General features: G+C 41.1%; 2 protein-coding genes across 10 annotated transcripts; both read left to right on the plus strand.

Annotated features, from left to right (window-relative positions):
• Positions 1-6176: 6176 nt before the first annotated feature.
• Positions 6177-131537, plus strand: pacrg (PARK2 co-regulated). Its single transcript, XM_072365391.1, has 5 exons — positions 6177-6335; positions 28475-28609; positions 70321-70492; positions 77278-77427; positions 130670-131537. The coding sequence occupies exons 1-5, from the start codon at positions 6267-6269 to the stop codon at positions 130828-130830; spliced, it is 687 nt and encodes a 228-aa protein (XP_072221492.1). The 5' UTR covers positions 6177-6266; the 3' UTR covers positions 130831-131537.
• A 12202-nt stretch (positions 131538-143739) lies between these two features.
• Positions 143740-204849, plus strand: qkia (QKI, KH domain containing, RNA binding a). 9 transcript variants are annotated; one of them, XR_011907686.1, is made up of 9 exons: positions 143740-144190; positions 167911-168053; positions 176573-176689; positions 182368-182511; positions 199067-199154; positions 200874-201314; positions 203090-203112; positions 203279-203353; positions 204629-204849. XR_011907686.1 is itself a non-coding variant. In XM_072365225.1 (8 exons), the coding sequence occupies exons 1-8, from the start codon at positions 144046-144048 to the stop codon at positions 203297-203299; spliced, it is 1122 nt and encodes a 373-aa protein (XP_072221326.1). In that variant the 5' UTR covers positions 143740-144045; the 3' UTR covers positions 203300-204134. The 9 variants fall into 9 exon arrangements, 8 of the variants coding, with proteins under 8 accessions (XP_072221326.1, XP_072221322.1, XP_072221327.1 ...); XM_072365225.1 differs by lacking the exon at positions 204629-204849 and having other exon boundaries at positions 203279-204134; XM_072365223.1 differs by lacking the exon at positions 203090-203112 and having other exon boundaries at positions 143741-144190.
• The last annotated feature ends 83509 nt before the right edge of the window (positions 204850-288358 follow it).

The raw sequence follows: 288358 nt of genomic DNA on the forward strand, positions 1-288358 counted from the left end.
TTTTGTCGCCGCAGGCATGTTGTGTTTGTGTTCGTGTCACAGTGTGTGCATGAATAAGGATAATGTATTTGAATAGTTTGATTAAAAAATATGCACGTAAGACAGTGGGAGACATCTGTATTCTGTACATGACACTCAGGCAAACACCAGTGTAGATGCATTTGAAAATCTAATTTATGGGTGAAAAGTTACCTCATCTACACCCCTGTTTTTAGCCAATTTGCTTGCTGTCAACATTGACATTTTCTTCTTTCCTTCTTGTTGCTTAATAGTAGATGGATACAAATAAAATGCAGTAAAATCAGGATTTGCTGCATTTTCTCACTAAGAGATTTGCCTCTGCCGTGTGTTTTTGGAAAAACTGCTAATTTATCCTCACAAATGCAGACACAAAGAAGAAGACTAAATGAAAAAAAGAAAATCATCTTACTTGGTGTTCTTGACCTCCAAAACTAAGTTTTTGAAACGGGCTCCTAAATGTAGTTACAGCATAATTCAAAAACGCCATCAGCCCGTCACTCGCACTTTCTCCCTCTGCGCCCCCACTCCTCTGTGTCCCTAACACCATGTCCTCAGTAGAGTGGTGTGCAGTTAAGGCCAGCTTTTGTGCGCCCCGGTGGAATCACTGGTGTCACTGTTTGCACATTCGGGTTCATTTGACATTGACCTGTGGGTGACAGTAAAGCTCCATTCTCTGGAGGGTTAGGTGTTGCCAGTGCTGCTGAAAGCGCCACTAGTGACGTCATGCTGCGAGCCATGCAGCATTCAGTGGATTTACTTTAACGATTCTGCCTGAAAAAGCCTGACAGCACACAGTGACACAGTGGCCTGTAATCTATTTAAGATTAAGGTCTGTCTGTGTTTGACAAACACATATGTCTCCATTATGCATTACAAATATAATCATGTAGACAATTATCAACCAGAGGGCAGCAATACCATAATAAATGTTTTATCTATATGTTTATCACCCGAGCCTGTCATCTGCTTATTGCTGCTATGGTTCAGTGGGCATGTTAGCGTGTAAGCTGCGCAGGGATGTAAGCTTTGCCTTTCAATATTAGCTGGTCTCAAAGCTGCCTCAATAATGCATGAAGATCAATACACTGTGGCTTCATGAGTGAGGCCTCGTAACTCTGTGCCCATATCAAGTGTTCTTGCCAGTTGCCCTGCCGTTTGAAGAGCTCTTTGCCTTTGGGTTCATCAGCCCTCTGGGGAGAAAAGACTACAGTTTGGATAGCCGAATTGCTATTGTTTGGGACGAAAACAAAGCTACCTGTGTTGTGTTTAGGGTAACTGTGACATTTGCAGCTTTATGGCAGTGTTTGATGATAGGTTTCAGAGAGGCATTTTCAAGAGATCGGTTTTGAGGGGGGCTTTACACCAATAATCCAACTCATCTGTATCCTCTCCAAAGCTTATGTCCAAAGGATTTCCCATCTAACGATATAGCTGATGTATTTATTGTACTATGGGATTCTTTTTTTTCTACATGTGTGACAACAGCAAGAGGGCTCTAGGTTCAACTCCTGGCTGGGGCCTTTCTGTGTGAAGTTTATGTGTTTGCGTGGGTTCTCTCCGGGTGCTCCGGCTTCCTCCCACCATCCAAAAACATGGCTGTTAGGTAAGTTGGTGACTCTAAAATTGTCCTTAGGAGTGAGTGTGAGCGTGTGTGTGTGGTTGTTTGTCTCTGTGTGGCCCTGAGATGGACTAGCGACCTCTCCAAGGTGTCCCCCGCCTCTCACCCGATGACCACTGGGATAAGGTCCAGCCCCACCTCCGCGACCCGACCGACGTCTTAAGAGGGTATAGAAAATGGATTGATGGATGGATGGTGTTGTAACTGCTGAAGTGGCTCAAATGTACTTCTCCCAAAGAAGTTGACAGATTGGTTTCATAGACAGTACAGGTTGAGTATATAATGCTTTCCATTTTATCAGAAATGTGGCTATATCTATGTTATTCTTCTATGTATTTTCTTTGTCTCACCAAAATATAATTAGTGTATCTCAACTTTCAACAAGCCTTATTTCCACGGATTGAGAAAATGACAAGCTTCCCTTAAAAGTGGTAATAAATTCCACTGTACCTTTAGGTGATTAAACAAATGTATATATCATTTATTGGGTTACTTATTCATCTAATCATATTTCATATCCTCACTTTTCAAGGTCATAAGCTGGAGTCCATTCCAGTGTGCACTGGGCACAAGGGGGATGAACAAAATGAGTGTGCATGTTGGGAGGAACCAGGTAGCAAACTTGGCAACATATAAACTCCAAAAATAGACATCTGACTTCCCATTGAGGGTTTTTTGGCTATTGTGCTGCTTGTTTTGTCAAGCATTGTATCAGTGCATCAAAATGCAGCATTTGTGAAAACATCACATTGATTGCAATTACAGCTGCTGATGTTACCCTTCAGGGAACATGCCCCAAACTTTTCAGCCAGGCTTGTGAGCCTTTTAGTTAAGCAGTGCATGATGAATTAAAATCTTCATTAAAAATTCAAGAAAGACAGAAAATTAATTCAATAGTTGGGTAATACCATATATATTCTGTATGTTCTATTCTAAAGTGTGACTCATTGTATTTGTCTTTTGATTCTTTTAGCTATCCAAACCGCTACTCAGTATCAAGTTGGGTACTGCCATACTGAGAAATATTTGTCCTTGCACTGAAATAAACTATGTAGTGTGAGGCGTACAAGTCATAACAGGTGCAAGAGAATCTGTGTGGGCTGTGTGGGCACATAGCACAGTGTGCACATACTGACGTAGCCTTACAAGGGGAACTAATCAGGCAAAAGAGTATGTTGGCTTCAGTGTAATATTAATGTTGGGTGTCAACATACTGTGTGCTTGCTGATTACAGTCAGCTTAATTTCTGATCAGGTGCCACTGAATATATTTTACAATAAAAATCTTAAGAAGTTGTTTGATTGGATGTGATATTTGTGACCTGTTTTCAAGCCCTCCATAATAAGCCAATGCAATATTTCCATATTTTAAATGGGAGGACAAAATCATCCGCTGGACTTAAGAGTGCTGTTACAATAGTGCTTTTTTTCTTTTTTTTACTGAACTCAAGGGGTCATTTAAAACCTAATCTTTGGTGCTCTGCACCAACCAATGTTCAAAATTATTTGTAATTATTTCAGAATGAAGGAGAACTTTCTTTCTGTCCTTCTGAGCATGAGTGAATTTGGGGGGAAAGTGTCCTCCGATTGGTCAAATTCCTGGAGGTCTGTTGGGGGTCAGGGAAGAGAGAAGAGCTTGTAACAGTGCACTAATTTGTGTTACAAAAAATACTACATGTAAACAAAGAAGAAACTTTGACAAAAATGCCTTTTTCTTCTTCTTCTTTTTTTTTTCACACGAAATCACCTAATTTCCAGCAATACATGTTTTTGACCCAGAATTGGATCCAGAATATGAAAGTGAGTTGCATGACGAACAATCACAACTCGCCAGATGTCTCTGTTTAATGGATATGTTCAAACAGAGACAGTTTTGCACTGTGTCGTTTCAGAAATTAAGCCAGTGTTGCAAAATCAGCGACAGTGACGATAGCACCAATGGTTGGAGCAACGAGTTCTGCGATGGTATCTTTATCTGTGTCAGCACACACTAGGCAGGATTATTTCACCTCTTTTGCTTCCTAATTCTTGCCGGCTCATAGGCATAACAGCAGTGATCCAAGATCCAAGATCGCTGGTTCTTTGGGGAAGCTGAAAAGGGTCAACTTGCCCTCACAACCAAAAAAACATGTTTTCTTTGAGACATCCCTGAAGCATAAACAAAGCTCTAAGAAGTAGTGGTGGATTGCTTGTTCCTTGCGCTGCAAAACAATTTTAAATGGTCTGGTGGTTAATGTACAAATTCTAGCTGGGGAGTTGTGCCTCGAGATTTTAGCCATACAAGGAAATCCAGAAACTATGACTAATAGTGTCTCGGTTGCAAAAAAGTCTTGCAAAGACTACTAGTTAAAGCGAGTTCTTTTGCATATAAATGCTAAAGCATGCAGTGACAGTCTTTGGGGGCTTTAAGTGAACGCTTAAGCTGATAATATGTCATTTTAACACTGCAGATAAGACAGAAAATATGGAAAAGCATGCCAAGGGCTCCTTTATATTCTATATTTCTCTAATATAGGGCTGCTATATGACATGAATATATCTTAGGTTGGTAATTTCATGTTTAGCTTAATGGTCATAGAAAAAAACTTTTAAAACTCATACAGTGCAACAATCCTGATTCAGTTCTGTAGTGGATGGCATTTATCACATACCTTTTAAGTTTTGTGTGACTTTGACAACCTGACAAACTGTTAAAGCCACCAAGGCTATGGTTGCTCTCCCTACTGCCTAATGGCCTTCTCTAATGGCTGTTTGTCTTGTGCCATGGTAATTGGGGAGCAACTGACTCTGCAGCAAAGTCTCTGCTATCCTCTCCCTGCTGAGATGCTTCTACTGGCCCCCTTGGGCTCCACTGCTTTGTACGTACCAGTTTCTGTTCTAATGATATCATAAATGCTGTTTCCCCACACAGTGGACAATGGTTGCCAAGTCTGAGGGCAGCTCTGCAAATGAGCAGGAGATCAAACCAAGGACACCACGATGATGAAGACGGAGATGCATGAAAATAAAAACATATTCATCAAAGCATAGTGTATTGGAGTATTTTTTTAGATTTTCGCTGTTGTTACTCTCTCATTTCTTTCCTACCTGCCGAAACACCTGGTTATCCACGGTGCACCATTAGTAGCAGGAAATCTTGTGGTCTTCAGGAGAAAATGAGTTATCTCTGACCCATAGAGCACTGTGACTGACACAATAGCCTGTGGTACACACATTTACAAGTGTTCCATTCTGAACTAATGACATACATGTATATTTCATTTTTCATACTTTGTTTTTATAAGGCCTGCCTCCACAATTCACAACTCCCCTCTCCTCCACACACTCAGCAGTATGATGGTACAGCTCCGTTTGAACAATAATTTCTCAGTCCAGCTGAATTCATGCTGACGCTCCAGTTTGCTCAGTTTCCTTTCTGAAAACTCCGTTCTCCCTCTTTCTAATCCTCTGAGGGGAAGCAGGGAGACAGATCAGGAAAGAAGGAGAGGCCAGCATTGAATGCTGACAGGGACATAACTTGACTTCCCTACATACCTTGTTTACAGTCTCGCTTTCTGCCGCTATACCCTCCTCTCTCAATGGAGCCATAAAAAACAAATAGGGGCTTTTAGAGAAATTGCCTGTACACTGAAGATTAATAACAGTTGCCCAAAGAGTTCACCCAAGAAACTCTCAAGAGGCAATAATGATATTGGAAGATTAAAAGTGTCATATCCCTAAATTGGAATGAGTCAGTGCTGAGACTGCTCTCAGACCAGTATGATCAGAGTCAAGACTTTTGGTCTACCAGGCAGACAAAGAGTATCATTAAGTATTGGTGGTATTGATCCTCTTTGACAGAAGCACAGGAAAATGAAGGCCATCTTGTGTGAGGTTTGCTTATCTTTTTACTGTTGAAGCCCATTAGCTAAAAAGAAGTAAGGAGAGCCCCAGTTTCAACCACTGTTATATATGGACACATCAGTAAAATGCAGCACAAATATGCTGGGTGGCTACTGGATTTACAGTAAATTATTGCTATAAAATCCTGCAAATGAAGTACTCTAAAGGCCAACAAACATCTCTGACCTCATGATAATTAAAACAAAGGCATGTGACAATAACATTTTTCGTACACATTTCAAGAATACACAAGAATATTTTCACCTCAAATTAGGCAGCTAAGATTAAACGTTAGTTGCTACTCCGATTAAATTAAATTAAATCACAAACGGCTAAAAGCTTAAATCTGATTTCATTGGTAGACCAAGGATAATTTCCTGCAGAAGTCTCTTGGGTTTAACTCGATTCAGAAATGCTTGCTAAAAAGGAACAACATAGATTTTAAAAAGTAAAATTTGTTTCATGTTTGTTGTGGTCACCAAAGCATCCTCTGCAGACCAACCACGACACCTTGATTTGCATATATTCAGCAGTGCCCTTGAGTTTCCATGGTCACAAGATAACAGGCGTCTCCGTAGCAACCAGAAGCGTCTCAGAAGTTGCATAGAAACCACTACAAAAAAAAAAAAAAGACCCAAAAAACAAAACAACGACCATCAAGTTGTTGTTAAATTGTTAGCCGAACGACATCGCCTTTTATTTTTGACAGCTTTTCTCGACTTCCTGGTGGGAAAATCCCCGTGAAAATGTCGAAGAAGAAAACTGAGCTAAAAGCTGATGGATTCACTCTGAGGGCAGCCATGAAGAACGCCATGGTGAGTGAGGTTATTTAGCTAACGTTAGCGTCGGCTTTAGCAGTGTATGCAGGCTGTTTTATTGTAAAACAAACAAACAAATAAACTAAAAAGCCTCTGTGAGGTTGAGTTGAACTGTGTGTGGTCCACGCTGTCTGCTCTCCCGCATGCTACAGCTTGGGACAACAACCTTGTATAAATTAGGTTGAGACTAGTTGGAGAAACAGAATGCAGGGTTCAGCGTCTTTAATACTTCTTTAAATTATCTTTACCCACCTTCTACTCATCTGGGATGTTTTTTAAATTTTTTATTATTTCTATTTGTTAGAAGCTGTTTTCTACTACTATGTGGAAACCAGAATTTCCACAGACATCATGGTCCATAGAGATGTAGCAAGACAGAAAAAGAAAAAACAACAAGTAAATAATCAATTATTTCTTTTCCAACAATTGTTTTTTAGGCAAACATTAGATACAGCTGGCGTTGTATGCAGCACATCATTTAGGGATTTATTTAGAGCTTTGTTTTTTTTTACTAGCTATTACAGATTTGATGTTTAAGTATATATTTTTATGTGGAGGGATAGATAAGAGGCACACTCGATTTAGATTTTCTAGCTGAAAACCTCGGACCTATGGTGTGGATAAACTGCGTTGAAGAGGTTGACTAATTTCCAAGGACAGTTTCTTCTCCTCTTATTTACTTCAAATGAAGATGGATTGTGAACATGTAATAGGTTGTACAGCAGCAGACATTAGTCTCTATTGACTTCATGGACTTTATTGATTGGTCATTTACACCCCCCCCTCCCCCCTCCACACACACACACAAAAATAGATTAATTTAAGAAACTGCACTAATTGTATTTTGGTATGATTTTGTTTCTGTATCTCTAAATTAATGACAGCGAGACGAGTCTAATTTAGTCGCAGTTTTAGCAGGATTTTAGCAGAATTTTAGAAAAAAAAGAACTTTTTTTTTTCTTCAACAAACTGCAAAACTAGGATGATAGAGGAAACTGGACTTTTTGTTAGCATTTGTTGCTCACCACCCAAGGACAATGAAACATGGTCATGTACTCTGTGTGTTTTGGCATTTCCTGAAGACCACGGACAGAGCTAAGGCCTTAGACTGTAAGCTGCTTAAGAGGACAGCCTCCCAGCAGCATGCATAAACTTATCAACTTCAGCTCATCGGTTTTGGTGCTCGTGTAAGGTGGTATGAATTTGGGAGGCACCATAGTTTTTAAACAGAGTTTTGAGTTCATTGAGCCTGGTTTCATTGAAAAATTGTCAAATGAGCATGACACAAAAGCCACTCAGCACAGTAACGCGTTTAAGTGAAGCTACAGTCCCAGCTCTGCTTGGCCATGTTTATGCATTTGGCAGACGATGTAACAGAACCACCGGCCTTGTTCCAGTATACATCAGGCTGAAGACTGAAATATGTCTGATTCCACTATACTGTGGACAGTGTGGAGACATTCTGTTGCTTCTAACTCCACTTCTCCACTTCTCTGTGGGAGATCATCACACATGTATGATATAACTGGAGATGAATGCACTGCACAGAAGTTGTCTTTAAGTTGCTTGAATGGCGTCTACGTCGCATGACAAAGATGTTAATATTGGGATTTTATTAGATCACAGCGACTTGCTTCAATGCTTCAAGTGACCACCTATCTGTGGCAGAAAATGGGCTGATTTTCTGCCACAACTTGTGCCCCATTTAGCTGTTTGACAAAATATAGAAGAAAACAGCTTTATTAAGAATTCGGCTGTATCAATGTATACTTTCGTTGCGCAGTTTTGTTCAAAGCAATGCAAAGAAATGGAAATTTAGAGCATGTGAGGAGCACATAAAGTCTGAAGCTTGATTTTTTTTATAGGCGCTTGGCCTATATTTGACTGTAGGTGGACGGGAAAGAGGGCAGAGAGAGTGGGAGAAGACATGAAGCAAAGGGACCTCAGGCCAGGACTTAAACCCGCACCGACCATTTGGAAGACCTTAAGCTTCCGAACATACATTTTAAAATTCTAGATCGGGTCATACACGTTAGTTTGTTTTTCTACCAGAGCACAACATAGCCCGAGTTATGTTGTGTGTTTCGTGTTTATCAAACCTGATCTGGGATGACATATTCCTTCTTGGCCAGTCGTGTCATGTGTTGCTTAAATGTATCCTAAATTGGCATGACCTTCACACGCCCTCCCTTGCGTGATCAGATTAATAACATTTGAACCAGTTAACAAAAAAGAGTCTCCACGGGTACAGCCGATATTATAAGATTTAAAGTGTAGGATATTTAAGCTGAAAAGATTTTGTGGTCAGACTGCAGCCAAGTAGCATTATTAACTATTTATCTCTGCGTGTGAAAAGCTGATGATGTGGTTAATCCTCAGTGATGCAAGCTTGTTGGTCTGTGACAGGTCATCTTGTGCAAGGTTAGGCCTTTTTTTCATTGTTAGTAGACCATTGATTACAATAAATTACAAGGCAGCCAGGCTTACTTGACGCTTATTAGAGTCCTGACTTGAGGAACACAGTAGTGTATTTTGTAATTTAATTCCTGACTTTTACGGAGTGCTGTGCTAGAGCAACAGAGCGGATGTCAGAAGCAGTCATGTGGCTTGAATTTAACTAATGTTAGCAGTCTGAGTTATTCTTTTACGTGCCTGTCTCCTGGGCAGTTGTCCTTAACCTAATTCTTAGAGACAACACCGAGCTCCTCATTAGAATTTAATTCTTTATGTGTGTACACTCATTGTATTAAAATGTAATACTATTTAAGTATTTTAAAAACAAGCCTTCAGGCAGACTTGGCATGATCCATTGCCAGGTAATGAGATCTTCTTTTTAAGTTTTGATGTTGTCAGTTTAAATTGGTGAAACAAAAGCAGATCTTGACTCATCCTTGGTTGGTTTATAATTCGTGCATTTTGGTGTCAGTTAAATAATTTCTGTCAACAACTTTTCTGTCACTTGAGTAAGGTCTATATATTTTTTTAAAATGTTGACTGCCAGTGCCTCAATACTTACATGCAAACAATTTCTCTCTTAGCAATTGTTTTTTATTTATTTATTATTTTTTTAGGTCAACCATTTCATTGTTACATTCACACTGCACCTAAAAGAATTGGGCCTATGTGATGAATTGAAGCTAAAGAGCAGCACGGTGCTGATGACAACAGTAAATACTCAGCTGAAAATGCAGCAGCCTTTTTTTTTTCTGGAAGCAGGGACTGTCTTGAGATGCAAAAGAGGCAGTCAGAGCTATCATTGACTTCCTCATCCTCTTTTGAAGGTCATAAACAAATCTCCTGTCAAGCTCTTTCGTGAGGCTCCCACAAAGCCCTTTAATATTCACCATCTCCCCGGAGGATCTGCTGTGTCTGGAGCATGAATGATACTAGCAAACTGCCATACCACTGGCTAAATCCTCTACAAAAACCATCACATTTATCAGAGGCTTCCTTGTGTCTGTTGCCTTCTGTTTTTTTTTTTTATCAAACCTCCCCAATGGTCACTGAAACATCACTCCAGAGAGAGGGCAGCTTTGCGTAGAGCTGTGATTTGTAGGTAACGACAAGGCCATTTCAAGTCTTCAAAGGGTGCGGGGACTTGAAGCATAGGCTTATTATACTTTAAAATATTTGTGGTCATAGAAATTGAATCAATCGCCAGACCCCTAAAACTTTCATCCCCTTTTCCCTGTGATACATCCGCGAGTATTTCAAGAGAAAAAAAGATGCACTTTACATTCTGGCAGGAGGTCGTCACCTTGTGTAACAGAGAGAGGAACAAAACTGTTATTTTTTCGTGTTGGAGCCTCACACCAGCAAGGTGACAAAAGCAAAAGAAATAAAAGAGAAAGTTTGTGGTGAGAGCAATCACCTGCACAGCTTTGTGACACGAAGGAACAAGACCCTCCGTGAAAAAATAGCAAAAAGAAAATGCATGTTTTTGATTTAAGTGGTATGAGGAGGGATGAAACAATTCAGCTGTTTTCAGGTTACAATCATATGTGAATAGTTTTTGTTGAGTGAGTGAACTAAATTTGTAACAAATCATTAAAATCCTCTAAAAAATACTTGATAATACTTGAGCCTTGATAATGGGATATATTGAGGGAAAACATTTACGCTACTAACAACAGGACAGAAATCCTGATAGATGTCCAGTTTGTATCAACTCAGAATAAACAGTGCTGTTGTCTTATTGCCCTCCAATAATATAGGATAGAACATTTTAGAGAGACAGGTTTGGTCAAAATATCAGTGATCTGTTGGTAGCTATTGGGTTGTAACCAAAAGTGAATGCAGGCGTTGTACCATTTCCCATAAAATCCTTCTTGAGAGATTAGTCTCTGCTGGAATATTGGCACCACCTTCTTAATTCTTTATGTAAAAAAAGTACATTTAAGTCCTTTAATGGTTTGCCTCTTTATTATTTACCCTCTTACTACTGAGGATCTTTTTAGCCTATTTCCAACTTTCCCATCCTCCTCACCATTATGGAAGCTAAATGCTGGCTTTAACGTATGCAAACTTGAGATAAGTTGGAATTTCTCTGTACAGGTAAATCCACTCTGACAGGACTCCGTCTCTTCTGACTGTTGCAAACCGGGTTTGATGTTAAACAACACATTAACCTTTAGAACACACTTTATTTCCGTCATTCAGCCTGTGTGCCTACATCTACAAAACAATAATTGTGTTCCCCTACTGTTAACATCTTACCGCACTGTCACTCTTACGTCGGCTTCACAACAGGAGAATCCTGCGCGTCTTATGTAATGATTTTCGTTTCAGCTCCTATTTTAACACAATATTGCATCTACAACAGCTGTGTGAGACACGCATCTCGGCTTGAGCCGCCCTGCAGCCCCCTGTATTTTTCACATATGAGGTCAACGTCATGGAAGCTGTTCTCAGCAAAAGGCACAGCAAAAATAACATCTTTCACCATTTATTTTGAGTGTGGACAGTGTTTCACAGATATTGGTGATCATTAATGATGAAGGTGATTTACAGTTAATTTCAGTATCTGAGCATGACTGTTCATGACTGAAACATTCATGTAGTCACTGTTTGAATCATATCAACTTTGTATCTATGGCCATTACTAAAGGAATCTCTCTGTTGAAATTAATTGCAGGCCTTTGCTGCTCCACAGCGGGAGCAGAAAGGTTGTCGGTGTGAAAACACACAAGCAGCTGCGACAGCTGCAGCGGTTCAGAAAAGCGCATACTCTGCACACGCTACGTGAAGTCAAATGCTGTATTGACTCTTCTGACTTAGTCCTCTATGGTCTTTCTTTTAAGGTTATTCGTACGTTTCAATTTGCTTAGAAGTTAGCTACCCACATCATTAATCCATAACCCCTTTCATTGAACCCATTCCCCATTTTCTCCAGCAACTTCCCAGACTCCATATCATATTGATTTCAAGATCCTGCTTCTTACCTTTAAGACCTTTCATAACTTCGCTCTGTTGAATCTCTCTGAACTTCTTTGTGTCTACACACCCACCCATCCTCTCGGATCCTCTTCTTCCATCACCTTTGCTACACCCCCTGCCTGCTTCACCACCATGGGGTCTGCAGCCTTCAGCATATTGCTCCGTGACTGTTGGTCACAAGACATCTGTAACATCGTCTCTCTGCTCTCAAAGCACATCTTGGGCTTTGACAACTTTTGCCTGACACATCCTTAATTGCTTCACTTAATTGCTTCATTTTATATTACAGCTTTGTTTGCTGCAATTATTTTTTGATACACGGTTATACATTTGTGTTTTTGGACTGTCTTTTGTAAGAGGCCCCTTGAAGGTCTTGAAAAGCTAAGCAAAACTAGGTCAAAATGCCTCATTATACCTCCCAATAAAGTCAGAGGCAATCGTCATCATATTGAAGTTCACCAAGTAGTTATCATTGGAGTTCAGTATTTGCTTTAACCAATAACCACTGAGTGACATATTTGTCCTGCAGATATATACCACATACCATAGTTCTAGAGGCTTTTCAGAGTTTAACTTAAAATTGATTGATTATCAGAATGCTTAAATAGGAGCTTTTAAGAGCAGGTATTTCTGCTCACATTGCGGCTATAATTCTGGTGCTGTTTGTGATTAATTCAGCTCATTTTTTTAAGTGAGAGCACACCAATGTTGTAATTCCACTCTCAAAGCTCTGCCATGTCATCAACAGCTGTGTTGTTGTGGTGATGTGGCACATCAATATTAGAATTGCTGCAATTGAATAACAGGTGTAGGCAGCCACTAATAGGTGTGCAACCAGGGTAACTTATTACATTTCTCAGCTTAAACACTTACCTAGCAGCAAAAGCATTTGGTCAATAACTATTGAGCGCACTGGAGATCAGTCATGTAGATAGGATGTTGATTGATTTATACAACCCTGAAGATGTGGAATATATGACCTTAGATGATCGCGATACCCTTTAGCCAATTCATGTAGTCTATAATTAGTTGGATGTTTGCCAGAATGCATCCTGTAATGTTTCCCCTTTTTGTGCACTGCCTTGAAACTTTAACAATGACCACCTCTGTGGAAATTGTCTTAAAAGGTCTTTTAAGATCCTACAGTGCAGGGAATTATACATATCAACGGTGTAAAGTAACTCAATAATTTACTGTACTCTTGTGCAGCTCTAATGCGTTTCAAATTTCTATTACTTTCTACTTTAGCTCCAATATATATCTTTAAAGGACAAAAGTTAACTTTAGTATTACTGCTGCTACTACTTTAGCACTATGCATATTGTGTCCTTATCAGAGAAAGAATTCACCCTCCATTTGTCTGTGTTTATGCCGCTCTGTCCTGTTGAGGCTGAGCCAAGCATAGCTTTTAAATGGCAACTTTAAAAACGTATGATTATAGAATGATTATTATTATTGACAACACTTCAATGTTCCTTGTTTGTTAATGCATTACTACTAATACTGTGAAAATGATTGGATTCAGGACTTCTCCTTGTTACTGAGTATCTCTTAAATTGTATAGCAATTTTTCATTCAAGCTGAGGATCTGGGTACTTCTGCCAACACTGACAGTACACTGTGTGTTAAGTTTTAGGTGCTAAAAGTAAGGTAGGATGTTTTAGTATATTAAGAAGAGGTAATGCCTTAAGAACTTTGTTATAAGTAAATGTCACAGTTACTCCATTTGTACTTTTCAAGGTTCTTGTTTGGTAAGATGTTGGTAGGTTAAGCATCTTAGGTAACTTGCCCCAGTCTGTCTCAGTTGCTTCTATCTTTCCTTATTTCCTTATGTGGAGTGTCTGCGATGTCGAGATAAGTGATGTGCGGGTGCGGCAACGTTTGATTGCTTGACTTCTTGCCTTGCTTGTCACCGAAGCTAGTTCTCACTATAAGAATGGCATTTTTGTTTTGTAGTGGCGTGAATTTGGACTGCTCAGCTCTATCAGTGTTAGATACATCTAACATGCCCTTATGTACACACAACTGCACAACAGAGAACATGCATAAGTATGTGAACTAAACCCGTTGTAAGATTCTTTCTTGCACACTTAACCTGAGCTGCAAAATCGATACAAACCTGCACCTGACATCAACCTCAAACTTTACGTGGCACAGGACGTTGCAACAATCACACCTCATTTACTGGTTTCTTGGCCTCTGGGATGAAAATTGAGCTGGCAAACAGTGTCCTCGAGCCTGATACCCCCCCCCCACACACACACACAATCCGCCAACTCCTTTCCACTGCCTCAACCATCATCCCTGGCTCTCCACTACCCTCAGGGGACAAATGGAGACTCCTGGTAGTGAACGTGACCCCCATATATTATTCTTTTCCTCCCCCTTGAACATCATCATTACATACCTGAGCAGATGTCACAGCCCCTCCTCCTTGTCTTTACTTCTCACAGTATATCTCTGACTGCAGATCCTTCTTTCAACCAGACAGGAGAAACAAAGGGCTACTCCACAGTTACTTTATACCCCCTACAAACCCTTAACCCTAAAGGAAAATGATAACATAAGAAGTGGTAATGGAGGATAGATGCATTTTGATTTGATTGTATTATATCAAAATAGTTTAGGGTAGGTTTGAAGAATGCTTTATTAAGACTGAGTCAGTGATGTGTTGACTTTTATCATAGCTAATTGCCTTTGATGCTCTAACCCCTGAGCGCCATCCTAATAAATGAATCCATCTGAACAAATTAAACAGATGACAGTTTAGAATTGATTCTTGATTCAGGCCTAAATGAGTCTAGTATTTCAGTGCAACCTGATTAATTGAAATCTCACTTTCAATTGCAATATAAACCTTGTTAAAACGCCAGCTTAAATTTGATTTTGCTTAGATTGAATCCAGATGTAAAAGTTTATTAAGTAGCCCTGTGTAAATTAGGTAAAGCTTTATTTAGAATGATACAATCATTTCTTCAGTCCACTGAAATAAACTACATGGTGGAAAAAATCAATAGAACATGAATGCTGCATGAATATTTTGAGATAAAAAAAAAAGAAAATAAGCTCATTGTCACTTGGATGAGTGGCTGGATGGATAGTTGTTGACCTAGATTGGATCCTTGAAAGCTTTTATGGAGATGAGTCTGCCTATTTGTTTTTTTTTTTCACTGACCGTCAAACCCACTCCTCTTCATCACTCCAAACACATTTACCTGACACAGGGACGCATAATGTGCCCAGCATGACACATAAATAAGCCATGAAGCTGGCTGGGGTGTTTTGTGCCTGTTTTGCATCCGACCTATTCGAATCAAGGCAAATTCAGCAAGCTTCCACTGTTGGATGCCATGCTGTAGATTTCTCCACCTATCTTCTTCTCTGTTTTACTCCAACTGCCTCGTGGAAATGTTTTCTAACCCAGTGGCGCCTGTACAGACATATCCCCAATCCCACTATTTTTTTGCATCCGTCTTTCATTCCCTCTGCTCCCATTCGCTCGTCTTATCAGTGCCAGAAGCCTGCAGTCCACCCCAGTAAGCAGTTGGGTTATTTGAGGAAGAATTGAGTCATGGTAAAACAGGTTAAATTGGCAATGGGCTTTTGAGGCCTTCTGGCATTTCCTATTACTATCGAAAAAAACCACGGGGCCTAAAGGCCTCGAGTGGCTGACTTTGAAATCTTACAGTTTTCCACATAGGTCTTGACTTTGTTCACTTTAGCTGACTTGCCATTACATGAAAATCTTTTGCAAAAAAAAAAAGACTGCCCCAAATGCAAGATTATTATAAACACTATTTCAAGATATTTAAAAATCGATGATATATTGATAATTAGGTCAATCTATAAGGCATCTAAGGCTGTTTTTAGAATGCACTTTTGTTACTTTGATCCTCTGAAGCTAAAGCGCTGCATTTAGTTCTCTGTTTCAGCTACAGATGAGTTTGACACCGCACAAAGTTTCTCTGCTTCGTGTTCCTCTCAACATGTTTTGAGAAATAAATAAAGTCCAAATTGATGGGATACCAAGGGAAGTGAATCACTCCTGAAATATTTAGGACCTTCTCAGTGGCTGAGGAGAAAAAGAACATCTGGAATCATCACTCAACAACATTTCATCATGACCTTAAAAAAACGTTTGGCTGATTATATCTATTATGTTTTCTTTCCTCAGAGCTTGGGTGACAATTACACTGGCCTCTGTCTTTGTTATGTTCTCCTGCAAGCCCTTGTAACTTGCATTCTAATTAGATGGCTTTTAATAGAGAATATTTATTGGTCCTTGCAGGGCCTCTATTTTCTGTTCTAAAGTTAATTAGCACTGTGTCATGTGATAACCAGTGTAGAGGACATCTAAACCTTTACTTTGAGCAGTGTCCTTCTTGTATAAAAAATGCAGACCTTTGGCTGAATTACGTGCTCGTTACCAGCCGTGGCACAGTGGCAGCTATTTTCACCCTTTGAATCCAAGTATGGTCATGTTTTGCCAATGTTCAAATCTTTCTTTTTAAAAGAAAGGAATGCCATTCCGTTTTTAAATATAATATTCAGATTAATGTTCTCAAGATGGCCCACAAATACAGACACTAATATAACAACATGTGCAGTTATTTTTATTTCAAAACAGACTAATCTTTGGAAAAAACCTATATGCCATGGTTTCAGTTGTCAAGTCGTGCTCATTTGCTGCGTATTTTTCAAGTTGTGCATTCAGGTTGTTAGTGCTGAGATGGTAGGTTAACATTGGAAGAAAAAGTTTGCTGTCTGCTCACTGAAATCTGAAGTATATTCAATGGGGCATTTGAGCTTGCTGAGAGTGCAAATGACTATCTGAGGCTGAACTGTGTTTTGAACTCTGCTGTCGTTTCTGCACTGATATTTTTGAATGATTTGGTCTTTTCTGCTTGATCTACATTCCCGTCTCCATCAAAGAAAGTGACAGTTTGTGCCTCTTGTCCATTATGCAGTGAATTCTGTGCCGCAACCCTGGCCTATGAACTCACAGAAGGTAGACAGCTGCTGTAGTGCTCACACTCAGACGTGAATTTTCCTATTCAAATATTTCATTTTCTCACTGCTTACAGTAACATCCAATGTCCTCATTGCACCCATTACCACGTCCTTTAATTGTGGCAACTGGGACTGAATTCATCATTTTTCTGCTCAGTAATACTTTTGCTACATAAATGCCATATATGCTGCCATTGACAGTATTTAAAAAGTTCCATCCCCGTCAGCAAACAACAACAGTTCAGCTCTTAGTCTACTTTGTCAACTAGTTTGTCATGTCACTCCCTAAATACCTGCTTCCTCGAGCTTGATAGGAATATAGACTATAAATGAGTGACGGACAGAGATGCTGTCATTTTACCAACTTCTTGTTTACTGCCGTCTTAAAGCCTTGAGTTTTGTTTGGTTGTTGCCATCTCTGTCGTTTTGGAGTCGGAAACTCCAAAAAAAGCCACTTAAAACTTTCAGGTAAAATGTATATGACTTAGTATTTCATTCAAGAAGTTGAAGTTTTTTTAATACGGTCCTGTTGCTTTGGGCTTTAGCTGTACAGCATTTAAGGCAGTTCCACATCAGCTTCACATTGGATGATGCAGCAGGCAGCTGCGTCCATTTTGTCTACAGTCAATAGAAACAAGGAATGACAAGGTCATAGCCCATGAATAGCAATAAGTGGCGCTGTTCATACTTTACATTTACATGATAATCTATTCCATGGGGGTTGGAAAATTGAAATTCTCGTTATACATAGTAGCAGGAGCAATACAAAGAAATGTCTTTAACATCCCTGTCATTGCCAAGCTGTCCTACTCAGCAGCACTTATGAACACTTCTATATTTTGTGTTGCCATTTAAACACCTTTCAACTCAACCTCTAATTGTCAATAGCCAGACTTCTTATTGCTGACAAAAGCTTTGTACTGGCTTTTAAGTTTATTTCTCTTGTAAAATTGTGCTTGTATTTCTTTTGTTTTTCTGTTTAAATGATATTATATGCTGTCTTTTTTACACTGTGTGACATGCATACAGTCGTTTAAGTACTGTAACTAACTTAAACCTAAACAAGACTTTGTGTAAGTGCACAATGCACATCATTAGCTGTTATTCACCCATCCTCCATTGTAGTCAAGCATCACATTGACTTGTCCTCGCCAGAGGAGAGTGCGCCTGTCTTAGTGGTCTAATCTGCCAATGTTAGTCATGTTATGCACTTGACCACAGGGTCATATGTGGCAGCTTGCATACTGCCTGCATCAACACAATGGGAACTAGTGGAAAAAAATCAATATATCTGACAAACTCAGTTGTTCTAATCCAATAATGCCAAATAGTGGCCTTTGTGTTGCCACCCCCTACTTTCAAATCACTACCGGTGCAATAGTATTGGCCTGACCTTTTGAAATTTGCTGACCAGTGCAGAGAGCAAATTACAATGTATATCCTTAATCCCTCGTGAACTATGACAAAGTCCACCATTTCTCAGTGATATACCGCAAATTAAAATGTATGTTGATGTTCTAAACAAATATTTTGTTGTGTGGAACATGTTTCTCTCAGAGCAATGAAGAAGGAAGAGTAGGGCAGGGCAAAAGAGCCCTAGAAGACTGAAACTGTCCAAAATAGATACAAAACTTTTTAAATTGGCTAATAAATAAGGTAATATGATGATAGATACAGCTAAAATAAACTAAGAAAATATATTAAGGCAATAACAAATGAGTAGAATGTGAAATGAATAAATTTTTTCTGCTTCAATTTTCAACTGAATTTATTTAACGTTGTGCTAATGAATTCTGACATTGACTCAGCTTCTCCTTTATTGGTTAATTATCAGGCCATAGATACAAATAAATGACAGAAAAATAGATTGATAACAAATAGACAAAGTTTCCTTTGAAGAAAAACATTCAATTAAAAAGATTTTAAGACAATTTAAAACTATATGGAGACAACTAAATATTTTTTAAACTTTATTTTAGTAGCATTTATCGTCATATGAACTTATTTCTGTATTTATTTTGGACTTTGTCAGTTTCAGTCCTCCGTACTTTCCACTCCCCCCCCCCCCCCCCCCCCCCCCCCTCAGTGTGCTGCATGCAGTTTAAAGAGCACAACAGTCAACTTCATACATGGTGCTCCAGGGCTGTGGAGTTCTCTGCCTCTGCCAAGAAAGTAAACCGGAAAACCTTTTGAGATTAGAAGTAGTGTGTACGCTTCCTTCAAAATTCCATTGAGGATTACTCTGCTATTTAGCTCATGCTTTGCATCCAGCTGGGTCGAAGTGCGCTGAGTTGAAGGGATGCTGGAGGCAGCAGCTCTGCTGCATGCTGGAGAAGGCAGGGAAAGGGAAGGGCTGGAAGGCAAAAGTATTCTGATACTGTCAGAAATGATCCACATCACTGCCTGGCACCCCTCTGCTCTAGCCACCTCAGCTCATTATGCTCGTCCTCCGGAAACACCGAGCAAATTCTACTAACGAGTGTTTGATCAACACAGTGCGCTGTTGCAGAGAAAGACAGGCAACCTGTTCATGACTCATTTTCTCCCCCTCTTTCTCTCTTTCTCTATACCTTTCTCTCTCTTCTACTTTTGTGTCTGTATTTTTTCTCTCTCTCTCTCTCTCTCTCCCTCCCACTCCCTTAAGACATAGGAGAACAAAGAGAGAGACAGAAGAAAAGCAATATAACCTCTTGGCCCTTATCTGCAGAGCACACCAGAGCATGTCTGGCCTCAGACACAGCTTTGCCTGTCCTTTAAAGGAGCTCATCTCCCTTTGATTTCAGCCAAATGGTTCAGCACAGTGACAGATGCTCAACTTTCCATCTGCCACTCTGACACCCATCTCTTTAACATTGTCGAATCTAACTGACTTTGTTTGGGCTGTCTGTCTGAATAAGGTTTTGACGTGGATGCCGATGTAAGTGCTAATATAAGAGATCGTGACCAAGACCTTGTGTTGAAACAGATAAAAGACATGACTTTTGAATCTTTTGAGGTCGTCTTGAGTGTCTTGGCCGTATTTTTTTTTTTACATCAGCATCTTAGACATCTAGTTGATGCTCTGGTACTGGGTGATTTAATGAGGAGTCTAAATGCTCATCATCATTTTTACCTTGACAATATTCCTCTGAGATGAGCTACAGAAAACATAAAAATTCAATCCAAAGCAGGGTCATAGAGGGCAGTCTTTTTATGAGAGGAAACTGGAGTGAGTAAGACGGAAAGATACAGGAGAGCGAATATCATTCAGGAGGGAGAGGATGACATATCAAACCTCTTAAAAGATAATTTAATGATTAAAGATTAAAACGATTCTGCTGCTCATACTGATGTTAGGAGGACACATTTATACCCCAATTAAAAACAGTAACACAATCTCTTTAATGATTCCTTAGATGTAGTCTGCGAGAAGTTTTACACTGAGTGCATTTTTTGCTGGTATTTGACAGTGAGACTGATAATGCACGCATGATTTACTTTTTTCCGTTTCACACAGTCTTGATTTATGCTTGCCATCAAAGGTGTGGAATAGAGTAGGTGGCACAGGAAGACTCACACTAATGGCCTATACACCTGTTTCACTGTCAGAGCATTGGCAGCTTGCATTGCAGGGGCAAAGGTGGAGAGGTGGGAGGAGTGATTGAGGACATGGATGGATAGGTGAATGGTACCAATGCTAAAGTACCATTAGTTTGACGCAAAGATGCTCTCTGAATTAGTTAAACAAAAAAAAAATGAAAGGACTCATTGATTTTCTTGAGGAGATTTGCTTTTGGGTATGAGTTTGGAGTTGCATGTTAGTGTGGTGGTTTGTACCATGACCCAACAATAAGAGGGTTCCTATTTGAAATCCCAGCTGGGGCCTTTCTGTGGCGTTTGCATGTTCTCCACTTGCTTCTTCCCACCACCCAGAAATATGCATGTTAGGTTAATGGGTCTCTCTAAATTGTCATTAGGTGTTTGTCTCTGTGTGGCCCTGTGATGGACTGGTGACCCACCAGGGTGTGTGGTGGTATACTTGCTTCAGCTTCACTTTATTAGTCTCTAAGTGGGAGTATGGGAGACATGTGTGTCTTTCTCTATCTGTATCTAACAATCACCTCTGTGTCTTAAAGAGCTGGTAAAGCAAGCACTTTGTTGCCTTTTTCTAACACATCCACGGAGGAGAAGAGTTTTATCACTTCCATCTCTCAAGCTCATCAGTTGCTATCACAAAGCAAATAATCCTTGCAGGAGTGTATTTCACTGTATATCTTAATATTTCCTGTGACATCCTGTAACCCTCTCTGGAGCTGAGTTTGAATTCTTCTTTGTAATTAATCTAAAATTGTAGAGGTTTTGAGCGAGTGTGTGAGATGTGTGCAGCTGATTTAGGCAAGCTGTGTGTCTGATATAGCCTTCAGTGTGCTTTCCCCTCGTTTAATTCATATAAAGGTCAAGCCTCAGACCATGCAAGGCTTTGGTCTCTGCATGGTGTCTCTATGAGCAAACCTCCATCATCGTTTTTAACAGATGGCCTTACAGGCAGTAAGTCTGGTGTCCAGGAATAGGAACTCACACTAGACTTGTGATAAGACCCAGGGCCTGGGGTTCCTTTTGCAATACATACTAATCACCTAGATAATGTTCTTCACAGTTAAATAATATTACCCATATCAGAGATAGATCCCGTTTCTTTGGCCGTGAGCAGCCTACTTATCTCCCCAAGCCTGACTCCATTCCTCAGAGATCTGTCAGTCCTGGGCCACCTGTGACACTTGTGAATGTTTCTGGCTGTGGTTAGATGAGGCAGCATACTGACTCCTCTGGGTTTGTCCCTCTTCTATTCTTTCCCCTTGGGTTCTGTTTCTGTCAAATCAAGCCTTCCAAGGTTCCTATGGTGTTTCCCAACTAAAGTAAACGATCAACTTCTACTGCTTGCATGTCTCACTGATTGTCTACTCGTCTCGTTCTAAGCCCCTTGACTATCTCTCTACCTCTCATGCTGTTTGTTTCTACAATTGTCTCCCTATTTGCTTAATGTTGGCTCAATATCTGCAAACATTAATAGAAAAAGCCTTTTTCCATTGATTAACATTTTGAATATTAACATGATTCATACCCACAATACAATAGAAGGCTATACGAAGATAGCAACATGCATTCAGGTTATTGTTTCCTCTGTGTTAGATAAAGCTAGAAAAAATAAGCAGGGAAACTAGATGTCAAGAGATGTTGCTTTGTACTGACCATGATGCTTGCTCACATTTTTGCCGTCGAACTAATTAAAGAAGGCGTATGCTTGAAACTGAAAAAAATCAGGTCATGTGTTACTTTATTATTGCTATTTACAGTAACATGCCCAAAGCTTCTGCATATCAGTGTATACCTTATGTGTGGAGAAAAAAACACTCTCAGGAAGTGCTCCAATTATACAGTAGGAAGCTTTTTTTTTTTGTTGCTAAAAGTAAATGTCAATGATTAGGCTGACTAAATTATTATCAAATAGCTTTATTGAAAGCAGTATGTTTGCTTTTTACTATATGCTTGCATCTTTACATGGTACATATCAGTCTGAAGTCACAATGAAAGTGCATCTTGGTTTTTGGTCTGACAAAAGTGAGCCAAGTGCATCTGTTTTCCTATTCACTTAACAAGTAGCAAGATTCTATATTTTCCTCCTTTGCCATCCAGGCTGATTCACTGTGTGCCATCATCTTGACTGTGGTATGGTGATATCAATCAGCCAATAGGGCTCTGTAAGCACAAGGCTGCCCTGCTGCCTGGCTGATAAGTGGGCCACACGGAGAAGATGGAAAATACTCAGGGCACTCTCTTGTTCGCTCTCTTTTTCTCATTCACACAGATTCTCTTTCATTTATACTCCTCCCCTCACACTCCCATCTCAGACTCTTTTCCTTCACATCCCGTTAACGTCTCCCCGTGTCTATGCTGTTCTTTTAAGTCGGAGGGTTAAACTGGAGAAGACAGAAAACAGTGGGGCGCTCTTCAATGCTTGCTCTGCTTTTTGAAGTTCCTCTTTAAAGTTATCCCCCTTTGCATTCAGTTCAATTGTAGGTGGCTGTGACCTGTTTCATGCTCGTGTCTTTGTAGTGACACGAGGTGTGTAGGGTTGCCTTTACCTAGAGATGTCGTCATTTTCCATTACATACATCCCTACTCTTGTGCCTGTGTGCATGATACATTTGATGAAAAAGCCTCTGACACGGTGACAATTGTAAAGCACACCTCTATGTTGCTGTGAGCTCTGAACAAAAGACTCTTACCTTTCATCAGCCTGTAGTTTTCCCGTCCAGTGAGAGCTCTTTATTCATTTGTTCTCATCCAACCCTGTCTCTCACAACACAGTTAATTTCTGTGAATAATACAACTCACTGGAAGAGGCTTCTTGCTGTTTGGTCATGAGAAATTAATGGAGTGCTACACAAATGTTGCAGATGTATTCCTCTGAAAGGAATCAGCATCCCACCAGTCTGTGTTTTGCCCTGCAGAGGGAATGAGTAAGCAAAGATATCCCATTGAGTGATTGCTCTGACATGACCATAAAGAAGTCATTTTCTTAACAGTCCATATTTTGTAAAATTCATACCATTTCCCTTTGGGATAAATAAAGTATGTTTTCATTTAATTTGTTCATTTAATTGGTCTTATTCTTGTTCAAGCGTAGAATAAACCAGTCCAGTCTTTTATCTTCGATGGCCAGCATGTACACAGCTGGCTCAGCTATGACAGCAGAAAATGCCCTGTTAAAAAAACCCCAAACAAGAATAAATAGAAATAAAAGCTAACTTTGCTTCTTGCCAGCTGACCTTATCAGGGGAACCTCAGCCTTTCTATTCCATCGTCAAGGGAGGCGGCCATCTGTACGGAGCTAGAGTTCAACTTCTCAACCGAGAAAAGGAGTGAAATGCAGAACGAGTGAGCAAGCAAGCAGGTGCCTACCTCTTTTGCTGCCTCAGTTAACAAATGCACCAACGTGCAGTGGCACCCATGTCCCTGTACAAATGAGAGACAACAAAATGCTCCTCTGCCAACACTGACAAGAGGCTGAGGGTTGATAGGAATCAACAGAAACGAAGATGGAGATTAACAAATGAATCGTTTCAAGAACTGCAGAGGTGATGGCCGTGCAGGTAATGAGTTGACAGACCTTCACCAGGCATCTATCATCAAAGCAGGAAGTCAAAGTTGTTTAAGGCTGGCTGTATGAATGCAAAGCGATGGAGAGATAAGAGAGAAAGAGTGTTGGAGCTGAAGGCCCAGGCACAGTGATGGATCACCTATGCTGCAGCAGAGCCATCGTACCGAACTCACCCAGAGAACTGATGAGCCACACCTATTGTCTCCTCGTCTCCCTGTTCCTCTCATATCCACTATTCTTCCATCACCCTCCCTCATTTCCCAGTCCGACACTGGAATTCTTCTCTGTCGCTCTGTTTTTTCTCATTGCAATTTTTTCCAGCTTCTTTGCGTCTTTCTGTTCTATCTCGCCTTGCACCTTCATCCTGGCTCGGCCTCCTCTTTTATTGCTTCCCTTGCATTTTCCCTTGTGCTTTTTGTCTACTCCACTCTGCTGTGTGTGTCAACATCAACCAGGAGAGCCATGGAAGTGGCATGCTTATAAGGTTAGAGGGAGCATCTCTTTTTCTCATGGTGACACCTTTATTAATGGCAGGAGCACAAGGCCCTGCCGCTGTTCAATCACCGTCGGGCCAACCCTTGGTTAGCTCAGCAGGTGTTGTGTGTGAGGGAGTGTGCATGTGCATGGCTGTATGTTTGCACAATACTTCATCAGTGGATCTTACAGCAGCCAGGTCTATGGTGGATCTAGCTGGGTGGACAACAGCAATAGGCAGGAAACAGATCTTGAGGCGAAGTGAAGGCGAACGAGAGAAATGACAGCCTGGAGCTCATCTGGTCAGTTCTGCCTTATTATGTCTCCCTGATGTGTGCACCAGGGGCACACAAACAGACACTTATTGCCTTGCACCACCTCTCTCTCTGTTCCATAGCCTGCTGTCCCAGAGGCTCACTTTATGGCCTCCTCTGAAGACTGTTATCTACTTGGACAGGGTTTTTTTTTCTGACTTTTTCTGTCTGTGTTTATGCCAGACTTTTGGATTGGGCAGGGTCGTACTGATGCTGATGGAAAGATATAATTCAGACGCATTTCATCGTGGATTCAATTTATTTTTTCAATCGTTTAACTCACAATTGGCACTTTACAATAGCGCCGCAAAAAAAAAAAAGCTATGTTGAGAGAGGGGTGAAACAGAGATGAGGTCACTGCAGAAACAGCAATAGAAAGGAGTCATTTTTACTCATCCTCTCACTCCCATTTCACCTGTCTTACTATGTTTACATGTCAAACCTAATAGTTACATGGCATGGGTGCATAGTTTTGCTTTGGAATAAATTCAAATCAGCATTGTTCCTGGCTAATTTGTTTTTTTCTTGTGTTGCAACGGAGTTCTGTTGCAACCTACTTCTGTCAGTGGCTCTTGTGATGCTTGTACAGATTGACTTGGGTGCGCCTGTGTCAAACTCAATTACCTGGACATCATTGAAAAGACACACAGCTGTCTTTGTGAGATCACACAGCGGACAGTGAATGCCTGGAGAAAAAAACCCAACATGATATGTGAGAATTGTCCGTGTGTGAGCAATCAGACAGGAAACCAAACTTAGCTTTGGATGAGATTCATATATTCTTTATGGAGATGGTATAACTTAAAGAAGGACAACCATCCATGCAAGACATTTATGAACGTCAATGGAATAGCGACATTCTTCATTTTAAAGTCACATGACAACTTGCTTTTTCATCTCTTTCGATATAACGAAAGTGTAAACCTTGGAGATGTTTGAAAAGATTTTGTATTGTCCTTTTCCTACTATTTCATTAAAAAACAAAATTGCCTCTATGGTCCCTCAGACTGAACAAATGAAGGAGAACTATAAAAAGTTCATGCTGGGCCATCAGATAGCACACCAGAATCAGCAGCACTTGCTATTGTCAAAACAACTAGTCTAAATCGAAGGAAAACAAATCCGTGTTCACCCATAAAAAGTGGAATTTAGGACCGTTGTGCCTCACAACATGGGCACTGCTTCTTGTAGGTCTTATCTGGAATGTTCTCTGAATTTATGCTGGACTCAGAAGAAACAAACTCTAAGTTTTCTTAAGACAAACAAGGTTAGAACTGCAGTTTTAGCCTGCTTTAGAATTGAACAGGTTTTCTCTCGGCACACAGATCCCAATGTCAAGAACGGCAGAACAGGACCAGGCAGATTATTGGAAAAGCATCAGGACGCTGGCGGGTAATAATCTCCCCCAACCCTATCCTAATTGCAGTTTTCTATAAGCTGCCAGGAATGGCAGTCTACATGGGCAACAAAAGGAAGTTGCCCTCTATGTCTGGCTTTTTGTTGCGTGTGCAAAAACAACTAAATTTGTCACTGTGCATGTGCGTATGCGAACGTTGATGCATATTGCCTGTCAGTGGTGGTGATTGGGAAATAAACAGGGATGTGGCCATGAAGCTTGAAACACTTCACCAATGAACCCAGGCTGTTGAAATGCAGCGTCATCATTCCTGACCATAAAAGCTACTCAGCAAGTCAATGCAGTCTGACTTCATTCTCCTCCCTTCCCAGTCGGAGCTATTTTTAGCCTCCCTGTGCAGCATGGCTCAACCGCCATCGTAGCTACCTGGATATGAGGGCTTTGTCACTCCTGCAGGCTGGAGCAGCACTGATCTTGCAAGCTTTACAGCTTCCTGCTTTCACAGCCAGAGCTGTAAAACACCTCCTGCAGTGATGGGAATAAACACTGAATGCAAAAAAAGGAGGAAAGACAAACAAATAATGGTTATTTCGGTTTCAAAGTGTTAATAGAATTGTAATTGCAATCTTGGTTTGACAAGACGGAAACTGGACACTAATAAGGCAAACGAACACTTTACTATGCGTGATAATGCTAAGTTGAAACAAATGAAACGATTGTAGAATAATTAATTAAACTGAAAGGGAAATATCCGCCTTTTGAGAAGTGTTAATGTTGTTATACAAAACAATGCACGATTAAAGACAGCGCTGCCACTGAAATTAGAAATGAAGGCAGGTTTGGAAATGGGATAATAGGCAAAAATGTTTGTTGTGATGACTTTTATTGAGATTACTACAGTAGCTGAGACGGCAAAGTTCCTTTTCTTGTATTTTACATGCGTTGTTAGTCACAGACATTGTGTTTTGTTTGTCTTTCTCCTGCAGGTATACAAACCTGTGCCTATTAATTCAGCATAATATTATTCAGTATTCTCTTGCATGGCAAACAAACGCTCCTCACGGCTTCATTTAAAATGACTGCACCGCAATCCCACGGTGGATTAGGGTTGTTTAAAGGCAGCGAGTGCTCTGAGAGGCTCACTTAGGGGTCCCTGGTAATAGTTTCTCCTCTCTTCTTGTGTCTCTTTAGACTTGCTATCGTGGCTCCAGCTACACCGCATCTCAGTGTAGCTTTAACTTTGATCCATGTTACATCATTCCTTGGTGGCACTTCAACAGTGATACGCTTGTGGTTCTAAACTTTTTCATATCAAAAATGTTTTTGGATTATGTAAGAAACAGGCAACACTTGTGAATGATGCAAAATACAAAAACTACCATGGAGTAACATCGTAGTAATAGGCTTGAACCACTCATCTCCCAAGATGAGCATCAGCATTAGGCAGTCCTGCCAAAGATAATACATCCCAAGTCCCATTCTGCTTTGCTTGTGGGCTGCTGTGTTAAAATTTTGTTTCTCAATGGGCGGTAATCTGAGGATTAATGACAGCAACACATCTGCCAGTCATGTGACAGCATGACACAGATGGCAGGGAATGCACACGAGGGATGCAGACAGGGAAAAGACTAGCTCTAGCATTCTGTCATTCGTCCACTACAACATGCTGTTGCAAAAATCTAATATTTTCAATTTAATTAATCCACATTCCTCAAGTTATTTAGTGGCTGCCACTTGAACAATCTCAACACAGATGATGGCAGTGTTCCTTTGCATTCTCTGTATGGTAAAGAGCCTTATGGACAGTGTGAAAAAATATAACTGTGAAAAGCATAATTTTTTAATGATCTTTGAAACTATTGATAACATTTAAGTGAACATAGTAACACCATTTTGATTTGTCCAATACTAGACATAGCAGTGGCTCATATTTAATTTTTACTTCATTTTTACTTTTTTTTTCTTTTTTTTTTTACGTTAAAACCCTCTTTTCAGCAACAACCAACAACTGCAAACACTGAGGCTGATTTGATAGGAGTCCCCTTGGCTTTCAGTTGTGCAGTAATAGCACATATCCAATATGGAGGCAGAGAAAAGATGATCCTAACAATGCCTCTGGCAGTGCCTTTGGCTACCGGGCCAACACACAAGCACACACACACATACGCAAACATGTACACACTCTATCTGTGTTTTGCCTTCCTTAGAGGAGCAGAGGAGCACATGTGTCTCCCTGAATTATTTTTAAGAAAAGGCATTGGGAATGATTCTCTTCTTGCTGGTGAAAAACAGTCAATTCTGATTTCATAAAGCAACACTTTTTCCTAACTGTGCGTTTGATCCTGTAATAACTTTGTTTTCCGTCTCTCTCTTAATTACCCTTTTCTCTTTTGTGTCTGACCAGGTGGTTGGCCCCCCGGCTGCAGGGGCTTTTCGGGAGCGGACATGCAAACCAACCACCTTTCGCAAGTACTACGAGCGTGGAGAGTTTCCCATTGCATTGGAACACGACAACAAAGGCAACAGCATTGCATGGAAGGTAGGGCTGCCATCGTCTAGTAACAAGCGGCGATGGTTTCCACAATCCATTGTTTTCACATCAGGTTTGAAAGGTAGCTGTGCCATCAGGGAGCGCTGTATGTCAGAAAGGGGACGGCGGGTGCTACGAATAAACGCAATAACCTTTGGGAGCAAAGCTTGATGGAATCTGATTAATAGCTTGCAGAGAAAACATCAAGCAGAACGTGGACAAAATATCTGTCAGGGAAAACCAAAGAAATTTTGATTTACTGTTTAACTTAAATTTGCGAAGAAAGGTTTTTCTGCCCACCCTTCTGGATCCATAACCAGTGTCAAGTAGATGCAGTTGAATGTGAAGACTCGATAAGTGTTATGCAAACCATTTATAGTCACCATTACCAACTCAGCGAAGGTGATGATGACAGTTTCTCACATGCTCACAGGTCTAATGTGTGCTGTTTTCCTGCAGGAGGCAGTGTAGATTAGCTGACTTCCAGGCTCCATCAGCCTCATAGGACCAGTCACAGCACCCATCAATCACATACTCTGTACGAACTCAAGGCAGCAGCAGCAAAACACAGGAAGCAATTGTATATGATTTCTTTTTGTATTTGTGTATGCTTCAACACCTTGTTGGCCATTAGTGATGGCTCCTGACTGCTGTATTGTGTGTGGGATGGATGCACGTTTCTAATCACCATATTGCTTTATTTTTATTCCCATTATGCTGCCAGTTATTCTATAACTTCACAGCTGCCATGCAGCAACTACTTTTAATGGCATTTATTCATGGTAAGCAACGATAAATGAATCAAGGAAATTACGCCGCTTTTCCCCACATCAAAGGCAGGAGGAAAGGTGGGTGGGTGAGCGAGTGAGCTCTCGCTAGTTAGATGTCTGTCTTCAGGTGAAAACACTGTTCAAGCATCTCTCTTTGCATGAATTACTTATGTAAAATGTTCAAATGAAACTTTGCGTTTTCAAAAAAAATAATGGATTTCTTTTGTGCTGAGACCATGAAAAACATCCAGCAAATGGGATGTGGCGTATGAAATTACCGACACAGTTGTCTCCGTTTTAAATTCCCCAGAAAAAGAGAAGAGTTTATCAATCAACTTGTTCCTCTGGCTTTACACTTTGGCTGTGTAGTATTTCTTTCTAACACAAAGCTGTATCTTAGCATTCCCATTTGACTGGTGTTGTTTAATGCAGTCTGGATAGAAATGGTGGGCACTTGCTGTGTGCTCATACATGTGGGTATTGTGTAACAGAATGTGTAACTGTAATCGGAGTAAGTTGAGAGGGGCTGCTGCATGTTTGCACTGAGCTGCCCTCGGGGCACAGGTTCAAGACGGTAGCTCAGGATCAATCCCAGTCTGAGAGCTCAGCCTCCGAGCAAATAAAGTCGGTAGAAAGTAAGGAAAAGAGAGTCTTTCAGAAAGAAAATAAAATTGTGTGTTGATTTACTTTGTGGGTTGAGTACACATTGTGTGCTTGTATATACGTGTTTTATGTGTCAACACTGTACATGTGTATCTGTTTGACAATGTGAAGACGGGTGTATGTACTCAGGTTTTTCTTTTTTTTTTTACAAAGAATCTCTCTGTACATGTTTTTTTCACAGCATAACAGTAAATATTCACTGCATCTCGCTCCTAAACTTGACCATGAAACAGACAAACAGGCCTCATATTTAGCTAAACGATGCCAATCGATATTGGCATCTCCACTGTGCAGGTGCACAAGTAGTCCCTTTTTTTTTTTTTTTTTCGTTCCAATTACATGGTCCAACCCACAGGGAGAGCAGCATGTGTCTCTGCCTTCTCCATAAATTATCACCTACATGATATTTGCATTTCTCCTCTTTCACTGAAGTATCCCAGCATTGCTTTCTATAATGGTCTAGTGGGCTATCAGATATGCTGTAACTTACTGGGGAAACATTTTGTACTTCACCACCTTTTGGGTAATTCTGGTAGTTGCAATACTAAGGATTGGTTTCACTAGAAAGCATTTTGAAAACGCTTGCTACGTTGTTATAGCACCTTAAACCTGCACACTATCATTGGCTGGTGAGAACATACAGCACTCACTGATATTTTGCTCACAAACAGTACAGAACATCCAGTGGACAAATCCTTCTATAGGAGTCACAGGATTCTAATGAACCTTGTTAATAAACATACATTTTCATTGTGCCTAAATTCTTTTTATCGCCGTAATAAAATAATAAAATAACACTTTTTCATAGTTGATAGTTTCAATATAACCTTGTGGGAAATATAAGCTGACAGTATCTCTAATTGGTGTTGGATAGTAATTTCTGACTACCAAACACATTCTCAAATTACTTACCACTGTTGGAACTCTCACTTTTTTCTCATCTGGGGTTAGTTTAATCTGTAAAGCTGGGCTGCTTTGACTGGCAATAAACCGTAGGCTGTCCAATACAGCAGCAAACCTTAATGCTCTCTGCTTAACCAACATATTTGCATATTGACAAACCAAAGCACATCATTTTTGAGTTTTGGAAATGTCCTTATTGTGAAATGTGAGGCTTGCAGTCACTCATTCTTTTTGTTTTAGCTGTTCTCATACTGCTGAAAATATTCTTTCACTTTCATTTAGAGTCACTCAGATAAAGTCCTGCACCGCATTACAGATATTGCTTTTTTTTAATGTAAAGAGAGCCTTGTCTCTCAACTGATGAATGCTATGAAACTCTGAAGAACTCACTTTTCTCCATGTTTATGGTATGATTCTGCCTCTGCTGCGTTCTATCGGACAAGCACCATTGACTATAGAAATGATTGTTGAATAAGAAAAATATGTGGTATAAGTCTACATTTTAAATAGATCAATTATGGGCCTGAGAACTTTGGGAGTTTGAGTGCGCTTGCGGATCTATGTTTAGATTTATAATTTGTGTTTGAGTCTATATGTACAGGGGAAGCGCAGGTGAACTGAATGTCAAGGGCAAGTTGAAAAAGGGAAGGTTGGATCTGAGAGGTAATTTGGCTCTCCAGAGGTAAAAGCCTCAGCTGTAATGGGGTGCTCAGGTAAAAGCTTTACACGTATGGGGAACATGTGCGGCAGGTAGATAAGAGAGAGTCGAGCGAGTTACTACCCCTGTCTATTTGTGTTTGTATGGCTGCGCGTTTGTACTCTTGGGTGTTTGTGCGTGTGCATGCCTGTGTGGGTGTACGGTTTGTGCATGTATTTGGCCCCTGCCGTGGCATAGAAGCCAAAGGCCTGGAACAGCACCGTAATCTACTGCGATGCCCAGTGCCAAAAAGAGAGAGATAGAAGGGGAACGGGGAGTAAGAGGAGGAGAGACAGAGCTCCGCAGGGACTCGGCAATCAGGAGACATGGCAGCCGCTTGGCTCTCAGTTATAATGGATGAGTTGAGGTCTTCCTGTTTTCCCTCTGGGGCTTGGTTTGACTCTCCCATCTCTACCCTCTGCTGTGCTCTGCAGGCTTTCAGCCAAACATCATAGTGTGCAGGTCCACGCACACACATTCACCTCACATGTATTATACAACTCCCAGTCTTGTTTATTTCATTTCATTGATTGCCTATCTGCTTTATCGTGTCCCCTGATCTCCTGTTCAGCTTTGTGTCTCCTGTGCTCCAGGTTGTTGTTTTGTCCTCTCCATAAATCCTCCTTGTCTTTTTCTACAGGCGTCCACCTTTTCATGTCACCAATCACCCCCTGTTCTCCTGGCTCATGTACTTTATCTATTCCCCTTTGTCCTTTTACAGGGCCTGTCTGGAAGCAGTGGGAGAAAGCCATTTTTAAAAATATCAATGCAAACCTGATTTCTGCACCCCCTCCACCACCATGCCAGCTTTGGTCGGCAGAGGGGGTGCAGATATGAGGGGGGGGGGGGGGGGGGGGGGGACAATCAATTAATCTGATCAAGCGCTTTAGGAAATGGAGAGCGTAAGCGCTCCTGGGGGACGGATATCCATCTCCTTGGGATGATTGAATTACGCACAGAGTGAGAGTTGCAGAGGAGGGAGGACTGGAGAAATGAGGTGGTTAGGGTGACCGGGGATGAGGGCGCATGAGCTTGAGAAATGCAGTGGGAGAGCGTGCTTGATGCAAGTGAACGATAGCGAGACAGAGAATGAAAGGAGAGATGAGGTCATTGCCGAAAAGCAATGAAAAGGAGTTCTTATTTTTTTTTCTCTCTCTCTTCATTTATACCATCTAACCATTTACATTTTTATGTGTCACATCCAGTATTTGATAAACCCTTCTTCTTAGAGCTGTTTTATATGGGATGGGTGCATCATTTTACTTTGGAGACAGGTCAAAGCAGTTTAACTCTCTCTGGTTTGTAATTTGGTCAAAATACAATTGTAAGACATTAGACCAGCAGTAAATAAGTTGATACAGCACCAAGAGGAAGGACTTTTCACTTTTATATTGTGATGCCCACAGCAGAGTTTTATACATCTTACTTCTGTCAGTGGTTTTTGAGATTGTTTTGCAACTGGATTGGGGTTCACCAGTGCCTAATTGAATTCATTCCAAATAATTTAGAAGGCACAGACATGCCTGTTTGTGTGACATGATGATGTGCATGTTTTGTCACACTGTCACTGAGAGTGCACTGTTCTATGCTGTTGTCTGCTGTGGGGAGTTGCACTACAGACAAAAACTGTAGACGCTTGGACAAACTGGTGAAAAAGGTCAGTTCTGTAGTAGGCAGAAGGCAAGACCCTGTCATTGCTGTGGTGGAGCAATGGATGAGGAAGAAATTCTGTTCTGTTCTGGAGAACAATAAACATCCTGTCCACAGCATCCTGGCAGGACAGAGGAGCAGCTGCAGTGAGAGGCTCATCTCACTGCGCTGCAGGACTGAAAGGTTCAGGAGGTCCTTTGTCCCCACAGCCATAAGGCTTTTTAACAGTAACTGCTGACATGTTTTGCTCAAATTAGTTTATTTATTTTTGTATTAATTTATTATTATTATTATTATTATTATTATTATTATTATTATTATTATTATTATTATTATTATTATTATTATTATTATTATGAGGTTTCACAGGTGATGGTGTGTGCCACAGTGAAAAACAAGTCTCAAGGTTGAGGGACTTTTTTCATAGACCTGTGAGAAAGGATTGTGCCAGGTCACAGATAAGTCAGCGATCACTATAAATTATGTCTACATATTTAGATTCAGAGTCAGGATTTCATAGTAGAGTGGGCAAACAGAGGTCATTCCTCACTAAAAGGCACAGGACAGACACCTTGCCCACGACAAGCAAAATGTACTGATCTTTTGCTCATTTCCCAACAATGTGCATAGAGGAAACCAGACACTGAGCATCATCTCGTTAAAATCCTCCCTACAGTCAAGTATGGTGACGACAGCATCATTCCGTTAGTTTAAGTGATTGATGCAAAAAAATACAGAGCACTTAAATATTTGAGCTGCAACAAAGGTTTACGTGCTTCAAAACCTACAGTCTCCAGTACTTTACACAAGGGACTTTGGCTTGATTTAGCCAGAATCTGGCTCTGAACTCAACAAAACATAGCATATCTAAAGAGGACTGTTAATAGCAAAGAAAGATATTAGGCTGAACATAAACTGCAATTTTATTATAAACTAAATTTTGCCAAAAAGACAGGAAAACAGTCACAGGAAAGGTGTGCCAAATTAACAGGATCATTCCCCAATGACTTTAGGCCACCAAGTGAGGGGTTTGAATGAATGATGTAGTTCTGTGTAATTTCTCGTAAGATTACACAACTCATGGAAATGTCAAAAACTTGGAACCCAGTCTCCTAGAAAAATGTGAAATTGTCAGAAAAATACAAAACTGTGCTGGTTTTAATTCTCATGCCATCCAACATGACTTTGAAAGTATTTTATTTCAACAGGACATCTGGTTTATGTTTTGTTTGTTTAGGTGAGGGGTGGAGCTTGGCCAGTAACGATGGAAGAGGATATTTTGATGTGAGGCATTATTGCAGGCACTGTTGTTTAAGCCTCATCCATCTTATTTAATACCAGAACTTAGCAAAGTGATTTGTAATGTGTAGAGCAGGCAGTGAAATTGCAAAGAAACACATGCTGAATTGAAAAATTGATTTCAAAAGTAAAGTTACTTGAAGGCACCGGTGGTCAGGACGAGACGTGATCATGACTCTCCTACATACAAATGTGGGTTTATTTCTGTACTAAATGTGATGCAATCTTTGCTAGCTTTAAATACATCAGCTTAGCCCTCTCACAACAGCTGTTTCATGGACATGCTTCTGTAAATTAGCTTGTCTGTTGTTTGTGAGTTGCACAACATGGTGCAACATCTTGCTTACAAAAGCGATTCCTTTCCAATGCTACACTCTAGAAAATGACCTCTTTAATTGTGTTGAAGGCATACCATACCTTCTCTTCCACTGTGAGCACTCGAGCTTTGTTAGGGAACCTTTGAATAGACAGAATAAAACGGGGTTAACCATGCGTTTTCTACAGCTCCCTGGCAGAAAGCTGGTTACTCTAGGGGGATAGTTGTGTGTCATAAGGAAAAAGATGAAACACAATAAGAGGAGAGAATATGAACAAGCCCCCCTGGGCTTTCTCTGAGAGAAAAGAGAAGATAGAAGGAGGGAGTTCAGATTAGAGAAGTGGAAAAAGCAGCAGGCCTTCTCACTGAAAAATGAGAGATGAGAAGAGAAAGGAGGAGTGGATGAGGGAGGTGGAAAAAAAGGCCTCCAACAAACAACACTGGCTCACCATCAAGACATGTATGGGCTGCCTCCCTGGAGGGAGTGAATTGTTGAATTACTGCTGGGAAGAAGCCTGATGAGCTGCGCCACTTCCGGGCTGCCTGTGTGACTGCAGGAATGAAGGGACTGTTGGAATGGAGGTATCCAGTGGAGAGAGCGTGTCTGTGGATCTTGAACTGCAACACCACCTGCCGCCCTGAGCCATTATTCATAGCAGACGAACACCACATGAGGCTGATGATGGTTGTTTAGCCTGTGGGCCTTCCGTTCTTGCTGTGGTAGGAGACATAAGCAAAAAATGGATTTGTGGGTAGAATGGAGGATCGTAGGAGAAGCGTTTATTATTTAAGATGATTTACAGGGGGAATCAATGTTAAACAGTTTACCTCTGCAGTTCTGCTTAAGGTCTGGGAGAAAGTGACCCAGGTCCATTAAATTTAATTAGTTTTTATGCTTCTGTGCTGGCGACAGAGACAGCTGGATACTTTTTTTTCCTGTTGTCCATCCATCTTAGGACTGGAATGACCTAAATGCATATGGTCCAAATGTCTACTTGGACCTAGGCATAAACTGATCAGAATCTAGTGGAGAAAACACGTTTTTGGCCATAACTCAAGAATTCATCCACACACCACTATAAAATTCCACACAAAACAATGAAAAACTGAAGTTCTTACATTTCATATCCAACAGGTTGAAGATCAATCTCACTCGGGCATCACGATATTTTACAAATACACTTATCTGAGTGTGGAACAGGGTGTTAGCAGCATGACTGACACAGCAGAGGTGTGTCTGGCATCCAAGGACTTCCACGATCCACTCTGGATCCTCTCAACCCACATGCAACAGAAGTTTGAGAAATGGATGCAGACCCTCTTTCCATCTTGTGATATATGGAACACCCTTCAATTTTCATGATGCAATCCTCTTCTATCCCGCTGTTCAGTTCCACATCCCCAAAATAACATTATCCCCATGGACACCCTGTTGATCACAGCTCCACTTCTGTCTACCCCAGACTCCTACATCCAGCCCCAGCTGCAGCGCCACACATCTGGCTTGCTTGTTCAGATGGCGACTAAAACAAATGCATCCACACTCTCAAAGGGAAACATAGAACCATGACTCCTTGTAGACAGATGGGGAAAGCCATAGGTAGCTTGAGGTAAAGAAACAAGAGTGAAGTGATGGATGAAGAGAAGTGGGTGAGGAGGGGGAAGGACTTTTTGGAATGGGCAAGGTAGCTACCAAATTAGACAGAGACAGAGGACAAGACAGAGAGGGACATGGCGTGCCTGCCAAGGCTACAAATCATGTCCCTGAATGCAGCACTAGTGCTGTCACCCCTCCCTCCTACAGAATAAGCCAGAGATCTATTGATTGGCACTCGTTTTTGCTAGTGGGTTCCAGCTCAAAATGGAGCCTTTAATTAACTTAATGGACCGGCTGCAGCTGTGAGCGAGCCAGTAAGGGAGGAATAGAAATAGATAGGGAGAAGGAGCAAGAGCATAAATAATAAGTGGGGTTAACTGCAGACCCCTTTTACTATCAGTCAGACAGGACAGCCCCAGTGGAGCTTGATTATTCTTAGGATTCTCTATTTCCTGCATCCAGTGTCCAGCTTAGCTTCACGGGCTGTTTTCACCAATATCCCATTCATGGAGACATTAAGCAGGTCTGCTTCATGTTCATCCAGCATTTCCCCTTCCAGATCATCGACCAACACTTCTGGGATGTGTTTGTTGGTCTGAAAACAATGCTGTCTGTGCACAGTCACCCCCAAAGTACCTCCTACTTCCCAGGCCCTTGTTTCAGCACAGTGCTATCCACTTTCCTCCACCCTCCTGTTTCTCCCCTCCACTATGCACCATTCTCATTCCTGTCCACTCATCCATTCTGTCAAAGGTTAATTGGTTTGGAAATGATTCGATTCATTCTCAACGTTAATGCTGTTATCATGCTTTTGTTAGAAAAAGAGGAAAGAAAAACTACCCCCCACATGCACTTAAGCCTAATTTGAAATAAAGGGAAAAAAAAAAAATCCAATTTAATTTTTTTTTCCCTTTTACAATGGTCTAGACTTGTCCCCACAAGTCTTTCCCTATAAGTTATGGCAAAATTTCATTACCTTGAAAGCTTTTCTGCCTCCTCCCTCTGTTCCCCTCCCCGTCTCCAATACTTTAAATGGATCAGGACTAATGTCTTTCTTGTAACCTCAAGGTCGGAATATTTGGATCCATGGAAGCGCTCAAGGGTCCCTGTGATTAATGCACTGTACAAAGTACCTTGGAATAATGCGGTGGCTGATGACTGCACAGAGCGATCCGCTGTGCACACTCGCAAATGCACAGACACACGGTTACATCCACTGGAGGTAGTTGTAGATAGAGGTGCCCCTGTCACTGCCCTTGATGTGGATCATGGGAGACATTTATATTCAAATTGGGTTACCTAGAGGCCCTTTCTCAATTCCCCCCAACAGTGCCATACAGTACTTTCTTCCCTAAGGAGCTTTATTCCTTTCTCTCTACAGAATGCAACATCTTTACTTACATGGTCTTTGTTGGACACAACCAGGCTATCACTTCCCTCAGAGCTGCTTACAGGAGGACACATTTTCATTGGAGATTTAATTGAAGCAAAAGGGAGTTTCTGTGTGGAAAAAATCCAAATGCACCTCAGTACTTCAGCCACAACTTTTTCAGATTTTATTTGTCTGCTACACATTAGAAAATTAATACGATTATCTTCAAATGTCAGAGAGAGCTAGTTTTCCCACACACTGGTATCTACAATAAAACAGCCACCGTCTGATTACTTCTTTGGTGTTTTTTTGCTGACACAGCTGCGATGCCTGATAAAAATGTGATTTTCTCTGTTTCCATGGCCACCTTGCAGAGGTCCTCACAGAGGCTGCTGTGCATGCTGTCCACACCCTATTGATCACAGGCACAGAGGCCTCTGTGTTGAAGTTTTTTGCAAGGCTGCAGATGCTATCTGCACTTTTGTTAATTATTTACATTCACTTCCACAAATCTGATCAATAGTTAATTGAGCCAGCGGGAGCTGTCTGGGAAAAAACTTTGCAAAAGGGACAACATCTTCAGTGCTCCAGTGTAAAGAAGTTTTATCATCCATTTCACTCTTAATTGTAATATTAAAATGGGTTAACAGGTTTATAAACATAGGGAGAAAATGACTTTATGTGAGCTCGTGTTTCATGCACTTGTCTCATTTTTACAGGAGAAGTAATCTTGAATAACAACACTTTAGGGAGTGGAAGACTCGTGGCTGTTATCTTGTTTTAAATGCCATTTAAATTGGCAGGTGCCTAACGAGGACACACTTTTAGTGTTTGTCTGTTGTGGGCTTTTGGGGGAAGTGAGGTCCCTGAACTCCAGTTGGGACATTTATCAAAGCGTGCATAAAACATAATGAGCTGCTGTACACACAAGGTAGTTTGTACTGATGAAGGATGCACGTCTTAGTCGTGAACATTATTAAGTTCTACGTCTGCTTTGGAATAAGCAGACTTATTTACAAATATGTTTTAGTCTTTGTATTGAAATTTACATCTGTCTGCATTTGTAAATGCTACCTTCGTAGATGTCCAATGTTCCCGTTATTCTGCCTGCCAAAGACACTTAGTTAACTCTGGGATCAGTCAATCTATAGACAATCAGTCCACAGCTGTCCAGTTATAAATCCCGGCCATGATTTTAGTTTTGAAATGTAATAATGATAAGCCTTTTTATGAAAAGATTTTATAACTTTTGACAGTTGTTTTTCACCAGTTATTGTGTGTAATCATCATCAATGATGCACCGGATATTTATCAGTATATGAAAGAAGCGACAGCTGTGGGTGATTTTACATATTGCTTTGATACACTGTAAGATGCTCCTTAACTTGGTATTTATTTAGCAATACAAAATGGCTATATAAGAGAATCAATGTTAAGATTGTTTTAAGATGTGCATTGAAGAAATGTGCACATATCTAATGCGTCCAGTTTTAATATTGCAAGGAGTGAAGAAGAAAAAAAAAAAGCAATATTGACACAATAAAGAATGTACATTCAGAAACGGCATCACAAATTCGATTTAGGTAAAGAGCATCAAGTTGGGCTTTTTGTGCTGGAACAGAATCAGCCTCCCTCTCAACTGTAAGAAGCTATTATTCAGCCCACTTTCTTAGACTTTGTTACTATTAAGTAAAGGAACTTTAACAACTTTACCTGAGTCAGCATTTTGTAAGTCTGTAATACATTCCAGTGCCCTAAATGTAGGGCTACTGTGGAAACCTTTAGAAAGAAAAGAAAGAAAGAAAAGCATTCTCACATTGTGAAGCTTAGTTAAATTGAGATTCAACTAAGGAGTGTGTTTTATTTGCATTTTCACTCATGACATTGAAGACGGAATAATAGAATGGTAGCAGTGAGCAAATGCTGTGAACATTGTCTAATCTATTATAAGGACTGTGGCAGAAGTGAAGAAAAAAAAGACTCAAACTTAAGAAAATAGAATCCGCAAACTACAGCACACGGAGAGACATTATTACCTAAGAATTATTTCCTTAGAAGTGAGTGCATAGTTTAACGTTGTTGCAGTTATTTTATAGGTTGCAGCCAAAGAAGATTTACACATATCCCACTCTCTTTTAAATGATGCTTCCAAAATACAACAATTCATCATGAGTGGGGAATGATTAAATCTCAATATCTCCAAACAGATCATTCAAAATATTGCCTGCAAATTGTATTTGCTGGGAAAAGCATATTATGTTATATTTGTGTGCTGCAAACATAATTCATTGTCTCTTGAAGTAAACGGAAATACCTTGTTTTTTTTTTTTGTTTTAGAGAGAGGACGCTGTTTGTGTGAGCAAAACTATGAAAATGCTGGATTATCCAATGTCTGAGTTACACTGAATAAACACTGCCTTAAGCAACGTAATCAGTTGAGCTGACATGGTTTTCAGTGTTATTATAGGCTTCACTTTCCAGAGTTATGAAGCAGACCCAGGTGCTTTTGAGTTTATACTTTTATGCATGTTTGTAAAAGTGTTTTTAATGTGTCTGTCTGAGTGACTTGAGTGTCAGGAACTGATTGAAATATGCAGCGGCAGCTCCATTTCAATAATCTGTCCTGCAGCACCTCAGGCGATGAGCAGTATGTGTCTGGATCTAGCTATTAATGCTGCAGGGGCCTAAATGCAATATGAGGAGAAATTTATCTTGTTGTCTCTGTTCCCATTTACTAGTTTGAGCTGCACATTTGCCATTGTTAACTGACAGACATGTCAATGACTAATCTGCCTGAGTGTTCGACCGCCACAACTTGTATTGGCCTCGGCATCTCCTTATCTTGCTTCTGTTTCCAGCCTGTTACTGATAAGAGGGAAGGAAGGGAGGAAGGTGGATCAGTGGAGCTGGGAAATAAGAAACGTGAAAATAACAGCTGAATTGTGATAAAAATTGAGGCAGAAATTGAGACAGAAATAGGGCATGATTAAAGAGTCAGGGTCCTCCAGTGACATCCTCACTCTTTCCTCTTTTCTGTGTTAGGTTCTATGTTGTTGGATGGACCTCGTTGTCAGTTCCCTTTTCCAAAGGAGCAGATATATTGCGTCTCAGTTTTGTCCCATCGTCGGCTTGTACATGAGCCTTTAGAGAAAATACAGTACAGAGCATCCGTTCATTCTCCAGCATCTTTCCGCTTGTCAGTTTTGTTTTGGTTTATGTGTGTGTGTGTATGTAAGTGAAAGGCACATGCACACCCTCATACAAGACAGAGCAGTCAGGACGACGGTTCAGTAATATTGTGTTCAGAAGAATGAGTAATAGATGAGGCGAGCTGCATGGTACTAGTCCCGACTCTGACTTCAATCGGGCTTTGACCTGACCCAGCAATATTGCTACATCTGACTTGTTACATGACATGTGTTCTGGCACACCCCACCTCTCAGAGACAACCTCTGGCCGCAATGTGGGTGTCTTTGTCAGTGCTGAGCAGCCTGGTCCCTGGAATCGCTGAGGTGGTGGATTTTCCTCTCCTCCCTCACTCGTTGTCTGCACCCCCCCCCCCCCCCCCCCCCCCCCCCCTTATTCCTCCTCAACATCCACACATCAGCATTTTTTTATTTTGCTGTCACCCATTTACGCTACCCCGTACCAGACGCTTTCACACTATCAGGGGAGTGTACTCCAGAGATGGAAACCCCCTAGATCATTTTCCTAACTGGCAATTAGCAGACACCTCACTGTATCCTGACCTGACGCAAGAAAAAAAGAAACAGAAGTGAAGAAAAGTATGACAAAAAAGAAGATGGAAGTGATGAGAAAGAGAATAAAACATACATACAGAAATGCTTGATTAAGTGGTCTTTTAAAGCGTGAGTGGGTAGCAATTCAGCAGCTCTTTAGTCTCTGGAGGACCCGTCTCAATTACCCTAATGAGGCAGAATGACTTTAGCTTCCCAGGAAGGCTATATGAGGCAGGGAGCCTTGCAAGGCCAGGCAGGAGGGGCTGGGGGAGGGTGGGTGGAGTGAAGTGGGGGCAATGGCCCCGACGTGTGTGCACCTGTGTGTGCATGTGTGTGTGTGAAACATGCAGGAAGTGGATGCCCTGTGAAGTTAAATGGAGCGTGCAGGGTTTCCAATGAGCCAGTGTTAGCTGGCGGACTGACACACAGTGACCTCCCACTGTGCACATCACTTTCTCATCTGGGCTGTCAGGGAATGGCAGTTAACCTCAGCTTGTCCTGAACCTTGGCCTTCGCTAAAACAATACATATCTCCAATAAAGAGAATGCACGTGTCACTAATATTTAGGCCTATGTCTATTCTTAACCTGCCTTTTACAGAAAAAGTCATTTTGTGTTTGTGACCATTAAAGCCTCAATGTTGTTATGATGTTTGCCTGCTCGAAATGTCACATTTTCTCTTGCACTGTTGTCTTGCTGCCTCCAGGCACAAAGTAATGGAACCAGCTTATGTGCTGCACATAACCAGTTTCCCAGTTGCATGAAAATAAAATATTTTTATAAAATAATACTGAAAATGTCCCACAAACTCTGTATACATGTATCTAGCACTAAACTTTACGTGACATTACTGGGTTCTTTGGTGACTCAACGTCGAATATTCTAATTTCCTTGGACTTCTGTCCCCAGCCTGTGAGTTTTTGCTCCAGTGAGCAGAGAGGCCAGGGGGCAGGGGAGGTCAGTGTTTTTAAGTCTTCACTGTGAAGTAATTGCTGCTCAATTACACGACTGAGCATCTTTCTCATGCTACTGATAGTCTTTTTGTAAAACACCTACATGGTTGTACTGGGCCGTACCAGTTTTTTGACGTTGGAATTGAATGAGCAATTTCATGAAGGCAACATTCTTAATTGGCATGAATTATGTGTTTTTTATAATCGTGACTGATTAAGTCTGATGTATCATACATGTTTTTCTTTAAATATCTAAATTTCTTCTGATATCAAAGAGTTCAAAGTATCCAGATAATTTTCACTTTTAGTGTTGTTTTCTCATTTTGTCTTTTGGAAAAAGTTGTTATTGTGGGGCCAAAGCCCTCACTGATAGCCATGTCACCTTTCACATTCAATTGTAGCAAAACATCCGGAATCATTTGTCATTCTTTCTGGGCCACTGAGTGAAATATGACTCATGGGTCTCAGAAATGTTGAATTTGAAAAAGCACAGTGGCACACAGTGCCTTTGTCTCAAATCTCCTCCTACCTCTCCTCCTTTTCTCTATGCTCTCAGTCATACTGAAGAAATGGCCTTCATTTAGACTCTCCTAACACTCTTTCTTAATGGCTCTAAGTGATAGGAAGTATTTATGGCAAGTATCATTTTAATTTATCAGTCCGAGGAGAACAAAATCCTGCCATGAAACGTCTGTCTCTAGAGGCTGTACACTGTTGCTGACCAGGTTGCTCCTCCTTTGATAAAGTAAATGAATAAATGTTGGGTGCCAAGGGCAAGGATGATTTAGCTCATTAAATAGGGGTTTCAATTGAAATACATCTTGTAGAGCTTGGCTTTAGGTGTAAAAATGTCAATAGCAAAAAGTGCCATGTCTCCCTTGTCAGCCCTGACGGAAGACCAACGACAAGCCAGGCTGCCATTTGTCTTCCTGAGTGAGTTTTCTAATAACCATAATGGCTGTGGCTATAAATTACCAACAGCCTGTCACAGAGAACATAGTGCAGCATTTAAATCTAACAAAGAGCCCCCCCCCCACCGCCCATCACTGCTTTACCCCAAATTTATTTTTAAAACTTAGTAACTCCCAGAGTCTCTGAAGAAACACTTCGAGCTAATAGTAGATAGCCAAAGTGCATTGCAGCTCAGCTATACCACATCCTAATTTGTTTCACCTTTCTCTAAAAGACTAGAATAGCATATTTATCACTATAGTAGGAGACTTCCTATTTATGTAAATCCAATCCTAAAATATTACCACTCCACACTTTATTTTAAGCAGGAATGTCCTTACTGTATTTGTCACTTGTCTGATGGATTCCCACTTTAGTGAAATAACAAATTAGGGCTGATAGCTGATTGGAATTACATGCCGTTTTACCCTTGACCCCAACATCACGTGCTCACACATAAGTGTCTCTCCATCACCCTCCTATGGAGATGACTGCAGTCCCTCTGTGAGATGAGTGTGTTTAGTAATTGGAGCAGCGGGAGGCGATTTGTTCACATCCTTTCCTTCAGTGGCAGCAGTTTGCCAGTGGGCAGCCTGTGGAGTATTGCCACTCTGCCATTTGTCAGACAGGGGTGCAATTTCCCGGTCATCTGTTTCCATCCATAACTGAAAGTGAGGCGGGAAAAAAGTGAATGATTGGGACTTTAATATGGCTCCGCATACTGGAGGAGTTTGCTCCTTGTGGCGACAAATACGACTCATACACTCACCCTTGTGGCAAATTCCCCAGCACAGTGCTCATAGTCTTCAAATGCTCGCTATTACAAGTGACGCATTTCTCAATTATGTGGTGCTCTGCTGAATTTTTGCTAGCAGAACTGTGGTCTACTAACAGATGGAGGATACTGTGCCTCCGGGAGGGGGGTGGGCGTGTCATGTTGAAATGAAAGCTGCCTAATGTGAAGAATTTGCCCCTTAGTAACAGGCGAGAGATTCCAGTCATTTCTACCTTAAGTCTGAACCTCTTGTTAGTACACTGTAGCTCCCTGAGGCAATGTGTATGTTCCAGTGACTGTTCTGAAAGGGGGGTCACAAACTTTGAAATAGGTTTGGTGTTTATCTAGATGTTTTCAACCGTGGTTTAAATAAAAAAAAATTATGCTTCACTTTCAATCAAGGCTCTTCTTAGCCAGGCACCATAAAACAGTGAAAGCCTGCAGTGTGCAGCTGTGCAGCATGATAAGCATGCAAACTCTGCTCCCCAAACTTGGCTGATCACACACTTCCATCTATCCATTTACCGAAACCAATTATTTTTTTCAATCCAAAGGTGCCCCTCGTACCTCCCCCATTAGAGTGGTGCAGCAGGAACTGAAGCATTCTAAAGAAACGCAATGAGTGGTATGGGCAGGGCCCCTCTGAATGTGAAGCTGTGTTATGTGTGATCACAAATTGATGTCTTTTGTAGCAATGGGTTGGTGTGATCAGTGGGTTGGGAGAGGCAGGCGTCATGTGAGGCGCTGCAGCTGCTCTGGCTTTCTTCCGTCCCTGCAGTAAAGGGCTTCCTTTCAAAGGAGCCAAATGTATCTCCTTTCAGCCAGACAAAATGGAGTCACTGTAGTTCATTGGAGCCCTCAGATAAGATTGAACAGGTGTCAGGATGACTTTCAAACAAATATCTTTTATTCTCCTTTTGTGGAGAATTTGGAACTGCACAAATATGTACTCTATTTCTGTCTGCCGTTTTCTGAGCTTTTCCTACTTGACTTAGTTCAGGAGCTTTTCTGCAAATGATTTTTTTTCTAATCTTTTATTCTGTGAAGAATAGTGAATGGTGTTTCCTGATGCATTACTTGAAACAGGTAACCTTCTTTCCTGCTATAATTGAAGGATAGATTTATCTGTCTCAGCACAGCCACCTCAGTAAAAATAATTGCTGATAAAGAAACACACTATTTTCTATGCTTATCATTTTTAATTACCCCCATCAAGAAATTTGAATAGTCTGCTCTTTTTTTCCCTTGTGTGTTTTTCAATTTTAACATTACCAGAATGTCTAAATGGGAAAAAAAATCTAAGGCGGAAAAATATGCCTGAAAAAATATTATTAGGAAGTTGTTAAGTTGAAGGTTGTTGAGCAATCTCCCAACAAACTGCTCAAAACCTTTTTGATGTTACAGCACTATATTTTAAAGTGTTGAATGAACATTTGATGAACATTCAACGTCATGTTGTAAGGACAGTACTCTCAAAAAGACATGTGCAACCCGTCATGTAGAACGATGAAGAATGGAAGCAGTTATTGCTTTTCAATTAGATAAGGTAATGAAATAAGATATGCACGGAGGCAGGGATGTACAGTATGGAGCAAGGGACGCCAAATGGAACTGAACTGCATGTCATGTATACGTGTGTGTATGTTAACCTAGCAAAGACCCATATGTCACATTTGAATTGTATGAAATTGATGTCCTACTAGATTAAGGAACAAGAAGACATGAACCACTGCCTGTAAAGGTGAGGGACTGTTAGTGCATCTTTGCATCATACTATAACGATGCGCTGTGCACGACCCCCAGAAGGGATTGATCAATAAGTCACTGCAGTGAAGTGGCACATCGATTACACCAATGACAGGGCATTTACAGGTTTAATCTGTATAATGAGCGTAACCTTTTTCTTTCAGCCACCTGCTTTCTGCCTGGCACAAACCTGTCCAAGGCCAGCAGAGACCGGAAAAGCAGGGGGGTGCCGGGAGAGGATCATCATCAGCACACATTTGTATGCAGTGTGGAGGGGTGATTAATGTGTGTCATGGTTAACTCTAGGCTCTGCAGTCTCTACACTATTTACAGTGTATCTTCCTCCTCATGCCTTCACAATCTTTCCCAAGGCTGAACAGCTTCTTCTGCTCTCTCTTTATGCCCTGTTGCAGCAGAAACAGTTCCTATTCCTCTTGGGTTTCTTGGGCCGCTTCATTAATCTGTGCTTTAACTGTATTTGTTTCACAACTCAAATTATGTTGCAAATGACAAATATGGGTTATTCTTAGGGACAGTTTATTGTTATGAACCTCAGACGCTTTAAACCAAACTGCTAAAACATCCACAGCAGGCAGGATAGTTCAATAATGACTTTCAACAAGCGTCAAAACAAGACTTTTCTTGTTAATGTTATTGCCTTTACAATGAGTGTGGTGAGTATAGGGGGATATCTTTATTTTGTATTTCTCCCACATATTTCCAGTTTCATCACTGATGTTTCATCACCGATCAATCCAGCAAGCTTTGATAGTTAAACTTATTGAACTAAAGCCAGGTTATCATTTTTGTGTGGAGTGAAAAGGCAAGCAAATTGTAAATGAAATAAAAATAAAGGATTACAAAAACTAGAATCATGTTAGAATGATCTTTTAAATGATTGCGCCTCTGAGAGACTGCTGAGAAAGTCACAGCATGGTAAATGTTCTTCCCCATCAATGACTGCAAAAAATGTCTCCAGGGCACAAAATGCTCTGAGCGTGTTGTCAAGGGAATATTACTGCGGCGTTATGATGTGTTTTTATTCTGTCAGTCTCATCCCCAAGGGCAGGAACCCCACTCACAACTGCACTGCCTGCTGGTTCATCTGCTAGAAATGCTTCAACGTATACATTATATAGACATGCAGACACACCAGATACACACAAAAAAAAAAACCAGCGTGCTGCACGTTTACACAGACACACACCACGTCACCTTCAGGAAGTTGACTGCTTGCAGTCGAGCCAAGTCAAATGCTGCTTTGCCAGTCCATCTTTGCCCCCGCCCTCCTCCACTTCCCTCCCCTCTCCTCATCTCTTTGACTCCCAAGGACAAGGAGACCCTCTGTACAATAGGACACCATTTATCACAGCAAGAACAATTACTGGAGACATTTCATTGACAGAAAATTTCAAGCCATTCTTTCTCCATCTTTCTTTCTTTATCTTCCTCCTCCTGCTCTCCTCCTCTGTCTTTCTTTCTTGCTCTCATGCCATCCCTTACTTTTCCCTCCCTTGCTTCCTCTATACTGTCCCTTTGCATTGCTCCCAATGAGCTCTGTTGCAGGACAGACTCCTATTAGTCCGAACATATCACTGCAGATCCTAGCACAGAGGTGGTGGAGCATTATATTATATGTCATCTGAAGGCCCTGACAGACATTTCTCTTTCTGTTTCAAACAATGGGCTTCTCTTTTTCCCAATGAAAGGCATGGAAAATTGCTTCTGATACTGTATATCCAGGCCTGTGCTTTCATGAAACCTTTTAGTGGAGCAGTGTAAAGGGAAAGGAACACAGTTTGTTTGATCATACATGCAGGCCTTGTCTTAATAACAAACAAGACAAACAACCATGCACACTCAGACTCACTCAATTAGGCTCAGTTTTAGAATTACCAACTAACCTAACATACGTGTTTTTTGAGGGTGGGAAGAAGCAGGAGTACAAAGAACATGCAAACGCCACACAGAAAGAGCCCAGTTGGGATTTTAGAAAGGAACTGTCTATCTATGAAGCGTAAGAGAATTATTTAAATGCTAAATATGACTTGGATATGCAACAGACTTTCCTTGGTTTGCTATTTGGTCTTTTGGACTCTTGGCTGCTTTACTGTACAACAGATCGTTGAAGGTGATGTTAAAACAAGATAAAAACAATACTACAATGACAAATCAGGAATGAAACATACAGTCCTAAACTGGTACATCTGTAAACTTTACATTCCCAGTTTATTCTCTGAACTAATTGGTCTTTCTTTTCCTGTAGTTTTACTTTACCTTATTTACAAATCTTTGTTAACTGAACCCTGATTTTAGGCTGTAAAATGCTATGCCTGCACTCTATTTCTCCACTGTCACCTCCGTTACCTCTGACAGAGTCTGACTAGTGGTTTCCTTTTATGTAGCTTATTGTTAGCTTTGATGTTAGCTGTAATTTTATATCCTCATTTGTAAGTCGCTTTGGATAAAAGCGTCTGCTAAATGCATAAACATAAAACTTTCCCGGACTTTGGTGGCTCATGTCCTCCCTTTCGGTTTCATTTGCACGTCACATTTGTTCGATCAATATTGGGTTTTGTTAGAGCAGTCAAATGTGTATTTGCAGATTTTCAAATTCAGCCAAATGTGGAGAGCACCACAGGTTGCCGACCTGGCATTCTTTACAACCGTCAGTGTAGGATGTAAATTGGCTCTATGTGTCAAATGTGCTGTAATATCAATGTGAATGCTGATACGATCACTATTATTTCTTTTTTAATGACTAATGACATTTGAAAAGTGCTTGGGTCTGTGCCGAGGCATAGAGGGCAAATCACCTCTCTTCAGCACAGTGCAGTGTTCTCCTGTGGTGAAAGCAGTGGGTTTAAGTCCGAGTGGAATCACGTTGAGTGAGTGTGTGTCCATTTGTCACTGTGCAGGCTGGAAGGGAGACCCCGAGGCAGTGCCTGAGGGCTGCTCAGTGGGCTCTAACATGTCCTTGACAGCCTCCAAATGTGTACCGGCCTACAGCCACAGGTTAAACTTGCACACCATAACGCCTGCACAGGCGCATGTGTTCAAACACACACAGGCGGATGCAACTCATAGCTTGTGGTGGTTAAGTAAATAGAAATACAGTACAAAGCGACTCGTACAGTCAGGAAATGAGCCATGAGGACTGTCTAGCCTTGTGAGCAGTCTGCCCTGCCCATTACCATTCAAATTTAAAACATTTGAATAAGACTTCACTTTTTGTACATGCAGTTCACTGTAAGCTGTAACTTTTATTGTTTCACTTGCCCTTTGTTTTGCCCCCTCAGTATCTCTGAGAGTGTTAATGAAAGTTTAGCTAATTATCAAATTCTAAATTCATTGAATTTTACATTTCATAATTAATCACTTAATTTGCCTGTTTTTATTTGTGTTTTATGAGGATTGTAGTAGTGAGGCGTGTACAGCATGTTTTTCTCCATGTGTAATAGAAAAGTCCATGTACTTTTTAGCTCAACCGAAACACATGACTTGTTTTACTGTGCGTGTGAAGGTGTGCCTTGGGAGAGGGAGAGGAGGGAAAGAGGAAGGATGACAGAAATAATGAGGTGGGGATTACACATTATGGAATAGGTGAAACAGTCGACTGACAGTGACAGAAATATTTCTCTGCATCTGCAAACACCAACTGTTAGTTTGAGAAGTGGATAATTTTGCTCTAGGAGCCACAGCTGGTTTTATCAGCAACCAGACACCCCGGGGAACTCTAAGAGACATTTCTGCAGGTTTGTCTCTGCAATAACTCTGTGCTGACATTGGTTAAAAAGGGTCAGTTAGATAGAAGGCTATAGATCTGGCATGTCTATACAAGTGAGAAGACCATGTGCTGCTGAATATTGAAAGGAATAAGACGGGCAATAAAAGTGAGTACAGAATGTTACATTCAACAATACTTTTGAAATGCAGCCCTCAGTGCTTTTCTCACGAGGGAAATTCCACTAACATTAACCTTTAGGCAGATTTAGTGGTTGCTTGACGGAGAAGACTTTGGGTTTTGTTGCAATACTGGTTGCTCTTTTAATTTCCATCTCAGCAGCTGAATCTAAGGACTGAACTACAGACAATCCATACAGAGAGTTTAATATCACTGAGAGGGCTACAACAGTGATTTAGATGCACTAAATAGAAGCTCCACATAATCAACTTTGCATATTTGACATGAGGCACTCTGCAGAGTGGGCAGGCTTTCAAATGTAAATTTTGCCAGTGAACTTAAATCATTTAGTCTATTTTACTTGAAGCGTATCTTTGACAACAGTAAATCACAAGGTTGCTGCATCCATTAGTAAATTGGCTCTGCAGTAGATGGAGGAATAAAAAAGGAGAGGGGCCGAACGGGAGTGTGCGGCAGCAGTCTTTTATAATCAGCAGAAACAGTGTCAGAGCTACAGTAGCCAGACACTGCGGTACATGGCCACTCATAAACCTCTGGTCGCAAACATCATAACAATAGACTCATTGATTGGCTAGCTGAGACAGTGGGTGGGACGCACTACAGCTCCAAAGTGATGCATTCCACAATGAGCTTTGAGGAGCCTCTGTTCTTGTTCTTTTTTTTTTTGCCCCCTCACACTCATAGCCCTCTCTGTGTGTCCAGTAGACGCCTGCGACGGATCTTTCAATGGGTGTCCTTCATGGTTCACAGTTTGCTGCCAGCGCAATCTCTCTGTCTGCCTCTGCTCTCCAGCTCACCCTCATTCTGTCAGTCTCTCTCTCACATACTTTTCAAAACAATGGCCTTTATCGTTTCTCTTAGATTTTTATTTGGAGAGCTTTGTGGTACATGAATAAGAGCGGGCTACAATATGTCCACTCTTAAGAATCATGCATTAGTTGGTCCGTTCATGAGCTCAAAGAAAGAGAGACAAGAGGAGGAGAAATGGGGCCAATTAGAAGCCTGGAGCTTGCACAGTCCTCTGATAGCTGGTCTGGGCTAGAGCATGTGTGTGTATTTGTGTGCATTTCTGTGTGTAGGTGGATTGTTTGCAGGTATAGGAGGTAATGAGTGAAAAGGCAGGACCAGGAAATCCATTATTTCTATTTTGGTGTCTAGCAATACTGGAAGCTGGCTGAAATATGAATTATGGAAATGACTGTAGGGAGCTGTTAGGCCAGGGGCTTTGCTTTAAAACCTTTCCTTCCTCTGGTGATCAGATATGATACCAAAAGCTTGTTGGCAGGGGTTGATTTTCTTTTTACAATGCTGTTCACTCAGTGCCTATCTACATGTCTTTATGCAGTAGTTCACCACAAGCTTATGTTATATGGTAAAATTGTCAAATTTCCAGTGAGTACTGTCTGCCTAGACTAGCAGTACAACCTGCTCCTCTAAATGTCCCAAAAGTCATTGAATATCACAAATTTAAAATAAGTAAATAAGAATGGAAACAGGAGTGAGATGGCGGTATGGAAAAAAAAATCATAGAGAGGGCCTTTTCATACTCATGCTGTGCAGTCAGATGAGACTGCCCAGCTCTACTTTCTCTATGATCAAAGTTAGCAGATCAAACAACTCAACTGGCAGACAAGTGAGTTACCTATCCTACGGCTTCAGGAAATATGGCTCACACCTTGCAATTACTCATCCGCGATGCAGAGAAAATTTCTGCACTGAAGAATTGTCAAAGGAGTTGACTCACAATATTTGTCATCACTGTTTGAGAAGAGAAGCTTGTGCTTGTGTGCTATGACATCTCTTTTTTTACTTGTTCCTGCACCCTCAGTGAATACATAGCCTATCTATCTGTACAGCCTTTATCACATCCTCTTTAATTAACGGAAAATAAACATGCTGGCTCCCATTAGAATTTGTGACTGCTGCATTTTTCCCCAAACGCTCTCTGACTTGTGTAAATGTGAGCTTTTACTTTCCTCATCTCAAACCTTCGATCTTCTTGGACCCCCATTCCACCTGTCCCCAGGTTCTGAATCTGAATCTGTCTTCGATGGAGAGCTTACCAGGGTACTCATAAACCAATTACTATCCATTTCATACGAAGAGATCATCAGGATGGCGCCACTAGAGAAAGATGGACATGTCCTCCTGACCTTTTGATTGTCCTGATTCATCGACTGCTAAGCCAAACAACAAAAGCGTCGAATAGGTCTATTAGGCTTAGGGTGACTAACCTATCATCAACCAAAATAGTGGAAAAGTGTCCTTTAAATCAGTGCGGAAACTGCAAGGGGCTGTGTCAGAGCCTAAAAACACTTTGAGCTTTATGTGGCATGGAACCTCTTTATTCTGGAGTGGAGCGTGTGGCAGTAATCCGGCCTATAGATAATAAGACGGCATGTCATAAATCCCCTCAGAAAACTAAGGCAGTTAGGCTCATATTTGCTCATTCCGTCAGGGCACGCACTGTTTGCTGCTCAGAGGGGATTGTCTCCATTCTCTCCTTTTTTTTTTTTTTTTTTTCGTTATAAGACTGAAACTCATAAAATAGTCAGACTCTTTAAATATCAGCTGGCCTCATATACTCAGAGCAGACTCTTCCCCAGCTTTCAACGTAGCTGAAGTGTGAACTCTGTAAACAGAGACTGTCCCTTGAGAGTGAGAGTAAGGAACATTATCATCAGCAACTGTCAGTTTTTCTCTTTGCATTATTAAGTAGAGAGGGAAAAAACAGACTGATTTGATTAAACAAAAGGCACAAGAGAAAAAAAAAATTGAAATGCAAAAAAGAAAAAAACTAAATGGTGATGAAGTAGGATGAGTGAGCATGTGTGTGTGTGTGTGTGTGTGTTGCTGTCCGGGCTTCATTATTATTTTTTTAACAACACCTCTGGGCTCTAAGTGCAGCTGTGAAGATGTGTGAGAGCCCAGCTGCAGGTCTGAAACAGGAAGTAGTTAGGCATGCCAATCTGGTGGCCTCTTTTAGGCTGCCAGTCTGCCCAGATCTTCAGGGCTCCCCATTAGCCCCCTCTGCTTTGCTGCTCTATGGTACAAGAGCTAATTAAAATGAGGCTAAATTAACAACATATTCACTACCAAGCCTGCCTGTTTGACTTCTTACTCCCCTGTTTTTCTCTCCCTCTGAACCTCAGAGGACACACACACACAAATAGTCACACTCCTCCCTCCCCTCATCACCCTGTATCTCACAAAGACTGCCTACAGTGGGAACATGTGTTTACCTTAAGGGTTTTTATAGCAATTACACTGTGTTTGCTTCTTCTTCTTTTTGTCTTTGTTGATTTAATTGGCAGTCAATGTGCTGTAATTCTGTTAGTGCCTGAAAAGGTCAGGGTCATACGGGAATGGCTTCTGGCAGACTTGCTTGTGAAACACGAAGCACTCAAGCTGCTCCATACATTCACAGCCATGATTTTAATGGTCATGGAAAGGAGCGAACACTTCGTGACCTTTTCAGAAAACAATTAAACAGGCTAAACGAGATCGAAATTGTGATCAAATTTGAAAATGTAGTTGCAATGTTAATATTTAGTTTCCCGCTCTGTACACATCATAGAAGTTAATTTCCAATTAATCATTTCCCCATCACTTGACTTGCACACTATTAAATATCATTACAGAGTGCTTGGACTATGTCAGATACTTCTATGTGAACAACCACAAGTCAGCTTTCCCCTGTACTTTCCTTGGTAGCGTTATTAAACTGAAATAGCGCTAAATGTGATTGTAATAACTGACAGCTGAACACACGCAGAGCCTGAGTCACCGACAAACGTCGTAATGCTGTCACTCTAATGTTATCTGTAAGTCTCTGTGAAATTATATGCAGAGAGGCACCTTACGGCTGTCAGGTCATCGTCCTAATTGCCCAGAAATTTTGAAGTATTTAAATTTTAAACTCCCATAAAGTGGCCTACATGGCCCCGGCTGCATGTGGCTGTTAATAATGAATGAAGATGAACAGATCAGCATGTGTAATGGGAACTTGGCTGGAGACATGGCGTGAGCTGACTTGGTATTTTAATCTGTCAGTATGTCAACCGACCCTGATGATATTGAAATTATCCAAGAGCAGAGACTTTGGGGAGACAAGACATGACAAACCTGCGATGTGTTTGTCAGGGATTCAGTCTGAAGATGCACTGCACACGGTTTATTTTTGTGTTGAAGTTTTATGGTGCGATAACACGGCTACACAAGGCACATGCAGATTTTCAGCACAGCTGAATGATAATAATAATAACAAGAAATTTTATTGAGATAGCACTAATCCAAACCGTTGTTACAAAGTGCTTTGCACAAATGATCAAATAAAATACAGTAAAAATACACAAAAGATACTCATAAAGAGAAACATTCCACCAAAGTTTTTTGATGCATAGCAGCCCTGCCACTTTAAATGCATTTTTCCTTAGTCTCTTTTTCCCTCAATCATCCACCTCTCCCTGCGGATGGTGCTGATTATGGTTAATTATGTTGATAAATGGTCGTGCTGAGGCTACTCCATCAGCATTTCATAATCTGTCTTTCCTCACTTCTTCTTCCCCTTCTCTCCAACCCACTCCTATTCCCATCTCGTCACATTCGGATGCTTGGTCAGGACCCTTTGGGATCCCATCTCAGCTCTGTTACGACCGGCTTGTAAGCCGCAACAAAAACAGGCGAAATACCACACTTAATTACAAACAAACCCAAGTTTATTATAATAAATAGGGTTATGGGATGTGGGAATCAGTATCAGTGGTGTGGGTGAGTGTGTGGCTGTGATGACCAATGTGTGGTGCATGAATGATGAACACAGAGAGGGGCAAGGAACCCCCTGACGTCTGGGACGACGGGGTTAAATAGGCCTGACTGGGAACACTGGCCAGGTGCTCCCTGTCAGCCTAGTGACGACTGCTGCGGACCTGCAAAACATGAACACACCAGTGCACTGCACACAGAACCCAGGCCTGGGGCCGTCACAGCTCACAGGCCAGTGTACTCCTCCAATGTAATTTTTCATCAAGCAGGATAGTCTTCTAGACTTTAATAGAAGTCACACCATCTGCAATAGGCCTCAGTCATATGTTCATGCTGTTGTTGTCACCGCCGTGAGACTTATCACTATGGTAACTAAGGAAATGAAGGAGAGGCTTATTACAGAAGGGAGTGGTGTGCCTGGATGTGTATGGATGTGTTGTGTCCAAATTAATTTGTGTTGGTGTCCCCGGCCAAATATCAACAGGCTCCCAGGTTGATAATGTCGTCATAGATCTTAAAGAGGACTCAATATTGATATCTGTTCGACAGCAACTGATGTGTTTCAAGAGGTTTTAATGTGTAAGAAAGTAGTACAGCAGGATATCGAAAAAAAGGAGGAATAAAGGATGAGGGTGTGGGGTATAAACAGTTTTTAAAATCAATGATTACTTGAACTAGCTTCACTTCTACAGAATAAACATCCTTACTCCTCGTTGACATAATGTCGACGCACAGTTGTGGTCGTGTTTTTGGAGTTTTGTGTCCCTGAAGTTTCTTTAGCTGATTACATGCTGTGAAACATGTTTTGTATTTTTCAAAGCAGGTATTAGAATTATGACCGATGCTCATGTTTTATTCAGTGACATTTTAAACATGTGCTTTAAATTTGCATGACCCCTGGATGGAAACACAGCTGGTATCAGGGCTTCCTCCTCTGTTTGGTTGGTGCTTCATGGTCCTTGTTAAAAGGAATCATATTATAAGTTCATTCAATTAATTATATTATGAAATTAATCTGTTATTTAAGTCTATTGCAGAGGCTGCTTAAGTCTTAATTTGGCAACTCTAGGGTTGATAAACTGCAGGGAAGCCATGCAGCTCTTTTAGACTGGACAGCGTCTTGACACTGCTCTTAAATATGCACTCAAACATTCAAGCAAAGATTATGCTCCATCTCCAAACCGCCCCTCCTTTAATTGGCTTAGATGAATATCTAAAGCACTAAAGCTATTTTCAAACCGTGCAATTTGCAGATTGCTGTTATTGAATTTACACGAACGCTACAGATGATGATTGTTTGTCATAAATATGCAACAATGCATATGATGGATATTTTGCATACCGTAAAATGTTTATTTATAAAAAAAAAAAAGACGGATCAAGAAAGAAGGGGACGGTGTGAGAAAATTGCCTAAAATTCAATATGCTGTGCAATTATCATGTGTAATAGCCTGTAAAATCCTAATATCTATTCAGCCACTTGGAAAGGCACATGAAATGGCCTGGCCACTTAGCCCACTTTCTCTGCCCCCTTCCCGACCATGACAGACGGCCCTGTCTGGAAAGCAGAAAGAAATAATATAAGCCATATTTCATTCAAAGCCTTTCCATGCATCCTCATTCTTTCTGTTTAAGAGACTTTCCCCGCTTTCCTCTGTCTTCTGATTTCTCCAGAGCCACATTGGTGATTACCTCCGGTGAATCAGCAGAGTTAATGCAAACTACATCTTTTATATATATAGCTATGGCTTTCCTGTCAGTCATCTATGAAAGAAAATGCATTTCTGCGTCATGTGTGGGTGTATCTGCAGCAGCAGGCATCACTCAGGCCTAGCAGGTTGCATCAACTGTTTGTGCAACTTCCCTGTCAGAAGCATACCCATCTTCATCTCATAACTGTTCACTTTCTCATCTGACATCTCCTGTCAAATCTTTCCCTTGGTAACCACCCACTCCTCCAGCCCAAAAAAAAAAACAAAAACAGGCAGAAAGTAAAAAAACCTACAAAACTGCAAAGCATCCACACAACTTTTACAATAAAACAACAGGCAGAGGCAACAAACAAAAGCAGAACTACAGCACAGTACTGTAGCTCTTTTCTTGTCCACAGGACAAATTGATAGTTAAACGGTTTCTCTTTTTTTCCAGATTTGTCTGCATTATATTGAACAGTCAGAACAAGCTAGTATTGTATTGTTAACCTGACAAAGGTCACTCCTCTTGGAGTAAACCAGCCACACCAAAGACTGCCTGCTGAAAGATAATGTAAATGTACATCACAGGTAAGGCTGCATGCTGGGAGGAGAGCACCACCTTGTTAGGAATGCTCTCCTGTTACTTCTGCCTACTGCCATTTATTGACTGGTTAGTTTTTGTCATGTTTGACTCAAAGTGGACAAATCTAATGTAGAAGGGAAGAGTAAGAGAAAAAAAAGGAGCCAGAAGATGGACTTTTCCGGTGGTAATTGAATTGTGCCGCTCAATGCAAGATCTGCCAATGAATAAGCCATTATCGTGGTAGAATCTTATCCCCCCACAAAATCTGACCCGTGTTGTTTGTCCGTTTTATTATTGTATCAACAAAATGACTTTATTCGACATCATTAAATTTGTTAAAGTAAATTAACTGTATTACTTCTGAATACATTAAACAGTGCTTGTGTTTATTGATTTAAATGTTGTGGGCTCTGTAGGTCACCAGATTGATCATAAAGATGTGTTTGAATCCTGAATCTCATTAGAAGTGTGTTTTTGTAGATTGCAGGGGGCAGATGTATTAAACATTCGGTTAAGAAGAGCACAAACAGACTGAGATGGGATTTTAGAGTTTGAGTGTAAAAACGCGCCCCTTAAGTAGGAATTCAGGGTCTGAGCACACAAGACAGCCTCAGAGCACATACAACATGGTGTCTGAGCAAACCAATGCATGACGTCAACTTTGTATTCTCTGTAGAAATAAAAGGAGGGATTGTTTCTTCATTTTGCCATCCCCTCCACTCCCACCGCCTCCCAGCCACCATCACACGTCATCTTCCCTACGTGTCACATCTGAAAGGAGCAGGGTGCACTTGCCACCTCTGTTAGAAGATTTTCTCATTCTGTGGCACCCTGATAAGCTCTGACTTACTTCCTCCATGTGGGTCAGAGAGACTTGGGGACTCGGAGCTTGTATTGCCTTTTGTTATTACATCTGCTTCACTGCACTGTTTCTGTTCCCCTCATTCTCCATCCTCCTCCTCTTTCAAAACAAGAACTGCATTTGTGAGTGTGTGTGCATGCATGGGTGCGTGAGGAGTGGTGGGGGATTGGGGGTTGAGTCTGAACAAGTGTACTCCCTGTACACCATCTTTGGGCTCCAACTATCTTTATTACAGTCAGCCAAACAATGTTAAATGGGATAAAAGGCTTTATTCCTCGAAATTGCATATTTTTTCATATGTGCACTCCATCCATAGTAGTGCCACCAAACACACACTGCAGTTGTTTTTCCTGATGTATGTCCACATTCTTTAAGTAGGTGGTTTTATAATGTCGAATTTATGCATCCATTTTGTCGTCTAATAAAAATAATCAATCTCAACTCACTTCATTAGTGTTCATTAGTGTAAGTGCATGCCTGTCTTTCTGTTAGGATAGAAGCGGCTTGTCTCTTGCCTCTGGAATAAGTAAGGGAACAAGTGATAAATCAAAAAACAGAGGAAGGCAAGTGTGGATTATTTTTAGTAGTTTTTTTAAAAATTCTTTTTGAGTAGTGTAGCAGTACTTTGCATTCAGACATCTCCAGCTGACGTTCCACTTCAGTTTTGCTCAGGATTAGTTCAAATCTTTAACAGAGTTAACGATCTCAATCTTAAACTGTATTGCCAGCTAACCTGATGGTTGATGGCACCAAAACCTTGTTGTTCAGCCCCGTTTGGATAGAATTCATCCCATCTACGACGCATCGTTCTGTGACTCATCTTCCCATGAAACAGAATTCTCCACATTCCCAGTACCTGGTTATCAAGACATTTCACAAACAATATATCTTGTAGTACTGCTTTGTTAAGCGCGAGCTTGTCGATGTAAGTATGTGTGTATGCGTGTCCTGTTCACTGTAATACACGGCTGCATGCTTTTCTCAGCCGTGCCTCTCCCCTGGAAATGAAGAGCGTGCAGAAAATAGACCCATGTGACAATTCATATTTCAAATTTTTACTCTGCCTTTATTTCGTTGTCTAACTAGTTGTCTGGTTGGTTTGGTTTGTTTGTTTGAATGTAACATAACTCAAAATGTTATGGATGGATAACAGAGATAAGGCGTTATACAACCTAGAAGTGATTAACTTGATTTTAATTCAGATCTGAATATATAGACCCAGAAATCTTTAAAAGATTTGCCTTAAATTCGCAGGCTGCACTTTGAACTGCTCATGTTTAGACACTGTTATCAGGTTAATTGTGTCTGTAAGGACGGGGATAAATTGCACAACAGAATCAGTCCATGATACTGTCAAATCTGGCTTCTGTTTTGCTTCCTGACAGCACAATTTAAGCAGGTTTTCATATCATGTGGGATAACATGTTTGTGCGTGTATAACAAATCAAATCTATTGAATATTGATTGAAAATTCAGGAAGCCGTGGTGATTTTAATTGTGGATTGACTTTCTGGACACACGTCTGTGAGTTCCTCCATATCAATTGCAAGACAATGGGTTGAACAAAATGCAGTCCGGTAAAAACGATGTATTAATAAACCCCTTTCCTTAAATGTTGATATGACAGAAACTGGATTACAGTTTATTAATCGTTTTATTGTTTTGCGTTAGTTTTAAATGCCTTTTAGTAGCCTCTCAACCTTTCATTCCTGCCTGTTTTTAATGTTGAGTCTGAAATGCCGTCATTCCATTTCTTTGCTTTCACTTAATCTTCTGATTCTCACAAGATCCTAGCATTGCTATACCAAAACATGAATCTTCCAGCAGTAGCAGTAGTAGTGGAAGCAGCTATGTTTCTGTGCTCAGCAGCATGCATCTCTACATACTCTCTGACATTTAAAAAAGCCTTTCATCCCACTCGTAAGGGTCTGTGTGTAGAGCACATTAGTCAACTCAACTTAGTCAGCTTAGATTCAGTCCTTTTGTCAAAGGTTTTCGAATGAAAGTTTTGAACCCTGGTACTCAAGATACTTTCATCAGCGCTGGAGAGAAACATCTGTCTCCCTGAAGGCAGATGGCCTTTGTTTGTGAGGCTCTCTGTGCCCAGAAAGCTTTATTCTATTTTTCTGGCCACCTAGCACCTTGTGTTTTTTATGGCTCTTGATATTCATCACACCAAGCATCTTTGTATCTGCGGACCAGGCAGCTGACTGCCTCTCACTGTTCAAAAGAACTTTTCCCCGACATCATTACTGACCCTTTACAGAAAGAGTTACCACGTGCTCTCATGGTACAAGCCAGGCCAAGTTCAGATGTAAAGAGTTCTCAATTCTCTGCTTCACCTTTTGTTACTTTGAATCCTGCTAAACAAGCGTTTGTTCTCAGTTCTCATCCTGTTCAGCCCTAGAGTTGACATTGCTCACTGTCAATTTCCCAGCTCTCCTGGATTAGGTTTAAAAAACACAGCAGTCCCTTTGGAATGTTATACAACAAATAATTTTCATCTGTTTTCTTTCACCTTTCTTTACCCGAATGGAGGGAAAAAGGGAGGAAAAGCCTATTATCTGCCTTTGAGAGTGAACAGAGTGACACAACATTCAGCTGGTTCCGTTCCCCTGCTTTCAGTCATCTATTCCATCTTTGTTGCGTTCATTCTTTCCTTTTTTTTTAAGATTTTGCTTGCTTTGCGTCTTTTTTTGTTTTACCCTTTACTTACCCTTGCCACTCTGTTTTCTGATTCCGTCTCCATGCATGCAGCTTTGGCAGCTCTGTGGAGGCCAGGCACTCTTTGATCTGTAGTCCAGAACACAGGATGAGAGTTATCCGCTGGCAGCAACAAGAACATCCCATTAGGAGCTGGACAGGGTCTTCAGACGCTGCTGCAGCATGGTCCTAAATGCACACCGACAACGGCGTCTGCTGCTGCTGAGGCTCTCTGCTGCTCTGCAGCTCAGGGTGAACATTACGGTCTCGGTGCACTTAATGCTCAAGCTAAGGGGGAAGTTTGCTTGTTGAATTTAAAACCCTGAAATGATGTCTTTGGTATTTATTTTTAGATAGTAATGGAGCTGTCACCCACTGGTGTTTGTCACAGAAATTCTGGTCGTCTGCCTGGTTGATCAAGGTACCTGAGCAGAACTTGCATCTCTGATTCAGGCAGGCGTCATCTGATGAAAGAGATATATTTTGTTATAAAGGCAATGTCACCTCCAAGGCGCATTTAGTTCATATTCAAGAAACTGTGAGCAGATGCAGTTTGCCAAGTTGTCAAAAGTAATTTATTGATCCTTCAAATAGCAGTTGGCAAAACAATATCACCTCAAGGTCCATTAAGATGGCCCAATACTATTATTACAATAAATTAGATTGCTTTTTAGTCACAATATTTTGAGGACAATATTTTCCTTTTAGATATGATTTACATAGGAATCTGCAACCACTTTTCCTGTAGCTCCTCTCCCAATTTGTTGAAGTTTGTGGTAAAAGTGAGGCTTCTATTTTAAGAAGAGTTGGTGGGTGGAAATGGTGTCAAGCCAACATGTTGCCAAAAATGTTTTAACCCAAGCACCAAGGTGCCTTCCAGATATGTACATGCTGCATCAGGTTTTAATGGATTATAGTAATTCACTCTGTACTCAATTCATTGCCTAAAAAAAGACAGATCAGTAACATGAAAAAGACAGAAACATGGCTGCATACACATGAACAGTCTGTTGATTATTTTCTAATCCAGTTAGAATTTCATCTTGGCTTGGTTTTCTTGATTTTGTAGACTTCATTTATTCAAGTGCACACAAAGAATGGCACGCATCCCCATTAAAGCTGCCTTGTTATGTTAACAGGCCAGACATTTGTCTTGGTCTCCATTGTTTTAGCTTCATGTACAAAATCAATGCAGCTCGTTCATCACATGTTCATTGAAAATGAGCATATTTGTGTGAACGTTTGTTAGGATTTTTCTTCGTAGTTTAAGGCAGAGGAACGAGATTTATCAAAACTGCAGGCAGTAGATGCCACAGTCACGGTTTTCCCTTGCTGAAACAGCATTATTCTGTCCACTTATCCTCCCTGTGCATCTGACATGTACAAATCACAGACACATTCACACATATGCAGGTCATTAAAGCAGTGATATTACACGGGCTGTTGCAAACTCCAACACTCATGCACATATACAGAAATACTCACAGTGGTTTCTGTTTCCATCCCAAACAGCCAGTGATGGATAGGACCTTTCCATTTTGAACAGGGAGAAAACACATGCCCCCGGGGACCCTTGTGTGTGAAAGTACTTTGAAGTGTCCACATTTAATTCTTCTGTATGATAAATGAGACGAAAGCTGCAGTTTTAGCCTGTGAGGAAAAGCTCCGCTTGCTCAACAAGGGGAGCGGTAACAAATGTAGCGATAGCTGATAAGCTGACTGTGTCTCTTGCTCTTGCTTGTTGTTATGCTCCCTGCAGACCCCCACAGCCAGATAACAAATCCATCCTATCAATCAAACCCATCAATGGCTGGCTGCAGATTAGAGGCAGTGATTTTGGGGCTGATTGGAGGGGAAATGCTGATTATACCTCCCTCTCTCTGAGTTGATTACACTCTGTCTGTATGTTGTCAAGCTCAGCTGCTGAGCTGTAATCACTGGAAGCTAAGAGCAGACGCCATGGCTTCTGATTAGAAAAGACGCAGGCGCGATCACACTGCTTGCTGACGAACCCTACTTTAATAATTATACCTCAATCGCTGGTCATTTAATATTTCCTACACCTGTTAGAGTATATATGTTACAGTAAGTGCACATAAGCCCATTCATGCACACTGAGGAAAGCAACTCTTTTTCTCCAACTCCTGTTGTTCTCACGTTCATTGACTCCTGTTTCCCTCCTCCTGCTTCTTTCCACTTTTCTGCCCTACTTCCATCACAGTGGCAGAGGGTCCCGTGCTGGAGCACACACACCCCGACACAAACACACATTCATAGCGAGCAGAGTCCTAATCTGAGCTTTATTTAGCTATCTCACCTTTAAAAATGGAACAGCTTCCAAAGAGTCTCTTCCGTACCCACTTCAGCCTTTTCAAACATTGCATCCCTCTATCCCCCTCGTCCTTCATGAGCCCATGATCACTCTTTATTTACTTTCATTCCAATCACTGCAGCCATACAGGGAGTGCTGAAGTCTGGCTTGCAGAGGCCACAGTGTTTGTTGAGTACAACTGTGTGAGCTATTTGAAGAATGTAAACAAAGAAAGTCACATTTTACCAACTTTCCACTGGCTAGCTTGGAACATGCACGGAAAATTAATTGGTTTTACTTTCTTTCTTGTTTATAGTAGCATATTTGCGATGGATTCACAGTGGGAGTGGAAAAGGCACATTTATTCTTTGTTCCTCATGTGAACAAGAAGAGATGTAATGACTTTGACGCTGTCAGTTTGGGAAAATAGGGAACATCCAGCAAAGCTGGAACTTGGAGCTTGTTGTTGAAACATTCATGCGACATCTTGACAATTGTTATGTGAGCTGAAATGTTTCTTTGACTCGTCTCCCGCCATTTGATAAAGACTTGATTGGCCAAAAGAAAAAGCACCATAACGTGCCATTTGCAACTTCCATCTGTATTTTTCATCATCTTTAAAAGCCACATTAAAGCAAAAACAAGCCCAGTTTCAATAGAAACACTGTCGACAGGGTCACTCTTTCAATTATTCCATCCAATGTTAGTCACGCTTATAAGACGCTCCTGCTTTTAACCCTCGGCACAACATTTGAGACTGCTGGCATGGTTGTGTAGCTAAATAAACTTCTTTTCATCTCGGCGTGTATGTGTTTGTGAATGTTTTCATGCATGTGTGAGAGCAGGCTCACATAAAATTCAAAACTCTCTGTGTCCTGTTTTGAACTATCTTTGAAGCCGCAAAATTGTTTCATCTTGCATGTGTTAGGTATCATTTCAATTGACACCATGCTCTCTGCTACTAGTGCTTTGAATTGAGCATACTGGCATGCTTGTTAGATGGAGACAGCTGTCAGGGGAGATAGCAAGAGTGGCTTACTCCTCTTCCCCTCACTTATCGTTTGCCTATTTCCGTCTTTTTCCTCTTATGTGACCTCCAAGAAAGTCAAAATATTCAGCTCAATTTGACTTTTTTCTCTCTATTTTTCCGTTTTGTATTCACAGAGAGTGCGCCCAGCATGGTGACAGATTTTGGGAAACATTGTGCCCACAGGTGTGCTGTGCACCTGTGGAACAGTTGGGTACAAGGTTGGATTAGTATGAATAAATTAGTATGTCTTGTGTGCAGTGTGCTTATAACAGTTTCTGGAACAGAAAATCTGAGTAAATTTGTGTCTCTATCTAAGAGGTTCAGAATCTACGAAATGAACAATTTTCACCTTAAATCAGAGACTTTTTTTTTCTTCCATTTTACTTGATGAAAAAGTCACAGCCTTTCAAGAATAACACAGTCTAGGACTTATTTAGCTCACATTGTGTTTATTCAGTTGATGGGAAGATGCCTGTTTTAACATAATCAAGAGAAGTCAGACACTGAATACGGGAGAAAAGATCACAAGTTAACAGAGTGCAGGCTGAGTTGTCTGCATCTGCGCAGAATGAAATTAGAGCCTCGTCTCACGAACAGTTTAGCTATCCAAAATATTGATTTTTATGGTGAGGCTAACATATGAAAGATTGATAAGTGGGATACTGCTATCCGTGAAGTCAATGTCATGTTAACGATGATTTGTCTCATTACTTATTGACTCATTAAATGGAGCGCATCATCTACCTTCATGTACATCTACATCGGCTTTCTAAGAGTACTGCTAAGGCTACTAATTTACTTACTTTAATTTATTCTCGGGTGGAGCAGGAAATCTCTCTCAGTGTTAGAAATATAGACACTCAAGACTAAAACTGGAATGATAGATAACACATCCCAATCCTTGGAGATAGTGTCTGATTTAGAATTACCAGTCTGAATTACATTTGCAAAATAGTTTGTCTTGTACGACGTTGGATCTGAAAGTGTTATACTCATGTACAGTGGTGTTAGAACCCTTTGAGAATTGTTTATATTTTAGCATAGATATGAGCAAAAACATCATCAGATTTGCGCAACTCCTAAAAGCAGAAACAGAGCACCCAATTAACAAATAAGACAAAAACATTATCTCTCATCTTGGAGAGTTCTTTTTTAGTGAACCACAACAATGGCCTTGAATTTCCTCCATTTGTACACAATTTATATAGCACTGAAGTCTAAGCCCCCCGTGTTCTTCCTTCCATCTTCTATGTGTTTTTTTTGTGGATTTTTTTTGTGCTTCTCATCAGATTATTGCGCTTCTGGTTAAGAAAATATTTTGACAGCGAGAGTTGTGACATCACTTACCTACCCTGTTGTTTTGTCCTTTTGATCTAACAGAAATGCTGCTGGAGGTAAAGTTCTATGGTGTTCTAGCTTAAGTCTCAAGTTAAGTGTAACATTATACATTGGAAATGATCACTACCTTCAACATTAGCTATTTTATAAACTGTCCATTAGCTTAGAACACAGAGCATTTACTTATCTAGTTCAAATTATTTTGCAAATTGTAGTCATTGCCAACACTCATATACACAGAAGTCTTTGCTTGATTTCTTTTCTTGAAGCATCACCTTGTTATGCCATGATTTCAGCCCGATGTGGGCAGACTGTGACACCATGTGAATGTCGGTTGGTTCTGTAACATTTCATAACTACTGCTGACTTTGGGAATTTGACCTAAACTGTAACAAACAATAATGCCACCACATCCTACATGTATTTGGACCAATTTATTGTGTTGTGCCAAAACAAGAACTGAAAATAGATTGACTTCTCATCTCATCTCATCTCAGAGCAACAGTTCAGTGACTCCATGAAGGCAGATTTACTCTGATCACACTGGATCCATAACTTATAGCCCTTTTAGATAAGATCTCACTCTCCAGGGCACATACCTTTCAGATGGATGCCACAGAGTTTGCATTTTTTTCATTTATGCATTCTTTGTTGGTGATTTATAATACATTGTTGGCAGATCTAATGGATGTTAGTTTGGCCATAATAGCTGAATAATTATTGACTCGTATTGTAAGTGGTAGCAATAGTAATCCTACTCTCCTCTCCGAGCTTTAAATAATTGACAGCATCTTATATGCCAGCTCATCTAAATGCAGAAACTTCCACTTAAGTTAACAAAAAGTGGAATACAGGTCAAACCATTATGGCATTATCAATTAAAATGGTGCCATTGTCAAACAGCTGCCAAGCAGCTTGTTTCTAACCTGATCTATGAGACAGGTTTTCAATGAGACAACAACAAATGAAATAACAATACCTGCCATCTGTTTCTCTTAAAGGTCCAGTGAAACTGAAGTTGTAACTTCATTGTGACACGTTTGTGACTGAGACTGAACCACATTTGGTCAACAGGAGAGACGCTTTCACAATGAAACGGGACAAAACTACCATGGATCAAAATCAAAGAGAATCTGTCTTTTTGGTTCTTTTTCTCAAGACTTTTTTGCACTTTTTGGTTCATGATTTCATGTTTTTACCCTACCATCCTGCATTGTATGAATTGCTGATGTGAGTTTACTGGGGATTAAGGGTACTGGATGAATTAATCAGATAACATTTAATTATCAACACTTGCCAACCTGAGCAGTGATTGGGTTCTCATTGGCTCAGTGACTGCAGGGTGGTAAACGAGAGCGGACCTCTGCACACAACTTAATCGCCCATGTTGTTAGAGCAGGATGTGGAAACTGAGGGGAAGAGGCAGCCTCTCTTTTGGAAGAGTAGTACAAGTTTTTCTTTACCAACTGACATCCCAAAGCATAGCAAACCCGGCCAGGCCTATGATGTCCCTCTGCCAGCCACGTTGACCTACAAGCCAGCAGTCAAGTATATTTTTTCATATAACTGGAAAGGTCAGCTTGTTGCTGCAAATCACATTTGATGTAGCCCAAAGCATTTACCTTGTGAGCAAACTTTAAAAGAAAAAAAAGAAAAAAAGAAATATATAAATCTATATATATATAGATATAGATATAAAACACATACACGCATACATGTAAACACCCCCTTCTCTTTTATTCTCCCTGTCACTCTGACACGGCATCTCATCCTGCTTTATAGCCTCAGTGTACCTCAACCATTTTTAACATGAATGACTCACACCAGCCTGGCAAACCAGCCCAATATTTTATTTGTGGTTAAATATGGAGCTTTATGTTATATTTTAACAGATACATATTCATCCACCTACACATACATTCCCACAGCCCACACAAAGTAAAATCCAGGTATTATGTATTTAACATGGCAACATGCTGTTTTTGTTCCTCTTGGACTCTTGTGCCTGTCTGGGCCTCTGATTCAGTTGTTTAATGAGCACATTCGCTCCCAGCCTAGTGTGCTACTGTTGCTGTGTGTCTGCGGTTGTAGCGCTGACCAGAGGAGACATGTCGGCCTGAGTCCCAGGGCTAATTGCTGCTACTAGGCTGATAGTCTTTCTCTGCTACAGTCTCATTGACTCCCTGGACTCCAGGGGGATTCCCACAGGCACCCAAAGACAAACAAACCTGGGCGGACAATCAATAACGGATGCAAGAGTTACAGCTCAGCGTAGCTGCTGATTAAGATTCTCTGGGAATGCATGCGTGTGTGTTCTGTATGAGAGTGTGAGCGTCTGGAAGAGTTTGCTGATTGTCCCCTGATTGTCAGTGCTAACAGGGATCTTCTGTCAGTCCCCAAGCACTTGTTTTGATGTAATATTGAGCATTACAGTTTAGAGTCATTTTCACAACAACAGCACATTAATGCTACCAAGTAATTATGTTCCAAACATTTCAGTTTCACGATATGAGACACGAGATTAATGTAAGAGATGATAAAGTACGTGCACTAAAAGAGCAAAGAAGACTGAATTAACCAATGATCGATGGTTTTACTTCATAGAAACAGGCTGACTGTAAAACTGTCTACAGCACGGTCCCCAAAACTGACGTGAAGCTGTGTAGGTGTTTCTAGGATGTTTCAGGTTGACTCAGAGCGATCTACAGTGGCAGTGTGAACCTGTACCATCTACTGCACACTGAACCAAACAGCGATCAACGGCCAAGCAAGACAACATTGTAGAAAAAAGGGACCAAAGTAGAAAGTGTGCCGTGCAGAAATTCTCACAGATGAGCAACCAAAGCATCTTTATGGGACATAGAACACCCAATGATGTAGAGCTCTTACAATCAATTTGAAAAGAAAAAGAGCATCCTACCTTCAATTAAACATGGTAGATTTTTGTGCCATAATGTGTTACTGAACGTCAGAAAACAAAGTGAGGTGTGATGGTCTTTTATCAGGACTAAACTGGCCTGAAGGACACATCTTGAAAGAAAGAGTGTTTAAATGGGACTGCAGTGAACCCTCGCCTAAATACAATTGAAACTTTTTGAGATAGCTGAAATATGTCATTCCAATAAGGACTCCTCCAAACTGAATAGAGCTTTAACACACAGCAGTGAGAGTGATAGAAGCTACCAGCCAATAATTCTGTTTGTGTATTTGTCAATTTTACTTCGCCATTTGAAAACCCTGTGTTGTACCAACTCTGCATATTTATTAAGATATTCTGGGCGTACAACATTTGTTCATTTGCATTTATTTATGGGGATATACAAAAACGTGTGCTTTTTCCAACAATTCCAACAAGCATAGCAATACACACAAGCTGTGCTCAGAAAGACTCAGAGCAACAGTTTCTGATGTCAATTCCTGTATTTGCAACTTAAATGTCTTTTAATTCTTCTGACAAATCAAAGTCATGTGTTCTGTCGACACATCTAACCAGCGACATTCTCTTCATATATTGCAAAATACCTTCAGTTGTGCATGATTGTAACACTGAACACAATTTCTAGTTTAAAAGTGCTCAGGAAAAGTGTATTTTTGTTTCTGAAGCCAGATCCCAAAAAGCAGCTGATGGCATGATGTGTCCCTGTATGCATCTGACTGCTACTGGCTTGCAAGCAATGCAGTGCCCTCTCGCCTATCCTCACCCTCTCCACCCCTTCATTTTCCCCCAGCTCCATCTCTCTGGGCTCATGTTTGCTTTTGTTCTCCTTTCCAGTCGGTCTGACTCACAATGATGATCTTGACCAATCGTGGAGAAAGGTCAAGGTTGGCCAGCAAATTGCCTCAAAGCAATCAGACTTGTCTCTCTGCGCTAACAGTGTGAGGCTCTCTGTCTCTGTTGCCATCTTGCTATCTCCCCTTCTTTCCTTCTCTCTCTCCATCTTTAGTCTCTCCTCTTCCATGTCTGTGTTTACCTGAGGGGGGTTAGATGTGTTTCAGGGAGGATTGGCAGCAAGAGTGTCGAGGAGGAGGAGGTGGTGGTTGGGTGGGAGCTGGTTGGGGGCTGTGTTGGGGGGGCAGCTCTGCTTTGAAGTCTCAGCTCTGACCAGCGAGCGCTAAGAACTTGAAAGGACGCAGTGCCACTGCTTCAGTGACATTTAAGCACAGAGCACCGTGACCCGGCAGCAAGCTTCTATATGTTAGTAAATAGTCTAGATATAGATATATATATGTGAACATGTGACTCCATGTGTGAACAAGAGTCTCTTCATGGCTTCAAGCCCACCACTGGTCCTCAAGTACTACTGGCGGCTTCTTTTCATTACAGTGAGAAATAGAGCCGCCCCTTCGACCTATAACCTCTGGATCAACAATAGCACATTTGGATGTATTGCAACAGCTGACACGCCTGTTATAAATAAACAGTAACTGGATCTTATATACAAATACTACATGAGCCATGTGAAATTTCTCATAATTTTCAGAGCACATACATGCACTCTCTAGGTGGTTCAAGGACAGCTTGCCCAGTGTGCCTTAGTGGCTTTTCCTCTGATGGTTTCTCACACTTGAAAGACTTCACTATAATGTGTCACACAGCATCCTCACTCTCAGCTGAACAACATCAAAGTGTTCCTGGGGCCCGAAGGCAGACAAATGTCTTCATCGACTGCCCAATTGTGCTTTGTGCGCTTCTCTTTCTGTCCTGTAAATGGTGTAAACAGGTGTTAACGTGTCAGCCCACAAGATGCCACATGCCGCTGTGTCATGATCTCCCCAACAGCTGCCCCGCGCCATTGTGTGTTGGTGTGTGTGGGTGTTTATTGCAACGGTTATAAATGGCAGCAAGATAAGCATTAGCCCTAGATTTTGTTCCAAGCCAAGGACAAACAGACATAAAGGGCAAAGAATGAACTGATCTTTAGCCAAATACTGAATACTAGAGGCAATAATTGATTTCCTCAACAAAAAAAACATGAATTTTGATACAAAAACTCTACCCCCTTTCTCTTTCTCAATCCATGTAGCTGACAGATGCAGCTAATGATACCAGTAATGTAAATGTGCATTCCTCTCTTCAGGTGGACATCGAGAAGCTGGACTACCATCACTACCTGCCTCTGTTTTTTGATGGTTTATGTGAGACTGCTCATCCGTACGAGTTCTTCGCCCGCCAGGGAATCCATGACATGTTGGACCGTGGAGGTCCCAAGATCCTTCCTGTCATTCCGCAGCTCATCATCCCCATTAAGAGTAAGTCAGAGAAGGTATCAGCTCACAAAATTATTTACCAGTCACACAAAGCAAATTCCAGATTTACTTCCCTTGCTTCCTATAATGTCATTTTTTTAAAAACGACATTGCAGTTAGAGGATCTTAGCTGTGCTGTTAAAAACCTTAGAAGAGTGTTAAAATCAGAACTAAAGGTTTGCATATTTAAAACATGTGCTACCTGATTGTTATTTTTCTAGAGCTAAAATTGGATGTGCAGACACAACAATTTTCAAAGCAGTTTTAGGTGATTAAAATATGGCAAGTATTCAATTTGCTTTGAAAGGGCGCTGCTCCATGGTGGCTGAGAGTGCTCATTGCGCTGCAGCTTATGAAAACACCTGCTGAGCTGTGCTGTGAACTGAGGAAAACATCGCCATCAATTAGACCACATGTGCTGCTAAGAAACACTTTTGTTGCCAGTGCTGTTTGCAGCGAATACACATGCAGTCGAGATGATGAAGATGTATTCACAGTTTGCATCATGGTGATTTATTTAAATGTGTTGTCCTGGGCTGCAGTTTGCCTTTTTGCAAACCTGCTTAAAGGGAGTATTAGCATTATTTTATGAATGATTGACAAGTAAACTTGAAGCCTCTAATTTCGGTAATTATTTAATCATTTAGCATGGTTAGTGTCTGATCTCTGTTTGCCTTCCCAGCTGCTGATAGTGAATCTACAACATCTGCTGAATCAAATAAATGAAAGGCAAATAAAACACCCAATTTATGGGCACAAATCGAATAAAAGACTTAGTAGAGCTGATAAAAAAGCTTGATATTAGGTGATTTAACATCAGGAATAATGGTATTATCAACACTGAATTGGATTATCTTCATTGCATAATCAATTTATTTATTAATGCTTAGAATAATCTACATCATCTAATCATTGTCTAATAAATATATTAACATGTCATTGAATAATGAGACACAATGTCTTTGTTAAAGCCTTTTGAGGGGATTTTTGTGGTAGCAGTGGAGTGCAACCACCGACAGAAAAAGTATCACCTTTCCTCCACACTACCAACAACATCGCCATCCAACCATTCCCGATATGACGTCCTAATTTGGTTTCGCAGCCATACTGTTCCTATTATTACATTAACCCTCAGGCCGGAGCGTCCTTGTTCTTGCGTTTGCTGGAAGAAGTTGACTCTGAAAGCATGCCTGGTAATCTGCCATGAATGCGGTGACATGCTACATTTAACTGTGTCATCGGGCTGGGCCTCCTTACCTTTCCGCTGTGACACGTTTGCACATACACACACACACGCGCGCGCACAAACACACAGACACACAAAAAGTTGGCAGATAGAGGTGGGCGGATAGGTCGTGTCTCGGGTTGAAGTGGACTGCCTTCAAAAATAGACGCCAGAATTTGTGGTAAAGTGGAGAGGTTTGTGGGCCGATAACAAGGATGATCAAGGCACAGGGAAGTTGGAGGATTTCAAAGCGATGCTTTTGTTGAAAAATTTTGGCACACGCGCCAAAAACACACACACACACTTTTGCACACACAAACTGTCTTTTGTTTGGCGCCACTGCCAAGTGGAGTGTCAGTTTCAAAGTGGGAGCCTTTAAGTGGCGCCCAGCGAGCCTGTGGTAGTGTTCATGTCATGGGCAGTTGGCTGCTGGTGTGTACGTGTGTCTGAAGTGAGAGTGTGTGTCTTGTTTATGTGTGTTGGATGTCTGTGGAGGCAGAGGGGCGTGACGGCCAACACTAGGCAGGTCCTTTGGAGACATGGAGACACGATGACAGACTGACCCTGGCACTGAACTACACCGAGCTCACACTGCTAGGTCCTAACCATCCTACATCACACTGTGTAATGTATCTTAAGTCTGCTGTATGCATGACAATCACAGCTTTTTATCATTTTTTCTAATTGTGTTAGCTTCATTTTCAAAATAATAGATCAAATCAATATTTGTTAAAGTGCACCCAGTGGTAAAACACAGTATTAAGGTACCTGATTTGTTACCATCCTTCCACAAATATTTGGCCTGCCTAATGTCTGTTTTATCCCCTATCAAGACACACAACTTAACATTCAACATGTCGTGACTTAGCCACTCTATTTTAAACAGTATTTTATTTCAAATTCTTCAACTGATTTAGTCATTTGCATCTGGGGAGGCCAGGCAGAAGGTGATGGTTATACTCCTCACGAAAACACACACACTTCGCCCTGATAATGGAATTTTAAATGGCCTGCTCCTTATTAACTTTTTAGTTTATTAAAAATCAGGCCTGTTTCGCCAAAGCCGCTAGCCCATGTCCCCCGTTGCAGATTAATTACTTTTCTATGAGAAAGAGGAGAAGAAGGGATGGTGGAAAGAGGAAGAAAGTAAAATGCCGTCTGGAGTTTAAAAATGGCAAGATATGTGTTTCTCTCCTCTGACGTTAATACATCTTCAGTTTGGCTGGCAGGCTGTTATCTGCAGAGTGACTGAGCCACGTTAGGCCCTGGTGAATTTTGATGATGACTGCAGGTCACCCAATGAGAATGCACAATGAGGAAGGCTCGGGCTGATGCTATACTCCAAGGCTCTGTCCTCAGTGACTCAACTCTTCTTTCCCATACACCATGTTTCCTTCACCCTGTTTTAAAAAGCGTCCTTAAGTCTGAAAAGGAAGCGACAAAAAAAAGCTCAGAGTATAAAATGTGTTTTTTGCAGTTTACAGTTACATTTTTCGTTTTCCAAGTTTGTGATTTTGAAGTAGCGAGAATGATAAATTGTTTTCTGTGATATGCCAATATATATGCAAGTGAATGCGAAAACAATTGTTTTCTTCAGCTAAGAAGTGCCTATGTGATGCAAGAGAAAAGGTGAAAAGTTACTGAAACTGTGTTGTCTGGGTCTCTCTGTCTTCCTTAAATGGGGAGAAGGATTCAAAGTCATGTCCACACTGAGTCTCAGTTGATTGGTGTAACGTTTACTCAGCTTTGAACTAAAATGAGACTTTCATTACAAGAAGATCCTCGGTCACGCCTCTGCCAGGGAACATCTTCTTCTGATCTGCAAAGTGCATTTATACACCGTGTGAGAACAATTCGCTACTAAACTCTGAGCTGTCACCCTACCTCTGACATTTCCCAGGAAGCAAAATACAAGGTCACCGTTGTTTTATTTTCCTCACTGGAAATGAATCAGGTCCTTGCACGAATAGATGATTACCTTATTCAGATTTGTCCCAACACAGGTTTTAAACCAGCATTAATATATCAGGCCTTGGTCTGCATTCTCCTTTGCTCTTTTAATTTTTTTCTTCCCTTTTTTTTCGGCAAGACGAGAGTGCCAATGAATAATTGAGCAGTCCCGCAGACCAAATGTCACAGCAGGGAAAATTGTTTGCGCTGGCTGGTAATTAGAATTTCATTGTTTGTTATGTAGGTTTGAAATTCCTGTCATTCCACGCTCCACCTTATCTTAGTGATGGCAGATATCTCAGCGCTTGTCTATCTGGGGACACACTAAGGCAGAGATGGAGAGATGTCATCAAGCACAATGCATTTGCTCATTCAGCATCATCTCCTCTGCTGTACGGACTCTCATGCACACACATATACACACACACACGCACACTCGTCGCTGACAGGCAAAATCCTACTTTTGCAAACTTGCTCTCCTCTGTGGTCATTCAGTCATGTAGATATCCAACCTTTATGAGTATTCCTTGAATCTTAGAACCTCTTGTTGTTTATGTGACTCTTCTGCTTTGTTTCTCTGCTACAGAGTGTGTGTGTGTGTGTGTGTGTGTGTGTGTAGATAAGTACCCATGTAATTATGTGTGTGTAATTTATGAGTGGTGTTTGTAATTGTATGTGTACATGCTTGTCACTGTTTTGTATAGATTAGCTGTTTTAACAGGGCAGGTTATAGCAAGAAGATTCCCTGCTTCATCCTACTATCCCCCTTTGGAGCTTGCGTAGCCTCCATACCCGTTTTGTCTGGGTGTCTCTGTTTCCTCTCACACTCCAAAGACCTACACTGGTACTTCCATGATTCCTTTCCTTGCCACCTCCTCTACCTGGGATGCAAGCAAGGGAGGCTCTGAAGAATCGAAGTGACAAGCATTTAACAAAAAGGAGACATCCTTTCTTCCATAGTTTGTCACAACCCACGGCTGTATATTTACCCTCTGCCTGTAATAACGTGACTCATATATCTACCTTTACGGATGCCAGAAATACTTGTACAAAGGGTACACCATTGCAGTCTCACTCATAGCTCCTCGGCAAGCCTCCACTCTCCTCCAAAAAAGCCTTTTAGGGATAAAGATATCCTTCTAGATGTCGCACTGAGATCAATTTTTTAGGTCACAGGCATGAGGATGGAGGAGATAGAAAATAAGATCCACAGCATAGTGGAATGAAAATGGCCCTTTTTTGGCTAAGATAATAAACAGTTTTGGGATACTGCAAGTGGTAATTCTGTTGTAGATGTTTTGAAGTGCGTCCTTTGTGTTAGCCCTGTGATTTGTGGTATGTCCAGGTTGGCTGCCCATCGTCCAGCGTCAGCTAAGCTTCAGAGTATGACTCAAGGATTGATGGATGTTTAAACAGTGGTATGAGGGAAACATAATGGTGTTCTCTTGGTGCTTTAACGGCCGCACATTATAAACTGTTTCAACTTTCTTTCTCTCCGTTAGTCTCTGGTTAGTTTGAAAAAGGATCCAAAGATGGGTATTGTTATGATGTCACTGAAATGACTTCTTTAACCAGTCATTGGGATACTTTGTTGATTTTACAGTGGTTCTTTTGGTTGTCACCCCCCCCATAAAAAAAAGAAATAAAAAAGTTACCGATAACTGTATCATCTGATTTTGCCATTATAGATCTGTATTTGTGACAGTCCTGTGTCCAACCTGTCTCTGTGCTTATACCTTTATAGTTTTTCGTGACCATGACATTTATGATGTGTGATTTTGTGTGAAGCATCGCACACATGGCACAGCTGAAGTCAGTCGGTACAAAGTGAGCTTTTGGTGTTTCAGTGGAAACTGGATTTCATGTATCTGGTCCAAAGCCATCCACAAGCAATCTACATATTTTACCATGATGGACAAACTAAACAGACGATCTACAAATATTGAAAAAAATTGAATCATAAATAAATATCTTTTGCATTTCACATCTTTATCAATACATTTGAACCAGCATTCAAATTTGAATGTATTGTATATTGCATGAATCTGTAGATCTGTATTATCTTTAGATGACTATACATTGGTCTGTAAATTAATATGAGGGACTGTTGCAATTTTAAAAGGGCTCCTGGAGGCTTAAGTGTGCCATTCATACGGAGTAGTGTTTCTGACTATTCACTCGCTTTCATTTCCGTTTTTTGGTCAGTACCAACCCTAAAGGCGATGGCACAGGCCTGTTAAATGACAACGTAAATGGAGTTGCAGGCCAAACATAACTTAAACTCACTGTAACTCTCTGGCAGGCTGAGCAAATTCAGAGCCAGTCATTAAATTAAGCCTTAATTCTCTACAACAGTAAGTACATAGATGGCTAATCTCTTTAGCTGCAACGGCAGCAATTTTTTCAAGATCTAAATTGTCTGCCTTCAGGTATCTTTGAAATGGAACTGAAATACAGCACCAGAAGATTTATTTTTTTGTGAATTGTGAGTAGACGGTGCTTTTGTACTGCCATCATCAAAGCTGAAAGGCAAGCTGGTCTCAGTCTGGTGTGTTTATTGAATGATGTTTGCACTGGATTATTGTTACCACAACTAAAACAGTCACAAAAAGTCGAGTGTCAAGAATGAGTGAGTGACATTGGTAGTGGGAGCAAGACGTTTATGTTACCCAACAGCAACAAAGCCCGATGCACCGAATTTGTTCCATTTCACCAAAATTGTCTTGCAATTCTGGAGATATAGCTCGAATTTCTGATCACACTGTAGCTTTTTTTTGTATTTCAACAAATTTTTTGCTAAATCGTTGTTTTGTTTTTGTCGTTTTAGGTGCCTACCGGCAAAATAGGGACGACAATAACATTACGATCCTGCTTTTAAAATTGAAAATAAGCAGCAAATGACAGTTGGAGTTTTCATCCAGACATACTGTAGCTGTTTGCTTTTGAGTAGGAGGTTTTAAAAAGCACAAGGATCAATAGCTCAAACAGATAAATTAAACAAAAAAGTAGAAAAAATGTCTGCCTTGGTTGCTGGTTAATCAAGTTACTCTCTAACCCACTGCTCACTGCCTGTCACACCTCTTCACCTCTGTTTCTGACATTTTGTACCTTGTCATTTTTTTCCTGTTCCATCATACTCTCTCTTCTGTTATATTGGTCTCTCTCGATCTCTCTAGCCCTCCATCTCTCCCACCATTATTCCCTTTTGTTCTCTCTATCAGTAGGAGATGAAGTTAAGTGCAGCCTGAAGGCCAAATAGCCCAGTGATTGGCTCTCACTTACTCCTGCCTCCCTAGTGCATTTGAAATCACTGATTGCAGACAAGCTAGTCTAAATCAAAGCCAAGCTATATGGGAAGTGCTTTTAAGAAAAAAAAGCATGTGTGGGGGTTAAGGTTTAAGTATATTTTATCTGTTTCTTCTAAGGGCATTCTTGTCTTCCACATAATTGTAGATGTCAGAACCACTCGACATTTACTCTTCCTCCACCTTCCAAATCAAACAACCTGCCATTCTTCTTTCCAAGCTGCTTTGACCATTTGTCCACACAAACCTCTTTAATTGATAATCTGGTGCTGGCTGGGCCGTGATTTGCTATTTATCTTGCCTTCCAGATGCCCTGAATACAAGGAACCATCAGGTGATGTGCACAACCCTGAAAGTCCTGCAGCACCTGGTGCTGTCTGCAGACAAAGTGGGGGAGGCCATGGTCCCATACTTCCGGCAGATCCTCCCTATTTTTAACCTCTTCAAGCACAAGAACAGTAAGTTCCAGTTGGTTAAATTGGTGAGTGTTAATTCATGGACAGATGGTGGCTGTACTTTTGTGGAGCAGGTATTGTGTAAGCTGGTCTTTTTTGTGCTATAACTGATGTGACATCAGTGAGCTGAAGAACAGCAGTGATGGCTATTCAGATGTAGTGTGCCGCTCGTATTAAGAACAGGTAAATCTATCTCTCTTTAATATGACTGTCTGACTTCCAGGCAGAAAAAAACTCTATCCATTCTTTTCTGTGACTTCAACAGATGTTGTCCTTTTTTTCTACTTTAGCATCCACATGACAGAGAAGCTCAATTTAGACTTTTCTATTGCCAGTCAGGCTGCTTTGTGTGGAGCTGTTGAGGAGGAGACTTTGTCCTTGCTCTCTCTGAAAGCCTCCACCTGGGTGACACCAGGACCTGGGGAGATTGGCACCAGATAGGCAGGGCTCTTTGTGTGGCTTTGTCAAAGCACTTAGCTTGGTTTGACATGATGCGGGCCCATTGAAGGCATAGAAGCACAACCATTCCCAAGCACCACACAGTTGGATGTAGAGCTTGACATTGTGAATCAATCATTTAAACACAAGCTTTAACAGGAAAAAACACAAGGCTTTAGTCTCTTAATCAATATCCAATTTGAATCTCTTGTCTCTTTAATTCCCTTACATTATCTGTTACTATTTGCTGTGGTCTAAAAAAGGAAGGATAGAGCAGAAAGAGATAGCACAGAAAGACAAAAGACGGAAAAGAAAAGCCTCCCTTATTAGCGCATGGCCTTATGCAAATCTCCTCTGTAAATTAGCTGTCAAATCAATCCCCTAAACCGTCTTGAAGCGTGAGTTTTTCCACAGTGGAAGCTTAGGATTTGGCCAGTGAACCCCACCAGGAATAGTTTTATCTCTTCCTGGTAGTTACAGTGCTGGCCTGTCTACCTGCCTGCAAGCTTGTGTGTCCTCCTCTGGCAGGCATTGATTAAACCTGAGCCAGCCTCTCACCTGGCAGACATCCCCACCATTGACCTCTCCCAGAGAGACCAGTCTGGGCCAGAGAGGGGTTCATACAGCTGCCAAAGCTCAAAATCAGATCTGCTAAACAAGGAATGTGCTTCCTGCTCAGCAGTTTGTAGTCATCCAGGAGAGTTAAGTTTGTACATTTTGACTGTAACTGAGCCTGAAAATATAACCAAAGTAAAGCAATCCAAACATGTAAATGAGTCACAGGTATAGTTTAGTGAATATGTTCCCGCTTTACAGTTTTACAGATAGGACTTGAAATGCAGAGAATGGATGATTTTCAGACACAGAGCTCGGTGTTCTCTCTCTGCTAATACACAAACATTTCACACTTGTTGTTCCATACTTTTTCTCTGTATCTCATTGTGCCTTGGTCTCTCCTTTTTTATGTTTCGTTTATATCAACGTCAAAGCTTTCATTGAAGTCCATCTATTATCTAATATTTCTTACATACAAATGCAGGTCCATCCCACGCTCAGTCGGCTGTCTCAACCCGAGCCAGCATGCTGCCTGCAGCAGACAGGCACAGTCTTTGTGTTTAATACAGCAGAAGACACAGAGGACTGTCTAGTAGCGTGTGGTAACATCTCCCTTTGGCTCTCCCACGCTGTAACTCACAGAGCTTGCATGGCATCCCTCTTATCGTCTGAGCCACAACGGGGCCACTGTCCACTATGTGCCAAGTGTGTATGCGTGTCTACATTTGTGCACATCTGTCATGAATAGATCTGTTGTGTCCCATATGCAGCTGTTGGCTTTCAGCATATATGAAAGCCCTAGCCTTTGTTTCCATCTCTCATTGTCGTTTTTGGTCTGCACATGATGCTGTACAAGACGTCTACTACACGCTCACATATACACAATTTTACACACTGTGTCCCAGTTGAGGCCACACAACCTGACTCTGTTCCTGTCTCCCAGCTGTTCGAGCTATGAATCAATAGGCTGACAGCCTCTGCTGCAGGGTCACAGCTACAGTTAGATATCGCCAACATCTCATCATGGGACGGATCCCCCTGGCAGTGTTCACACGCTTCCACACTTGTTCCCACTCTTAGACAGGGTTGTGACCTGTTAAATTGGTCTGTATACAGGCCTTATCTGAGCCATTTTTCCAAGGTCAGATCTGGAACTTATCCAAAATGGACCCCCGGTTGTCCTTTCACTCAAACAACGCTCTGGACTTCTGACCAGAAGTGCAGAGTCACAACCCTCATGTTCAGCCTTTTTGGTATCCTTTTTGGCCTTTGAAAAACTGGTTCCACTGTTCTAAAAGAAAAAAGACATGCCTGTTTAACACCAAGCTGCCACTCTTGGCCTACCAGTAATGCATCATTTTGAAGTGCACAGTAATGAGCGATCACATAGTATCACCGTCCTTGATGTTCTCCTTTATCTCCTAAATCAGCTCTCTCAGCTTTTGTTTGCTTTGTGCCTTTTGTGTATCAACTTTTCTTTGTGTTTGTTTGTGTAATTCTATCAGTGTGCAAGAGAGAAAGTTGAGAATGGCGTAGGTAATCCTCCTGTATGATCTGCACAGCTCTCTTGCTAGCTTGCAGTGATGAATTTTATCCCTAATGAAATGCTACAATGTTCCTTAAGAAGGAGAAATGTGCTCCGTCATCCAGCAAATTCCTTATCTGAGCCCGGAGGAGGGAACTCATCTGCGCGTCATATCAGGAAGAAGCTCATAGAGTCTATGAAATTTTGTAAGATAGCAGAGTTAAACCTATATAGAGAAAATTCACATTGTCAAAGGCCAGCTACAATTAACACACGGTAATAGCGAATAGTGGAAAGGAATTTGTTATCATTTTCAACTGTTTTCCCATTTAACTGTGTAAACTTGCACAGAGCTGTTTTTATTAGTTGAAGTGAGATAAACTTTTTTTAAATGGATTACATAAGGGCTGCACTGCCTTCCGCTTCTAAACCCAGTCATGTCTATGTGTTGCGTGATGCATGGACAAAATCAGCTCTGTGCAGCCCATCTCCAAGTTCAACTTGGGCGGAGTGCGCTCTGACAACATGTCGATGTGTCCAATCGTAGGGAATCTGACATATCTACACCAATCACCCACCCCCAGACAAGTTGCCAGACTTTCCATAAAGTCATCTGCTGCCTGACGTTGCCTCTGATTTTTGTGAATACCACTCTCTCCAACAGGATGTTAAATTGCCCCATACTCAGCCTGCAGCAGATCTGGAAGCAGTCATTGTAGGTGCACCTCTCAGATGAGCCATACTCTCCAAACTCCTGTCTTACCATGATAACAATATGAACCTTTCAGCTGCAGTATGTCTCCTCCTCCGCCTCAATAATATTGAAGCAAGGGCTTTGGAGATGCATCTAGCATTCATGTGTGTGTCATGTCTGGAAAAACAAGTCACTTCCTGGATATCTTTTTGGTTGCCTTGAAACTGCCATGCGATTGGATGCGATTAGCAAATGTGCACCCCCCTCCTCTCCTTATTCCCACGGCGAGCTCAGTGCATACCACATCTTATTTGAAAACGGCTTTACTACAAGTGCATGCCTCTGTAAGCAGCACACACTGACAATGACTTGAAAGTGCTCATTCATTTAAGGATTTGTGTCCACATTCTTTGCTGTAGTCAGCTCCACTATTTCACTGTATAACCAAAGCACCAATGGCCAAAGGCTACATAACAGGAAGTTTCTCAGAACAACTTGAGCCTCTGCATGGCTGAATATTGTGTCTGTTGTTACTGTTTGTCTGGAAGGCTCCTCTGGTACTTATTTTAACCTACATTGTAACGTTGTTGTTGTTGCCCTGATAATTTTCTCTGCTTATCTGCAAGGTGTAGGTCCTTAAACTACTATTCATCACTGACAAACAGCCTCTCCTTCACACACATGCACACACACACGGCTGTGATCAGGTTCATTTGGCCCCTTTTATCTTCCTGAAAAGAATGTGGCTGTCTATGATAAGGTCTAACCCATACACATTCTGGCACCTGCACACATGCACGCACACACACACACACTCAGTGGTTGTGATACCATTTGTGGTTCTTGTGTACCGGTGCAACTGGTGAGATTTTTGTGTTGCTCTGTCTGGTTTATCTGCATATCACATGGTACCATTTCAGCTCATGTTGGAAGTCTTTGTGAATGTGGCAGTTCAGTTATAGCTCACGCTCATGGTTGGAATGGAAATAAGCTGGGAGAGCTGGCTGACCTCACCATCGTTAACCAATCCCACCTATCGCTGTGCCCTCACAGTAGGACGGGAAGAAGGAGGCAAGAACACTCGATCCACTGTGAATAGAGATGATGAACATGTCAAATCTAAGCAAACCAAGTCACAAGAATTTTTCTCAACTAATTTTAATCTGACAGAAGGCCAAGCGTATGCCTGCGTACTCAACCACCTGTGCCCCTGTCCATAACACAACATAATCTTCTCGTTTATTGCCAGAACACTGCACTATTGCATATATGGTGTCGAAGTTAATTCCTGGAGATTCCCATTTACTAACATTTGGTTTATTTAATGACCTTTTCCAGCTGTCGTTGTGAAAAATTAATTCACTGCCATGCTTTTCCTGCATACATAGCAGTATAATGAAGGGGACACACACATACAAACGCATACACACTGAAACCCATGGCCCCTGTGTAATCCATCATCCCTCACATACACACACAGCTCCTATTCCCAGCAGACAACAGAACATGCACCTCATCTTCAGCCCCCAACTCCTCCTCCATATCTCTCTCTTCAACAGGAGGTATCTATCTATCAAACAATCACAGTTTGCCAAGACCCCTCCTCCATTAAAATACAAAAAGAATGGAAGAACAGTAAGACAAAAGCTACATGGAAGGAGAAATAGGATAACTGAGCAAGACATGAGATCCAGGTAATATCAAGCTCCTCTGTTCTTACCTACTCCAACGTTAGCATGCTTCACAGCACATAATGACTTTTTCCTTCTCTCCTGAAGCCTAAGAAAAGACAGGAGGTTGAGGAAAATATTGGAAATACATTGTTATAATAACACAGCCCCCTTCCCTGCCTCCATCTCTCCCTATCTCACTCCACTCCTTTACTCCTTCCGCCTGCGGACATGCCCACCTGGCTCTGTTAATTTCTATTGTCAGCAGGTCTGGGGCGAAGCAACCAATCAGGTGTGCGCGTCAGCCCTTGGGCATGCAGTCACTCGGCGGCTCCAATTTAAAGGTCAGCTGATAAGCGGCCAGATTCATGCATAATCTGGGCTGCTCTGCAGTCAGACAGGCAGGCGGCTCAGCACACACATACTTGACAGATACACACCTCATACTCTTGGTCTATTATGGACCCTCTCAAACTCTTTACTTTGCAGGCACTACTTTGCTATTTTGATGTGTCTTTTTTCCAGCTGAAAGATGCAGCATTTTTGCCTTTATCGTTCCATCAGGTCAGATAATGTACTTTCACTAATTGCTTGAGAGGAGTGCTTCAATAAGAACTTGGCTTTGTGATTTGTTGATTTGTTCATTAATTTGTATATAGTGCCTTTTGCAATGGGAAGCACTTAGGGGAATTATGGGATCCACTCCTTAAGTGGCACAAAGCCCTGAGGCTGGCAGTGTGCTTAAAATGAAGTTGACGTCTTTGCCGAGGCGTTTTACCACTTTAACAAGCATCTCTTCGATTACTGCAGTGTGCAGTCAGCAGAACTTGCATGGCGAAGCTGCCACACTATGTTACTGCAACTGGTCAGTAGTGTTGTGTGGGTGTGCTGCATTTTATAACTTCTTATTTTTCCCTATCATATCTTTGTCATTTAAGACAATCGCCATGTGGTACAATGAACAAAAAATACACAATAAATTTAATTGTATTGGTTTTCAGTCTTTATGATCTTTATGAAAAGCAAATTTTGTGTATTTAGGTGGAGATGACAATGACTGCTATGGGACCTTGACCCCTATTCAGGTGTGAACTGATGATATGTAGTGTTTTCATGTTTTCTGCATATCATGGTATTTGCTCGTGAGATCAAAGAGCTATGTGTGGGCGAGAAGAATTCCAAGTGTATAACCCCTCAAGCTGACAAAGTTGCTAAAAATCTAACCATTCTAATTTCCCTTTTCCCAAGGTTCCCTTAAGCATATATTAACAACTCATAATTGCTCATTCACTAATCTCCATGTGGTTCAATTAATCCTAAAGCTTAAACTCATTGGTGGACTGGAAGTTAGGAGTTAGTGGAAGCTTATAAATGAATGTTAAGCTTTTAAACAGGTAACATCAGGTCTGGCCCTGTAGATGACTTTATATTTTTTCTTCATATGGAACCAGAAGTCCTCAATCTCAGAGGGGCTCCTTGTTTTTTCCCCTCCAATCCAAGAAGCACTCAATTATCTAATTGGATGAGTTATGAGGGTCCTCTCCTCTCCCTCCACTCCCTCCCATCTCAATGAGATTAACACACTCTGTAATTAATGAATTTGGGGCACTTCAAAATGATTTGCAGGATTGTCCTGGCTCCAGGGGCCTGACATGTGTAACACAATTATCGAGTTGTCGAAATTAGACAATGGAGTGAGATGAATAGTGCTAACATTAGCTGTGTTTGCGATAGACAGGTGATTGTTCCAGTCAAAGCTTGGATTACGTTGGTGGGGCCAATTTGTTGTTATTCCCTTTAGAGTGTGTGCATGTGTGTGGGGTGGATGGTGTGTATTTGTGAATACGAGTCTGTGTCCTTGCATGTGCGTTTCTGTGCATTAGTGCGCCGGGAGCTCTCTCGCAGCCTTTTACCACATCATCTCGTTTGACATCTCCGCAGGCAGCCAGCGACAGAATGCTGGTGCGTGTGCAGACATTTGTCCAGCCCGCTTTAGATCAGCATTTGTACCCTGTTCCAGGTTGCCTGTCAACTTTCATAAGCAGCCACACCTTCACAAACAGGCCCACTGCTCAAATGCGGGAACAAAAAAGGCCACAATTTCGCAAAATAAATAACAGATGACATTTCTACAATCACCTATACTTGTCTCAGGCAAGGACACAAAGGATAAACAATATAAATGAAATAGACTTTCATTGCAGGTGTCAGGATAGGTATACATTTCTAGCTTGCTGTTTGGGAATTACTTAAGATTGTCAAGAGTCCTCTGTCTGGTCGTCATAACGTCTCTACGCCTGTCACTTTTGTGGTCTGTCTCCTGTCTGTCTGCTCTGTCTCTGTCTTTAGAGACCCACATCCTATTACTGCCCCTTTTCAGCATGTTTGCCTGACAGAGGTAACCTTAGCTCCTCTTTTCTCACAAGAACGTCAGCATGTACCATTCACAATCCTCACTATCTCTAATGGATGTAATCGAACCTGATTCAAGCTTCCTATGGTGCATTACTCCTTAAGATAAACCCACATCTTAATGCAAGTAAATCATGATTATGTAGACCTTTTCCAGACATTAGGTACCCAGAGATGTTTTTGTGATCCTTTTATGATTTCATTGAATGAGGGGTCTCTTTTGTCTCAATCTTCGACAATCAAAATGTAATTCAATCAAATCAAATTTAAAGTAAAGAAAAAAGTTTTCAGTTTTATTCAGTTTCAACCTAACTGATTATGATGGCAGGAAACAATCACAGCGTTTCCTTACCTTAGGTATACATTTCATGGTACATTTAAATCCCTGTTGATTTACCCTAATAAGTGAAGGCAAGCATACTTTTGCAGTGGAATCAACTTACAGCCCAAGTGTACCACAGCACAAGACTTAATTACATCATATTTATCCTTAAAACTGGACCAAAAAAGTTGCATCTTGTAAAAAATGGATGCGTGGAGCCTACCAGCTATGCCATGTGCTCAAAAATTAATAGAGTTGATTGCAATTTTATTTGCGCAGGCTCTGCTTTCAGTGTTTTGTCTTTCCAACGCTGCAGCATTGCTAATGGTTTAATTTCGCTCAAGAAAGAAAACATTAATATTTGAACAGGCTCCCGGCAAAGCACAATGTCATAGTGTTGAATGCACATTGTACATTGTTGGCATAATTAATTCATTGCAGCCTCATCTGTAAATAGCATTGTTACCACAACAGATGTGCAGACACAGAGGGCCTTTATCAGGACCTCTATGTGTGTGCATGTGTGTGTGCGTAGCAGTGCACGCAGCCACCGCTGCACAAACACAGAAGATTCCCACAGTACAGCCTTATTTACTCTCTGGATCTGCTCTGTCACACAGGCATGCATTCAGAGGTACACACACAAGCACACACATCGCCCGTGTCCTTCAGAGTCAACAGAGGGGATTTAAACATCAGTGTTCGCTTCAGACCACCGTGTGGAATGTAGAGTATGCCTGCTATGATATGCTTGAGATCATATTTTGTTGTCGGTTGCTTGGTGTTTCTCTATGGCTCTCGTGTTGCTGATAACCTCAAAAAGTTTATGCAGGAAGGTATTTTAAGAATTCAAGTCGAACGGAGCTACCGAGACGGTATTTTAGGAAATAATCAAAATGTAAGGAAGAGCACAATTAGTCTAAGTTCATTCATAATGAGCACAAGCATTTCTTTTTTTTTTATTCATTAGTTCATATTTGCATGTATTTATAACTAAAATATACTAATACATCAAATACAAAAAAAGAGAGGTTTTTTTGCAAGTTATGGGGATTTATACACGTCAGATGTCTATAGTTTTCCGTGTTTAGTTTTTTTTCTTTGTGGTACTTCAGGGGCCATGTTATCAACTTTTCCTCTCTTTCATTAACAGCCAAGGTTTTCAAGTTATCTCTTCTCCTCTGTGTCTGCATCCACCCCTCCTGCTTTTTTCATATATACTTTCTAAATATCATATATCTACTTTTCCCTTTTCTCTTTTTTCACCTTCCTCTTAACTGTGGAACTGCGGCCACGCATGGATTTCAGTTTCTGTGCAGTGTTGCCTATGTGCTAAAAGCCTTGGCCTCTTTGTTATCCACTGTTTGAAGCCTATAATGCTGCTCTAGTGTTGACCTCAGCTAGATGAATAATTCACCTTGAGGACGAGAGCAACTCTTGTAACACCATGACCCCCACAACCCCCTGCATGCTTGGGACACTTTGCACTCTCCCAAAGGAGATGCACCCATAGTTCTGCCCCTCTCACCTTGGCTTCTCTCTTTCCACCACCTCCTCCCATCAAATATTTAGTCAGTGAGGATGGAGAGGTAAATCCCTGGTGCCCCCGTGGCTTCAACTCACTGTCTCAACCTATCTCTTTCCCTCACACACTGCGTGTCCCGCTGTTCTCCTCCACTTTTTCTTACACACAGAGGGGGCAGGGAGATAGGAAGAGGGAGTGAGTGCCTGAAACATTTAGTTCTCTGCCCCCAGTGAGTGGTCTTGTCAAACACTCCAAAATCTCAGCTTCGTGCTGGGGAGCAGCTGCAATGAAGGCTTGCCACTGTCTAGTAAAATCTTTCCTTGATGGCTACTGAGTGGATCATAATGCTTTGATTCCAAACTGTTTTGGTGTGTCCCGTTTACCTTTTCCCCTTTTTTTCATGTAAAAGTAAGACATGTTTTCCAGAAAAAAAATTGACATCAACAAAGAAAGATTGAAGTTGAAATACCAGATGCTCACAGGGAGCGTTTTGTCCAGATAAGCCTTGCTGGTGATCAACATGCTTGTCACTCGGAGAGATGGTGGGAGCATATGTGTTAGTGGATACAACTTCTGTTATCCTCTTCTTTTATAAGAGATGGAGCTTCAAAGTTTTGTACAGTTCTTTTTTTTTATTCTGTGCCTTTGTTTTAAGTCACCATTGATGTGGTTTTGGTGCGCTAAGACAGAATTAAATTTTTTTCGTATGTCTAAAATCTTATTAAGAAACCAACAATATGTGGAGTCCATATTACTGGAAAATATTGAAGTATGCATTACTTAACACTACGTATTCCCCACAATGCACAGCTGTATTGACATGTAAAAAATGGTAGGTAGCTCAGATTCAATATCAATAACTCATTAATTCAAGTTTCAATTAATTCAACATGTTTCTTTATTCGATCTTGTCACGATGTATATGTGTTACCAAGGAATTGTGCCTCAGAATGGCAAAAAGCTGCTATTGTTTATTCATTCACAATTATGTAGAAAGACAGTACTCACTTAGAGGTTTTGTTACAATTCATGGATCTTTAAACTCTGCCTGTGTATGTCATCATATCTTAAATGCTGTACTGGCAACTACACTGTGACAACAAGACTGTGACAAATACTGAACTAAGTCAAGAAACCACAAAGAATTACTGAGATATTTATCCCTTAATTCTTATTGTCCCTTGCTGGCATGATTTTGACCATCACAACCATCTGGTAGGTCAATGTTGGAAAGTGGAAGGTGATTGGATAAGCAAATATCTGTCACATGTTAGCTATAATTAAACAGACAACTAGAGGACAGCCTTATGGTCAATTTTTCCTATTACGAGAAAAGCCTTTGGATTTGTTTGGGGCTCAACTTTCAGTGAAGTGACATCTAAACATGGCTATCCTCAGCATGGATTTTTGCTACAAAAGCAACAAAAGAGTTTTTTAAAGGTGTATTTTACTGTAAATGCAGGTCATTCTTTCAGTGCTTCAAGATCTTTTTTCATCTTTCCTACTCAAATGATATTTGAAGAAAATTCTGTGAAGGTTGATTTGACCTTGGCTGGCAGTATGCAGACTTTGTGACTGCTGCAATTACCAGACTTATCATAGGACTTTATATATGTGTCACTTCTGTGATTGTCTGTCCCTTTGAAAGTTATTTTTCACACCTCCGGCTGCTTCACCCTCCAAAAGCTTCTCAGGCTTCCCTCTTTAGTCCAAATTTCTCCTTTTGAAAATGCTTTTTATCACTGCGTAAAGCGTGAACTTAAAAGCGAAGCATGGCGAGCAGATCAAGCAGCATAATGACAGCCAAAGTAGTGCATGTGTTTCTGGTAGAAAAAGCCCCGGCAGTTTGCTATCTGCACTGGGAGATTTCGGTGCAAAGGTAGCTGACATGCTGTGGAGGTTTTTATGGAGAGGTTTTGAAGGTATTGTCTATTATTGTGGCTTCACCTCAGCAGTAAATGCTTGCAGCTCTTACAGTGATAAAAGCACTAAAGTCATCAGAAACACTTGTGTCTTGGCGATCTTCTGCTCTAACAAACGGGCTTCTCTACGCATGTTGTGATTTCTGTTTGACAGATCCTACACATTCAACTCTTGACAGGAACAAGAGACGCTTCTCGACCATGTGATGAAAAAAGTAGCAACATTGATGACACCAAAAACTAGAGCTGGGCAATAAGGCAAAAATAATGTGATCACAATGTTATTTTCTATATTGATCAATCTCGATCTTGATCACAATATACAATTAGTTAATGCTGTCAATTTCAACAGTATACTTATAATGATAACATAAAACAAATACAGTTAATCTTTAGAGCAGAGTTTATTGATGTTGATTACTGCTGTTGTAATCACTTTGCTTTATTTTGAATGCTTTTCATATAGGGTGTCAGTCAGCCAGAAATGATGAGATGGTGCTTTTTCTGTTTGACGCTTGCACTGCAGGAACTGGTGCACCTGCTTTCTCCTAGGGATGTGCACGGCAAATCGATTAGCCGGAACGGCGCACATAGTCGACTACTTCTTTAAAGGGTCGACTCGTTTTTGGTTGGGGCAGGAGGAGACTTGTGGGTTTCTCTGCACAGAGACGTGGAACTAATGTTTACGACCCTGTTTCTGTCGTTTGAGTTTGCACCTGTTGCGGAAGCGACAGATCGGAGCAGATGTCGGCAATAAAACAAGCAGTATTTCACTCACCTGGACAACAAAGTCGAATGCACATAATGCGAGATGAAGATACCTTACCACGGTTCTACCAGTGCGATGAGGACTCACTGATTAAACTAACAGTAAATGACTGGTTTTGTTGTAACTAAACACTGTGACAGCAAACTACAGGAACAAATAACTGCTTTGGTGATTAATTTTAGTTTAATGATAATGTCACAACTAACCGACTTTAACTCGCTTGATTAGTCGACTTCAAAAATCACAGCAAATGCCCTTCTCTACTTTCTGCATATTTGAAGGGGTGATACCTTTTCAGGCGATGAAACAAATAATTATTGTTCCAGTACTGGTGTTCACCAACTGAGGACAAAGTTTGCACATCGTATTAATTTATTCTCCATCATTTTCACCAAACTAATTCCATATCACTGACTTAATAGGACCTTTCAGTTGACAGTTTGAGAAGATAACATAAGTTCAGTTTCAGTCTTACCCCTGCTTTTGTGGCTCTCTTCCGCCACTCTCATTTTCTCCTACTTTTCTACTCATTTTCCTTCCTCAGTCCCTGGTAGGTCATTGTATTTTCTTTTTCCTTTGGGGTTTTCTTGGCGATTAGCAACCTGCTTACAGGTGCATTACCGCTAAGTAGTGGACTGGAGTATGCTGAGGGATACGCAGTTTTGTATGTAGATGGATCGACTGAAGATATCTCATGCTTGATCGCTGCCCAGCCCAACCAGTAACTTTTTGAATAGTTGAGATTTTTAGCTTTAAAGCACTTCCAGCAGCCTTATAAAATAAGTTAAAAAGGAGCTGGAAGCATTTGTGTTCTCTAAGCAGCCGCATTCGCTTTTTTGCTCTGAATGCCAATACTGATTTGAACCCTGCAGCTCATGATCGTTTACATCAATTAGTAAAAAAATTAATGAAAGACTTGCTTTTAAGGATGGTTTTATGAACGTAGTAAGCTCCAGTTTTATTTTGACCATTCTGACAGATCGTAATAAAATAAATGCAGGTATGTGCATGCATCTGATTTCTCTGGATATATTAGTGTGACAGGTTGAAGTGTTAAAAACTCCAAAACAGTCCTAAATACCACTGGGTAAAATGAGAAAAGTTAAGCGCGGATTCTGGGCACAACACAGTTGTCCTCTGCCAAGATGTGCATGCACCTCTCAACTTTCAACTGTGCTGACATTTTGTTCAAATTTTTTTACCATCTGGTATTTAGGATGTCATTCGCATAACGTAATGCGCAGCTCCAACTTCTGTCTTCAGGGACAAATGGAATGCAGCATTACCTCTGCCACAAACACATAGCTTCGAGCCCGGCGATACGGTTTCTCTCTGGACTCTGTTTTTTCGAGAATGCAGCTGCATCGAAAGATGATCGGCTGCTACTGAACATTTACTTAATTCACTGCTTTAGCTCCCGACAAGAAAGCAAATAACTGTTACTGTGAGACATAAGGACCATCTTAAAATCAAGATTGGTGATTTACATTCAGTGTTTTTGAAAAACAGCTGATTAGAAATAAAAGCTTTGGGAGCTCCAACACATTTCTGTGTCTGTGGTGGTGTGGCAGGTGTACATGCTTGCAATTCAAGCTGGTGTTCAGAGCATGTGTGTTGGCCCCTGCGGGGTCACAGTCTCTCCCATGTGTTTGTCATCACAGCTTTTGTTCCCCACAGCCATGCTATTCTGAGCAGAGAAAGGTCATCTTCCCCTCAGATGGATACCTTAAGGATGGTTACCTCACGACCACGCACTGTCTCCGGCTTTTGGAACACGAGGCACCTGGTTTTATGATGAAATACTTTGTCTGTTTGCGTAAGTGTCCGTTTTTAAACTAGATGTGGAGAGGCAAATGTCTGGTGTGCATTTTAGACCAGCTATAGCACTTCTCAGTAATGGTCCTTATCTGGACGGCTCTAAAATAGCATATGGAGACTTGTGCTGTTTCTTTTTGGCTCACAGAATAATCACATGATCTGTGAATCTTTGTTGTTGCATGTGTGTGTGTGTGAGAGCACATGTGTGCACGATGGTGCTCAGGCTGGGCTGAAACAGATGCTGTGGTGTAATTTAAGGTGAGCGGAAAGCGTCTGTGCTTGTTGAGTACTCAAGTATGTGGCAGTTGAAGGAGTGTCACTTGCTCCCTTCTCTATTTATGTCTTCCTGTGCTCCTTTGACGTATGAAGACATGCTGGTGGGTGGTTCATGGAAAAGTGACCCGTGCTGCTTAAGATCCCTGCCTCACACCTTGCACATATCCCAAAGTGACCCCGTATTCGTGCGTGAGGCCTCCCCCCTAGTGGAAAATAGAGAGAAAAAGGCTTTTGTCACCTGACTCCATATGTGCAGAGAGACGGAACAGCTGCTTTGGAGGGACTGGGAAGCCGCTACAAGGATACACACCTTCAGCTTAAGGAGCGAATAAAAGAGGAGACCATATGTCGCTGAAGGTTATGTGAGACTAGGCAATTTGGAGTTTGGCTGTTTTGACTCTGGGAAAGATGTTTCAACTTGAAAAGGACGGTTTTGCCGCTGATAACTGCCAGCTGCAGCACATTGATTAGGGCATTTAAGTGGGTGTGTCTTCTTTTTCTTGAGAGTCTCCTGGATATTTTTAAATTGTTGATATGCATATTGATTGGGTTAGAGAGCCTTCAGTGGTCCAATGGGACATCTCTGAATGGTTTGAGATGTAAATGAAAAAGCAGTTATAGATGATTCAGACCAAACTGCCTGGAAGCAAAAGATGTTGTCCCTCTTTATGATCTGAGTTTGTGTTTTTTCTTGTGTGTGTAAACAAGCATTTGGTTTCCCATATGGCGCTGTGTGTTTATACTATTCAAGGCAGCAGTCACCACAGGGTGGGCTTTTATTAAAGAGTTGTAATGAGTGAGAGCCATCATAAGCCAGCTCGCCTATTGATTACCTATAAAGAGCACTCAGTGCAGACGTGCTGTGATCCATAGATAATGCTTTGCTCAGGGAGGCTCAGCTTACCCTGGTTCCAAACCTCTGAATTGCCTCTCAGATTTTGTTGAGCTGATCAAATAGATCTTGGAAAATGAGACTTTACAAGCTGGAATACACGTTGCCCTTGTAGACCAGGAATTTTGAACTCACAGTTTATATTTGAAAAATTCTTTCAATGTGGTAACGTTCCTTAAAACTCATTTAACAAACAGTTTGTCCCAAAATCACTCACACTCATGGTAAATTTAGATTTTAAATTGAATTTCCTCTCGATGCAGATTATACAAACAATTGGCAAAAGGTTGTTAGTGATGGAAATTATCATTACAATTTACGTATGTTAGTTTGTTCTACTGTCATAAGTGGTCATAAGTGTGAAAGATTTGTGGCAGACATGTTCAAGATCATCTTACCACAATCATACACTCTCAATGCAGAATGTCCTTTTCTCTAAACCTTGCTCACCCAACTCCTCAGTGCTGAGAATCACGTCAAAGCAGCCAGACACAAGCATTCGCAAGGGTCTGTTCAGGGCAATATCAAATCCTCCCACAGAAAGCAGCTAACAAGAAGGCAATCAGACAGAATAATGGAGTGGCAACGAAATGGGCTTTCAATCTGCGCATCAGACTGGGCTCACCTACCACACCAGTAAGACCTCGACATTGGACTAAAGACAATGTGACTCACCGAGGCTTGTGGACATCCACCTACACACAGGTCCAAGAAATAACACCCAGAATAAATAAATGTATTCACATGTCATAGAGTCATGTCTGAATCCTGCTCTGCTAACCCGTTGTGAGGCCTGACTAACAAACAGCTGATTAGTTCGGCTCTCTGTGATATTGAACTGGATGCGTTTGGATGAATTGTAACGAAGTAAAGAAGAAGATGAGTCGAGGGATGATCACAAAGAAAGCCACCCACTTTAATTTCTCTGAGAGCAATTGGAGAAGTTCAAAGCATTTTAGACAATACACATTATTCATTCCATACAATACTGAATAGAGAGGCAATTTCTGTGCTGAATTCTTACATTACCTCAGAATATTTTCTACATTGAGAGAAATGTTCTTTTATTAATGGAACTCTGACTTCGCTGTCTACGATGACGTCCCTGTGGAAATCATTGTTTGATGTACTGAGTCTGTTTTTTCAGTCTTATTGTACTATTTGATTTCTAATGATATCTTTAATCATTGTATTATTGATATTTTCTGAATAACTAATTAGCACTCATGTATTTTGTACTAAAACATTTATATTGATATTACTTAAAGTATACACTGTATAAATTTGTTCTGTCACTCAAGCTCAGTGCTGAATTGTAACTAAGTCAAGATTGAACTAGGCAAATATTGTACGTCTTGCTCTACACAAATCATTTGACAGTTGAAAACTTCACGTATAAAAATGTACAGCTCAAAATAACCCATAAATCAATGCTTTGCCACTGCTGTGCCAGTTATTTTATCCCACTCAAATGTGAAATATCTTATTTTGTTTGCTTTGTCCTTTTGGATGTTTGATTATTGGATGATTCTTTTAGAAAGTAGGTTTTATTGAGTAATAAAGAGGAAATTAATCAGTAATGAGGGTAATCACTCATTGCAGTCTGATGTAACAAAGTTAGAAATTTGTGATCTCAGTTTGATAAAATGTGCAGATGAACATGTAAATGAAAGATAGCACTCCAACACTGTACTTTTGATATTTAAAGTAAAATTTTCCGGATAATACAAACTTCTGTATTAACTTTTGAGGCCTACAGTATATGCTGAAATGCAGTGTGTCCAAACACCAACAGCCACAATCATGAACAATACCTACAACCTCGCCATAAAACCCTCCACAGCATGTCAGCTGCCTTTCCACTGAAATCTCCCAGTGCAGGTAGAAATTCTAGTTCTGAATCATTTCACCTGTGGCATGTCGCTAAATAGTCATGATGATAATGCAAAATCACAACTGACTCTCTCTAGAGAAAACCACTATTTATTCTGTGATGGAAAAGCCAATGACGAAAGAACAGAGCGCTGTTGTATTTATCCCCAGTGTGAACTGCCAAGATTCAATTGAAAATTTCTTGGAGTTAGGGCCCTGTCAGTTAAAATCATAACATAATCTTTGTTGCTGTGGGTATTAACTAAAACCATCCCCAACAGCAGATTGGCTGCCAGATTCAATCAGCTATTGTGTGATGTTCTCTAAAGTAATGTTGTAGCAATCCCTGGGCTTAAAAGATTTAGGCTGACTCGTGTAAAACTACCTGTACATAGAAGCTTCAAACCTTGTCTGGCTGGACCTCACAAGGGTTTTGTCTTCTTGGAAAAGCCCTTCAAGCAAGCTTGAAGCTAATGGTCTCAGAAACAGATGGAGGTGAAATATGTGCTCTAATGGATAATAGTCTGGACTGCATGATTTCTTACAAAGGGAATTCTGTAACAATTTCTGAAACAGGTTTCCTGTTTTTCGTTTTGATTTACAATGGTACTAAATCCACCATGCATGCCTGTGCTATAGATGGTTGTTTGGAAGTGCTGCAGCAGCTCTGGAATTAAATGAAGGCTGTGTGTAAATCCAGCTGGATTCACAGGTCCCCATGAGGCTGGGGAACGGATGGTGAGATTGAGGAGTCATCCCATCATTGGTGATCCATGCAAGTTGACATACAAGCTGGATCCCCTTTACAAAGCACACAGTGAAAATTGCATTACAGCACACACACACACTCACACAAACACACTCGCATGCGTGCGCACAAGATACACGTGTGCTTCAGACAGTTCATTTCAATGCAAATAAGTGCTCACCCTTCTTCTGGGAGGGATTCTTGGCAGACTGCATTTTCTCTTCACTATCATCTGGTAGATCTAGATTATACTGTGAGGCAGAACCTGGAAGCTAAGAGCACATGCAGGGCATCATTTGAACTGATTTATCTATCTATGTTGAGTAGCAGGCTATTCTTTTTCTGTTGAATTTGTACTTTGTGGAGTAAGTTGCAAGCATGTTCCCAGCAAAAGATGTTTGTTTACAAGATCCTAAAAGGATTGCTGTATTCTAATGGTTATACATGGTCCACTCTTCTCTGTATTCCTGAAGCATTAAAGATGAAGCCAGATTCTTCAGCCTTCCCAGCGGGCCTTTGTCCTCAAAAGAATGGAGGCTCTTCGCTTCATTGGATAGATTACAGCCAATTAAATGTGTCCGTTATCACCCATTAATTACCGCCACCAGTTCTGCTAGAAATAGGCCTGACCAACGAACGGCCGTGGTTAGAAATTGACCCAAATACATCAAGATGAGTTTCCATTTTTTACCTCTTTAATAAGCTCTCATCAACAGAAGCCTATCATTAAACCAAGTCATTCTTGTTGATTCCTCCCGAGATGTTTATCTGCTTTAATTGTTCAGTTAGCTGCAAACGGCAAAGTTTTCGTATGTATAGGTGCATCTAAATGTACCTAAGACTGCATTCGCATGTGGGTGCCTGTACTTAAGAGTGTTTGAGTAGCGACACTGCTGAATGTGCTCTGTGTATGTGCTGGGTTACTCGAGGTCAGAGCTGATGGAGTGGTCTTCCTCAGAGACATGCAGTGGCCCTGAAGGATTGACACTCTGTGACACCTCTCTCCACCAGCCTGATTAGTCAACTCTTTGATGTAGCAGCCTATATTAAGACTATTAAATGGAAGACAGCCTGACACTTGTCAGCTGAACAGGGCTGTTTGAGACGAATATAAAATCTTAAGTCATATGAACAGCGTTATATAAAAAACTGTCGAACATGCAACTGTCGAGCATGTTAGAAGCACACGGCTTTTCTTGCATGCATTGCACATAGGTTTGACTGTATGTCAGACAAGTATTTTCCATTTTCCATCCATACATCTATTTTCTATACCCGCTTAATCTGTCGGTCGGGTCGCGGGGGGGCCAGGGCCTATCCCAGCGGTCATCAGGCGAGAGGCAGGATCAAGTATTTTCAGTGTTGTGGCATTTTTTTGCAGGCTGGGCATGCATGGATCATTGAAAGATCACATTTCCTTTCTGTTTACTTCTTTTTTATGTATTTTTTTTGTACCTTCTCCCTCATTACAAGCTTGAGTCATCACTTAAAGGGGAACTCCAGTATTTTTAAACCTGGACCTTATTTCTGGCATGAAATACGTTGAAAAACTACTCACCAAGAACAGTTCGGCGAAGGTCGGCGTCCTTCGGAAGCTATTTAGATAACTCCCGATCAGCGTATATCCATATAACGGAGTGAACGGGGCAATGACGATGCAGCCTCTAAACAAGGCATAATCTGTCTTTATTTCACCAATACTTTAAGACGAATGAATGAACAAACGCGTATTATTGCTCTGTTAGCACATAGCTACTGTTATGTGGCTACTTGCAGCTATAGGAGAGCTAACGGAGGGAATTCCACACACACCTCTACTGGGATGACGACAAATACCGGAGTTCCCCTTTAACCTCAAAGAGGAACAACTTGAGACTTAGTTTGCTGTTACCACACTGGGGTCACACTCACAACACAAGGGGAAATAAAAGAGAGATACAGAGTTTTGAGATATATTCTTTTCCCTGGGAACATTTGGGGAAATTATTTAGGATTTACCATTTTTAACAAAGAAGAGAGTTATGATGAACTTGATGATTTGGTCACATCAGTGTCACGTCGCATAATGACATTTATTTTCACTTCCAAGCTAAATATATGGTGCAGGAAGCTAAGTCAACAATATTAATTCAAGGGAATGTGTGGATACTTTGACTCCTGTCTCTCAATTACTGCTAAACATGACACTTTAGGTACCGGGTATCAGTTTGACCATACATTTTTTTCTTCATACTCTTGAATACGATGCAAAGGTGAGACATGATCCAATATTGCATATTTTATTAAAAGTTAACCAAATTATATTTTATTTCTCCTTAATTTACGACACATTTCAGCATTTTCACATTGATCTTTGCCAGTATTAGGTTAGTAATACTGATTTGCAGGTAAAGGGATTTTTGTTTTGCTCCAGAATTTTACTTATTTCTGGTCTTGATGAATAATCATAAACGCAGTTACACTTACACTCAATAGACCACTTTTTGTGTTTGTCCCCCTAGTTAACAAGATTGATCTTTTCAGGTAATTGACCCAACATGAACCTGAATGTGGCACATGACACTGTTTGTCAAACTGATAGTGATTTGACAACTAACTGCCTCTGATCCTCAGTTGTAGTCTTCTTAAATCTTCACTCTCGTGTTTATGATTAACTGGATGGAAATTAAAGACGGTATAGACATTATGTTAGATACTACTTTTAGTAACCGCTTATCTGACCTGTTGCAATAGTTAGGGTGACATTTTGTTCTTCAAAAATCAAACCATATCAAATGCCAAGCAAGTCAAGCTCAAAAAATGGGCTGGACCCATTTGATTTTAATTCATCGGTGTCCCATTTTATCTTTAGCCATCCTCTGGACAAACTTTTTGTCCACTGCTCCTGCTCACACACTAATACACATCACTCTTGAGATAAGCTATTTTCACATCTAGAATGTTAAAAGAGCAAAGGGAGAGGTATGTGATGGAGTGAAATGGAGCAAAAAACTTTCAGCGTACTGCTGCACCTGGGAAAAAAAGTAACTTTGAATGTGTGCACGTGTCGGGGCACCTGAACACACTTCCTTGCAGGTCTGTGAGGTCTGTGGTGTTTGAAAGCATCTTATAAGATCAAAGCATTTAACACTCCAGAGGCCTGGGCACCACCCACCCACACACACACACACAACCAGCCAATTGCGCTTACTCATTCATCCAGTCTTTACCCTGCAAATCTCCAGGGGTTGCACACCGCTGAAGTCACCCAAACATTCCACCTGGAATGGACCGCCACCAGCTTCTGAGATAAGCCCAACATAGCTGAAGCCCCTCAGCTCTCGACTCCTGATCGGCAGACACACCAGCAGCAGTGTGGTATCAGCACGACCGCAGCAGCCACGCTGCTTCCCTATCTCTCTCCCCCTCCCCTCCAGGTGCTCTTTGACAGAAATAATTGAGGTAGGGAGGTGGTGGGAGGTTAATGAAGCACTCCCAACACACAGCTGACCTTTCCCCAGCCCCTGCGCAAATCATCGCAGCACAGTTTTTTGGACATTTTTAAATGAAAGCCTTTAAATAATTTATCTAACTATAGTTCCCGGAAGGCCCTTCATTAGAGATTGGCCGTGACATTTCCCTCCTCCCCCCAGCCTCTCATACTTACCGCCTCAAATCCAGTCCAAGAATATCACTGTCGATTTCTCTCGCCTTTGTCTCTCTTCTGCTGTCATCTCGGTCTTGGTCTCTCTCTTTCTGTTTCTCTCTTTGTGACATTAGCAGCATTAAAGTCTGAGATCGCTGGTGTGTTCCACGCACGGCTGGGAAATGACAGCCGGCCGTCAAAGCCTTGAGATGTGATATTGCTGGGGTGGAATGAAAATGGCACTTATTAAATCTTTTAATCGGTTGCGTGCAAAGTGACCATCATGGAAGGTTTCAGTGATTCAACATCAGAAGACCTAAAACTGCTTCATCATCTGCTCATGTATTAAACTTTTCATTGGCCCAGAGCAAATCTACCACCTTCTGTCATCAAAATGAAAAACTGCCATGTTGAGAAGACCCTTCAGAAGATTTCTCAGAAAAGGATTGAAAGCTGGAAACGTGAGACAGACAGACTCCGCCTTTTTAGTTTATTGTATCACTACAGGATAAATACTATTAACTACTGTTTCATGCTTGCTCGACTGTGATCAAGACAGATTTGTAAACTATTACACAACCCCTGCGTTGAAAAAGGGTGACGAGACAGGTTCACTTAACTGAGAGGAAATCAAAGCTATTTATTAACAATCCCCGGTGGAACAAAATGGACATATGGACACAGTGTGCTGCACAGACATAAATCAAACACAACACAACAAAGTCACCCTCTTGTTACGGTACATCACTGTGAAAGAAAAAAAACAAACATAATAATATGCAAAGAGAACAGCACTGTCATTTTGCAAGAGATGAAATTAATGCAATTAATCAGGACATTTTTGTTTATGAAACAGAGAAAAATGAGAAGTGAAAATCATTTGAGTTATTCAATATTGATGGAAGTGGAAGTGCTATTAGAGACAACATGTGATCCTCTGCAGAAACCCAGACCTCCCTGGGGAAGAGCAGTAGTAAAGCAATACCCTCAGACACTCTGAAACTGAATTGTTCTATAGAGTATCCAAATCCCCAATAGGTCAGTTTAGCAGACCTCAAATAGTGAGTGGGATTTAACATGTGCTATATAATGGCCACGCAGATCTTAAAACCGTATTTGTTTGCTTAACAAAGCATGTGTTGCTTTGATAATGCAAATGCAGAAACACTATTCTTCCTGGTTCACATGCATGTAAATGTCTGGTCTTATTGTCAGGCCTTTTTGCCTTAAACACTGGCTGTGTTTAACAAAGTGCTTCACATTCACCCATTCATACGCAAACAGCATTGCTCAATGTGTTAATTCCTTGCTTTTCTGCCATGTCATTCAGATAATCAAGAGTAGCACAGCGGGGGTAATGTGGGCTTCAATCTCTTGCTCAAGACATTTTATGAGATTTATCAGATTTATGAGGTGGAAATCAAACAACTGTCCCTCTGATTCATCTATGACTGTTTATCACCTTTAGCAGCTCATTTCTTGTCAGAAGTGGACTAATTAATTTATTTAGATATGTTGATACTGGAATAACATATCTGTCCCACATAAAACTGTTTGGCACTATACAGTGTATTCATATGTGTATTTATGTATATATAATTATTGATATTTAGGGGCTGCACGGTGGTGTGCCAGATACCACTGTTGTCTTACAGCAAGACGGTTCCTGATTTGAAACCCGGCTGGCGACTTTCTGTGTGGAGTTTGCATGTTCTTCCATGTGTGGGTTTTCTCCGGGTGGTGCAACATCCTCCCACCGTCCAAAAACACAAGTCAGGTCAATGCCCTAGGACTGAGTGTGAGCGTGTGTGCGCATGGCTGTTTGTCTTTGTGTTGGTCCCGTGAGTTGGTCCCGTGTTGGACTGGCAAACTGTACGCCGCCTCTCGCCCTATGGCAGCTAAAGTAGGTTTCAGCTCCCACATGACCATGTATTGGAATAAGCGGGTATAGAAAACGGATGGATAATTTCCATTTAGCTGCTCTGATTGCTGGCCTTGAGACACAGTGTAGTAAGTGTCTAAGTGAATTAAACTCTTCACTTGATTATTCCAGCTTAGAGAGCATGATTGCTTGAAGCAGCAAATTCTTCAAATCTTTAAATCAAGGTTTCCTTCATAAAAAGCCTTGTTTTCTCTTGGAAATACATCAGACCTCCTGTTTGTTATTCACTCATCATGTTAACTATTTCTTTTGGCAACCGCACCATGAATCTTGCGTTGACTTTAGTTGTCAAGATGTGCTATTACTGTCTTCATAATCTGTTTCTTTGCCGCAGCAGTTCATCCCATCCCATCCCATCCAATCCACACTCCCCACCTTTCACTCACATTCATGCCACCTCTTTCTGCCTCTCTCTTGTTATATGAGAAGTTCTTTATCACCTGAAAACAAGAGCAGATTTATGCCTTTGTCTGGGACAGAGGCACACGTGCTTTGCACTGTGTGTTTTCTGAAGGATGAGTCGTGGGCAGGATTAGTTTTCGGAGGAGAGGAAAGGAAAGGAAAGCGAGTGCTTGTCTTGTACTCTATAGTAGATGCAGGCAGAGATAATATGGAAAGACTGCTTCGTTAACTCTCAAGGCCCATGGCCGGGGTCTGCCTGTGGGTGTCTGTGTCATTCACCTTTGAAGGCTGCTGCTTCTTTTTCTTGCTGTCAGTTGTCTCTGGTCCTTTGCCCCTCAGTACCATGATTTTGATTTAATCTTGTGGGAGATGCAAAGGCCTGATGTGTACATTTCACTTTAAAGATGAATGGTGTAATTATCGACCTCTATCAAGGCCCCTTGAAGGACTATCCTGACAGCTTTGTTTTGACTTTTCACAAGACAATGTGGTTGGAAAGGATGAGATAAACTTTAAATTGTAGTATTTGTATTGCAGAGAAAAGGCAAGGCTTCAACCTATAATCTAGACTTCCTTGATGTGCTTTGAGCTGAAACCCATGTTGAGGCTAGACCCTAAAAATCAAGAGTTTTCACACAACGCCTTTGTTTTAATATTATTTTAACAGAGGTAGGCTAATGATTTCCCCTCGCAGACTTTCATATTTCCTGTGGCTGCATGATATCATTTTGATCGTTTCCTGTGTCGTTTGCCTGGTGATCTGCTTTTCTTGCTTCAGTAAGTTATGCTACATTTCAGTTGGAACAAAGGGAGGAATGTCGTATTAGTTACTGCCTCAAACACACAGCTTCACAGTTCTGCGTTCAAGGTCTTAACATTTTGAATGTAGGAAGTTTCTGCATTTCATTTTTCTTCTGGTACACACGCAGACACACACGCAAGGATACACACAAAGAAATATCACAGTAAATGATAAGATGTTAACCAGTCTGGAATAAAACAGATGTAAGGCTACAATAGAGCACGAAAGACAGGAAATGGATTTATGCCACCCCCAAACCCCCCTCCTGTTCTCCCACCATTACGCACTGACACACAATGATGTACTGTGCATGCACTCTTAATCATTTCATCTCTGTCCACTAAAAGCAGTCAACTATATTCTTTTTTAAGGCAGGAGTCTTATCAGATTTATGATTAGATGAGAAGTGTGGTGAAAATTTTGCAGTATGATCCTATTGGTGCTTATGTTGAAAAGCGGAATCAATGCGTCTTTCCTTAACCTCTCTGTTTTCAACATATGAGTGCAAATTTCACCAAACTATCGCTGGAGATATTTAATGGAGATACCGGTAGATGCTGTCGGGCCCCTTCAACCTGTCCACTGCAGAACATTGCCGACCTGGAGGAGATGAGGAGATAAAGAGAGAATGTACGGATTATTTATTTTTATAAACCAGCCACTACTTATTCATGCCCTGACAGAGGAGGGGAAAGCTGTTTTTTTTACCCCTTTATACATAACTGTGTGCATATGTGTGTTTGTGCTATGCTTGTTTAATTCTGTCAACACTCCTCTCCTCATGACTTACTCACCCCTCCAGCTACTTGTTCACAGAGCAGAATAACAGCCTTGCATATCACTGCTGTTGCCTTTTTCTTTTTTTTTTTCATGATCGTTGTTGCCACTCACATTAATAATTCGTTTTTTTGTTAACTGACTGATGTAGAGTGGGCTAATCCTTTTATGAGTGGAGAGGGTGAGGCTGAATTTGTCAGCGAGAGTTTGTTAATGAATCGAGCTTGTATCATCGGTATGCACAATATGTTATTGTGTAATGGGCATGATGTTGTGTGTGTTTTGTCTGGGAGGGAATGAGGCTAATTTCCACCCTGCTAGGGTCCTGGAGGACTAAGCTGCTTTTGACCTGATAAGCTCATTAGAATTCCACACTAATTGCAACAGGCCCTGTTTGGCTGTCACCAGATGAGAACAACAGGCTACCTAAGAGGGAGTGTAAAGTAAGGGAATTTAGGCAAGTATGGATAGGTACTAGTGAGGAAAAGAAAGAGAAACAGTAAGACTGGTTGGTGTAGAACTAAGGAAGAGTAAGCATGACTGGGGAAAAGGGAGAAGACATGGGTATGAGAGGAGTTGTTTAGTTGTTCAGGAGGAGCGGGAAAGCTGATTTTAGAAAATTATTATGACTAGTACAATGAGCAGTAGAAATGAAAGTCAATCATCTGACACTTTGATGCAAACAAAAGACGACAGTGACAAGAGGAAGAAGAGAACAATAAGGAAAGATTGTAAATTAGTCGGGCCGCCGCGGAGCGTTTTCTCTCACTTGTCGAGGCTAAACTGAGGGCAGCAGGGAGTGGGGCGCGATATGTCAGAATCTCCCTGGCAACCAATCCTTCAGCCGCCCCCACACAGGCACAGACACACTCACTTTACACACACTCCACACACAGCACCCTGTTGAGGCCGAGGTGGTGCGTATATGCATCTAGGCCCAGATTAAATCTAAAGCACCCTGGAAAATTTATAACAGGGTCTCTGTACCTTTATCACATGCTGAAAACCAGACTTGCATTCTTTTCACACTCTTACTTCTCTAAGTCTTTCACATTCATTCTCAGTTTCCCCCCATCCCCCTCATATCTTTAACAGACACATCTCATGCAGCCTTCTATATCTTATTTCTCACAATGTTTCTCTCTTGTAACTCAGGCCGCAGTGCCTGCAGTCAAACATATACATTTTTCCTCATATGGTATAAGTGTCTATTTGTGGGAAGGTGCAGACTTGCATGTTTACAAATGTGTGTATTAATGTGTTTGTGTGTTTGAGCGTGGGATGTGCTGTCTGGGGGGGTAAAAACACTCGCTGAGGACCGTCTGCCTCGACCTCTATTATTCCTATCCATTTGCTGTTTCCTCTCACGCTGCTGGAGAATGGGAAAGGGAATTATTAAAGTATGTCGATTTGTTCTCTGTGTCAACGTGAAGCATCCCTCTAATCCCACTGTAGTGCCATAGACAGTCATTCAGTGACTCAGTCTGCTATGGTCCAAAGCCACAGAACCAGAGGCCTCCCTCGCTGACTCATTTCCATTTCTAGTTTGTTGGAGCATTAAACGTTTGCATTTGAGCAAAACTTCTTCACATTTGCCCAATTTTCAGGTCACAGGCAACTTATTCAGATCCAAGGCTGATCAGTGATTTGATTGGTGGCCATCGCTTGCACTGCTTGAGCAGTTCGATGAAAGTTCTGAAAGTATATCATGCACGCTTGATATGCTGAAGGAGTCAGCAGGGGAGTAGTTGAGCTGCGACCAACAAGAACTCAAGAGATGGGGCCAGGGAACTCAACAGAGTTAAAGCTGTGAGAACCCACTATGACTTAAGATCTCCCAATCAAAGGTCAAGCGCACCACATTGTGTGAGCAATGCAATAATCCAAAGACACTGCAAATCTTGGGGTGTGGACTTGGTTTTAAATAGTGTTTAGAGGAAAATATGCACACGGTGATAGATGGCAGTTAGTTCTTGCAATTAAATTCTGAGAGTAAACGTTTTACTTATAAAGTTTAAGCCCCGATTCCTGATAAGAAACTGATGTTCCTGATGTTCCCAGTCAAAAGAAATTCCAGCAGATCTCTATCCTTTCATATATGGCAAAGGTAACTGTTTTTGTTTGTATCTTTTTTACGCTCTTCTCTCAAGTTAACATCTTCTACCCCGTCACTCTGTTTATTACAGCCGTGAAACACCCTTTAACGGCATTCTATGATGACATTGCCTAATTTATTCTCTCAAGTACGGAAAGGTGCCAAATACTTTTTTTTACATTTGGCAACGTTTCAAAGGTTTGTTTAGATTTTACTTTTCATTTCTATGGAAATACATTTGTGTTGCTTATTGTAATTGGCCAGAGGGACCTTTTGGATGTGAAGAAAGGTTTCTCCCTTGAACAATACCCAAAGCCCAGGTATCAGTATCAGGACTGAAAAGCTAGATTACTGAATCCCATGTAAAGTACATTGGTGTCTTCTTTTGCGTGAAGACATAAAGTGTGAGTCTGTAGCTCTACTCCGCTGTGCATCCCTCCCCGCAGCAGCAGCTGGTGGGTGGGCAGAGCAGAGATGACTGGATTAGCCTCTGGCACACATCTGCACCCTGGGACCAGTAGCTGCTGGCGCCAGCCATCTCTGGCACCGCTTCGTCCCCAGGCTCTCCAAAGGCTGAGTACCTCTGGAGATGTGCACGATTATAGGTGTGTGAGCGTAAATGTCTGTTTCTGCAGCAAAGCTCTAAAGGTGTTCCCAGCATGTTTGTCTAAGCTCTGATGAATTTTGCGCAGCCCTGTATAGATGCGATGAGTTTTGTGTGTTTTTAGCCACATGTCAAGAAGTTTGTCCTTGGAAGCTGAGGCTGTGTAGTCCTGGCAGAAGAGGATGGGAACAGTTGCCTCCACAGGGATGGTACTTAATTGGACTGAGCGTTTGGCTGTCTTTCACTCGACTCACTTTACTCCTTCCCTGCTACAGTATCCTCATTTCTCTCCTTCTTCCAGTCTCAGTCTCTAGCTCATCCTCTGCTTGCGCAAAGGTTTTACCCCTTTCCAAACTGCCACCACCTACTTTCTCACCCTCTGTCTTTCGGTCTCTATCTGTCTTTCTATCTGTCTGTCTCTCACACTCATCCCTCCCTCTTAATTTGAGAAACAGCAGAGGGATCGATTGGTGGTCGCAGCCTCTCTTCTCTCCGCCCCACTCAGATTTATTATTCTCTCAAACACTCACACACTTATGGTCCCCTGGAGGGCTGGCTGTGCAGCGTCCAACTCACAAAGACTTTTGCCCACATACACACATACCCACACACAAACTCACACATATATGACACAGATGTCAGATGTTGATGCATTATCACATCACAGTGCAAGAACACTCAAACTAGGGACCGCATACACACAATATTACGTGCACTCTCAACTCATACATTATGGATGCACAGACTGGAGCAAGGTGTATTCACACATGCACATTAATTTAAGCAAACACAGACACTATCTGACACAGGAATGAGAATGACCTGGGGGACCCTGGTCTGAGTCAGCATTCCACATGTAACAGTTCAGCTTGATACTGGACAACAGTGATTGTTTTCACATGGAGCAGTGTGAGGTTAGACAATGACCACAGTGAGAGATGCAAACTTGACCTGAGAGGGAAATGTTAAAGGTCTAGAAAAGGACCGGCTTTTAGATTTTAGGCACGGTTGTGTAAAGAAGCGGAATCATTCAGGTGCATCGGGGTTACATCGACTCAGATGTGTCCTTTTGGACGTTGGTTTGAACCTAAATTCCCAGCTCACCTTTCATAATGTGTGAATGGAAGTAAGATAATATCAGAAAGTGTGCAAGAGATTTGTTTAATTTTCAGTGAGGAAAAAACAAGTTTGTTCACTTTTCATTCCTTTTTTTTTTTGTCTCCATAATTTTTCCAAGTTTGAATTAAATTTTCTTTCCAAAGTCTATCTGAATAGTGACAACCTGAGTTGAGGCTGATATGCCATTCTAGCAAGAGCTGCTTTTCCACTTCAAAAACGTTTCACAGACACGAGGTACCTTTAGAGGCTCCTTTCGCTGACCTCCTGCAATTATTGAGCAGGGATGATGGGCTAAAAAAAGTACCAGTGAGATATTTTACCCCTCGAAATGGCCCATTTTGGGAAGTGGTACTTTTAAGAGTACCTTGTGCTTTCAGAGAGAGGCTTGCAGTACTGAATATGTGTGGTTGCTCAAGTAATCGAGGTGTTTCTTGACAAGTCCACAGAGCCCAAAGTAGAGGTGAGTTATAAAATGCGTTGGCAAAATATCGCCACAGAAATCATTTCTATAAACAGCATTATTCTGTGAGACCATTTTATGGCAATGATGTAATGATGCATTATAAAACCATGAGAATGCAAGCCCACACTTTCAAATAGCTATAAAGTATTTATTTTGAAGGTAATTTGTACATTGGAATTGTAATGTAATGAAACCAGTGAAACATAAATAAGCCTGGTTCACTGTCACCGTTTCACACACTCACTGTTTGTGTGTGTGTGTGTGTTTGTGTTTGTGAGGGAACTGCCTGAGCCCTGCTCAGGGTGATGCTCTCACACAGAGAGCAGATGAGAGGCCAGAAGCAGCCAGAAGCAGTGATGGCGGCAAAAACTAATTTCAACTTCTTCTCTTTACCTTTTCCCTGCTCATTTGACTTCAGGTGCTAGACTGTTGTCTTACAGAGGTAGTATCAATTTGAATGATTATTCCAGCATAATGTCAACTAAAATATTGCTGGCATTCTTATGTAAGTAAATACACATAAATATAACGGGTAACACTAAGATCAGCAGAAATTATCATGGATCCAGTCCACAAAGTATTCCACTCACACTTGCTGCTTTCCGCCATGGATAAATAAGCAAAATACTTAAAAAATGGCACCTAAAGTATTCCGAGTTTTTCATTTTTTGAAAATAAAATTCAAAACAAAAAGGATCCAAACTATACAAAGAACCTGTCTGTCTGTTTTTCTGCCTGTAACTTAGTCCTCCCTGTGCACTCTTTGCTTTGGAATTTTACACTTTGGCTCGAGGAGGGAGCAGAGTGATGTGTTTTGACAAGACAGTTATTAAGAAAGCGTTGCTCATCTATGTGAGGCTGCTGGGCTCCATCAATGCCCCTGGAATCTGGCAGGGCGCTGTCGTCCTCTCCTCTCTCCTATTTATGACTCTGCTTTGACTCAGACGGCAACTTCCAATTTACACATGGCCACAAATCACCCAAGCTAACTTCAGAAAGCTAAGCTGTCAATGCTGTAAGTAGGTTTGATGGTGCAAGCTGGGCTAATAGGCTGGAAGTAAAAGATGCTGGTGGGTTCTTTTAATACAGAGACTTGTTTTCAAAGGTTTGGATAATGATGCTGCAAGCTGAAGAAAGATTGGCCTGATGAGGGAGTTATAGGGCTTTCATCTTCTTGATGGATGTGAAAAACAGATTATTCTTTGTTTCAGTGTCTCCCCTATACACGTATTCATCTGCAGAGGCAAATGAAGCCAAATCAAAATATTGGGTTCATGGCCCTGAAAACAGTCTAATCTGAAGTCGCTGCTTTTTGACAGACATGAAATGTTTAATTTCATTAACTCTTTTGAACTTAACATTGACCACTTTGACTTCTCTTTAAGTATAGATCCTGATAGCTACCTTTTATAAGCTTAAATCTCCTTCAGATGCAGCGTTCTCAGATGTCCAGTCTGATTGAGGAATACAGGGAAACTGAAGATGATGTGTCACTTGTGCTGTTTAAGTTCTACAGTTTGAGATTTTACCAGCTGTATTGTAGTAGTGAAGAGAATACCGCAAGTGAAACCTGGTCATTTATGTTCAACGAACATATGTTTGTATGTTTTGCTTTTTGAGGAAAGAGGCGAGTTTATTACTTATAGTTAGTGAATTTATCAAAGCTTGTGTTTTTTTTTTTAAATTGAAAGCCTCTTTATTATTGCTTCCTGTTGGGCATATTAAGTCGTTTGTAGTTAATAAAACCATTGTAAACATTATAATCTCCTTCTTGCACAAACACCTTATCATAAAAACAGTAGCAAACATAGAACATCATGAAAGGATGAAACATAAAAAGAACATCAAAGAAGTCAATGAAACAGTGAGCTGGAGATTTTTAAACTCAGATTCATGAACATGCAAGTGAAAACAGATTTTAGAGGATTAGGCTTATTTCACAAAATTCCACCAATAAAAAATGTGCAGCTGTACATGACTTAAAAAATGAGAGAAATACTTAGATTTCTAAACTTTTAGCTGGGTCTTGCTTGTGGATTAGAGGTTCAGAGATCAGATTTTTTTTTATATCCGAGTCTTGCTTTTCTCAGATTTTGGTTCACAGAAGTCATGGACATTCCTTTGTTTATCTTTGCTTATTCAAAGCTCTCTTTGAAAAGTGACTTGAGAAGAAGCAGAGAAGTAGGGATTCTCTGATAACAACAGATGTGAGCACGCACGTACACCCTCTGCACAGCACGCACACCCTGTCCAACCTAAGTGCGTATCACACAGTGCCCAAGGATGGCAGGCTTTCACTTTTAAAAGACTGTTATGGAAAGAACCATTACAGTGCAGAAGGTTTCAACCTCAATTATATGGAGAATATATAGTAGTCAAGCTGCTAATGAAAATGGAGGAGAGTGTCTACTCTTGCAAACAGCTTTCCCTGAAAGATGGGGAAGTAATCTATTCTCTTTACGAGGAGCCGTACTTTTCCCCTCTCTGATTGCCACAGCTTTAATGAAGAGCTTACATACCTGAGGGGGATGAATCAGGAGCAAAGCATCAGCCAACACATTGGACGTGGCCCTAAAATGGAAATCAGGAAGGCAGATTTTATGTGACATGGTCTGTAAGTGTGTATTAGTAAAAACATATTGTTGATGGCTTTAGGCCACTTGATAGCTTGTGTGTCCATATGTGTGAAGTGATGCTGACTTTGGCCAAAGAGAGCATCGGACAGGCTCATGTTTCTGTTCCTAATACAAATATGTAACAGGAAGCTTTCATGGATGCATCTGAAAGACCAACTGTGACATTGCACCATAATAGCAGCTAATTACATATAGGTGTACTACATTAACATCAGTGTCATTGCATCCATTCTTATTGATTTCTGTGTGGCAGATGGACTTAATTTTCCCAACCAATCTCTCAAGACCAAGGTGTTTTAGTCACTGTCTTAATTTCAAGGTCAAATTAGGTTTAGACGTATGCGTAGCTATGTCAGCATACCTGTTTTTCCAGGGTTTCTAGGAGTTGAGCCAAGTAACAGTTTAACAGGTTACTTCACCTGTTGTTCACCAGCCAAGTTTCACAATTGCACTGCTGGTTTTTAGATGTCTCTGTCATGGTTTTATGACACTGGAAACACCTCACTTATCAGCTATATGCTCCCACAGCAATTTTGGACAAGTTGTTATCATCCCAGATGTTGTTTCCAGCTCTTGTTTCAATGCCACAATGGCGGAAGAATAAGTCAATTCAGAGAGTGAATGGATTATAAGATTTGGACCTGGGTAAGCAGTTTGTTGCATTGCACAGCAGGCAGTTGTAGCCCAGAATTTCAGGAGATTTCGAGCTTCGTGTTTCACAGCAACTGTTAGTCCTTGTACTCTTTCAATGATAAATTCTAAGTTGAGAATAACAAATTCCCTGACACAGTTTCTTCTTCAAGAAATAGTACAAGTTCTTTGTTCCTGGCGCACGCGCTTTAAGCACGTTTGCAATGTTAACAGTCACAAATGTTAGGCTGCCAGCAGGTATCCACAGTATTGGACACATTGTTGGCTTCACTAAAATAGCTTTCAAGGTAGAAATTTTATATGAAAACTCACATAATCGTTTTACTACAACGGCAGATGTTGGGTTTATTCATTTGAGTCTTTGATTTTCATTGTTTGACAGCTCTTGGACAGAGACAGAGACCCTAATGTTGGACATTAAGCAACAGTTTCTGCAGACAATATACAATCAGTGTTGTTTATACTACAGCTGTCCTTCAATCGAATCTAATCAAGGGAGCAATGCCTGAATGCCTGCTGCACCTCTGATCAAAAGAGCAGCTTGTTTGTTAATCGTATGTCATAAATTTCTCTATATCGACAAGCACACAAAAAATTCTGTCTAGACTCAGATATGATTTTATGCAAAATTCATGCACTGAAGGGGGAGAGAAAAACTTCAGTAATTTAAGGCTGAGCTGTGAAAGATCACGTCTGGGTTAATACACCAAGCCAGCGGGAGATGAAAACAAAGAGGCAGGCAGAGAGAGAAATAAGATTTCCTTTCAGAGAGCCTGCTACTGCCGGCAGAGATGGTGCAAAGACGTGACCTCTGAATGCAAAGCACCAGCACGGGTCACAAAGGTTGATCCAATTCAGGCCAGTCAGAGCCAACAGTCTGATTAAGAGGTGACGAACAGGTCAGGCTGACCATCATCTTTGCAGGCGGATTCACTCCGGTGTGTATGTGGGGTGGGAGAGATGAGAGATGAGGAAAGTTCAAGTACTGTAGCCGGAGAGATAATCAGTAAGGGCTTTAAAATCACCCCTGAGTTGTTGTGTCTTGTACTTTCATGTTTTCTGTCAGAATACTTAATAAAAAAAAAGCTAATTTATCTTTCTAGAATCCTAAATCAGAAAAACAAGCAGTTTAATTAGTTTAACTTGTTTTTCTTTTTTATTGTAGACAGTATGATCAAAGATTATTCTATTCATTTTTATTTTTTATTCTTTAGTTTCATCAACTTGATTGAATTTGATATACAGCCACATTTTGGCATTTCAGGCCGGCAACATATTCCAATAGAAGCTGGATCAGATTCACTCTGTAGCATTTCCATTCCTCCTAATTGAATTCTTCCAACTCTAAAAGACGTTCTGGCATTGACAATCTCAAGTGATGAAGCATTTTAAACTTTACTTTGTCCCATTCTTCCTGCAAGCATGTCTTAAGGTGTGTAACAGTACGAAGTCTCCTTTAAATCCTCAGTCATCAGATTTCAGGGGTGGAAAAATAGTGTTTACTTCTGCCATCGTTTCCCTTGATAGGAACTAAAGAGAGTGTTACCATGCTGCTGTAATTAGCTATGACACTTCAAAACATAATTGCTGTTGTGTTGGTTTTTTTTGTGTGTGTACTGTCGAAATACTTGAGTTTAAGTCATGCAAATATTGAAAGTTTATTTGATCAAACTGTTTTTTTTTTTATCATTCTAAAGGAGAAAAATAGAGGCATTGATTTCTGTCCACTGTAATATAGAACAGATGTCACTGAGGTTAAAGGAGGTGCATTTGGTGTTTCTTCTTAATCACTGAGACATTATGTGTTTGTGTAAAGTATGAAAGGGGGAGGGATACGTGGCATCTATGTGGTGGTGGCGAGTTCCATTGCCATGGCAAAACCTTGAAGACTTAGCTTACTAACTGTCTGTCCACTTGCCCAACCTTTTGGCAGATCACATTCAAACACACACTCGGGGAGCGTTTTGCTGTGTTTTTGAACCACGTTGGCAGTCGGTCCTTGTTGAAAATTCAGACACAGGTGTGAGGCAGACATGAAACCAGACACACAAACCTAAAGAGCGACAGCTGCAGTACACACAGATGGAGGGGAGGCCTGAAGAGAGATGTGAGAGCGTTTGTTAATCCACATGGCGCAGCATTTCCTCTGTGGATCTTCGTGCGTTTGAACTTTTCAAGGGGAGGATGGCAAAGAGCGATCGGCCACTCTGTAAATGTCAGTGGATCTGAACAGTCTGAGCCAAGACAGCCCTGTGCCGTCGTATGCCACTCACACCGTTCTCTTCTTTATCCATCCCTGGCTTTTTTTTTCTCTGTCTGCGCTCTGTTTATTTTCTCCTCTCCTTCCCCATCCTCCATCGTTTTACCTGCCCTCTCCCATTCTTTTATTATTGTCTTTTACCTTTGCCATGCCAATGCCTGCAGGAAAATAGCACATCCTGTATTAGACAATGCTGGCTTTTGTTTCTCCATTTTATTTTTTTCTCAACTTCTCTGAATCTTTGCTGGACTCAAATCCACCCCAGCAGCAACCTCTCAGTTTCGCATTACTCAGTTCTTTATACAATTTTGGCTACTCTGCTTTTGTTCTCTGAAATGTACAGGACTCACTGGTAAATAGATTTGTTCATGTTGTAGAGAGAGTTGTTGTTTTACTCTGCTCTTTCTAACCATTCTCATTTCCCCTGGGAGTTATCAAGGGCAGGTTCCTTCATTTAATTTACACGGAAATGAATTTGTTAGTGTAAGAGATGGGATACCTTCAAATGTGGTTTTGCTAGCATCTGTCTTCTCTGCGCGTTAGGCCAGCAGTCTTCCCAGTGTTCCAGGAAAAAGAAGTGAGAAGACCGAGACAGTAGACAGGCAGTGTTCCAGGCGACAAAACGGTATAACAATTCAAATGCAGGCGAAGGAAAATCTTTTTTTTAGATGAAAGAAACATTGAAAAGGGAAGGTGGAAAAAGAGAAGAGTATTAAAATCAAAATGCCGAGAGGCGGGGTCATAAAATGACTGCCTTTATTGAGCAGGGCGCAGTGGGCCACTTGCTGCCTGCAGGCCTTTTCTACTCTTGTAATGCACTGGATATCGCTTAAGTCTCACTTCTGTTGAGAGCAGTGAAGCTTTACTATCATCATGTGTGGGGGGAAAATAAAAACACAAACAGCAACAGGATAGGCAAACAGGAAATTAAAGACAACTTTTTTTCCTTAAAGGAAAACGCATACATTATATATACATAATATCTAGTTTTTGTTTCTTTTATGCAACAAATGGCAAATTGTGCTTTATTGCAGTTGTCTTTGACATTTCCTCTTTGTGTGAATTTATGAAACTAAAGACAACGTGCTAAACCCATGAGGTGCAGGTATGTGTTGTTTGCTTGGCTGTCCGTACATTTCTGGCTCCATTTTATGTTGCACAGTGAAACAAGTGCTTGTTGTTAAAAATGCATGAGGGCTGAATGAAGTTGGAAGCATTCCTTGATTGAAGAAATATGGAAATTTGTGTGCATTGTAGTTTCTATCAAAATCTTGGCAAAATGGGAAAAAAAAAGAAAAAAAAAAAGGAGAAGAGTTCCACAAAGCAGAATGTGTTTGTCAGTGTGTCCCTCTCCTCAGTCCCATCCCTCCTGGCCAACTCTTTTTCTACACTCAAGCAGTCTCTCTGGCTGTTTTGTGTTTGTCTGAGATATGGACTTGGATGCGCTGAGCGACCGCCCACTCAACACATTCCTCTGTAGTCCACCCGCTTCTCTTGGACGTTGAACAAATTGATTTGGGCGTTGATTATTCAGGGGGCACATTTCATAACTTTTGACTGGCTTCTCTCCACCTCCTACTCCTACTTTGCTCCGTGCATCTGCCTCCTTCAAAACTCACGCCCATCCCCAGCTGTGGCTCTGCAGGATACCGCTGAAGGAGGCCCGTGGGCCGTGTAGTAATTTCACAGATTGAAGTGGATGCAGACTAAAACAAGTTTGTATATTGATGTTTTCACAGCCACTGTTTTGCACTGCAGTGTGTTCCCGCTAAAAAGCCTTACAGCAACATATTATGCTCATGTGGACATAACTATGTTGATTTCTCTTAGCAGTGAATTATTTTTGTGCCCCTCTGTATAGATTAAAAGGAACTGCCATCAGGAATGAAACCCATGACTGCATAAAATCGATATTCGGAGTGTATACTAATAATGAATATTCAAGAAAGATTGGACACCAACCAATAAAACATTCATCACAGGGACATGAGCTGAGGCACAGCTGCAGGCGCAGTCCCACTTGTTATTAATATAAATGATCTTCACCAAAAATGACTAATCGACTCCGGTGTCCCTCTCTGTTGGTCAACGGAGTCATATTCCTTTTCTCTGAAGATGTAGGCTTTAAAAAAAGAAAACGTGATAATACTAATAAAGGGCCAAATCTCCAGCTCATTACTAACATGGGAATTGATTTTGCAATGTATTATGTTGCATTTTTGTTCAGTAGTTCAAGGCAAAGTGTTTAGAGGAACTTGAGCTGCACGTAGAGCTGGTACTTCGGAATAAAATATGAGAAAATCCTGAGAAATATTTATCAGCTTTTCCTAAAGTCTAAGAGGGTGTCCTCAAAAAGCTTATTTTGTCCGATAAACATCCTGAAACCCTGAGACTTTCAGTTGCAACGAAAGTTGAAAAACTTCACAGGTCTACAGATGGACTAATCAACTACTACATGTTGGCTGAACCTTCTCATTTTGCTAAAAAAGAAAAAAATATTGAAAGAAAAGCAGCTGTTTTGACAGCACTGTTTAAATCAAGTCGCTTTAACTTTCCCCACAAAAATATCCATTCCCTCAGCTCGATGGTACGAGTGTTAAGCTGGTCAGTTCATTAACAAAAGAATGAACCTGGCATCCACTTGGAGATAATGGTTAAAAAAAAAAAGCCACCAGACCGGTCTTCTGTTCAAAAATCATCAAACTCCATAGAGTTCAACAGATCTGCAGCAAGAGAAGAGTGACACCCAATTGAGCCACAAAGTGAATGAGAGTGTTATAAAGAGAAAATGAGACGCTGGTGATTAATTAACTTCTCTTCCCTGCTTTTCCTGTACGGCCAGGATCATTTTGTGGCTCCACACGGGTGCTGCAGTGCCGCGTGCGCTGGCTCGGTCTCATGCGCTCCAGTCAAGGCATGAAACATAGATCAAGAGGAAAGTTTGAGCAAGGAGAGAGTGTGTATTATATGAGTCTATGGTTGATTGCTCTGGAACCAGAGAAGAGTGAGGGGGAGGAATAGCTTTGGTGAACTCACTGATATATCTGATGTATTTCTACCTCTCAAATGCGATGCGCACACACACACACACACACACACACACCTTATGTAATTCAGAAATCTTTGTATCATTTAATTCTAGTAAACAGTCCACTCTGATTGCAGCTGCTTCTTCCCTTTGGACCCTTTGGCTGTCAGCGTGTGTGTGTTATTTGTCTATGTGCTTTTTCACAACATGTGCAGGGGAATTTTTTTTCTTTTTATTGTCCTCCATCACTTTGCTGTTATCAGGACTTTCTTCCTCTTTTCCCCCCTTAGGGGCCTCGAGGCACTCTAATCTGCCCCCACTATGGCTCACCTTTTCTTCCTCCTTTGTCTAGCTCTCCTCTTGCACACTCCATCACAGCATCACCAGCACCCGGCACGGACCTGTTTCTGTCTTCCCCTGGTTCCTTGGGAACAGGTGAGCATTGTTGTGTTATGCTGTGATGCAAGTTAGTGTCAAGTGGAGTAATATGTTTACTGGATTTGGGTGCAACATTAGCTTACCCTGCAGTTTTTTTTTTGGAGGGTGGACTCGCATATATGTACCAGCGAGTTGCATCAGACGAGACCAAACTCACTGGGCAAATTTAAAGCCTGCAATTCAAAAACAAGCTTGCATACACCTAAACTGCTTCTCACATAGTTTTGCAACATTTATTTTTTAATTATCTACCAATTAAAGTATCCATGCAGATGTAAATAAAACATCACAATTAGATGTAGTAATGATTACTTCTGTTTAAGAGTGAATGGCCTCATGAAGTATTGTTTTCTGGGTTTAAGTTGCAGCTTAATACCACAGTGGCTTTGTGTTTGATTGCTTATTATTGGACAACGCATTCAGTGTGTCCTATCTATAAATCTACTGTCCACTGGCCTTTGTAGTTTACCCGATTAAGGAAATCAATAGTTTAGTCACAAGACAAAATAATTATAAAAAGTAATAGCAAGTGCAGCATAGTCCACGTTTGTAAATGTATCTGCATATGACAAGTGCAAAAAGATCCTGTTTGTGTGTTCATGTGAAAACAAATTTTTTGTGATTCTGCTTCGCTTGTTGACTTCCTCCCCCTGCCACATGCACACGCATCTGCACACGTCTCCTATGTGTTTTTAGATTGGAAATGAAAGCTCACCGTAGGAGTGTTTGAGAAAGTGTCTGTTTGGTGGATAAGATGATTTAGTGGGTGATTCTATGAGGAGATTCCTCAGTGGGGTAGAGTGAAAGAGATAGTGAGTGGGGGAGAGTGGGGGAGACTGCCCTGGTCATTTGATGGAGGGGTGGAGTGGGACGGGAGTCTGTGTAATAAGACTGTGCAGGCGCCTGTGTGTACTCACACACAAACACACACACACACGCACAGGATTGTCCTGTAGAATAAATACGCTGCAGGTTGTGTGAGACCAGAGAGCACAGGAGAGAGATGGGGGGACGGGGGGGCGGGGGTGGTGGTGGTGGTTGAGTCAGTCTGTGAGCTGCAGGGCAGCAAAGTCTTCCTCTACCACTAAGTCAGCTACTGATCTCATTTCTCCTCAGATGGACTCCTAACACAGTCCCATCAGGGGACAGATATATATTCCCTCTGTCTTTTTCTCACACATTCCTGCACCAGCGACCTTTTCGTCTTTCTCAGCTCACTCTCTCTTACTATCTTATCCCGGTTTCTTGCTCTTCTTGTTTCTTTCCCCTTCTTTCTTCTCCTCACTCTGTCTTTATTATCATTCTGCACCAATACCTCTCATTGTGTCATACACTCAATTTTTCTCTTTTTGTCTGGTTTTTAACCCTCTCCAGCTCATCACTTCTCCCTGTGTCACACACGGTATCACACACCATTAACCTCTGTCCTCATCCTTTGATCAGTCACAGCCAACAGGTGCTGTAAATTGTGTCCTCTGGCAAAACCGGCCACCGCAGTGCATCTCGCGTGCGTTTATTCCCTGCACTGTCTCCATCAGTGTTCCTTCCCTTCTCCTCGACACATCCCTCCAGCTCTTGCCCCAGTTTGTCAGCGAAGCAAAACTGGCTGTTTCTCCGATCCCATCATTCAACCGCTCCCCCCTTCCTGTCACACTGGTGGCTTGGCTGGTCTCAGACAAATAGCATCACGGCAGATAATACAGACACAGCCAGAAAAGAGCCTAATAAATGGTTCCTGTTCTGCCGACCTAATGGTTCTGCTTTCCACTCAGCCAGGGGACAGTACTTAGCCTTGGTGCAACATGGACGCTAATATCAACATCTAATAAGAAGAACTTGTAGGCATAAACCAGTAGGACATACATGCGACACAAATGTACACACCTTCTCAATTAAGCCTGTCAGCTATCAACAGATCTGCAGGTAAATCCCGTGTTGTGCTGAAATTACATGAAGATGCATTGACTTGATATGAAGGTTGGAGTAAATAAAATTAACTTAACTTAAAAATATTCAGATCTGAAAGCCCAATCTAAATCATCTTATGGTATTATTCCACATCAGTGATGACACGTTCTGTACGAGGGTGTGTCACAGGGGGGCATCACTCTGCACATCAGCAGAAAAAAGTGGAGAAGGTCTTGTTGTGTTAGGTTTTATCCAGCTTATTTGATTTTTCTCTCAACAGTCTCTGTTTTTTGTGTCTATTTAGGTCAAGTACAGTTAGAATGTCTTTGCATGTCAATAAGAGTCTGGGTTTTTCCAGGTCAATGTGATTGTCTGAATTTTTTTTCCATGTCATTGAGGACATCACCAATGCAGCCACAGAAATGCACCCACAAGCAAGTATTCAGTCAGTCTGGCAGCTTTTCATTGAGTAAGGACCCGACCCAAAACAAGCCATTTGTAATACCTGAGGGTATTACACAGGTATTACGCTGTCCTTACACAGCAGTTAGCTTGACTGGAAATGTAGTGACTGAAACAACAAACGAATTCTGAACATGGTGAAGAGGCTTTTTGCATGTGTATGTTCCATTAACATTTAAAGGATTGCACCGGACCAACATTTGTTGACAACAACCTAAAGCTACTTTGTTGAACTTGTAAAAGTGGAAAAAAACAGCACTTCTCTAATGCACTTTTAGATTTTGAGATGCGTACAAAATGGGGGATATTCTAAATTTCCTATTCTGTGGGATTTTGAAAAAAAAAAAAAACTTCTGGAGCACTTTTAACTTTTAAGATTTCCAGTGACAGAGGCCACTGGTGTTTGAGGAAATGTAGGTTATTTATTGTCACAGTTTGATGTTCAAGCAAAAGAAAAATCTGAAAAATAATTTTTTATTGGTTGATTAGTTCTTTGAAAGAAAATCGGTGTGGGCCAAAAAAGCGGAAATCATAATTGCCCTAGAAAATTGCTTTCAGTTTGAGTCTCAAGCTCAAAATCATCCGAATGTGTGGTTAAGACAGCGAAACTGAACCTGCACCAGCTTCCCATTTAAAGTAAACAGTAGTCTGCTGTGTGAGAGCCCATTTTGACCAATCCCTCCACCCCCTTTAATTTTTATACACCTTTCAAAGCAGCGGGGTTCTTCCAAAATTTAGGAGTTCATTATAAAACTGTTTATTGTACCAGCCTCCAAATTATATATCTGTGGCCAAGACACAGTGGTTCTCCACCAGTTGCCGTCTTGTGCTGGCAGTTATCTACAAGTTTTAGGTATGACAGCAGTCAATAATGATAACTAAGGAGTTGTCTACAGGTAAGGAGTGGCTATATTAGCATCACTATTTCAAATGTTCTTAGTTAAGGAAGAGCAAAAACTAACACTGAAGACTTCTCTCCATGGGAAACATGTTTTTGCTCTTCTCCCGCTTGGCATTGGCAAGTTTGATTTCAGCTGCTGGTTCTGCTTCATTGATCTGTTTGGTTCAAGCTTGCCCATGATAGACAGATGGTTCATCCAATCATGTGCCAATATTTTTTGATAGCGCGTGCCTTTTTCCAAACCCTCTCCAATGGCTACTTACCAGATGGTTCTGCGTAACAAACCATCTGGCCTGTCAGGTTAAAAGACTTTTGCTGATTTGACCAGCGCTTTGGGTCCTCTTGGAAGGGCAGCACGTCTCCATCTACTTGCATCACCTAAGAAAAAAAGATAGAAGAAGAAACTACAAAGCTTTGCATTCAAGTATTCACTTTGTTGTAGATGTGGTTACGCCATCTTGAGTGTAGGACTTAAACATGCCACCACCATATCTGCTTGCTGCGTGCTCTCTTCGTGTCTGTCAGTGATGGGTCGTTTCTGTTCTCCTTGATCATGGCTGCTCTTGTCATCTCCTCTCTCCCAGCATAATGAGTCAGTGTGTGATGCTGGATGGGTGCTGACAGTGTGTCCTATGACTCACATCGGGGTGGCACTGCCGTCCCAGCACATCTCAATGCTCCCCATCCCTCCATCCTCTCTGTATCCTCCCATCCCTCCTCCGCTCTCTTCCTCTGCTTCTGTTTGGATGGTACCCTCCACAGTGGGTTGGAATAGGGCCATGTGGAAATAATGAATAAACATACTGTAAAGGTGATTCAGACGATTAACCCACACCCAGCCCCAGTTTACATTTACATATTCCTGCTGGGGGGTAACTAGAACAGCCACTGTTAGTGGTATTGTGATTTCATCCTTTTATCTCTTGGACGTGAGAGAAGAAAAAAATAAAAGCTGGAGAATTAAGGGGAGAAGCTGGCAGAAGGTACAAAGTGTTGGCCTGTGAAAGGCCTTGTGATGATAGCAGCCAAATTGACATTAGAACTGAGACTGTGTGTGTGTTTAATTGCTTGTGCTTGCACTACAAAGTCCTGTGCTATCACAGTTTAGACTTTAGATGTGGCTTTTTAGATCTGTTACACACAGTGGCTGAGGTGAAAAAAGATAAATGAAATATTTTTTTCATGCTGACCTTGTTAAATTGCCAAAAAGAAAATGACCACAGTTCAACAGTGTCTGTCCAAGCCAGATGCTTTTTGTAGTTTATATTCACAAACAGAGAAAGATGTTCTTCACTCTCAGATTTCTGTATTTAGGTGAGGTTTAAGACAGACACCTTGGCTTGTTTTATGTAAATACCACACTTAAACACACCTTCTTTAAAGGGCCCCAGCACTTGTAAACCTTGACAGACCTCCGGGTCTTGCCGCTGCCTATAAAACACTGACTGTTTTATGGACGCCTCTACCTGCATCTCTGCACCCATAAACACTTTCCTTTGTCCTTCTGGGACCGACCAAGTAAAGAGAAAAATTGGACTGGATTGTTTTGCTTCAAACGGGAAAATTATTTGACCATGTGAGAAATTTTCTTTCTTTACTTATGTAAGAAAAACAATCTATAGTGTTTTCTTTTTTCTTTTTTTCCTTCTTGCCATTTGTTGGTGAGGCATATAAATCCTGAGATGAAAAGAAACGTGTTGTGCATTAAAGCATACACTGGCCGTCAGAGTGCTTTTTGTCACCAGAGAATGAGTGAAAACCCGAGAGTGAAAGCAGGTCAAGGTTCTTAAACCTTTCACACGTGACACGTGAAATGCCTGATTCCACTCGACGGCTATCAGTATATCATATATTGTTGTGAGTCACGTAAATCATAATTTGCGCTTTGACCAGTTTGGCAGTACAAACAGATATATATTCTAAAAGAAAAACTTAATAGTGGATGTGCCGGCATTTTACCCTGTCATTGCCCAGCAAGAGCTGCTGTCCTCAGGCTTCCTGTCGCCTCACCCCTCTTGGCCCTTCTCTGAATGCAGACGAATACCACAGCGTCCACTTTGCGCCATTGTCATAGTGGAGCCAAAGTTCTTTTAATCACACTGCTGCCCTAACCCACTTTGATTTACTAGCCCTCCACATCCATAGGCATCCACTCCAGCCAATTGCATTAAAGAGATAAATAACCAGACCAATAAAAGTGCTGTGTGTGGGTCGAATGGGCTCTGAAATGCTCATCGTCCATTTGGTGCAGTAAGCAATCGGGGGGTGGGGTGGGGTGGTGGGTTGGGGGGTGGGAGGGTGGGAGGGTATCGGGGGGAGGGTTGGGGCTTTTAGTAGAAGGTTTTTTAGGGGTGATATTGTGATTGGTGGTGGAGGTGATGCCATGTCATCCATCTTAGGGAGCCACTTCATTAGGCTAATGGAAGGGCTGGACTGCTCACTGCTCGATCCTGTACCTGAATGTGCACTTGTGTGTGCGTGTGTTTGTCCTTCCACTGATGGCAGCTTCCAAGGCTAAAGTGGTTATGAAGACTAAAGTGATTTTATTAGCCAGGCACATAGCCCATCACTTAGTATTGGCTAAAATGTGTGTGTAACTGGGCTTCCATATAAGTGTGTGGCAGTTTTGTGTGTATGTCCCATTGTTTTCACATAATGCAGTAATGACCCTGTTGCAGGTGAGGGGAGACAATGCAGCTGGAGCTAAAACACATATTATTCTTCTAATGGTTAAGTTCCTTCAGTGACTTGCAAAAATGTGAAGAGTAGACTGGATACTCATAGCACTTTAGTGTGTTACTTCAAATGTTCTTCTTGAGCAGGCAAATGAGATCAACTTGCAAAAATGGTCAACTATGTGAATATGTAAATCTTAAGAAATGCAAGACTTTCAACTTTGGTCCAATTTTCCCATTTGTTTGGGCCTAAGATACTGACCAACCTCTTTGCAGCTCGCTGGTTGCAAATGCAAGTTATATTGTTTTGCTGCAGATGTTTGGTCCATGATATCACATTGCAGCTGTTTGGTGGTTGCTGTTCATGGCTTTTTTGCTCAGTATAAAGTCAGATTCCGAAGATTTTGGTTACCATCAATATATAACACCCAAATACAAAGGAAAATGAGTTTAGAAAATCTTGAACATTTCCTTTTGGAGGCTTATCAGTATCTCTGCTTCATAACTGAGGCATGAGTATGACTAAAATTACAGTTATTTATTTAAATGAACCAATAAGTAGCACCGATATCCTGTAAAATGTTTTTAGCTTTATTGTTTATAAAGACAGACTGAAACTGCTTGAGTATGAAAATAATTTAATAGTTTGATGATTTTAATATAACATTAGATATTACTTTCTTTAAAGGTCAACAATACAAGCTTCAGTGCTTCAGTTAGTCTCTTTTAGATGAGTAGTTTCACAAAATCTTCTGGGAATGGTTACATTGATTGATCAGTTAATGGCGTTGATCTTTCTTCTTAACATAACTTTCTTTGGAGCGATTATGGTTGCAGCGCGTGTTATCTTGGCCATTTATTGTAAAACTCAAACCATCTTTGGATACTAGAAACCCAGGACTAAACCTGAGGTTACCTCCTTAGCTCCAAATCCTGCTTCGTAGCACTGACCTCAGATTAGCTTTTTCCATGTTTTAAAGGCAAATTGATGTAGTCTTTAAAGATTGAGGCTAATTGTTATTGCTGCAACTGTCCTCCAAATAGAATGATCGTGACGTCCTCCTGGAGTTAAAGGTTACAGTTGAAATTACTTAATCCAGTCAAGAGAAACAGTTTCCTATATCAGCTTATAGTTGATCACTTTCCTTACTTCCTGTTTCTGAACTGTGAATCAAATCAAATTATATTTGGTAAAAGTCCTCTATCTGCGAGCTCTTTCAGATCCCCCCCGTTTTATTTTTTGGCATCATATTTTATTGGCCTCCATTTTTCTGTGTAGTTACAGTTTAATGATTATAACAATGGGATATTCCAGCATCTAGACATGCACTGTAGAAGTGTTGATGCACAGAATAGTCACTTTGCACCCGAGCTGTGAGTTGTGTTGTCTCTATTCAAAAGCTGCTATAGCTCCAAAAAAAAAAAAAAAGAGGGAAAATAGTTAAACATAGTTTCTCTGCACCCATTAAGACGTGTAAACAAGAGAGAGGCATTGTGGGTAGCCTTAGCAAGGTGCCAGCATCACCCACATATGGACGCTCCTATCCAGAACAGAGGAACAATCTGTTTCCTTTTAACATGATTTTTTTCCCTGTAAGTTTCAGTCACTGAAACTCACCCTGAAAAGATTCCCAGTTGTTTTTTTTTCTTATTTGTCACAGCCAATAATTTGATGTCTCTGTGTGCTCGGATGTGAGGACTGAGTGATGTGACAAGTCGTGTAGCCTTTCCTTTGAACTGTGAGAAAATGATCTGATAGATTGGAAGATGCAACAACCTGTCAATGATTATTGGATTTCTGTCAAACATGTTGCACATCTTTTCCATCAGCTCTGTGGAAACATGTTTTTGCAACATACAACAGGAGGCGGCGTCATTAGAGGACTTCGCTGTCAGGGATGTCGCTGTCTGATGTAACCCGTGGGCCACAGGTGACAGAAGAGAAATGTGTGATCTGAGGTTTTTACCAGTGTTTTAAGACATTTTCAAATGCTTTTTTTGCAGATTTTCAAATGTTTCTTGAATTAATTTAGCATTAAAGAACAAAAGGGAAAAAGGATTAGCTGCACTGTATCGACATATCAATCTGAAGCTATTTCCTTTTGTTTATATATAACATGTTCCATTCCTAAGGCTGGTTAAGTGGGCCTTTGCATTTGGAAGCATGTTGCTTGTTTGGCTTATGCGCACCGCCTCACTGCGGTGGCCTTTAACGCCCGTCCCTGGTGCAGATCGATTTTGTGCCCAGCCAGCAGCCCACTGCTAACCTTGAGGTAAGCTGGCGTAATGAGATCGCATCTGACGGCATTGACTCACACCTGACAGCACTGACACTCTCCTCCCGGCCAGAGAGTGACACAGACGGGCAGAGAGGGAAAGGGTAGATGGTATACGGCACAGGTGAAAGCTTTGAGTTGTTTTCTTGTAATTTCACTGTGATACAGATTTTTCTGTCTTACATCGAAGTTGGACTGCAGTGACACTTACTGCAGCTTGTAATCACATAATAAACTCTTTATTTTCAAGGTTTTTGAAGTGCCTGAACCTGTACAGTGCAGCAGTTTTCTTTTGTTGGCCCATAATCCTTAACTACTAATGTCTCTTAGGAAAAAAAGGGAAAGAGAAAAGCTGCGTTGGGCATGCTTCTTTGAAGCCTCGGCTGTTCACCACAGTTAAATTCAGCGAATATATCGGGCAATGCTGGTCATGCACATCCTTCTGTCCAGCCGAGGCTGCTTTAAATTGTATTCAGTCAAAAGAAAAGAAAAAAGGCCAACGGAATCACTTGGAATGAGACACACTGCTGTAACCTGAGCAGTGACGAAGATCGTTTGAAAATAACTCGAACATAGCTGCCCATCTGAGCCAGCGATGTGATATACTTTCACGATAACTGGATGATTATATCCCTTTGATTTGCGACAACTGTACCGAAGCTGATTCACAGATGCATGTATCAAGCCAAAATTGAATAAGATGAGACTTGTATAACCCATTGTATGAGTGGCGGTAATTGAAACAATAATGGACATGGCAACAGCTTGGAAAATGGCATTGATCTATCATCTAAGATGGGCTCTCTTTGTGCACTAAAAGCCTGACTAAATGGTGCAAACTGATTTTGCTCTCGGTCACGGCAGGTTCTAGTTGGCTAATTGAAAAAGAAATGACAAAAATGAGGGGTTTTGTACTGTGTAGCCGAGTGATTCTCTCACCTTACCTCAGCAGGGCTTTGAATCCCTCCCACAGCCTGGGATTCTCTCTAAAGAAAGATTAGCCGAAGACACGGCATGATTTTGGCGGAAGTGTGGAATTGGAATTCAATTCTAGTATACCTACGTACAGATGTAGACTAGTAAGCCAGAGGGACCCAGATCGATGTGAACCTAACAGCTTTAACTGTGTAGCTCAGAGGCATTCTCAGCAGGTCCTGTCTTTATCTCAACCGTGGCTTCAATTCTTCACTTTCTGCTGTTGAATCCGACCTTGACGTTTTTTGTCCACCAGGCACACTGCTTTGCTGATGTCCAACTTTTGCTGGTTTGAAATGGTTCTGTGCTTCAGTTGCCTATAGACTGAGCTCTGCTGGGCTGAAAGAACACATGGAAAATGAGATCACTGACCTACAGCAAAGGTTAGACTTCAGTAAGCATGAGCAGTTAGATGATGGCTGGTGTAGGGGTTGGGGGTTTAATAAACTACTGCTAGCCGTGAGCCTATTGTTTTACTTCTACCTTGGCAATCTTATGCGGATACGTGTGTGTGTGTGTGTGTGTGTTTGATGGGACTATGGCTCCGGCCCTTGTTTGGGGTAGCTGTACTAAGCTGAAATGTTGTTATTGATTACACACAAAGGTTGTGATGGAAAAGCAACAAAGTGGGAATGGGCCAAGCTCCAGGTGTGTGTGTTTGGGTGTATATGTGCATGCGAGTGTGTGTGCGCACACAAGCGCATGTGAGCCACAGCTGTGCTGTCCGTCAGCTTCTTGGTAATCCATTAGGGGGAAATTAGGTTGGGTACACAGGCAGAGGAAAAGAACCAATAAGAGCAAAAGCTGCATGGCAAAATGACTGCACTTTTCTTGCAATATAAATGGACAAGTGTTGTGCTTGAGTGATCATATCTTGTGAGTCAGTAGCTTTACTCCTAATTTAGTCCAAAATGTTACTGAATATCAAACCTGAGCATTTCGGGGTGTGTGCCCACATAGCGTTGGGGAGCACTGTATCCCACCGTCTCATCAAAACAAAGTGCTCTCTCATGTTAGTGTTGACTGCAGCTCACAGCAAGCTTGCAGCTGGCGTGGTGCCTCACCAGCAACTTTCAGTGTCAGAGTGATCTCGTCCTGCTTCTTCTGCATCTGATCATGAAATGAAAGCAGCAACAGTTGAGATCAGTACAACATCTTCATCTTTAAGCACTCAGAGTGATCATGTACGGAACTATTAAAAAAAAAGAGAGCTTCACAAGAAAAACAAGCCATAATGTAAGAAAAAGGAATATTATCTTTCACATAGGATGTTATGTGTGCATCGTAATTATCAAATGTTTTTCCTATCAAATTCATCACACAGTGCACTACTTGGATAAATGTGAGGTAGTATTGTGCCATATAAAGAATATGGTCACTGTACCACAGCAGGTAAAGAAGTTCATTTTCAGTCCATCTTCAACTTTAAAAAGTCCAACTACAGTAGCTCATCGTTGTTGAGAACAGCCCATACCAGTGCTGCTCCTTCACCTTGCTGCTGCTTGGCTAAATGCGGTGCTCTGTGTCCATAAGTGATCCAGCCACAGGCTCATCCATCTGCTCTGTTAATAGTCAGTAATCCCCATTTGCTTTTTGTGAACCTATTGTCTGTTTGCAGATGGTATTCTTCACTTAACCCTTCCTCGTTGCGCAAATACATCTCCTTTGAAAAGGATTCAGTCCTACAAGTCGTCAAGATTAGATGGTTTGGAGTTTGAAAAAGTGCTTTGAAATAATTATGAATGATATTGTTTTGGATGTGTTGTTTTTACCCAACTACCTTGACAAAATATTTCTACATTAAGTCAATTTTCCAGTTGTCATGCAAATCTTGCTTTAATTTTCTTATGCTCTCTGTATGTGTCCACACTTGCATCTGGTGGATGCTCACTCTTTTTTCTTTTTCATGCCTTCCCCCTCTTAGAAACCCGTGGTCACGCACACACACATGAACACACACTCTCCCTCACACCTGGTCTCTGCCAGAGTGTGAGTCTCCTCATGAGAAGCCTGCCTGTCGCCCTACTGTGAGGCCCTTTTAATTAGAGCCCTGCTGTTAAGCACAGACCTCCTCCAGTGGTCCCATCCACTCCTCATCACCTCCTTCCTCAAACCTCTGTCACTCATGCTCCTGTCTCTCCATATCCTTGTGCCCTGATTTCACGAGCAAAAATGTTATGCAAACACAGAAGAACAATTATAAATGTAACCCTCAATATTTCTAATCGTATTTTTAAGATGTTTTCTAATTTGGACTGAATTCACATCTTTTTTTTCCATGCAAGAGGGTTTTCAAATTGATTTTTAGAATATTTCCTGTGGAGGAAATGTTGTTTTTAGAAAAGTATTTTCATGTTAAATATGCCTCATACTGATGTTAATGCCCGGAAATAATGGAGCTGGAATGTTATCAGGCTGGTGATAAGAGAGAATGACAACACATGCACTCCTAAACCTGCCCTCAGCTGTACAGCCATTGTGAAAATATTCAAGGAACTCAAGCTGTTCCAGCATACTCATAACCTGCATTCCTCCATTTCCCTTTTCCAGCAAGGACAAACCATGCTGGAAAAAAAGAAAAGAGAGAAAAAGGAAAAACTCTCTCAGTCATTGATTCTCCTCTGCATCTCTCTGCTATGATCAAAGAGCCATTGTGCTGGGTGGCCTCCTCTCTAAGCTGCTTTCATAAGGAACTTCCACATTCAGGGGTAAGTTGATTAGAAACAAAAGCAGGTGGGTTGATGTTACGTTACATCAGCTCTGGAATTTGGAGCTAAATATCCCAAATCCGCTGCAGTGTGTGTCACCCAGTCCCTGGCAGAAGAGGGGGATTATAACCGCACAACATAAATATCACGCATGCAAACTCAGTAAGAAAATCTAAGGACGGGGTGATGATACAGCCGTGTCGCTGCTTTAGAAGATGGTCGGGAAGTGAAGCAACGAGACAACCTGCAACTCATCCATTAGACCCAGGCTGCCAACACAGCCCCACAAAAGTCTATACATTTAGGATAAACTCCGAGAGCAGCTTCCATCTGTGACGGCTTGTCTTCGACTTGATGTGGAAAGACAGGTTGTTTAGGACCGTGGGGAATGAGGGATGAAGAAAGAGCAGGGTGGAAGAGAAGGAGGAGGAGGAAGGCTGCAGCTGTTGTTATGTGTAGTTAGTGTGGTCTTCTGGGGTTTGGCAGAAATCACAGCAGAGCCAGAGAGAGGCACAGCCCCTGTTGGCTTAATGAAAGGATAGATAGATAGATAGATAGATAGATAGATAGATAGATAGATAGATAGATAGATAGATAGATAGATAGATAGATAGATAGATAGATAGATAGATAGATAGATAGATAGATAGATAGATAGATAGATAGATAGATAGATAGATAGATAGATAGGTAGATAGATAGATAGATAGATAGATAGATAGATAGATAGATAGATAGATAGATAGATAGATAGATAGATAGATAGTATGCCATGAAATCAACCTTTCATTTTTCTCTGAGGGGCAAAAATCCAACTCCTGCATAGAGCCCTTTTCCCTGAGACTTTTTATTATGATTGTTTTGAAAGATTAGTTTTTCTCCATTTCTGTCCAGCGCACATTGCAGAAAGCAAAGTAAAGACAAAGAAAAAAACGAAAGTTTGGGGAGAGATGGAGAAAAAGAGCTAGAAAGAGAGGTTATTTTGCTGAAGGACATTTGCAGAGGCAGCTTTTAACACTCTCACCCCCCCCCCTTCCCTTCCCTCCATCTCCTCTTAAACACACTTCTCCTTTTTCTGCTCTTTAAATATTGAGAATCATTGCAAATTCCTTTGCCCTCTTCCTTTTGAAGCTGCTGGCCTCCCAACAGCTCAGCTGAAGAAATGCACTTGAATGAGCTGAAAGGCTCAATATTCAGGAAAACCAGTAATTTAGCCCATGCAGGACCTCTTTGCTCCCCCGTCCAGGCCTCTGTAAACTGGTCTGAGCTTTGTTGGTTCCCAAGCCGCACCTCTTCCCCGACTCTATCTGAGGCCCAAGCTCTCCCTCTGGGCTGGCTTTAGCTGCTCATTTCCACACTAACAGGAGATGACGCTCCACGGTCTCAGCTTCTTAACCTACACCAATATGTACGCACACTCAAGCGAACTCACGACACCACTCCCACTGCCCAGCTTCTTGACAATCCTTGCTGATTTTGTTGACTTTTTTTTCAATCTTTTATTGCTCAGTTGGTTGCATTTTAGATGCAATTTAAGATTTTGCTAACGCCTGTGTTGTGGTTCTCTCGAGAGTAAGACACAGTCTGATTTTAGATATGTACAAGAGCATTTCTTAAAAGGCTGCATTCCTAGGTTTATATTCTGTCTCTAAAAGGAAAACTGTAAACAGCGGCTAAATGAAGCCATAGCTGTAAAAGTTGCAATGCATCTGGGTGAACCAGCAGTCTTCCCCCCCCCCTATTGCTCTCATGTGAAATGAGTCCTGAGCAGAAAGCAAGTGCAGCAGACTGAGATCATAGATGTGTTACTGCTTAACAGCCCAATTTATGAGACCGGCTCTCTTTGTGTTTTAATGAGAAGGCCATGGATGGGTGAAAAGATGTGGAGAGAGACGGGAGGTTGAGTTTGTCAGTGAAGATGAGAGATTAGAAAACACTGAAGAAGGATGGGATGTTAGGTAGAATTGGTCACAAGGTTTATTTCCGGCTTCTGTCTTCAGGTCTAATTGTTGGTGAAAAGCGAGGCGGTCGGGGACGGCCATGCTGCTGTTAATATTTCACATCGTATCACACGTCCTCTTGATGACAAGCGCTCTTCTCTTCTCTTCCCTTTTGGGTCCAAATCTGTTCAGCAGATAAATCTGTATTTTAGAAATCTGTTTTTTTAGAACAGATTTTTTATCATTATTATGTTTTTAATAAACTTTAGTGTGTGAGTCCATGTGTTCCACATTTCTCCGAAAAGAGTTTCGAGCTCCTGTGCAATGGCATGAGTTTGTCAGTTAGCTGCGTGCTCGTAAAGTCACAGTGTGTGTGTGTGTGTGTGTGTGTGTGCGTGCCTGCTGGTGAAAGGAAAGAAGAAGGAAGGAGTGGAGGGTGGACATCTCAGGAATGTGTTTTCGATAAAACAGGTTCCCCCAGCACTCCAGACTTCTGTTGTACAATACTGTATCTTTAACTGCATTATTTCTTGTTACATTGTGATTGTTTTTTTGTTGTTTTTGTCATTGATCACACTCTCTCACAGACACGGAGAGACACACGTACAGCTGACAGTCTGCAGCAGACACGCACTCACAGAAACACAAAGTTTTGAAAAAAAAATTGAGGGAAAGCGCACACACACACACACACACACACACACAACCGTGCGTTCCTACCTGTGGAGCATGACTCCAGGTCACTGCTCATGCCTCGTGTGCATCGGCGCAGCGTAGTGCAACAGCAGAGCCGCCACTAGCTCATATGTTCTCTACGCTGCTCTCCTCTCTGTGGGCTGCCTCATTAAACTTTCAGCCGAACAGTTAAAAACTCTTCTGCCGTTCAGTCCCAACCGTCCACAGCAGAGGAGTAAATTAGATTCAGTCCGTCCACTGGGTTTGAAGTTAGACGGAAAGATGGTATTTGCCGACTCAGTCTGCAGCAAAGCAGTGCGGCGTGGCCGCAGGTGGTGCTCTGTGAGCCCTGACAACAACCTCACATACTGGGATGACCCTGACTGTGCTGAATTATTTTTGTTTTTCTCATTCTGGCTGTCTCTATTTCTTTCTCTGTGGCCAGAAAATCTCGGAGACGGTATCGACTATAGCCAGCGGAAAAGGGAGAACATCGGTGACTTGATCGAAGAGACTCTGCAGATGTTTGAGCGCTACGGAGGACAGGACGCCTTTATAAACATCAAATATATGGTACCCACCTATGAGTCCTGCATGAAGATTTGAGAGGGGCTGCCAGCCAGCATTGCACAGACTGTTTACCTTCACCTGCCCCAGAAGTCTAAATCCAACTTTTAACTTGTGCCTGTCTTGCTGCGATGTAGCTGTGTTCTGTGCCTTTTATTTCTCGATGGTTATTTACAGCAGATGAGGATTGCTTGATGTGAAGACATTAAAGATTCTGTTGTTTTCAGGTGAAACTTCACCCAAAACCTGTCCTTTGACTGTCCAGCACTCGTTGATCGGTGTAATTTTTTCATATCGAAGAACTTCTCATTCTGTCACTGAAGCGGCAAACATCTGACAGCTGTTATTTCTTCAGTCCAAAGATCTTATCTGAAGTTTCCAATGCTGTTTGAGCGAAACAGAAGAAAGAAAAAAAAATGCTGCATTGATACAGCTACTGTGGCGTTTTGTATTTTATTGTACTACTGTACCCATTCTGTCACAAACACAGCTGGAGACAGAGCCTGTCCTGACATGCAGGGGAAGACGCTCAGGAATGACGACTGACAACATTCCTCCACACCAATACACACTCGTGCCCACATATGTTTGTTTAACATCCTTTGAACTCAAATACCCCACAGTGATCGTAGCAAACAGTTGGAGTGCGCGCAGGCTTACTTGTTAGTGTTTGTGCATGACAGCAGAGGCGTGTGCTCTGTTCTTCCAAACAAGTGGCCATCTTTAACCAACCTTGTGTTTGCACAATGTGCTGATTAAAGATGCTTTCACCTTTAATGATTTCTTGTCACATTTTAAAACTTTTTCACACTCACAGTAGGAGTTTCAACGGCCATATTTCCCCCACACATTGACACGCGCACATTTACAACCCTGCGGCCCACAGGAGAAACATAGTGTAATTGATTTCTGAAACACACAAGGACACTTGCACAGTCTCGATGTGTAAGTCATGTCTCCAGCAAAAGCAACTTTACAGGCCTGTGGAGGAATCTATTCTCCACCAGAAGACAGGTTCGTAATGCTCATTTTTCAACCTCAGCACATCCCGAAACGAATCTTACTGAGTAGGTGTTCCACGCTGCTGAACTCAGGCGAGCTGCTCCCTGCCTGCTGCTTGATATGTGCAGTGAGCGACGAGGAGTGCAAAGCGGTCCTCCTTCACGACAAAACGCATATTTCAACTCAGTAACTGCGCCGGCACGGCAAAATACAGCAACAGTAGAGGAAGGTACTTTTAAGGTGAGGGGGGGGGGTGCAGCTTCAGCTATTTTCTCACTTAATGAGCGGATCGAACGCTGAATAGCCTGCGGTTCTGTCGAACTGTATCAGTGACGCCCCGCTGTCCCGCTTCACCTGTCCAATTTTACTGAGCCACAGGCTAGCAAAGAAAGAAAAAGCTTAGAGACAGAGAGGAGAACAAGAGAAAAGGACAAAGTGAAACATGGCGAACATTACTGTGGGGCTTTGTCTTCTGTTTTTCCGAATGTTATTTTTAAGAACAGGTTGTCACTCCATCTGTTCAACTTTTATCTCAGCCTTACGTCAGTGGACAGGGTCGCACGAGCTATAGTCAATAGCACAGGCACTATTGGCTGTGAAATGCTAAATGGAAGAAAGGTGACAGTCATAATATTAATATACCCTAACTATTACTTGCCTACTATTGACCCTTAATCTTTCCGTATCCTTAAACCATTGTGTTCACCCGAAGAGTTAATGCTTATGTGATGGTGATTTTCTTTATATCCCCTTTAGGCTAGCAGATTTGTACAATGTGGCTTTATGAACAGTTTTATGTTCCTGCACAAGAATACAAATACACACACACACATTCAGTAATGGCAAATAATACCAAACAACAACACCGAGCTGTAATTGCTCATGCAAGTAACAGAATGAACGACGAAATGAACAGGAATGGAGGCAGCCATCGAGTTTATTTGGCCTATCAAAAGCATCGCCGCATGACTGGTTCAGACCTACAGGCCAGGAACACAGAGCACGGCGTTACTTGAATTTCTCCCTTATCTCGCCTTGTTCTCAGACGTGAAAAAAAGCCTCAACAACAAATTTCGAATAGTGCTGAAATGATCCCGATCGTAATATTCTGACCCTTTTCCCTTAGTCATAATGAGCTATTGATCATTTTGTGACTGCTTGTGCCGGAGTGTACAGTAGGAAATAAATTGCTACCCATTCAGTGTATTTCCTGCGGTCACAGAGCACAGGTTATGGCATCCTACACTGCTTCCCAACAGCAGATATTATCTGTGGCAGATAAAGCCACTTTTTCTTTTTTGTTTTGTTTTGGTCTTCCTTGCCTATTATGAAAAGACATGTCTGATGGCGTATGGAGTCAATGGTTTTAATCTCACATGTAACTCAACATCCTTGCTTATGGGAGACTTTTTGCCTTTTCTTAACAGGCACTGAAGAGATTAAGAAAAAAACGAAGTGTAGGTGTAATGATTATGAATTTTTCTAAATGCAAGCTGATTTTTGTTTCTGTACCATGAAATGTGTAACACTGTCTGCTATCGGGGCTTTGGAAGAACCCTCTTTGCATCACATGTTCACTGTGCATGTTTTCTGCAGGCCTCCGTAGCGTTGATTTCCAGCTGTTACAACCCCAACAGCAACCAGTGAGCATTCTCTTTATAGGCCCAGGACTTGGCCTGACGGTTACTCTCTTTTGCAACTGGACCCCGGGAGTCAACCCTAGATGATGTGGGGCCCATAGACACTCACTCAGCTCCAGGGTTATTATTAGCCAAGCTAGCTCAGCCTCTCATAACAGCTGCCACTGCCCTGGAGCCAGCAATAACTTGCACTGAGGAACAAATTCAAGCCATTTCACTGAGGGAAAACACTTCGAGCAGTGCATCGATGCACAGAATTCATAGAGCCGCACGATGCAGACAAGTGAGAACACTGATGTCTGGCTTGCATCCCAGCACCTCTTCCAGCCTTCAGGTTGATATGTTGGAATATACAGCGACTTTCTGAAAGCTGGCTCCACAGAGCTCAAGTTTGTCCTTGCGCATCTCCGTCTCACCACATCACAGTGGTGGCAGGCCAACAAAGGCTTTTATACTGCATTGAGCTGTGCAACAAAAGCTACACAGACATGCTGATAGCTTTCTGTTGACGGAGGCGAAAAGAAAACGCAGAAAGCAGAGAAAGGGCCAATACTGAGGAGGGAACGAGAAGACAATTAAGGAAGAGGAACGGCAGCATGACAAAGTTTTTTCGGTGTGTGTGTTCAACAAAGAGAAAATGCTGAATCAAAGGAAAACAGGGAGATTGGTTGCACCTGAGCTTGGAGACAGACTTGGAGTCAAAAATGAATCCAGCGTGGAAAATAATATGGAGAAGTTGAGCCTGTGTGGGCCACATGGAGATGGATGGAGGAAGGGAATTGGGATGTTTTGTCACCTGGTAGAGAGGACTGTCCGGCTCCAGCCAGGCCTAAGATTTAGGATCAGTCAGCTGTAGAGAGAGTAATAAGACACCAAAGAAGAAACCACTTGTTTGTCTGTTTTCTTCCTCACAAGTGAGAAACAAGAGAATTGAGCCGACAACTGTCACTTAACAACATTACCACGCTCCCTTATCTGAACAAACAAGCTGAATATGAATGCCCTACTTTGCGTGTGATGTCTCCCTGTGTTGAAAATCAAATAATTCATCCATGTGGGTCACACTTAATATGATCAAAGCTGGGCCGTGCGTCGCACGTTCTACTGCAAACTAGAATACAGTGATGGATTTATTGGGCATTCAGGAAGACTTCATCTGTCTTCCTATTTATCACTCACTCCTTCTTTTCATCGTGTCCCTGCTTCTTCTTCTCTTTCTCCCTCTCTGATTGCAATGTTGCTGTCTCAAAAGGCAGATTGTTAGAACCAGCAATGAGGGGATTGTGCTGTGCGGCAGAAATAAATGCCCCCCGGGGAATGATCGGTCTTCTTCACGTCTGACTCCACGCTCATCCGGGGAGAAACTAAGCATGTGTGAGACAGGACAGCACAATGGAGATTTACCTTTATCTTCCTTTGCACGTGCCAAGGAACTCACAAGCTTTATCCGAGAGTGGAGGAATAATAAACACTAACAGAGAAGCCTCTGTTTTCATGAAGCTGGCCTTCAATATCAATAAAATATGCTAAACTCTTTCATCTTGATCAACTGTTAAGGTTTATGAGTGATTCTCTTCTGTGTGCTTATAATCATAAGTGGGATTCTACATATTCATGCCTATCTGGAGATCTCAGACCTTTCCACAGGATCAATCCTTCTCTGAGGAGATGCGATCAATGAAAATTCTCTGCCTCTTTCTCCGTCACTCTTCCCTCTACCACTTTCTCTGTTCATCGTTCTCCTCTTCTTCTCCTTCGGGTCTTATCACTCAGAAACACTCATTTCTTTCCCCGCTACGGGTTGGCAGGCGCTCACAAACAGGCGAGCGAGCAAGTAAACAAATGCAGGCATTTTCGGTAGGAGCCGGAATAGATCCGCACTGTTAACAATCGGCGGGGACAGATGTAGCGTCGGCTGGACTTCTTTAAGCTGTATTGACACCAGTGCGCTCTCCATAAGGAGGAGAATGAGGAGGGGGAGGGCGTGTGGAACTTGTTCAGCCTCATCCAGTTGAAGTGTTTTTATTGTTAAGTGGCAAGGTGTGATTTTTGTGTCATTTTCTCTCGCAGATTGATGATTAGCAGGTTCAAGGTCGGAGTTTAGAGGTGATGTTTTCCCATCACAGCCTTCTATCAGAAGTGGCTCCAGCTGTCCTCCCAGCCATCCCTCTCTCCCCTGTCTGGGTGACGACAGACGGGCCAACAGGCATTTCCATCACCAGATTGCCAAACCACTGGACCATCTAGTCTACAACACCCAAGGTGACCTTTAACAAAATAGAGAATGGTGTGTAGCAGTGATGGAGAGAGGAGAGAGGGTTATTGGAAACACAGAGGAGCTGGAATGTTGCAGTGTCAGATTGAATTGTGATAGATTTTTTCCTCATGCCACCTCACATTGTTCGGTAAGAATCCAGCAGCTAGAGTAACCTGTGGTCTGTGAGCAGTATCCGCTCTTTCTGAAGTGTTTGTGAAGGACAAAAAGAACAAAACAAATAACTGTAACATGCACTTTACTTTTAGGAACTTACCACCTGCATTGTATTGGTCTCCCAACAGTTTCTGGGCCCATATCGAAATTGAATCTATTCATTTTTGTTCTTGTACACATTTTTTCTCTTTTTTTTGTGTGTGTGTACACACTGAGGCGAAAATAATTATGAATTGGACTGCAGTTTTATAGCATTTTGTGACACTATCACAAATGTTTGCCAGTTTTAACAGAGACAAGGGTCTTAATTTGTCCGTTCCCTATCAGATAAACTAAACCTATCTTTTAACTCATTTGTTTTCGTTATATAGTTATATATACTGTATCTCACCTTGAGCTGAGATTGTGGGCACACATCGTTTCAGGGTTCAATATTCATTATCATTCTGCAACTAGATGTTGCATAATGCCATTCAAGATGTAATCCACTTTATTTTGTTCACAAAAGATATAAGCCAGTTAAACCACCAATGAGTGAATAAACGGTCAAGTCATACTTTCAGTCTCTGTACTTGCTTCATCCTGTTCAGGGTCGCTGGGGGCTGGAGCCTATCCTGGCTGTCATGGTGTGTGAGGTGGGGTACATGCTGGACAGGTCGCCATTCTTACACAGAGCTTAACTGTCAGGTTAAAAAAAAGAAATGGCTGCTGCAAATCTTTTTTTCTTTCAGCCAGAGAGTTGAAACCACTCCTAGGCCTCATGAAACAGCAGCAGATTTGTCACTTGCCAGTTCAGAGGAGATACTTGAAGACGCTGTCGTCTGGATGCGTTTTAGTATCTTTTGGTTCTCTCTGCACAAAGCCCTCATGGTTATCACTGGTGCTTTGTAGATTGCTCTGCAGATGGGTACTGATGATGTTCTGGGCAATTTTAATCACCTGCTGCACAATCTTCCTGTCTTGGGCCGTGTACATCCCAAGCCAGTTTGTGATGTCTCCTCTGTAGACATTTAAAAACTTGGCTTGAGAGTTCAGCCCTCTGAAGTCTCCTCCAAAACTGCAGCCATTTTCTGCTCCAGCCTCCCTTTCTTTGAATTTTGCAACCACTAAAAAGCCAAAGACTTGTGGAGAAAAACTGGTACATGCTGATATTGGTCCAGACTTTGCAAGCCACAATTAAAAACACATGTTTCAGAATTTTTAACTCTGTAATGCAGTCAGCAGAAAGGTGTCAAATACTGGACCATCCCCCTCACTAACAACTAATAGAGCTGGAGGTAACAGATGTTTTTGATGCTAGAGAGCCAGTTATACACACAATAATGCTACTGCTCACTCTAATCAAGCCAATCGATCCACTTTAACACACTATGGATGGCGATTTCCTTGAAAGATTTGTTCACAAAGCTGCTGAGACCAACTTTCATTTGGGAACACATATTCAATGGGCAGCTCATGGACCTGAAAAAAATTTTTAGTTGTTAAAACATTTAACATAATGACAGGTAAATGTTAGTCTGAAGAGAGAGTTGATTAATAACTCTGACAGATGGCTGATATGTTTATCAGCACTGCAGTCAGATTCCAGCAGGGCAGAGTTGTGTGAAACATCATATCTGCTGACACTGTCTGACTGAATCTTTAGACCTAGTTTAATTTTGCTGTTAGCATGGTCTGAATTTTTTAAAAAAAATATTTGTCTCAGTCTGCTCTCAGCCTCTCTCTGCCATGGCAGCTGCTTTCAAATCTAAAATGCTTTGTGAATTAATCTCATACCAAAAACACGAGGCCTGATTTACCCAAAAGGAACACCTGAGACACCTTCTAAGTATAGAAACAGGCGTAAACATATGTTGCGCGAGGTCATAATGACGCAGATGTCAACACTTCCATTGTTTCATTTAAATTTTAAGTTCCCACAAAGGAGTTTAGAGGCCCTAAAGTATTTGATTATTATTTACCTCCAAAGTGAATCCAGTGGAGTTAGTTTTTCCTCCCAGCATGTGCCACCACAGCATTCACTAATTACTCTGCACTCCCTCTTTATCCTCAGTATCTACACATTTTTCAGCAGGGGATCTGAAGACAAATAATGTTCGTGATAATAAAATACTGACTTTTCCAAACAGGCATGCACAGCAAAAACCAGTTTGAGGGCAACAGTGCGTGAACTCACAACACACATCCACAAGCAGCTTTAGAGCATTTTTCATGCTTATGATACAGGTTAAGATTAATAGTTGGCACGTTATGTATTTCTCTGTAGCTCATATGCTCTGTTTCTGCTTAAGTTGCTAGAAGAGCATTTGTTTCTATTGTGCCGCATGAAGACCTTCCTGAAAATGTAAATGGGCCAGGACTACGCCCCCCCCCCCCCCCCCCCCCCCATTTCCCCAAACTTGCAAGTCAGAAGAAATACGAAAAGATGTTGCTGTTGTTTGTATGTATATGTGTTATCAGAGCCTGTGGGTCTCTGTTCGCCCTCTCCAGAGCCACAAGTTTTATCGCAGACAGCCTTGGCTCGACAGAGTCACCAGATCCCGCTCACATCCTGTGTCTGTGGCCCCAGGGGCAAGCTGCGACAAGCAACAGGGCCCTTACTGCAGGGCCCCATTGTCTCTATCAACATACTTTGAGTTGAAAACCCAGGGTGCTCGCCGAGCTCATTGTGACTGTGCTAACAGCCTCTCTTCAAAAGGGGCTAAAAGCATGTTCATTAATTATCTGGATCCTTGTTAATTGGATTAATTGTTGAATAGAAACCGTGTTATTAAAAATGACAAAAACACAAGGGCAGGGGGAGTAAAAGGGAGGATTAATATAGTTTCTGTTTACTCTCAGGCCGTTGGAAGACACACACACACACACACACTCATAATTACGTAAACCCTGCTTGTCTATTGGCATGCCTATCTTCCTCTGATTTTGATGCTATTTCCCACACATCCTAACACATGCACACAGAAGCTGAATGTGACCCATCTCAGAAGAATGAGTGCAAGGCAGGTACAAATTACCATGAACACCACTAGTGATAAGAACTAAACCCCCTTTCAAAGCTCAAAATAAATGCCAAATTCTTTTTGATGCAGGAGGACTGTGACTCTCAATCGCTTACAGTCAAAGAGGAAGGAAGGGAAAAAAGAGAAACATAAAGCCAAAACCGTGAACAATTTTAGCTATCTCCAAGTTACATGTCAAATTGGGTTTCTCATTCCCTTCTGCCTATCTACTAAGTCTTATCCACCAAAATCACTTATCAGTGTTTGACTTCAAGAGATTTTTTATCATCCCAGCTTTAAGATGATACTGCGTTGATACTGCAGACCGTCTGGACGACAGGGCTGATATTACAAGTCCTTGTTAATTGGCGCCAGTGTAAATGACAAACCATTCTGCAAAGATTCTGCTATCTGTGTTTCTATCTGTGTTTCTGTTGACACTGCGAGCTGAAAGTCAAATAATAAATGCCAGACACTTCAAGTAGAAGCTTTTGAACTACCTCTATGGATAGTGAAAGCAGACTGAACTGAATTGAAAAGGATTAACTGACCTCAAGAGTGACCAAACAATAAGGAACAAACTGTGTAATTTTGCCTTGGAGCCAGTGTTTCCAAACCTTTGCCCACTGAACAAGTTGCACTTATTTTTCTTGAGGACTATCAAACCGTGGTGTTTAAAGATTAAAACACATAATCTTTTAAAGGCTGCTCCTCTTCTTAGCTTGATGTGTTCAAAATGCAGCAGCCACATGTAGACCCTAGCTGAAGGGCAGAGAAGCAGCATCCATTAAGGCTTTGATGTGGTGACACCTGCTGCACTCCTAAAAGCTGTTGTCGGGGATGTGGATTTTTTGGGAAATTTTCAAGGTGTGTAGCATGTCTTTGGAGGTACTGTTTTGCAGTGTCAGTTTAATTAAACCCATCCAAACACGTCACCAGAGAGGTTCATTGTGTTTGATCATTTCATTGAACACGCTACACTGACACCTTGAGCAACTTAATCTGGAGACGACCCCTCACTGCTCCATTAGAAGCTCTGCCCCAATAAATGAATGGATGCTCACAGCCAAGGGGACGACACCAACAATCTAGTCTTATATGGTGTGTCTCACTAAAAAATGAAAAATTGTGACGTATAACATGGGATCAAATTATCAACATGCAAGCACAGAAACGCATCATCCAGGCGGAGTTAATTCAGTGAGGAAGAGACCGAGAGGATGAGATGGATTCACAGAGTCAGCAAAACCAGCAATACTAACATAACATTATAACAACAGTTGTCAGAGTCAACTTTATAGTCACCTCTGCTATATATATATATATATATATATATATATATATATATATATATATATATATATATATATATATATATATATATATATGTGACATACAGAGACCCACAGTGCATTATAAGGTAGTCTGTCTCAGGCCTTGACTCTCTGTCATGCTACTGCGGCAAGAAGGAATGCATACAGCCACCAAAAGACTGGCTGAAAATTCCCGAGGCAGATATAAACTGCCGGTGCTTGATGATCAAAAACACTACCAGTGAACTATGTGTCTGTAAAGCTGAAAGCACAGCATTCCCTCTTGTCACACTGGGTAGACCCCAGAAGATGTATGTGGTGCATTCTGTTGTCTGTGAAGTGCACGGTGGTGACAAGGATGATATGGATACCTGGTCTGTTTCCAGGTAGTCCAGTCTGGATACCACCAATCCTTCGCTTTGCTTCTCCAGCAACCCTTAGCAAAAAGTAATAAACTCGAAGTTCATGTTATTAAGTATGTTTTAGTATAAGTATAAGCATAGCAAGTATACTATGGATCATGTACTTGTAGTGTACTAGAAAGTATACTAATTTAATACTTCTTCAGCCTAAATGGGAACATTTTTAAGTTTATAAAAGTATCAAGTATACTCATATTATTACTCCTGGTGTACTAGTTATGTACTTCCAGCCCACATTTTAATTTATTGAAGTATACTTTAAGTATACTTTTATGAACTTAGAATGACTAAAACTAAAAAAAGTACTATTTTTTGTTAGTTACTTAGCATATTACCTGTGGCACACTATTCTTATTTATGCATTTGGCAGACGATTAAAAGCGACTCACACTGGTAGGGTAATGGGAGTCTTGCCTAAGGACCCCAGCTGGAAGTCGTACTTTTCATGCAGGGTGTTTGAACACAAGTCACCCACATGCAATCTTACCACTGCACTATCCAGCCCCATGTTCATATACTTGAAATATACTCATTAAAGTATTCTTTATGTATGTATACAAGTATGTATACTAGACTGCAATGTATTACTCGTAGTACACTTGGATAAACTACTTTTTGCTAAGGGAACAGTTGAAGCAGATTATGTCGTAGGCTGGTGGAATAATTCGTGGCTCCCGAGTTTCGTTATTGTGTTGGGTCTCAGATCTTTTCCCTTTGTTCTACAGATGACTTGTTAAAATACATGATGTGTTACTTCACAGATGTTAAGACTGTTCTATTGGAACCAAGAGAAGCTGCTATATCTAAATGCACCGCCATCATGTTCTTTTAAATATCATAGCAAAATAAACTGCTCGTCCTGTGCATGAGCACAAACAACACTGGACCGAGTCAAGGTTGTCTACAAACACAAGCCTTTTTATCAGCCGACGCTCAGAGCACACAACTCCCAGACCGTGAGGAGATATCTGCTTAATATGACACAAAGTATATTAGAGTGGCTTGCTTCACCTTTAGCTGCCTATCTTCTTCACAGACACAGAGGCAACTAAACTAATCTAAAGGCCAGGAGTTTTTTGTGCTGCAGTTGAAGCTTTCAAACACCCATACGGGGACTTCTCTTACAAAGACTCCAGCATTAAGTGGACAAATTGAATGGAGGCCAAGGTCAAGGCTTAGATTTAGCTGGGTGCCTCTCGACCAACAGCTGTTAAAATCAGAACGAACCACTTGTGGTTTATCTTAGTAAGCAGCGAGTAACTGGAGCTAGCTGGTTGTGTGTGTTGTATTGATCAAGTATGTTAATCTTTAGAGGATACGTGGAAAGGTCCTACCAAGGACAGAACGATGAAAAGGCTACATTGATTTCTGGAGGATTGATCATTTGGTCTCAAGACAGATAGCAAGTCATACAAGTCTTGAGTAACAATAGCCATCTTGTTGGAAATGGACAGCACAGGTTGATCTTTTCCTCCCTGTCTTCCTTGTTTTCTCTTTTTCACATTTCAGTCCTAACTTGAACCCCCACATGAAATCCACAATCAGCCTGATTCGTGGGCTGGTCTTGGCAAGTGAAGAGCTACGTCTGTCACACACAGAAGCCTTGTGTATAAAGCGGAAGACTGAACACATATTCAACCCACGTATGACTATTCAAAGCAGATCACAAGTCCACACCAGACTAAGGAACCCGTACAAGTAATTTCGAAAACAAAATTACACCAGACCTTGTAAATTCTAGGAAACAAACGGGGTCTCTCTGCTTTCATGAAGGCACTGGAATGCAAGCAAAATTCAGCATGTACTGATGTTCTTGTACAGTATAAAAAAAAATCTCTTTACTCAATCCTATTGATAACAGCAGAAAGACTTTGTATAGATGAAAGTGCACCAGACATTAAAAACAATCTCGATGCTGGTACAATCCTGGTAACCTTTTTTTGTTCAACAAACTAAAGTGGAAATGAAAGCAACTTAAAGTCAGTCACAACCAGAAAAGCTAGAAGGAGAAGTAGGGTTTTTTTTGGGTGTGTGTGGGGGAGGGGGTGAGGGTGGGGGGTATCACGTAGGTACACATGACAATGACTGCATTTACTTGTGCATGGGTGAGCTGTTTTTGAGTCTCATCTTACTTTTCATGATATTCGGGATACTGCATTTTCATTAAACATGGAAGCCCAGCTTATTATCATCCATGTAAAAATCTGAATTGTATTCATGTTTCTGATTTCTTGAGTCATGAGCATTATCTTTGGTTTTAACATCATGTGGTCGCAAGAGACAATGCCATGTGATTAGATTTTAAAAAAGAGAGAAGAAAATCCCTGTTAAATATGTGAAAAATAAAAGTGAGTATGATTTTGCCATCAGCAGATTATGGAACTATGAACTCCTGAGCACAAACATTTAAAAGTTTGTTGTTTTTGTTCAGCAGATATTTTGCATAATTTAGGGTCACTTGTTACATTTTCATTGATTCATTTACTTTACAGCTGTCTTGCTTTGATCATTTTACATCTCTTCATGGGTGTTTAGTTTTTCGAGCATTTTGTGTCACATTGTGGCCGTTTTGCACCTTTTTGTCTCTTTCTAAGTTCATTTTGTACCACATTATGGTAATCTTTATCTTATTTTTAGCGTTTTGTGTGATTTTGCATGACGCATTTGCTTATCTTTTATCACTGTCCACCGCTTTATAGCCGTTCTGTCATTGCACAACTCTCTGTTATCATTTTGTATCCCACTGGTAATTTAATATCTCTTTTAAACCTCTCCACTTGTACACATGTTTTGGTTGTTTTGTGTGTCTGTCTAGAAGATATATTTTGAGCTTCCTCCGGACTCATTATGCTCCTGAATCTGTGCATAACAGACACGTTCAAACACTTGTTCATGGCTGTAAATGAGAGAAGGGAGAAAGGAATGATTTTGTGCTATTTTTTGTTGACAACACTTTAGGGGTATTCTGTGCGTTCCTCCGCACTGCATCCCATTGGTCCAGATTCCTGTCCATCATTGTACTGACCACTCCTCTCCGCCCTCCTTGCCCAAGTATGCGCGCTCATTGGTAATTCCATTGGTCTCATGAAATACCAGCTGGCCAATAAGCGTTGAGGAGGACGGACCCTTTCCGGTGGAACGCTCTCTCGCGCCTACAGTGGTGGAATCGAACGTCCCCGAGCGCACACGGCGTAGAGGAGAGTACGGCGCACGAGTCTGTGGAAGGGAGATAACGGTTTCCTTTTTGCCCCCTCTCCACTCAAACAACAAGAACCAACGAAACCTGAATTTCAGAGGGGCTTATAGAGTCTTCTGCTCTCAAGGAGGAGGGAAACGAGGGATTGGAGCAGCAAGTTTTTTTTTTCTTTTTCGTTTTTTTTTCTCTTTTTCTTAAAGGAGGATTCTGTGTTTCGCGGTGGTTTATTCTCCGCTCTCGCCGCAAAGATGATGGTCGGAGAGGTCGAAGTGAAGGAGCGACCGAGGCCGAGTCCCGACTATTTAATGCAATTATTAAACGAGAAGAAGCTCATGACCAGCCTGCCAAATCTCTGCGGCATCTTCACACACTTAGAGAGGCTTCTAGATGAAGGTAAGTTGCATTTTGGAGACACATAGTAGACCCTGGGGAGGGGGATCGTGACCACGGTGCAGTCCGATGTCGGTACAGCTTCTCTGGGTATATCCCCTGCTGCATAATGTCAGCCAGGCGCACACTAGTAGCGGTCCCCCTATACCGTCTGTCGTCTGTGGCAGACATAGTAACACCCCAGAACTTCCAACGAGTTATGCCTCACATCCAGCTTTAAGAAATCTAGTTGTATCTTGTTTCAGCCCACAGCGAGATGTGGGTGTGTTAAGAGTTACGGTTTAGTGTTAGTGGAGTTTGACGAGGTCAAAACTTTGTCTAACTCTCGAAGAAAGAGCAAAACTTGTAATACAACCAGCAAAAAATGTAAAAAAAGCTTCGAATCCCACTTTAGGGTGAAGTAGACCTCCGTTAATTTAGACGGGGCCTGATTCCACATGTTCAACAGCAGTTTAGCTCGGGTTAGCCACATTTTAAGCTAGCGAGCCTGGGTGTCTGCATTCCGCTGAACTCTTCAGACTGGCGGTGTTAACTTCACCACGTATGTCATTAAAAAAAAGAAGAAGAAGAAGAAAAAAGACAGCCAGTGCTTTGAATCACATTTGTTTAGGTCGAGACCTGCTACACTGTTTGGCGCTCACTTTCACAGTTTTTTTGTGTCGAGGGTCGGGTTAGCTGTTACCCAGCGGCCGAGTGAAACACCACGGAGGAATGTGTGCTTGTTGCCCAAACAATGGCCAGAGAGTTGCTGCCGCTGGGAGGAGGAGGAGGGGGTGCACGGAGGTTATTTCAGCCGTCCAACTTTTTCATTAAACGTGGCGCTTTATCCTTTATCTCCTTCGCTTCTCAAACATTTGTCCTTAAGCGAAGGTTTGCTTCTTTAAAATATATTTCCTTCCCCTTTTTACAAAAAAAAAAGGACGTCGTGTTTTTTTTTCCTTTTTCCTCTCTTTTTTTCTTCTTCCCGTCCAGTAGAGATTGCCCAACGAGAACTGCGTCGCCCCATTTTTTTTTTTTATCGGCGCCGTCCAGACAAAAAACATTTGCAAGCCGACATCTGTTTCACCGCGTCTCTGATTTGAGCTCATTCCCAGGCTCCGACAAATGTGGCTCATTGCTTCGTTTCTGTTGATATGATCAACAACATAAGCTGGTATAAGCGGAAGGTTGAAATGTGGTTTATGTCAGTGAGCTGGGGACACTAGAGAGCGCCACAGCCCCCCCTTGCAGACTGTCCCCGCGCTGTGTGGAGTGTTGGACATCACGGTGAATAATACCAATGATAATAATAATAATACGCCACGTTTTATTCGTCTATAAACTGGTGATTACCTCAGGCAGCAGGGGCCTTAAAGAGCGACGCATGCCTCGGTGGTTTCGGTCGCATGTCTGGATAAGCAGGCTCTGTAGTATGTACTTGCTAAACCGGTCTGAAAATATTTTCTGTCTTGTCTTTCGAGCTGATGAACGAGACATTGAAAAGAGACAAACATAGCCGTTTCCTACCGTCTACCAATAGGAAACTACAATAGGGTAATTATTTGTCGACATTAGACAAATTAAACCTATTTGTCGGTGCTTTATCTGGATAAATGACGCTCAAGTTCAGTATTACAGGGATCAAGAAGAAGTTGTAAATCACTGTGATCTCATCTGTAAAATCCTAATACTCTTCTCACCCCATAAAAGCTTGTTTTAAAAGAGATATTTGCGTTTTGATTTAAGGAAGGAAAGGAATGACTTTTTAATCTTTTAAAGGGTCAAAGGTGAGGTTTAAAAAAAAAAAGTCAATAGTCCATGAAATAAAAGTTTTATTAGATGCTTTTGTAGCTTTAAGGGGAACTTTGTTGCTCAGGGTTCAGAAATCAGACCTGTAATGCTGTGGATGGACTTTTCCCCCCGTCTGGTGTTTATAGGAAATAACAACTGGGACGTGTTCAGCGTCCCAACCCCGGTCTCACTCCTCCAAAGCCGCACGTCTTAGGTTTACAAGGGTTTCCACAGCACCCGTCCAAACTTTACCCTGCTGCCAAAAGTGGTGTTTGTGTGTGAGATGACAGCCATGTCGATGTAGGAAGCCTTTGGTGAGAGGGTTGTTTGGTTTGGTCTCAGTGTGGACAGTGTGTTCTTATGTGATGTTTGGGGCCATTCTCTCCTCGCTCCCTACCCCCATCTGGTGTAAACTGTCCCCGACATGTCCAGTACAATCAATCCCAGAACTGATGATGTCTAAGATGAGTCTCTTGCCTTGGCTGAATACTTTTCAATGCACATTATGTTTGTTTTTGATTTGTTGCGTTTTAGTGACCAGTGCGACATCCAGTTAAGCAAGACGGTGTCGAGGCTCAAATCTTAGTTTGATCCAGCAAGTTGTTTTACTTGGAGTGCAGCGTTGTCTCACCTGAGCTTGTTGTTTACCTCTCAGCCAGTTCTGTCCCGGTGAAAGCGGCTGCCTTGTCAAGGCAGCAAGGAGGAGTAGATGTTACACTAAGTTACACTATGTTTCAGGCAGAGGTAGAGACGGAGCCGATTCACCAGGAGTTCTGGTTTAAATATAAACACAGTATTACGCAAGTTAAAAGTTAAACATGATCCTTATCCGTCCACAAAGCTGTACGGTGCTCGAAGCGATTGCGTCGTCCGAGAAACTACCATGACAGCACATCTCAGTTGACGCATTGTTTGTGGACTTCAATGTGACCGAATGGCTTAACTGCCTTCCGTGTCAGGCCTCAGCGCTCCTAATGTGTGCTCAAATGTGACCACTTGCAGTCGATCACCTCTAACTTTTCCCCCCCGAGTTCGCCCTTCTCACAACAGCTGCAAACCCACCCATCATTCTTTTGCATGTCTACACAGCTGTTTCCATAGCAGAAGAAAGCCGACACCACCCTTGTGTGCGATGGCTGCTCCCACCCTGCTCTGGGAGCATGTGTGTGCGGACCCCCCCCCCCCCCCCTTTACTTTCCCAATATGTATGTCGTCCCTCAAGGTCATTCTGGCCAATTGACGGGCCTCTTTTGAAATCCCCTTGCGTTGCAGTTGTTCATCTCCCTGAGGTGACACCTGCTGTGGAGATTTTTTTCTTTCTTTTTACGATCTGCCTGCCAACAAGCTGCTTCAAATTGCTATATTTTCTCTTGGCAGATGGAGACGGGCAATATAACATCTAGAGATGCAGCATGGCATTGTCGGAGAGTAGCATAGCGCGAGAGACTGGGAGGACTTTTTCCTTTTCTTTATTGTTATGAAATGTGCCTCCTCCTCCCTTTACCAGTCCCTTACAATTAAAATAGTATGAGATATCAACTGAATTTGCTCAGTTTTTATTTCTTTTTGGTTAAAAATGTGAGAAATTTGTCCATGTGAGCTGTCGTCTTTAAACCCCCCCCAGAACAGGGGCTGCAGCAGCGCGAAGGTAGATGCTGAACAGCTTCAGTTTTGCTTAATCTCGCCCAAAGCAGACCACCAAGCCGTGGGAAATTTTGAAGATACTCTTCTTACCATCTGGAAGTTTCAGCCAAACGCATCTGTTTGGCACCTGAGACAGAAGTACACAGTGGAATGGGATCAGGTTCAGGCGGTGGCTTCCGAGTTGTATCCAGAGCAAGTTTTAAAAAAAAAAAACGACAACTATCGTTGGTATTGTTGGCTTAGTTTGGACTGAGAGAGCAAGCCAGTTGAAAATGTGATGTAACAGTACTGAAAAGATGCATTTCACTTCTGGCCAAACAAACAAACGTACTTTTGAGTTTTTGTGCACAGATTAAACAGCCCATTGTTCTGTCTCGTATTGTGTGGTGAGCTTCGTGGAACCATCACACAGTGTGCACTGCGGTAAATGTCCCATTTGTTCCCGACTGCATCATCGTACAGTTGAGTCTACTTGTGTGTTATAATTTAACAGGACATTCCTGAGAGAGCTGTCAGTGTTTGGAGAACAAACTGTCTGCTGTCCACTGTGGTGTCTCTGTCGGGAACCGGTCCCTTGAAAGCAGCTGTTTAGAGAACAGATTGTGATGGGAGAACGCTAGAAGTCTGCATCCTACCTGGTGTTCCCTTTTTTTGCTCTTTATACGTCTGTATGCCAGGGCCCTACTGTACTTTCCCACTCTAGCTTGACCCTTAACGCTTCAGGCCGAGCCCTGTAGTAACCTTTGACGTTCAATCAATTTAGGAGCTGACAAGATTAAGCAGAGCCCACAAAGTGAGACACTGCTTAGCTCTTTGAGGGAACACAGATGGAGACTGACAGAAAGAGAGAATTGGGGGTGTTAGGCCACGACTGTTGTTGTGAGCAGAAACCTGTTATACCACAACCCTGTCTTTTCTCCTCACACTCTCCCAAAGTACCAGTTATAAGCTGGAATTTAATTAACCAAGAGCCATTCTGTGAGCTGGTTTACTGAGCTGCAGCCACCAGTGAGAAAGCAAAATTGAATGCTTTGTGCTGTTTTTCTTTGTCTGCTACTACCTCACCCTTATGTGGTCCTTCTCACACAGTCTCTCCTCCCCAGTAATAAATTAGGTGGTGGCATAAGTCTGACATGGCGAGGTGGGAGGTTTGTATCAGGACCTAGTGATGCCTTCCCCGTCTGTCTTGCTCATGCTTATTTATTTATTTGTTATCCAGGAGCCCCGCCACAGCGTGGGTGCGAGCTTTGGTGTTATGACTCCCATCATCAGGCCTGTGTTGCTCCTCTGGCCCACCTCTCTAACCCCAGCAATGTCGATTCCCTAGTGGATGCTGTGTGATAAAGTCATCCAGTGACAGCTCCACACTCTTATCTTAGGACTCAATCCCGTGAGTGCTGGGGCCTCCTTATCACTGCTGCCTCTGCCTGGTCTCCTGTCTTACGCCCTGCCCCAACTGCCTGGCCGGCTATCTAACAGACGGTTGCAAAAAGACTTAAGTGTTCTCTATACTGCTGCCTGTTAGACAACACGTTGCTGGAGGCCATTTATTTCTCCCCCCCCCAGGCATTTAAAAGCAGAACAGTTGTGTTAAATGAATAAGGTAACCAGCAGCACAGGGAATATTCTTGAATGAATTTTGCATTGTGTTTTGTGATGAAGTGAGATTTGTGTCTGTGAGTGTTTACTCCATGTTTACAAGATGAAGAAAAAGCATTTTAAGTGGAAGATAGAGGAGTGATGCTGTACTTGTTGACTTGTTCTTTAAATTGGGTTGCTTACTCCTGTTTCTGAACTTTGGGCTCCTCCAATTGCTCAAATTCTGTCACTTTTTCTTTCTTTTTTTACACTATTTTTCTCCTACTTTTTCCTCTTTTTAACTTTGTTTTTTGTCTGACTAAAACCTCTGCGGGAAGCCATGCCTATTTCAGACAGGAAAGCACCATGGAGAACGCAAGTCAGTGGTTTGTTTTTCCATCTGACAGACACGGAGAGGGAGGGGGAGCTGTTTTCTTGCTGTGGTGACAAGAGAAGCCTGCTTTTTTTTTCGTACCCTTCTCAACAGAGAGGGGTCTGTCTTTCTCATTCTGATGACTCCTTTGACTTATTTTGATTACGTTATGAATCGACTCTCATCACACGCTTCGGTGAAAAAGCGGCACACACAATATTTGTCAGTTTGAAATGCCGGCACCACCCTTTTACATTCCTTGACTGTTTCACATATCTCTCCCACTTGTGTTGCTCATAGAAATCCCCTCGATCCTGTTTTTCTCTCTTAGTTTTCTAGCCTCTAAACCGTCAGGACGGATATAATGGCTGACAGCGAAGTTTCTCAGGAAATCATATCACCATTTAAGGTTTTCCCCCCTCATTTTTATCATGGAGGTTTAAAAAAAATGGAGGTTGAATGCTCACTCTATTCCTCTTCTGCTCACCCACCAGTCTGCATTCATTTTCTCCCTCCTTTCAGAGGAGGAATGGCAAGCGAGCGTTGGCAGCCAGCTCAGGAATTTCACCGGGAGCACAGTCGGAGCACTTAACCTCCAGCCTGATGTTTGTTTTCCCCACACACACTCTCTCTGTCGGTGGATTTTTGCGCAGCTTAACACGAGTGCCATTTTAACGCATTTCAACATCTACCTTGCCTCGCATATTTAGAAATGTTGCAAGAAGAGTTTCAATATCTTTGGTTCACGGCTGTCAAGAGGGCACTTTCATGTAAATATCAGAGTCCGCATACCTTGTTTGTTCAACACGGCACCATATTTGCACATTTACCATTTAACGTTGCCACATTTTCATCTAAACCTAGGAGACAAGTTTCATCAATCACATCCTCTTAAAAATGACCCAGAAGATCAGTCTGTTTGTCTGGATTTGCCTTGGTTTCTCACTAGTCACAGGCCGGACGATAAATCAAGTATGAATAATTTAAGTGTCTCTCTGCAGCCCGTGTTGTTTCTTTGTGGTTTTTCAAGAGCAGGTAGTGCTGTCATGATCTCCCCTCAGGGCCAAAATAGTGTGATGCCAACAGGAAATAAAATGTCTCTATTGCACACTGCCATCCAAGCAATGTTTTAGAAATAAGGAGAAAATGCAAAATCGTGAAATGTTTGGTCAATAATTAACATGGATTACGATAAAGTACTGAGAGGCAGTATCTGGGTTCCTTCAGTAGCCGTGTAAATGATTGCAGACATGGTTCTTTAGTTAGTATATGAAGGGATTTAGAGAACAAACAAAATGGCTTTTGAAAATGCTTGTGTATGTGTTTAGTGACATCTGTGTTACAGAAGAGTTGCATCAAGGAGCCATTTGTTGTTGTCACTTGTTGATCTGTTGTAGTCAAATCTCTCTATTTCCCACTCAGATTTATTCCTATTTGCCCAGTGGGCCTGAAAGCCTTACAGTGAACATAAGATCTGGAGAAATTCCTGTAGCCCAGTCTTTGTGAAACCTCACAGAAAACTCAGCGGTGTGTTTGCTCATCTATATTGTTTTCCAGCAATTTCACGTTGTCCATGAGGATAGAAGAGTGGTGTTCTTTATAACTTTTCAGTTCCTTGAATATATCTCATTTTCCTTTTGTCATTTTCTTCTTCCTCTATATGCTCCGTGTGTCTTCCTGCCATTTCTGGTTGGAAGTCTGTTGTTGTTATTCTGGTCACCATGTACCAGCAGCACTGTTCAGTGGGAGTGATAATAACATTCTGTAGTCTGGATCTCTTCAGCTTCAACACATTTCAGCATCGTTTCCTACACGTCCGCTTTTTATTTTTTTGTCACATTAACCGCATACAGCTGTGGTCTATGTTGTGTTTGATACATTTGTAAATGCGCTATTTGAGAATTTTTGACTGAAGTTGGTTATTTTTGGTCTACTCTTAACATATAGACTTGTTTTTACTTTACATTAAATGGTTTGTAAACTCTACACACGCATCTTATCTTGGATATAGATCATCTCTGATAAAGATGCCATGTTTATTTGTAAGATGTTGTCCCTTTAGATTCCCCTGATCTTGTTTTGTATAAAATATTAATTGGAACCTTGGGATAGATTTTCAGTACTAAGGAGACAAAAAGGTGTTATAAGTGCCTTCATTGGACTATTTCAAGTGGTAATTTGAGATTAAAGTGCTGACAGCAGTGATAATAAGATCTGAAGTAGTGTGTTAATTAAGTTCATGTCCAGTCTTAACCCTGAAAGTGTAATTCATCCTTTCAAGAAGAGCAACTTTTTTTGAAAACCTCCACAATGGTGTCAAAACAAGTTATCAAAGAAGTTGTTTTACATAAGTTACCTTTGACATTTTTATTTTTTATTTTTTTTGCTTAATTTTAAAGACTTTGACATATCATGACTTTTGTACGTGATGTAGAGTTATGAAAGCAGGTAAAAGAGGAGAGTCGCATTTCCTTTAAAACTCGTTTTTCCTGTTTGTACAAATGACTTTTTTTTATGACAAGGAGACACATTTCTTGGAGCATTTCATGTCACTAAGAGCAGATTTTCTTCACTATCCGCGATGCAGCTGCTTGGTATTCTCAGTCTAAGTGACACTATAGTTGCTGTCTGTCCCAGCTCCAGTTACATGTGTTGCACAGTTGTGTTTTACAGTGGATGTCTGTCCCATGGTCTTGTGCTATAATGTAAAACATGGTTTGCTCAGCATAATTAATACCCATGTGCGACGCATTCGACTGCAGCACGTGAACTAACTCAGTTAGTCTGCAACTGCGTGTAGTCGGTAGTTTTTAGTGCAGGTTGTCTGTTTGTGTTTAGGCTGAAGTCTGTCTGTCTTCATCAGTGCAGTGGTTAGGAGGAGATTACAGAGCAGATACAATGGGTGGTTTGTATGATTAGGCTCTAATGGGTGAGACAAAGAGCCTCTGTAGCATTGTGTAAGAGGAAAGACTGACATGAAAATCCACAGATAACTAGCAGGAAAGAATGTGTTGACTATATTACAGGGTTAGTGAGCGTCGCCCTCGTCCCTGCTCAGTTGATCGATTGTGTTCGCTGTGAGCAAAAAAGGCAACCGAGAGCAAGGGGAGGATGGTCTGTGTGATAAAGAACAGTGGGGGGAAACAGAGGATTCCTATGTGCTGTGAATGAGGTCATCTGGTTGGTTCTGAGCAAGGCCACTGACCCCTCCTCAGCTCTGCATGCCACCCCTCTGTGTCCCCTCAGCAAATGGTACACAATGGCTTTTTGTGCTTTAATGGGCCAGACACTGTGTCATTCTTTCAAGTTCACATAGGAATATGCACACAAATGCTGTCTGTCAAACAAGCCCAGAACACTGGATTACATTTGTTACATGCTGTATTTATTTATTACTCGGTTAGTTGGTTTTGGCAGAGTGCACAGTGTTGACTGTTCAATGATTTTTATTTATTTATTTTTTTAAGCTGCTCAGTGACGGGGTGTGTGCAGTCATTAATCTTCATATCCATATGTATCATTACTCTCAATGTGAACACAGTAAGATGAGTAACATGTTAAAGAGCAGGAGAGTCTATTTAAAGTGAATCACATGGTCAGAAGTATTGTTCAGAAGAAACTGATGTCACCATTATTGCTTGTAGTAATGTGTATTGCAGTCTGTAAGCAGAGCAAATTTTATGTTGCTTCCCTGTAGCTGTTGCTTCAAAAATGAGTGCAAAAGGAATGGAGATATAAACATTATAGTGAACATGAGATGAATGGGACATGTGTTGAGTCCTATTATGTCAGATCTTAGGTCAGCTAAAATGCTTTCTACTTATCTACCCTGAAAGAGCAGGAATGACTGACTTACCCAGTTTTACCTGAAATGTATTGTTGTTTAAAGTATTGTGGTAAAGAGAATCTCTTCTTCAAGTCATAATGCAGTGATTGTTTGGGTAATATTCAGTAAGTCATTCTGACCCCAGTCATGTTTGTAATTCTGGGCCTTTAATTCTGGATTTGACCTTGGGTCAGAGCTATGACTAATATGTGGTCTTAGCTCTCATTCCGTTACATTGGATCAGAATTGGGCTTTTGGGGGCTTTTGCAATTCTCTATTATTCCTGAGACTCCCATAGCAGTGACTGTGGCATATCTTGCCATGCACTGATGCAGGGGAAAAGGCAGCTGAATAGTCTTATACTGGACTGCAGAGCTAATATCCCGTTAGCACAGCATAACACTGAGTCCCAGTCAAAACAGCAGAACTGAAGTGGCTTTACCAGTGTCCGTCTCATTTGATAATTGCAGCAGACGTAAATGAGCACAGCTTTGTGGAAGTTTCTAATATTTAAGTTTATGACCTACTTCGTGAAGTAGTAATTTGACATAGTCTCATTAGCATCAGAATGAAATTGAATCCAAAGATCCACCTTTTTGCATCTTTTTTTCTTTTAAAGAAATTCAGTTATGTGGAATACAGTTGTTTTCTCTGTAAATATGCTCTAATTCACATAAGAGAGTTTCTTTTCTTCTTCTTCTTTTTTTTTAAATCAGCCCATTAAGAGTGTCAACTTTTGGTCGCTTAAATCCTTTCCAGACTGTCGCTCTCTCTAATGAAGTTCTGGTTTTATAACCACAGCTTCATCAGACAAAATCAACATTTAGCTAACTTAAAAACGTCTGTGCATTCATTTCAGCTGTACTCACATGCAGGTGTGTCTCACACAAAGAAAGTTAGAGGCAGCAGAGTGTCTTTAACATTTTTACTCACAGTGCACAGTGTGCCGTGTCCTGCTGTAATCGTACCATGACTCAGCTGAACGTGAAACTATGCTGACTGACTGCAAGCACGATGATTTTAAAGATGGAAGGCTTTGACTTTGTTATCAAGGCTTAACCTTTGTAGGTTTTTATTTTTTTACTACCTGCCTTATATTGGTGAATTAAACGAGCGACCCCTTAAGGGTAAGCATGATTAATTTGCAGCTGAGGATGAATGGTGTGTTCACAGGCAGGGAGAGGTTGGTGTGGGCAGGTGTGGGCATGAGCAAGGTGCCAGCTGCTGTTGACACCTTAAGGTGTAGAAGAGTCTGCAAGGAGACGGAGTTGTCTCTTTCTGTCCCCTTTAATCTTCCTCCTCAGTCCCCTGTTCTGGCGTTACTCTACTCTCCACCCCACCCCTCCCCTCCCCTCCCCTCCCCTCTCATCTCCTCTTCTCTGCTTTCCAAGAGTGTAGTTATCTGATGCAAGTTTAGTCTGTTGTGATGGGAGTCCTTCCCTCAAGTTTATTTTTATTGAGCATCTGACACTTTAGATGAACTAGGTCCTGGTTTGTCTGCTCTCTTCCTCGCCCATCTCCACGCTGTGCTTGCACCTCAGACAGGCACTTACAGTTTGGGTTGCCCTCTTCTTTTCCTCTTATGACTTTCCCCTCTGTTTTAAACACGCACATGTGCCTTTTGCCTTCCATTTTGCTAATGCAGTGTTGATATGAGGACTGTTTGTTGTCATAGCGTTTTCCAGCAGTATAAATTCCCCCATTGGAATGACTCATTTCTCTTGGCTTTGTCTTTTCACCTATTTATTTTAGCAGTGACTACAGCTTCCATCACTCTTTTTTCTGGTCTGTCTTGCAGTCTCTTCTTTCATCTTCTGTTTCTTTAGATTTTATGTATCCTCACCAGCTCTCCTCTGCCATTTGTTTTCTCTGTTGCCGCTTCCCTCTGTACTTGTTTGTGAGAATATGTGGCAAAAATCCAGCCTTGGGGCTACATAGCCTCTTTCATGAGAGGACCAGTGGTGGCATTAAAGGCCTGCAACACGGTCTGTCAGTTTGAATCAACCCAGCTCTCGCTGTCTGCGCACAGGATCGTACTTTGTGCTCAGTTCTTCACTCACTGACTGCCAGACCCAGACGTCAGTTGTGAGAGACAACATGCCCGTACCCGTTGGCTTTAATTGTGTACATGCATATGCACTTGCAGATTAGTTAAGCCCTCACGCTCAAGCACTTTGAGACAGATCAATGTTTAAAAGCTTAACACCGGGGAAGCTTGGTTAAAGACGGTTGAGTCACCATGAAGGGTTCTTGTTTCCTTTTATCCTTCTCCTTCTCCTCCCATTTTATGCTTCTGACCCAGTTCTTCTCACCCATACAACATTTTTTGCTTTCTTTAGATAGTCAAAAACTGTAATTCATCATGACTGAACAGATCGAGCAGATCATCTCCCAACACCAGACAAACGGAGCAAACAAATGCACAGTCAAAGAGTGGATCTTCTTATGACCCTTCCTCTGCAGATAGGAGGAAGTAGGCTAGTCAGGGCCCCTTCCTTCTTTTATTCATTGTGTGTCCTTCAAGATGGCAAACTTAGCATCGGGAAGTGCATCAGACACCCTGAATTTATCAGCGTCAAGAAGCTGTGCCATGTTTGTTTGTACAGAGAAAATCTACATGCTTGACTCAAGACCATCAGACCCATGTGCAGTCTATTTTTGACACCTGGCCCTGAACTGTTGTAGTTCTGAGAAGGGGCCATATATATCTCTCCAGATATTTAACACATTGCTTGTGTCTCCAATTTGAATTGCACAAGCGTAGGCGTTTCAAGTGATAAGATTACGATTTTGGGGGAATCGGCCTGTCGGGCTGTGACAACAATGAAGAACTGGCACAAAGACACAACAGCAGCTGTGATTTGAGTCTGTGTGCTGTCACACCCAGGGACTGCGACTGGCTGTTAGACTGGAACTTAAGATGGTAGCTACAAGCCCCAGCAGGCCCTGTGCTTAGGGACGAAACAAGCTGATGTACACCGACATGGACACATTCTGTGATGTAACCCGTTTGTCTTCTGCATTTGTAATCCACGTTCTGTCTGGAGTTTTCAAAGTAGAGAATATAAATGCACAGCTTGCTATAATTGGGCATTGCATAAATGCATCGCCATCACTCTAATGCAATTGCAAAATCACTTCAGGGTAGAGCAGAAAAAAGCTGGCCAAATAGAAAGTTTCCTCTCGCTGGAACTGTGGGAGCAACTACAACGGAGCATGAGGAAGATGAATGTAAAAGTGCCAGTGTTATAGCTCAAGTGTTTAGTGGTAACTTGTGTCTGAATGGGTCGGTGGTTGCTTGCAGTGGTTAGAACACTCAGTTGAGTTTACCACAATGTCACACACCACCCTTAGTTTTGTTTCACTGTGGAATTGTTTTGATAAGTTTACGCAGTATTACAACATTAATTTCTGTCCAGTGTTGCGTTCATTTTTGCACTAAGATACGTAAAGTCTTCCCCCGAACATGTAGCGTGTGTGTTCATATAACATCGATGGAGCGAGATCTGACAAACTGAAACAAACTAATTTTCATTAGTTAAATTGAGGCTTTATTTGACCAGGTAGTATATAACTTATTACTGTTAAACAATGGTTAAATCTACGTTTGAAGGCTTTCGTCTGTCATTTTAAAGACTTGTCTCTGGATGATACTAAAAGATGCCACATTTATATCTAAAGCAAGACTTCCATGAGTTTTAGCTAGATGCATGCAGTTTAGCTGGCCGTTGAAGGTGCTCAAATGTATAAAAGCAGGAGGATTATTGTAGTATTGCTTTAGATTTTCAATTCAGTTTGAATTGCACTTCCCTATATTTTATCCATTTTTGCCTTTGCAGATGTGTACTGCTGTTGTCATTTTGAAGTAACACCCTTTTATCCTTCATCCTTAATACTCTGTTTTTTCTTCTTCCATAACTACTGTTCATTTATGAGCTATAACTTTGCTCCATAGACAGATGACGCGAGTAGATAAGAAAACAGCAATGAAGATCTTATCCTCTTATGGCATCAATGCCCTTTTTTTTTTTTTTTATCTGATCACCTCATTCCCTGATCATGAGTGAGGGAAAACACGGTGCTTTTAGCACATTCTGTCACTTTCACACCTATTAAACATCTATTGAGTAAAGTTTTTGATTAATTTATTTTTTCAATCTGTTTGACACTCTCATTGCTGCACTTGAGGCAGGCTTCTTCTGCTCCCATCTGCTCCTTGCTGGTAGTCAGTAGTCACAGTTGATCTAAGTATTTGCCCAAGGTTTACAGTTTAAATGGATATCTTGTCTTCTTCTGTCTGTCTTGTCAGGGTTTAACTGTGGTGGAAACGATTACCTGAACGTGTAAGCATCTGCCACTGCTCACCCCTCATGTAAATCGGTTGGTTTTCGTTGTGCTCTCTGCTGAGTTATGATTACTTTTGGTTGGATGGGCAAATGGTCCCTTTAGGGACAAACGGCAAACATAACAACTTTTTCGTATAAAGGGTAGAGCGCATGGCAGTAGAAAACTGCATGCATTTTTGTATTTAGTTTTATTTGATGTCAGGAAGATGACAAATCATCCTCTTTCCCATTCTTGCCAGTGGTTGTGTGCGTTGTGGCCGAAACCCAGGTGGAGACAGGAAGCACAGTGCATGTTATCTTCTCCTCTCACATTGACAGCGAGGGCCTTTCTTTCCATCCTCTTCCTCTGTTGTTTCCTCCTCTGACAGCTGGACCTTTCCTGCCATTGTTGTGTGACCGCGGGGACAGCTGTGCGTACACTTGCAAAGTACAGTATTTAAATAAACGGTGGCTGGATTTCTCAGATCTTTGCAGTGGTCCATATAGTAGGGACCAGTTATTCTACCAAAGCCTCTGGTTGCCTCTTTGAGTTATTTTATAGCCTTACAAGTGCCAGGCAGGCCATTGAGAAGATATGGGACAAATCTACAGCTTCTTAAGATGGTAAGCAGAGGAAAAGAATACCCCCTTTTTACATCTTCCAAATTCTGGGGCAACTGCAGCAAAAAATGGGGCCAAGGACTGTTCAGATCCACAACTCATACTCAGACACAACACCCCATGGGCTCGCTTCCTGGCTTAACATCCTGTTATTCTTAACATTCCTTATCTTATACTCTCACATCTTGTTGGACTCAAAGCATGCATCCTGTATTTGGTTTTACTTAGCACCCCCTGCTTTGTCCAGGGCTGTGTCCGTGTAAAGCGTTTATGCTCATGTTTATGAAGAGCTCAGTGGACAAAAACTTTGACTTCTGGTGTCTGTGTGATGCAAGTATATCCACAAATTTTTATATATTTATATTATATTTATTTATTCATGTTTTTTTACTGGTTAAAACTGAAGGAAATAAGGCAGACTTTCTGTTTGCATGAAGGCGTAAAAGAGGCAGCTATTTCATTTAGTTTCTTTCCTACTCTGTTTTTTTATTTTTTTTATATATATATTGCCTCAAATTTGTGAAACCATTTTCAGTTCATGAGGCTTTTCTCTTAATGCCAGGCTGTTAAATGACTATTGCTTTGGCTTTCAGTTTAATGCTACATATGGCTCTCCCTTAGATGGTAAAAACAGCAGTAAAATAGCCTGCCTTTGCTTGGTATTTTAGGAGCCTGAGTCTGCATTTGTGTGCATTAGGTTGGCAGTTTCAGCTGAGCTAGTGTATTGGCCTACTTTACAGAGTGAACAAAGAAGAAAGGAAGTACTACCACATAACATTTTCTTTTCTTTCACAGTTGCAAATAATTAGAAATATTTCTCTCAGAAAGAGCTCATAGCTGTCTGCTAACTACAAGTCTGTTTTGTGCTTACTGTAAGGGAATTGTCTCGTGTGAGCGTGTGTTACGAGGACATCGTCATCCATCTTGATTCCTCACCTTGGGGTGCAACCTTCTAAGTTTAGAGGTGTGAATGTGCATGCACAAGATTCCCCCCATCAAAGGTTCCCCCATGCAGAGAGTAATAAACTTTGGCCCCTTGCGGCAGCCATTGAGCGTACTGGGCCAACTCTCCCTGGTAGTTTCACCTCACTCTCTGGCAGACCCCACTGAATGCACAAAACTGGCACTCCTATGGCTCATTGAGCTGCCAGCTTGCCCCCCACCAACTGACAGCCCCATAAAGCAGTTCCACATCATCAAATGAGATGATCCCTTTTTCTAATTTTAGATCAAGGTCCTAATAGCGCTGCTGAAACTGTCTGAAGCACTCGTTTTACTTTTAAATTGAGCAACGGAATACTCCGGAGGTGTAAGTGAGGAGGACAGATTTTTCTCATTCATTTTCACTGAATGTCACAAACTGGATATCAAAGTATTTTTTTTCCAAAAATGGAAAGTTGTTTTACTTTTTAGCTTATTAGTTTAGTTTATATTAGAAGTAGTAGGTCTGATATCAATCCCAACAACAAGACAAAGAAGGCTTGCCAGCATACGTAGTAATACAGTAATTATATCCCTGCTGGATGACTTTTGCATCGTTGATTTTAAAAATTGACCTCTTTGGTCTCAGTAAACTTATAGGACACATTTGGAGGAGCAGTCACTGCACCTGTTCATCTGTGTCTTCTGGTGCTTGAGTTGTTAAATGACAGTTGTTACCATTATCAGACTGAAGTTTAACAAAAACAAAAAAACTTTAGATCAACGGCTCAGGTTAGGTTTGTTTTTAATTTGTATGTAATTATATTTGTTTTTCCATTTCTCTCCAATACTGAGAGCATTTTTGTTGCCAAGACATTTAGTTGAAATAGTTTAAAACGGGTATATTATGGGTGTTAAAGTAACATTAGCTACTCCATTAATGCTTTAATGAAGTCTTAATGGAGTAATTAATGCTGCTGCTACCACTGGAACTACTTGGACTTTGCTTTCCCTGTTTATTTTAGTTCTTCTTCCAGCCTCTGCTTCTTCTTAGTGTTCACATGCTCATCTTTCTAATGTTGATAACCAGTGATCCTCAAACAAAGTGCAGCTCACCGAGAATGTTTCAGTCGACGCAACGTTGGCTGTGACCAGCGTTTCTTAAAGTAGCACCGTTCTTCCAAAGCACTCCGCCACCTTTTAGAGATTTTACTTTAGGTTGACGTTACCATCTGTTGCCAACCCCCCTTTTCTTGTAGATAGTATTGCTCTATCGGCACTGTTCAGATTGTGTTTATAATGCAGACTGAATTAGGGTCTAATCAGACACCGCTGCGATTGTATTACATAATGGATAAGAATCTAAACACCTCACAAACATACAGCGTTTGCCTCATCTCTTCCATCCCTTTTTCTCCCCTTTCTCTCCCCATTGCTGTTTCTCTATTGCCTCCCCTCAGCTCTGCCTTTACTCTGGTCCTTCTCTTCTTGTCTGCCTCATCTGTTTGCTTTGTTTAATCACCAAACTAACATGCTATGACACATTTTTTACAGCACTCTGTTCCCATCACTGCCAACAGGCGCAGAAAAACGCATTCAGCCTGGCACTTTTTCCTCTTGCTGTATGCAGTGACACTGACAACCCCAGAAAGCACTGCACTTGCCACCGATTATGATAAATAGCGTTGCTGATTGCTGTTCTTGGCCATCGCCACACCTACATGTTCCTATTATAGCACAGATATTCTCAGGGCCTCAGCCAGAATAGAGCAGGCGCTAAACTCCAACTTCTCCATGTTCCTGATGTAACTAGAGACATGTTGAAGTCGGTGTTTATTGAGAAAGACTACTTAATGTTGAGTTTTAAAAGTACGGAGTAAAATATTTATGGTATGCCACTGATGAGAAGCCCAGTTTACATTTCTGTTAATGCAACCCAGTTACATTCTTTGAGTTTTTGATTCATATTACCATTGATTTTACCGTTCATTTGGTCTCAACATATGAAATATAAATGTTTTACAACTGGAATTGTAGTAATCGTGATGCTACTTTGGTGTTGTCTGCCATAAGAGGGAGTGTTAACATGTAAAGTTTGCATTACTGATTTCCCCTTTCACTCATCACTGTGAAAAAGGTGAACCAGTAATAGTCGAGGGAGACTCTAGTGATGTGTAATGCACAGCTGCAGTCTGTAATCGTTGCAATCTTTCTCTTTGTCAGTAGACAAAATGTGAACCAGTGGCTAGAAAGGCGAGCTACAAGGATGCAGCACTATTTCCTTCTCGTTTCCTGCTGTATTTGTTTAGCAGATTTTTCTCGGAGGCAGTTTTCCTCCTCCTTCCGTGCGGGGTGTTATTTCTGTGGGTTCACCCTCTCAGGGGAGTCCTGCCTCCAAACACACAGGCTCATTAGCTCGTGTGTGTGTGGGTGTTTTTTAATGTGTCGATGTCTTGTTTGTTTTTATATGTATTGTATATGCTAAAGTTTGTGTCGGGGCACACGGTCCTGTGCAGCGCTGGGCTGTAGCTTAAATGTATGAGTTGTTCTCTATGTGTGCGTTTTCAGCCAGCTGCAGCTCATTATTGATGCTCGGAGACCAAAACGCGCCGCTTTCAGGGAGGTAGTTGGCTTGGATATAAACATGCATGTGTACACTTAAATCCAGCATTTCTAAATGTTCACACAATCATAGTGGACGCTTCAGACGGATTGAATTTCTGTTGCTGTGTGTAAGCATTTTTTCCCCAACGTAGAAAGCACAGCCCATCTCAATTTGGATGAAAAAGTAGCTCGTCTGTGTCTCAGCTTGCTGTTTACCCATGTGTTGGCAGGTGTATGTGTGTATATGTGCATGTATTTATTTTTTGTCCCCTGGCTCGGGCAGAAGAGAATCCAGAAACATTGTTACGCCAGTCCTTTCTTTAGTGGCCCATCTACTTAAAGACCTGACGCTGGAGCTTTCTACTCAGGCTGCCTGAGGAAAATCCCTGACACACAACATAAATATCTCCCTCTAGATGCAAACAGTCCCGTCATTTCTTTCTGGAACCATTTAGACTCCTCGGCCCTTGGGGGTCTGCGCATATATTCACATCATGTTAGTGACGAGCAGCTATTTAGATTGTATCGAAAGAAATTCAGTACTATTAGATACTGTTGAAATAAACGGTTGAGAATCATAAAGAGTGAAATTAGTTTAAATAAATATAAGGAATACCTTTCAAATATCTCTGCCACTAGTCACATATAGGCTGTATTTTACAAGCATGTCAAGAGGAACTATGAGAATATTTTAAAAAAGGAGGCGCAGCAGCACGGCTTGGAAATGCACCCTGAAGTTTTTGTATGAGGAAACAAAGAAAGAAATGCCATGAATTTCGTGTTCTCCGTGTTGCCAAACATGCAGTTTTGCAGTCGAAACTAGTTTGCTAACTCAGCCACAAACTTTAAATATGAAAACACCTTTAAAGCACAATGACAGCGCGGCGCATAAACTATGCAGGAAACAGATGCATCGATGACCTGCAGCGAGTGTGTCAGCTGCATTTTAAGGAGAGGAATCTGCAATCTGTCTGCAGACGGTGAACTTCAGTACATCCCACCACGCTGGAAACAAAGAGCTCCCAATCCCTATATTCATTGGTGACATTTGATAGGAAAAAAAAAACGTTGTTGAAGTGAACCAACAGGTGTTTGCGCTGCTGATTTGAAGTGACATCGATGTGTCGACCAGTTAAGTCGACCTGCAACTATTTATTTAATCTGCGTTACTGGTAAAAGTTCTGCAAATACACAGAAAAGGCTTACTATTAGGTGAGTTTTCTGTTGAAGAAGATCCCTGTAAGCATTTTTTTCCCCTGTATAAGACCATTTTATGTAAAAAGTACTCATCTGTGTTATGCTTTCATGGATTAGTTGGTGGTCGATTCTCAGAGACTCAATATTTCCTGAATTTGATAAATTAATATTCTTAACTGCTATCTACACCTGCTATACAGTCATTCTGGCTTTTTATTATTTTAATTTTTTATTATTATTACATTGGCTTACATCTGTAATCTGGTATGTAGTAAACAAAAGGAAGTGTGACCTGATTTTGTGGGTAAAAGTGGTTTAAAGGGAGTTCACTGAGGTCTGTATTCCCCAAATGAGCTCTTTAAGGACAAGATTTTTATAACTAGCTAACTGTAGCTTTTTTATGTGTGTGCGTGTAAAAGAAATGGAAAATTAAATACAAGCTGTTTTTCACTATGTTGATAAGGCAGCAGTCATTAAGAGCACTGGATCAGCTTTATGCATAAACTTCAAATAATTGTGCAGATGAAGCCTGCTTTTAAATCAGAAATTGGAGAGTAAGAGTAAGACACAACCACGAGAAAACTTTTTCTTTTTTCTCTAACGAGGAGGGAAGGTGGGGGTGCGGGTGTGAGACACAAGCTGTTAGTTGATGATAAGACCCAGAAATGCATAAGTAGTCGTGGCTCAGTCACTCCCACCAGTGGACATTATACATCTGCACTCTGCTTTTAAAAGAACACCCCGCCTTTCACATGCTCGGCCTACTAAACCCCTAAACTGTTAAAGGTGGAGTGTCATCTCTGATAAAGTTGTCTGCCCCATGAATAAAGAGCAGGAATGCATTAAACTCCTAAATCTGTTCTCTCGCGGTGGGTAGTCAAGCTTTGTGATTGCTAGCTTTAAAGTGAAAAAGCTTGTTCCTTGCCTGAGTCTGTTTTTTTTTCTTGTTGTTTTTTTTCCACTAAGGACAGACACATTTATGTTCATCAATGATTGCTGCAGTTTTTTCCAACCACACCACATTATTTCTATATTTATCTGGTCTTCGGACACATTCCCTCCAGCTGTTTGAAACACAAAGCGAGCATACTTACACATGCAAGCAGAGAAATGTATCTCAAATCAGCCTACAACAGAAGGACTCATTCAGACTCTGAGGAGTTTAACATTTGATCATTTTGGCTTTGAGATTAATCGGCGTTAACTCCATCTTTTTCAGGTGCCAGATATTATCAGCCTAATACCGGCCATCACAAGACAGCCAAAGTAGCTTTCCTCAGGCAAAGCTGATCACACTGATTCCTCGGTCATTGCATATCTTTTGCTCTCCCTCGCACACTTGGACCGAGTCTGTCTCCGTGGTCAGAGGACATTTTGCTATGAGGACAAAGCAGTTATGGAGCGTGTCTATTTTTGGCCTCTTAATAGACTTGTTCTCATTCTCTTGTGGAGCAGGTCTCTTTGAATGATGTTCACCTGTCTTTAACCTGATTTCAGTATCTCTTTGTAGACCTATTAGTTGTTTTTAACTTTCTTTGTTGTTTACATGCATAAGACCAAGTGTCGACTCTACATTAGAAACTCACTTGGCCGCAGTCTAATGCATCAGTGTCTCCCACAGGATGAGATTATACTTGTGGCTGTTTTGCAGTGAGGGGTGGAGAGACGGGGTTGGTGTTTCACAACATACTTTTCACTTATTAATATTTCACTTCATTGTTTTTTTTTTTATTTTATGTTGCAACAGAGTGCCTGTCAGCGGTCGTATGGTTCATGTTCACTCTGCCACTCCCCAAATGGGCTGCGGTTGAGTAGTCAGCCGCCCCATTTAAGTCTGTGTTTATCAGTAATGCAGCGTTAAGCATGAAAGGGCTGATGTGGGTGAGACAAGGCCCCAAGTATTAACATTGAGGGGAGAAAGCCTGCAATACAGCGACGACTGAGCTGACAATCACCCACAAGTCAGAATGTGAGGAGGGATTTTAAAGATCTGATCAAAGCTAATGAGCTGAGCTTGATTTGAACTGATGTTTTTCCCCAAACAAAGTTCTTCGGGCTTAAGAATGAAGTTTTGCACTTAATATCTACCCATCAGAACTCCAACTCCCCCCTGCCCTGCCTGTCACATCCTTCCCTTTGGGGACATTTTTCTCCCAAGATCACAGAGAAGCTGTGGAGAACTCATTTCTTTACTTGACAAAGAGCAGATAGATACACAAGCTCGGTCTGTAACGTTTTCTTTTTCACCGCAGATTTGAAAAGAAAGCAGAACTAGAAACAAAAACGGGGATTGGATGAAATGAGATGTATTCCACCTCAGATTGAGGCAGAAAAGAATACATCTGCACTTCGCTTGCTCAGCACCGGGGTTACATTTCCCCGTTTTCACTTCTGTCTTCTTCTCATCAAACCAAGCACACCCCGTGCCCTCTAACAACTCTTAAGGTTAATCTTGTTTCTCTCTGAAAAATGTCTGTGATGCACTTAACATATATTACCCCCCCCCCCCCCCATGTGTGCAGGCACAGGTTCCCACAGGTGAGCTGACAGCTCTGACAGAAAGTTTGTATGGGATGCTGAGTCAAGTGGTAAATGACACACTGATGCTGAGCCTAAATATAACTGAACAGGGTTGCTTTAAACAAGTCATTCCATCTATTACTACAGTTAAATTAAAGTAACTATTTGAAGGCCCCGTCTCACCCCAGTTGATAGTCTTTTCTTTCCTTCTCCTTTCATTGTCCTTTCCTTGATGGTGACACCCTCCCACCCCCGCTCATGCACACACTCAGCAGCCTTTTCTGTTGGGGTGGACAGATAGATAAATGATTTTGTTGGCCGTGTAAGGCAGGGGGGTAATTTTTAGGTGAACACAGCGCTTCAGAAAAGACTTTGTCGCACTAAAATTAGAGGTTGTCAAATGCCGCACGTCTCCATTGACGGTTCAGCTCAGCCCCCTTATGTTAATGTGACATTTCGGCAAGCGGAAATAGAAATTAGAGGGATGCTGGTGCTTGTTGGGTTGCATTTGCAAGTGAATAACTCTTTGTTTTTGTCTTTATTTGACGTAAAATAAGATGTTCTTGAATTCCTAGATTATAATGCACAATATATTTGCTTTTAGCAGACAACATACCAGCCAAACTGCAGGATTGAATTATGTTAATTTCTAAAGTGATATGCTTTGTAGAAGTTAAAGCGATGACATATTTGAAATTGTCTGTGAATGGGCTAATGTGTTCAAGTTGAACAGACTTGAAGGGTCCTTCTTTTTTTTGCTGTTTTGTATTAATCTTCTGTGTTAGACGTCTTCTGATCTCCTCCCTGTGAGATATGTCACTGCCAAGCTCCACCAGTTAAAGCCAAGATGTGGCCTGGCTGCTCTGTGAGCTAGGGCTGATGCAATAGGCTCTCTGGGTTAGATACCAGGAAGATGAATTCATCTTCGGGAAGAACTGGGAGTATCTGTTGACCCAAGAGCGCTGAGGGTCATGTGGCTTGTGAAAGAGTTGCTCTGGAATAGTACAAACAAGTCAGGAGACTCTGTTCAATGTCTTCAGCAGGTGTTCGCACAGCTGTGGGCCATTTTCCAGTGACCTCATCAGTGAGAAATGTGTTGGTCTGTCACTTGGAGTACCCAGAGACGGCGCTTCTGTGGTTCAGTGGCGTCCCAGCAAATCCATTTCAGCGTGGAACTCATGAATTCAGTACACTAGGTGCTTATCCACTGTAAAAGTGCAACGTAAAAAATAAAAAACCCAGGGAGCTACATTACAAAACTACATCAGCCAGCTGATTATGCAAGTTTGACCCACCTTCCAATTTTACATTTGTGTTTTAGAGGTCAGGGATGCTTCACTGAGGGCATCTATAGTTAGCCACTGTTTAATTTAGCGCTTCCTACCGGGGGGGGGTGTCTCAGGGACTTTGGAAATAGAGCCTAATACCTGCCACCACTCGACCCTACATACACACACATCCTTCCTCTCAGCCTTGTTCTGGTCCTGGCTGTTCTCTACTCTTAACTGGTCTTTGTCGGTTCCTCTTTTTTCTTTCTATCACATTTCCCTTTTGCTTCAGTGATGCTAACATTTAACAGTAATGGCATTGTGTAACCTGAGCGTGTCATCTTGTAATGGGTGTTACAACTGCAGCCGTTGCTCTTCATCCAACTGTGACATGTTCACATACATTGACACACAGGTTTGTGAGCACGAACGATGGCTTTTTCCCCGATCCTTCGCTGCACAACTTTCCTCTGGTGTCTGAATACGTGAGAGCTTCATAAGCGGTAAAAATGGGGGTATGTCTGTACTGGAGGTGAGCGTGTGTGAAAGAATTTGAGGTTTCTGTTGCCAGTGTGCATGTGAGTGAAAAAGGTCCATTAGTTTTATCTGACAGAGGAATCGGATCTGAAGGCAGCATATTTTTTTTTGTGTGTGCGTGTGGTCTTTTTCTCAGCAGCTCACACAAGTTACTGTGCCAGAGCACAGATGCTGTGGACCGAGGAGAGAGGAGGAAAAAAACAAAAAAAACACAACATAACGTCATAACTTTTGTCTAAAATGCACAAACGCAGATGCACTTTGATCAGTAGGCATCAGAGTTCACATATTTAATGGTGACAAGCTGCTATGTTAGTGTTCTTGTGTTTATCTACATAATAGTTCATCTGTTGGCAACAAACAAAATGTAACATTCGAATTTTAATGAGCTCTTTTTTTTTTTCTCACTTTTCGTCGGAGTCGATGTGTGATTTATTTATTTTTTTCCCCCTACAAGAAAATAAAAGCTCAAATGCCTCCTTGCCCTGTTTTTTATTCCCTTGTTAACCACAGATTTGATTTCTTTGTGTGTGTTTCAGAGATCAACCGAGTGCGAAAAGACATGTATAGCGACACAGTGAATGGCCTTGTGGACAGACACCCCTTGGAGCTGCCTGAAGCTATCGGACCCATCATTCACCTGCAGGAAAAACTGTTTGTGCCTGTCAAAGAGTACCCAGATGTAAGTAGATGAGCTGTCCACCTCTAATGCCAAAAAGAAAGGTGCCCTGACTGTTTTCCCTAACTGTTTACTAGAAAAGCGATCAGTATCTTAAGAAAAGTAAAGTATTTCTTCACTTTTTACGCACAGTTATATTGATGTACTTATCTGTAGATGGAGACACAGCAACACACACACTGGGTCCTCCTACATGTGTGTCATCACTAGAATTACAAATGTGGATAGTTTCACAATCTGTTTGCACAGGGAGCAAATGTGGTTTCTACTGGAAATACTTGTTCACTCCTTTGGTGCTTTTCTCATTAAAATCCACGTCTTTCTGTTTTCCTCTCCCTTTTTTTTGCTCCTTTCCTGGAAAGTTATGCTTGATAAACATAACTCTACACAGTAAGCTAATTGTATTGATATACTATTGTTAAAGCTGTGTGGTATTGCAGTCTAATCTGTAGTGTTTATGGGCTGCCCAGCTATAAAAGATACTTTGGAACTGTTAATTAATTTGAACAGTAGCATAGATGGGTTTCCTTCAACAGAAATGTGCATTAACCGCACAGATGCTCTGCTGTGAAAGAATACGACATGGTGGAGATATGATGGCCGCAGAGATGAAGAGGATGATTGGAATAGAGAGCAGAGGAGTCGATACAAGCCTTGTCTGCAAAATGACAAGTGTCTGTGTCTTTGTGTAAAACCTTTTAATGTGGGTGTAAGGCAGTCAGCCAAATTCCTGTCCTCATCTCTGACACACACATAAATGATTGTGTCACGTCATGTGGAGCAACGTTTTTCTTCATAATCTCAGCAGTTTGCAGTGAGGAAATGAATGGAGGGAGGTGACAAATGATAAGAGGTGCACCGTAGAGCAGGGCAAGGCCCAGCCAGGCATGGATTGCATTTTTCCCCATAAACAGAATTGATAAAGGACAGCAAAGACTGGCTTGAATAGGCCCAACTCCAGCTGACCCTCAGACCAGAGATAGCATCTGAGCTAAAGCTAAATCTGTCAACCACATCTGGCCTTTCTTTCACTGTCCATTTCTGTAGTTACTCAGCTTTTAAAATCCTGTATTTTCCCCTGACGCTGTCTTTGTGCTTTTCAATCACGATTGATTTGTCGCCATAGTTCACATTTAGTTTAAACGGTGGATCCATAGCTTTTGGATATGATAGAGAGATCATTTACATATACATGATCATTTGCCTCAGCGCCTTTTACTCTGCAAGGGAAAGTGTACATGTTGTAACACTGACACTGGAAATTAGCTGCGACTGTCCCACTGAAGTCATTTTTCCTCTGAAAACATTCTATTTAAACACGTGAAGCAGTACTGCTGAAATCGCTGTATTGTTTGTATGCGACTGTGTTTGTTTGTGAGTTGGTTTTATGCAAATCCTGTCAACCAACAGTGAAGGCACCTCCCAAATGTACAGGCACTAATGGAATCACTTATATATGCAGATGCACAGATTGCGAAGTGTGGCATCCTCAGATGACACCCGTGCTCCCTTTGCTGAGCTGCTTTGTGCACTACGGGCCTGTGATGTCGTGTTGTGTTCAGAAAGAGGTGCATCACAAACTAAATATGTGTTAAGTCAGCAGGGAAAGTGGTAAATGCCAGATAGAGGCCACCAAGAGAAATCAGCTGGAGTAAAGAAAAAAAAGTCTTATCTCGTGTAAAATTGGGTTTATGTGCAAAATCTGCTCAACTGCTGTAATGAAACACTTCTGTGGAGATGCCAACATCAGTCTTTGAGAACTGTTGAATGCAACCAGTTTTATGGACGCAGATAATCTTTTGTTCTCGCAGCCTTTTGAAATTTTTACGCTCGTGGGGTTGGCAGAGGAGGAATTAGATTTTGGGCTTTAAATATTTAAGCAGTAGACAAGTACAGATTGAAATGACTGTGGTGAACTAACTTGCTCATAAAGCTGAGCTAGTCTTGCTCTGGTTTTTAGGAAATTTTATTAGAACGGAGTCAGGCGCAGTAGCTCTCTATCCGGTTTGTTTTCAGGGAGGATAACATGTGGAACACTGCAGGAGGGAATGACATAAGATCAGAGAGAAAAGAGAGACAGAAATGATAAAGGTGCGGTGGGATAAAATGTATGTATCTGCATCCATCTACCATTAAAGGGGAAGAGAATATTAATACACTCAATGAATTGTCAGCACTTCAAAGACTCCTCCTTTAAAAAAAAAAAAGCGTGTGTTCTCGTATGATTTCCTGGTTTGTGTTTTCGGCATGAAGTCGTCTGCCATGAGAGATTTAGCTGCTTTCGTCTTATTTCCTCATCTTTTAAACAACTTTGAATTTAAAAACATGACTTTGACTTCTACTTGTCATATATCCTTAAGCTTAGGTCACACTCACTCGTGGGGCTTTCTCTGTCAGAACAACTTTAAGTCCCCTGCTCAGGTTTCACCAGCAGATAATTAGATTGCGCTGGTATCTGGATTCAGTGCAGTATGTTGATTCTACCAAAATAACTTGCCTTGCCAGCATGCCTCTACTCTAATTCTCTTAAGTGTGTCCCTGGTCTGGCCTCAAATCAGTCTGCAGATGTGTTTGAGTATGGCTGCGTCTCCAGCTTTCTACCCACCCCCTCCCCATTCTTAGAAGTCATCCATTTCTTGATGTCGTCTGTGGTGCAGAACACTGCGGAGCGTCACCGTAGTGACTGCATCTTGACTGACAGCTGAGTCGCAGGCTATCTGATAACTTCAACCTTCAATTAAATGCTATCTGTGGCTTTGCCTCTCTGAGCGCTCGCGCACACGCATGCATTGACAGGCAGCTGACTGACAGCTCAGCATGTCACTTCCGTTGACCTTCAGGCGTCTCCTGGGATGTGTGACACGTCTTTTAAATGCATCTCTGTTTCCACTTTATCCCCTGTGCATTTGTATTTGCCAACAGTTGAATGCCCACTTGGGTTGCGGGCAGCTCGCTTGGTGACTTAGGACTGCTGAGAACTGAAAACACACTCGCATGGAAGCCCCCCTCTTTGCTGTGCTGACTCTGTGAAACGAGACCCTCTGTTAGACGTAAGCTGATGAGCAACTGGTAAACAGGACCGTCTGAGCTACTCTCGCCAACTTGAACACAGCTCGAAGAAGCGAGTGATCTTATAATGCTGATAGTGATAAAAATATTAATGGTAGTTGATTAATGTTGTTACGGTTATTATTGCAGATTGGTGTCTTTTTTTTGTTTATTAACAAGGACAAAATAAAGTGCTCATATTTAAACGGGATAAACTGAAGCCGGTGTCATAGATGCATATTTTAATGTTAAAGGATTTAAGCTGAACTGGTGAAAACCAGATGTGTGTGCACACACACATGCATGCATGTAAGGCTGCTATGTTTATCTCTGGAAAGGATCATTTACTTCACTTTCTTTTCTTTGCCATCTCTGGTGGTTTGCTTGGACAGAATGTCTTGGCCCTCTCTGTTTCACTGCAGTAAAATTGTCCATCCAAACCAGCCAGTTCTCTGCACAGGAAAAGTCATTAAGCTTGTTCCCATGAGGGTGTCATCACTTATCATGCCAGCTCCTGATATCCTTCTGACCCCCTTAAGTCATTACCAGTCCCCGCAATGTACTGCTACACACCTCAGCACACAGAGTAGCAGACGGGAGGATTTTTAGAACTGCAGCCAGCCAGCCATACACGATGACAATGATTTGATGAATGGGTTACTTCTAGCTAGTTATTTGATAAGGAGGTAATTACTATGATGATTTACCCGAGGAAAACTCTATCTGTTGTAGTCAGTTAAGTTGACAAACTGCAACAATGTAAGCTAGCGGTGCAGTTATAGATGCACATCTAACCGCAGTTTGCATGTCACCGGCTTGTGCTTGTGTACTTGAAGTGAACGACGCCGTGTAATTGTTCACCCTGTCCATCTGGGCATTGTTAAGCTGAGAAGCATAGATGTGAAAAATGAGAATGAAGGACGAAGGAAACGGGTTGACCACACATGGATTAAAGACTGCACAGGGGACATGGTGTCAGCTTTTATCTGCAGCATCAGATAAAGCATGCACATACTACATCCCTCTGCCCGAGGGTTTTTCAGGTCAGCACAACACTGATTCTTTTGATTGGAAAAAGGATCTATTCTATTTAGCAGTTGAAAATGGGGTATTTTACATGTGAGAAATAAAGTTTTACTTCCAGAAGTAGTGCACAAATCCCAACCAAACACCCTGGTTTGGCATCGAAGTCAGCATCTGACCTTTTTGCAATGGTCTATTTCTCGGGAATAAAGTGCATTACAGATACTTCAGCGACAAAGACCCTGCTGTGACAGCCACAGCACAGAGGCAGTGGAACGAGGACATCGGCCAAATAACAGCTTGTATTATGCTTTGCTTTTTACCTGTTATCTTGGTCCTTGTAAGATGATGAATGAGCCAAAAACGACAAAGCAAGAACGAACGAGCCAGCGGTTAATTAGCCGATTCAAGTGTGACCTCACTGCTTTATTTAAATGAACACCATTACAAAAAGGAGTGAGATGCGACTGGTTGAAAGCTGTTTTGTTCCCTTCGCCGGATAAGGTGGAACTCCATGACTTATTCCACATCTTTCTCAGTTTTGTCAAAGGGCAGTTTTTACGTTTTTTTTTTGATGAATTAACATCAAAATGAACACTGAGAGAGAGGTTAGATAATATTTGGCATTTTCATGTGCATTTTCTTCTCTCCCAGGTGCTCATTTATCTTTTTTTTCCTGTGCTTGAGTTGCTGTCTTCCAAATTTACAGACGGCATCAATCTTTACGCAGTCTGTCTCTCCAGCCTCTCTTCCCTGCACTTCCACCCTGCCTACAACCCCAAAATAAACTCAAACAGAATTTAAAAAACGGAGCTATGGATTAGGTGTTAAATGCTGGCTATGCCGCGAAGAGAACTTTGAAGTCTTCGGGGCTTTGAGGCACAAATGTCACGACTAGAATCTTGCTGTTAATTTTCACTCCTTCATTGCACAAGCCCCATTTCATCCATAGAAGTGTAACTTATCTCATTCCTTGCATTCAGTCTTTTTTTTACTTTTTTGAATAGCCTCTGTTTGTTCTGAGTATAAACCAGTGGTAAATGTGTCTGTCTAATTGAATGAAGCAACATCTCAGCCTGAAGATGAATGAGTGATTAAAGGGAGGCAGCCAGCTGGTGGTTAGAGAGGTTGTGTGTATTCAAAGAGAAAGATTGATCTGTGCTCTGAGAGACTATTACGCTACAGGGGGGGGGGGGTGACAGATAAGCAGAGAGGAGAGGCAAGATCCTGCAATTTAACCAAGTCAAAGAGGCAAAGGAAGCCTGCTCCGTTTCTAGAAAAAGCTATTAATGGATACACAAAGGTGGATGTGTGGAAAGGGTGAGAGGGGTAGTTTAGCTTGTAAACTGAGGGTTGCTCAACTCTGCTCTCAGTGTAAAACTCGCAAAACTGTTACTAGATCCAGAATCCATCAAAGATACGAGGGGAAAAAGTTCTGCAGTAATGAATAGGATCATTATTTCATAATGCAAGTGGAAAGATGGGGAGAGATTGAGAGCAGCAGTGAGATGATGGGGCTTGTGTAACCAGATTCCACCTGGCTTTGATGCATTGCACTGAATGAACTATTTCTTATTTCTGTAAGTCTGACTGGCTAATACGTGATTTTCTATTCTCCCCCCGGCTTGGCCTCGCTCTTCGATAAGCCTTCAGTGCACACACCCAGAGCCCTTACCATGATCTCATTTCCTGTCTGTCCACCACAAACAAATGCAGTCAAAGGCCCAATTGTTCTGCTTCTGGGAGCTTTGTTGGTAGAACTGTTGTTGTTTCTCAGTTGTTCACACACAGAAAAACGAACCAAAGTGCCTTGCGCACAAACCCGTACAGTAATCAGCTCTGGGAGCTGAGTGCATCTGCATGAGCTTACGCCATACTGTATGTTTTACTCACACACACTCACATTTCCAGAGGCGTAGATGCTCGCAACATAACCCGGCTGTGGAGTAGCGATAACTGTGGCTAAACAAAGGCCCTTTAATGTCAGTGTAAGCTCTTGTCCTGAAGGGGTCTTTGTATGGAAGCAAGTGTGTATCTTGTCTATTTTTTTTGTATTAGCACATTAATTATGTTTCTGTATATATGGTATGCGTTTGCAGAGGAAACTTTCTGAAAACAGAGAAAACGGGGCAGAGAAGTGAGGAGCAAAGTTTATCGACCATAGATCCCAGTGATTTGAACCCTTAAAGGGAGAGATTGCTTCCCCTGCTTGAATATCCATTGTCTCAACATTCCAGTGACTTGAACAAGGGGTCACATTTTCTGATGGCGTAACAACATCCATGAAAAGAATGTCAAACTCTGGGATCAAAGCAAGAAATGATTTAGATGAAATAATCCATCTTTATTCTATTACTGAGATGATAAAGTTACACACGAGTCTGTGTTATTTCTTGATAAATCTCCATTCTTTGGTAAAATATTTTAATTGGTGTCTGTACGATCAGCTGTTTTTTAAGTGGTTGGTTGTGTGTATATAGAGTATTTTAGCCTGAGCTACAGACACACTCATTATGGCTGAGTCCCCCACAAACATGGAGTCGGGCTGTACGACATGCAGACCTTGAAGACTCTGACAAACCTATCTGTCTTCATGTCTTTTTACTTTTCTTAATCAGGTGACTTCTCTCTGTCGAGGGCAGTTATCACCAGCATTTATGTCCACTGTAAACACTTTCTACCTCAGCTCTGATTAGTTTTTAGCAGCAGTGAGAAGGACACAGAACAAGTCACTGAAGGCTCTCTGTAGCATTTTAGGATTTTCCACTGAGCTGCTTCCTTGGAGTTTAAATCAGATACACATTTTCCTCTTCTCCACCATCTTTGATGTGTCGAAGATGATGTGAAATTCATCTGCTGTATGTTTTTAATATATTCATGGTGTGTAAATCTGATGGGATTTGGACTAATGGAAGATTCTGTATCTTATAAGGCTAGTGGGAACTGTCACATGTCGTATCTGCACAGAAATGCACATTTAAATGCAGGTTTCTGTACCTTTAGTGTGCCAGATCATTTTAAGCATTTTTCAAATATGGCATGGTGGTGGCAAAACAAAGTAGAGTGCATTAAAAGACCCGTGGCATTGTATTGTCACCGCAGCATCAATTTGTCAGGTTAGAAGCCTGTGTGCAGTGTGCTGCGTGGGAGTAACACTGTAAACCCCAGAGCAAGGGGTTCGCACTGTGATGTAGTCAGACAGCTCTCCCTTCGCTGCACCTTTAGGCTGTGCATATGTTTACCTTTGAGTCAGAAGCAGACTCATGTAGTTCTTTGGTGGCTGACCTCTGAGGACAGGTGTCCTGACATCCCTCTGATGGCGCACGCACTCTAAAACGTAGCCCCTGCAGTAGTTTCCCTGATTGGAGTTAATCAAACCGACAGTCGCAGAGGACCACGCTTAAAGCCTCTGTAGCTGCTTGCTACAATTATCCACAAGGCATCTTTCCAGCCAAAGGGTTCATCTTTTCTTTTAGAGATAGGCGAGGAATGCAGACACGCTCTCGTGTAGGGAGGAGAAAAACAGCAGCCTGTAGTTTTTGATTGTCCTCACATGTGTTGTGTTTATATCATCCAGGAGAAAGACCACAATGTTGCGTCAGGTCTGTAATTAAGTGTGATTCCTTTGATGGTCTTCTGGATTTTGCACTGGCATCGGGGGGGTCATGTGTGTAAGATGTGACTTTGTTAAAGAATTTAATGCTGCGTAGATTCTGATAGCTGATTTAGCTTCGTCAGTGTGCAGTGTGTTTGGATATTTCAGACTTCAGTAAAAAAGTTTAAACTTCAGTAGTTATCTTACCTGTTCTGGTCTCTACCAGCCACCGCTTGCACTGTTGAAATGCAGATGGTTTGTTTTCCTCAATTTTCATGGCTTTGCTCCTCCCTTCCTTCTTTGTGTTGGATTATTTGAACACACTTTCCCCTTGTTGGAAACCCACTTCATGTGAAGGAGATTACTCAGTAAATATGTTTCCTTACGGTATAAAGCTCTAAAGCCATGCGGCAGGGAAAGGCAGTCATGATAACAAACTTGTATCAATCATAGCGCCTCACCTCATAAATCACCCCCTCCTCATTTCCATTAACAGCCTCTCAGCTCCAATTTTTCTTGTTTTCTCCCGTCATTTCCCACCCAGACAGACTCCCGGTTCTTAATATTTTATTCCTATAGAGCATTTTGACATCTAGTAGAAGTGATAAGGTAATGCAGGTTAAGTGTTTGAAAAAAGGAAAGACCTCTGGTAATAGCCACCAACTTCTCTTTAGCCTGATGGCATGTTCTTTGGAGCTGAGTTGGAAGTGGAATCTGTACACACATGTATGTCTTTAACTATGATTTCTTAAGCTTTCTCTTGATTTTATATTCTAACATCCCTATGTAGAGAAACTGTAAATGTGTTTTTAAATGGAATGTGTTCACCCGTTTATTTTTCTCTCTGTATCTGCAGTATAACTTTGTGGGGAGAATCCTTGGTCCCCGGGGACTCACTGCCAAACAGTTGGAAGCAGAAACAGGATGCAAAATCATGGTGCGAGGAAAGAGCTCCATGAGAGACAAGAAGAAGGTAAGCTCCTCAGCACGGCTGGTACGCCTAGGGTTTTTTAGCAAAATATTGATAGCAATGTTCCTCAGTAGATTCTGTTCAAACATGTTGAAATATGCATTTTACTATTTTTCCAAATCCATAATGTACTATAAGGATTTTTTTCCCTCTATATCTGTCTGGAAATTGTCACACGGTACTGTGAAATTTACTGGGATGGTGGTCACGCAAAAATCTTGCCGCTGGGCTTTTAGAAACATGAGACACACTCAGTTGATGCCTGGTGGCTGCATTCTGACATCTGATAGGGCTGTTTGCAAAACGCTGGGCAGTGGAAAAGTGCAGGAGATGGTAGTAAAGCCCAAGGCCAGCGGGAGTCTGTATTTCTGGAGCTTCTGACCTGAGATTTGAGACATAAAAAAAACTAACGCCAGACATACACATATCAAACACCTTTTATTCAGGGGTAATGTGCTTTTTCCAAGTAAAATTGAACAAAAAACACTGCCTCACCACAGCCAAACACACCCATAAAATCCCAGCTCACGCGGGCAAATTAAAATTGCAATCAGACCATGTTTTGTATTGGGCTGCTCTTAAGTCAATAATCATAGCATATTCAAGTGTGTATCTTTCATTTGACATGCCATACAGTTCAGCCAAAGCAGATGCTTACACAAGGAAAATACATTTTCAGAGCTTAAGCAGCAGCAGCATACAAGCATTCCCAAGGGAGTTTGAACTGTGCCAGATCACATTAGATGATCTACTTTGAAGTTGGAGTGAGGACAAATTGACAGTTGTGAAAAGTGTGTTATTTCAAGCATCTGCAAGTATTTTGCCCACGGGTCTTGTCAGAATGGCTTGTACATGAGTCGTAGTGGTCTATCCTCCCATCACCTTTTCTGCTCGCACTCACTAACGAGTACATGATGCACCGGGACGAAACGGCCGATACCCAAACAGACATGCACGGATTTTTCTGCTCAGTCACAATTTTAGAAACGACAGTGTGCTGCGGAGACGTCTTCATACCTCTTCTTTTCATTTCTGCTTCTGTCTCCACGCATTGTCCTCGAAGTGTGTTCGTTACCACAGAACCACACGAGGGCACCCTGCTGTGATCCTCCTTTGGAATTCGATCCCGAAGTAGTTAAAGGGGAGTGAAAACAGTCGAGCACGTACAAACCCACACGCACTTATTTCAGACGTTAGTTGTAGCTCATTAAATAAATCTACGATTACCTTCATAATCTCTCGCTATCTTGAAACTTAATGGTGTGTGGCGCTTTATTTTTCTGCGTGGTGCTGCGGCGGGATCCTCCAAAGGCCCTGCGCAATTACCAAGCTAACAAAGGCACAATACACTGAAACATTCCCACAACAAAACAGACAAGAAGGATCATTTCTCAACTCACTAGTTAGATAAAGAATAAAATGGAGGAATAAGTCTAATTTAATAACTGCAGGAAGGCTTTTTTTCCCCCTGCTCACATATGCTCATGAAACCACAGTTTGTCATTAATTGTACTTATATAAGAAAAAAAGCCTTTGGATTGACTGTGTATGTCACGGTTGTTGTCAGCCACAAGCAAAGCAGCAAAATTAGCCTCCAGTCAGTGCATCCTCAACCTCAGTGTTTTCAGTTTGATGCCCTGTGGCAGCAGAGGATGCCACGGCAGCAGCTATAAGCCAGTGTGTTTATTCAGGATCCATTAACGGCAGCATTTTTATGCTCTCAATAATTCAGCTGGTTACTCCCCCTTGGGCAGCACTGCCTGACAGGGAGCCGGCTCACTGGAGCTACGCAATGGCAGAGAGTCGGGCAGACACAGAGAGGGGAAAGCAGAGGAGAAGGAGAACAATGGGGAAAGGGAGAGAAACGGATCCAGCAGAGAATAATGTGGAAAGAAGCTGGTAGAGAGAAAACGGAGTACAACCAAATAAAACAAGGCAAGCTAAACAACTGCTTAGCTGTACTTATAAACCGTTTTCTTGTCCATGTACAGGTGATGAGGTATTTACTCCACACTTACACTTTGATTTATCTGTGAGAGTGTCGGCTTCACTGCTTAGAAACATTTGAATTCCTTTTTACTTAAAACATTTGCTGAGATAGGACATACCAGGAGCCAACTCATGTAATTATTTACAGTATATTCCCATCAAACTGTCATGAGTTTTGGTAGCTCTGTTTTCTCTCTCTCTCTTCTTTTTTTTTCTTCTTCTTCTTTTCACTGAAGTCACGGTAAATGCACAAAATTTGTGAGAACAACTGCGGGGATCTCCCTTTTTGCAAAACCAATTCCTTTGTTCAGCGTAGTCGACAACACTTAGCAGCACAGACGGCTGTTTTGTTTGGAGCCAGTTTGAAAGATATGTACACACAATGAGTTTTCACTGATTTATTTATTTATTTATTTATGCGTTGCTTATTTTCTCGAGCTGATTGTTTCAGCACATAATGGCTACAACTGCCGTGTCAGCACGGTCACTGACAGAATGGAATCAGCTTCAGCCGGTAGATGTTGTCGCAGCCAACATTTCATTGCCTAAGAACCGATATGCAACACTTGCAGTCAATATGCTGAATTTTATTAGCCTCTTGGCACTACAGCAAGCCAATTTGTTTTAAACTTTCAGCTGGCATTTTTCATTTTTCATCTCTTGACTCGGTGCTGGATGAAAACTTGTTTCTGAACACTTTTGAGTCCAGCTATAAGGTTCAAGGTTTGTGTCTGGAAATGACTTTTCAATGATGAAAGGCGAGTGCAGTGATTTAGCGGCATAGATGAGATATTGCGGAAGGCGTAGCAAACACTGCAGTATTCCTCATTGAAGTTATTTATGTAATGCCCTCTGTTAAGAGGTGCTGCGGTATCATCAGTCCAGACAGATCTGAAAGTCGTGACATTTAAGCGGCTGTTCAGGAAACCTTTTTGGTTTTAGTGATTTCATTGTCTATTCGTAGAATGGGTTATATTTTCTGAAAGTACTATATCTTCAAAACCATCGAACATTAAAAAGGTTTATTTCCATTTTCAACAATATCTTGAGTGAAGATGCTTCTGTTTTTCTGGGCTAACAAGAAATGAAGAATTTGATTTCTTTCAATGTATTTTAGGCATCCGTTCAGAACTGATGCCTCTTCTACAGTCGCTTTTGTCTTTTCTGGTGCCTCCGTGTCCCTGCAGCTCCCCTGTTGCACCTGTTTGGTCTGCTGGCATTGAGCCTCGGCTTGCCTTAACCTTAGTCAGGCAGTCATTAAGCCTCAAAGGCAAAAAGGACAGTGCAGAGTGGGATAGGTAGAGTTGAAATAGCTTAGATGCTTTCATTTCTGACTGTTAAAGTTCAACATCACAGGACAAAATGGTCGCACCACATAGTTGTCGCACCACATAGTCCAAAATCTTATTGAGGCCACATGCCAAGGATTGGAAGCTGTGAGTGTGAAATTAGCCTCCCTCTCATGTGTCCTTGAGCAATGCACCAAATCCCATTACGTTTCAGGGGTGTTCTGTAACCTATAGTGTGAATAAAATAGGATCTTTAAAGCAACATTGCAAATCCGTCTTTAACCAGTTTTAAACCTTAAAGAAGGTGATCAGAACAGCTTTACACTGCTCTGATTGGTAATCGTTGCATACGACGTCAGCCATGTTGGTAGAAGGCCTCAGAGTATATTTGGTATAGGATGAGGGCTCCAGCAGACAAACAGGGACAGGACAGATGAAGGGAAGCGAGCAGAATAACTTGTGAACTCTGATCCTGTTTTTGGTTGCTGCACTATTTGTTTAATGTTCTGCATTTTACCAAAATGAATGGCTCTGGTGTGCGTTTGTCCTGGAATTTTATGTTGGCCAGCAAGGACAATCATGTGAAAGGGTTCTCTGGCATTTCGGTTCACTTCTGTCTAAAATCTTCTTTTCTTTTCTCGCCCTACCACCCTGCCCCCCCCCTCTGGCCTTCATTCTGTTTGTCATGCTGCCACTTTCTTTCAGAGGGCACACAGTGACCTTGTTCACACGCAGTCATGTGCTAGTGCTAGTTGTTTGGATGCATGTCTGTGAATATTTGTGCACCTTATTTATCTGTCTGTTGTCCTTACAAGACCAAAGTCTGCTTGGGCCTCGGTATGCAAACTTAACACACACACACACATGCCCACACACACACAATTGACTAATCCTTTTGGATTTAAATTAAGCAGGAATATGTGAATATATGCATGTGTGTATCAGCTCTGTGCTTGCACACCCAGGTCTGTCTGTCTTGTCCCCTCCAGAAAATGCTGAGTCACCTTCCAGTCCCCATGTCCCCCCCCCCCTGTAATAGGCCATAAGCAAACAGCCATGTTGAAATAATGGCCTCACTGCTGAAACTAGGCCCCACCACCACCCACCATTACCCCACCCACATGCAGAAAAGGGGAAAACGAGAGTGGAATATTGAACTTAGTTCTGTGTGTCTGTGTGTTGTAAAGAGCAGTGCCATGGCAACAGCTCTCTGTGGACTAGAAAGCATGTGGGTGGCACTCGGCTCAAACTCTAAGCTCCCCTTCGCTTTGTGGTCCTTGTTGAGTGTGTTAAAATCGTGTTTGGTGGCCCCCTGCAGAGCATCACAATGTGTTGTTAGTAATTAGACATCCTCACAGACTCGAAGTTGAGGTGGTTTGTATACAGGTAGCGATAAACACCACTTTTTTTCATCAGCAGTCTATACAAACCTGAACCAACAACATGATCTTCAGAGACTCTTGAGTCCCTTTGGACAAAGAAATTTCAATTGTGATGGAAAAGTTTTTGGAGCGAAATAAATGTTCACCTTCTTGTTTGGGGACTTTGAACATCTGCTTTGTTGTCTTTATTGTGGCGTCACACATCAGAGTCGGAGCATGTCTTTTTTCTGACATCCTAGACCTCAACGCCTCGCCTCAGGGGATGTAGTCGGCTTTCAAACCACCGACTTTCCTCGGCTGTACGGTAACATGCCGTGCAACATCAAAAGCTTTTTAGAGCTCTCACATTGTGCTCACTGCATTTACTAGTGCAAGAGAGAGGGAAGTAATTATGCTACATTAGGGAGCAATGTGTTAGGGAAAAATAAACATTTGTCTCTACACACACAGCCTTACTCCTTCATAAAAGTTGCAGATAGAACTGGGCTTTTCATTGAGGCAGCTAAAAACGTGTGGCATTTCCAAATTTCACTTTGTCCATTTTAAATATTGAAATGGCCTTCTTTTAAATGCTTTGGTATTTTCTTTTTATAGGAAGGAAACAACTTCCTCAGACAGTATTGCCCACTGTCACGTCAAAGATGCTTGTTTTCCTTCAGCCTAATCATTCAGCTCTTTGAACACTGTGTCTTTATTCTAATCTTACTAGCTACATAAATGTGGTTAAAATCCAGATCCATTTCTCTCTGATCCCTGCATCCATCCATCTTTCACTGATATTAATTGCTGCAGGCTTTGCTGTCATCTTTGTCTTTGTGAGGCAAGGGATCTATTAGAAAAGGGTGTCCTTTCAAAGTTAAAGCTAAATAGCTGACTAAAGGGCCGGTCCTGTCATCCTGCTTCTCTTCACAGGGCCCCGTCGTCCTCTGTGTATGCCTGCCTCTATGCTACTGCATTGGTGCTCCAGCACACTGTCACTTTCAGTCACCGTCTTTCTCCCTCTTCTTATTTCTCCATCCAGGAGGAGCAGAACAGAGGGAAGCCAAACTGGGAACACCTAAATGAAGACCTTCATGTCCTAATCACAGTGGAAGACACGCAGGGCAGAGCTGAAATCAAGATGAAGAGAGCGGTGGAGGAGGTCAAGAAGCTCCTTGTTCCCGCTGTGAGTACATGCTATACACATACTCGTATATACATAATGGATGCAACCTTAGCAGCTTTTGGCTTAATGCCTTCCATCTTTTGAGTAACCCAGAAATATGAAGGACACGGTGTAGTGTTGATTTAATAGTGCGAAGAGAAGCTTTTCCATGCTCAACTAGCAACAGGATAATGGCACTACATATGGCACACCACCTCTACCCTACTGTTAACATCCTGTTTACTTCCATATATAGACTAGGGGAACAGGTTGACTACCTCCAGTTGAGTGGAAAAACATTGCTAGCTGCTCACACCTCCTGTGACTGCCACATTTCATCTCTGCATCCCTTCAGCTGACTTCCTCATACACTGTGCCACTGGTGATTGCTCCTGGTGATTTGGTTGGCAAGCGATTTGTATTTTTTCTCTAACTGTGATGACCAGGTGGGCAGAGCAGCCAAAAGGCTCAAATTTTGCCACCAGGTGGTGTTGCACATGGCTTTATGGTCTACAGATACGGAGCGGAGCGAGACTCTGTCAGGCGTTCAGCGTTCCATGCAGTATTTCTCGAATTGGAAACTTAAGCTCCTTTCCGTCATGTTTTCATCTGGTTAATGTGATATTACTACTTAAAGAATGCAATTGTGGAGTTTTAGGACTAATATATCTACAAGATTTCCAGATTAATATGACAACACGGACGCAGGAAAACTCCATAATGATTAATTATTGTTCTGATAATGAAATATTGACTATAATGGTAGCGCATGCTGCAAAGTACTTATGCAAAGTTCCTGAAAGGCAATATCAGCTTGTGCTTTTCTTTCAAGATTGCTTTTGTTTGTGCAGCCCGCCTGTCTTTTCTTGAGGCAGTGTCTTCTTACAGGAAGATTTCACATCCCCCACAAGCACCAAGTTGCTGTGCGCACGCACACACACACACACACACACGTAATAATGTGTGTGTTTGCACAATAATATGAAACCAAGTGATGGTAACAGAGCCTTAAACAATAATGCAGAGTGAGTCACTGTTAACACATGTGCATCAACACAGACAACAAAACTTCTTTGAAAGGAGACATATCTTACCCAACCCCTCTTTTTTTGTACAATTGTTGAATTAGTCCGAGTTGTTTAAGCACACACTGCAGACTTCTGCCGTCATTCCATTGTCACATGTTGACTCTGTAAACTCAGGACTTTTAGCAGCTAACGTTAAGAACTGTTGCCTTTATGGACAATACTATACAGATGTGTAGAGTTAGAGGTGCCATGTTTATGGTGCGTTCAAGGACAAATGGGAACGTTTGGACGGGTAAAGAAAAATGAAAGAATGTCAGATGTCCATGGCGGAAAGCCAAGAGCATTAAAAGTACTGATAGAGCATTATTAGCTCACTTGTTTCTTATATTAAGTCTCTTGCGTAACTAATGTTACGTTTGAACTTGTTACTTCCAAGGTACAGTGAATGCAGCATTATTGAAGTTTAAGCTAGACAGAAAAAGGTCTGGATAACCTTGTAAAGTGACCTGTGCTTCACCTGCAAAGCTAAACGGCTCACTGAGTAACACATCTTCAGACAAAACAAAACAAAATACCATGGTTGTGTTTTTTTTCTGATTTTTCTTATGCTCTCAAGCACAGAAAAAAGTTCCCTTTTAGTCACTGACAAGTCTCTGCAGCTAAAACTCATCTGAAAGGAGAGCCACAAAAATAGCATCCTTGCTTTTCTAGAAGTCTCTGTGCAGTTTGTGTCCTTACAAGTACATCAAAGATGGTGATTCATTTCCTGAATAAACCAGGTGGGTTAAAGAGAAGCTCTTTTAGTTCTCAGACACAAAGCAGATTTAAGCTCTTTCAAGAAAAAAAAACCACAAAAAAATCCTTAAGTTTTACTTTACCTTTCAATAGGTTAGTTCTTTTAAGTGTGGTTGTACTTATCAGGCGTATTACCAACATCGGATTGCTGGTCACATGTTTGAAGGCAGTCAGAAATACAACACAGAAACTAAAATAAATGCTCTCCTGTCAGCAGCAAAGATCAGACAGACGTCCATCTCTATGGAAATGAAGCACTTACAACCATATGATCTCTTCAAAGCAGTCAGCCTCTTAAACAAAAACGGTCATTTTCACATTGAACAAGAGAGATTCTTGCTCTTCCATGCTGTCAGTAAGTCTATTGTTAGAATGTGGTGATTTAATCATTTAAGCTAAGTAAATAAAGTCCATGACATGGAAGTTAACCCAGCAGCTCCGGTGCTCTGAAAGGTAAAAATGATGAATGATGTTTTTGTAGAAGGTATCTTTGAAGAGAGCTGTATTTATTACATCTATACTTTCCCATCGGGAACATCGGTTGGGGCTTTCTAGGAGCGACATAATCCAGTCAAAATATTCCAGTGATTTAAGTTATCCATTTAAAAACATCCAGCAAAAAAATGTTCAGTCTGATTTCAAGGAGTAATGTGTTTCATATATTCCTAATGTCAGCGCTCATTACTCCAAAGCGCATTTGTCTTTGTTCCCTTTATAGAGCATATTTTGTATTGATGAGTAATGAACCACGTTTGGGTTTTCTATGTAGATGAGTTCCTCTGAGTCGTGTATGCCAGCAGTCAGAAATCACCACTATAGCTTCTCACTAACCTTGAGTTGGCTGAATTGAAATAATGATTAATTTCAGTTTGACAGAACAAGCTCTCAAAATTTGGTCAGTGAATTATCTGAATATAAGCATCTAATTGCGTGTTTCTGCATACACACGTGTCGTAAGTGGCAGTTGATTGGCTGACAGTAATGCCTTTAAGGATGTTAAACTAGACCGGATTAAAGAATGGACTTCCTGAATAAATAGCATCCTAATGAAGGACATCTTCTTCATATTTGACAGCATAAAATTGCCTTTATTAAACTGTGCAGGAAACAAAATGAGGTCACGCTTCAAATTCCCTCTCAGAGAAGAGGTTGTGCTTTGTCATTGAAGAAGGCCCAGCTACATAAATGAATTTGCTTTGTCTATAAACCTGGCTCCAAATGTAAATTCAGGGCTCATAGTGTTACGATATGTAGTCTGAATTGGGATTCAAGACCAAAATGTTTGGCATGTGAAGTGATTTTGGTGGTTATTTTTTGTCAATTAAGCAAACACTAATTAATCCAAAATTCTGTCATTGGCTGCTCCTGGCGAGCATGTTGACGGAGACCTGAGAAGCGGGACTCATGGGAAGTTTTCATTGTACCTATTTGTTGCTCTTTGCGCCGAGCCTTGCCCTTTTGCTCCTCAGTCCTGTGAACTCTTCAACTCTGTTTGAACTGGAAGCTGTGAAACATTGGAGAGGATAGAGAGGCAGAGGCAGAGAGCTATGGGTGGGAGAGCTTGATTGAGCTACTCTTTCAAGTGTGGATTTATTCTACTGATCCCGAGCTAGTACAGACACTGGCACGTAGACGCATACAGATACGCATTAGCAAAGAAACGCTTCCATGTGCATGCACATTCACACTGACTGAGAGGCTCAGCTCATCCCTTGAGTCCTTCATTAAGGCCCTCAAATTGAGCCGGCAGCAGAGCCTCACTGCACTTTAGGTAACCTCCACTGAGAGAGCAGCGGTGTATGCATAAATCCTGTATGGGCCATTCAACTTTCCCTTCCTACACCTTGAAGGACTGGGGAGCAAAATAATAATTGGGCTGTTGACAGGCATTGTGTTATGACTGACAAAAGACCTTCACCATTTGTGAAAGAGGCACCAAAACTACGTGGACTGATAATTCCCAAATAAGAATGAGGTTTCAGCTGATCAGAACTCTATCTGATTTACCTCCATGTTATCAGTCAGCTTCTGCTCAGCTGTGTTCTGGAAAGCCCGGCAAACAGAGAAGGTTTTCAGCTCTATGATAGATAATTGCCTGTCAATAGTGAGATGTGCAATACATCCATGCGAGTTTCCATGTAAGCAGGCTGCTTTAATTTCTCATTAAAGTATTTTATGCAGTTAAAAATGAGTGTGTGATTGAAGGAGGAGTGGAGCTAGAAAAGAGATGTAGCTTTTATTCTTACTAAATGGCCTTAATTTTGCAAACATGACTTGACCTTTGCGTTATTGCAAGTTATGATATGAATACTAATCTCGACACCACTAAAATGTATAAAATTCTAATGCATTCCACCGCAAGGCGCATTGAAAATCCTAGGATGTAATGTTACTGTGGAGACAGCCTCCAGACTGCTGTGTAGTGACACGTTTTTTGTTTTTCTTTCTTCTATTTCTCCTTTGGAGGGTTTGTTGGATGATGAGTATGCTGGCCAGTTCTATACGTGATTCACTGTGGGGAAAGTGGGCACTCGCTGCAATGCAACCATTGTGCATCGAGAGATTTAGCCCGCTGCTTTTAATGTCCTCACACGTGCACGCACACAGAGTATCCAATAACAGGAAAAGTTTGGTACCAGAATGCAGGAAAGAACAGGGGCACTTTGGCCCTGGAGAGGCAAGTGTACGTCTCTCTGAATGAAACTGTCATTGCCGAGAACAAAGTGAGCACGGCAGCAGCCCAGGCAGACAGTGGCCTCAAGCACTAATCTCCATTTGTAGTATTGTGGAAACCCACTCTTGCCTCCTGACTTTAGCATGCTGTTCCCTCTTGTGTTCTCCACCCCCCACACATTCTCCTCCATCCTTCTACCGTCCTTTTCTGAAGTTCTATTTTTACCTTTCACTTTTGTCGTACTGGTACGCATTATGGAAATGAAGGGACGATTTCTTCGTTCTGCATTTCTTTCCATTTTTGTACACATCTCGACGGAGCCCTCCATCAGTTGTCATCTTGTTCCTGTCCCCTGCCCTCCTGAGTTGAGTTTTCTGCCCTCTCTTTCCTGCCTGCTATGGACATTTTTGAGGGAAAAACAAGCATAAAGTAGATGGTGTTTTTGTCAAAGGCAGACAGATGGACCTTAATGGATGCCAAGCTTGGCTATCGGTGGGGTGTTGTGTCTGAACGCACCAGTATGCATCCTGCTTGGCAAAGTGCAGCATGGCAGCACCATCAGAACCCCTTCGTTTATTAAGGCGGAGAGAAAAGATGATGCAGAATAAGCAGGGCTAGATTTTAACAGTGAAAGCCTCTTCTAAGATGTACCATCTTTACAGTTGCCACCTTTTTGTCGGTTCTTCTTCTTTTTCACGATCCCACTCCTTCCTCCTTGTGCGCTCTCTGTCAGCAGTGTATGACAAATGAGTACAAAACACCATCTGGCTGCACCCATCCATGTGTGCCTCTCCAATTAATGATGTTTATTGTCTGTTAGGCCTACCTATTCTCATCTTATTTACTACTTCCCCGCCCTGTGTTCTCATTCATGCATGCTATCCAGCTATATCTACAATCAGAAGCTGTCATTTCTCATCGAGCCTCACTGTTTGGTCTGGAGATGCATAGAAGTGTTCAAGCTGTCATATGCAAACATGGCACTAATGGCCATACCATCAAAAGTGAAAATGAAACTAGCATGTCTGTCTTCGATTGCTCCCTCTCCATTTTGTCTGTTTTAAGGTCGCTGAAAGGCCCGCAGTACAACTATAGTGTAAAAGCGTGTTCCATGTAGTGTTTGTCTGCATGTAAATGTAATGAATAAGAAGAGCAGCTATGCTCTGTCTATAGTCTATGTCTCAGCTCGCATAAACTTGTAGACCTTGCAGGCGGGTTGTAGGTAGTTGGTTTTAGTCAACCTGGCAGCTTTTTTTCCCCCCATAGGCTGTTATTACCTTCATCAGGCTAATGAAGGAGTTAGATTGGATCATATTAACCTCCTGATCCCCACCTCCCAGGACACCACAGTTACAACAGGCTGGACTGCACCGTTCACTGCTCGCATTATGCGTGTGTGCGTGATGGACTGGTGAGCCCATCCCACCTGTATGTAGACACCACATCTCCCACATGAATGTTAATCATCTTTTTAATTGGCTCCCTGGACTTGGTGACCTCTGCTTGATACAGCAGGAGTGCATCACTGAGCTCTTCCTTTATTGCTGTTATGCTATTTTCTTGCTTTTTTATTAGAGTGTTAGAGTGCTGTTAGAGAGTTCCCTCTCTAACAGTACATGATCTGGCCTGGAGGCAGTCAGACCTTTGACATCTAGCTATTGGTGCGCCTCACTTCCACTTTCATCATTATACACACTCAGTCCTCAGTGTCTTCAGTCATTATCCGGCTTATTCCTTTTGTCATATAATACATTTGAGACATTTATTTCATAGACTCCTGTTGAGAACTTTTAACCTTAACAGTTGTAAAGAGAAAAGACCCAAAGTTTTGATATCCAATTGACCTACGAATAATGTTGTGATGAGGGGAAATTGCATGTGTTTGGATATACTCTTTCAGAACCGAGCAGTCCGAGCTACACTCAACCCCATCTGGTTGGCCTCAACATTTCACCTGTGTTTGTTTAGCATTTATTAATGTATTTGTTTGTTTGTTCATTAATTTAAGTCACCAAATCATTTTCAGTTTGCATTTACAATTCTGGTGGCCTTGCCCTGTATACATGATAATACAGAGGAGAAATCTCATTTTAAGCACTGCTGTTTACATAAATGCATTATTTGTTATGTCTCTGCATTGTTCCATTGTCATCTATGGGAGATAAAGGCTAAGAAAATGTAGCGCTTACTCTCCTGTAGTCTTTTCTTTCCTCAGCTTTCTTGTTTTCTCTCGAGCACAGTCTCTTTCTATATTGTTCTGTATTTTCCCTTTCTTGCTGTTTGATGTTCTCTCTCTTTGCCAGGTAGCTGAAGGGACCAGGCATTCAACACTCTTGTATTACTATCTACAGCAGCCTAAAGGCCACCTCGTCATGTTAACAGCACACAGGCTACTAACTATAAAAGAAGCTTGAGGTGTCCTTCTCGGCTACGCCGGTGACACAAAAAAGGACATAAAAGTATAGATGTGGAATTTAATAAGAAAAGGAAAGAATCTTGCAATTCGTCATGTGCAACTGGCACTGAGGACACAGATTCCTCAAGTCTCTTGCTCTAGTTCGGGGATGGTTTATTCTTTAATGCATGCAATTACTCGGGAGCTTCTGCTCTGTGTTCCGAGGGACCTGAACTGCTCTTGCCCCAAAGGGCTCCCTCCCTGCCACGGCTCCCCTCCAGATCTCCATCTGGCCATCCCTTCTCATCTTCCACTCTGTGGCTCTCCTGTGGGGCAGAAAGATGGTTCTGACCCTAAAGAAAAAGTAATCCTGTAGGGAACAACCTGTCTAATCCTGGCCACCCTCTGTGGTCTTGTCCTCTACATTTTTAATTTACCAGCCTGAAAAGTGGCAGACTTATTCAGCCAGTTCTTCTTCTGGAGATATTTACTCCTCTGCCTGCATATGGAGCTTGAAGGGAGGACAAAAAGGAAAGGTAATTTACAATTTTTAGATAATTTTTGACATAACATCCTACGGATCTGGAACAAAGCTATCATAAAAATATAGCCCAGGATCAGCTTTCATATGGACACTTAAGTTTTGACACACAATGGAGGTCAAAGTAACATCATGACATGGAGATCTAAAGGTCACTTGCTCATTTATCAGGATTTGTTGCGTTGTCTTACATTAAAGGTGTGTTGACAGGCATGTATTTGCTTCCAAACACTAGTCTTGATAATGGTTGCATAAGGGTTAGTCCATGTTGGAATGAGCACATAAATGAATTATATTATTGATATAAATAACTTGGGTTTCGCATTGAATCCTAAAATCATACATCCACTATCACAAAAAACAACTGTAGACTTTTTTTGTTCCGTTCGCTTCCACCCAGAGGCATGTGCCCAGTAAGCTGCTTACATAGACGTACTGTAAGAACAGGAAACCTGGCTGTGGGACTTTGAATTGCACTCTTCCTGCTGTTCCCGTCATCATCAGTCTCCCCACAAAGCCAGCTGAAGAAACGGTGCAAATCCAAGACGGAGAGATGATTCTGATTGCAATAACATATCTCCTGAGCAGTGTGTTTGATCTCCTTCCCCACCTATTTAAATGATCCCCTTTATCCGTCACCAAGGAGGGGAATGATAAAAATAAAGCACAATAATTAGCATATGTAAGTTAGAAATTATGCAGATTAGAGCTGTTGAAAGTAAATTGCTTTTTAAAAAAAAGAGGTTAATATGTTGTTAATAATTGATCATGGTAATGGTCATAATCTGTATCAGTGAATAATTGATCAACAAATAATTACTGCACCTCTGGACTAGTGCATGTAGCATTGTCAGCGCAAAAAGGACGTTAACCCGTCATTGTTCCTTCCGTAGTCGACATGTCAGACGGAGGGGAATCAGTCTGGTGTTGCAGTATCGTCACGATGCCCGTTTGATGTGTGGAAGCACACAAGAGGAGGGATCCTTTAGCCTCTGTTAGTGCCTCTCTTGCCTGCTCATTGGTGTATCAGCGGCAGATCACCCCCCCCCCCCCCCCCCCCCCATACCCACTCCCAGAGGCCCTCTGTATTACCTGCAAAATTGCCTTGGCCACTTGTGCTCTCCTTTTAATTTCAGTTTGCACACATACATATGCACTTCCCTCTCTAAAAACCCAGGTCCCTCACATCATTGTAGAATAACCTTGTTAATCCCCTGGTTGTGCTTGGCTCCTTCAGGGGGGATTCAAGTACCCTAATACACTACACAGGAAAGAAGGACTGGTAACGAGACAGGCGGAGAGGCCCGGGCAGTTTTAATCTGCCCTGGTCCTTCAACGGCAAGGAGAGGGACCCTGCAGGGCCCTCGCCAATCTCTGCCTCTCTTTGAAGGTCCCCTTAATCCCTTCACAGAGAGGCAAGGAAATGCAAAAGTAGGCATACTCCTGCTATGATTGTGAGAGCCACGGTTAGGACTGCAGCTCTCTGAGGGCTCAATGCTGATCGAAACATTGGGCTCATTGTCTCTTTGCCACTTTGTCTTTTTGCCCCCCTCCCCCCCTCCAGGGCCCATACTGTGGCCACGCTTTAACATCTGTGAAGTGAGAACACACACTCTGACTCTGAGCTTTCATCTCTGCCTCTCCAGCGACAGTGTGTCCCAGTGTTTAGGAGGGAAAATAGGATTGTGTAGAGCTCAGCGTTTAGAGAGCCCAAAGGCTGCCCATCAAATTCAGCTCCTACAGTCTGATGCATCCTTTGCCAACTATCGCTCAAGTCAAACTTCTCTGTCCCATTAGCCAGCGCTGGACCTTCTCCATAGTGTCCTGAGAATAGACGCTTAGCCACTTGTGTTCTTACTTCACTTTGTTCGTTCATGTTGTTTTATCACAGTCCCTTTTTGTCTTTCACGCCGCCGCTGCTGCTGTTGTGTTCAGTTGAGTTTCTGTCTTTTGCTGACTGGTTGTCACATGGTGGTAAAAATCAGATAGTTCTGCAAGCTAGTTGATAATGAAAATCAATAAAATTATAATGCTAAAAGTTCTCCCGGTGGAGTATAGAGATGATAAAGCTTCATGTCAGTGAAGGGGACTCTCAGCTCCTGCATGAGCCTTGTTTATATGTGTAAATAAGTAAGATGTGAGCAGACTTGATTAATTAGCTGACAGCTGAGGGCACCCAGGTGTCTGAAAAATAGTTCCTAGCCTGCGCAAGTGTACAAGATGCAGACTTGAATATCGCAGTGGATTCTCAGATCTGTTTTAAGAGAAGGCTCCAGCGATCAGCTCTGAGTCAGGATCTCTGAATCTCATGCAAATCCCATAGCAGTATTTAAAGCTCCCAAATCATCCCTGGCCAAATCCCTTCAAGATATTCCCTGCTCGATTGGATGGCATTAAAGGATTGTAGCGACAGAACAATACACCGTCTGGCAGTGTGGCGGAATGAAGAAAGGGATTGGCGGGAGAGAGGGAAGTGCAAGGAGAAATGGAATAAAAGAGAACCGATGTGGCGAGGCTTGTGAGTGCAAATTGGGAATGTTTTGAGGACGGGGAATTTTACTGTTAGACAGGGAACAGATGATGATGATGAAAGAGGGGAGAGGAGAAACTGACAGTTGTTTGTCGGGCTGTACAGCACGGTGGGATTTTGAGACACTCTTTGCATATGTCATCATCTGTTCATCTGAGCCAGTGCGGACCATCAGGCTTTAAAGCTTTTTTTTTTGTTTTTTAAACAAACAAAAAAACCTTTCTCAATATTGTTTATGAACTTTAATCTGCTCTTAATCAAGTCATGTTACATTGAACACTATCCCAGTTTCTAAGAATAAAAAGGATTTTCTTCACAGTTCTCCTCTTTTACTTTTGGAAAAGCTTTTGATGGGAGGGAAAAAAAAAACATTTAATTTTTTTCATTTGAGGTCTTGAGAGTGCATTTAGCTGGTAGAAAAACATATTTTCTTTCACTTGCTCTTCCCTCTCCTGTTGGTGGCACAGAGTCTGTGTATAGGTCTGTCAGCAGAAATTGATGAGGCTTGCTCAGAGCACCAGGGCTGCCCACTTCACTCATATTTAACACAATAAAAGGCTGGTATAAGCCCCATAGATCCAGGAGCCATTGCCAATTCCAGGGTTCAGACTGTCTGCCACCCATACATTACCCATTTTTAATAACCCCAGAGAAGCGGTGGGAGTGAACTGTGATCTACCAATTAAATTAAATTAATACTTCTCTGCAACATATTGCTTTACATACTGAGCACCCACTATTGAGAGAGAGAGTCAGCACTTTTAGTCTGAGGTCTTTGCACTAGTGAGCTTTATTATGATGCAGGAACAGAGGTATTAACAGAGGAGTTAGTTCCTCACTTTGTAATCTGACAATTTCTAGTATACCTCCGTAAGCTGTGTGATTGACAGCAATGGGGTGGAGCAGCCATGATACATTTTGTAATAATCTGAGTGGAGTCGGGTTCACTTCTATGCTAATGAGCTAGTGTGTTGGTGGTTTAGCATGACTAATGGCACATGCTGCTAACAGAGCTGTCTTGGAATAGGGGATGGAGCAAAGCAGAAATACAGAGGCTTTGCAAGAGTGTTGTGAAGGTATAAGACGGTGAGAGAGGAGAGTTGCTTAGCTTGTTGCGTTGTTAGTCTTTTGGGAAAAGTAAAATACACTTGAAGCTTGACTCTTTTGGCAGATGTGTTCAGAAAAGCTGAGGAGCAAAGGCAGAAGAAACAAAATGGCCTTTTATAGTGCAGCAGTGATTTCGAGTGCACGTGTGAACCATCACATGCTTTATTTGTATAAAAAAAAAATGAACGGAGGCATGTTAGAGGTGTTTGTGTAACACTGTAGTGGACTGATATATGACACTGGCATGGAAAAGTGAAAAGGGTGTAGTTTGTTTTTGTGTTACTTTTACTTCCTTTGGGACACTTAAAAAAAGACTGTGTGTGTTTAGCTGCATGTACTGATTTTATTTTTTTATTGTTTGATTTATCTCGTCCATAAAAAAACGTCTAAATTAAGTTTGATGCACATGTGTTTTTATTTATGTCTGCAATCTAAGTTTGCGTTAGTTGATGTGAACTGATTAAACTCCCCGTCGGTTATTTATTTGTTGTGGAGACATTTTGAAGCTCGCTACAAGTACTCATTCCTTCCTCTACTTCTGGAGAGTGTGGAATTGTTGATAAGTCATCTTGGCAGCTTAGCAGGAGTAATCATTTCCCTCCAGATGTTGGTTTGGGAAGGAACCAAAAGGGAGTGAGCAGGGGGGGGGGGGGGGGGGGGGGGGGAGAGAGAGAAAAAAACATCTGCCGCCACTACCAGTTCCACCCCAGTACATGAAGTCATCTGCCCCTCCCTCCCCATGTCTCCCAGTATCACCTCCTCCGCTCCACTTTGCTGATTTTTTTTTTATATTTATTTATTTATTTTTCCTCCTCAATCTCAGTTCTCCACATACAGCCTCTGTGTATCCCAGGAGGCTGCTGGGGCAGGCTGTGTTTACTGCTGAGGTAATTGGAGTAGTTTGGAGAGAGTCTGACCCTGGCCCTGCTAAGGCCTAAGATATGTGTGTGTGTGTGTGTGTGTGTGTGTGGGTATACTCACATGTGTGCATACACATACACTGTTTGTGATGACTGGCAGTGAGGCCAGGGAAGGAAAGCAGGCCTTAGCCAGTGTCAGCCCACTAGGGAGCTGACAAATTGGCTTTCACTATGCTGTCTGTTTTTTTCTTTTCTTCTTTTCTCATATTCTCCAGCTATTCCTTTCTTCTTTCTTCATGTATATCCATCCCCCCACCAACAATCGTTCATACATTGTCTCTTTTTCTCCTCCCGGACTCTTGTTTCACTTCTTACTGTATCTCTCTTTGCTCATCATTTCATCTCCCTGAGCTGTTAGCTGTGCTGCATAGATGGTAACTCTCACCAGACATAAGCGATAACTCTCCTTCAGTTGCAGCCAGCAAATTCATCCGACCCACCCCAGGCACCAGCTGTGTTTATCTGGGTAGGGATGGGTCTGGAGTAGGAGTTGGGAGAGCCAGGGTACAGACAGGTACTCATTTAGCTGTTGCTTTTTGTCATTCAAACAAGTGAAGTCTGAACCATTAGATACAAACTCTGTCATCTGTAATAATTGGCATTAGCTACAGTTTGTATTCATTGAACATATTGACACAAGCTTGGATCAGAAGAGGCACCAAAGAGTGAAGCATGACAGTGATTTCACATGCATCAAGTGACCTCATCACCGGGTTGTCAGTTTGGCAGTGGGACACGGCTCACATACTTGAGCTCATCGCTCTCCCATCTCCCTTCTCTTCTCTCCTCCTCTTTCCTATTTCCCTCATTCCTCTGTCTTGCTTGTCCCTGATAGCTTTTACCGCTCTGCTGATTTCACAAATAGGTCTCATTGATTGAATCTGATTCTTGTGGATAGAGCAGCTTTATTGAGAGGCTTTTTCACTGATGGACAGCAGCACGGAGGGTGTGTATGTTTGTTGCACACATGCGTGTGTGAATGTTAGATATAAGCGAAACCTTCCTTCCCTCATTCCTCGCATTCTCTAATCCAGTAGCTATTGCTCTCTGGGGTATTCCAGCAGCCAGATAATTTGACACACATGCAGGGTGCTCACACACACACAACCTTAGTGATGGCTTCCTCTAAATGAAAGCTTTATTGTGACCTGTGCGTGCTGACTTAGGAGTCTGTTAATTGTGACGACACCTTGAGCAAGGCGACATTAAACGGTTAACTGCTCTCCCTGGCACTGTTCATCATTCATTTAAGCTGTGCTTCTTCGGTAGGAAGTTGGCTCAGTATACCTGGGGCCACATGATTAAAGTCTATCCAACTGTTCCACAGCAGGGTCTGCGGCCATATCTTTTGGTTTCTTCTGATGTCAAAGCTCCCGTGTGCAGTCCTTTTTAACCAGTCGTCGTTGTAGTTGTGGAGCTCAGACCACGGTGCTCGTATTGCCATCACTTCCCAAACAGCCTAAACAGTACTACAGAGAACCAAAATGTAGCAGGAGGGGAAATGGATTTTGATGTGGGGAAATGAGCTTGTTACAGATGCAAAACAGAAATGATTTGTCAGGGTTCGGGGGCTTTAGCTAACAAACTGCGTTAGTGAAAAGATGGAGCTATATCAGCAGCCCTCCACTGAGGATACACATATTTCACACACACACACACCTCACTCCAGCCTCATCCTAGCATCAGCATCTGTGCTCCTCCCCTCATGTTGCCCTCTATTTTGTGTCTCTCCACTAAACGGGCGGTGCGCCACCTTTGCAGAGTTGGATGGATGGTGGTACCCTCTTCCCCTGCGCCCATTTAACCCCCACAGCCCAGTAGATCTATCATAATACGACACACACAAACACACACACAAGAAGCTCTGACGCTCATCCAGCCTGCTACTGAGCAACCTCGAATCTTTTTCTCATATTGATAAAAAGCCTCCAGGTTTGAAAACATTACAGTAATATTTGGTACAGCCAAAAATATACAATGATTTGTTGTTCTTCTTTCCTCTTCTTTTTTTTTTTTTTTGCGTTCATTGCTGGGTTACATTGCAATCACAAAGGAAGCCTGCAGTTAATTTGAGATCACTTTTTCAGTGACGGTTGGGAGGCAGCAGGCTTGTGTTTTCTGGTGCGTGGACGTTGTTTATGCAGCTTTCTACACAGAGACCCAGGCAAAAGTAAATGCTCGGCCCCATTTTTAGAGAAAAAGGCCAGCTTGACATCGGGAATGTTGCACGTTTGTCGCATATACTTTTCTGTACCGCTACTTTTTGGGCGCATGCATGTTTCCACACCAGCGACCTCTACTGGGATGCAGCAACTGCCTGCAAAATATATATTTTTTGTTTAGTTTACCATCTATGTAAGAACCGCTTCCACGACACTTATCTCTCTCATGAAAAACAGGCGCCGAGCGGAAGGCGGTCTCACATCCTGATCTTTTGCACACGCCACGCTCCCAATGTCTAACTAGTGCAACAAGCAAAAAAATAACAGTTTTTGGAGGCTCGTCTTTCAACTTTGTGACGGAAAAACAGCCAAAAAAGATCATAGTTAGATGAAAGAAGAAGCAGAGATCGTGATGGAAAATTGGATTCATTAACGTCTTGTAGCTCTTGCAATGATGTCAGAGCATGTTCTTTTATGCGTACTGATTGATCTGATTTTAGCTCTCTGTTAAAGACGGTGTTATGTCCCATGTGTTTGCCTTGTCTGCCGTTGACCTGAGCAATGTTCAGTCAGTGTTGATCCAGCATGTCAAATGCTGCTCTCCCCATTTCATATGCTCATGGTAAAGGAACAGAATAGTGCTTGACTGCTTTTTTTTTTTTTTTTTTTTAAAGTACATTCAGATTTATTCATGCTTGTCCAGCCTATTTTGGAATAATTATTTAGTAATTCAGACACTTCATGTGATAATCATGATGCACAGAGTTAAGAGTTTGACTTTGATTGTACATTCAACATTTCATTAATGTAATGTAAAGCCAATGAATTCCGAGACTTTGGTTCAAATTGCAGTTCGGGGGGGGGGTTATTACCCTTCGCTAAGGACTGCACTCTGAGTACCCCTTCGCTTTCAGCTCTTTGGTTACTTCCCAAACTTTGATGCAATCTTCTATTGTTGATTATCAGAACAAATTGAAATGTGTCATGAGTGTTTCATTACTGGCCTGACCTTTTTAAAGTGTGCGTCGTAGTTTGGAGCATATTGGATGTTACTTTGATGATTTCAGACATATGATTTCCATTAAAAGAGAAGACAAAGCACTGTTGACATAGCAAAGGAGAGGGAGTTTCCTTGCTTGGTTAATTGGGAGCTCTGTGCTCTTAAGAGTGCACGTACGCAAACACACACACACACACACACACACACAGCTGAATGATGTGACTACTTCGAAGACACAGCCTTATATTTAGTCAAGGGAGACCAGCCTCTGTCACTTTTTCTCTTGCTTAACCTTCCTCTCGCTTCCTCTCTGTGGCTGTGTTGAAGAGGAGTCTCGAGGGAGGGCTTAACTTTGAGCCCTTGTTCTTTTTTTGCCTTTCTTTCTCTCTTCCCTTCCACCTCTTTCTTTCCTTATCGTCCTCTGAATGGAGCTACAGATGGTTATTGAACTATGACTTTGTCAAAGAAACAGAGCCTGCATAAAGATTGAATAGAGACATGCGGGAGGTTCAGTATGTCTTCCTGTTTTTATTTTTACTGGTGTATCTTATTCTGTGCGCATGTGTTTATATAAAGATGCCATGTGTATGTGGCTGTGTAACAATCCTTTGTACTTGTAAGCTGAATAACTGAACAAAAATCATCACAACGTTAACATATAGCAGCAAAAGCCATGAAATCAATAGTTCACTTAAGGTTGAACTAAGGGCAGCAAGACTTCATATGCTCATCTTCACACCCTTCACTTTGGCAAATGATTCAGTAAAGGCCCAAGTGAAATTATGATGTACTACCTGGAAAATCACAGGGGCTTTTTTTGTTGTCATGGTTATTGAGTGTTCGGTTGCTCCAGGGGAAATCGGGTGGAGGGGGGAGGAAGTAGGAAGGAAAGGGGAGGGTGGGCGCGAGTGGGAGGAGGGGTGCTATCTTAATTGCTTCCCATGAATAATTTCAGTCCCCTAATTTGGCGATAATGACAGTGGCTGCTGCTTTTGTATTTATTTATCCAAACATTAATTGACAGGACTGACATTAGCCAGGGCGGTTATTGCGCATTTGATTGCGCACAAGGGAGCAAAGAAAATTACAGTAATTATCATTCTGATATGGATTATGAATATGCATTCTCACACTTAATGTCTTTGTCAGCAGTTTAGTAACAACAAGGCACTCTGCCATGACAACAGCACTTTAGCTCATCCCCATCTTTGTGTCTCTAAACTCAATCCAACCAGTGCGAGTGGAGAACAGATGACATGCCATGTCTAAGGGATTAAACTGCCCCATTTTAACATTTCAACACCTGGGCGTACGGTTCGGTGAACTGTTGTCACGTTCACTCGGCCTGTAAAGGTGGCTTAGCCTGTTGGAGTTAGTATATGTCCTGGTATCTGGAATGCATCTGAAAATGTCTCTTTTCTCAGGCGGAGGGTGAGGACAATTTGAAGAAGATGCAGCTGATGGAGCTTGCTATTCTCAATGGGACATATAGAGACAACAACATCAAAACATGTAAGTAAACTGCAATTAAAAGACATCCATGACTCACACATCATACTTCTAATCTTTACATTACTTACAGTCTTTAATTGTATTAAAAAATCTAATCTATTAAACCACTGTTAGTTTTTGTTGTCTTACCCAGATCTTGTTTATCATGTTACCTCCATATCGTCATTATATCTGTGACCACTAGCTCTCTAAGGTTGTCTTCCAACCATGAGTAGGACTGCTTCTATTCCATTCTCCATATTTCCTTCCTCTGAACATCCCTCCATCCGCCCTCCACCCTGCAGCCCAGATGCATTTGCTCTGTATTACTTGCTCTAAACTTTCAGCACATGCTGTATTCCACCTGCTCAGTTCTGCATGCCAGTCACTAGATCACACATAATGAGCCCCTTTCAGACATGCTCTGTTTCCCATTACTCTGGTGACAACTTAACACACAGGTGTCATGTGTGAATTACCTCATGGTGCTTTTCTGTAACATTTTGAGACAGAAATCTTAATAGGTTGGAACTAGTAACATGTACATATAAAATCAAACATGGCACAAATGTCACCCGCCACAGTCACATTGAAAGACAGGCCTGTACAGCAGTGGTGGATTAACTTTACGTATGACTCGATAAGGACTGTTAAATTATGTTACACTTCTTGCACAGTCCAGTCTCGCACTAATCGCATTTTTTGTGCACACACAATGGCTTCTTCCATCACTTTTACAGGCATGTCTGAATGAAGCTGTGAGGAAGATTAATGGAAAAGTAAACGATGGGTGAATAACTGAATGCCATCACGTTAACAGACTGATGAAGCCATCGATGCTACATATCTCATGTGTGAAACGGGCTATATCTGCTCCAGAATTTGTGCATGTCCTGTCTGGTTTCTGATTGTGGTGTTATCATTCAAAATGTACTCTAAACCCAATCCTTAGATGGATTTTTCTGTGCACTTTGGCTCAAATCTATAGAAGCAAAGTTAACGTGATCCATTCCAGTGTTGAATTTTTTTATTTAAGATGTGTTCAAGTGGTTGTCATGACGATCTCGGCCACCACCTGACTGCAGTCACGCTGGCCCTTGATTTGAGTGTGGCACAGCTCACAGCACTCGCTAATGCATAATCTCCTGAATAAATGTTTGGTTTTCACATCCAACAGAAATTGACCGCTGACTGTGTTAAAGATCAATATTTCTTTAAATCATTAACAACTCAAAAGTTTAATATGTTACTACACTAACCTTCGTATGACAAGTTCAAAATTCAATTGTGCAAACTGCCTCCTGCGATATGCAGTCAACAGCTCTGTTAATGTTGGCATGTGCGTCATTGACCTCACCTGTGCTATTTCCATTAGATGAATGTATAGTTGCTGTGGTGATTGGTACGCTTCAATTGCATTGGGATGACAGCTGTATTATGTGCTTTTTGTGTTTTGGTATGTGGGTTTTTACAATTTTCTTTTGCTATGTTGATTTTATTTTTGCAACAGATAGTCGCTTTTGTGGATCCCCACCATGATCATTGCATGGACTAATTTTCCCTTTTGCTCCTCTCTCCTCCTCTCTTCTCCTCCTCCTCTCTCCTCCTCTCCTTTCTTTTCCTCCTTTGTATTTTCCCCCTTCGCTGTTCATCTGTGAAAATGATCAACAACACTACACTTTGTTTCTTGTCCTTTCTCTTTCTCTCTACACCTGTCCTTTGCTCTCTTGCTTATGGCAGCCACCCTTGCGTTCTCTCTTGCAGCGGCGGCAGCTGCCGCTCAGGGCCCCCGCCTCATAGCGGCCCCTACTGGTCAGGTGTTGCCTCATCAGGCACTCCGACCCCCAACACAAGCTGGGGCCCCCATAATGAACCTCATCCGGCCTTCTCAGATGGCTGCCATGCTGCCCAATGGCACCCCCACCCTGGTGCCTCCCTCACCGGAAGCTGGGCTAATCTACACCACCCCTTACGAGTACCCTTACACCTTGGCACCCACCTCCCTGCTGGAGTACCCCATCGAGCACAGTGGGGTTCTAGGTAAGAGAGCCTGGGGAAGCATAGGTGCAGCAGGTACAGCGGCCAACTTTAGCCAGCCTGGACAGGAGGGCGGCTTGTTTTACCCCGGAGCTGGGGTGCTGGACGCGGCTTCCATGAGCCACAGTCAGGACTTGTTGAAAGGTAAATATGTTGTGTCCACCTGAGGATCAAAACAAACAAACTCACAGGGTGGATGTGCTCGTGAAGCTCTTGGTGATGGGATGACCAGCAGTGTGGCTTATATGGACACCACAGTTTATATTGAAAGCCGAAAGGGGGGCAAAATTTAGCTTGTGAGGGCTAGGCTGTTAAAAGTCTCTTTGTTCTCTTGACTAAGGTTATTTCACTGTTTCAGTTACACTCTCACCAAATGAATGCGCTCTCAGGTCTACAGTGCCTCTTTTCTGTAATGTTTATGGGAATACTTGCCTCAATGTAAACTGAGGCAGACTGGCAGACACGCACTCAAACAAGCAGCCTGCCCTCTTACCCTTTCATGCACTGGCCTAGAGGCATATTCAGTCTAGCGGCAGATCCCCTAGGATTTCTGCAGCTTTTGAAATCATTTCTCTGTGCCGTTCTCTGCAGGCAGGCCTTGATGCCTCCAGATAGTCCCTCTCTCACTCCCACTGGGGATGTTCATTAAATTCCCACAGCCTTCCCGCTTTTCGTCCTCTTTCCTTCTCTCCATTGTCTTAGCTTCACCCCTCTTGAACTCGAGGCCTCTGTGCTTATACCCAACATTCCTCTTCGTTTCTGTCAGTATAGTTCAGTATGAAGGTCCGTACATCAACACATCTGCTACCAAAGAGACAACTGTACATAGTGGAAAAAATAGCCTGTAATGTGCACCACGTGTTGTTCTTAGGCTGTTATCAAAAGTATAGCTTTTTCCCTGCTGAAACAGAAGAGGCTTTGCCACTTTGTGTCCAGCTTAATGTCTGACACCGTACTCCTTTGATGTTTACCATGGCATCATGTGGCAGCAGCAGACACAAGTGTGATTTTAGCTGACCTGTGTATCTGAGGTGCCTCTGGGAGGCATGTGTAGAACAGACAGGGCCAGCTGACTGGCTTTTCTCTCTTTAACTTGCAGGGTTACACCAGCTTAGTGCATTTTATTTACTCACACTATCGATTGGTGCCTTCAGCAACATGGGGCCCTGTGGAACACACTGACTCTCATACTCGCACACTTTTGTGAACTTGGCTCGGCAGCACGCGCTACTGTATCCAGGCACTGTCTACTTCTGAGTGTGAGATAATGGTAGGCCATCTGCTGCTTCAGAATAGTTTCGGTAGTTGCATAGTCATCAGCCTAGATCCACTCTTCTCAATGCCAGGACAGGTTCTCTCACAAGGCCCCTCTTCTTCTGGTGATTCTTAATTCCTACACATCACATTTTTGTAAGACTTAAACATACTGTGACACACACACACACACACACACACTGTTTTTTTTGTCATGTATATGAAGCCGTGTCAACCAGTGCAGTGCAGTGTAGAAAGAAATCAGTTGTGACAAATTTAGGAGGGAAATGACAGCCTCTGCCATCAGTGAGCAGATTGACCTGGAGAGAAATGGCGAAAGCGGGAAAGAGAAAATGAAGGAAAGAGGGAGAGGCAGGTGGTGTCTGCCACTATTCAATTACCATCAGAGCTGTATTGGATTTCCCCACCTTTCAAAATAAAGAGACAAATTTCTCTCAGTTCCCCTGTGGGATCCCACAGGAAGAATCACATTATTTTTCTAGACAGCCCAGAAGCCCATTCCCTTTACCTGCCCCCTTTTCAGAGAGTCCCCGTATAACTGAGCACTGTGGAATTTTAGTACTTAAGTTATGCATTTTTAAAGTACCAAGCAAATCTCCAAAAAGATGTATTATTTTTTTCTACTCCTTTTTTCTACATGTAAGAAGAGAAAAGAAAAAGACTTGTGGTGTGTATATGTACTATAATCTGTATTACGTTTTGTGTATTGTTGTATAATCCAAGCATTATAAATCATAATGGTTAAAATGTGAATGTTGTTACTGTAAAAGATGACTGTTTCTCCCCTCCTCGAAGTGAATGGTTTCTAACCTTGTGGACCTGTTACAATCTAGGTGCAATGGCTACTAAAGTGAGACGGCATGACACGCGGGTCCATCCTTACCAAAGGATTGTGACCGCTGACAGAGGTCAGTTTAGTCTCTTAGCTACACTTTGCTATTGACTGATGCATTTCAATGATTATTATGCCTACTATGCCTCAATGCCTTAGTTGGGAAATTGTATATTGTCTGTATTGTATTATTTGTTTTCCTTTTCCCTCACCACCTTTCCTACCCAATACACCCACACACCAGCTAAATGGTTGACTGTGGTATGCACATTTTGTTTACATTTAGTACTTAACATATACAGTTTGTGCAGACTGTGTATATGTCAAAGCTCAGGCAAAAGTGATCTTAAGAGGTTTGCAGTTCACGCAGCTGTGAAGCCAGGACAGGTAAATAATTTGCAGGCAGTGTTTGAGGTGTATAATGACATTCCTCTGATGTGAGATTAGAGCCTAAAAATGGGGCAGGCTTGTTCCCATACATGATTTATCTCCTGGGCTCATAAGGAGCAAAGACAAAGGAGAAGCCTTTCTATACTGTATCTGAGAGACAGCAGGCAGAAGACAAGCAGCCATGCTGCTACCAGGCACCATTTCACCATAGAAGTCAAATTGATTTGGGATTTTTATTTTTCTACGGAGGATAGACACGCACAGACATTAGCTGAGGTAGCTTGCATTCTCACCAGTGTATTGCAAATATATTGAAATGAAGCTAAATACATTTTTTTTAATATTTCAGTTGTACATGAGGTACTGTCATTTTATATTTGAGCATTTTATATCAAATGTATTTATGGTTTTGTGTATATTTATATTATATAAAAATATACTGCTAAATAAAGAGAAAGAATCAGAAAGTATTGATTCATCTATTCATTGCACATTTAACACTAGTCACAGTTATCCTTCATATAACTTTAGTTACTTTTACCACTACTCACACTGTTTGTAACTTGCACTCCAACTTTAAAGACACTAAAACACTAGAGTTTTGCTTAGTTTGTTTTCTTTATTTGATTTATTTTGTTTGTTCGACCTCTCTTTGCTTCTGAGTTTTTGGTTTTTTCGGGGGCAATGTGCTGCTTTAATGAAACCACCAAGCTAGCTGATTCAGGGTGGGGCTTTAGCAGTTTGGGATCATGACGTGACAACGTCATGATTCTAATGAGATTAGCCGGGTTCATCACGTAGCGGCAGAGGGATTGGGAGCAGGGTGGTGGGGGGGGGCACATGAGAGATTGCATTCATTTTATTGTTAAAATGATGTCATTCCAGTCTCTTCTTGCTGACACTAATATCCTTTCTATCTTTTTTTTTTCTGTTTGTTTTGTTTTTGTTTCTAACCACCTAGCCGCCACCGGCAACTAACACATGACCTTCTGACCTCTGAACTCTTCACCCAATGACGAGCCGCCCCAAGCCTGCCTGCTGATCAGTTAACTGGTAATTGCCTTTTGCTAGCCTCTCGGACGCAAGTGAGAGAGAGAGAGCGAGAGAGAGAGAGAGAGGCGCCTGCCCGTACAGTTACCCTAACACGTTCTGACAAAAAAAAAAGAAAAAAAAAAGTAGAAACCAACGCAGAATCTTCACTGAAACACACAACAAAACCCCAACAAAGTTGTGTATTATTCATTTTTTTTCTCCCTCTGTTCATTGAGTTCAATTCCCATTCTTTCTCTTTCTTTTTCTTCATGAATCATGTGCTGGGTGGATGTGTTTGTGGTTTTACTCCTAAATCTGCACTGAATTATATAGCAATAAAGACGCCCCCAGCCCCCCGAATCCCCGACTTGCTCTGATTTGGTGACCTCACTTTGTTTTAGTCCAAGTTCAACATCAACAGTGTGTGACGCAGACCATTTGGTTTCAGAGTGATGACATCACCCTCAAAACGCCCAAACCCCACCCCGCTCAAAGCATATTTGTAAGAGCCCCTATTGGCTCCCACCCCCGTTCAAACACCCACCTACTGTGAGAGAAAAAGAACCAGAAGGAAGGAGAACATGCGCTCATATTAACTTGTTTAATTTCTGTCATTTTTCACATGTATTTTAGTTGTTGAGCTCTACGTTGTAATTATGAGCTGACACATTCTGGGTGTGCCCCTCTAAACAGCTTTCTGTCTGTTTTTTTTTATTTTTACAAAGCATGGCTGAAATGATTGCAGAAGGAGCTTTTTATGATTTATGTGTTTGTTTTTTTTCTTCTGTCTTGATTTAATGCTTTTCTTTTGAGTCATTTTCTCCACTTGATTTAGTTTATTTTTTATTTTTCCTTTTATTTCTGTTCATATTTGACTAATGACCTTTGCTTAAGTAGACGAGCTAAAACGAAGCAGATGGTTATCTCCAGAAATCAAAATCTCATGTTGAGGCAGGCTGCAGAAACTTAAAGTTACGGAAGGCAAGGTGGGAAGGTCAATACTTGGGTTGATGGGTCTGTGTGCGCGTTTGTGTGTGTGTGTGTGTGTGTGTGTTTAACTAAAAACTACAATGAAAGTAGGGTGTGCTGAGGCTTTGGGGACATTGGGGCAGTGCTTATAAGCTACTGACCATTGCTACACCCCCATCCACACTACATCCACTATACAGTGCCTGATGTATTCAGAAGAATATCTCAATGAGTTTAGCTGAGCTGTGATCACAAAGACGCAAAAAAAAAAAAGGAAAAAAAAGTATTGTGTGCATATTTAGCCAAAGGGTTTTCCAGTGAAATATATATCTGCAGTTATGCATCTGTCTCACAGAGGGCTCTCTTTGTGATTTTGGAGTTTGGAAGGGTGTGAACTTTTTGGTGCGGACAGCCAGTCAGATGTTTTTGTTTTTTTTGTTTTTCTGGGCTGAACACAGGCAATTAACACTAAATTAACACGCTACTCAATTACAGCGCATTGCTATGGGGTTAGGACACTTTGAAGATCTGTACATAAAGGATTTTTTCATGAGACCCGGCTTCTATATTGAGTTGTTTCATGAGTTACGTTGAGAAGCAAGCATTTATATCTTTTTTGTTTCTTTTTTTTTTTTTTTTCTTTTTACTTTTTCATCTCAAAGTCTGATCATTTATTTTTATTTTTGGTGTCGATTTTGTTTTTGTTTTGAACTCCAGTTATTTTGTGTAAGTTGGGGGCATAAGGTCGGCATTATCTGAGCCTTCCTGCGTATTATTATTGTTTTACTAGTGAAACTGAACACATGCCAAAACCATCCAAAAGTGCATCCACAATGTGTCACACCTCCCTCTGATCATAGTCTGAGCCCACAATCTTTTGTTCAACTCTCTCAAGAAAAAATAGGATGTGAAAGCCATGCCTGCCTGTTCAAATTGCTTTATACATACGTCTTTTATGTATATATATTTACATATATATATGTAAATATATATATGTAAATATATATATATAAATATATAAAAATTGTAGATATCTGTCATTGCATATACAAATACAGAAGAGAACAAAAAACAGATAATTTTACAGGGTGCTGGAGATGAAAAAATTGAAAAATCTATTTTTGGCAATTTTAGCTTTTGATACTTTACTTGCAGTTATAAAATCAAAAAAATTCAAATAAAAAAAAAAAGAAGAAAAAGTTTCAAACCGTATATAGAAGAAAACAGAAAAACTGAGTTGGTGAGGAGAAGCCGCACCGTGACCCCGAACATGATCGGAACAGGAAGACCAAGACCAAAACAGTCGTTGGAGAAAAAAAAAAAAGAGAAAAAAAACTCGGGAAAAGCTGGCGAGATCAGAGCGAGACAAGACGCCTAAAAGGATCAAATCAAAAAGTGCCTTATCGACAGCGGTTTCTGTTTTCTAGTACTCCAGTTGTGTTCAATAATATCCAGCACCCACCAAGACGGCGCAGAGAGGAACGGCTAGTGTTACACGCTCCGAGTAGTCGAGCACGGCGGCGTCCGCCACGGCAGGGCGCCGCCGCAGTTATTCTATGCAAAAAGAATAGCAGTCGTTTTGACCAGCTAAAATATGTGCCATGGTTTTGTCTTCCTGAAATGAGTTTTTTTTCTTTTCTTTTCCTTTACTTGATGGCCCTTTACTCTGCTGTGTGAGCAGGTTTTCTTTGTCTTTTCTTATTTAGATTTTAAATGATCACATGAAATATTGTCTTGATTTTTGGTGACTGTGACTTAACTTCCTAGAACAAATTGAACTGCCATTAGAGACCCAGTTGTCTGCCAGAACATGTTTTGATCGTGAGCTGAGAAAAATACATAACATTCGAGGGAATGGACAGGAGAGTGGCGTTGTGTCCCCCCCCCTCCCCCCCGTCCCCCCGTCGGCGGTACGTCGCTTTGTTTCAACAGCTGAAAACTGAACGCATCCAGTCTCGTGTGTCTCCTCGTCGATCTGAACACAAACTATCAATACGATAATGAGATTTCTAATGGGCAAATGAAGCGCTGGATAATGAAACGAGCAACTGTTTCACAGCCAAACAGTTTTCAGTTATTGAAACAACTGACGGCTTATCGCTGGAAGGTGAAATAATATGAAAATCGAGGAACTCTTAGACCCAATGTAACCTTTTGGCAGTTTCTTTTTCTATTCATAGCTCTTTCATCATGCTGTTACGCCCGAAAGGTCAATGAAATTTTCTTTTTCAGTGTTATTATTTTAAATTGAAATGCAATATTAAAGTGGAGCAAGGGATGGCAATTCAGCATCAGACAGTATTAAGAAAATTCCCTCTGCAATGTTACAACTTGCTGTGTCATTGTATAAAAAAAAAGGCTGGATAAGTCCATCAGGTGAAAGGTTGACTCTATACCTACCGTATTCTCTCTGGCCTGCCTACTACATGTATGATAATGTAATTAACAGCCATTGTTACAGGTTTATAATGTATTTTTCTAATCTCATTTTATATGTATATTAATCATGTTTCTGAGTGCTTTATTATGTTTTTTTCTTCCTTTACTTTTATTTGAAATGAAACCCACTGCAACCCCTTAAAATGGCCCTCTCTTTGTCCCCTCCTCCCCACCCCACCCTCCCCACCTCTTCTACACCTTAAACTGTCTCTTGTGGGGAGTGTTGCCTTTTCCCTGTTATATTTTGTTTTTCTTGCCAGTTCCCAGCTTGTTTAACTCATTAGCTACTTTATTAGTTTTCTTGTCATAAGTATTTTTACATGCTTGCATTTAGTTTTCATGGTGTATGCTGTTATTTTTCTTATTAACCTCTTGGCATTTATTTTAATAAAACATTCTTAGTAAGAATTTTACTAACTTTGCTGATATTTTGTCTTGTGTTTTTAACCAGTTTCATGAATGTGTTACCTCGGTCTGGTTCACGGACTAACACGATTAAAACCAGTGTCTGGCCACAACTTCCGCTGACGAGCACAGTACATAAACACACACACACACACACACACACACACGGCAGTCATCTGTGCGCACGCGCTCCACACACCACCACGAGACACATGCAACACACAACCTAACTGGAAACTGCACGAGTTGTCCCTCACGCCACTCTCTGCTGACACTCTTTATACTCGCCCCGCTCCGTTCCAGCACTGATGCTGTGTCTCGTCGTCTCTCTTGGAGACGGCTCCTCTGTTAGTTGTCCTGTCCTTCTGTGTCACTGACCCCCCCTCCCCTCCCCTCCCCTGTGAAGCGGCAGGAAGTGTGTGTGTGTGTGTGTGTGTGTTTGGTGTATAAGCTGCACGTTGCTGGAGGTCGCTGGTTAACTTCTGGGTTGGAGCATTTCTCCCTTGAACGAGGCATTAATGGGGAGATTTATCTGCACGCGGGTTACTCTCAAAGTCCAAAAACCCCATAATCCCTGAAGATAAAACCACATTTCTGACAAACGGCCTTTCTCTAACCATTAGTTAGTGCAGCGCTAATCACTATCTGTGCAAAAAAAATGCTGCACATTAGTCATCTCAAAAGGATTAATTTGACTGTGAATATGTAGAGCAGAACATCTCATCGCACGGCATAAATGTAGGGAGTTATTTACAAATGACACTCGGGGCACGTTTGTAGACAGTTGAAGTCTAAAAGTTGTCGCTCTTTCTTTGCATCCGTGGCTTGCTGTGTGTGGATGGCAGCGTTACAGTTCTATCCAGCTGTTGTCTGTCCAGCGAACACTTCTCCCCTTTCAGCTTATTGATGCAGCTGCTAATACTGGGCCGTTTGGGAGCTTTTCAGCACTCGCACAGACCAGTTCATGCCAATATTAAGTGCTTTGGGATCAAAACAAACCTCAGTTTTTTTTTTTTTTGTTTTTCTGTGTAAAATGCTGATATGGCTTCAGCGAGCCACTACTTATTGTTTTTTTTTGGGGTGGGGCGTGGGGGGGGGGGGGGTCCTCTTTTTGTGTGTGTGTGTGTGGAGCTCTGCCAGGGCGGGTTCTTCCTCCAACTGTCAGTGCACTCGTCCCTGGGTTCATTCAGCTTTCTTCCTCCTTCCACTAATTCGGGGTTTTGACACTGATACACAAAAGATTAACTTTATTAATCCTGATATTACTTTAACCCACTGAGTGCCCCCCCCCCCCCCCCACCACCACCAGCACCCCGCCCACTCTTTTAATCTGCACAACAAACACTTGGCCTAAAGTGTTGCGATTCTTTTTCTTGTTTTCGCAAGCTCAGAGCAAAAAAATTGAAAGTGTCTAACATCAAACTTAACACCTCTCCTCTCTGAAATTAACTTTTTTTTTTGTTGTCTTTGATCTGAAGACGGGTGCTCCCCCTCCCTCCTCCCTCACCCCCCCCCTCCTCACCTGAAACTCCTGCTTTTACACCAGCAGGCAGATGCAGAAATGAGATTAAAGGCAGCAAAATAGTTTTTTTTTTGTTTTGTTTTTTTTTAACTTTGTCCATTTTGTCTTGTCAGATATTTTTGCTTTTAATGTGTTTTTAGTTTTTTTTTTTTACACCCCCCCACCCTTTGTACCGCTAACCTCAGCTCAAATCCGTCCAGTAGCAGTTTTTTTCTTTTTTGTGTGTGTGTGGGGGGGTGTTAACACTTTTTCGCCCTGAGTTGGTGGAAGTTTTCTCGTGGCACCAAGTTTATTCCCTGAAGCACAGCGCACAACAAACATTGCCTGAAAAAAAAGTGCCTTTTTTTATCCTTGAAATCAGGCAATGATTTCTTTTTTTTTTTTTTTTTTGTACTTTCTCACACAAGTGCCGATTTTTCTGTCTCCCTTTATCGCACCGAAACCTTTTTGTTGAGCCTAAAAGCCGGAACACTTTTGTTTGTTTTCAACTAAAAACCCTGCCCCCCCCCCAAAAAAAAGAAAAAGTTTGTCTCTCCTCCCACCCTCATTAAACTTTGGCTTAATGGATCCTGTTTTCGACTGGATTCGATCCACTGAGAGCTGTTTCCTCTCTCTGACTGGGCCCCAGTATGGCAGCAGTATGGCAGCAGTATGCAGAGTTCTCGGGGGCTTTGCCTACTCTAACTGCCTTTTCACCTGTCAGTATTTAGTTGTTTCTTCTCTTTAACAAACATTCCTCGGACAAGTTTAAACGGCAGGTTAACCAGTCAGTATTTTTCTCAGAGATGTAGCACTCAGGTGGTTATAAATGGTCAAAGCTACCAAAATACAGAATGAGAACATTTTAGCCCCACTGGATTATTTCTTTTTGGTCTTTCTTTGACAGTGATGCACATGCAGTTAATACTATAAACGATTATCTTTCATAAAACTATTCAAGTATGATTATATTACTGTAAGTTCCTCGTTCATATAGTGGTGCACTAATATCTGTGTGAGTTTTTTCTTTTTTTTGTGGAGTTGTAAGTTTGTTTTTTTCATGTCAGATCTTGTTTTGTGTTACTTTTGTTTTTAATGGGAGGTTAGATTCTTTTTTTTTTTTAACAGGGTGTCAACCATGTAATGCCAGTTTTTGTTGCTCACGCCAAAAAAAAAAAAAGAAAAAAAGAGAAAAGAAAAAGGAGAGCAAAATTGTCAAGTGTGCAATAAAGAACCATATGTACAAGCTTCCCTGTGACTGCTCTACCTGGACTCGTCCTTTGCTTCTTTAGCGATGACGTCTTTTCTTGGAGCTGCTGGGAGTTTCAAGGTAGGTGCGCGCCTGAGGAAATAAAAACAAAGAGGGGCGATTCGAGCATTAAATTAGCCTTGAAACCGACTTTTAGCATCTGGCTTGAGAAAGAGCTTCGCACATATATTTCACCCCGCTCTGGTCCGCTTTTTTTTTCTTTTTTTTGCACCTCTGGCATTCATGCGTGACAGCTGACAAGAAGCAGTGGGTTAAAACTTATCACTTATCTTGTAAACCGAGAAGCGATACTGCTCAGTCAGATCTATTTTTACAAAGCCTGATACTACACAGTGAAGTGTCGTCTCGTCCTTGCTGCGACCTCATCGTGGAGGTCGCTAAAAGCTCCACGTCAAAACCAATGAGCCGCGTGTGCACGCGTCTGTGTGGACGTCCACATTTCAATCAGTCATGCGTCAGTGGAAATTAAGAGTGCCAACTTGGATTCTCGTAAATTGTGTCACGCCTCCACCAGCAGACTTGAACTGATCTCGGACACGTGTTCGGATACCAGATGGTGCCTTGCTCAACAACTCCAATTGCCTATCGAGTATAATTTTATTAACATAATTAAGATTTCCGGAGTCTCTCTGGATAAATTTGATGTCAACCTTTTAAAACGTTCCAAAGGTCTAATTCCCTTCGTTGGATAGCATACTGTGCATTCATTGGTCAGAAGGAAGGGGGTTTCCGTGTGTTGTACGTATTCTTTCTAATAAAATTACATTCTGTGGCCATTGTTTTTCTTGCTTTCGTCAAGGTTTTACTTTCAGAGGGGGTAGCACTTTAATACTTGACCTGTTTGGTTAAATGGATAGAATTATTTCTGCGTAAATATTGAAGTCTGCGGCCCCTGAGCAGTGAAGTAAATTTGGAGTTAATAAAGCCATAATTGTAGCAAAACTTCATGGTTTATATTTAATGACATCCTGTCAGATGTAGGCGACAGCCCGTAATATTTAGAAAAGGCATGAACAGACGTGCAAACCAAAATATCTCAGCGAGTGCCGGTTGCCATCTAAATATAATCACCGCAAGGGCTGGAGACTGGAAACGTGCATAATCCCATCAGCATGACTGAAGGTATGTATACTTCCACTTTAATCTGGTCTCTGTATTTGGTTTTTGTGCACACACCGACCGGATGTTAAGTGTCACTTGATATTTCCAGCACACGAAAAGTCAAACTCAATAAAAACACGGAGTCTCTCTCTTTTTCTTGCTTCTGTAAGATGTTTGTTATAGGCTGCCACGCAGTCCTCCGAGTATTTACCCTGATAATCCTTTATATCACGCTGCCGCTGTGTCTAAATCTATCTGCAGTCATTTATAATTTGCGCTGACAGCGACGGCACATTTCTCATTTAGATCAATACAAAACTTCAGAAGCCAGGCCACGTGACTTGGTCGAAGCAGTGCACGAGTCCACATTTACGTTTCCTCTTTGGTAATAGATTTGCAAAAACAAAAAGGGTTTGAAGTGGACTTGTCGTTCCAGCACAAACTGACAACTCTGCAGGAAATCACCCTGAACGACAGGACATCTTCCTCTCTCCGTCTCTTTCTTCTTTCATCCTCCCGCTGGAGAACGGAGCTGCAACTGAATAGGTCAGTGGGGAGTTCACGAGGAGGGGGGGGGGGGGGCTTTAATGTCATGCAGGAAGAGGGCAGTGAGAAGAAGTAGAGAAGTGGAGGAGGAGGGTGCTGATGGGTGGTTTTGGCCCCCGGGAAGATGCATCAAAGGAGCATTTGTCGCAGAGACCAGCTGGGAGTATAATCAGAAAAAGAGAAGTGGAGTTGGTGTATGTGTTGTAAAAGGGTAAAGTGGAAGGGTTGCATCAGTGGTGACAGATGAACCAGCTTCCTGTGGAATGAATATAGGGCATTCATCAGTGTGCAGCTGTTTCTCTCTGGTAGCTTTAGTGTGTGTGTGTGTGTGTGTGTGTGCGTGCGTGTTATAAGTTGTTTAAGAGGGCACAGTTGTTGCAGGTTTCAAGCTCACATTGATAAATGAAACTCCGTAGTTCTTTGGGCACCTGTGCTGTGTGAGAGTCGAGCAGCTGGATTTTGTGTGTTGCAAGCTCTGCTGAGAGACTGAGACAGAGAAAAGGCATCCCTTTTATTTATTTAGTGTCAAGAGAGGGTATTTCTTCTAGAAGAAAGTCATTTTGGACCATTTGTGAAATTCATCACTTGGAACCAAACGGCACAGGTGACTACATGGTCTGGTATCTATCTTTCCAAGGAAAGCTCTTAAAAAAACATATCCTGGGATGGAGGCAGATATACCACAATATCTTCTGGCTCGGATGTCTTCATAACAAGAGAGAGAGGGGGAAAAAAAAGAAGGTCAGTCGACATTTCACTTGTCACTCATAAACACTGACGCACAAGTGTCACTAGAAAAAATCAAATTGCCGAACCATCTGTCATGCCGCTCCTGCTCGGACAAAATGATGAATCTTCCTCTGCAGAGCAGAAGGCTTTTCTGTTGCTCCTGCTCTGTTTCAGCGTTGAGTGATCTCGACAGGTGTGAGTGCTGCAGGCCTGCTGTGTCACCCAGTGCTGACGGGGAATGTCTAACAGGTGTGTTTGCGTGTCTGGGTCTGAGATATCCTGTGCCAGATCTGTCTCTTTCTGTCCCCCCACACAGCAAATAAACCATGACATACTGCATTTGTGTCAGGTCAAATGTAAGTACTGTACTGTAGATGAAAGTTTTGGTTTGGTCTGGTTTGAAGTGAAGTGGTGTCCCCTGCAACATTAGCTGTTGCTTTTTGATGGAGAAATCCATCTGATGCTGCCATCTGATGCTGCCCTGTCAGACAAATGAAATGCAAAAATCTGTGACTTTAGCAAATTCCAGTGAACACCATATACAAAAAAAAACATGATTTCAGCATTGTGGGAATGTGCAGACACAGGTTGTACTACTAAGGTTAAAACAGGCTGTTAAATTGGATGTTTTCCAACTTTAATGCAGTTTGATTTTACTTTCATGTAGCATTCCACCTCTTTAGAAGCCTTAAACAGAAGCTCTTTGGACAGATGGTTTGTAAACCTCTGGGACATCCACATTCTTTTTTTAAATTTTTTATATTTAGCCCAAAGTTTGTACATAGGCCTGGATACCTTTTACGTTTTCACCCTTCTTGTGTATCCTCTCCATTATGGCCGCCTTTCATCACGAGTTACTTTCGGTAAGTTCTTTAAAAAGTGGTCGTTTCTTTTAATACGTTTCCTGCAACTAAGCAACCAGTCCTCTGCTTCTTGTTAACACCTGGCACACTGGAGTCAAGTGATGATACGAGTTCTCTCAGAGGTTTCTCATCTTGACTTGGACCAGCTTGTTTACAAAATGTGTTGGTGATAAATGAGATCAGTCATTTTTAGATGTATTAATAAGTATGGAACCTAGAGTACGTGCGACTCCACGAAGCCACAACAGCATCGTGCAGCTCAACCTTTAGAGGCTATAGCTGTATGGTGTTTTTCTCTGTACCATCTCTTATTTTGCATGTGGACTGGGTAATATGAATAAACCTACAATCATACTTGTGGTGCCATCTTCCATAGAACCCTGTAGAGATTATGATTATAAATTAAGCTAATTATTCCACATTTATGTTTCTAAATGCCTAATTATGACTGTATTGTACACTTGTCAGCAGCTGCAGCAGTCCATTCTCTTAGATGATAATTCACATTTTCTGTGCTTCTTCTCATATTCAAAATGCTCCCTGAAGCCCTTTCATTATGTGCAATCAAACTCTTTTTTTGCCTCTTTAGTCTGTAAAGAAAAAGTAGCATCCAGGCTAGCTCTGCACTGCTTTGAATCTCTGTACTTTGTCCTCTTTGCTTATTGTTCATCTTCAGTGTACTGTACCCTCCTTTATTGTTGTAGCTGCTGCCACAAAGCTGCTTTCATGACAGAGTTCAGTCATGTGAAGGTGAACATCAGGAAGGGCGGTCACCATAAAAACAGACTCACAAGCACACATAGCTTAAACTTGGCTTGCTTTGACGGAAGCCCAGGCCTCTTTGATGGGAGTTGACCTTCTTCTGACTCGGCTCTCCAGAGGTTTGATCTCAGAACACAGCAGCCGTGTAAACATTACTTCCACACACACACACACACACACACACACACACATAAACACAGTCACAAACTGAGCCAAGGAACAGCCTCCCTTCCTCTGTGTGATTCAGCCTGAGAATCTTCACCTCGGCAAAAATAACTCCCATAATCTTACTTATCTGTGAAGTGTGACTTGATGTGTGTGCACAGGCATGCATGCTGTCTGAGTGCATGTGTGTTAGCATCAGCGATCGCACAAAATACTGTTAGTGCGTAGGCTGTCTGCATGCATGTGTGCCTGTGTTCACCCTGGGAAATGAAAAGGCTGACCCAATTTAATACACCTGTGTCTCGCTGCACTCTGGCCCAACGCTCAATCACACAAACACACACAGCGTCTCACCCAACTCCAGTAGAGTGCCGCTCTCCAACACCACGTTATCCTCCCCTGTGGAAACACATTCTGTCAAATATGCAGGGTGTCCATAAAGTCTCTTTACAACTTAAAAAGGTGTTACAAAAGCAAACGAACAGACAAATATGTGGAAATTGTTACAAAATGAGGAGTAGATATTGAAGGTTTTTAACTCATTTAATACACCTCTATATGGGCACCATTAGTTGCACGAAGCACATCAAGACGGTACTCGATTCTTTCCATGTTCGCTGTAGCATAGCCTCATCAACGGTGGCAATTGCATCAGTAATCTTTTGCTTTAGATCAGTGATGTCCCTTATCTTTGTTCGATACGCATTGTCTTCAAAATAACGCCATAGAAAGAAGTCCAGGGGAGTGATATCTGGTGAGCGAGGTTGCCAGGGAATTGGGCCATCCCTTTGTTCTTGGTCACCCACTCCTCCCTTTATCCAACCCTGTCCCCGTCTCCACAAATTTCCTGTGCCATGCACAAATTGACAGACATGACCGGTCGATCTCTTCCATACTAAGTTCTGTAGTTTAGCTGAGTCTGCTTATCTGATTTTGTTTTAATTAACTATGACACACATTGTGCCTTTTCTTGAGGAGTAGTCTTTTTTTTAGGGGTTCATTCAACTCTTTCATCAACAGGATATCTGAAATACCTGAACAGCAATAAATGATGTATTATACAGCTCAATGTTTAGAAAAAAACAGACACAGCATATCATCTCATACCAACTGTCAAGCATGGCAGTGGAGGGCTGATGATTCGGGCTTGTTTTGCAGCCACAGGACATGGACACCATGAACTGCTCCATATACCAAGATATTCTCGCGTCAGCTGTGAGGCCATGTGTCTGACAGCTAAAGGTTGGCCAAAAAAATTGGGAAATGCAAAAAGCACTGCAGCAAATCTACAACAGCTGAAAAAGAAAAGAGTCGAGGTGTTGCAATGGTCCAAAGTCCAGACCTCAACCTGATTGAAATACTGTGGCAGGACGTTGACGCATGTCCACCTCAAGGAAGTTAAGCAACATTAAGCAACATTCCTCTGCAACCGCGTGAGAGAGCGATAAGGTCATATACAAAACAAGTTACTGTTGCTAAATGTGCTTCTAGAAGATATTTATTCTTAGTTTTTCACACACTGCTTCAGCATTTTGGCGTAGTTTCAGTTACATGATTGTAACTGTTTCAGAATGTACAAAAATCTGTAAGAATTTAATCATTTCAAGTCTTTAAACACCATCTGTAGGTTTACCTGCAGAAGAACCAATTAATGAGACAGTCTGAGTATTAATGATATACGCAGTCATATAGTGGAAACGGCAGGTGAAACTTCTGGGATTATTTGTTTTCATATTTATGCTATCATGTTTGTGTTCTATGTTAAAGATGCGCCTCCATACTGGGTGTTTTTCCCCTCAGGCTGAGCTCGCAGCACGCCAGTGAGGTCCTGGCGAGATGCTCTGTGCCGAGCAGCTTCACACAGAGCGGTAAGGCGCTAATGAACTTCCAGGCGTAAGACCTCCACGTACACACATATAATCTCATCCACATCCCTGACTCATGAAGAGATGTCACATTAGCATGGTGCCATTTTACTCTTGCATGTGCGGATGTCATGGTGCGTGCGTGTGCGTGTGTGTGTTCAAGAAGACAAATTACGACATTGTTCCTGGATTTGTGCTTCCTGAGTGTGTCTGTAATTAATACGGGCTCGCAGGGGATGTAAACATGGGAAAGGATGTTATTTTTCTTTCTGTCTTGGATTAATCTGTCTTGTCAGATCTGCATCAGCACTAAATCGCAACACTCTGGCCTGGCAGGCATTCAGGAATGCAGGTCCATCATCAGCACACACACAATAAAAAAAGAGAAGAAGTGTTTCGCTTTGCTTTGTTAACATGTGTTTCTCAGTCACAGTGTCAGCAGACACGTGGTACCATTTTTAAACTGTCTTTATCCAACCGCACTCAAAAGGATGTGAGAATATTTCAGAATTAATTAAACACAAAAAGTAGTGATACAACCTTCTGTTTCAATAGCTGTTCTCATTAAAACGGCACTTGGCCTCTTGTGCATTTGGCTGTCAGCCGCTTACTTTCCTACAGAGTCAGCAAAAGCTGCAGAGTAAAAGCACAGGTGCAGCCATATAGATCAGCTCGAGATTATGTTAAGTGAGGTCCTTTCAATGCAAAGTGGGATGCAAAAGATGTCGCACTCGTGGTCAAAGTTTCTCGTACTGTGAACAGTTCAATGAGTACTACAGGATCCGACTTCCAAAAGCATGAATCAAAAATGACACATTTAAAAAAAAAAGTCTTGAATTTTCCAAAATACCAAAAAAAAAAAAGGAAAATGTCTTGAGGCAAGAGTCTGGGCATCCTGAATCTTCTTCCATCAATTCTTTCTGCAAAAAGCTTCTAGTTCAGACTCATTCTTTGGCAGTCTTTGATGGTCTATTCATAGATTTTCAATCATCTTTAGGCTGGGGGATTGCCATGACAAGACCTTTGGCTGGAACCTTTTACGGTAGTTTATTGTGTGTTTCGAGGTGAGTTTAGGCCCACTATACTGTTTTAGAAGCTATCATCCTTTTTTATATATGCAGTATACATATATATTTTTGTTTGTTTGGATGATGTGATGTCCAGAAATTTCTGGAAGTCATTTTAATCTAGTCTTCACTCCCCTAATAAATGGCTCCCGTGTCGCTGGCTGCAGCTCAATTTCAAAGCATGATCGATCCAGCACATCGCTCCATAATGAAACCCTGCGCCCTAAAGTCGGCTCTGTTTTCATTTCAGCAGCCCACAGAACTCACCAGAATGCATCAGGCTTGTTTTAGACGTTTTTCTGCCAATACGCGTCTTACTTGAATTTGTTTTTTCTCTTTTGTATGTAGTAGACCTTTCCAGGATCTGAAAGCTGTCGCTCCAGTTGGGTTAACAGAAGTTTTTAGGCAGGGGTGCCTGAAATTTTGCATGCCAGTACAGCGTCATCATCACCCTGGCTCCACACTGCCATATGCTAAACTTCTTCTGTCATCTGTAGTATCAGTTTTCTCTGTTATCTTTAGCTAGGTGTTTACCCACCACAGCTCCTCTCCCGACCTCCTCACACCAACTGTCGCCCTCTGGCCTCTCCTCCCACCTCCACCGCTGCCCTTCAGTCCCAGCCACAACGTTTCGTCCCTCTGACCTTTTCCTTCTACTTTGCTCCTTGTCCATGCTGGCCCCACTGCTCTGATCCAAGACATCATGTCTGTAATTGAAGCCGACAGCCGCATCAATTTCACAGGCTGCTGTAATGTAGCACCAGACTGTCACTGTTACGCACAGCTCTAAACAGTTGAGCCCATGGAGAGCAAATGGAGATGTGTAATATAACCCTGTTACATCTGGGGTCCTAATGGATACAGCTGTAATTAGCACAGGAGGGACAAATAATTGTAGGGCAATTTGTGAAATTAGGAAAGTTAGAGATTTGTAGCTCATGCTGTGAAGGTATTAAAAAGGTACTGTGTGATCTGGTTTCGATGCCAAATGTCTAAAAAAATTCATTACCGGGGATAACTTGTGGGAGATAGATGTTTTATATCATTTGAAAGAGATGAGGGCACAGTGGTACACAAGTGGATGTTTGAGAACCTGCTGATGGCAGAGGTAGCAGATGTTGGAGGTGAAGCACACATCCACTTATTCATTCCTGTGTATTAAGGAAGCACAACTCCATCAACGAGGCTGACGCCAAAGATCCAGTGCTTTTGTTGTGCTGCATTTCAACACCATTTGATACAACACTTATCAGTGCAGCATGATGCAGCAACCACATATTTGATCTCATTCTACTTCACTCCGACTGCTTTTCTATTTTCTCTCTGCCGACATTTTTTTTTTAAAATGATAATTCGCAGGTTTAACAGTTAAACAAATGAAGGAGATTACAGATTTTGAAATTCCATATCGTTGTCAAAAGTGTTCGTTTTTCCTCTGGGTCTCAGCTGGGTTTCAGCTACATGGACGCAGCTCAGCCTCCGCTTCAGCCTGGAATGCAAGACTTGGTCACTGATGAGAACGCCCTGCTGAGTGACTGTTTAAACAGGAGGAAGCAACTTAAAAACAAAATTATCTGTCACAAATTGTTGGTCATATTACTTTATAGTAAATGCACAGGTTCTCTTCTTTTAATCACATGTGAATAAATCTGAGTTTTTTGAGATTTTTTTAGAAAAAGGGCACAGCTCAAGTATATCCTTTGCTCACACATCCTGAACATTCTGGTGTGGCACTGGGAATCATTTAATCTAACCCTCTTCACTTCCTGTATAATTAGGGGATTGTTTTATCTTTAGAGAGCAATAAATTCTGACAGTGATGTTGTCACTAATAGGAGCAGTGCCATTAAAGAAACGCATTCATTAGTGAAATGTGTTGCATTACAGTAGGACGTTGGCAGCAGTTAGCAGAGTTGCCGTGGACATCATGTTTTCTGCACTATTGTAGGAAGTTTTGACCGAAACTGGATCTTCATTGATTTATTTTTTCACTTTTACCTTTTTTTTTTGTTAGTCAGTTGATCGATTATCCTTCCTCACTGATGGCTCATTCCAGGAAGTGTGCTGTAAAAAGATCTCAGCTGTCATATATATCATAAGGCTGCAACCAACAATTACGTTCATCGATAGGATTTTCTATTATAGCCTTTGATCTTAGTGTGAAATTATCAGTAAGTATCTTGCTTATTTTCTCACAGGCACAGGCACATTTACCTGAATCGCTTTTGGGAAAATAACACAGAAAACCCTGTAGAGCAATACATGGTCTTTGTACCTGCTCCTCTTACAGTCTTATCATTGCTGGTGGTACAGTAAGTCTGGGTTATGTTCACTGTGGAGACCACAGAGAGGCTTGTTCAAGTCTGCTCTTATCACAGTCTGCATCTCCGTCTGTCTCCCATTTTGCCTGTATCTGCCAATCCAGCTCTTTTCCTACCTGCTACACAGATGCTGCCGCAGTAGTTCTCCAACATCACTTTGTCTCACGGAAAGAAGAAAAGAATGTCAGACACAACTTGTTTAAATATGTATTTACTGTCTGCGGTTCTTCATTTTAACGCAAAACTGATGAACTGGCAAAGAGTGCATGTAAACTGGTCTTTAGAGACCAAGGTTGACTGATTTTATATTAAGAAGACCAAGGCAAGCTGAAAGGATGTTGGAAATTGAAAGGATGAGTTAAACTTGTTCTCATGTTTTAAAATCCTTTCCAGCAGGATTGTAAAGGATTTTACAGCCTGTTCTCAATATACTATTCTTTTTATGTAAAGCCTGTTGTGTACAGTCCCTTGGATAAAGAAATAAAAACCATACAAATAGAAGATGACTAAGGTGTGTTTTTGTTGTTTTGCTTGATGTTGGCCCTTCCATCCTACATTTGCATGAATACATTTACCACATCTCAAAGGAATTCCCTCTGTAGCTTTATCTGATACTGCAGTATTAATAATAAAAACCTACAGATGTGAAACGAACATCGGGCTCCGCAAGTGTTTCAACAGCGCACATCTCAGACAGGCTAGTTTGGAGGAACATTTGCATTTAATGAGCTGAACAAGATCAAAAGTGTTGCCAAGGTCACTGGAAACTGTACGTGATGCAGTACTGCCAACGCAGATAAACAGCAAACATGAAAGAGTTTAATTAAATGTGTTATTCACTACTCCTGCTGTAAGGGTCTTTGAACAAACTGCAGGAGGAGATTTAAATTACAATCTAAATATGTAGATAAGCAGACTTCAACAGCACTATGTATCAAATCTGTCCATGCAGCCCATGTATGAGAAACCCATGAAAAACACACACAAACCACCATGACGACAGCAACTTGTGACTATAGACAATATCTGTCAATTTTCCATAAGCTAAAAGGGGTAGGGAAGGGGAGGAGGGGCATCCCTGCCCAGTCATGCAGGCCTGGGGCAACTTTTCATTAACATTAACTGAGGTATTACTTCAAGCCCATTAAAACAGGCCTTTCTTAATCTAAATCCAATAATTTGTGCAATTCTCCCTTCCTTTACCGGCATCATGCTTTTCTCATTCCCATCCACAACTAAAAGAGAAGATTCATTATCTCTTGTTTGGACAGGGATTATGCTGATCATAGTGGCTCACAGCAGAAGACATAAAGATTCTTAATAAAATTCTTCTGTCGCTGCAGACATGTGCCATCTAATTTAAGGCAGTCAGGCCCCCTTAACACAAACGCACACGCACACCCACCCACACACACCTCATCACCTTCCCCTTCTTTCCTAAATCTCGACATACCTTCTCATCTCCATTTCTATCCCTTTCAGATAATCCCCCTTTCCTCATCATTTCTTTCTAAAACCTGCATTGAAATATTTGTCAGGGGCAGATTTATCTTCACACCGAGTTTCTACAAAGATCACTTGCTTCTATAAAACTGGGACTTCCCCGATTCATCCGCAAAACCAGTTCAAAACCAACACAATTGTTTCGTTTTTGCTTAAAGCTTATAAAGAGCTTTGGGGGGTTCAAAGCGACAATGAAAGCAACAATGAAATCATGTCTGATTTGAAAATTTGCATGTTCGGTTCACAGGAAATATCGGGTGTCGAAAGGCAACTTCAATAAAAAGAAAAGTATGTGACTGATGTGATTTATATTTGCCTCAAACATCACAGTAGTTCAGGAGCAGCTGGTGTGGCTTTTTATTGGTTTCTATTCACTGAGGCATCGAGTTGAGCTGTGTTGAATTCAGATGAAGAGTTCATTTTAAAAAAGAATCACATCTGCCTGCACCTGAGCTACATCATTCAACAGCATTCAACAAGTGAAGATGTGGAGAGAGCATTTTGTTTATGAAAACTCGAGCTTAAGTCGTGTCAGGATTCTATTTCACGCAACTGTCGCCTTTTTAAAAGTTAGCCGTCTCTGTTTTTCAAAAGCACGTACAGAACATAAACCGAACAGTTTTTTCTGACACTGAACCCTCCAGAAGCAGAGCCCTGTAGGGTGAATGCAATGCATTTAGATGTAGCAGATGAAGAGTGTCAGTGTGGCTTAACTCTCAGAGTGGTGCCAGTCTGGCTGCTCTCTAAATATTTTCAAGTCATGTAATATAGATGCGGAAATGAGTGTGAAGAAATGCCAAGTCCTCATGTGAGGCATAAAGACAGTTCAGAACAGGTCTGGAGGCTCCTGCGGACGCAGCCCATCCATCCATCCATTCATCGTCCTCCTCCTCAGTGGAGTAATGATCTCGCCACATCCCAGTTCTTTGCAATCGAAGCTCCATTTAATTTCCTGCTGCTGTTTATGAGGCAGTGAAGGCAGTTTTATGAATGCATCTCTCTTCTCAATGTCCTCACTTTTTGACAAAGATTGTAAAAGATTCTTTTCTTTGAGCCTTTGCCTTCGTATTTGCATTTGTCTAAAATTTGTTATTTACTTATACGTCACTACTCTTCCTGCAGGGCAGGAGACAAAGTGTTGGTATGCTTTTAGTGTTGTCTTGTCTGCATTAACTATCTGGCTAAATTCCACGATCCTTGGATGAGAGTTGCAGCGTGACCAAAGGAAGAATCCTCCGGTGGATGTGGATCCTATTTTTTAAACCTATGAGAAAAAGTATTTGCCTTGGTGGAAGTATGAGTGCCCTTGAGTGGTAAATAATCACTTTTGTTGTGTCTGAGAGCAGCAGAGTGGATGCATCTGTCACCAGTCCTCACAAACACACCTAATTAACTTAAGTAAACGAGTTTTTGGAGGTAACCAGGGAGTGAGAGTACATCTGCTTTAGTCATCAAACAATCATCATTAATGTTAATTTGCATGAAAAAAAATATCTCGGAAGCTTGACAAGCGCTAGATCACAATATCCAAATCTTTAAAACAAATACATAAAATATGACCTGTTCAGAAGGAGAATCAATATTACATGTTTGTCTGGGGGAAAGCTGCAGATGCATTTGCTGTGCTGACTTTTCCAATTTCTACATCTGAGATTACCATCGCTTTTGAGTATGCAGCTCATTTTGAAAAACAGAATTTCATTCAGTGGCTGCTGAAGCTGTATGCCCTGAGGCTCTGTGAAAGAGAGGGGGGAAAAGTGTATTAATGAAATGAGAGACAGACAGTGTTATTTAAATCACCTCAACAGCATAATCTGAGGCCTAACACGGGCTCTCTGCTGCTTCGCAGACCTGTTTTTCATACTTCAGCGAGGAAAAACTAAGCTTAATCATGTTAAAAATAGGTCTAAAGTAATACACGTTGACAAACTTAGTCACACTGAATCCAATGAGCGTACTGAATCAAATCAGGAATAATTCACCTGAAACTAGTACACGGCGAAGTCTTGAAAAATTGACCCAGTTTTGTCAGGAGTTTATAATTAAGAATTTGTTCAACATTTTTCGTAGAGAAAATGTTGCTGAACACTAGATGAGAAGAAAGATAGTAATCTCATGTTTTTCTTTTTTCATGTTCACCATCCTGTTCAGTGATATGCAAAGCAATTATTTCCACTACAGTCACTGAAAAGATTCGATCTCCAAACAGTCGAGTGCTTGACCAAAGCTGGTCCCACTGAACTGAAACATTAATATGAATATACCTCATGAACCCTGCCCTCTGGCACCTGAAATAATGCAGCTATGACAAGAATACCAAACTCCATTTATGATTCTTGGTCAGCATGGATGAAACATAGCCCCTTCCTTTGTACAAAACAACTTCAGCTCTGAGACGTTACCTGATTTCTTCACATGAAACGCTAATTTCAGAACATTTACAACAATCTTCTATTTGATTAAAGTCAGGACATTAACTTTATCTTTAACCATTCTTTGATACAATGACTTGTACCAAGATGCATAAAAAAGGCCAAAATAATATAACCAACCTTGTGATGTGAAATAGACTTGTTTTTCTTTTCTAAAAACACGAGACTTCTGCTCTAAATCTGTATACAAAGCATATTTCTCCAGCAGCCCTCTAGTGGCTTCACATGATCTATAGCAATGTTCTTTTTGGAGAGGCTTTCTTCTCTCAGCCCTTCCATGCACGACGTTGTAGTTCAGTGTTCTCCTGATGGAAGACTCATCATACTTACATTAACCAATGTGAAAGAAGTCTTTGGTGACTCAGAAATGACTCTGGTTCCTTTGAGATTTTGCAGATCGTTACTCATCTCGCTATTGGATCCTTCTTTGTTGGTTGAGCACTTGCGAGGGAGGTAACTGTGGTCTTGAACTTCTTCCATTTCTACTCTATCTGTCTGACTGCGCGTTGGTGTAGTGTAAATGCTTTAGAGATGTTTTTTTAAATTTAACTTTGAAAACCAGTGACACATCTCTTTCGGAGGTCACCGCAAACCACATTTTTGTGCCACATAACTCTCCCACAAACGTAAAAATCTGATTTACACAGGTCCCTGCTTTTTTAAATGAAGTGGGGGCCCATTCACACCTGACTGTCATCCCAGTGACGGAGAACACCCGACTCTAAATTTACCCTCTAATTAACCACAAATCTTTTGTGAGTTTCACATGCTCAAGCATATATTCCTCAGTGAATAAATGTATGATGATTATTTACTTTCATTTTTAATATGGCTTCCTTAGTGTATCTTCATTATCAGTTTGAAAACAATATTCTATCTTATCAACTTTGGCGGTTACATTTTTCTGCTTCCTGTAACTGTCACACTGTTAAACACGGCTTATAGCTAACTTAGACACCGAAACAACAAAATGCATCTAACAGCGATGCATAGAGAGGTCTCTTTCACTTTTCTACACTACCTCAACTCTAAAATGATAAAAGATTAACATGAAATATTCAATTATTTGAAAAAAATTACAAAAAAAGGGAAGCAAAAGGAATCCTTTTAAAAGAAAACATTCCCAAGTTGTAAAATATTTTCTCCCATCATCTTTAACTTGTTATCTATTTCATCAAGTTATCGACAGTAAAGTTAAGCACGACCCGTGTCCTCATGTTTTGAAATAGGCTACACTTTAATTACATTTAACTTTAAATATCAACTCTGTTTTCACTGACCCTCTTAGCTTGTGCTACAGCTGAGTGAACGAACTTGGTAAACACTTAACCCAACTCAGCTGTGAACTGAGAAGATTGTTTGTGCATTCAACAGGAAATCAAAAAGAAATCACCCGCTGACTGCGCACATGGCGTGTATCTGAATGAGTGTGTGTGGCGCCTTCTGCGTGCCAAGCCCTCGGAAGCTACCTGTTCTCCCAGAACAATTAAGTCAAGCCTCTTTACAGTATCTCCGCTCCAATTAATTTTAATATTTAAACAACTAGGCAGAGACTTCTGAACCCGCTAATGCAAGATTAGAGTAAACTCAATTAAATATTGATGGCCATAAATAAACATTCTAATTTGGAGAGCCGCCATGGTGCGGTGTAAATCAAGGGAAAAAATGGTTTCAGCTGCAATGCTGGGCTTATTAGCTGAGCAAACATTGAACTGGGGGTCAGGGAAGGGGGTGAAATGAAGGACAAAGAATTAATGTATGACAACGTTAGCTATAATGTTAGCTGTTATTTCACTGCTGGTTTACTTTATCTACTTTTACCCCTTGTTTACAGATTTAACAGATTTACTTTTTTTTCTTCTTTGCTTTCCATTTATGGATTTGCTAATTGGGACGAGTAGACTTAGATGCATCAATGCCAACAGTTCAGTACATTTTTCTATTGCTGCTGCATTTTATTGCTTTTCATTAGATGATCCACACTTAGGGGCTGCACTGGACCTGGGATCCAAATCTTAAAGGAGCAGGTGGTAGTGATAAAAAATCCAGTGTCTCTAATGTGTAGCACAGGAGATTTTCCAATTTTACATTTCAAATTCTTTTCAGAGTGCCTGGAAAACATTTAATCCACATTTAAGATGTAGATGGTTCCGTCGGCAAAGGTCATTCTTTCCAAGTATCTTTGTAGATGTCACTGCATTCATGCATTTTGATTATAAATGAAAGTTTGGAGCACAACCAGTCAACCTATTCTCATTCCAGTACAAACTCTGCAAAGCCCATTCTGTCCTTTGGCATCCGTGTTGTGATACACCAGCCTGCATGAGGAGGCAGAAGGGGTGGTGGTGGTATTCTCCCTGAACACTTGGATCTATAGTTCAATGAAAGAGTAGTATTTATTCAACCCATTTGATCCTTGATACTTATACCGAAATGTTCTTAATAAATTTTGTGGCCATAGCTCAGCCTGTAGAGTGGATACATACCAGCCAGATGGTTGGCCCAAGTGTCCTTGGGCAAGACACCAAACCCCACATTGCCACTGATATATTCACTGGTGTGTGATTACAGCACTGCATGCTACATACTTGGTTAGGGTGATCAACGCGATCTCACAAAAATATGTGAAATGACCACAACCTTTTCAACATTGCATTTCAATACCAGCAGCAAGCTGATCAGAGGTTTTGTTCGTGTGGACACACAAGTATGTTTGCTTTGTGGTACACACAACTGCCCACTTAAATTGGTGTAAAGATAGACAAGAGCTCAGAGGCAAGAGCGGAGAGTGGCACTCCAGCAAGACATACACCATGAAACTGGTTTGATCAGCTTTCCTGTTTGAAATACACTGTGTGGTTGTGTTATCTATACTCGCCTGCAACACAGTCTCTATTTGTGTCCTTTGAGGCAGATGCTTATGTGGACTTCGAGAGGAATTACTACTCTGGCCTCATACATTTTAGCTTCATTGACCTGCAGAACAGCACTGTGATGACTCTTTATCAGACAGAAGCTTTCTGTGACATTACAATATCATCCTTCAAGCCTACCGAATAATTTTGTTTAATCTTTAAGGGCTGGAGGATGGTACAGACGTTCTACACAGAAAACAAGTCCTTAAGAGGCTGACCACGTGCTCGCCTCTGACAGTGAATCATTCATGGAGTGCAGGAGACAGGATGAGAGCTTGATTAAGGACAGGGATAGATAGGCCCTAATGTTAAATCAGTCTGGACTGAAGGGTGATTACACAAGAATCTTTACATAAAAACATTTAAGCTGAATTTTTTTTTCACCAGATAGGTCAGATGATCTGACTCCTCCAATGATCACTGAATTACTTTAATGTTTTAATGCCAGCAGAATGCACACGTATCATCAAAGAATCAAACAAACTGCCTTTATTTTTGCTGTTTTATCCATGCAATTTGTCATAAAAGCTGTTCCACTTACAGGCAAATGCATAATCAAAGCCAGACACACACACACACAGACAGCTACAGATACACACACTTTTACAGAGATTTTTCTACTTCAAGCTCATGAATTCATAAGACAGTGCCAGGCAGAGCAGACTAACATGACAGCCTCCTGACAGCTCGCGTACACAGGCAGCCTGCTCTGTGCTTTAGATATACTGTATATTTTGAAAGGTATTCAAGAGCCTGGGGGTGGGGGAGCAGAAACACCTCATGAATAAATAGAAATCAAACATTTTGTGGCTGAGTTTTTGGCATTTTGAGTGGAGATATGGGGGGAAGGTATCAAGGGGTATGGCAACAGGGTTTGACAAGGGGGCCACGACGGGCAGCAGCCGCTGTCAGAGCGCCAGGTGGTGATGCGTGAACTGGGGGAAAGGAGACGTGACGCGATAGAATCTGCAGCCGGTCGCTGGAGAGGGCCATGGGCTGTGGGACGAGCTTTAAACACAAGTTCAGCTGTCAGATCTGTGACCACCTTCGCACACACTCACATGCTTGATAGCATCCTTTTAGTAGGTCCAAAAATTGAATGTGATTGCAGAGTGTGAGGAAGACCCATACAAGACCCCCCCCCACCACCACATTATAGACATGCTGTAGCCCAAGATATTAATCATGCTCTAACACAAAAGGGATGTTCTCATATTGGGAGGCAGGAGGCAGAAAGTAAGTTTTCATGACTTGTTTAATGTGGAAACACTCAAATGAGTCACAATCCCTCTTGCCCCTAATTCAGGCGATGCTTTACAGGACACCGTTATGGTTGTATTTACGGGTATGAACAAACGACTTATGTGGTTATTGAAGGACTCAATTCCACATCCTGTATAATACAACTGAATTTAATGTAATTTTTAGTTTTGCTCAACTGTGAGGAGGTGTTGAGAAAAACAAAGTCCAGGTCTGGGCCAGAGTTTGACTTTGTGACCTCTCAACACTTAAAAAAAACACCTTCAAAGCACGAGAAGCAAAAAGACCTTGAAGATAAGGAGAATTTGGCACAATATAGTTTATTCTGTAAAAAAAAGCAATGAACCCTCAAAGTCTTCTAATAGTTAAGTCTGCCTCTAGTACTACAGTGGCAATATAGGTATATGCAGTCTGCATGACTTAAGAGGAGCAAAGTAGGTGTTTTTTAAGGAGTAACTTTTTTAAAGATTTGTGTGAATTGCTCATTTTGTCATGTACTATACTTACATAAAAATATTCTGCAAAGAGCAAGATTCCCAGACAAACTCATTGTCTACAAAGTGACCTCTCCGGGAACAGACTGTTGTCCCAATCCATTTCTGCTACACAGCTAGAAATCTATTACCCTCTGTACTGTGATATTCAGCCTATATCTCACTAATGACCAAGCTTTAAAAGGTTAAGCATTTAGTGACGCTGACATTCGCCCACCTCGAACTAGGCTTGTGTCAAAGTCTTTCTGCCCTTTGAATGTTGGAGTGCAGAGTTGCTTTCTTTGGTTATGATTAGACTTTTGCAGGACTAACTGATTGGACCTAAGGGTGATGTTAAGGTCAAGTTGTGGCATATGTAGAAATAAATGGAGAAATACAGAGTAGTTCCTCTCTGTAAGCATTTTTTAAAAGATATCCTACATTATTTTAAACAATAAAATATGCAAAAAAAAGCATTTTTATTTGTTTTGTTTTATTTACATAGATTGAATTCATTTACATACAGAATGTCTCATAGTGGCGTGTATGACCTATAGTACCAAAACCATACATATTAGCTCTCAGTCAAGCTGCAAACCCCAGCGTGGAAAAATATGAAGCCAGTGTGGAAACGTGTTTACTGCCTGCTTCAAAAAGCAGTTTTGGTCTGGAAGATGTGAATTTTTCATAGTGAACTCGTTTAAAGTGCATTAAGGCTCAACGTTATGCGCAGTTAGGGGTGTGACGACTTTAAGTGACTGATGCATACCACAGCTGCCAATGGATGAGCAGTTTCCTCTGGTTTTCAGCATTTCTCTCTCCCTCATGTTCCAAGTATGTCTTGCTGTGACCTGCACTTGGACCGTCCAACTCAACCCTCGTTCCATTCTGTCTGCTGCGTTGTAACATCACATTTGGAAGGATAAGAAACCCTGTCCATTTCCAAGTCGGCTATGATGTAGCCAAGAAGCTACTCCTTCAATCATGAAACTCAAGTAAGTAATAGTACAAAACTTTTGAAGAAGCTTTCTGTGGCAGTGCTTTCATTCAGGCCTACTTTGTGTTGGTTTACCCTCTGATAATGGGACCAAAACTAACTGAGAGTCTTGTTAATATCTGCACTTGTGCCAAAATTAAGCCCAGACTTGTGCACTCAGTGTAGTAAATTATTACATCTTCAAGGTTTGGAAAAAAATATTTGGCTTATCTTTTCCTTAAAGTTTTAAGTCAATATTTATTTCACAAATCCCATCATGGCCCTTAACTTCAGAACACTCGATCTGATGTGGTTATGTGTTGTCAGCCCTATCTCTCTCTCTTTTTCTCCATCTGTCTTTATCCATTTCCCCAAGAGAAAAGCCGGACAGTGGGCAGTGTTTTTTTGGAGCCAGCATGGGAACCAAAGGGAAAAAACAGAGAGGGGGGGCTCCATTCACATCCCTATAATACTCTATTCACGAAATCCCATGTGCTTTTATTATTCAAAGCATTCTGCCAGCACAGAAAGCTCCATCCTGTCTCATTGTGGAGTCATCATTTGAGGAGCTATTTCCACAGAGGCAAAAAATAGTCCCATTTGTGAAATACTGATGATCTAAAATGGGGCCCCAGGGCCTTAGTGAAGGGGAAGACCGGATTCTACAGGCTTCCGCATCCGACTGGTGGATTAGGATTTTTTCTTTTCCTTCATCCTAACTGCTTAATATCTCTTTTATAAGCTTTGGATGCCAACAATCAGACAAAGCAGATTCTAATGTAACACGTGTCTACTTAGAAATATGTAATTAAGCTCATTGAACAAGTTTTCAAGGTTGAGATGAAATAATGTCGCTTGTATGAAGCAACAGTCTTGCAATGAATCTGTATAATTCTTTTATTATTCATCACCTAACAGGAAATGGGCTGAGCTGACAGCTGAAGGGGAAAAAAAAGGGAGAACAAATACTAGTAATTAGCTCTGTGTAGGTGAATGTGTGCATGTTAATGTGTTTGTGCATTTCCAGCTTATTTGGATTACAGTGTATTGTCTTACCTGTAGGTATTGTTGTTTCCATCACCTCGTGTGTCTTGACACTCAGGCCTTTTGTTGCACAGTCAAATCTCATGGAGGCCAGACTAATTGAACAAGTATTGATGGAAACACAATTCTCTGACTCACCCCTTCAGCAGCAGTACAACAGGAGGGCAAGACAGTTTGACAAAGACAGGGGGCTTCCAAAAAAAGAGCGATGAATATGGAGAGACAAAAGGCACAGAGACAAAAAGGGACAGATGTACACTGTGGTAGAAAGACCTGAACTGTCATATATACTGTACGTGTGCAATCAGTGCGATGGTACTAAATACTGGCAATCAAGACAGATTCATCAGAGCTTTCTTTTCTCGCCAACAAGGGCAGCACATTGTAATTATCGAGTCGTCAGCCTCTGCGACAGTCACCCGCGCCAGTAGTAATTTTGTTCAATTTAAACTGGAAGATTTCAAAGGGCCTATAATTTGAACCCCAACAGCGTCATGGCAATGTCTTTTACATCTTTTTGCTCAAATGCGCTGAAAGAAGTGCAGCACGGATTATACAGTGGCTGCAGTGTGTGGTGTTTCACCCGTAGTTCAGTTCACTTGGTGTGAAAGGAAAAAGCAACAAAAACAAAAAAAAAATACGCTATTGGCTTTTATCTATGGTCCAGATCATCATGCTCTTCAAGCTCATTTTACACTTTTACACTTACATCTTTTGAGCACAATGGGAATGTGTTGAATGCACAGTCAATAATAGATAAGTCTTTAAAGAAATACCTCAACAAAACTCACCTGTTTTTAATTTTCAGTGTCATATGACCTGAATTGATCAGTGAATAGTGATTTTACTGCACAAAAAAGGTCTGAATGTGTGCAGTTTTGTTTTTAAACTGGCAAAGACAAGAGAGCGTTCTTTGTGCCTTGGGAAAGCTATTATCTGAATAATTTTAAAGGTTACAAGGGCAAGCCAAATATGTTGATATAAATGGTTAAACAGTTGATAATGATGCCAAAAAGTTGTCCAAAAAACTCTACTAATAAAAAAGGAATAAAAACTGTGGATGTGTTGAAATTGACAAAGTAAATGAGAGAACTGAGTGAAGGTTTGTGTAAAAAACGCCATACAAGACTTTAACTCCAGGCTGGTGGTCTCAGCCGAAGCTAATTGCTGCACACTGAACCGAGTAGGGCTCCGCAGGCAGAGACAGACAACAGAAGAAGAGCGTAATGGAAAGCATGGTGGAGGTTCTATCATGCTGTGGAGCAGCTGTACTTTTTTTGGTACTCAGATATTGAATTAAAGGAAGGACTAAATTACAAAATTAATGATAAAGTAAGAAGATTAACAATGCATTTAGAGCAAATTGTGTTACACAGTGCAAGAAAACTCAAAATATGTCAAACGGCTTTCTCAGTCACCATTGTGGGTAGGTCTGAATGAAGCTGTGATTGATTTTAATGTGAAAGTGACCAATGTCAGATTAGAAAAATAATGTTACTGATGACAGACTCATGAAGCCATTCATGTTACATAACTGAAGAAACTCTTAAACAGCTTGAACGTACAGCAATTACAGTTGCAGAAAGTACTGGCAGCAGTTTATCCCAGGTTTCAGTGTGAGTGAACAAAGCCAATACATACGTCATTGGTACACTTTGTATTTGTTTGATTTCATTCAACTTTTGGACATTGGATAGTTTATTCATAAGTTTGGGATTTATAAAACGATTTATGAAAATGTCTGCGAGTATGTTTGAAATCTGGACTGGAAACATTTCAGACCAGGAATACATAAAAAAGTAGCAGACAGCACACGCATGAATTATCTTCTGATGAGTCTGGAAAAACCCCTGCACTGACCTGGTGATGTGCATACATGATGTTATAAAATGATCCATCACAGACATGCTGTAGACTCTACTTTGCTTCTATAGATCAGGAAATTACATTCTTATCTTATTTTTAGAAAATGAACTGCAGAGCAAGTAAGCATTTGAATGTATGTGGACGTCACGTATGTAATCTCCATAGCACCAGAGTTATATTAGAAGAGCTCGGAATAACAATACCAAAAGGCCAACAGGCTGAGTGTTAAAGCAGCCTGACAGATGAAGTTAATTTGTGCATACACAAGACACACAAACAAGCACATTTATAGATCTAACACACACGCAAAAATAATGACATGAATCCTTAGTAACCACTGTTCTTCAGTCCTTTGTGCATGCCTTTCTGTCCATATGGTCAATTACAAGGCGCTAAAGGTAATGACAGCATCAGAAGGCTTTTGGCTGACTTCTGTCAATACACAAAGTCAGTGACATTTAAAGGATCTTTGAAATCTGCACAATGTGGATCAAAATTAAAGGGAAAATATGTGAAAGGGGACAAAACAAGGTGCCAGGGTCACAGGTTGCTCTGCTTCACCTTGTGTCCGACCACACAACACGGGTGCCATGCCTTCTCTCAGACTCTCTGCTCTTTCTCTCCCCCACGCTGTCTCCTCCTCCTCTCTGAGGGAGTCTTAATGACTAACCTGTCAGGATTAGCATCTCTCCCTATTTCACACCGTGGTATCCAGCTTCCTCCTCATCCTCTAATGAACAGCCTCGGCTCCAAGGACAGAGCAGACAGGGTTGAAGACAGATGAAAAGCTCAAAAGCACGCATTACAGCCGAGCTTCACATTTCAGAACCCACACCACCCGCGTTCAGCCAAGGCGGCTTTTTTCTCCTCTTCTCGACCCCTTTTAACATCCTCTGTCGTTCCCAGCTTCCGATGGTTAGGACAGCTTAATTAATCACTGTACAGCTCTAATGAATTGACCGGCCTGGGTGTATTGATCCCTCGGGCATCAACGACTCGACTTTGTGAAGTCTAATACCTCTTCTCAAAGAGCTCAAAGATCAAACATCTTGAAAAAAAAAAGAAATTGGGAGGAGATATCACATTGAAACCTTTTCTCCTTTTTTTTTTTTCCATTTTTATAGAGTGAGAGGAGGTCAGCTCTCAAAAGACACTGGCTGCAGCCACCTCAGCAAATATATGCATTTGATAGAAAGCAAATCCTCATCATCATCCCCCGCATGATCCTCTTCTCTCCAACAGCTTGTGTTACATGTGTCACATTTATAGAAAAAACATTCCTTTCATCAGGGGAATTAGTGTTATATTTCAGGTTGTCTCAAATCAGAAGAGGAGCTTACAGCTTATTAAAGTGTTGTCACGGCACCACCACTGAGGATGCTGGGGGATTTGGCAGCCTTCTTCTGAGACTGGATCACTCAGATCTTTTTCTGCGCTGAGGTTAGATTAGGTGTTGATCTGAAAGGCTAATTTAATGCCACATTACAGCTGTGAAATTACGGCACTGTACAGCTCTCATTTGGAAATTTGAGCCGGACAACTCGCTCTCCACTTCTGAGAAATCATTTCTGTAAACGGATGCTGAGCAGCAATAAAAGCTCAACCAATTACGGCACCAGAGTGGAGAAGCAGGTGAGGAACATAATTATTAGTCCTCAATTATTTTTAAAAACACATTCAAAACAGGAGGTCTTTTTTTCTTACTCAGCGTGTCTGCATCAGAGGTCAGGTAGATAAAAACTTGCAATCTGTAACACAGTATTTCAGAGCTAAGAACAATAAGGCCCAAACAATGTCTTAATCAGTGTGTTGAGTAGGGAGAGTTATAATTACCTGCTGCTACATTAAGGGTCAGCTGTTGCTCTCTTCGCCTGTTGATTAATGTTCCTGAACTGAGTCCCTGCCCACCAATTTATTTGTTTTTCCCCCCACAAACTCTAGACTGCTGGTGAGGAATTAATTTGGCTGATTAGCTGTACAAACTCTCCATAGTTAGAAACGTTAAAGTGTTACATTGACAGAAAAACTTGCTTGCATAGAGATAATTGTTAAACTGTTATTTATGGAAAGAGAAGTGGCCAAAATGTAATGTCCATTCTGCAATTAGGATAAGTCAAACAAATCATACATATCTTCCATATATCCCATCTAAGAAGTTTGCAAAACTGCTCTCTGTAACTCTGTAAAAGGAATTAAAAGCAAAGGCCGAAACAGAATGTTTTCATTCATTTATTTTCTTTAAACTAATCTATCCATAATTACATTATCATTGTATATTTTGAGGCTACAGTAATCACGTAGCATAAAAGGCAAGGCAAGTTTATTTGTAGAGCGCAATTCGTACCCAAGGCAATTCAAAGTGCTTCAAAAGTGAAATCTTATCATTAAAGGCCAAATTTAACCTTAGTTAACAATAAATGATGAATTAAAAGTGCATTTTGGCCTCCAACATACCATAATTTGACTTTTAACAGCATTTAAATTCTTTAGGAAGATATCTGAGAACAAATTGAAAATCCTTTTAAAATAAAGTTAAAGAAAATCCTTTTATTAGAAGCTTATTGACATTTAGAACAGATTAATACGACTTATGAAGCATTTTTAACTAATTAGCTTTTAAATCTTGTAATTTGAAAATTACGTAACAGTTAGTGAGAGCTTAGGCTACTATTTAGGTTAAAGAGATGATTAAAAGTTAAATATGACACCAGTTTTAGAACATTTTGGAAGTGCCGCTTTGTGTTTATCTGGAAGAGAAACTCATTCTGCCAAGGAAGTTTGAAGTAATACTTAGAGTAATACACATTTTCCATTAATAGTTGTCATATCTCTTTTTATGAGGAAATCCTCATCTTGATTAGGTAGAGGCACAAAGTTCATCAGAGTCTATTGGAACCTTTTTTCCTTCATTTCTGTCATAATTGCAGCATGGTGTTTCAGTGGGAGATGCTCATAATAAATGGGGCCAAAGTTTGACGTCATGAGGTAAATGTTTGACTTCGTTGACGTCAGCTTGCTACTGATCCCTCCACACGATCATCAGCTTGGAGCAAATGAACCTGAGATGGATTAACTGTAAATGAAATGTTAGAATCGAGAAAAATGTCTGTGGTGCAGCTTGTGATTGAAAAAACAATCCAGGTTTATGTCTCAAAGTAAGCAGGTAATGAACATAATATTTACCAGAGACATCCCTCTTTAATCTTTTTAGCTGCGTACTCTCAGGTCGAACATGGACAGATGGATTTGAGAGGTTGGCTTTTCCAATCAAGAGGGAGAAATTATCACCGCCTGCCGGACGGGAGGAGGTTAAAAAGGTTGCTCAGGAATATAATGAGTTTTTTTCTGCCCTTTTTCTAGTTCTTGAAAAGTACAAATATTGAAGCATGAGTAGAGGAGTAATATTTATTTTTTGTGTTTTTCTTACTGTTCATACTGACTGATGTATCCAGGTCTGCCATCTCTACAGGTCTTTGGGTAGATATATATGACCCCGGTTACTGCACAGCCTTTTTAAGGAAATTACACTGGTCTCCTCTCTTTGAATCGGTTTGATTGTGAGAAGAATCAGTGTCTCCCGAAGCTCACTGCCATTACCACATGCTTTTGGCATAAAGAACTAAACTACTGCAGCTGTCCATGCACAGTTCAGCATGCATCTTATTGTGCTTCAGGGGTTTCAAAGTATTGCACAGTTGTGCTTTGCTTTGAATGAGGAAGTGACTGCTTGGCTGGAGATGTCAGCTGATTTACAGAGAGCACACTTTCAGTCTCTGATGCACACAGAGTACCCACACAATGGAGTTAGTCTATCTGGCTTAAACTAAATCCTTCTCATTCTGGAACTCCCTCCATTCCATCTCAACCCCCCATGCCCCTTCACCTCAGTAGCACACACACACACACACACACCACTTGTCTGCACACTCACACACATCAAATGCTTTTTAACTTTTCTGAATACCGAAGCGCAACAACCACCCTCCCAATCTCCCTCTCCTCCCATTTCTCTCTCATGCTGATGCGCTGGGTGGGATTATGCGTGAAGTCATGTGTGCCGTGCCGTCCCCCCGCTGTGCTGGGCTGCGCAGGGCTGCGCCGTGCGCTGCTGGCCCATGTCTGCATGGCTGACTGTATTAAACATAAGCTGCTTTACTTGATAGGGCTCTATCCAGCTTTAATTACCACAAACTCACAAAGTCTGCGGACAGCATTCCTCGCTCATGCCACTCTGCAGAACACGCAAAGCAAAAGCCGCTCATCAGCCCCCCTGTGAACAAAAGGATGAGAGGAAGGAGGGCCATGATGCAATAACAATTCTGTTGATTAAAGGACGTATGCATTTGACATTTACCATCAATGCAAATAGCTGCTAACTATAATGGTTACAATGATGATGATGATGATGATGATGATGATGATGATGATGATGATAACAGGACATAACTCATTATCACTGTCATTGTCATGATGCTGCCTGAAGGTAAGGGCAACCTGGATTTGTTCGGTTCAGCTGCGGTGCAAACACTAACACTAATGCCATATCGTGTGAACAGCCCATTAGAGTTGAAATTGAAAGTAATCACACAACTACCCACCATCATATAGGATCAGAAAACTAAACGGGGATTTAAGAAGAGTCTAACAAGCTTTCAGAGTGAGTTTGGTCAAACTGACTGCCAGGCCCTGATCCACAATCCCAGTTCCCAAAACAATTGAGATGCAATCAAAAGTTAACACAACAGAAGAATTCATCGATTTGCAAATCTTATAAATACAGTGTATACATTCTCACATACATTATTCAAAGTAAGGTGTATAATTACTGTGGCTGATTGTTTGCAGGTTGAATTTTGGTAGAATTGTTCCTGTTACTGACCTCCGCTAATGCCTCCAACAGATGATACCGCTTTGAGCCCACTGTTGAGGAGATTCCACTGATAATGATGACAGGTTTCCATGTTACACATGTTGTGAATTCAGAGAGAAGTTGTAACATCTCATAACACTGCTTTTTTCATGAAAGAACTTATTCTAGTCAGCCTTCGTGGTATTACTTTTTAAGGTACTTCCACTCTGGCTTTATGTTTGAGACATGATTGCTCCAGCTAGAGTCAAAAAACCTTTTTTAAAGTTAAATGCTGCTAGGGTTATTACTATAAACAGTCGCCACTTGTTGAATAATGGTTTTGGTTTTGACAATTAAGAAATAGGAGTGCCTGCAGTTTTACCAGGTGATTGTGAACTAATAGGCTGCATTAAATATGTTACAGGGGCAGGAAAATTGTTAAGAGAGTTTGATGATTCAGACAGCCAAAAAAAAAGGGAAGGAGTTTATTCTGGTTAGTAACAACAGCATATCTAGTTTTTGTTTGTTGTTTTGTATGTTGTTATGTCATAGAAAGTCGCTTTGACATTCCACTGCATTTAAATTGTACCTCTGACAAGATGACCATCTTGACTACTAACAATCACTACTCAAAGAGGACTTTAGGATGCCACAACACTGTTCCTTTTATCAATTTTCCTAAAGCTCTTTCTCAGAGTTAGTTTAATGGCTCACACTGAAGGAGGAAAGGCTTAATGGAAGCGAGTAGAAACAGCCATGAATAGAAAGCTGAGCTCCCATAAACTCATCCAGTTGTTATGGGTCTCATCACAGCTCATTGACTGAGTTATGGTCAGTGCTAAAATAGCTTTTGTGTTGTGGCTGTGATATCCCCTCACTGAATGCCCAAAGAAAGAAGACTTAGAGCGAGAGAAAACAATACACTCCTATTTAGGCAGCTGAAAAAAGAAAACAAGACGGGAGTCTCAGTTTGTGTCTGAAGTTGCCGCGGTAGTCTGGCAGCCACCTGGGACAAACCTGGCTGCCAGACGTTGAAGAAAATCCTCTCTCTCCACTTGTATCTCATGCCTCGCGTTGCCTTTTTCTATTTCACTGAAATCTATATCAATTTGTTATTGCTTGTATTGTTTTGGACTCTTTGGTAGATGTTTGCTGGAGGAATAACACGTAAATATTTTACAACTCGTGGGAAAAATCTAAATAGATAAACAGACTTGTGTGCGGTGCTTTGCTCAAGTATACAAGGGGTGAGAATCTGTAGCTCACACCGTTATCTATTACACAGCAGTCACTGAGGTCACTTGAACTCACTCTCCAGGTTTTGAATGTTCTGTGTCCCTTCATGCGCAACTTAAGATGCGTCTGCTTTTCAAGGCTATTGCCTTAATTTGGCTTCATGCAGAGGACTGCAGGGCAATGAGAGTGTTTGTGCTGTTTGATGTAACAAGCTGACCTAATTACCTTCTAACAAGTTACACTGAAGCACAGCTGGGTACCAACGTCTACTCCAGTTTCATCAGTCCTGGTTACTCTACTCCAAGGCTGTACTGTGGTAGGCTGCTGTCTGGCTGCCTTTTAAGTCTCCATGATGTTAGATTAAATTCTCATGTGTTCTTTTTTTGATTTTTAATATCTTTTGTGCATGTGTGACGGACACATCTAAGACAAGTAAAATTGCTGGGTAAACATAATGGTATTCCAGGTTTTGCCAGTTCTGGAAACAAGTTGTTGATGATCCCTCTGCATTTGGGGAGCATCTCTGGATTCCTTTTTATGTACTATAACCTGCACCTTCAAAGCGTTTTGTTTATACTTATTTCCAGCCACAAATTGGGGAGAAGTTTCCCCGATGCCCTTCTGCCAGAGAGCACTTGAGCTCATTAAAAAGAGCAACAGAATTCCCATGAGGAGGAAATCATTGAAAGTAAAACAACATTTACCCACTGACTGGGGTTCAACTCCTGTTTGAAAACAAAGGATTCTTTGGTTCACTGGAAACTGGGTTCAATTTGAAACGTTTTAGAAATCCTTCCATCCAAAAAAATCTGGTTATTAATGTGAATGGGTCAATGCTAATTTTTACTATACCTAAGTAATTATGTTGCCTAAATCAAGCCAGGGGTAGATGCATGTGAACCTCACACGCCTAAATGAAATATTACAAAAAAAGCTCTTAAAAACGTATCATTGCAGCAAATTTTCCAGCTTGTTTTTAGTTCAGAAACATGAGATGACAGTTCAGAAAGAACTGGATCAATACGCTTTTTTTTTTTACACTTTCTTCTCAGAGGTTCAATAGTTTAATGGTGTAAATGGGGATATCTTTTATGGTACAACATCTATCTCAATGTTTTATACATAGGCATGAATAATAGAGTATTTAGGGGAGTTTCACCAGCAAAGATCCCAGGACATAAATTACAAATACATGAGGAGTGGAGTTCATGAGCTGACCACATTTCTCTACCAATAATCTTGTTAGAACAGAATGAAATTTTTTTCTTGTCACGTCTAAGTTATTCATAAGCCTAATAGCAAAGTATCATTCTGTTCAGATGGATGACTCCAAAGCTTTATTCTTTATTTCTCCATAATTTTCATCTATCATCCTTTCCTTCCTCCTCTTTGTCATTTGCTGCTGAAGGTTTTATCTTTTTGCCAGTCTGAGAAATCTCCCAGTTGTTGAAAGAAGTTCCTTACATACAGTTTGCAGTCCAATACCGCAAGAGTGTAAGCAAATCAACTCAATAGCATAAGAATGCACAGGCCCAACACACACTCACACAGGTCTCTGGAGTATGACGCTCAGGGCAGTGGAGCTCATCCCACTTTTTTCCTCCATGAGCTCTCTCATTCCTCTTCTCCTTTGGGATTTCCTGACCCTGTCATTCCTTCAACGCCTCGCTCCACCTCTCAGTCAGGGTGCTCCATTTCTCTATTTTCATCCTGTATTCTCCTCTTTCCACCTTTTCTTTCACAATCCATCCAAAGAAAGGCGTCCTTCCTACTCTATGCCATTTACATCTTTTCTCCTCCATTCGACTCGACCACCACCTCTTCTCTCCCCAGTGGGGTTTATTTTTTGATAAACTGCCACCCCATGATTGTTTGCATCCTGCTTTCCAGTGCCTCATCCTCATCACCTTCAGACAATAAAGAAATCCAATATGAATTGCTGTCATTATTGCAAGGGCAGTGTTAGGGAGAATGAAAGAGAGCAGGAGAAATGTGAAGAGATAAACAGACAAGAAAGGAAAAAGAAAAAAGGAAAAAAGAAAGAGAAGGGAGGTGGAAAGGATAAAATCTATATTCACTCCCTCTAACGTGCCCGTGATAACCACTGAGGCAAGCTTCTCTTTTCAAAGCATTCTAAATGAGGGCACAACTAAAAGCCCTCAGAGCCTCTCAGCCAGGGCTTGCCACCAGAAGCCTGTCAATACAGCAAAGCCACAGGCTCCAGCAGAGTACAATAAAAACACATGCACACGTATGTGCACACCCCAAGGCCAAGTACAAATCTGACATACAGTTTCTGTATTATCTCGTCTATCACAGCATGTGTGTATCCAGTGTGCATCCAGCATTGATCCCTCAATTACTGGAGTTTAGAAAAAAAACAAGAGCATTTAGAGGGTACTCTGCTCCTGAAACTACAGACAGACATGAGGGAAATAGGCCACATGAGATGATGGAGCTACGGCGGGACAAGACCACAGTGGGACACTCATGCATTAATATACGCTGAGAATAAGAAATATGATCAAAAAGGAGAAACAGTTCTTTGTTGGGTTGTCCTTAACAAAGTGATGCTCTTCTATTCCTGCTTCAGCAGACACAGAGAGCAAAACCACCAATCATGGTGCTACTATGAAACTATCATGACATGGCCCAGTCCTTTTTTTAAGTTTAATGCTCCATCTCTCAAATTTCTTGAAATTCAGCATGATATTTTTTGCCAGACAGACGAACAAACGGCAGTGATCATATCATTCTGCCGAACTGCCACGACCTTGACTTACCAATGATAAAAAACACTTTTATAGCAGATTATTGAGTTCTGCTTCAGTCTTGTGTTCTTTTTATCTAAGCTCATTAATACTGAAAGAGGAAGAGAGCCTGCCAACATGGCTACAGCGCAAGCATGAGCAAAGTCAGGGGGAGAATTATGACTTCTAGAAAAATGCCTTGTCTTAGCAGTTTGCTTTTATTTGTTTGCGTGTTCATCGATTCATCATACAGCTTGTCGATTAGAATGTAACCTGGATGAAAATACATGACTGATGACAGAAGCTCAGCATTCACATCGTAATGGTGCAATAACGGACATGGTTTGCATTCAGGACATGCTAATAGGAAGGTATTCATTTATGAAGATGTTGCCATACAAAGACCTTTAAAAGGTAACACAATCCCTGATGACCTTCACAAGACTGTGAAATACGCAGCAAAAAACAGCAATTTCACAATTGAGGATCAAAAATTGAAAAGATACTTTCTGGACTCCAAAATTGCCTGCCTAAATCTGCCTTTTAAAATCGTGACACGCCTACATTTTGCATGATGTGGAACACAGTGTTAGATGTTAGTAAGTATGTTTGAAGTTGAAGAAGCACAATATTTGGCTTAAATATGAATAAATACTTGGTTACAGTTGGCATATGAAAAACAGACAATGTTAAACTTTACCATCTCACAATTTCTGCCTGTTCATGATCGCGCAACACACACTCACAACAAATGTATATTAGAGAAATGCACTGCAGATAGAGCTGATATCAGAAGGAGTAAATGTTGATTGAGAACAGGTTGGTTTCATTTCATCCTCAAATAACTTCTCTTCTGATTTTACTCTTTTCTTACCACTCAAAGTCATTGATCAAAGGATCATATTCTTCAGTAAATGAATGACCAAGCATACTGTTTGAGTCATATGTGTTTGATCGAGTTCTCTTGATCTACTTTCTAACCTTTTAAACATCACTGTATATGTAACATCACAATATGTAGATTCATTACAGCTACAAGCTGTAGGTGAGCATTTAGTTAAAACATGTCTGCATATAACATAAATCTAATGACTGATGATGGTACATTTATGATGCCTTGAATTGGGCTCTTCTCACCATGAGTTCAAGGTTAATTGTCAGAGCAGGAACATATTCTTCCTTTCTTTGATAATCCTGCATAATAAATTAATGTTTTGGCAGCGGTTCTGGAGATGCACATGGGCATGATTTATTCAGGGCGGTGATGAGCTGCATTTTAAGATATGTTAATGTGTTGTTAATATTATTGCTAATAACCACGTTGGCTGAGTGAATTACAGATGAACCGCAGTCATAGATGACCATGCTGAAGGCAATATTGCACAGCCCGCACACCTAAACCAACACGCTGTTGTGTTCACTGGGGAGTTAAGCTGATCAATAAGTAAACCATGAACCTGCTCGAGGGCTGCCGTTTCTTTACTATTGGCATTACACTGAGAATATCTTGTAACAGTGCCAGTGCCTGTAAGGTGCAGATGCCTGCTGTGGTATACCTTTAAAAGCAATATTGTGACAGGGCAGCTGTAGCATGGGTCACTGGTTGTGCATTGCTGCTTCGATCTACAACAGATGGGCCCAGCAGCGATTCTGGAAATCCCCTGGTATCCCCACAAAAAGAAAGAAAAAAGAAAAGAAAAAGAGCTCTCTGCTTCCATTTTACATTGAGGAACTGTGTTTATTTAAATAACTTCTCAAAACCCATTATCTAATGACATGATTCAATGAGTCACTCTCCCCTGATACTGCTGAGGGGGAAACATTGGCTTTTTGGCAGTGAGCAACCCGAATGCAGTGGGAAGAGGAGTTTCAAATGAATTTCAGAAGAACAGAATATTGGAATGATTAGAGCGTCTCAAATCTGCTTCTCTTCAGGGAGTTGAATGGGACTCTGCGAGATTTGCCTCCACACACAAACTGCTGAGGCTTTTCTCAACATGAAAGTTGAGTGATTTTCATAGGAAACTACAGAGCTCCATTGTTGAGTACGACTTTTTTACATAAATTCATCATGCTCAATTGTCCCCGACCAAATCCGGTTGGAAGTTACCTTGAATTCATCAGAGAGAGGTTTGACACGACCCTCTTGGGATCTATAAACAAGCAGATGTGTCTGAGGAAGGATCTAATGTCAAAACAAGGTTTATACATTGGCGTTTGTGTGACTACTATTTGATTCTGGTGCTGGTTAAACAGTGTGTACGAACATGTCTGTTTGCATTCATGAGCAAAGTGCCATTTGTGCTGAAGGGAAACAAAAAGCTTATTGAGAACTACAGAAGAAATAAAAGAAAGTGGACTGAGTGATTACAAAAATAAAATTTAATATTTCTGATCAGCTGGATTCTTATGCAGGTCAGAATGATTTTGGCTGGTAAGTAACAAAAGAGAGTATCTGTCATATTTTGATGAGCTGAGGCTTTTATGAAGCTGGTGTCACTTAATGCAAGACAACTGTCACCTGGTGTGTACAGCTCACAGTGATGTACGGACCAAAAAAACATAGATTTAAAGAAAAGAAAAGAAATAAATAGATAAATGTTGTTTTTTTTTTACAATGAATAAGTTTGAACACCAAGTTTCCATCTGCTGAACCCTGAGCTACTGAATGGGCACAAACTGCCATGTTCTAGCAGCCATTAGGTCCAACAATTGCTCTGCAGAGTCACATAACAGCACAGAATGTGAGGCCATTTTATTTGACTATTCACCCTATGGTCCTTTCACAGTCTGTTAATGATGAGGCCCATAATCAGAGCTGAAAATGATGTGCTTTCACATGAATATGTGTGAGCTCGGATATTTTCTTATAACGTTTTATATAACATTTGAAAAGAGAAAGACAGACTCAGTTTGTGCTGTCTTCTCTCCTTAAATCTTTGACATTTCAAAGTACTGGATAACTCAAAAAATGTCTCATTTTTTTCTTTTCATTCATGTCTCCTCAACCCCCTCATGCAGAAAATGGATATTTAAGGCGATTTTTCCCCCCCCTTTTTCTTTCTTTCTGCTCAGTTCAGCTGGGGGCAAGATTGAAAAATCCATGTAAGAATTAAACTGAGAATCCATCAAGTCCAAAGTGTTGTGTGGACATGGCACCTTGATCTCCCAAGAACAAAACCACAACCACAAGTTCTCAGATTAGTCATTTTCCACCGGGGCAGCACATGTTTCAATCAATGAAAATGTCATCAGGGACAAACCTATTTTCCTCAGCTATGTTGTTGATAAATATTGTTCAATCCTACACTGTCAATCCCTCCCTACTGCCAAATTGAGGCCACACATCCCCTAACACCACTCTAACACCCTCCACACATGGATACACACACAAATCCCATTGTAGATTTCATCTGGAGTGAAACACAGAAATCCTACTAGATGGAAGTGACTGTTTACGTCAAATATGGATTTTTCAAAGTTTTGAAATCTGAACTCCCATCAATCTTATCAGCTCTGCTTTTGGGAAACACAGCCAAATTGTCTCATGTCAAACCACACAAAATCAACAACATAACACTCACACAAAGGTGTCCAATGGAAAATGACAGGAATGGATATAGAAAGTGACCGAAATATGGTCTATAATTCATAGCTACCTCCATATGGCAAGCTATCTTATAATAACTGTGGTTGAGTTTCTCCTCCCACCACCGTGTTCAGAGGAGCAGGTGGCATTTTAGCGAATGATTTCAGGCCTCTGAAACATACAAACAGCTTGACATTTGGCGGTGAATAAAAACAGACTCCTGGTACATCGCAGTAACTCTCACTAAAGTAACACATGATTAGGGTTTACTGATGAATAGAAGGAAGGTGCTGCAGGTAATGGAAGCGGTATAATGGAAGCCTGTTTTTCACAGTTGTTTGGTCAACAATTGTGGACTTGCATCTGTTGACTTCTACAGACTTCAACTGTCTGATAACAAGAACTTTCTCTCCAAAAATGGCTTTCTTTTTAGCATCTAATCAAAATGTAGACTCTTCCCCATCAAGTGTTGCTGAGAGATCAGATAAAGTTTAGCCTGTCAGTCAAATTAGTGCCAAAAGAAGTGAGTCTTCAGTGTCAGTTTTGTTGGAAAAGAGGTCATTTGGGGAGCTTCTAACCATTCTTTCTGTGCTTGCGAGAGACTGAGCAATTCTGATTCAGACTGCTGTGCATAACAACATGCATCGATTGTTCTTGTAACACGAATGCAGGGCTTCAGCTGAAGCAAACTGTGTGTAACTATCACACTGATGACGTTTCTGAATTGGAGCAGTGAAAATGTGAGTGAAGGCAAAAGAGGGACCTCAAGTGAGAAGGTGAAAGAGAGGAAGGCATGGAGCAGTGTGCATTCACAATGCATCATTTCCCATGTGTGCATTAATGTTTGCGTGCATGTGGCAATCTGGCAGGCGGCCATCACTGGGAGAGAATCTTTTCAAAGATGTGTGTGAATACAGAGGGCAGTTGTTATCGGAGGATCTGTCTCTCTGTTCTCTTCATCTGAGGGTCCATACAGACCTCCACAGGCACCCGCTCTGCAGCGTGGGTTGGCAAGACATTCAGTCCCACCACACTGGGATTCTCTTCCTGTCAAACCACTGGGTGTCTGGGCTTTTCACACCATGTGTCCAAATCCAAGCCAAGAGGAAGAATAGAAGGAGGTCAGAGGGGTGTGTAGACTGAGGAAATTGCATCAGTATAATGGATGTAGGGCTGAACAAAACATTAGGGCTTTTAGGAAGGAACAGGGGAGGTAGTAAATTGGTCAGTCCATCATTGTCTGGTCTTTTTTACAACAATTTATTTGTTTTCTTTTTTTTTCTATGTGTATAGGGAAAGAACACAAATTTGCACATATTCAGAAGATCCCAATTACAACATCAGTTGTTGTTGCTTTAATTACAGCCAAGGGAATGACTTATGTGGCCTCCGTTCAAAGAGAGCCAAAATAGTACAGTAGCACCAGTTTTTTTTGTTACAAGACTTTTACATTTAACAGCTGCACACTGAATGACGGGAGCAGATAAAGAATAGTTGTAGTGGAGCATTGAGATATTCGATTTGTGCTTTTTCAGTAAAAGGAATAAAAAAAAGAGGCCCTTGACAAACAAAGTGTCGTTCACTTCCCTGCCACTTTTGTCTTGCTTGTCTACAATTTCATAAAGAGAGGAAGCTGAGGGTTTTTTGATCTAGTGCTTTAGTTTGTTGTTGAGGCAAATTTTATTAATTTGAAACTAAACACTTGTATTATTGTTACTTGTGCATTCATTTAAAAAACGGATTTAAAAACGGTTTAATGATGTAGTTTGATGAAACAGGGCTGATTAAATCCAGAGAATTTGAAGACCTGCTATTACAAATGCTGTGAGTGATAATCTAAATAATACATGATTGTCAGTTGACTAAATGTTGATTTATTAATTTGAGCTGTAGTTTAATGAAATGTTGAAATGTTTAAACTATAACAACAATATCTTTTGTCTGTCAATTACATCAAATAAAATGTTTGGTTTGGTGTTTCTGTCCAAGTTTTGTTCATTTTCTTGTTTCTGTCAGTTGTTGTCTTTGTTGAAGTTTTAGTCTTGGTTTTCTTGTAAGCTTTTGTGAACATCCTGGGATGATTTGCCTCCCTTACTTGTGATTGTCAGCTGTGTCTTGATTGTTTCCAGCTTGGTATCATGAGCTTCTGTCTGTGTAAATATAGTCCAGTCTCCCCCCTTTCCTGTGTTAGTCTGTCTGTTTAACAAACCAATGTGATTCTGTGTTCTGCTCCTGCCCAGGCTGATGTTGTTATTCCCCTGATTCATGTTTGGATTTTCTGTTGTTGGACTTTTTAATATAACCTGGCTTGGTTTTGCAGTCCCTTCTATTTCCAGTAAGTTTCATTATAATTTCTTTCTTCTGTGTCACAAAAACATGTCTACCAAATCCCTCTGAAAAACACTGGGGGCAAAGAGGAAAATATATAAAGAAAACTTAAGTAAAATAGGCTCATTACCACAACTACTGCCTGTAACATGTCAGCAAAAACATTCCTTCCATTTTTACATCTTATAACCTTTTATCTAATAATTTACTTCATGTCCCATGTCAAGCCTCTGTGCATGCTGTTTGGCCTTGAAGCTTTAGATTTTTTTCTATACCATTGATAACTAGTTAACATGATGAATATTCTAAAACAAAGAAGAAGGAAAAGCTTTGTTGAATGGGCATTAATTTAATTTATTCTAACAAATCTCCTTCACCACCACAATATGAGGTTCAGGCTTATTCAATTGAATCTTTTTGAATCACAGAGCCATTTTTGATCATAAACAGAAAGTCAAAGCACATGGTACGCTACATATAAGCCTCCAGTATAGTTAATCTATGATTCAGTTCAAACAGTCTCCAAAGAGACTTTTATAATGGAACAAAACTACACTTCCTTACACTTACCCTTACTTATTCTTTCAGTGTTTGCCATCTATTCTTCTTCAGTGGCTCAGTCAGATAAAGATAAAGCAAACACTTTTCTGGTCGCGTGTTGCTTGTCTGTCGGTCAGGTATGTTTGCAAATATGTCAAAATACCAGATGTGACCAGTTTTGATTGAGAATTTATATGATTAAATTGTTTTCAATGTACTACTCTGAAATTAGGAAGTCGAGTGACAGAAAGCACCACATAACAGCTCCCTATGGTAGCAGATTCGGAATATTACCAATAGCGGACACACGGTTATCTAATTTATAAGCTTGCAAGCAAGTTGGCTTAGCAGGCCACAGTTGCTCCATTTGGCCAGGTTTTTAATGAAGAGACACGCCAGAAGGGTTATAGTGTTCTTGGTGTAGCTGAAAAGTGGTTGAAACTTTTCCATGTTCCTGTCATTATGTTAGCCCTGTGAGCTTGCTTAGAAAATTACTGTGGAGTTTGTTTTTTTTCCCCTTTTAATTACGATTCAGATCCTGTGTGGGAATGACGAGTTGGATAGTAGTATGTCTAAGAGCAAGTATGATTTGCTCCATCATAGACAAAATGTAAATAAAACACAAATATTGTTGTGCAAATTCAATAAAGATAAATAAAGATACTAAGAGATTTTGAGACCAAATGGGGTAATCCCTAGCTGATAGCTGATGGCACCAGATGGCAGTATCCTAAACCTACTCACAGTGCTGTGACTGTGTGTCAATAATTACACAACACATGATGTTAGTGTCACTGCTAATAGCAAAAGAAAAGAAAAAAAGAATTATAGACCTAACAATACAATCGATCTGATTTGATGCATTTAAAGCTCCATCTCAACACATCAAAAAGGTTGCCATTGTTAAATAATGTGCAACTACACATAGCGACTTTTACATTCATAAATACAACCAGTCAGGTCATCCAGTCGTGCTGGCAGAAAATCGCTTGTTGGGAAGGTACTTTCTAGGATGTTGTTGTTGGTCGTATTTAAGTGTATGAACCAATGACCTACATATACGAGCATACAATTGAAGGACTTGTTGAGAAGGGAGATATTTAGCCCCAATCACGATCATTTTCTTACCCTAAACATGTCATGTTATTGTCTAAACCCACACAGGTTCCTGTATTACAAAACAGGATTTTGTCTCTCGATGAGGAAACTTCAGGCTCAGCTGTGGATTTTCAGTACCATGAAGCTGGTTCACTTCTTCCCATGTTGTTCCCATGGCAACTTATAGTGGAAACCTAACCCCCTGCAGAGCCGGTTAGGTTTTTAAGATAAGAGATCAACACATGTAAAAGCATCACCTCTTGACCCATCAATTTTCTTGGAAAATGAAAAAAATGAAAGACATTAGTGTGTTGACAGTGACAGTCTCTGTCTGAGAAGATAAAGAATACTTACCTTAAAACAGAGACTGATCACTCTTAAACAACATTTACATTCTAGGAAATAACATTTAATTTATCAAAATCATTACCAACCCTTAAATTATTTAACATAATCATTTAATATATAGTTATTTTCCAAAGTAACAAATTATCAAATTTGCCTATATGCAAAGAAAAATGCAGAAGTTCATGTTCATATGCTGTAAAAATACTACGCTAAATAAAAATCACTGGACAATGAAAACAGTGATACTGATCACATTGATTCATGTGTTTATATTGTTGGAAGTTTTTTAGTTTTTAGTTTTTTTCTTTTCTTATTTCTTTCCTACCTGATTGGGCTGCACCAGCTACGTTGCTTTTTATTCTGCCAGAAACATGTAACTCTGGACTTTGTGGCTTTTTAATCGTAATACTTGAGAATGAGATTAGCTCTGAAACGCTCGGGCGAGTCATGTTTCCTCCTGCTGCTTGTCGGGCTGGTACTTTACAGGATGCCATTATGGGTCACATTAAAGGGGATGAACAAACGACCCATGTGCTCGTTTCAGTTGGAGTTCTTGTTGATGAGTCAGATCAGTCTGAATTCCCTTTTTGTTTAGTGGTTTTAAAAGTCTTGCAGAACATTGTTCTGGCACTAAAATAAACACTGAAAATAAATTCTACGTACATAACGATTAGTTTCAAAGCTGCATCGTTTCACAACCAATTTAGTGAATGAGGCCTTTCCTAGTCATGTTGACCCAAGGCTCTCATGGCCATTAAAAGTTAGAGCACTTTGATGCACAACACTGGCCAAGTCACATCTATGAATTAAACACTTTGTCCACTTTCCACAAGTTCAACAAACTGTAACTTCATTCACATTGCAGGCTGATGCTCAGAGTGCAGCAAATACCTGATCACCACATTCTGAAAGTCAGTGCCAGACTGTTGGTGAGAGAGACAGATTCCACCACTTAGATCTTCCTCTCTTCTCTAATGTAGGATGACCACGTCGCTGAGTGTGCAGAAGCTGACCGCAGGTGTTGATATAATATGACTGCAAGCTACCACATCGTGTCATATCAGTGCAAAGGAGCTTCTGCTCTCTGGGTGAAATACAAGCTTGTCAGCGGGATTGTCCTCCAAAATGCAGAATGGTGAAATACAACCATTCAGTGTGTTATGTGGTGCTGTGATGAGCCCAGCACAACACAGCAGGTGACAGTATGTCTTCAAAAAAGCCAACTCTCTGATTTAATTAAAGAAATGCCACGGTTAATATTCAGCTTGACATTCAAAGCTGTTTCCAAAGATATCTTCTTTTAAATGTGACAGCATCTCCTCAATACAATTACAATATATTTCTTCAGTAAAAGTGAGGACACATCAAAACTCAGTTAGCTCCTTCATTTTAGCCTAATCTCTTTACATTTCCATGCAGAAACTTTTACATTTTCAGTTTTTTTTTGTCTTCACTCCTCTATCTGTTGAGGCTTTTCTTACTCGGTGTGTGTAATGATGTGCACTCCTCCACTTCTCGCTTTGCTCCCACCCTTTTTTTTGACCATTCCTCCTCATTACATGTTCCTCTGGTTTTACAGACAGTTTGCAGTGCAATCATCTAACTAATCTGAACCCCCTGCTGCTTGAATGAGGTTCATCAGTGTTGTGCTGCATTGTTTCATAACATAATTCCTTAGGTTAAATCAACTGGCACATTGATCAAAGGATTTAATTGGACAAGAGCAGGAATTCTAATAAGTATCTTATTTTACAGAAGCAGAAATCTGTTATTAGATTTTACATCATCATTTGCCAAAAACTCTTGTATCCCATATGAAAGTCTGAATATGTAATGCAAGGATTTCTCAAAGAGATTACGGTTTTATAATTAAACATTAATTTGAAGTGTATCCCTGAGAATTTGGGGTGGGAGTAAACGGGTAAAAGTTAGTCTCAGAGAATATGAAACTGGATTGAGCTGGCAAGTGGAAGGTGTGAGATTTTCTTGTGCTGTTTTCTGCTTTTAGATCGTGTCAGCACTTTTCCCAGCTGGCTTTATTTAGGCACTTAGCGGCATCATTAGCGAGGGACTCGGACAGTGTGTGACCTTTTCACCTCCCAGCAATCACACACAGGCATTGTTTCAAACCCCTGTGGTATTCTATAGGTTCATTAGTAAGGGGATGTGACAGCACAGCCAATGGCTTTTTCCCAGCATGGCAATGCAAATTAATAAAAAAAACTCTCTCGAAAAGTAGGTTTCTGTGTTTATGGATAACTTTTACAAGTTCTCAGCTAATAACATGAGGAAAGAAAATTACTTCCTAGTGCCATTGTGGTTGGTCAGCCCACTACTTTTACCCTGATCAATATATGTTCTAACCTGGATTGCTGTGGAATTCTGGGTCACCAGCTTTGGTTTCCCAATTACTGGCGGTCTGAAAACTGTGTGTTTGACATTTGCGTTAAAAGCAAACTTGATGGATTTCCATAGAGTGTGCTACACTCATTCCTGCTACCTTTGAGATGAATAGTAAGTATATTGGTCATGTAATTTTTCCAATGCTGGATCAAAATACCTCCTGAAAATAATTTACAAGTAAAGAAGGCAACTGTTTTTTCTGTTTAGTGCTAATTCACTTATCTCAACATAAACTGGTTAATAAAGTAAACCATACACTTGCTTAGAATCAGCATATCAGGATTGTCTTTGTAAGAATATTAGTTTGCTGACATTAGCATTTAGAATCACATTATTGGGTAATAGTACCAGGGTGGTTCAAAACAGTTTATTACATTTATTTAGCCTTGCAATAAAAAAAAATTCTACTACTGGTTGTATATATTAGACCTCACAGAGAGGAATAGTTGACATGACAGGCTTCATAGACAAGCCTCAGGGCAGACATCAAAACTGTCAAAACGTCCTTTTTAAATTATTACACACAATTTATAGTGTCCCAGTTTGTACCTATTAACATCAATTAATGTATCACCTTGCAATCAAAGCAAACTAACACAACAGCACCACAGGTACCACCTCAGCTGCTTGTGTGGCTGTAGCATTGTCTCTATGCATTTCAGCAACATTAAGAATACTCTGAGCATGTGTCACATTCGCGCTCCCTAGATGGCAAAGCAAAGCAATACCATTGTGGTATTATGTTGTGTGAGTGATAATCCCTTCTCTACACAGGGTTGGCACTCTGCCTGGTGGTAAATTCCATGCCCTCCAGAAATAGCTAGATCAATTGATAGATTTTCAACATATACAGCTGTTTAACATCTAAACAGACTGCATAATATTTTGAATTGGTTAGCTGGTTTGTGCCTCTCTCTACTTTGATGATGGAACAAATATACGAACAAAGAAACTTCCTAGAACCCATACTGTGGATCGCAGCAATTCATTTACAAACAGAAAACTTTATAAAAGCTGTAAAGGCTTATTAAAAGTAAAGATAATGTTCAGAAATGCTCTTTTCATAGCATCATGTGTACTTTTGCAGAGTTTGCAGAGATGTCACCTGCTTATCTGTCACCTCTGTACGTGTAGTGATTGGTACAAACTCATTATTATGTAACACTAATAATGATATAATCATTAATCATCACTAATAATTATGTAATCATTATTATATTATACTTAGCTGCACCCTGGCTTTTTGAGTCATCAGATATGATGTTCAGTCCATTAGTTTGTGCATCTTCTGTCATCAGTGCAATAATGCAAATCTCTATCCACTGATTCAAGTGCAGGTTTCTGGGGTTTTTAGAGCATCACGGACAACTGTTTTTGAGATTTTTCTTTTTTTTAGATAATTGGTCCAGAAAGATCAAGAATTGTATTCATGAAGATAAAAAAAATCCTTTTAAAATGGAAGCTCCTTTGTTTAAAAACTTCAAGCTAACAGTCATAGCTGAAGAGGGATCTTAGAATAACTCTGACCAGGAAAAAGACAAAGGCATTTATATTAGTAAGGAGATATAATACAATATTTTGTATCACACACACAGACTCACACACATTTTTTTAACTATATTTTCTTCACATTTGATTTGATATTTCCTTTTGTGGTTAATGTACGTGATTCTAACAAATGAAATTGTCTCGAACATGCGGTAAGTGTATATCATGTTGTTTATAGAAAGTTGTGACAGACCTGAATCATCACAAGTGGTTAGCTGCATTTTTACAGTTGCACATTTTTTTTGCACTGAGCTGCAGATGTAGGCCCATCTCGAATCAAATCGATTGCAAGGAAACGCAGGCAACTACTTTGTTTTTAAGACTAGGTTCAAACTTTCCTTTTTTGAAAGGATTTTATTGAACCAATTGAACTTTTTGTGCAGTTCTTGTTTTGAGGTACTCTTTTTGGTCTTTTATATCTTACACACTTTATATGCTTTTTTGTTTTATTGCTGGTTTAATCAATATTCTACTGTTATCTGCAAATTGCTTGAGTGGCCATATTCTTTTTACACTCTCCTTGCTTGTGTGCTTTTAGATGCTTTATAAAGCAACGAGTTGCATTTTGCTTGAAAGAGTGCGAAATGCATAAAGCTTTTCTAAATCACTGATTAACAAACATGATCCATGTAATTAATCTGTTGCATTTTAATAACTCACTGTCATTCATTGTCTGGAGTACGCCTCTTCTCTCTCTGTCTTTCAGCCTTTTTTTTTTATCTGCTTAAGGAACCCCCAAGCTTTTTAAAAGTCTCCCTGCCTACTCATAACAGTCTAGGAGCTCTTTTAAGGGTTAAGATGCTTAATAAATAACTTGTATCTTAATAAGACCTAATGATTAGCATTAGGAGCAACTCCTTGAACAAAGATTTTCTATGAATCTGGCCCCTGGAACACTGAGGCCTGCCTTATCTGTTTGAGTCAGCTTTGCCAACAAGGCACAGGTTTTTTGAGGGGGTTCAGTGTTTGTATTCAGGACATTTGATCGCTTTCCACTACTTTTAGACGGACGTATAGAAACTTCCAGATAGTCAGGTAGACGAGACGTAAACAGCGTTTAGTGTATAAACAGGACTGATTGCTTAATTCAGCCGTTGTCTGGAACCACACAGAGATATGAAGTACAGTATATGGGGAGAAAGTCTGCATAACTGCAGGTGCTTTAATTAGAAGCTGAATTATGAAACAGAATGGATGAGCAAGCTTGGAGCAGTGGAAAGGGCTGGTGGCCAGACTGAGGGTGGAAAATGTTTCTTAATCATAGATTTGTGCCTTGAAGCATAGCAAGTTTTTAATGAATGATTGAAAACCAATCATCAATGGTGGTACATTAATACTGCAAGATGCTAGATGACCTTCTCCTTTGAAGTGAGAGAAAAATGACATTCCAGCTCAAAATTTTGATGGCTCACCCACTTATTACATGCAGCCCCCCCCCCCCCCCCCCCCCCCCATATATATATTTCAATTAAACTGCTCTAGTGAATTCTTCACTTACTTTCCTTAATCTCTCTTTTGGCTTGTGGCAAACGGTAATTGTGTGTTTTCTGCTATGCCATTTTCAATTTAATAGAAGTACATTTATGTTCACCTGTGTTATGAATTAAAATTGAGTTTTTTATGGGCAGAGGTGCATGCAGCCATGGCTGAGTACCTCTTGATTCAAACTCTCTGTACCTTGAAGGTGAGTAGTGCAGTGCCTGAACTCCATAAATTGAGTTGTGAGAGTTCTTCTTTTGGGTGTTGTTGAAGGTGAAGCTCTAAACGTGCCCTTGAGAAGGGACCTGGTGAATTATAGAGAAAGTTAGTGTGAGTAAGTCAGTTCACTCAGAGGGCTGTAATTTATTCTGCAGACATTAGACTCACTATGATGGCTTTTATCTCCATTAGGAAAGACAATATTATGGCCTATTATATGATTCATTGTATGAGAATCCAAAGTAAAACCCAGCCTTTTGATGCAGCCGCCCTAGTAATGCAATAAGCAAAACAACACAGTCATCCCACATATATTTCATGACATAACTATGACTAATGGCAGCTGACAGATCAAAAATCTTTCAGATTTTCTCAGCAAGGCCTTGTGCTTCTGGGCTTCAGATTCTGAGACATTAGAGACTTTAATGAGGACAGACCAGAGATCTGTGGACCGCGCAAGCAATCCTCTCACTTCTGCACAACATGAAAAGACACACAGAGAACCACCCATAAGGCATCCCCACATAAACGACGAAGCTTTTTTGTGCCTGTAACGCTTTTTTGGAACGACCCAGTATTCCCTTGGATTCAAGGCAATCTCTCACTTCAAAAGGCATTTTGTTTGTGCTGCCCCTAAAATAATTCCCTCATGCCACACAGCTTGTTAACACCCCTCCAGAAGCCTTTCTTTGGACATTTGGCATAGAAAGAGGCACAGATAGTTACGTGAAGTCTAATGAGTGCCTTGTGTTAGACTGACAGAGCCCATACTCAACTGACTTTCATATGTGTGAACGCACAAGTGCATAATTATTGTCTAAAATGAGTACATACATCTGTCAGTCTTCAGGCTTGGGCTGATAGCTTGCCATTTATGGTTGGTTAAGCAAGTCTGGTCACTTTGTTTATGCCTTTTCAACCTTGCTTTTGGTCAAATCAGCCCGTGGCTGACACGTTGCCACCCTCTGCTGTTTGGAGGCACAGACATGACTCAATCTTTTTGATCACTATTTTCTTGCATGACATATGTATTTAATTACATTAATGTATGGTGCAAAGCATTTTAGCTGTATGTAATTATGCAAAACCCAGTGACACCAAAGTACATTGCAACAGCAATTCAAAGCGGTTTATCAAGCTTGTAGGCATGGCAGTGAAGGAGGAGCACGCTTTTGTTTTGCAAAGTGCAGTTGATTAGCTTTGATCTGGTTTCATTGTAAAGCATCGTGCCAAAGAAATACCATCTACTTTTTCATTATGTCAGTAATTAACTACAGAAATAGATTATAGAGGCTTGGACCTTTTTCTTGTTTATATTTTTTTCACATGGTAAAAGTCTTTGAGGGCACATTATGTTAGCAAAGAATATTTACTTAGTGTCCTCTAAGATAGCTACACTGTCACCCATGCAGTAAGTGGCAGTCCTAAACAAATATAAGGATATACAAACATTTTGAGTAATGCAAGAGTCTAACTGAAAATAATGAATAAGTTGGACTTACTAGATGAACAGACATAACAGTTTCTCTGTATTTTGTTCCCTCACTAATTTCCCAAAATACTTCCTACATTAAAGCACTGCTCTTATCCAAAAATGGTAAATGCAAGGTTGTAGTTAAGCTATGGATTGGACCGGTCATCAGATCAATAAAGTACTTACACAAAGAACAATGCCTGGAAGAATGTGATGCTTCTGTAAGACTGAATAAACTGCTTTGAGAAAGGTGGAGATGACTGTGATTCTCCAAAAAAAGACCAGCATGGTAATATCAGACGCACTTTCTCTCATGCTGCTGTACAGTTTTAGTGCATCAGTTTAGAAAAAAATGCAACATCTAAATTCTTTTCTTAAACTATTTGAAGCAGTGGTGTAAGTTTGCTGTAATTTGTCTGCTGGCATTGGCATTGTTGATGGCCAGGCAATTTTATAGCTCCCATGAATCTCCAGTAAAATGGGTTTTTTTCTCTAGAAACTCTCTGTTTTGCAAGCGTTTCAAATTTTCCTGGCAACACATCTTGTAAGCTGTATTGATCCGTCATGAAAGATATTTTCCTGTCATGATCCAGGGATACATTTTTTTGTAAAGATAAAAAATCCCTCACAAATTCTGAGTGCAGCTGCTGTTTTTCTCTTTTGAGAAATCAAGAACAATAAGTCTTGAGTCCCTGCCAATAAATTGATCATATGTTGATACCTTCCTTTATTTCTTGCTTATTTTTTTATATTGTTTAATGCGTAATCCATTATCCTCTGCTGAAACTTCTGAGTCTTGGTCTCTGTGAAATAAATTGAACTTTTAACTAGGAATTTTGGTGGAGTGAACAAACTTGTGTTAATATGTTGCAGCTATAAAGCCACTTAAGGTATGTTTACAATATCATTAAGTAAAAAAATCATCCGACTTGAATAAACAGTTGTGTTCTGACCAGTATATATTATAGATGGCATACTCTGCTTTTACAATGTGTATTATCTTTAAGAAGCTCAGTCTGGGTAGGGGAATAAAGTGGATTTGTTGTGTGCTGAGATGCACAATAAAACAGGAGGAAAGGGATAAGAAAAGATGCCATGCATGAAGAAATAAGTAGAAGTACGGACACTGAGCAAAGGTAGGGCACAAATCATCAAGAAGTGGCACTGAAACTGCAGGAGCTTTGTGTAGACACAGCAGGAGGCTGGTGAAGGGAAAATCATGTCAGGGAATAACATGCTGTCACAAATCATATCGCCATCTCTCCGCTGAGATTGTTCTGCCATCCTCCTGTTCCACAGCCTTTACACACCCTGAGTTTTTTAACCTCCCTACGATGCAGCAGAGACATTTCTCTGTGTAGAAGTGCACTATTGTCACAAGCAAGTAACTGAGGTACCAGTGTGGGATCACGAGGTCAGGGCTGTGACTAGAAGTGGCAGAAGAGGATTAGTGGCCCAGTGAAGGGAGAGAGTGAATGCCCTGCAGTGGAGGGCCAGCTGGTCAACAGACCAGCCAGCCCAACTCCATCTGTCAGTCACCTGCTCGACCCGCTGGGAGGCCTGGTAATTCTCTCTGCCTCCCATAGCTTCCAGAGATTGTCATTTGGTGATTCAGCGTCATGCCATACTTTCTCTATGAGAGCTCTGAGAACACCTGAGTCTACCTGCTAACTTTGCAGATACACTGTGCCACGCACTTGCATTGGCTGAAAATGTTGACTGGCTGTAAGAAAGTATATTACAAACGGCTTCTTTTCAACTCACTGACTACTCCCTAAATAATGAACAGAAAAGTATTGGCTATTACATTGTATGACAGGATGTACATGAAAATGGAGCAGATCAGCATACACATCTGAATTTTGGACATTCAGAAAGAATACTGGACAGTGATGCGTTATGGTCTATATGGGGCTCTTCCTGACATAGCCAATAAACAGGTGAATTTGCCTGAAATCACACTGCAGGTATTTCTCTGCAGCACGCCTATGTGTAATCAGCAGCAGAATCACAGCCTATCCGTAAGTGTTTGTCTCTGGGTGCTGAGTGAATGATAATAGAGAACCTGATAAAGCTGCAGCACTTGAATTGCATACCTCATCTTGTTCCATTTAAATATTTTGTTTAGAAAACCTGCCCACTAGAATTCACACGGATACATTGACACCTACCTAAACTTTATTTGGAGACCAATCACACCCACCCATATGCCAACAGCGCTCCACTACAGCCTCGTCCACCAAGACAGCAGTGGGCCCCCCAAAGACCACTCAGAAAGGGCTCACAGTCCATGAAAGTGAAGTATCTGAGGTGTTCACATGACATCCAGTCTCCCAAGATTCAAATTTCATTGATCTGTGGAAGGCAAGCCCAAGCCCAAGACCCCACAGGGCCATAAGATCTGCTGTAAACCTCCCGGTACCTGTCCACACCTGCTGGTGTGTGTTTTAAAGCAGAAAAAGGTTCCATATAGGTGTCAAAAACAAGTCCTCACACATACAGAAACACAAACAAAGAGACACTAACTTGCCGTAGACTAATTGTAAAAGCTGAAGAACGAGTTTTGTAAAAAAAAAAAGGGAATATATTCTGTATTTAATGTTCATTTCAAACTAGTTTTTTTGTAGAATCTTTGGGGACCTCCCTGAAAATGTTATTCTCTCATTCCTTCAATCACCCCAGTTCTGTCACAGCCTCTTTGTATCTCATCCGTACCCGAGTCAGGTACCAAAAACAAAAGATGCTTCTCCCTCCCCATTTGAAACAGCGTTGCATTTTGTATTTACTGCTGAGTCCCTCTGACAGCTGTTGTGGGTTCCTGTCAGAAAGTGTTGTTTCGGTTTTTATTTTATTATTTCTTAGTCTCAGTCACCCTAACAAGGAGTGAATAAACAGAAGCTTGAGTAAAGGGGCAACAGGAGTGAAAATGCCTCAGCCCAGGAGAGTCGGCAGAAAACGGGCGCGGTAGGAAAGGTTAAACTTTATGACATGATCTTTTAAAGTCTTTTCTCCTTCGTTCGCTATACATGCACAAGTGTCGAGGGAAAATTATACAGCACACCAACCAAGAGTTGGGGTAGCAGTCTTCAACAGTGGCTCAGTCTCTTTCATGTTGCTGCCTTTGTGTTCAACACTGAAAGCCGCTGTCTCCCTCCCAACAATAACAGATGTCAAAATCCTGTTCTGCTAAAAGTTTATAACTGCTGTGTGCTTATTGCAGTCGTTCACACAGAAAGCCAATTGTGTTTGATTGACTGTGACTGTGATTGGCAGAAACTTGATTCCATTGTTTGGCCACTCATGTTATCACATATGAGAAGCCGGCTAGCTCGCGGCAGTAAAAAGCAAGAGGGATATTGGCTCCTGAGTAGCTGGCAACAAGCCTTTTTCAGACAAGCAATTCCAGGGGAGCAATTGTCTGGTTTAATTGCTCCAGAAAAGAAAGACAGAGAGGCGGTGAAACTAACAAGCTGTCTACAGAATCAGTAATTTACAGGCTCTATGATAAAAACTGATTTTTTTTTCCTCTCCCATAACTACGCTCCTCTCTCTCCCTATCTTGTTGTTCCAGTTATTGTAAAATATTCACTGGGTGGGTGAGTGGGCTGGTATAATTTGCAGATGGATTTGCACAGTGGGACAGACATACACTGATTTCACTCACTGATTCGATGGACCAGAGCTGTCTTCTTCCTCATCACCTGGTCCATTTTGAAACTTGCAAACACACAGCGATGAAGCTTTTCTGAGAATTCCCAATTTTCTAATATTGTTGTTCAAAAATAATCTCTTTATCTCAGTCTGCGCAGAATAAGGAGTGATGCAAACCATTCCATGTACTTTTTTTCATCTCAGTTTGCTGTTGCATCCGCCTCAGTCAGGTAGTTGCATGTCATTTTATTCATGTAATTTTTAAAATACTTTAATGTTGAGTGATTAATCCCTGTTACACTTTGTCGCAAACGCCTAACTATGTTGATATTCCTTCAATAAAAGTGGGCAGATTTATTTGTGAATGAATGGGAACAACCTTATAAATAATGGAGGACATACTTAACATATCAGTCTGTGGGTTCCTGGATCTCTATTATTGCAGCTGTCCTTTATTAGGACCTAACTGAAAAAGAGCAGACATGGAGAAAAGTGAGTAAAGCTATAGGACTAGCATGTAAGTTATAAAAATGTGTCTCTGTTACTGGATTGCAGATATCAGTTGTACTTTCCAAGGATCCAACTTTCAAGTGTTTGTTACCTCATTCCCTTAGCCAGTGTATTGATTTGTAGCTGGAGAAAGATAACTATTTTATTTTTTGGAGACGTATGACTGTACTCTGGTCTGTTATCCACTTACTGAAGAACTGTTTTCTTTTTTTTTTCCTCTTGCACTTTGCGTCCCTTTTTTTCCAAAAACATCTATTTGAATCCAGTACATCAAATGTATAACATTTTATTTAGTAGGGAATTAAGACAAGCAAATCATTTATTGAAAAGCACAGTGGCAGCAATCAATTAAAAAAAAAGTTAAATCAATTTCTGAAATACTGCCAATAGCTCTTAAAAATAATCTACATTATCTGCAGACAGAAAAACACCAGAGAGCTGACCAAATGTTGCACAAGCCTTTGACTCTGATAGATTTTTCCCATCTATTGTTGTTGTAAGATAGCTACCCTTTTACACAAAATCCTCGACTGTCTTTGACAAAAATCCGCAGTTGAGTTTTGACTCAAAAACAAATAAGTCCTAAAACAATAGGCTAACAGGTTAAGGGAAAATGTACAGTACTGAATCGATATGCCACAACATTCACACAGAGACTGAACGGTTAAACCAGAGTACATTTGTGCGCACAAATTAAGCTGAGCTGAGGGTAAGTGAGAATTAAGAGGCATAGGCTCCTCCACAAAAACAAAGTATGCTGTGTGTGTGTGTGTGTGAGAGAGAGAGAGTGAGGTTGTGAATCATTGGCCTATTCTTCTCCTTTCCACTGCAGCCTCCATCCATATTCATAACCTCCCAGAGCGATGGAGGGTGGGAGAGAATAGGGTAGGAAGCATTAAGCTTGTAAGTTAAAGGACGAAATAAGAAAAATTTGAGTTGTGTTTAATGTGTATATCAGTCATCAGGATATCTTTTTCTCTGATGCTACGACTGTAAACATGAATCTAAGTGTGAAGCAGAGGCTATAAACAAGGCAACTAATGACTCTGTTCTCATCATCAGTCTTCCAAATGCGCCATTTGTGGCGAACAAGAGTTTGACTTTGTGGACTCAGCAACAATATGCAGAGCAATTTAGCAGCGATGAGGACACATATTCCAGTTCATAACCATTAGCCCTGCAATCAGATTCAAATGGATGTAAATGTTCAAACAAATATGCAAAGAATGCATGGAGGGAGCTTCGGCTTATTATCAGAGGTGGCCTCAGATTCTCTTCTCTGAAACTAACTCTCTTTGACAGAAATCACTGAAGAATAGCTGTTCTAAAAAGTGAGATTGGCATCATAAAACAAAAACTGAAATTAGGCATTGACATGTGCCCATGGCAATGAACGTGCATGTGCTTTCTTTGTCGGGACATTTGTGTCTAAATTACTCTTGTCAAATATTCATTATTGGGCTGGTTTTGGGCTGAGTCATGCAGTTCTATGAAAATGATCGAGACGGCTTAGATTCAAATGTGTTTTCTAAGTATCAGTGAAGTGATGAAATACAATCCAGTGAGACCAGTACAAGGAGATCATAACTTTGTTCAACTAAACACCAGCAAATTCTCTAAGCAAGCTTTACACCACTTCATAGCTTCTTAAACAAGATAATGATCCTAAACACAACACAAAATCAATTATGGATTACTTCAAATGTCACAGGCTGGAGATTTTGCAAAGGTCCTGAATGTATCCAACGAAAACCTCCTTGAAAATCTGTGGCTAAACCCTAAAAGAGTGATGCAAAATGGGACAAGATTCTTTTCACACATTTTGCCTAAAAATTGTCTACAAGCTGTGATACTTTCTACAGAGAATGTAACTAAGTACTGACCATGCAGAATTCCCACATTTTTGATCTCAGGCTCTTTTCATTTTCAGTTTCACTTCATTTAGAAAGTTTCTAAATAAAAGACTCCTCCTGCGTAAAACCGTGAAGACGTGTCAACTTTAAGTTTATACTTTTTAAAAATCAGGTTATCTTTTACCTGCTGATATATTGCTGCTGTTTCCAGGGTCTTTGTGCTGCTGTGCCATTAGTATGAACCCCATTTCTCAATCTCAACATGAAGTTAGACTTGGGTTTAAGTTGGGGTTAAGGCATCAGTGCGCTCCAACTAAAAAGCTTGTTGGATAGATGAATAGAATCTGAAGCTTCTCTCTCCTGCCGTCGAAGTTTCAATGATTTTCTGGAGCCTGCAGTCCAACAAGTGCACCCACTTCTCACACATATACTCAAGCAGCTTAAATGTGAGAAAGAGACGCGCCGCTTCACTCTCTGTCAGTTTTTATGTGTTCATTATCAATGCTTTACAAGAGTGTAGCTCCAAAAAAGAATGCGGTTATCACCATACTTAAATACTAAAGTGTGGAAACCAACAGTTTAACTACAGATCACCAGCAAGAATAAACAGGTGTGTGTGTGGTGTGTACAACTGTGAAATAATGAAAAAAAAAACTCTCTTGCTTTCCGACCACCTCTGTTAATCAGATGCTTTTCACACATATCTGTCACACACACACACATTTCCATCAGAGTTATTTATAACTAATCTCCCATTTGTCCTAGCTCTTATTTCACAGTCTCTTCCTTCAAAAGAATTCTGTCATTACTGATCTTCAAGAAGCCAGACCTTTAAGTCAAAACACTGTGACAGGCTTGAAGTTAGCTTGGTATTGTTAGCTTGGTATTGTTAGCTTGGTCGAATGCTGTCCCATATGCTCATGGCACCTATCATTCAGTGTTGACTCTAACAATTCTTTTAAGTTTGATTGCAGCACTTATGGACATGCCATGATTCCTTGCTGCAGAGTGAACATTCAGCACATGCAGACGTTGTCTTTTACACACTTACCATATGAGTCTCAGGAGACCACTTGATGAATTGTATAATGTGTTTCTGTGTTCAAAGCATTTTACAGTGGACTTTCCTAAGCATTTTAAAGCAGAGCTGACTGTTTGATCATCCACTTGACACGCTGGTGGAGCTTTAGTGAGCTGGTGGAGCCCACACATGGACAGCAGTCGCAGAGTCACGATGTGAAGAGTCTGAAGTTAGTGACATTGACATTTTTCACCGATTTTGGTATATAATATAAAGTGGTAGTTTTGAAAATACAAAAAATAGTATATAGCCTTCTCTTTGGGATTCTGAGGTGATGCAGGTCGAAGGAGCAGGATAGTGATCTGGAAACAGTTCAGGCTGAATTCATAATGACTCAAAAATATTGCTCAAATTAAATTACAGTTTCAGTGCTGCTTATAATTACCTCTTAAAAAGCACTGAGGACAAATATAAACCCATGTCAACAAGAGGCCCTGCTAATTAGCAAACATCACATCTGACATTAAAAAGCAGTAACCAATCAATGAGGATGTTTATGAGACATTTCAACTGATGTAGAAAGTACACAGCGATTAACCAATAACTGCAACTCAGGCCTAAAGTATGTGGCCAGTTTTATGCCAACCTCAAAGTAAATTGTACATGTATGTAAATGCATCATTGTAGAATATGATAATGTCAACGCAACACCTTGCTGTTATGCCTTAGGATATTTTCATAGAATTGATAATCTTACTCTTGTATGTATTGAGTTTATTTGTTAAAAAAATTACCTTGTTATAGCATAAATCAAATTAAAGTAAAAACATACTACAACAATGTGAAAGTTTTTCTGAGACACTGGCTGCCTTTTCACCCATTTTCAGTCCTGTCCTTCTGTCCTTTTTTTCTTTCATATATTAAGCCTAACACTGACCTATGTACCATTTAAGCATAAAAAAGTGATCAAACTCAGGAGATGAACCAGTGTTGGGTCTACCCATAATGAATAAGTTAACAAAGAACCTTTATCTTCAGGCACTTAGTTACTCCAGCCTGTTACAAAACACATAATTTGTTCCCATTTCTTTCATTGCATCTTTGAAAAACACCAAAACAACAGTGGCTCAAGGCTTTTGCACAGTATGTTATAAATGTAATTACAATTCCACCCAAATACAGACCTAAATCAATCTGAATCCCAACTCGGGCTGAAAGAAGATGAGAAAAATCCTTTGTCACAATTAAGAACCATATCAACGTCAAGTCAAAAATAGATTAAAGCTTCTGTATGTAGTGGCATCGTTTCAAATGCGTTAAAGGTGATAGAACGCACCTTTGATAAAGTATTCTATGAATCTCTGTGTTGACTTAGCTCACCCAGGAGAATTATGTTACTCTATTGTACACCAATATTCTGTAGACACTGTTACTTTAATGCGTTCTCAAATTTGTTGATTAAATCATTAACAACATTAAAGTAATTTAAATCAGGCAGTTGCTTCACAAGGCCAACTCTTCTCAGGTTTAGACATACAACATAACAAACCTGTATTTTATTTTTATCTTAAGTCAAATAATAATTAGAATTTGACTAAAGTACACTTTTCCTCTTTCCTCTTTCCATCCCTTTCACATTTATGATTTTGATGTACTGTACTTGAGGGCCTTATAGTATTTTCTTTCATTATCTGAGTGACAGTCCGACAGCCTAACAATTTTAATAATTTATCAAGAAAAATACCAAACAGTTGGATTTTGTCTCTCAAACCAGAAAACTTGCTCTAATGAACTTGCAGTTCTGAACAAAAAACATACATAGAGACCACGTGGGTCATTAATTTTGAACCTTCCACTGTAACCAACATGAGTGATGCAGTAATGCTTATACAGCTGCTTTTTAATTGGTGCATTTATGTAACCAACACTTTGAGTCAGATGTCTTCAATCACTTTCAGAAAGAAAGAAAATCCAATTCATGTACAGTATGTGCTCTGCCCACGCTAGTTATTAGCTGCCTCCGCTTGCCTAATTACTGTCATTCATCCTTTATCAATGAGAAGCTGCTACCAGGTGGCCACGCACTGCATTGGAATAAACACACACACATACATGATGGCGAATTATTTTTCCTTTCTAACTGATCTTGTGTCAATACTTTTTGCCTGTATTTGGTATACCAGAGTTTTCAGCTATATCACATATCATATCATACTAAGCCTGTGTATGTGGGGAATCTGATGTGCAGCAGTCTATTTGAGGCTGCCTCTCTGACACTGAGGGGATGACATATGTTATTAGCTCCCGCTAAAGGAGTCTGCTCAACAGACTCACCTTAGAACTTAGCTGTGACACTGTGGATCCTGAACTTCTTTGTTCCCTCTCATCTCCTCCCATCTGTCTTCCGATCCCATTCCAGCTCCTTCAAATCACCCTACCTCTATTCCACCCTACCCATCCACCCCTTCTACACTTTAATCCATCTGTTATTTCCCTTCTATCCTCTGCTTGGGCCTTCTCACTGCATCTCCAGCCACTGGTGCCTGTTATCTGTAAAGTAATCCCTTTACACTGTGCTTCCTCCTACGAACCAGCCTTCTCTCATGACAAGTGGCTAATTGGATGTCAGTACCGAAAATGAAAGGTAAACTCACGGTAGATAAAGCCATAAAGCTGAAAACTGTCTCACTTGTGGCAAAAGAAGAGGGAGATTGGAAAAAAAGGAGATGAGATAGATTAGGTGTAGAGGTCAGAGAAAGAGTGATGAGTGCTGGTAGGATGATGAGCGGATGAAGGGATTGGGTGGAATTAGGAGGCAGAGGAACTGTAAGCTAGATAAATGCAAGAGAAGATGAGAAGAAGGGGCGAAGAATAGATAGGAGGGAGGAGAAAAGTGACAAAGTGATGCAAGAGGTAAAGGGCACAGCTGCTGTTCCCTGCGGCCACTAATAAAATGCTCTAGTCAGACCTCTTGTGTGTACGCTCATGCATGAGGAAACACACATACAAAGGGCAGTTAGACTTCCTGATCGATTGAGCCATACCCTGCTCTGACGTCTCAGCAGGCCTCAAGATGAATGAGCTGACCCACGAAGGAAAAGAGAACAGAAAAGAGGGAAAAACAAACCTTTGGCTTTTAAATCTCAGAGGTTTGTGTCACAGTGGTTACAGGATGAGAGTCTACAGTTTATATGCCAACAGTTGTCTCTGCTTTTACATTTATAACCCTTTCTCCTTACTATTTATTAGATGTTTACGCAGCTGAAAGAAATTTGATGAAATAGTTTATGTTTTGCATTTTGTGTTTTTCGGTTTCCCCAACTTGGTTATGGTTTTGTGCATGTTAAATGCCTGAAAAGTTAAATCCACAGCACAGGCTATTAATCACAATGTTTCTGTCTGCAGAGTTAGACATTCATTAAACAATTGTCCACTCACACATGTAGTATTATCTATATAGAGCTGCTAGTAGACAGGGGCACACGGCAACCGATGCATTTCCGTAACTGCTTCAATGCGTCATAATTATGCAATGCATATTCACAGTTACACACGTTGTATTAACAAACGCCAGCAGGATAGATACACACAAAATCTGAGATAGGAACATGTTGTAACTGTCATCTCTCCCCCTAACACTGACATAAAACTTTATGACACAAATATATCTTGTAATTGACGTAATGACGCTGCATCAAACTATATAAGCACTGACTGCAGCTTTAACTATATAATAATCCCCAATATGCTTAGAATGAATAAACATTACCCATAATAAAAGCAGTTAGATACATAAAAAATAACAACTATTGGTACACAATTGTTTCCAGAAGGATGGTGGACCCATAATAGCAGCTTGCATTAGAACATTTTGAACAGCTGTGTTACAACTTTTCCATAAAATCTTTAATGTTTAGCCCGAACAGCTTGTGTTTTAAATGTGGTTCCTGCACAGTCATGACTATTAATTTCTCAAGTCTTTGCTTTCAGACAGAAGAAGAGACTCTGCACTTGTTTTTTTTTTTTCTGAGGAGTATTATTTGCTCACCAGGTATTCTCAGTGGATAAACCATTCACTTTAACTAGCATGAACTTTGGCTTGTATAAGCATGCGGTGTTAGCGTCTGGTTTCAAAGCCACAATGTAAGATGATATGTTGTCTACCAACATATCATACACCATCTTTGTGTTATTTTGTGTTTGTAGTGCACTATGTAGTTGATAAAAAGTTTTGTTGATATTTCAAACACTACTAAAGAATGGCAAGCTCACTGTGTAGCATACAATATAGAGGAGGAGCAGGTAATTTGAGCTCAGCCTGAGTCCTTGTCATGCACTCCTCCATTTTGCACTAATTGGGCAATTTATGGATTGAAGTGTTTAAGAGTGCAGAAACATTAATGAAGCTGTAAATAAGCATGTTTTTTTTATTTTTTTGTTTTGTCTTTTTTTAGGGTTATTGAAAGATTAGGATACCAATTTGATATTGAACAAATCAAAACTTACATGAGACATCTAAGAAATACCAGAATGACAAAAAAAAGGGTAACTTATCACCATCTGCTGAAATAACATTTTGTTACTTATGCAACATGCATGCAAATTTCTGTTCCTATGCATATCCATATGCAGAGACAACAAATAGCGTAACGATTTACATTGACATGTAAGGATGTAGAAAAACCAACAAAACTTGAATTTAGAGGTTGGAGGAAGTATAAAACATGGGGTTTACAGCCAGAGACATAAGTTTGTGTCCTGTTTGAGCTGTTTTTGTTACACTGTTGCTTTGGGTTTAATATTTGTGGTTTTCTGTTGCTGTTTGACTGGGAAACTACAGCTTTTCAGTACATTAACGACACACTCGAAGGCTCCCCTCTTGTGTCAGAAATAAACAACGCCTCCATTTCCTTGTTTAGCAGGTTGAAGAGTCCAGTGGCTAACATTTTCTGCTACAGTCTCTTTTCACTAAAGATGATTAGCTTTCACTTCACACATTACCCTTCATATAGGTGTACCACACGTGCTGAAATGCCCATAACCAGGTCAGTAAGTTACAAGTTGGTCGTGAGAGCGTTATGCTTCGCAGAACTTGGACAGGTCTTTGGAAAAAAGTCATTGGCGTGAACATGGTATACTCCATAGCTATATCTCTTCAATAAAGTATTTGTCACACATGTTGGCAATATTTGAAAGAGAAGGGTTTTGTGAGTGAATTATTCCTATGATTTGTCATATGTGATGCATATGTGTGGCGGTAAGCGACCGTTTCTCGTATCCATGTCCACTTGTGTGCTTTGTTTGCACTTGTGTGATGAGTGGATTGTGTAATAAATCTCTGAGTCTCAGAGACAGACTTGAGCTGCTCCTGTTCAACCCTGTACTTGAGAACCATCCATCACCTCTCAGCTGATGGTCCACCACTGGCTGGCCTGTCACTGCCACTCAGACAGGGCAACACTCACACAACAGCCATGAGAATGACTGCTGTGCACTGAAAAGGGCACATCGACTTATAATTGGAACTGCGCCCATACTGAGCTTGAGACTAATTAGCTGTGTATCCAGAAGTGTGACTTCCATACTAATAGAGGATGTTTTGTTTGCAGCTATTCAGTCTACAGCAGGTAGCTGACAGCAGACCATCCACATTTCCTTTTGTAGATTCATGAAACATTCAGGTAGTATAATACCTCTCACAAATATTCAGCGATGATATTAATTCTTCATTAAGGCAATTGGCAACAAGAGCAACCAATCAATCAATCTCATTAGCTTCTTTGTCAATTAGTATCTTCTATGCCTGACGTACAGTATTTATTGCTACAGTGCTCAGCATTAATGCTTGATTAAGTCACTGCGTAACTGCGAAGATGCCTTCTCACAGATGGCTTCCTGTTAAATTCCATATACAAATACATTTGAATATTACTCAGGGAGGTGACAACTACACTGTTTTATGACAGTGGCTATGATATTCTGCGTAATTTTTGGCTTAACAGAGGAGCGTTTTTGGTGACAGTAAATCTGTAGCAGTGGTTATTTCACTCTTTCTCTCAAGTAACAAGAACACAAGGCACACACAGCACACAAGATCCATAATCACGTTTTAGGCAAGCAAGCATGCTTCAGTAGGGGGCTGCTGTAATTATACGACAAACTGCAAGGACAAGAAATTAAACATAACAAATAATCTCCCGCAAATTAGAAATGTATTCTGAATGAAAAATGAAAGAAAACAGGTGACTCAAATTCAATTCAATAAAACATGGAGCCCAGTTATAATAAAGGTTCTCTTTTAGCCATCATGCAGAAGTTTTCCCGCACACAGTCCACCAATAATACTTTAAAACTGGGGGCATCAATGTCATTGATTGATTGATTTTTTTTCATTCATTATTTCCATTTTCCATACCTGCTACGGCTTATTCAGGGTCTAATAGTAATCATACAGCTCAGGCTCACAGTAAAACACGAAATATTTTTTCACAATCCAGCCAACTTTCAGTATTTTTAGTGGGACATATAGTTTGTGTGTCTAGCTTGTTTTTTGTATTTTGCAGAGGGGGTAGGACACGGCAGCCAGAAATTCAGGAAAAGCACATTTTGATGCAATACATTTAACCTTAACCTTGAGGTTAGCCACCTCTTGTTTTAACACCTGACTTTAACAAAGTAGTTTGTAATGTGTAGAATGCTGGCAAAACAGGGAGTGAAAGCACGATGTTGGTGTCGAGTGGCCCAAAAAACTGGAGCCTATTCCAGCTGCCATTGGGTGAGAGGCAGGGTACACCCTGGACAGGTCGGGAGTCCATCACAGGGCCACAGACAAACAATCATGTGCACTCACTGCTTTGGTTAATTTAGAAACACCAATTAACCTGGCATGCTTGTTTTTGGACAGTGGGAGGAAATTAGCCTTGAGCTCTGTTTATTAAAAAACCTTTTATGCCTCTTAATTTGTCATTTTTTCTCCATGTGGCATCTGGAATGTTGTCAACCGTTTTTTTTTTTCACCAGCTATCAGGCCAAGTTTACACTATCAGGACAGCCCTAGTTCTGAAAATCCTCTGATCAGCTTCACTTAACTGCTTACAAATGTTTTAAAAGCTCATTTATGTTTTCTCTTTCAAGGTTTACGTTCTCGAAACGTTCTTTTTGTCAGCTTTATGAAGGTGTATTTATTCAAAATCTTCATGTATAAATCTCACTTATCTTGAAATTGTGCACACACGTGGAAGCGAAAGCTTGATTTTCCCTTGTCCCATGTCTTAAGCCATGAATAAATCTAGACACTCCCTCAATAAATTATTGGCACCTAAAAAATGCTGTTTGCACCACCAGTTATTAGAATATGAAACAGAGGCAGTCAGCAGAGCAGTGGAGAAAAGCAGATGTGTTAAATGCAGTGTTCATTGTTTTGGAATTGTGAACTCAATGTAAAATACTGGCAATCCTTATGCATGCCCATTACTCTGGGAGCTGTTTATAGCCCAGCATTAGCAGAGAACAAATGAAAATAGATAGAGATTCACTTCGAAAATAATGCATTAGAATTATCCCAATTATAAAATGGGATTTAGCACCACTCAGTAATTCACAATGCTGATTGTGAATAATGAATTGTATTTATATCCTGTAAATATTTAAATAATAATAAAAAAAGACAGACAAAAATCACAGAGATGATAAGAAAGACAAGCTCTCTGATTTGAGCTGTTTTGTTTAATGTTGGCTTTGTTTCAGGCTTCACTTGCTCTGAAAGCAGAGTATCTGTGAGATATTCTCTATATTAGTCCTTCATAAATACAGTTGTGGGAAAATAAGTACACAAGTCGTCTCTATATAGTTCGTACATCTAGCTCAAGATATGTCCTAAACATTACTTTAGATTCTCAGAAGACTGTGTTGATTGTAAGTTTCAGCTGATGCACTCATGCCAATTGCACATTAGACAATAAATTCTTTCCAATTTAGTTGTGATATCTCAATAGCAAGACATACTTCAGTTTGTTAAGCTAATATCAATCCCTAATAAAATATCTTAAAAAAGAGAAGGCAACATTGTCTTTCAAAATAGTCTCAGTGGCAAAATAATCATCAGAGCCATTGAGGGACACATTCAAAAGACATCAAATGTGAGTGGGCAAGTTTATGACAAGTATGAACAAATTCTGCTCCACTGTTTTTTCACAAAAGCCTGTTTCAACTCTAAAATGTGAGTATATGAAAAAAAACAAAACAACAAGGAACAGTAAAAAATTATAACGGATGAATACTTAATGAGCGGTTCACAAAATGCTCCGTAGTGTAGTATCTAGAGAACAGTCTGGGAAGATCTGTATTAATGAATCCCAAAGTAGTGATTAATTCATCAAGCATGTGTGAACTGGACTTTTAAAAGAAAATGTATTTATATGCACTATACTTGATTTACTGTCTGTACGAGCTGGCACCAAATAGAAACCCAGCACAAAAGTGAAATGGTACATTTGGGCTGTTAAATCAGCAACAAAACAAAACTCTGTGGAAAGTTGAAGCACAATTAAAACTTCAATGTCTACAATCAGCAGCAACCATAAAACTGTCACAATAGAATAAAAGACAAGTGCAAATAGGAACAAATACTAATCAAGCAGATATGACCTCTTGGCTGTGAATGATGAATTAAAAAACCTTTCAGAAAGATGACTGTTGAGAAGTAATTGACATGATGACAAGAAGATTGACAAGCCTTAGATTTCCAGAGGTTTCGGTACTTTGATGATTGTCTTTGTCTTTGATGATACATGCGGAGATATATCTATATATAAGTACAAGTTTAAAGTTGGGCAGTTAATTTAATCATAAATTATTGGTGAAATCAAAGGACAAGGCTACAGCTGGCAGCTGAGAATTTTTGCAGCAGGAGGTTCGGCAGAGACTGAGTAGTTCAACACAGGTATCCAAGCAAAGCTGGAGGGAGGTAGTTTCAGTACTGTAGACCCACATTACAGCTCACTGTACGTGTTTTCATGCTCTCATTGAGTGTGATTGTCCTTGATTGTCATTTTTCCTGAACCTCATGACCTTTTTCCACCAGGTCGAGGAAAGTGCTTAGGAAAGAAAATCATCTGGAGGAGGTAACTTTTGATAGTACCCTATGTGGTATGGCATAGTAGGATGACAACGATGATGTGCACCTAGTGGCCCGACTTCCCACATACCTGTTTCCACTCCAGTGGACAATTAAGCGCACACAAGAGGAAAGTGCCCACATACTGACGGCTGAAGTGATGGTTGAAGTGGAGGGAATGATGTTGGGTCGCAATTAGTTAAGAGCAGCAATTTAGCAATATTAAGATAGTTGTTAAAGCAGAATTATGATAATCCAGCATTTGTTTAAAACAGAGCATTTGCATTTTACCTTAACTGAAGTTGTAATCTGACTTCACTGAGCCCAATAAATTGCACTAATTGAATCAAAATTACATAAAAGCTTGTCAGTCAAGACAGGTTACATAATAATTGTTTGACCATTTTGTAGCCTTTTGTACACTGCTGTGAAGCTCTCATTTCTCGACGTGCATGGATGGCAAAAGACAAAAAGTACCTGCACATACACACCCATCATCCTCCACGCACACTTGCAAGTACAGTAAGCTCAGGGGAACATCACTCAAACTACTGAAGAGCAACAGGAGGTGATTACTGTGATCTAGACATTCACTCCTTGTACTCCAGTAATGGAGCAGGCCACCGTAATGCCTGTTGAGTTGATGTTTTAAGAGCTTTAATGGACTGGGAAGCCACAGATGTGAGCGGTCTCTGCCGCTCTATTTTAGGGGATGTACTCTCACACACACACACACTTGCCCGTGCACACAAATACACATGTATATATGCATGACATGGGCCAATTAGATAAGTCTCTCAAGTGTTACCTATAGAAATAAGAGGGTTTACATTTTTAACCATGCAAATGAGGGTGTAGACGGACTTTGAAAAGGGAACGTCAAGGCACTTTTGGTACGGATATTCTTCAAGGTGTAATACAGATTTCTGTGAACTCCATCAACATTTACAAATTAGTCCTAAATGTTGCTTGAGCTTCTTTTGCACACATATTTTAGAGCGTTTTAAAGACACACATTACGGTGCAACAGTTTGGTTTTCACTGGAGTTGGAGACAGTTATGATGTGCAGTTACAAGCAATGTTCTGCAAGCCCCACTGTTGGTGATCAATCTTTAGTGTATGATATAGTGCTTTGGGTCTCTCCCAAAGGCTGCTTTAGTAATTTGGATTATTTTGTCTTGTTTAATTTCACAATTCACCTCTTCAGTACATTTTCTTTTCTTTTTTTCTTTTCCCCACCTGCTTTGCTTCTGTTTCCTATTCCTCTCTCCCCTCTGCGCCCCAGCCTTGTGTAGTCTACCCATGTAGCCAATTCAATATTGATGAGGTGGATCGATCAGAGAAGCATCACCCCTACCTTTCTGCTACTGTAGGTCTTGAATAATCTATCTCTCATCCAATATTCTGATACAAGCAATAAATGGCTGCAGTTAAAGATTCCCTCCACTCTCAGATCAAAGTCCCCAGAGCAAAGTATTCCAGCTGTTGAGACTTTTTACAATTGGAATTTGTCCAACTATTTACTTGCTTTATGGAACATAAAATTGTTTTATGTCCTCTGACATTGTGGCCTGTTCCCATCTGTCTTCTGCCCACTTAGTTCATTTTGGATCTGATCTGATCTGATCTCATCATAGGTTCTCCAGAGATTTTGTCACAGAAATGATCCTCGACTCTGGCACCTTTAGTATCAACATGATCACAGAGGATAGTGTGACTGTTGGTCTAATACAGAGCAACATCAATATCAGACTTTGCACTACATCTGCTTCACAAGCTTTTAACTCAATACAAGACAGTCTGATTATTGCCTTTTCCCCTAGAGACTCTAAACTGAGTTACACTTTAATCTTCAGCTGAATCCAAGCATCATAATTTACAGTATCTAAATTAAATGGGTCGGTCTGCTTATGCTAAACTGACACAGTGAAATGGATCTGACAGCAGAAGAATTTCAGGATATTTAAACTGTTCTTTGTGTTATATAGATGAGATATAATTATCCTGGCATAGCATTGTACAGGCATGTCTGGCTGACTGTGATCAGTAAGGTCAGTAACATTTTGGTGACACAACATTTAAACAAAGGTGGACCATTCTTTACATTTCCACTATTCACTGCACCTGAGGGACTTTTATCGGTAATAGTTATATAAACTTGTTTATAATGCTGTAATGAAAGCCTGATTGTTTGCTTATACTTATTAATCTGACTACAAAAAAAAATGTATTCTGGTAATTCTTTGTCAACATGCCGGTGATGGTGGTAATCAGTTGGAATTGTGAATTTGATGTGATTTTGAAATTAGCACCAAGAAAAAGCAGGGAAGCACTTACAGCTCAGGCTGCATCTGAATAATTCTGATTGTTATTGATTTGCTTGAAGCATTATACCAGACACAATGTTGTGTTGCCAGAAACGTTAATCAATCCCCTCCTTGTGACTATATCAGAGACAAACGGGGCTTCCATAAACGTTTTCATGCACTCCTTTACCAGTACTTGCTAATGAAACAGCAATGAGGTATGTTTAAAGGGATCTTTGCACTTGGCTCTAGTTTTGTCACCACATGGTTGTGGGTAATCAGGAAAAGCATGCAGAGGACAAGGAGCAAGAAGCACACATACAGAAGCCCTTGCCAAATGCACGTACACAGGAACACACACATGCACTTTTGCCACAGTCACTTTCTGACGTCTCAGAGACAAGAGAAGCGTGATGATGAATGGGTTGTATCTACTTCTTCCAGACAGCGCGCCTGCAGGGTGGACAGAGGGACAGAGAAGGGCATCGGTCAGCGCACATTTTAGCCTCTATTTTCACTCATGTGTGCTTGCTGTGTGTGTGTGTGTGTGTGTGTGTGTGTGTGTGTTAACGTTCATCCTGGCTGCTGTCCTGTCTCTGCCTCTGACCATGGTTTCTCTGGTAGAGGACTCTGGGCCTAATTTTCCCTTCCCATCTGCCCCGGCACCGCCATTTCGTCCCTCAGCTTGCTGCTCTGACAGCCAGAGTTGCCACAGTGATGGATGACTGTGCGCTTAGTTTCAGTGTCAGAGTCTTGCTCCTCTGCTACCTGCCGTGTGGGTCCCTGTCAAAGACTTCCTGTCAGGTCAGCTATATTTTTTTTTCCCAGTTTCTACCTTCTCTTCTTTTTATCCAACTCTTCATCCTACAATTCTCCCATTTCTTCTTTATTTAGCTTCCTAGTGGGACCTAATTCAGGAGTTGGCGCAAAGTTTGAAATGTCATAAGAAATACACTGTAAACCTGAGAACTTCTGAAGAGCCACAGAACAAAGAGACTTATCGTGCCACTTCCGTGTTCTCGCCACATTTTCATTCAAGACAGATCTCCATTTCTTTATCGTCCACTAAGAGTGTAGATGCAAAACATGCTAATGAAGTCAGTTTCCTTAATGAGCAAGATGATGTGAAGTCACTGCCCCCTGTTTTGCTAACACATCGTGCATGTTTGTGTGCATGAGCTGCCAACTGTAACTGCATTTGTCGATGCGTGGAGGTGTCTTCATTATACAGCAAGCTTCCTTAAGAGTGACCCCGGTTTTACACCACACATTTTTAATACTGGCCCTTTGAAATGAGGTCCATAAGCGATGCACTCATGAGCTTTGTCTGTGAATGTAATTAGCCAATTAGTCTCTTCTTTATTAGAGACCAGCAGCGGCAGCCATGCGTCTCTGCTACCAGGGACTAGTTAGTATGTTCTAATGAGCCTTTAGCTCCCAACCAAAAACCATGTCAAGCATTATTAATAAAGAGGCTATTTGTTCAGGCCGTCCAGTTAAAATACTGTTAACACAGAGCTATGCTTAGTAATATATATCATCAAGAATGCACTATGAAACATGAAGGTGACAAAGAAACAAATTAGCATATTTAGTCCACAACAAGCAATGATCGTTTGTTTTGTTTTTTTAATTGATAATAAAGCATGCATGACTTTTTGTTGCTGTGCCTTTTTAGTCAACTCTCCATGACTGCTAGTGCTATTTCCACAAGAAGTCATCAGCAGACATGTTTTGAAAAATGTCCTCAGGCTTTTGAACAACTGTTGTCATATCATTTGCCACGTCTTGCCAAACTGTTATATTAAACTATTAGACTGTCAGTAGAAACAAGGAAAAGCAAAGACATGTGGAATTACCTCTTCGTGTGGCAAAGAAATAGATTATATGAGAAATGACTCTCTTTACTGTAGTATTGCACTGTAATCATAGAAGACTAGATATGCTAATAACACAAGCAGTTTGTGTCAGGTGCATTTTAGAGCATTTGGTGCAGGATTTCTCTCAGCCTGAAAGGGATCAAAGAGACAGCGGATGGATATGGATGTTAAAACTCACCAAGATGAACAACAGCTTTGGAAATTGTTTAGAAATACCAATGGCATTAAGTAGTAAAAAAGGAAAAAAAAAAACAGCAGTTGTGTAGGAGTAGTTGTTTGTATGTCAGTAAACCAGCTAAAAGTGGATCATCTGATATCATCCAGCTGATTATGAACAGGGAGAGAATGACTGTAATGACTGTAACACTATAGTCTCCAAATGATGATGAAATAGTTATTTCGTTTGTAAATTCAACATAACAATAGACTAATAAAAAATTGAATTTAATAGAATAATTTCAGGTCTAAGTTGAGCAGTTTCAGAGCACATTAAACTTATTATTATCATTATTATTAAAGGCTTGATGCCAGTGGATAATATCTATGAGCCTAAAAGAATTTTCCCTGTGAGATAAACAGACTTTCAGCCTGGCAAATAAACAATTGCAAAAAGTATACACTATAAATTTCACAATTATAACTGTTACAATATAACCGTCAGCCAAAGAAAAAACTGCAATGAGCACATTTTAGCAAAACAGCGTTTGATAGATGAAAACAGAATATTGTGTCCAACCAGGTCACAGTGTTGTTGTTGGTTTGTTTTTTAGCCAGCAAAAATGCAGTTTAAACATCAAACATTTCACAAAACAAATGTCTGTAATAATTTCAACTGTTTGCTCAGCTGTAAATTAAACAGGGATGATAGGGATTGAAGCAATGGTATTCCCATTTTAACAGGCTACAAACTGTCAGTTTGTGGCTGCAACACAAAATCTCCAATCATTCACCGTAGTTATGAGCAGGTTTCAGGTATGGCAATTAACCAATAGTGGTATTTCCCATTAACTGAGTGGTTCCATGTGTTACAACTTGATTAATCTGAGTACACAGTTCACAGATGCTTCATCCACTCACCTCCTAAGTATCTTATAAAAACGGCTTCCCTCTTCCGAACCATTTGCCCATTGGCTGGACACGATTCAAGTGTAGTTAGATTATTTGTTAGATTAAATTGTGACATTTCATCCCACATAAGATCGTTATTACATCAAGTACTACGTTGAAATAAGATGGCAGCCCATTTCTGTCTTTGTCTGTTAGACTTTAGAGATTGCAATTAGAAATGGATCATCTGTTAACTTATGAAGTGGTTTTATAGCTTCTAATCATTTTAATCTACAAAAAGCTTCTTAAAGTAGTCTTCGTTTTTACTTGCACCCGAATAATTGAAGAGGTCGGCTGGTACAAAAATGCTGGAATTTTCATTTTGCATTACAAGGTTATTTTTTATTATGGATATCCTGACAAATTCTGCATCTTTCCAATTTAGCATGGAAAGTGCTGGTCTTCCTTCAATTTTCATGAAAAATGGACTCTTCCAACCCAGCTGTTGATGCAAACCCTCTTTTCTCTCCCTGTGTAGGTGGAGAGATGGACACCAGCAAGAGATCATAAAGTCTGCTGCTAAGTTTTTGTATCACTTTTATATCTCTGGTTGTATTTGGTCCTTGTGAGTAATTTCTATGCTTGTCTAATCAATGAAGTACACTGATTCATGTAAATTGCTTGATGAGCCAAAATCAAATATTCTCATCTTCTTAATTCCCATCTTATTCCCATCTTAAATCTCATCTTCTTAATTCCCAAAAAGTTTCACTGGGTTGATGAGAACTAATATTTACTGAAAGGAAAAAAACATTTAAAAAGTGAACTGTTTGATAAGGAGGTTGAGCCTTGCTGTATGTGACTTCTGCTGGATAAAAAAAAAAACACTTAAGTTGTTGTCTGCATCATGGCACTATACCATCTGAATGGAGTTTCTACATTAGAGCCTATCTCAAATACCCAACTGTGTAAACCACCTGGGACTCTTTGCAGTCTGACTTGTGATTGCAGCCTCCCATTTTTCTATCTCTCACCACTCAGCTTCTTTCCTCAACACTTGGGTGACTGATGCTGTCTCTGCCTCATCTTTGACTGACAGAATAAACACTGTAACCACAACAGCAATGCTGGGAGAAAAACTATGAGCAACAACAGAGGCAGACAGGCACACCACAAGTCTGACAGTATACGACAGGGGAGATAAAGCTGTGACACTGTTAGCAAAGATAGGCGTGTGAGCCCAGCAATGTTAATAGAGTTAGGAGGCAGATATACCGGTGTGATAGTATAAAAGAAGATCCAAATGAATATGACAGTACAGGAGCAGGTCTGGGTGAGGAAACTTTGAAAGATGATAGCTGTTGGAGGCTGTGACAGTGTGACTGAACTTGACTGGGACTACAATCATAACTAAGGTTTGTATTGTAGTGAGATACTCTTCTCAGAAAGATTGACTCTGCACAGAAGATTCAAGCACAAAAAAGATATGTGCTGGCCACGTAGGAAATCAAATCTATCTTCAAAGAAAGTCCACCCTGCTCTTGCTATTCACAAGAAACTGAAAGGAGGAAATGGTTCAACTGGCTCAGGCAAATCGGGCAGTGAAAGGCAAACAAGAACAAAAGATTGAGATGAAACACCTGAGGCAAAACAGGGTGCTAGCTAAAAGAAATTTGCATAGTAAGACCAAAGAATGCCACAAAACAGAGCAACGAAAGAGAGTCTAAAAGGAACAAACAAGATTCCAAGATAGAAAAAGAAACAGTGAGAGGCAGCACAGACAGACTCAAAGATTGACAGGCCGAAAGGGAGGCCACAGAAAAGCATAGCGTCAGGCTGATATTGTCATTCTGTACAGCAGCCCAGCTCCAATGTGCTGATTATGAGAGCATCATTTGAGACTGACAACCTTGTTTCTACAGTACAGCGTGCCAAACACATTCCCAGCCCCCATCTTTCTCTTTCTGTGTTCTCCCCCTGAGCTCACACAATTGTTGTCTGATGAGGACTGAATGATTGGAGGAGGAACGAAGAGAAACGTGAAAAAATAACAGCAAAAAAAAAAAAGAAGCAGCTGGAGAGGTTGGTGATGGGGGAGAAAAACAGAAAGAGGCAGAGAGTGGAGAGGAGGTGTGGAGAACACAGACTCAATGCAGCTGCAATTAAGGGAGCAATTTTGTGCCAGGGAATATGCTAATTCCTCCTTTGTGTGAGCAGTTGATTGGCCATTGCACTGCACACCAGGCAGTGAAGGAAGGGGAAGTCGTGGGTTTGGACGCCTCTGTCTGGGACTACGTTCATCACAGCGAGCAGCATTAGAGGAGGAAAAAAAAGACCCACTTTTGTCAACTGTCTCATCCTGCATATCTAAGGGACGAAGAGAAAGAGATACTTATGCAATTAGCAAGCTCCAGAGACAGAGACTGGAACAAAGATATTCATTAATAGTCACGTATGAACTTTACATATGAGCAGAGACTTTATCCACTGAGGACTGGTTGTAATTTTGAACCTGAGGGATTCTGAGAATAGTGAGGAACTTCAGTTTTCCAGAGAGGAAAATGAACCTACAGTATCATTTCCACTGCAGTTTACCACAAAGAACTGTGATGTGAAGCATTTCCTGCAAATAAGTCAAGCCAATGAACTTTAGTTTGTTCATATTATTACCATGATCATTGCAGCATTATTGTTGATTTTACATATTTTTAACAACTGCAATAAACAACTTTGTTTTAAAATTGTTTTCTTCCATTCCCCAAATCAATAACATGTATTCAAAATCAGAAAAAGTCATAAATAAATAGGCATGAGTATGTAAGCACTCTGTAATTCATGGTCCTTAATGTAGCTGAGACATATGTTCTCATTCAGTATTTTTCAGCCTCCATGGTATCACATGGTAATTAGACACTCTCTTGAGAAAAGTGGAGGCAAAGAATCATAAGGCTGCATCAGCCTGTCAGCTGAGTGTGGCTGGTGATTAGCTCTCCAAGTGCAATGTGCACACCTGTCCTTATCATATTGCACAGCATGCACTTGAGCAGTGAAATGAAGGGAAAAGTGAAATGCCATGCTGATCAAGCACTTCTGGCTAATGCTGTTGTTTTACCCTGCTTGTATTTGCTGCAACTTCTTGAAATGTTTTCATTGCGTTCTGTCTCAGAGATACTAGCTTAATTGAAAATGCACACACAGAGAGGTTGTGTGTGTATTTTCAGTTAAACTATATATTAATTGAAATATATATTTATATATACATAGATACACTGCATTATATCTGGCAGTATAGCTCTGTTCTAGGACCTTTAGGTAGGGAGAGCAGCAGCCATCCCATGTGCATGCACAGAAAGCCAAGGCAGCAGAGAAGCAGCAAAAATCGCCAAATGACCGCACCAAGCAAACTAGAATACCCCCTTGTTTTTCCATGTGCTTACATGAAGGTTAAAAACAGTTTCAGGAACTGCAGTTAAATTTATGTTCTCAAATATATTCCACCTTATTTTCCATGTTTATTCAAGTTCAACTCATTTAAATGAATAAATCAAATCTTCAGACCTCTTAGTTTAAGCTACAATTTACAGGGTACAGGGTTATAAAGTACGGGGTTATAATGAACGTGACGCTTCCCAAAAAGAGTAATTGAACATTTTAGGCTTCCTAAAGGTAATATCTGTAACATGCAATTTTCTCACTCGAGGGAAAATAAAGGTTATTCTATTCTACTCTATATATTGTGGTGAACAGTTTGGTATGTGTGTAATGCCAAATTCTTAAAATTTTCTGACAAGAAAACATGTCACAGGTACGTTTGTCCTCATGTTAAAGATGCAGCTGTGCCAATATAAAGACACAGAAATCCTGACATGGTAACGTTATACATTGCCTGTTGTTTATTATAAGGCAGGTTTAACACAACGTGATGCAAACTTGTCACCATCTAACTTTTGATATTCAACTTAAACCTTTTTTTCGCCCTTTTTTTCATCTTTGACCCTGACCGTGTACTGATGGTGAAGGTGGTTTTAGGTTGTGACTATCTAAAAGGGATTTGAATGGAAGTATTTGAACAGATGGTGCTGTGACGCGACAGTTCAAGTTGGTCCACGATCAATCTGCTTATAAGCATTTTTCAACATGTTATAGTTTAGTTGCGTAACATTACACAGTTTCACATGATGCGAAACACAGATATGTTGCAAGTGGCACGTAACATTTTTTAGACCGCTGAAAACGTAGACATTTTACATCTTGTGGCAGTTTTTTATGTAATTTCAATGCGATTACATGTGATGTTGGCTAGATGGAGGCAAACAGTGAGTTTGTTCAGTGATAGGAGGAAAAATGGGCTCAAACCACAAAGAAAAAGGGGAGTTTAATTCCTATTTCATGTGAGTCTTACCTCCTTGAGAGGACTATTGAATGTTGGGCCATATATTGCACCTCCGGAGTTACAATGTGTAACTTATAGGTTGAGGTACTTCCAGAAATGCATCATGGTACTAAAAACTATTTTCTAATTAGTATCTAATCACTTCAAAATAACAATTTCTGTCTTTACATTACCTTCAAAAGAGTAGGTTAATTGTACAGCCAACAGTGGCCCTGTGAGGTGTGGGGATCAGCACTGGTCATCTCTCAACAAGAAGTTTCCTCTTCTTAATCTCAACGGGGCCTTTCTGTGTGGAGTTTGCAGTTCACTATATTTCTTAAATTCTCTGTCTATCTGTCATTTTTTTCTTTTTCCCCCTTGTCTTTTGGTGGTGATGTCAGAAACAGTCAAAAGGGGCGGCCAGTTCCATCACCATCTGGTCCCCAGAAGAAGGAGGCACAGTAGTTCTCTCACGATGCACACCCACTCAACAGCCCACAAAACACAAAGACACACTCACACAACTTCACTCCGAAGCTAAAGCCAAGATCCTGCAGTTGCACCAACATGGATACACACGCCAGCACCCATGCTGGCACCACAAGGAGCATTCAGAAGCACACATACAGGGACAGGCAGGCTTTTCCACCCACTCTTTCTCAGAGGTGCAGTCCATCTGCTCTCTCCATATACTTAGATGGCATTCCAATATGTACTGCAAGTTGCCAGCTTGGGGTGTATTACAGTCTCAGTAGGTACAGATGTCTGAAGTACACATAGAAACCACAAGAGATTGACCAATATGGTTTATATAATGCAATAAAAAGCCAATGATACATTGAAATAATTGTAAGAGAACATGTTTTAGAAAACATGCTGCCATCCAGAATGTTTTCTCATGAGTTTATGTTGAAATGTCCTTGTTTTGGATCACAAACAGACAAAAGAAGAGTTGATACCGGCCTTGCTGGAAATAAACAAGCACAGCTTAAGGCCATAAAGTTCCCAGAGGCATGTTCAAGAACATATATTCATGAATAAAATATGCAACTTTACTCTGAAGCAGATCTAAGGTAGAGATGGTAACAATATACACATGTAAACCTTAAAAAAAACCAGCATGTCGACATCAGGGTGTCAGATGCATGGACACACAGGGGCTGTGCATGTAGATGGGAAAAATAAAGTCCACCAGCATTTTAATTGTAACACTCGATTCAAAGTGAAGCTGAATTCCAATTGAGAACAGACTTCAGAGAAGATCAGCCCACAGTACAGAGCTCTGAGCGCTCAGGTTCCTGCTGCAGCTTAAAACATCACTGATGGCTGTTTCACCCTCTGACTCACTAAATTAACTCCAAATCCATTTACCAGCGTTGCAGCTTAAGCCCTCTAGTTTGGTTTGGGTCTTCAGCGGTTTCTTCTAATTGAGTTTCTAGTAATTACCACAAGGCTAATGCATTGTAAGTGCCTTCTAAATCAGGGGTAAAGATTTTGTTTCAGACTACAAGTGCATACAGTGATCGTATACATCGGGATGTAAGAGGGACTTTGGGACGTGCGGGACAAAAAAATAAGAATCAAACATGCCCTTGTGACAAGCTGCTCCCAAAGAGAGGATCATCATGCCTCACATGGCCTTGAACCCCTCCCCTCCCCCATCCTGCTTCCCTTTTTAATCCATGACTTTGATTCAGATTGCCAAGCAGAGGTAACCTGGTTGACACGCTGCACCCAGCCCTTTGATCTGTGCTGGCAAATTTGACATTACTGAGTAAGCTGACTCTGGTTGGATAAGTATACTAGAGGCTGAACAAATTGACTAGATACCTTGTGTTACCAATTTTTGGATAGCTCTAGGAATATCAAAATTAATCTGCAGACAGTAGAAATAGTGAGGGGATTGTGTTAATTATGCTCCTTTGACATTTCATTATCTCCATGCTTTTTAGTTACATTGTTGTGATAGTCATGAGAGAGTGAGAGGGAGCCTGTGAATAAACACACCTCGTGCTTTCACTCATGAAGCTGCCCGAGACCTTCCCTCTCTCAGAAGACTCCTTTAATTAGGCTTTAATTGCCTTATTAGCTGTGGCTATCGATGGAGGAGAGAATGCAGTGAGAGAAAAAGGTCAGGCAAAAGGAGGAAACTTAACAGGGTAAATAAACAAGGGTGGGTAAAGGGGGCGGGCTGTGAAGCAGCACTCACACATATAAACACTCAAATACACAGGCATGCGTACAGTGATGTGTTCAAACACAAATGTGCAAGTAATGGGTTACAGCTGGTAAAAGCGTGGCAGACTGTTGAGGGAAAGAAACTTCAGGTGATAGAAAGTAAAAAGATAACACAAGGTTCAGATATATGACTGCTCCTTCAAGAACAGGCTCTGAGGTGCATCTGAGCAATTGACCCCTCACCCTGAACTCTGTAAGGCAGGGGAGATGGACGAGGTGGCCGATAGAGCCGAGAGCAAAAGGAGGGGCAACAAGAAATGATGAATGAGAGGGAGAGCTGTGGAAGAAAAGGGAATGAGCAGGTGGAGGGAAAAAGCAAGACTGAGAAGATGTTGAGGAAGGAGAGGGCTGCTGTAAACCTTCTTCAGGGGATTTTCATCATGTATTCTCATGGCGGTCCAGTTTTACTGAATAGGCCTAAAGGGCACAGGCCTTCAGAGAGAAGCAACTTCACAGGTGCTGAATGTACACCAGGAGATGCAAAAACACAATATGACCTAAAGGGATGTAAACTCATCACAAAGGGAAACAAGGCAAAATACAAAATGACCACAAAAAGACTGCAGAGATTTAAAAAAAAAAAAAAGGTATCTCAAACGACCCTACACATAATGACCCTAAGGAGAAACTGAGCCATGCAGGTGCAGGCAATGCAAATTATTACAAGGATGGGAAAAAGCATACGAAATTAACATAAAGAAGAAAATTCTCACAAAAAAGCAAAATGACCAGAAAGACTAGAAACATTCTCACAAACAGACACAAAATGCCCCCAAGAAGAAGTCTTTCAAGTATACAAATGCTGGATCTGGGAATCTAATAGAATTAGCATATTGCACAGATGATTAAAAAGACTAGTTCAATGGCTTGTTTACATATGACATATGATGTACACATTTAAAAACTCATTAAGATGCTCTTTTTCAAGTCTTTAATGTGTATGCTCGTCCTCCTTGTCTGCTACTCTGTATCTTATACGTTTGTGCGTTACTTTTTACATTGAGTGATTAAACCTGGGGTGCTTGCTAATTTCATTTTCACTTTGCAAGCTGTTGACGGCGATCCTGCAGACATCATAGCTGGGAATTGTTATTGCTACTGCCCTGTGGCTAGCCATATTAATTTAATTTTTTTCCATGGAGGGAGAAAACTTGTGAAACTTCATGGAGTTAAGGCCTAGCGCACAACCTCGCTCAGAAGTAAAACTAACAGCTGCTCTACAAGTCCGGCCAGCATTTTTATAACTGCTGAAGGCTTTACCAATCCATCTGTTGCTATATGCAACTCTGCCTATAGTCAAGTGATACTAATAAAGGATGCCAGTGGGAGTGAAGCTTTCAAATATAGAAGCATCTGCAGAGGCGATGCACCGAGTTACCTTTCCACTGTGATATCTCTTCATCTGTCACCCACAGCAAACACTCACAGATCAGCACTGTATACGCTTTAGAGCAATAATTGTAATATGTATTTTTGTAATTTTATATGTAATAAACATATGTAATTTTGAGAAGTAGACATTTGATTTGTATGTGTTTTCACTGTATGCCCCCATGTTCATGCCAGTGTGAATTTGCACCTTTGCACTGTAGCTGTCACCGGCAAATATGTCTGTCTGTGCCAGGTTGCAGGTGAATCAATCCATCAGGGAAACGAAGGAGTGCCTCTTCCTCTCCTGCACATCATTCCCCAGTCTCATTAGAACCCATTCAGTCAATCAAGCATGAATCTTTAACACAATAACATGCAGAGTGCTTTGTCTGCGTGTAATTGGCCTAGCCAGGGCTGATTTTTCTCAAACGGTTAGCTTCACTTGCCTCTCTCAGACTGCAGCCAGGAGCCCCGTCCGAGGAATGCATGGCTAACTGAAGACGGAGGGAAGAAAACTAGAGGGTTGGAAATGAAGAATTATTCTGAAAAACTCTAAAAAAAAGTCATATACAGGGTTGAATATGAATTTCTGGCCTCCTCTACTGGACCTTTAGATATTTTCTGCTCCTCCTAATTCATTCAGTTTAACTCATTCAGTTCATTCAGGTTTTTGAAATGGTGCTCTTGCATCAAAATTGTGAGCGGTCAAGCAGAGCTCCTGTCTGTCACAATCCCACATGTTCCCCATTATCATGATAAACCAGCTGACATCCTATTTCCACGCACACACATAAACTCGCCACACATGGAGGGGGCTGCCTACACGCTCTCACACACAAAGGCGTGACAGGAGATGGATAACACGCTGGTGCAGAAATGCTGTAGCCTCGTCTGTATCCCCATGAGAGAGACTGTTTGTTCGCTATGATGGGTGACACGGCTGACTGACACTTTCCTCCAACCCAATAGCCAATCTACCGAAATTGTGCTGTGACATTGTTGATTAAGCAGACATTCAGTGCACGGTGTGTGCGTCCTTACATTGCGATGAGTTCACTGGTGCAAGGAAATGCAATCTTAGTCAGTTTGTATGTGTTGTAGGGATATTTTGATGTGTGTTCCATGTGTGTTCTGAGGACATGTGACTGTAGAAATCAAAGGAATGCATTTGACTTTGAGCTTTGCATGATTTAAACCTGGGTCTGAGATAATTATCAGTAGTCAAGTGCTGCCATCTAGTGGCACAAAGGAGTGAATGTTGCACATTAAAATGGCAACCTGCTTAAAATGAACAGTCACATTTGCAAGTAAACGGTGGATACAACAAAAAGTTACACTTATGTTAAACTTAATTTATAAAGGAAGTTTTCATCCGTCACAGCAGGGTTGGGGTGCTGCATTCTTATTTCTTCCTTTAATTAAATTCAAATTCATTCATCCTGCCATACTTCCTGTGTTTCCCTCTCACGCCACCCTGAATGTCTCAGCCTCCCACAGATCAATAGCTTTGTTTGTTTCAGCAATACCTCCCAGTGTTTTCACTTGTCCCTCCCAGCAGGAAGTGAATTGGATGTCCTGTCCTGTGCAGTGGTTATGCTGTGAATCAAAAAAGCCAAATTAAATTGCCTAATTGGTTTCCTTGGGAAGGGTAAAACAGATTTAAATTGATTACCGGTAATGGCCTTTTGTGGAACCACATTGGCTTCTGCTGTTGCAGGAGGATTTAGCAAAACCAATTAATTTGACTCACCTCTTACGCGCCCTCCTTCTGTCTCCCTTTTGTCTCTGTCTGGGAGCTTTTTCATCTTTTGCTTTTCCAACTCTCTAATGCCCTCCTTCATACTCCCAAAAATAAAAGAAATGATGATGATAATGTCACTGGATAACAATCATTCAAGCCTAATTGGCTGAATACTGTCACATTGAGGATGCTGATAGAATAGCATATAGATAAGATAAGA

Source organism: Leuresthes tenuis, unplaced genomic scaffold (genome assembly GCF_036924035.1).
Source record: "Leuresthes tenuis unplaced genomic scaffold, fLeuTen1.0.hap1 SCAF_15, whole genome shotgun sequence".
Taxonomy (NCBI): domain Eukaryota; kingdom Metazoa; phylum Chordata; class Actinopteri; order Atheriniformes; family Atherinopsidae; genus Leuresthes; species Leuresthes tenuis.

Coding starts and splice junctions, on each gene's coding strand:
- pacrg (XM_072365391.1), top strand. CDS start 6,267: ATGTCGAAGAAGAAAACTGAGCTAAAAGCTGATGGATTCACTCTGAGG. Junction 70,493..77,277: donor GCTCATCATCCCCATTAAGA/GTAAGTCAGAGA, acceptor CTTGCCTTCCAG/ATGCCCTGAATACAAGGAAC. Junction 77,428..130,669: donor CCTCTTCAAGCACAAGAACA/GTAAGTTCCAGT, acceptor CTCTGTGGCCAG/AAAATCTCGGAGACGGTATC.
- qkia (XM_072365221.1), top strand. CDS start 144,046: ATGATGGTCGGAGAGGTCGAAGTGAAGGAGCGACCGAGGCCGAGTCCC. Junction 182,512..199,066: donor AGAAGCTCCTTGTTCCCGCT/GTGAGTACATGC, acceptor CTCTTTTCTCAG/GCGGAGGGTGAGGACAATTT. Junction 201,315..203,278: donor CAGTCAGGACTTGTTGAAAG/GTAAATATGTTG, acceptor GTTACAATCTAG/GTGCAATGGCTACTAAAGTG.